Below are 262,706 nucleotides of genomic sequence, written 5' to 3' on the forward strand. Positions count from 1 at the left end.
GACTAGTGGAGAAGAATTTCAAAATTCTTGTCCCCTTTCCCCAGTGTAACCAGAACTCCAACAACCACAACTCCACATAAGTACTCCATAAGTATAACCAAACTTTGTAAATGTCTCTTTAGCCCACACATTTGGAAGGCTTATGGTGGAATGCAAAGTCAACCATTGTGCTTAAGGATGCTTAAGGAATTATATCATTCTGATTCTAACACAAGATTCCCTGACCCGTGCATCCTGGCCTAGTGTTCAGATCAGGACTTTATTATTCACTGATTTCTGCATTTTCCAAGTCTTTCAACTCAGTCAAAAGAAATAGAAGAAAAAGACAGGAAAATATCGGAAAAAAATGCAATGTTTAGAAAATAAATATTTAAATTTCTATTTTTAGAAAACCTATGTTTAAAAATGTGCTGATCACAGGAAACAGTGCTAGAAAGAATATACTGCTGAATAGGAGCAATAGATTATGATAGAAGATGGGTCAATAAAATTAGTTTGAAAGAATAACTTGCATCTAATACAGGGGTAGTGCTGATGCCCTCCAAGGGTTTTGATCCCATTATCTGATCAAAGATATACTGGCTAAGCCTGATAGGAGTTGTAGACCTAGCTAGCCTATAACTCCTCTTCAGGACTAGCCAGCATAGCCAGTTGGAAAGGTGAAGGAACTTGTCCACCTCTGCCTTGCACTATGCCTGCAAAAACATTGTCACTAGAGATGGACATTCTCAGATTCTTTGGAAATATATTTTGGAAGTGCATCTCAGATCTGACTGGTGAGTGGGGTAAAAAGGGTACCATAAACATAAAAGTATGCAAACAGACTCATGGGTGGGCCTGTTGACCTCACTGAGACTTGCCTGCTCTATGTGGCATGTGAAAAAGATTTTGTAGGTGAACTGACCTACAAAATCTTTCTCATATGCATAGTTTTCAGTATGTAGCAGGCAGCCAGCAATAAATTTTTTTTTTTTTTTGCTTTGGTCCTGAACTCATGCACACATGTGCGCATGCGTGTGCATGCACACACACACGCACACGCACACACAGTGATCCCCATTTGGATTTGGCCCTTTACACTCACCTTAGTATATAAGACAAAAGAAGCCACCTCACAACCTTTTACTGGCAGTGCCCTCTGGACCTGACTCCAGTTGGTCCCCATCTCACAGCAGACTTGTGCTAGTGTGAAGGTTTAGCCCAGCCAGATTTCATAACTTTCAGCATTAGGAAAACGTGGCCCACAAAAGTTGCATTAATCTTTTGGACACAAGCAAAGTTCATTTTTAAAATGCACTGCCTTTTTACCAAATGTGTTTGTTCATTTCTTTTTTATACTGCCCAATAGCTGAGGCTTTCTGGGTGGATAACAAAAGTTGACCTGACCAGATAGCCAAGAATTTCCTCTTCTGCTGCTGCTTCAAGGTGGGGACAACTATTGTGCCCTCCTCCAAAAATGGTCCCTGGGAATAATGGTACATCAACAAATAGCATCATTTCCAGGAATAGTCTGTCCAGGAAGGTGGCAAGAATAGCCATATTACTACTTGAAGTGATGGCAAAATGTTGTGGAGATGGGGCTGGGGAAAAGAGTTTAAAAAGGAAGAGTGAAATTTAGTCACCTCCAAAGATAAAAAGACAATTTTTGAAATTTGCCTGAAATCCCCAAATAATCTCCCTTTCACAAAAGGAATGGGAACGATATATGGTCTAACATTACTTGGCAGGCCTACACTGGCCACTCATTTATATTCCTACCCACATCTTTTTTGTCTCATTACTGTTTATAACATGCCCTCTTGAGAGAGAAAATGTTGCAGGCAGCTTAGGTTCTCTCTACAAAACCATGATGATTAGCAACAAAGGCATGAGCTGATTAGCTCACCAGATCTCCGCAAGGGAGCATCGTATACTCAAGTATAAAAATAGCAGCTCTGTGGTAGCTAGCTGCTGATTCAGAAATGCGGGTTTAATGGTACCTACTGCACAAAAGGGGCCATGCTACCCAGAACTGTAAACAGAGGCTGCTATGTTTTCAAGTTATGAAGGATGAAGTAGGGAACGAGATGAAAAAGCTGCCTCCAAGCCCTCCGATGGAAAGCAACAATGTATAAAACACCACGATCAAAGGAAAGCTGAATGACAGAAAATAGGATGAGATTGGATAGGAAAACAAGATGAAAAGTGCCATTAACAAATACAACACCAAAATTGCACTGGTGTTTATGATGTAGCTTCCTGTCTCTTCACACTCGCAGACACTCAGAGCAGCTGTTTGCCTGTCTCATTAAGGGCCTTGTGAAAGCGAGAGCAAAAAGGGCTGTGCAAATGAAGGACTGCCAGCCCTCCTCAAAACAGAAGTTGAACTAAAGCTATATTATTCTTTCTGGGAATGTCTTTGAATGGCTAGTGTTGCTTCAAAGGCTTTGATACATCTTTCAGATGGCCTTTGCCTTTGAACATATACCAGGAAGGAATGTACATATAATTCTGAAGCCTTTCCCTCCACACCCCCAAAACACAATGCTCAGGTAGAAATATAAAGCTATTAAGCCACCTTACAGTATGTTAGACCACTGATCCATCTACCCTCTACCCTATGCTCAAAACCCTGTTACCCTATTTAACTGCAGACAGTTACAAAGGACTGAACCTGGGAACGCTTGCATGCAAAATCCATCCTATCATTGAACTCAGCAGAAAATTTCTGAATAAAAAACAATATACTTGAACTTCTCCAATTAGCACTCTTTTTTTCTGATTCCTTATTAAGACTGTTTCAGACTTTTGTCTAAGGCTTAACTGAATGTTCAAAATATGGAGCTTTCATCCTCAATGGAGTCCAGGGGCCAATGTGGATCAAAACCTGCACTCCCTATTTACCTTGCCAATACCATCTGTGTTGTGATGGTAACATGAGCAGAGACCCTCTCAGAAGCAAACCTCCAACAAAGAGAATCTTCTAGGAAAAGAATGCAGGTGTTAGATCACCTTTTTATTTATTTCATTTTTATTTATTTAAAACTTTTGTATGCCTTCCCTTATGGATGACTTACAATCATTAAAAAGCCACAATAAAACAGCATTTTTCACCCCAAATGCCTCTCTGAGCAGCACTCAGGTAGAGGGTACATCCTTGGAAAAAAGAAGCACTTCTAATCAAGATATCAGTTTGCTACCACATGTGCTGAAATCCCCACCACCACCTTCTGACAAGCTTCAATGATGCATTTTGGCTCAGTACTAGATTTCTTTGTACATAGTTCCTGTGCAGGAAGAAAGTTTGCAAAACAAATGTGGATGATCATTTATGATCATCACATATGTCTCTATTTTTCCAACATCTGCATGTTCACCAGTGCTTGTGCCATAGTTACCTATGGCAATAACTTCCAAAAAGTCTGAAAAAGCAATGAATGGACATTCTCCAATTATCCAGTTCTCATGCCACTCCAGCATAACCTGTATCTAGGAGATCACAACAGAAGCACCAGAAGTACGTACCAAAATTACTAGGCCAGTATGGAAGTGAGCACTTGTAGCAGCTGCCACTTGCACATAACACTTTATACAATAGTCTTCCCTACATCTACAAACATGAACCCAGACCATGGGCATATAGCAATTTCTTCAATGGTAGTTTAAGAAGTGCCCCAGAATCTAACTACAAGATCAGCTCTGTGCAATATATAACCCTACAGAGTAGAAGAATGTACTTTGCATATATTCCAAATGGCTTTAGAGGCTAAGTTCTTTTATTGCCGCCAGAGAACCTGGCTGGTATAAATCTATCAGCATTTGTGCAACGCAGCCAAAATGGTGACATATTCATTTACTTGCCTGATGATAAGCAGCTGCTCTGTACAACCTCACCTCCAAAACTAAATGCTCATTGAATATAAACTCAGTTGTATTAAGTATCAGATGGTACCTTGGCAGATCAAGATGCTGCTCATGATGTGTATAAAGCAGAACTCTAGTCAATAACCTGATTTCTGGGATGGCCACTTTAGAGGGATGGTGCAAGAATTCTGATTCATCACTCCTATCCACAAGGTCCTCTCAGCCTTCACTCTACAAGAATTTCCAAGGCAGGGAGGTGGATGCTGCAGAAAGAGAGAGTGAGAGCGAGAGAGTCCTGATTCATCTGTCTCTGACTTTATGAAGACCTTGGAAAATATAGTTTTCAACTATTGTAGCCCTTGAGAAAACTACATTTTTCTCTAGGGGTCTGACAAACACTTACTGGAAACTACAGGAGCCTTCCATGGATAAAAGGATGCCATTCCTATTCTATGAATGCATGAAGAACTTTATATATTTGAATGAAAGTGTGAATTGTGGAGCAGCTGCATGTAAGTCTCCAGAGTGGGATTTGGCACAGACCTTATGATTCTAGGTCACAGGGATAATTGTTACAGATAACTGTATTTCTGGGACCCACTGAGCTTTTGTTGAGCATAAAGTACCATCATATATCTACCATGATTTACTTGGCTGTGTCATTTCTAGGGTAAACACATCCATATTGAATTTACACTGACTGGGTTCATACAGTCATGGAAGGGGGAAATAAATAAAGGTGGTCTACACGAAGTTGTAGGTGGTCATAAATTCTGGGTGGCTTGTTGCCCATAACAACAAGGCCCCCAGGCCAGGTTCAAATGACAACAAATGGCACTGCTGGAGATAATTATGCTAATCACCCCAGCATGCCAGCATATATATGGTTTGTTTTCCCTCTGTAACAACCCAGTCGCTGTCACTCACTGAGCAGAAGCTTCCTCCTAGCATCCATATTTAACCTGAGTATTTTTTAAAAGCAGGAGTGGGAAAACTTCTGCCTCCAAGGGTACATTTGCAGAGGGGTGGGGTTGCATGAAACACACACATGCACACATCTGCATGCATAAACACACACAAACTCATGTACATGCATGTATACATGTGCACACTTCCTCTCACACCTCAGCATTCACATATGGGGGGGGGTTAACCCTCCCCTTCCTACACATTGAGAATACTATGCCCCAATAAACTATGGGTGGGGAAGAGACTATGACATCAATGTACCAACTTCTCCAAATAAGTGTTGGATGAGCTTTTAGGAGCCTGATTGCTTTGGGGAACAAGGTGGCAGTGGGGGTGGGCAGGTAGCAATGGCAACAGGCACCCAAGATGAGCTTCACAAGAAGCCTCTGAGGGCCACATGCTGGTGTTGGCCATTTGTGGTCTGGAGCCGCATTCCAGATGGAGTTCTGGAAACAGGGAGACTTACTGTTTCCACGTCTTGCTGTCTGGAAGCTTTGTAACTTTTATTCAACTGTATGTGTGCATATGAATATGAGTATGAATATAATAGGTGTATGCATGCACATTAAATTAACAATTGAAATGGATTGTCTAGGCATGGACAAGCCCCTTTCTTTCCTTGCAGCTGAGCAGTTCCTTCCACACCAGCTGTGGCTCCAAAGCCACATTTAGGGGGGAGTCATGGTGTGTGTGTGTGTGGGGGGGGGGATTCTAGGGCTCATAAAGGTGAGGATTGAGACTTCACCAGAATGTGGAGAACCCTAGCAGTGCTTTAGCCCTGGCCCCCATGATTGGGATAAAGCAGATGGCTAAAATTAGCTAAGTGTTTTGGACAGTGAAGGAAGCACAGAAGCACAGCAAGAAGAGCACTTCTTGCCTCTGTGCTCTTCCTGCCCTCCATTGGATGCCCACATTCTTCCACATTGGGGATGTCAGAGGTGGTCACATTGGATAGGATTGGATAGTGCCTCTGGGTTCTGCCACCACTGAATACTGCAAAAGGTCAGCACCCTCAAGGCAGACTCATACAGTGGGTTGCATGCATCCTCAAGCATAAAATGTTAATTAGATTCATTCAGACTTTGTTCCCAAGTGCATATGTACTAGCATTCTCTCTTACTGAACTGCAGATTCAGTAAGAAACAGCTATCATGAGATGAGGAAAGACCAGCACAAAGCATGAAATTAACAAAGAAATACTTACAAACATACATTAATGTAAACCTAGTTTCTGAGTATCATAATCATGCCTGAAGAGGTATTGATTCAAATGGTATGGAGATGGTGAAAGACACAATTCAGCCAAGAGTTTGCTTTGTCCGTGTGTTTGCTTGTTTCTCATTATGTATTCACTATTGGTTACTTTGAGTCTAATGTTACAAGAATGAGAAGATGACATAATTGGGGAAGTATGTACCTTGATCATTTTGCCAATTTCCTATAACTTGTTATTTAGTATCCAAAGATAAATGTAGCTTTTTTCACCAAATTAAAATGAGAAGTTGAAAGAAAGCAAGATTATAAATTTAAAATTCCACCATTCTGCCAGTTTTCCATGATTCACAGTAGAATATTATGCTTGTTTACTCAGAAGTAAGTCTCTCTGAACCAAATGGTACTTATCTGAGAATAAGGCCCATATAAGATTCCACAGATACAATAATAATACTATAAAGATTTAAAGAAACAGCCTAGCCAAACTGAATGTCCCTAAATCCTTCAGATCCAGCAGCTTCTCCATTTTGTGTGGGGCTCAAATATGAAAACACAGCACTTTCAGGAGTATATTGCTCACTCAGATCAAGATATAGTCAGTCAAGCATTATATTAGCTAAGAACTGGATAATCCTTGCATAATATTAATAATTTGACAGCTTTCACAATTTTTGCTATAGAAAATGGTTGAAACTAGATGGAAGAGCAGGCTAATAAGGAAGCCTTACTTTTGACAGCTTTCCCTTATTCCACTCACTGCTGTGCCCTTGAAAGCTGCATATATTTATGGAACCCCCTGATCTAGGATTCTATCTTGACATTTACATATCTTTAGCAATCCACTGGCTGCTATGTCTTGAAATTTGCATATCCTTGTTGATTTCCATTAGTATTCTGGGACCCACATGCATGTTTAACAACAGATACCTATGGAGGGAAACAACAAGCATGTGGAGAAGAAGCTTTCCAGGTGGGTATAATTACTTTAAGCAGCACTTGAGACAGACAGGAAAAATGTTCTTTAGTAAGGCAAGCCCTGAAGCAGAGGATGAAGTTTTACAAGAAGGGGTATCAGTATATTAGGCAAAATAACAGACAGGTGGTATAGATGATTAGATGGTGGATGGATAATATAGTGAATGTGTTACCACATTCATAAGCCTTGGAAAATTATATGCATTTGAAGATCTGAACTGTGAACATCTGGGGGAGTTTCCGTCACAAACTAGCAAAACCAGTGAACCAACTGCTGAAAGGCTGTTGATGTTTTAAACAAGATTTTTTGTTGCAAATGTGCCTGAGATAAGGGCTGGAGGTAGGTGGGTAAACAACCCATGCCAAGGTGCACTGTGTCTGATTGTTTGTTGGAAGCAACATGGGTTACTGGTCAGCTTAGGGTGGGTTATCTTCAGGGTGGCTTAGCATGACATATGGACTTGCGTACTATGTGCTCTGATTTAACTGTCAAGATGTCTTAGCTATTTTTGCATATGGCATGTCCTTAACCTGCACGGTCGTGCTGTGTTCGAGTACACTGGTAGCAGGGTTGCACAAGTGTATCACAGTGGCAACACCTCCAGGGCACACTTCCAGTGTTCTCCTGCAACATTAGACTTGGCAAGATTAAAGTTAAATAGACAAGGTAACATATTATGGATTGTGTACTTCAGGTGTTTCTTTACTGGCAGTTTACAAAACATAATATTGATATCATTTCAGAAAACCTACACACCCATTTTCTTGTAAGACTAGTAACTTTTGTCATGGAGTGGGGAATCCAATGTATCACCTGGTTGTGATGAATTTTTGCCTAAACTGAAATTAAGGGCAAATTGGGATATGCTTGAGCAGACAGAATGTCAGACCATTACACTACCCACCAAGATGCTGAAAGCTTTGTCACCCACAAACTACTGGTATAAGTCATTATGTCTACAGAAGGTCCTTCACAACTGTTCTGACTTGATGCAGAGATGAAATTACAGTGGGGAAAGAACTCCTTCCCAGACCTCTTTGCTTTCCAATTCCTACCCTCCCTTCCTTATTTCAGTGTGGGTTCTGCATATTGCCTTTTGAGACCTAGCAGGGATCTTTGGCTTACCTGCTTAGCCAGAGGTGACAGGATTTTACCTATTCTGCATTGACAATATGGGAGTATTATCTAAGAGGCTGTTGGTATAATGTGGTCCAGGAATAATTTGGTCATCTGGTTAACAGAGATTATATTTGGTTAACAATGATTATAAAGGAAGCTACATAAGAGAATTTGAGTTCTTAGGTGAATTTGCTCACAATTGATTGTGGTTTGTGCAAAAATGTTCAGATGGGTTGCATATTGTGAGTGTCCTGAGGTACATTTACAATTAATGGAAAATATTTGAGACTTGTCACTCAGGGATGAGACCCAAAGTTAAAATATGGATTGCCTTTGGGGCTAGTCAGCTTACCTACCTGGAGTTAGGCGTTCTGGAAAGGCTGTCCTACACCTTCATAACTGTGCTCCTAATCTGTGGCACCACTGATACACCTCTTAACAGGACTAGAAGGACTAGCCCAATATTCTGACAGTCTCCCTGAATTCAGTTAGATCTTATACACCTGCATAGAATTCCCGACAGATCTTTATTAAACAAATATGGCCCTACTATATACCATATGACTGTGTTTCATCCCTTTACTACCTCCTGCATTTTCAACAAAATCTCAGTAATGTTAGTTGTCCTTCTGTAGCAAAAGTATAAACACCTTACTTTTAGACCACAGATGATATTCAGTTAAGACAGAGTTTGTTTTCCATCCAAATGAATGCAACTTGCTCATAACACTTGGAGTCTCGTTAATTTACCTGTGACATGTTGCTACACTTAATTGCCTTTGACAATTAGTAACATTTCAACACCTCTTCTAATGGCTCAATTAGGATCAAGCTTGTCTCTTGTGCACTAGATAGTAGAAAATAGATGGGCTAGCAAAGCATGCAGTATGCAGAATTCCTCTGCAGGTAGTAGAAACCTAGTGCCAAAACACCAGCCATTTCAGTTCTGTTTTCAACAAATTAAATGTAGGTGTAAAGCTTGGTTGCTTTCTTCCCATAGATAGGTATTTTTGCTGCAAAACCCTGCATTGAGAATGCTTCATTGTTCAATTAATTACAGAGGGAAGTGCTGAGTCTTTGCTTCTCTCCACTTAATGTTTTATCGACCACTTCATAAAGTAAACAAACAAAATGGTGCTAAATAAATCTCCTCACCAAGCTGGAGAGTTCTAATGGGGATTCAAAGGAAGAAAGGGGCTATATCTTACAAAGCTACAAGCCGTTGACTATCTAATAGAAATGTCTGTGAAGGAAGAAAATCACTCCCCCTCCACCCCCCCATTAAAACAGAGTGTGGCATTGGGTGAAATTTCATTTAAAGATTGTGAGAAAGAGGAAAACACTGACACTGGAATGAATGCTGTTCCAGGTGTATTATTTACAATTATAGCAAGGTTACTTTGGAAATGCTCACATTTAAAAATGCTCACATTTTTGTACACAAATTGTCCTAATGTACACATTTTTGGAAGTGGTTTTCCTTAAAATAATGGTGTTTGGTATATTTCTCTCCAGTATGCATTCTCTTAATATATTCATTTTCCATGCAATTGCTCAGAGAATCATAAATGCTAAAAGAAATGCAAATATCAGATATTTTCAGGAGGTATGAATTTGGTACATTCTTACTGAAATGTGAACTGAATGAAAACCTTCACTACCCCATATCCCTTAATGCTCATGCTTGAGCCCATGTTCCTGCAGTGAAGCCCACGGTATAGACAAGCAAAGAGAAGGTCCCATTTCCAGAAGATGCCCATAGACCTCAAATGTTAAAACATAGTCAAATTCCTTTGTCCCCACCAAAATCCCATTAAGAACATTTGAAAATATAATAAATATTTCCCTTTGACTTCTGGATCTTGAAAGACAAAGCTGTCAGATTTTTCAACAATTTTTTCTAACCAAATCAATGCGTTTTAATCCCAGATGGAAAAATCAATGTGCCACACTTGGAATCCAGGAGCCATATATCCTGCTACTGTAAATCAGTCCAAGTCACCAGCTGATGCCTTTGTCCGCAGTACATAAGACAAAGCTACAGATTATCCCAAAACCCTCTAGAGCATGTACTGGACTGTTTGATCAGCTCACCCCTGCTATATTTATTATTTCCTGAAAAGGCCATTGCATTTTAGAGTGGTAGTGTGTTGTCCTCATCACTCCATCACAGATTTTGCTAGCAGCATTGTTCTCCAGGGATGGACAAGAACCAAAACAGCATTTCACTGGATCTGAAGTTAACTCTATATTTATGTTACCCTTCTCACAGACCGTGAGCTTAGTTCTTCTCTTTTATCTTTCTTAATTCCCTGGCTAACCAATTCAGCCAGAAAAGTGTGTGGCTGTCTATAACTCATGCCAAGATGTTACATAGATAGCACCTATGCAATTGCTCTCTCAGCTTAGAGTTGTTATTGTGCTCAGCTTAGGAAAATCAATATCATACCAATCGTGTGGCTATTCTGATTATCCCTTGTAGCGTTAGACCGTTTTTGTACTTGTTGCCCCTAAAATTTGTTTTGGTGATCCACCTTGAATCACTGGAAAACTGCAAAATCTAGACATGTGGAAACAAACATGTACATGACAAACATGCAAGGCTGCATTACAAACATAACAGCCCTGATAGATCAAACCAATCTACCCCAGCATGCTCTGTACACAGTGGCTAACCAGATGTCTGTGGTAGCTCACAGGTAAAACTTCTTCCCCATATTTCCAGCAACTGATATTCAGATGCATACTGCCTCTGTTTCTGGAGGTAATATATAGGTATCATTACTAGTAAACACTGATAGTCTTTTCATACTGAATACAGTCAGACCTCTGAACAATCAAGCCTTGTGTTGTTTACTCTAACCGAACATGCAATGCATTACAATTATGATTCTTCCCAAATTATAAATGCACAAAGGCTGGACGAAGTACTCAAAACCTTAATCAGATTCAAATATTGGAGCCACTCCATTGGCTCAGGTGAAGCCAGGTCCACTGGGGTCTCCATACTTTAATTCTGGCAGCAGCCGTTGTGAGCTTGACCCTTCCTTTCTTGTCATGGGCTTCAAAACACCAGATAGTTCTCTACAATGCAGATTTTTATTGCCACTTCACAGCTATGAGGGCAAGACAATGGAACTCTAAAAGCCCCCTAGCCAGCTGAACAATACACTCTGCTCATGTAAAGAGGGAGTGATTGTTGAACTGAAACTGAAAATGTCTTCCCAATCCTTCCCTTTCATTCATGCTGCAGGTTCCACATTGGTAGAAAGCCAGCCACCAAGACCCATACAAACCCTCTGACTGGGTGGCTCATCTCTCCCAATGCCTCATCACGGGGTCAGTGACTGGGAAAGGCAACAGCTCTTGGAGGAGAAAGCTTTCAATGGCTGCTAGTTCTGATGGCTCTGTGCTAAGTCCAGTGTCAGAGGCAGTATGGCTCTCTACAGCAGATGTTGGAGTGCTTGTGCTAGAGAGGGCTGCTGGCACTGGTGCCACTCCTATCATGCCTGTGGGATCCTGTGAGCAGCTGGTTGGCCTCTCTGTGAACAGAATGTTGGACTGATCCATGGCTCCCTTCAGTTGTTGTTGCATCATATCGCACCCCACCCCACCCCACCCCACCCCATTCCAGCCTTTCTTCCTCTTGCAAGGAGTTGAAAGTGTCTTAAAGGTTCTCCTGCTCTCTATTGTAAATAAATTAAACACATTTTTAACATCTTCGTTTGCTTAACTTGTAGTGTACTGAGGTTTGAAGGTACATGGTTCAGCCTAAGTTGTTGTAAGGTGTTGTAGCTTTTTAATTTTTCAAATTATGTATTGCATTTTATGATGCTTTACTGTACTGTATTTTTATTATATTCTTATTGCATTTGATCTGTTGTTGCGAACTGCCCAGGCAGCTAAGACTATTGGGTCATATACAAATATATTTGTGATGGTGACGACAAATCCAAGCCCAAGTTAATTCTATCTTAGCTGGGAACTCGGCAGCTATCCATCACCTTTCCCGTCCTGAACATTGGCTGCACTGGCTATAACTGAGGGGAACTGAATCCAAACCATCTGGAGGGTGCCAGTTTAGGGGAGCCTACCTGGTATTATATCTCTAATGTAAAGACTTGGTAATCATGATAGATGAAAATGCCAGACGCAAACACCAGGCACATCAATGAAATGAAATGTTTGATTTTAAAAATGGCAAATTCTGTTTGCTGTGAACTAGAACTGATAGTGCTGAGTTCATCAAAGTGTCAGCAGACATAAACTACTGTAAGAGCCCAACCTTGCTTGTCCCTCACCTTGCTTTCAGATGAGCTTAGCAAGAGGAACAATATATGAAGAGCTCTGCTGGTGTAATGTTAAATGGGGAAATCTAGTAACATCCATCATAAGCTCGTTGCAATTCCTGGTTCATGTGGAGAAGCTGCAAACTGTGACTTCTAGCTAATGGAACAGTCTACTGCCATCTATTTTACGTAAAGAAAATAATCCATTTCCTTCTGCATGGCAACTTGAGTCATGCAACAGACACCACAAGAGCATTTGGCAAACACAGTTGTAAATATTTTGTGCCTCGCACCCTGTGAAACATCCTATTTTCTGCTTAATGCCCATTTGGAATGAGTAGCTTCTTTACTTTCTTGAATTTCTCATGCTGGACTGTGCATGTCAGCAGTTTGAACACGATTAGCGTAAGTAACAAATTGGCCAATATATTGCCCAGTGTACAGCTCAGTTTCCTTTGAGCTTTCTTTTAGCTGTGAAATAACCATGTGTGCTCCCAATTTCTTTTCTATTTGCTTTATTATGTATCATCTGTCCCAATTCTTGGCCTGAGGCCAATTTGGAGCTGTTTTCTCCTGTAAACAGTCATCTCACATTTGATGATTGTGCTGCTCTTTTGGGGGTCCTGCAAAATTGAGTGAGGCAGCACAAGGCTTCAGGGAAAGCTCGCCAAATGGGTTAGATACGTGTCCATTTTTACTCTGATTTGGTGTATTTGATGAGTACTTTGCCTAAGGCCTTTACTACACACATCCACCACATGAAGAAAAGGCCTGGCAGTGCCTACCAATGTGAAATGCTTTTGGCAATTGTAGTGATCCGGAAACCAAAAGCCTGAATGTCATTCTTTCAGCAAGAAAATAATAAATTAAAATGCTTCTTCGGGAAAGGGGAGTAGTTCTCTTCTCCTTAATATGGCTGGCACCATCCGTTGCCTTGGATCTGCCACTGCCTGTTTATCTCTTTAAGGAGACCCTTATCTCACCAGCCATGAACCTCACTGGAAGTGTCTTCTTAGAAACTAATAGCCCAAAGGGAATTTGTGTTTATGAATAAAACAATGCTTTATTAAGTTGCTATTAAATTTCAATCGAACAGCACTCAGAATACATTGGAGCAGACATATTCCTGCAAGTAATTGGCTTTCCACATCTGCCTTCCTTTCTAATTGGACTAATTATGGCAGTGTAGGATCATGTTCGCTGCTCCACAGAAAGCAGGAAACCTTGATTTACAGCAAAAGGAGTGGCAATTAGAGTGAATTAATTCATAAGGTAACATCTAAATAAATCATATTATGAGTAGACAGCAATGTAATTATTGTGACTGGTGGTTCCCTTGTGGGAAAACATCACGCTTCAACCCAAATGGAGCTTTTGAACCATCTCAGTCATCCAATGTAGCATCTCCAGTTCAGGAGCATGCATTGCTTTTATCTCATTTTTCCTCCCAAGACCTAACTGATGCAGTGTCAAAAAGAGGATGGCCTGACACTTTTTCTCCAACTGAGAAAAGCAATCAGACTTTCAACAATCATATGCTTGTCCTTCAGCTGATTTAAATGCATGCTCATTTACCACAGATAATTTAGGCCAGCAGTGGCAGCTTCAAAGAGTTGCTGTGTGATTATTGTTCAGGTACAAGCCTCACTTCACCTCTTGTAGACTGTACATTCTGCGTGGTACATTTAACCAAAGCAAAACAAATGCTATTCACAAGCACCAAATTCTAAACTCTGTGTCTGGACATTGTTTCTCCTGCCTTTCTGCTAATAATTCATCTTGCTTCACATACACTATTAGTCTTTGTTTCTACATTGCTGATGGGGATCAGGTATTGCTTGCTAGGCTAGCAGGCTATAAACACAATTCAAACCATGGTTAAGCTGGTTGTTAGTATTACTTCACTACAATATTATTGCCTGCTTGTCAGTAGGAAATTTTGATGTTCTTCCCCTAAGCCTCTCTGGTGAAGAATAATGCCTTATTATAATGTCTTGTTATAATGCCTGTGGCTTGCTTTCACACCTGGAAGACATCCATATAGCCTTGCTCTTCAACATTAATATTTTTTTGTCTGAAAGGCAAACAGTGTGTCCCAAAGGCATCTGTGTTCTATTGATAAAGCAAAACAAACTGTGCACACTATTGAAGGGAACAGAGGTTTTATATCTGAAGGGAGCCTCAGGGGAACCAACAGCTGATATAGAATACAAGTGGACTGTGCCTCTCATGCAAATAGAGGATACAGTCCCTGCTCTTTTCAGGGAATGCCATCTCTTTCTAAGAGATCTATATTTAGGCAACTGCATACCCCTCCTCTGCTTCTCTGAAAGCTCATCTGACCTATGCTGAGTGTCAGTGGTGCTATGCTAAGGTTTGAAATGCAGGCACTTATCACCCCATAGATCCCAGAGCTATGTCCCCAAGAAGAATCCAAAAGTTAAGGCAGTTGTGTTGATCCACATTTAGTTTTTAGCTCCAATTGGAGCAGGTCTTTTCCAAAGATTATGGGACTTAATTACCTATTGAAGATGACATCCTCACAATGCTTCACATTACAACAGGGAACAATGGACAGATGCACACCCCTGCTGATTCTCCAATGCCTCACTGATTACACTGCACAAGCAGCCTACACCATTTGTGCATCAGCAATTTGGTATTTCCAGGGCAATCCAAAATGAGTAGAAATTATTATTTCTAGAAGGAAGCAGGGGCTTGCATAAGGGAGCTCCACAAATCTTTTTTCTTTCTATTACTTCTCCTTATTATATATTTCAACAATAAAAAAGAGAAAAGAAAATGTAACCATATAAATTCAAATATATCAATTTCAGTATATGTATATGAGCCAGACAGACAGACAGACAGACAGACATGAAGATATAGCTTTCTTATACATAAACTTCAACCAAGGGAAACCAAAACTCCATGTATGTATCCTGTCACAACAGAGATCTTAGACCATCAGTTCAAAAATCGAAAGCATCATTAGGTTCTTAATCCATTGCAACAGAGAAAGAGAGCATTTATAGCAGTCTTTTAGCTAACAGAAGGACACAGAGACTCATTTGCACTTATTGTGCTTTAACTTCTGGGAAGGAGGTAGATAATTTAAGATGACGCGTACATCAGAAAAGACAAAGTTGATCTGTACAATAACCTCCACTCCAAAATAAGCAACTTTGGACAGCGGCATGTCAAACTCCCAGCAATTGGCTGATTTAGACAAACCCTTATTAAGAGATTGATTCTATGCCTGCGCCACCCTTGATAATGCATAAGGGGCTAAAGGATACTTCAGATCCCCAAATATGAGGCTGAAGACAGAGCTCTGACCTTGTAGCTATAGATCTTCCCCCCAGTCCTCCTTCCAGAAACCAGTGGATATGGAAAAAAACTGTACCAGCTTCTTTCCAAGGTTAGGACATTAACCTGAGAGAAGGAGTACAAGGGCGATTTCAGGAGAAGGAATGGTAGGAGACTCAAGCTGCTGTCTAGCTGAATTGCAGAGCAGGAGGAATGAGAAGGTGACAATTGCCTGTGCTGTTCCTCCTACTTTGCAGTGGATGCCCATAAATCTCCAAGTTTGCAAACTTATGATAGCATCAAGGCTACATTCAATAGGTTTGTGCTCTAAAGAAACATTGTGGCATCCAAAGATATGGAACAAAAGTTGCACAGATGCAATACAAAATTGGTAGACACTTCAGATACAGATACTGAACTGACAATCTATTGATAGCACAAAATGGGGCAGTCCAGTTTTCTATACCTGTACCTTTCCTAGTTAAGACCCTGTGTATCACTATTCATTTACCAATAATAAGTATGCATAACATGGATAGTGGATCAATATAATGGTTCAGCCTCAATAAGTGTTTCCCAAGCAATGGAGCCTCTGAAGTTATGCGGGCATATATGCCCGCCCGCCTGGCTCTTGAGATCAGCGGGAGAGGCCCTTCTCTGGGAACCCTCTGTGAAGGAAATTAGGAGGGTGAGTACTCGGAGGTGGGCTTTTTCTGCGGTAGCGCCCAATTTATGGAATGCGCTCCCCAGAGAGGTCCGCCTGGCACCGTCGTTATTTGTTTTTCCGCACCAGGCGAAGATCTTTTTATTCAAATGTTATTTTAATTGTTAATATTATTTATTTATTTTATTTTTTGGCCAGGGAGACTTAAATTTTACTGTTATACTGCTAAATTATATTGTTTTATATTAAGTTATTTATTTATGATTGTGAGCCGCCCCGAGGCTTCGGCGAATGGGGCGGCATAGAAGTCCTCTAAATAAATAAATAAATAAGTTGTAAAGTGGTAGAGCCAAACCTTTGAGTCCTACAAATGTTTCAGCTGCAAGAATCACAAATCATATTTGGGACGCAAAGCTAAGAATCACAAATATTTATCAACTGTATCACTAAGTGATCCAAGGTTAAAATCAACTCATTTATCCAAGTCCACCTCAAAAGCATTTTCTTATCAATTCTTAAATCTGGGTTTCCCATAGCATCAATTTAGCATGAGAAATGGATCAAAATGTACTTGATATGACATTATATACTCATATATTTCTAACTACCATTTCTGAGGGAAGAGCTCTATTTGCATTAATGCTCCTAACCCATCCATTTGAAGAGACAATCTGGACAGGAAGTTTCAAAAACTGACCAATGTAGGAAATCTGATCTAAGTGGAAAAATCAAGAATCAACAAATAAGTACGATGATATGAAGCCAAACCTACCTTTTAACGCTGGAACTTGCATCCCTTTCAAGGATATTCATGGGGGATGTTCCTGAAAAAAAAAAATGAAACAGAACATAAATATAAATATTTGCCAGGTACAAATAGAGGAATCTCATTTATAACATCAGCTAATCAAAGTACCATATTAATCGGGACTGTATATGTTGTACTCCACAAACTCAGGTTTAAAAATACATATCATAACCTGAGAGATTGCGTAAATTAACTTATTCAAAATTTTGTTTGATCATTTGCGATATGTCTCTGGAAATAAATATTCCCAAGTAAATAACAAGATCTGGGCACCATCAAAGTTCCCAGTTAACTAATGGACTAGGAGATAGAAAATCACCAATTGACAACAATTCAGACTTTGCCCACTTAATTGAATAGCCAGACTAATCACCAAAAGTATTGATCAACTGCATCAAAGCTGGAACAGAGGACTGGAGTTTAAAGTTAATGATAAAAGGATCAGCTGCACAAAGAATAATGAAATTCTAAATAATCCTAAGCAAAGTTATAAATAATACTAGACTGTCTAATAGCTCTTGCCCAGTTCCAAAGATATATCAAATAGGAGGGGGGACCCAAAAAACCCAGGAATTTTCTTCTAGAGGGTGGGCCCCTTGTAGGACATTCCTTCTCCACTAGGTGGGTGTTCCAGGAACCCATCTGCATCACTGTACCCAGCTGGGTTGTTGTGAGAGGCTGCATTCAGCTTCAGTGTGTGTGTTTTGGAGACCTTTTCAAAGCATTTGCCTATTTATGATGGCTGATTTACACAAACAACATGTGGTAGTGAAATTTTGTTTGTAGGAGCGTTCAGCAATTTTGACCAAAAACTGCATGGCCCCCACCCTCCCTATTCACCCAATCTCACCCTGTGTGAATTTTTTGTTTGTTTGTTTGTTTGTTTGTTTTCCCAGATGAAAAAGGTTCTCAAAGGGAAACATTTTGCCAGTGTAGAAGAGTTGAAACAAAAAAATGGCAGAAGCACTTAAAGATATCAAAACTGATGAGCTCAAAACTTGTTTTCAGCAGTGGGAAATTGTCCTGATATGTGTATTGCATCAAATGGAGAGTACTTTGAAGGTGTCTGAAGTTTGAACATATAAAAGTAAATACACTTTTTTTTATAAATACATTCCTGTTTTTATTTTTTAAAAAAGTGGAAAGTGGACATCCCAGACTGGTAGTTCTCCAGCGTAAAAATAAAGCCAAGAAGAAACCTTTGGTCATCATTCTAATTCTTGGGGTTGAATAGGGAATTCTGACTCATTTTAAAAATTCTACAGGTCACCAAATTTATGAAGGTAGCAAAACTAGATTTCCAATGATTTTTAAAAATGCCTTTTAGCATCCAAAAAAACAATGGCAGCCTGCTCTGCCAACCTACTCCTGCAGCTCACCACCTACCAGAATTGAGCATTCCCACTCATTTTCAGAGCTTTCTCTACGTAGTGCTAAATCTCCCTTGCTTAGAGGAGTGGGTTCCACTTGCACAAAGCACTTGCAAGATCCACTTCTTGCAAAAGGGAATTGGCAGGGCATAAAAGAATCAGAGGGAGTATAAGCACCCAGTTAGTTTCTGCCCAGTATATTGTTCTTGGAAAAATCTATTGCCATCCAGTTCTGGTGAGAATTGCAGGTGCGCTCAGAGGGAACTGGGAATTCTGAAGAAGCTGACAGGAGAGATTAAAATCTGTGCTAACAGCAAAAGTGCTAGAACTGCATCTTGCAGATCTCCACTCCACTACTGTTGAGTACTCAATGGAATCTGACCATATTGAAGATCTAACCTGATATGTGACATGGGAAGCAACAAAACTCTAACTCAACAATGTTTAGAATAATTTATTTTTTGTTTATTCATTTGTTGATCTAGAAATAGGAGTGCTTGTTTAATGCTTAATATAATATCTGTAAAGGTACAATCCTATCCAAGTTTGCTTGTTGCAAAGTCGTGTCCTACCCTTCGCGACCCCATGGGCAACACTCCACCAGGCCTTCCTGTCGTCCACCATCCCCCGGAGTTCACCTAACTCACACCGACTGCTTCAGTGACTTCATCTAGTCACCTCATTCTCTGCCGTCCCCTTCCTTTGCCATCAATATCCAAGTTTAGATAGGGGAAAAAAAGCTTCAACTCCTAGCATGTCAAAGACAACTATCCTGGCTATAGCATGCTGGAATTACAATATTTTTCCTGTCTGAACTGGCCTTGGATTGTGCCCTAGGTGGTTTATATTTACATGTGGTTGATCTGCATGTTCTTACATATTTTAAAATATGGGGCTTAGTGCAAAGTCTGCTACTTTCTATAAAATACATGCATCAAAAAGCTGGGAAACTTGAGTGAGTTCGATTAGATCCATAGTATTGGGGCAACTCTCCAGATGCTGTGGACCTCAGTTCCCATCAGCTCTGGCCTGTATGACCAATGTTCAGGATGAGGAAGGTGATAGATGGCTGAAAGTTTCTCAGTTAAATTAGAATTAACTTTGGCTTGGATTTCTCTTCATTACCATCAAAAGTATTAATGTATGTCCGAACAGCTGAAGCTCTGAGTGGTTCACAACCAAAGATAAAATGCAATAAGAATATAATAAAATTACAGTAGATCATATTAAAACAATTTCCTCATCATGTTCTTTATCTTTCCCCTAACCCCCACCCCACAGTGGTGATTTGTTCAACAAAAGTCTGTCACACCAAATCAAAGCACTTGGCAAATGTCATCTCTCATTTGCCTCATATGTGCAATGGCTATCGTGAGTAGGATATGGATGCAATTGAGATTATGTTGAATCTTGTCCATCGATTTTGCTGCAACTAACAAAGAGCAAAGAAAGCAAGCAAGGTCGAGAACCAAGAATGTTATAGCAATTCTTCAAAGGCTTTTCAGATATAACTGTAAAGAATGTGTTCACTGCCATTTCCCTTCCCCCAGATCCACATGGGCCTTTTCTAACGTCATAGAACTGTACATTACATGGGTTATATGAGTACATTTTTCTTATTCATGTTAAAATTGAGTTATAAAATGTGTCATAAACAAGAAACTGATACTAGATGTAGAAACGTATACCATATGTAATATGTTCCATTTGTAATACTCCATATGCACTAACAGCAATTCTGTAAAGTAAATCAGTATTTTTTTTCCTAAGTACCAGAGTGAGTGTGAGAAAGAGTACCTAAGACTACTTACTGAGTTCATGAGAGACGTGATATTCAAACCAGGAACTTTCTGATTCGCAGCTCAGTCTTTTAGCCACTACAGTGCACCAGCTCTTGTTAGGTACAACAATAGCTAAGCCCATGATTGTTATTGTGACCATAAATTAACGAGAGTGGAAGGACAGGAGTTTGCAGTGCAGTACTGGTTTTTTGGGACACAGCACCAGTACTAACTGGTAAAAGCAGTGAGGATGGTGTCTCACCTCACCCCCTGACCACAAACACACAGAAATAATTCTCTTTTCTCTATGAACGTGGCTGAAATCTTCACAACAATGGGTGGGTTAGCATGATCGTGCGATGGTTGATAAGCTATGGTGGCTTCTTAACAACCTGCGCATACTGGTCACATGTCATCCAGATGTGAATTATTACCCTTGCTGACATGACTTCTGACATTGTCCAAACCCAGTGAAAGTGGCTTATTTGGATCAGTAACAAGCTAGCCCACAACTGTGCAACTACTTTGGGTTCTGGTTGGTTTGTCATCCACCTAAGAGATGCCACGAAAAGCCATAGCAGCAAATCCAGTGACAAGTAGCAAGTCTACATAAGGTGAGTGAGAAGCCAACATGGCTTATTAACCACCCACAAGTTAGATCAATATATTGTTCTCTGTTGTAATGCAATGCATTTTGGGTTGGCATGGCCTGCAATCAGCTTTTGTTTGATCAAAGACCTGTTCCCAGTAAAAAGGAGATGCTCTGGAATGGGTTTCATTTAGATCAACCCAGATGCCTGTATTTTAGACTCCCCTTTTGAGAAAGGCTATGAAGACTGATATAGGGTACCTGCACTGCTTCGGAGTGTGGCTATGGGGCAACTGCACTTCAAAATTTGCCACTGTACCATTGCTGGTATCACAATCCTAAAAGAGAGAGAGGTATTTTCAAAAGTCCACTAGTATTTGAGCAACAAATACTCTACTTCAGTTGTAACTCTCCATACTGGAAGAGAAATCAAGCCAAAATGGACTGGGGAGGCAGGACCCTGAATATTTCATTGCAACATAAAGTATCAGCAGAAAAAGTAGTGTTAGTATTCTTTCCTTTATAGCTGCAAGCCACTACACACACACACACACACACACACACACACACACACACACGACCATGGTGGTATCATTAACCTTTAGCAATGTGTTTGATATTTCCACTAAAATTAGTTGTGGGGCATCCCTGCACATTTTTTCCTAAATGTTAGGCAGTCATTTTGTGTTACACTGTGTCACATCACACATATGAGCGTGATGAGAATTAGCATAATATGATGCTATCACTTATGTCTGGAGCCTGACATGTCATAAATCCCTCTCATCAAGAAAGCCAAGCTTCACATCTGAGCAATTATCCGCTTTTAGCAGACGCCTGATCCATTAGGGAGTTGTGGTGATAAATTGTCTGTTCAGATGGGTGGAAATGTATCCATCTTGATTTGGTGTGTCTTTGTTGTGGCAGATAAATACAGCCATCAGTTTGAGTGTTTGTATGCCATCCCACAAGGAATGTTTCACAAGGATCAGGTCTTAAAAATATCACTAGGACACTTGAAACCATATATTTCCTAAAGTTGTAAGCTTAGAGTTCTATACTCCAAGCCTGCCTATGTAAATTCCAGGAAATTCACTGGAAATATAAATGCCCCATACAGGAATAAATATTTGCAGGCACAGGATACTGAGAAATACATGTTGTGATAAGCTGGCCTTATGAAGGCACTGGCCTTATGAAGTTTGGCCAATGTAGCTTCTCAAAATGTCCATTTTGTCTAAGCTCCAAGATCCCATTTTAAGCCACATATGAATCATCAAAAATAAATAAATAAAATAAAATAAAATAAAAGCATGAACAAAGAGATAACAGAAGGTTTTGCCACAGTATGCATAACATTTGCTTGTGCTAATTTATATGTATAGATGCAAAGTGAGATAGAATTATTATAAATATTAAATGCAACTGAAATACAGGGAGATCTAGGGAGAAATTAAACCTTGGGAGGAATTAAATTGAAATTGCATACTAGACATGCTAAGAATAAAATCTCATTGAACTCAATGAGATTTACCTAAAAGCATTTTCAGATTACCAGATGAGGTCTGTTGAATTATCTGGCCTATTTCTTTGTTTTTGACTAGCATGGGTCAGACAAAACTGAGCTCAACACTGAGCTGATTCTTCCCATTCGTCAACTAATACATATCATCTATCATACTTTTTTCCATCTAGGAACAATGATGGCAACCAGTCTGAGAGATATTTTCCTCCCTTTATGTTTAAATGCCACATGCCTCTGACTTGATAAATATGTCCTTCTGCCTTTTATTGCAGTCTTGTCTGTCAGATTTGTCTTCTTTAAAGCCTTGCTCTTCTGACCCACTCCCTTTGTGATACTGATTTCTTTTTCTTTCCTTTTTGGTGTAGGGAAAGGTTATTAAGAAAGTGAGGCATGAAGCAGGGTGTGGCAGGTTAGAAACTGCCTGGGTGTTTAAACATTTTCAATACAATTGTCTGAGGTACACGGAGAGGAAGCTATGGGAAAGTTCATGCTTTGACCTGCTTTTTTGCCACTCATGCATTTAGCACTGAAAGGCCCCTGCCAGTTCCTTCTTTTGGCCATGAGGACATGCCTTGTACACACATGTTTGCATTCAGAGCCATTTTGTCATACAAAGAACCCTCCTCACTGAAGTGGATCTCTAGCCATCACAAACATTAGAAACCACTCAGAGCATCTGAGGTTGTGATTCCCACAGTAAAGACCACTGGAATAATCATTCTTCTTTAAGCCAGTCAGTCCCTTTCAAGCAAGCAATATACCAGTCAGTAAAGTACTGGAAAATCAAATCTCTAGATTTTATACTGTTGTGTTCATAAAAATTAGGTATTTTATACCATCTCTTGTTAACAATGATGTTCTCAACAATTAGGAATAATGAGATTCACGGCAGAACAAAAGAAAACTTCCAAAAATAAATACATTCAAGTCCCACAACAATGTTAGGAGCATTTTCAAGGTAAGTGGCAGTGCTAATAATTCACACCCATTAGTCTTTCAGCATGGCAGAGCTGAAGGCTGAGACAATTGCTAAACTGCAATTACCAACAACAGATTTGCATTGAAATAGGATTTGCAGCTACATGTCCTCCCTCTTTCTTCTAAAGAAAAGGTGGGGTACAGACAGCAAATGAATTTTTAAGAAAAACTGCACAACATATTTTAAATAAGATACTGTTCTTTTCAATGGATGCCCATGAAAGCAAATATCATGCTCAAGGAGAAAACTTGTTACACAGTAAAATATTTCCTAGACAGTAAAGAAGGCAAATGTATTGAGAGAATGGACATTTGGGGATTAAACTTTGGTTCTGAGCATCTAAGTAATTCCTCATCCCAAAACACATGTGGCTAGTATCGTCAGTCCCATTTCCCCTGTGCTTTCTCTACATATATGTAAAATACTGCTTTTCCATATGACAACAAATATGACTTACTCTATATATGTTTATTAAATTCAAGACCTTCAAATTCATCCCTGGCTTTATGGTTTTCAGTTACCTGTTTCTGCTTGTAGAACAACAAAGTCTTAACTATCTGTCATTATTTAGGATTCTAAATTTTGTTGAGAGCATGTACCCCAGTTCCTAATGCTGAAAGTTTAAGTGCTAATCAAGGATTCCCTTTCCTTAGAAGGAAGTCCCTAGAGACATATGGGATTAATGTGACATTAGGCTTATTTACAGACACACAGATGCAGCATTATATGAGGGTTTGCAGCATTAACACATAGATTCTTGATTCCCACCAGAATTCCAGGGGAACCCATGGTGATGCATGATTTCCAACAGAGAACAAAATCAACTTTCTGCTTCCTTTTCAGATACACTTCCAACAGACAGGCTGCTTCACACAGGGACCTCACTTTCCCTCTCCTGTGACCTAGTGTGATGAAGAAAATGTGTCATCGTTGGTTATCACCTGCTTGGCCCAGCCTAGCTGTAGCTGAACACACCATCAAGATGTTCTGTCCAGTCATGCACTGTCTATTCTCAAGTTCTGAGAGGTGTCACCTCAGGACATGACACTACTAACACTGCTTACTGAAATCACAGCATCAAGGATTAGAGGAGTTGGAGGAAAGCTTGTGGCCACCTTTACCAAACCAGAACACCACCTCACTGTTCCATTTTTTCTTCCCTGTTATAAGCAAATCTGTGCACTAAAATACTGCACATGGTTTTTTAGAATGTGGTCTTCTACATTGCAATTTTCATTGCAATTCTCATTTTAATTTCTGAGGGTACGTGCTTGATATTCTCTACTTGTTCCTATCCAGCCAAATCTAGTATGTGGTAGGACTCTTTGTATGCATGAAGTACTCGTAAAACACCCACAAACCTGAACATTTTGTCTTTAACAGACATTATAAAATCTACATTTTACCACCAGAAATATTTCTGCAACAACTATCACCTGAACAAAGGCATGAAGCCCTTAAATTGCCATTGTTCTAAAACAATAGCTGCTACAAACAATAGCAGCTGCTGGCAAACCCCTTTTTCAAGGACCTCCTCCCCACTAGTATCATAGTCAGGGAAGCAAAGTGGAAGGAGCACCCACATCTGTGTTGTAATACTCTGCTGGGTAAGCTTGTTGATTTGCATGGGAATTTAAACTTCCTGACATTCCATTCCTTTGTGTATTAAAACTCAAATGTACTCTACACCCAGCAGGCATTCACAGTGACGTGCAATAAAAATATGAAAACTTCACATAAAACACAAGCAAGAAAGGAATGTGAGAATTACATCATGTACTTGTCATCTGCTCTTTTTAGGGGGGGAGTGTATGCAAAGTGAATGTGTATTATTTCTGGTGGTCAAAGAAACAGTTGCTTCCAGTTGCATATTTGTGCTAATATACAATACCACAGTGCCACCTAGAGGTTAAGTATGGAAAAGGAAGGAAGGAAATTCTCGTGCAATGTTCAGATCACAGTTTTGCTGCAAAACCAAAGTAGATGCAAGGAATTAACAGATTCATGTGAAAAAGTCCCCAAACTATACAAGTGAAGGAAATGAAATGAAATGGCATTGAAAGGAAATGACATTGAAATGAAAAATATCAAAAATATTAAACAATGAAATCCTGATGGAACAAGACAGTCTGTACTACTTGTCCAAAGCAGCACAAGGAAGGAACTAATCTCATCTCCCATCAGATGGAGTCCTATCTAATTGAGATGCTGCTATCAATAAAGTCCTGTCTGAAGTACCCAATCTAGCATCTGTTGGTGCTAGTTCATATATCTTTACTTATTTGTAATTTATAGGTAATGTCATATAAGAGGAGATAGTCCTTCAGATATCTTTGCCTGGAACAAATTAGAATTGTATTAGTTAAAACAAGGATCATGAACTGTACCTGGAAAAAAAACCTGGAAGCCAGAGAAGCTGTTCCAAGAAAGTATTCTATGCAGCATATTCCTGAACAAACGTTACCCATAACCCAAGTGTAGTTTCCGTGTGTGTTCAATCTTGAATTATATTTCTCAAAACCTATTTAGAGGGCATTAGAAGTTGGAATGAAGGCATGACTCACTATGGTTAGATCTTCATCCCTGAAGAATATGATTTATGCATTCATATTACAAACTATGGGAAAAACCACCATTCATGCTAACAAATGTACGGTAAATAGTGCATGTTTCAATTGTCAAATTAATACAGCATATACAAAAGAAGACAAGATAGAGTGGGATGCAGAGAAAAACTAGACTAGGGAGGAACAGTGGAACAGAACTCATACAATCTATTAATTCCTTCCTTTCTTGGATTTTGAAAGGAATAAACATCAAGGCACCAAAATCGATTAGATTTTAGATGGACTCCGAGGGTGTTACTGTAATCCTCAAGGGCTGTGGGCAGATCAGCAGGACTGCAAAAGCAAAGGTTGCCTCCATGTTCCTCTGCTCTGCACCAGTTACTGCAGGCTAACTGGGCTCTGTGGTGCAGGGGGCGGAGACAGGAGCCTGAACACTAACATTTTTTTTTCCCCCTTGGCAACATCAGTCACTTCCCTCTGCCTCCCAACCCTTCAACCCCTTCTCTGAGTTTGCTCTTCTAACCTTGATACTGAAGCCAGCATGGTTCTTTCTATGTTTTTTGGGAGGGGGCCACTCTGAACAAGGAATCCCAACTCCAAAAGGAGAGTTGTTTTCTGATGTTAGAGTTGAAGTTCCAAAAAATCTTATGGCACCATCTACAAGCCATAGGATTGCTCTGTTAAACACTCTCTTTGAGCAATAACAGCCTGCCTATTCATGCATACATATTTATTACTGCTGTTCCACAGATGGAAGGAAGGCATACGCCATTATATCCCTGTTCTCATCCAGATTGGCAAAAGTGAAGTGCCTGCAAACAATCAGAAATCCCTTCCACATCCCTATCATTTGGAGAACAAGATTTTATTCTCTAAAATGAAACAATCTCCCCCAATTGCAAGAGCTCGGCAGTCAAGTCAATGGCTCAATCTGTATTTCATCCTATTGTGTTTGCTGCTTTATGATGGCAAATCACTGTTATTGGTACCATTTGAGCTGCTGAAAGTGAATTTCTCAACAAAGATATTATAGACAAGATATTGCTTGCTTTGTTTTTCTTTTCCTCTGAATGCCTAATAGCTACCATTTAATCAAAAGTTGGAATGGCCCACTTATGTTACACTGTTATTAAAGGCAAGGATGAGTACTGGTCTGAAACATTACACCAGAAAAAGAAAAATGAATTTTGTCTGTCTAGACTCTGATACTTTCATTTGATTTCATTTCAGACTTTCAAATTTACTTGCAAATTAAATTGTTTTTTCAAAGAAACCAAATCTTTGAAAAACACAGCTTTCCTACAAAGAATTAACAAGAACCTAATCCTTGTAACTTGCTCAGGGGAACCTTATTAGTTAATGCGGTGGGATGAAAAACGAAAAAATAAATATATCAAATAAATGAATAAGAACTACTGAATGACTTGACCAAAAAGCCAAACATGGGATCAGCATTTAATGACTATTAAATGAAATTTAAATATTACCATTGGTGAAGTCTGACTTTAAATACAGTCCTGATACCAGCATTGAATCAGAAAGGCTGATTTCTTGAATACACCCCCCACACACACACGCACACACTAATGCCTAGTCAACAAGGCATCCTTGCTGTAAATTAAGGACTTCTCTACATGAGGTGTTTAACCCAATGCTTCATAGAAGCGTCTTCTCCCATTTTCTTTGAAAGAGTAAGCTCACATCCATGCCACGTGTTTTCCCTCCACCACAGAGATGTTTCTTTCTTTGCCTTCCTATATGTTCCATTATACAACCACAAGGTGTTGGTGTAGTATTGCACAATCGCAGAAATACCTATGATCATTTTATTGTGATACCTACCTAGATGATAGCTGATTATTCTTACTCCAAGAAAATAGTGGGGAAATGCTTAGAAAGCACAGGAGTGACAAATACTTTAGGAAATACCTCTTGCTAGAAAAGCAAATGACATAGTAGAACTTTGAGTTGTCTATGCCATCTGCCATAATATTCTACTCAGACCTTAGTAGCTCTTTCAGATATAGCCAGAAAATATCCCAGAGTGTGCAACATAGTAAAGATTTAACACATCTCCCATTAAACACCCCACACTGGAAATGTTCAGCTACTGGTTGTAGCACCAGCTGTGAGGTGATGAGATCAAAACGTGATTTCCCTATTAGCCAAGTTACATTGGATAACCCCCTTGTTGCATTCTTCTTCCAAGTTTTTGCCATGACTTACTATCTCCTAATAGATACAGCAAAACTGTAGGCCTTTTCCTTTGAGACCTGATAGAAAATGGCCTGTGACTGTTTCAGAACCTTGCTCACATCTCCCTGCCATCTGTTCCTCTTCAAGTCTTATTTTCTGCTCTAATTAGAAAGCTCAGTACATTTTAAGACCAAAGGGTAGACAGGTGAATGGGCACATCTGGTCAGTGTTTCCTCAGATGAAATATGGCAATGAATATTGCTGCATGGTCTAATCATTTCCAGGTCAAAGGCAAGGAACACTTTGCACTTCATCTTGAGTATGTTCTGTGAAAGGCGAAAGTTCACATGAGGCAGTCTGGGCTCTTCATTCCCTTAGCAGGTGTTTTCAGAACTGCCTGTTTCACTGGAATAGTCTATGTTTGGCTCAGTCAGCTTGCATCTGTTTGCTTCCACATCTCTCACATTCCACCAACTGCTTCAATTCCCACATGGAGGGAGGCTAGAAGCTCCGGCACAAAATGTTCTGATAATTACCTTGTCGGCATTTTTCCCCTAGCCAGCATAAGGTACAGAAAGGAATTAATCTGAATTAACTCCACCATATTCTCCCAGTTGCTTGGAGTCAAACACAATTACATACAGCTCTGAGACGCCTTTTACTAGCATGCCCAAGGCTGGTGCCTCATAGAGAATAGTGGAAAATTTACAAAATCGAAGCAAAATGAGTCTACTGGGACAATCCAACAATCAGTCCTAACCCTAAAATAATATTAATATTAATTCTATGACTCATACTTTAAAAATACATCTTGGATAAGGTAGTCATTTAACTGTTCTTGATTTTTTTCATTGATAAGGATTCCCTGGGCTCCTTATCTTAGTCTATTGTCCATCTGTTTTTATAGTCATTTTTTTCTTTCCTAACAACTTCTGTGTGTGTGTGTGTGTTTTGTCTTAAGTCCATTATCTCTACTCCTTCCATTTTAGAAACATATTTTGTTCCCCTGACCTGCACTTTTTAGCAGACTTTTAGATGCCATTGTAAAGAACCAAATATGAAGGATTAAAACCTGCTCTAATGGGTATCATGCAACACTTGCATCACTGTCAAAATGACAAGAGAGGGGATTTTCATGGTATGCATTAGGCTGTACAAAGTCATGACCTTTGTTATGATCAACTTAACTTTTTATGCAAATCTGTGATGGAGAAGGGTTTTGAATCACCTGTCACAAGAGAGTCTTCTCTGAAGCCAGTTGAAACTGCAAATCTGCAATCAGAAACTGGACAAATCCAAACCTCTTCCAAGCAAATAGCATTTTTATTTGTAATCAGTTCAGTCTTGCTGAACTCCTGGAAACTTTGGTTTTGTCACATTCTCAGCAGGTAACACCATGTATGGAGGATGGGCAGTGCATCAGATCCAGTTAGACTCATTGGTAGAAATATACTATAAAGCAATTTTTTGACTGTGCAATAAAGCAATATTGCTCAGCGCATAGTGTTGCCAGAATAGATGAAGGAACAATAAAAGACAATCCTCAATGAACAAAATATTAATGAAATATGCTAAAGGAAATCTTAAACGGCAATTATAGTCAATTCAAATATATTATGATAGATAATATTAAATCAGTTAAGATTTATCTAAGAAGAACAGCATAACCTGCCCAATAGTGAAATACAACAAAAGATGCATTTTTCAAGAGGGCTCGTTGACATTAGTTCAGATATACACATGCCCAAAAGAAGACTAGTAAACTAATCCATCTCACATAGCTTCAGTCATCAGCATGAATATAATATCAGTTCATTTCTTATGTTTCTTTATACTGCCCAATAGCTGAAGTTCTCTGGATGGTTTGCAAAAATTAAAACCTTAAAAGATACATTATAAAAACCATGTACATACAATCATACAAACCAATAGCAAACAAAATGTCACATATGTATCTAAAACAAATTTAAACAATCAGCAATGAGAAGGCTCTGATTAGATAACCTGGAGGTAACCATAACTTAAACAACTTAAATCAGTCTGCCCCTGGCTAGACTGGGGTATAACTGGGCCACCAACCAAATTCTGTAGCAGGCCCTCCATGTCACTCAGGCTATCTTAACCTCAAGTCATAAAGATGTATCCATAACCCTGAAGCTGCAAACCTGCACCTTCAGAAGGAAGACAACCCTATCTGGAACTGCTTAAGCACCCTCCATCTTTTGTGGCAATAACAACAACAAACCTGGTCAATATATCTAATGGTGAAAGAACTTGAACCCCTGCTGACTCAACTATTCTGTGACTGAACTGACACAACAAGGTAAGCCACAGTGTGTTATGAGCTTGTTAGTGTCACTGTGGCTTCTTGTGCCATCCAAATGTGTCATGGAAAAGCAAGCCACTCTGAGAACACATGCCTTCCAGCAGGGTTGTTGGGAATAGCTTGTTCTCAGGTGGCAGCATGGCTTACCCCAAATGGCTTGTAGAAGTGTTTGGCAAGAGCAGCAAAAACGTGTATGATGCACTTTGCAATCTTGTCACTGCTGCCTCCAGCACTTTGGAAGGACCATCACTGATTTGACACCTTTAAACATGATGCTTTGAAAGTATGTGAATAGGATCCTTTAAAAGAAAAATCCCCAGCCTCTTGCAGATTTGGCTGTTTATGTGTATTCTCACCTTGTCAATTCCCTTTCATGTTACAGCTGTCAACTGGAGTAGGAAAAAAAAGAAGTAGGAAAAATACAAGGAAATTTGCAGAGCTAGACTGTATATTGCACATGTGGACAGTTGTGAAGAAACTGTGACAAAATGAATAGGGGAGCCAATAAAGGCTGGGGAGCCAGTAATGGTCCTGAAAGTTGGAAGTACAAGGACAAGTGCAGTTCAGGACTTAAGAGCAAGAAGATAACATTAGCAAGTAGGAATTATCCTCTTGCCCTTGTAGGCTTTCTTGTTTTTCTTTTGATTGTGCTTCTGAATAGTATTAAGAGAAATTAGGAACTAATTTGTACTATCTTTTCCCTGGTCCTTTGCATTGGTGCAATTACTAGCTTGGATGCAAGCTCCCCTTGTCAATTTCTCAGGATGTTACCTGCCCCGCTCCAGCACTCCTTTTGAGAGTTGAAACATACAATAAAATCAACAAGGCAAGAGTACATATATCTTTCTGTGCTCTGGTGCACTTGCAAAAAAATGGTGGGGAGAATGAAACTCTGACCAATTTAATATACCTATAAAGCCTTTAAAAACTTCAGACTTAGAAATCTAAAGGATCACCTTCTTCCACATGTGCAGGCGAAAACAATGCATTCATCTGCTGCAACTCCTCTAGACCAAACTTCAGCTGTTAAGTATGCCAGAAAGCAGGTCTTTTCAGTCATAGCACCTTATTTATGGGATGCCTTCCCCAGGAAAGCTTGCCTGAAGCCAGGTATGCTATCATTCAGACATTAGGGGAAAGCATTTCTATTTCTCCAGTACAGGGGTACCTCGGCTCACTAACACTTTGGTTCATGACCAAATCGGGTCACAAACAAAAATTTCATGAAAATTTTGACTTGGGTCACGAACTCCACATTGGGTGGCGACCGAGATCACAACCATCTCCCCACCCCCCCGAGTGGGGAGATGGCCATGATCACAGTCGCATTCGTGCAGGGAAGACGTGCATGATCACGACTGTGCTGTGCTGTGTCCACCTTTCCTGCAGGAGCACACCCGTGATCACGAATGTCTTCCCTGCATGAATGCGACTGCAAGCGTGGCCATCTCCCCACTCGGGGGGTGGGGAGATGGCTGCGATCATGCTGGTTGCAGGGGGAAGGGGAGATGGCCAAGACTGTGCCTGTCTTTCCTGCAGGAGTGCACCCATGCGAGGATTTCTTTGAGAAGCACCACCGCACCATAACTGTAACGAACAGAGTGTTGAATCCGATGAACGAGAATGTGGTCTCTCATTTCTGGAAGGTTATGCAGCGCATGAAAAAAAAAGTGGCTATAGACAGATTTTTCACCAAAATTGTCCCTGCTGCTAAGAGACAAAGAGGAGAGGAAAGCCTTGAAAGAGATCTCCCCAGTGTCCTTATGGAGGGGGACTGTCCCTCAATAACCTCCCCCCACACCTAGGTTAGTGTTCTCCACTGTTCTGTACAGTACTTTGTTACTTTGTTGTTCTTTGTTTCAAATTGTTCTGATTAAAAAAATAGTTACAGAATGGATTAACCTTCTTTACATTGAACCTTATGGGGAAATTTGACTTGGGTCACAACCAATTTGGGTCACAATCAGAGTTGTGGAATGGATTAAGTTTGTGAGCCAAGGTACCACTGTATTTTAACTTACCATATAATTAAAAAGGAATGTTTTTATTTGTTAGATTTATATCCCACTTTTTTCTTACAAAGAACTCAAAGCAGTTTACATGCTGTAATTCTGCTGCTGTTCTTAATATTATCCTCACAACAACAGCCCTGTGAGGTAACTTGGGCTAGCTCAAAGTCACCCAGTTGACTCCATGGCCAAGTGGGGATAAGAACCCAGCCCTGCTATTAACCACTACACCACAATGACTCTAAGTTGATTGACTTTAATGAAATGTCATGATTTTCAACACAGACCATCTCCCCACTTTCCTATTGTGACTTATTGCTGATCATGTTATTTACATATCTAGCCAGCTTCATCCATACAGGTCAAGACAGTGACAGTGCTTAATAACAGTAATATTAGTAGAACAATATGCCTAGAAAATAAAAAAAATACTACATGCTTAAAATCAGACCAATGTTTTTGCCAGCCACTAAGAGTTAATGCCAAGAGGAAGGTCTCACAGCATATTTAGAGAATGTTGTACATGGTAAAAGGAATCCTGCACATAAAGAACAGCTGTAACTATTGATTTTTTATGTCTCTTGTTTACATGGTGAATATCATGATTAAATGAATGGATGCTTCAGTTTTACATGATCTGATGACTTTTTCCATCCCAGCATGATGTATGCCTTGAGTTTATGGACTACATGCCCTTCAGTGTATCATGGATGAGTCCCCTACTTGGTTCCTTGTCTTTTAAAATCACAACAACAAATGTGCCAATTCAAGAGCTGACATCAGCAAGTGCTTTGGGCTGGAGCTATCATTCAAACAAGGCCAGTAATGTGACAGAACTGATGTTGACACCACGGGCCTTCCCTATCCTCTCCCCTTGTCCCTACGGACCCCCCCTCCCACATGCAAACCAGTTCTACTTGGACACCCTTTGTATGTACAATGAAAAAAGAAAGATACCTCAAGATCTAAGTTGAGCAGAAGAAATGGATTAGGTCCTAACTCCTTACTGAAGCACCTGAAAATGGAAAATGACTGACTCCTGCTAGTTCCTTGAAAGAAAAGCAAGCTTCCCATCAATGTGAACAAGTCTTTTGATTGACTGCAAAATGAAGCCTGTCTTTAGTAACAACAGGGATAATTTGCTAAAGTCAAGAATTACAACAAAGATTAAGTGAAGACCTCAGGGCTAGATGTATTAAGGGCAGGAATGGTGAAACAAATCACACTGTCAAAAATTCAAAGATTATTATTAAACCTGATTTGTCCTTGAATCTCTTTCTTGCAGAAACTGATACTGAAATAATTTTATGTACAGGATTATAATGGAAACCTGGTGCACTCCGCTTGCTCATGATGAGGGGTTGTGCTCGAAATTTACCACCAGAGCTGGCACCAGAGTTTCAGATTTACAGCACAGTGAAAGAAAACCCTATTAATCTTTCATCCTTTACTCAGCTGTAAATTTGGATTATATTTAATTCAAAGGTATCAAGGTCTCTCCTGTTGCTGCCATCATCAAGATGCCTATAATACAAAACTTTCTTAAATGTGTAGAGAAGTCAAGGCAAAAATGTTTAGTATTGAGAAAAGAATGGTGCTCACCTTCTTTTCTCTTTTCATTCTCAGTTTAGGCTCAACTGAATGTTCATTCAGATTATGTTCAGAGTGAAAAAAGCACTTGCGAAGAGAGGTCTTCATCCCTGCCCCAAACCCCCTTAGATGCACCTTTTGCCTTAAATGTAACCTTTGCCCATTTTGGTTTGTTCACAAACACTGTTTCACATCTCATGCAAATACTGTAACTAAAGTAATTACATAAATGTTGTCTTGGCCAAATGGTAGTCATGTAATAAATGCGAAAGCATCACAGCACCGAGTCAAGAATCAGACTGGCAGTGGGAAATAATCATGTCACTGAAGGCAAATGATGGGTTACACAGTGTAGGAAACTGACCACTTTCTGACCTGTCTTTCTTTCTGCTCACTGACACGATCACACAACCATCATGTAAAGTACTCATTGTCATGTATTGCTAGAAGAATGATTAATCAATTATTGATTGGTATTCCTTATTGATCCTGGAGGAAACTTCTATGCTCATATACAGCTGGTTAATTTCACCACTATTGCATAATCCATTAATTTATTTTTCTAATCTTCATTAGTCGGGCAGTCTTCTGCTTTTCATTTTGTTGCAACTGTAACTCTAGCTGCTGTTACCATATATTTAAATAATCATTCCATATTTCTTGGAAGATTTTCTGGCACAATATTGAGTATCATATTCTTAGCGTTCATAGGAAAATTGGATATATCTTAAATTGTTGATGTCTGGTTGGACTTGTGCTGGGTGAACCTGCTGTAAGACCAGCTTAGTGAAAGTATTGCTTTCAGCTTCTTTGACCCTCAAACCCCCTTACCATAGTAAGGTGTGCCTCCAAGAGCAGGGTCATGTATCATAAGCTAATATTATTTCAATGTATCTCTGAGCATTTTGGAATACTGGTGAGATATTGTGATTAATGAAACTGCACATGGGCACTTATAACAGTTATATCCCACCTCTTTGCTCTTTCAAAGAATTCAGGGTAGCTCACATGATCTTCCTTCTATCCTCAAAAGTAATCCTGTAAGTTATTTAGGCTGAGTGACTAAGACTAGACAAAAGGCATTCAGTGAGTTAAACAGCTGTCATGCACTAGGATTGCTCCCTTTGTCCATTCTTGAAAACCATTCTTTATTGCCCAAAGCATTTTCCAGAGGCTCAAACAACCAGAATCAATCTCTGAGAAGATGCACAGAGTGGTTTGTTGAATCCAATCTAATATTCACCTCCAAGGACTTTCCTGATGAGCACTGCCTGGGCCCCATCCCTGTGGGAGGGCCTTCTGAAAATCAGCATGCCTCCTCTTTGTACAGCAATCCTCTAATTGGGCTGTCCTCATTGTCTGACATCATATCATGGGGTCAAGAGCAGTACCCACTGCTTCTCTGTCTCTGAGAAACTTCCCTATTCCAAGCCCCCTCCCACTAGCTGTGTGTCTTCGTTATTCTCCGCAGCTACCTGCCCACTTGGAGAGTGTCTCCATTTCTCGCATCTCAGTGTCTGGTCCACATTCCAAGGCCCCCTCCTGTTCTTCCTCCTCTGAAGTCCAGCCAGGTGGCCTTGAGAAAGAACACTAAGAACAACTATCTTTGTTACTCCCAACAATAGCTGTGTCGTGATCAGAACCCAGGTATTCCATATCCCAATCAATCATTCTAACCACTACATCATTAGCTCTAACCCCTACATAATACTTATTTTCCTTCTCAGAGATACCTCTGCCCACTTTGAAAAAAGCTCTGTCTTTAGTTCACTCCAGTAATACAAATCTTCTCTTATCCCATTGGACAACTATTGCAAGAAGCAAAAGTCACATGGCCTTCCTTCGCAATTCACTTAGGTGAGGGATGGGAAATGTCAACCCTGAAGATTCCCCACATGGCCTACAAGTTTCTTTTGTTGTTCTTGTTTATCAAAAGTAAGAGGATATTTAAAGGCAATTCACCTTTAATTACCCTGCAAATAACTAATTTGAAGCTGTGCCTTTTCCAGACAGAAGACCTGCTTACTTGTGTGTAGGCTTGAAGACACTTGGTGTTTGGGATGCTATTTGAAAGTGCCATTGAGTGATTTGATGGAATGATTACTATTTCATTTCTATGTTGTTGCTGGTTGCGAAGTCATGTCCGACCCATCGGAACCCCATGGACAACATTCCTCCAGGCCCTCCTGTCCTCCACCATCCCCCGGAGTCCACTTAAGCTCATGCCAACTGCTTCAGTGACTCCATCTAGCCACCTCACTCTCTGCTGTCCCCTTCTTCTTTTGCCGTCAATTGTTCGCAGCATTAGGCTCTTCTCTAGTGAGTCCTTCCTTCTCATTAGGTGGCCTAATTCATTTCATTTCTATAGTGCCTAACAACTAAAGCTCTCCAGGCTGCTTATATCAGTCCTGCTTACTTTTCAGAAGGCTTACTAATCACATCTGACCCTATCTTCACTGCTTTGAGTTCTGCCCACATATGGAATGGAGCTTTTGAGAGTGTTCCCATTTTGCAATTTGGCCCTTGGGCTGAAAAATGTTCTCTTTCTTTCCCTTAGAAATTGTTGCCCTAGGAGAGCATAGATATAATAGGGACCCATGAGGCTCCTGGTGCTTACAAGGATGAAAGCATGCCCAGTCCCTTGTTCCATGCCCATCACCAATACATTAGATTTTTCAGCATGAGATTGTTTTATTTGAATCACACCAGTGATGATGAGAAGGCAAAACCTGCTATATCTCACTTCCTAAGATGGAAGTAAACGACAGCATTGTTTCCCAGAAAGGCAAAAATCATTCTGTTATTTTTAAAAAATCCTCTAGCTAAACATGTTCAATTAAATGCATGTGCCATGTTCTCCAGATAGCCTGTAATTGATGATCTGATTTATAGCATAGGTGGTGTTGCCTGGCTGGCAAAGATCCAAGTGGTAGAGAATGCCCTATTTTAGCATGATTTCCCCAGAGGCAAACTTTAAACACTTGCATTTACAAACAACTTGATTTCATATTAACCCAGTTTTGTAATTGCTTCCTTGGGAAAATAGAATCAAGGCTTCAGTATCTTCTCTCCCAGAACTTCAAGGCATTAAATACAAGCAATTAACGAGAAGATTTGTAAGAGGGGGGTTGTGAGGGGAGCAGCTAGAGGTCAAGCGTATTGGGTGGGTAAGTGGGAGGGTTTGTTGGTGCATGGAGAAATTGGAAATATTAGAAAAATATGTAAACAATGGTAGTTTGCAAGGTATTTGAGTGGAAATAAATATTGAAATGCATTTCCTTCCTAACGATTGTTCAATATAGTTTTAAATGAATCAGATTTTACAACCAGAGTCCTAATTCAGGGAAATATTTGGCCACCCCATCTTTGTGCTATGCCTATGCTCTGCCTAGGACTGGAAAGGATTCTTATGCCTCATTGCCCCAACTCTCCTGGCAACCAGCCTAAAATGTGTGACCGACCTTGGGCCACATGCTTGGATCATGTTAAAGTCTAAGGACAACAGCTTGCATTCTACAATGCTCTTGCATCACCAAAAAAGCTTGGGTTGAATCCCAGGGCCCAGTTTCTGGCTCTCATTGCATTAATCAATAGCTCAGCTTCAACTCCTTTGTATTCTATTTGGCATTCTTGTAGATCTTGTTGTGTTAAGGGAGCTAATACCTGGCTGAATAACAAAAAGACACCACTTACCCTACATAAGGACATCATAATTTGGTTAGAGCAAAGTTCCAACTAAATGTTAGAAATGTCTTTCCTGATACCGGTGTTATGATATTTGCATGGTTGAAAGTGCTTTTAAGAATGAACAGGGCTTTTAATGACATCTGCGCCTTCCATTATAAAGTCACAGTTGAATACAAAATGACCTTGATGTCAATTTAGCATCTAATTGCAAAACTGTGAATGGTTTTGCAATGCCGAAGATCAGCGAGAAATGCATATCATATCAGAAGCTACTATATGTCCTTGCCCCTGCTGTCCCCCAGATAGGAGGAACCGATGGCAGGAAAAGCATTTTAAAGGGAATTAGTGAAATAAAAAGAACTCAACTGAAAAGAAAAGGAATGCCTTTAGACAGACATTAAAACTTCAGAAGCGATCAAAGAAAGACATGAATTAAAAAGTCCTACTGAATTTCTATTCCACAGAAATGATCAATTAACAGTAATTGTGCATTCTCTTATTGAAACCCACTGGTGGGCTGGCAGAAGTGTGCATTGAAGCTTCTTAAAACTATAGTTGTTTTTTAAAAGAATTCTGCTGAGTTCTTGATCATTTGAAGGGAGTATTTAATGCCTATGTATGGTTCCATTGACAAAGTAACTGGCTGAGCCACATTAGGCAAATATCAGCGATGCCTCTGGGGATTTTATAAGCAACTTCTATATAAAGGCACAGAACTCTTTGCTGACATTATCTAAAGAGCTTTGAGTACAATACAGTCATTGTGAGTATTTTTATGAATGTAAAAGAGTGCTCTCAATTTCAGCATTTTTCCAATCTTTGATAATGTATATTTATATTAATTTTTTAAAAACCCATTTCTGTGACGTATTATTGCCCTGGATATGTGAATAATCAAATACCAAGCACTCTGAAATTATCTGAGGTCCATTTCAAAGCTTGTTCTGATTCAACCCTATATTAGATTACAAGATTTTTTTTTCTGTTCAAACATCTTTTCCCAAAGGCACACATCTATTGTTCACACCTATAGAATGTACACATGTTTCTATTGATTAAAGTACATTTATTTGCATTTTTACAAAAGTAAGATTTTGTGTACATTTTAAACTGTGTGTATGTTGTGAAATGCTTTTTCCCCCTAGTCTTGTTCATGAATCACACTGCAAAGTCAAAATGTATGGACTTGAACTGCAGATTGCAGTTGAGTCTGTGTTTACTCCAGAACATGCAAGCTGGGCAAAACCGTATCCAAAAAATAATTGAAATGAATTTCTTGTACAACTCTACCCCATACATAGCTACCTGCTTCTTCTCCAGGTTATTCTTCTGTTTCTTTGACCCTACTGTCTGACCTCTTGTTTGCCCTTGAATGCCCTCAATATGATTGGGAACCTTGTACAGTGATGTTCAAGTATGATATCTGATGCAGTTACATCACAGACACATGTAAACAAAAACAACCTGGATTGCTACAGTCAATCATAGTAATGAAAACAATGATAGAAAGGACAAAGTAGAAAAAAAAGAAATTTACCCCACAAAGAAGCAGTAGCCAAGGACCGAAACACTGAAGGACAATGTCGATCAGGCCTGAAATAACATGAATATTTATTGAGGCAAATATTTCACTGCCAGATGATTTTAGTGAGAGAGATTTAAATGTTTAAGTATGTGCCAAGGTGCTGTTTTAGTTCTAAAAAAGTGCACATTATTCATCCACATTGTGGAGTAGGTGGCATCCTCCAGTTCATATTCTTTACTGTAATTTACTCAAAAGTAGTCCTACAGAGTTAACTTTCAAAAAAAATGCCTAGTCTAAAAAGTCCCCAATTTTCATTTCCCTGACTTAGTTTTGTTTAGTTTTATTTCCTTTCCCCTATATGCCAAAATATACCTGGGATCCAGAAGTATTGCAGGTTTTCCTTAGGAATAGTGTTATGGGGCACTTTTAAACTCCATGTAAGAGTCCCCAAACAAGGAACAAATGAAAGGTCAATCTTATTCTTTTTAAAGCTAAATTTTTCACTAAAATCTCCATCAAATAGAATTAAAATCCATTGAAGGAAAGCTTTGCTATGATTTTTTTTTAATTAGCAGGCCAAACTATTGTTATCCAGAGAAAAGATCAATAGGCTGACCATTACCAAACAGATGTTTGCTTTGCACAGACTTGGGGAGGGTTAAAGCCTAAATCGCCTGAACTTGCTGAGAGCTGAAATTTCAGCCAGAACAAAGACTTTCATATGCAGCATTTTCATCTGGGATCAAAAATGACCCCCTTGCTAGGTGTTTTTGTCTCCCCCCACCCACCCTGCCAACATGGGTAGAGGGTTGAAGCAGAGCCAAGCACAGTCTTCCTCTACCTGGAGCCTTTCAGATGTATTGAACTACAACTTCCAGCATCCTTACCCAGCTGCATGTGAAGGGAGTTGTAGCCCAGGATATTTCAAGGCTGCCACACTCAGGAAGTTTGTCCGAGTAAATTTTAAGTATAGTATATCTCAGGCAAAAGTACCGCTTCCGTGTCAACCTCACTAATGCGCTGACCTAAATACTGTGATTTAGGACTGCATGGAGGTGCCTATAGTGAAACAGCGATTCAGGCTGAATCAGTTACTGAAGTGTCCCCAGATTACCCACTGAACATAAAAAGCGCTTGGCTTACCATCTCGTGTGTTATAGTTCCCTCTTTGAAAGCAGAGGTCAGGAGAATTTGCCCACTTGGCTACTACTTTATTGAAAAATTGATCTAGCACTTTACGAACGAAGAAAAGCAGGCGTCCAAATGACAGGCTGTTTGGTTAGACAGTACTTGTACGACTACCTGCTATCCAGTTCCAGCTTTTCAAAGGCAGCTTGCTAAGATTAATTTTATTATTGATTACATTTCTATCCTGCCCTTTTAACTTCAGGGAACTCAAGGTTACATAATCCTTTTCTTTCTCGCAACCTTATCCTCACAACCACCCTGTGAAGTAGGTTAGGCTGAGAGTCAGCCTGACCCACCCAAGTGAGCTTTGTGGCTGAGTAGGGACTAGAACCTGTATCTCCTGTACCCCAGACCACCACAGTACACGCACTGGCTCTTAGTTTATAAGTTTCTACAAGTTTCATCAGGACAGAACAGTATGTGGTAATTCCCGATGTCCTGAGGTCTCAACAGGTTGTACCCTCCTCCCTGCCCCCATGGTGAGTAAAACGAAATGAAAACGCTCAGGTATCTTTGCATCAAATTGTGAACTGAAAAAAAATTAATTTCCCCCATCCCTCAGAAAACAGGAACAAGTCAGAATACAGGGTTTTTCTTCAGTTTGTATTTTAATGCAAAGGTATCTAATTTTGTACAAATCAATTTTTGCCTCTGCACAGATCAAAACTGCAAAATACAAGTCCAGCTGCAAATGCAGAACATGTGTGCCAACCTAGGTTTTCATTTTTCTGCATCTACGTACTTCAAATAGATACTTAAATATCTATAGATATTTAAGATACTTAAATATCTTCAAATATCTATAGATATTTTCTCTCCCAACCACATTTACCACAGCTCAAGCTAAGCATAAATGATGTTTGGAAACAGTTTCTCTTCCAGGCTTCAGCTTTGTATGGTCATAAGTGAGGTGTGAATCTTACTAATGAAAAGCAATGCCTTAATAGCCTGCTGCCAACAGCATCTTTTCCAGATACTGTTTACTCGTCTTCTGCAAAGATACCAGAACTACCAATTCTCTTGGCTGTCCTTTGGAGACCTGTTTTATATATTCTCTATCTAGATTTAAGAAGCTGGGTAACAGTAACAGCTAAGACAATAGAAGACATAGCTTTTGTATTTCATTTCAGCCAGTACATGCCACTATCACCATCTACTGTGCTTATCCATGCACAGTAATTTTCTGTGCATTCTGCACAATTTCAGAAGCAGTCATTGTGTCTTGGAAGGATATTTTCATAGGCTGTACAATAGCTGCATGACCCGGATTTGCATGGACTGAAGCAATCCTTCAGTTAGAGAAAGCAAAGCCTTCAAGCAAGCACATGTCACTGTCAGTGTTGACTACACTGCGCCCTCCACTTCTGAATTAAGCCATGGCTGCTGGAACCCCTAGGGATAGCCCTTGCTCGAGTGCAGCTCCATAGCCCATGAGGAAGACATCTATCCACTTTACTCTCCAGGCACTCCACAACAGAGAGGGAGGGCAAGCCCATAACACTCTCAGATTACTCATCTCCCTTGGAATGTGGACTGAAAAGCTGTGTGCTGAACAGGAACTTCTATCCTTAGTAGCTGTAGGTATTATTGCAACAGTTAACCTCATGGACATATTTAAATTAAATAGTACATTTTAAACAAAATAACCTCAAGGTGCATAGCCCTGGAATCCTTTTAGTATAAATGCAAGGTTTTAGATGTCTAGGTTCCAGATTTTGGAGCTACGAGACTGATAGATGGACAGACAGAAAGACATGTAACCTCTTTCATCTTGACGGATTAGCTCTGGCTGTCTACCATTTCTCACATAAAGTAACTAGAGGGTGTCTTTGAACATGATCCATTCAGATATCTTTCACCATGGCCTACTACTGGAGTATCCTGTGAATCATTCATCCTCTATCCCCTATTCTTCAAATCAACATGGTAAAACAGAAACAAACAAACAAAAATCTAAGTCACCCAAGCTCTCTAAACTTAGGAGACATCCAGAAGAGAATTACTGAGCAGAAATAGACAAAAGTTTCATAAGAGAATTGCAATACCACTGAGCTAGGCACAAGATTTTGATTCCTTAGGAAAGCATTCAGTGCTTATTGTTATACAAGAAAGACCTTCAAAACATTTGCAAACAATTCTACCTTCTGTTCAGCATAATGTTTGATGCAAATCTCAAGTAACCCTATTAACATCAATGGAGTTAATTAATTTCTACTTGCTTGCTCTTAGAATGGGAACATAATGTATGATCTGTATCTAATACATTTTATGTTTACAAAACATTAGAAGGAAACCTCTGGAAGATATAAATTTGTCTTTCTTCGGCTAACATTTAAAAGGAGCCACTTGCTTACCTTCATCACTAAATCCTTCTCTAGTGCTTCAATCCCAGCTGCCTTACAGAGCACTTCTAAATGTGCATGGACAGAAAATCATGTGACAGATGATCCAACTTGTCCAATGCTCTACCCATTCACTGTAGCCGGAACAGAAAATGATGGAGGATTTTTCATTTTTAGCCTGGCAATGGACGTTGTACGCCTAGATGTTGTTCTTGTTGATTAGGATAATGATGGCAACAGTGATGTTTGCTATCCCTAATAGCTACACCCGATTTATCTCAGCAGCAAATTTCTTTTCTTTTTTCTTTTTTAGTGGTATCTGTCCTTTACAAACTGTAAGATCTCAAAGAACTTGCACCCCAGGATACGAACAGCATTGCACCAGCTTTCTCCATGAAACATTGCAATGTTATTGGTTAGTAGCATTTTTGAGTACATTACTTCTGTTGACTCACTCATAAGAGACACTCTTTCTAGAGGACTAGACTTAAAACCTGGGAGGACATTACCAATGATAGAGGGCAAAAAACCAAGCATTTCCTGACTTTCGAGAATTATTATATATTATGCTACTCTACTTTGCATATTATTTTGTTATATCCCAGGCACCTAAAGGTACAATAAGACATCTTTTCCAGCACTTCTGTGCATATAAATAAGCAATTATGCCAATAAAACAAATACTGATTTAATGTCTCATAAAGCATGGAATGGTGACCATTAAAACTAGGCATTATGGACAATTTACAGAATTATCTGTAGATGTATAATAACACAGACACTGAAAAAGATATACATTCACCCTTGAAATGTCACTATTTTGCAATTCCTTTGTTCTAGCAAACAATGGTAAACAATGTTCCACTGACCTCCAGTGGGGACAACTGGAAAATGCATCTGTTTTGTTCCCCAAGGTAATGGAGAAATACATTGTTTTTGCTTGTTGCTTCCCCTCTCCCACCTCTCTCTTGCTTTGTCCCTGTCTCCTCATAGTAACAAGAACCAGTGGCAGTAGGGTAGAGATGTACTCTGCAAGCACACACACCTGTGCCTTACCTTAAATGACACTGTTCTAATCCATTAAAACTAATGGTGTGAATGATTTCAGACCATTACTTCCCATAGTAGTGACAACAAGTCCACAAAGAGAATCCAGAAGCCTGTTTCTGCAAGACATTTACATGATGGATAGGAGCACTGGGGACACCGTTCTAAGGCAGACAAGTTTGTTGACATAATGACACATATATTTTGGCTTTCCACTGTGCTACTGAAAATACAGCAGTGTGCTTCATTAGCCGGCCTTGGCAGATACCTTGCTGTCAAAGTAGGAAGGCTGGACTTATAAAAAAAAAAAAAAAGATGGGGGGAGACACCAAAATGGTACTTCCATGCATTGACCAAATGTTCCACTTACAATCAGTTGTCCTTGGAGAATGCTAGACTTTTTTAAAGTAGTTGTGCTGGTGTCTTTTAATAAAAAAGACACAGCATCTGTTCTGCTTCATATTAGCCTGAACTTTGCTGCACAAAAGCCCTGTACTAAGTTTTACTTAACTCAGTCTTCCCAAACTGGTGTCTTCTATATATTTAGTACTACAGCTCCTTGAAATCCTGGGCCCTGGCCATGTCCGTAGCTGATGAAAGTTAAATTCTAAAACATCTAGAGGCAACTGGTGTAAGAAGGTTATATTAAATAATGTCAGAAATTCTAGACACTAAGCTTAGAACATAGAGAAGGAGTTCATGGCATACCTCAACTCAGGTTTGTGAAATGTGTCATCCTCCAGATGGTTTTGGACTCTCATCATCCACCACCATCTGATGGGAGTTGCATTGCAACATCTGAATGGCCAGACATTCCACACTACTGACAGTTCCTTGCTATTGCCACAGAAAGATCAACATAAAGGGTGATGGCAATCATCTGTGCCATGCTGTAACCTTACCTCTATTTTTGAAATGTCTTATTTCCTTGCAAAAGAGGCAGCTGTTTATCTGCTTCTGTCATTGAGATGTTGAGAATTTCCAAGAAACTCCTCTGCATTCAGGGCTTGGGGCTCAACCTATTCTGAAGAGTTGGATGTTCTCCCTTTTATCATCCCCTTAACCCTCAGGCTTCGTGCTGGATTCCTGAAAGCTGTGAAAGAGGCATTTTTTGGTTTGCTTTGTGGTGGTGGTGGTGGTGGAGGAGGAGGACTACTACTACTCCTCAGGCAGCAGCACAGGGATGCCCCAAGGGATGAAGTCCTAGTTAAGTCATGTTGGGTACTTTCCAGGAGATTGAAGCAGTTACAGAGGGAACAAACACAGAATGGGGAGAGGGAATGATAGTGGGGGGGGGGGACACATCCCTCAGCCACCTACTTATAGCAAGGTAAGAACTATGAGAAATTTCTCTGAAACTCTTAGTCCTTCCCACAAGTTTTTGGTGCTTTTTTTTTTTTTTTTTTTGCCCCTCTTCCCCAGAACTCGGTCAAAAATAAATAGATTGATAATTTCAATTCAGTGCTAGCCAAAACCCAAGGCTATAAATTCATCCAGTGTCCTTCCCTGAAGAAAATCCAAGTTGACAGGAACAGAAGAAAGCTGGGAGCATTCAAATGTGCCTGGACAGGATTACATATTATGAGGTTTGGGAGTCCAGAATAATCTTTAAATAAACAAGAGGAAAAATGTTCCATGATGCCCCCTCTTTTATTCTGATGAAACATGTCAAGATGCTTTTTTCACACCCTCCTCATTATTTGGTTGCCACCTTATTAACAACATTGGAAGAAAGGTGTTGACTTTTTTGAAGTAATGGTGTTAACAATAGATTCATAGTGACTTTATTACTATAGCAAAAGAAGAAGAGGAAGAAGAGGAAGAAATTGTAGAAGAGGAGGAGGAACTTAATTTTAAAATAAGAAATGCCTTTGTCACCATCTGGAGTTGGACAGAAAGAGAAAACGTGTTGACACATTAATAATGATGTGTTCTGAAGAACCCACTGAAAAAGCATGAAGGGTCTATCAGTCATTTAAAATATCATCTCAATTAAAGTTGTAAGAATGACCTTCCAAATTGGAGGGAATAGAAGAGGAGGAAGAATAGCACAAGCTTTCACTCTCAGTAAGACAGGGGTGCAGCTCATCACCTAAGCCAGTATGCCTGGCTTAGTCAGTATATCCTACACAGTAGAAGTCTCCAATATGAGAAACAAGCCATAAACAGCTACTTCCTCTTTGCCGCAGTCAGGCCCACGTATTCAGTCCTGCTTCATTCATTGTGGAGATAGAGTCTTCACATATTTCCCTGTGGCAAGTTCAAGTTGTGCCAGAAGAATAGATTAACAGGGTCGCAGGGGAACTGCCTATGACAATATCAGCAACTCAGGCAGATGCTGGAGCACTCAATTATGTTAACTCCTCTGCTGAAACAAGCTTGAAGCACAGTCCACCTCAAGCAGCCCCTCTCCCCAGTTTGATTCTGTTTGTATCCCTCTCCCCAGTTTGATTCTATTTGTACTGCTCCTACCCACAAGCAACAGGGGACTGGGTAGCAAAAAGAGAAATGCTCTGAAGATGACAGGAGAGGCCTATCAGGATTTCTGTGCGATCTGGAAGCACAGGAAACAGAAACCAGCTGTGTTGCTTCTTTAATATAAATCTCAAACCTAAGCCCATGCAGAATGGCTTATCCAATGAAAGTAAAATGTTATACTGGAAATGGTCCAAAGGGGCAGCTGTGGGAAGGGGATGTATTTGTTCATTTCTTGCTTATCATTGTCTACCACTGCCCTCTGGAGTTTCTGGGTGGGGTCCTTCTCAGCCTTTCTTCCTGCAGCCAGTGCCAGGCAATGCTCCTGTAATCATCCGTGTGCTTATGTAAATTCACATGAGCTTTAGCTCTCTGCAGAGCCTCCTGTTCACATGAACAGGACATTCCTTGGCACAGCCTTTCCCAAACAAATCCTATCCATTTGAGGAAAACAGACACTTTAGGAATTTGCTAAGGCCACTTCTCCCAACCTGGCCTTCCTTCAGGCAGAATTCTCATGAGCTCTAGCCAGCATAGCCAATGGTCAGGGCTGATGGGAGTCATTTTCCTAAACATCTGAAGGGCTGTCAGGAAAAAGTCATGTGATAGAAGTACGAAGGGACTCCACAGTGAAGGAGGAGCAGGAAATCCCTTGGAACTTTTCTTCACCTTGAACCCTGTCTGATGCACTTTGGGAACAGCAGCAAACTTGTTTGGAACAAAGTTCTGCCAGATTGCCCAGCTTAAAAAAACAGGAAAGCTGAACATCTGAGCTGTGTGGCATCATTCATCATTCAATCCAGGCCGGTTGTTTCCAGATACTTCAATGTCACTGAACAGCAAATGATGCAACAGGGGCATATTAGCGAGAAAACAGCAGCATCCATCTACCGTATCTCAGGATATGTTTTACCCTGCGGTGTGCAACATTTTTTGGGCAGCATCATATTTATTGCTTTCTCCACTTCAAGAGACCGAGGCGATTTTCTATGCTTAAAAGAAGGCGTTCTGTAATTTCCGCTGCTATTTGTCACATGTACAATAACAAGGTACCAAATGGTTCTCAGTATGGGAGGGGGGGTGTTCGTGGCACTAAATTGGCCCTCAGATCATCTCTATGTTGAAATATATGACATTCAGATAAAACTTTTGAAAAAATAGTCGTCATTATACTTTTAAGAAAAGCTTGTTGCTAGTATGTGGACAAAGGATCAGGAAGACTGTAACCCAACACGTATTTTGCAGAAACAGAACCAAATGTGTGGAATGACAGTTACAACCATACTTGAAGTTCTTTGAACAATTTAAGACAGTGCTTATAAAGAAGCCTCAATTGACATTGGTTTGGATCTTGCTTAGCCTGTTCCAGCTTTCCTTGACACAAACAGGACAATAAGAAGAAGACACAGCTTCCACCACTTGCCATGGGGAAATGACATAATTTATTTTACCTGGAAATATTCATTTTGCTGTTTTTTGGCAAGAGGCGATCACAAATATTAAGGAATAAAACAGAGCAGGTAATAAGGTTGCACTGTACAGTCCTTTACATTCTAAAGGAAGCGTTATTCTCTTCCTTGATTGGCGCATGTGTGAAGAACCTCATTAAAGGCCAGCTAAACAGTAAGGGTGCAGTCCCGTTAACTGCAGCCTTGACACTGGGAAGCCCCTGAACTTGGAGGCCTCCCAATTTCCTAACCTTGCTGGACTGGATTTGGCAAGGTGGGAGGAGTGGCAGAGACAATCTTCACCTCCTATCCTCCACTTTTCTTAGTTTTTAAAACAGCCCCTCATGCAAGGGAATTTCAGAGAGGGAGGAAATCATACCCTGACACCCCCATTCTCCCCTCCTTGCTGTCCATGAGAATGTCCCATTTCCACCTCCTCCGAGTTTGCTCTTCCAACCTCGGAGAGGCAGCTAACATGGTTCTCTCCATGCAGGCTGTGAAGGGGAGGTGACTTGAATCTTATACAAATGCAACAACGTGAACCACATACAGCTTCCCTAAAGTTAATTCATCACATTTACTTTTGCTCATGGAGCCACATCACTGAAGTGATGTGTTGAAGGAAGAAATGGGAAGTGCTTTTAGCTCCTGCTGATCTCTCCTGCAAATGTCCAAGCGGAGTAACCACCAAGCAGAGTTAATGGTATGCCTCTGTTTAGATACTATAGGAATCCTCCAAGTGCAGCAAAAAGCAGACTCTAAATTAATTAACTCATTAGATCTTACTGTACTTCATTATAATGTTTGGTGAGTCCTCTTGGCAGCCATTGGGAGAATTTCACTGTTCTTGAACCAAAGGTGCTAATTTATAGGGCAGTATTTCAAATCAGGCTCATCTGTCATGTAAGTAAGGGGTATTGTGATCTCATCAGTCTAAGTAAAAGTGACATAAGAGGTTTTCATCAAATGAAAGCAGGGGCTGATGGATGGTGATCTTTACTAACTCAGGGAAGTATTGATTCTGGCCAATATATTCTCTCTCACATTAATATCTCACAAGCAAGAGCAAATGGAGGCAATGCAATATAGGCATAGAGTTATATACAAAATGAAGAACAGACATTGCAAATGGAAATATTTCAATGAGCTCGATCCACAGTGATGCAAACTGACTTTTCATGAAAGTCTTAGCTACCTGGCTTTTTGTTTTCACCTAATTTGGGAAGGGTAACTCACAAAATAGCACCAGAATGACTATTTGACCAGCTTAAATCTGTGTCTAGATACAATAATGTGTATCTAGGAAAGGAAGTATTCATGACCAGGTGGCAGTTGCTATGATAATATTCAAAATTCATTTGTATAGATAGGGAATTATTTTCACTCATAGGAATTTCTTCCTCAACCAATGATTGCTTTACCCATATACTGAAATGGACTGGAAACAGATTTCAGTTACAAGACATGTAGATGTCAACTTTGCCAAAAATGATGGGAGTGTTGGAGTAGCTTTTTATTCAACGGGGATGTGATCACCTTGTCTCTCCAAACATTTTGTTAAAAAAATGTAAAACATAAGATTAGGCCATGTGGATATTTTGCTTCGTCTCAACATTCTGAAAATGCTGTATTTCAGAAAAAGCTAGTGAGCATTTCATTCAGTCATAAGCATTTACCGCGGAAGAGATACAGTGCAAAAAGTGTTCCATGCTGCCATCTAGTGGATCTTTGTACACAACACACACAGGACGATTACTGTTGTATCCATTGTGGCTGTTTTGGGACCTGTTAACCATTTTGAGGAACTGTGGTGTAGAATAACATGCTGGGGTTAACAGCATGAAAGTACAAGTGTTTTGATTTTTTGTATTATATCCTGCAATCCTTGGAAGGAGTCCCTACCATGGAATAAGCAGAATGCAACCATGGCTTAGAAAGAGATATTAGGAGATCTTGGGAAATCTGGATATTTTGGGGGGTGTTACTGGTACTAGTGACTGAGCAGTGGGATGCAGTGAATAAAGAGCAATGATGAAAGACTGGCAAGTTGTTTGGACTTAGGACAGAGTTGAGATAAAACAGAAAAGAGAAAAGCTTTCATGAAAGGATTGCTCTCTGGTGCAGTTTAACTGATACAGTTACTCCAAAAGAGACAGCACAGAGGGGCAGTTGAGAGGGCTGGAAGTAAGTTTCCCTGGATGCAGTCTTCCCAACATTTCTCAGACCAGCCCCACATTTTCCCACAAATTGCCAGCCAAAGCTGCTAAGGGCAAGGATAGGGGCACACTGCCCTTTCAGTATGTCAGGAATACCATCCAGCATGTGGCTGCAACACTGATGTCCACCACTGGCAGCTACAGCACAGCAGTGCAGTCACCATTTTTTAAAAATCTTATGGGATGGGGGATTAGATGGCGATTGTGAAACACGCCACTAGTTTTTTTCCTCTTTTCTCTCATCTCACCACTCTATAAAGACATTCTGTGCTTTTAAACTACTTCTCCATTGATGGTACTTTAACAGAAACCATGATCAAAATGAAACAAAATGAGACAAGCAAACAGATGGAAGGACGGATGGACAGATCTTAAACTCACTGAGAGTTTCTCTACATGAGGCACATATAGTGCATTCATGAACTTTGACTCAAAAACATTTGTGGGACCTTTTTATCTCATCATCGTCTTCAGGACCTCTCCACATTTCCCAGCCCTTTTTGCAGATTGTTTAGAGTTCGGAAAGCCAATAATTAAAACTGAACCCTAAACCCAAGCCTCAGGAAAAGTTGGAAATCCACCATGCTGCAGCTGAACTACTGCTCTACCTTGCGGTTGGCCGACAGAATGTATAGAATGGCCAGTGCTTTTTTTGTAAGAAAAAAGGTGCCAGAGCTCATAAAATTATTTACCTTTCACATGCAGTCAGTCACTGTACACACCCACACATGTCAGTTGTGTAATGAAATGTAACGGTTGCCGCCCGCAGTAAGCACTCAGCGTGCGACCACACAACCAATCACAAGTCAAGCAGCGCGAGAAGCCGAGCAGCACCATTGCAACCAGCACAGACGAACTATACGCACGCATCGGATTCGACACACAAGCAGCCCGCATGCGCCATTTTAACGATTTTGCTGCCGACCTGCTACGCTTGACAGGGTGATTCAAATCCACATGGACCAAACATCAATTTTTCAAAAGTTACTTTTAAAACTTGGAAAATCTGTCGAAAAAAGGTGCCGGTTCCGGTGCGTTCTATGACAAAAAAAGCACTGAGAACAGCGATGGAATATAAACCCTACATGGGGAAAACCCAGAATAAAGGACACATTTTTCCTTCTGCGATGAAGAAGAAGCCTAAGTAAAGCAACAGGCTAAACCCCTTCATGTAGAGAAGCCCTTAAATTACAGAACCATCCATGACCAAAGGCACAACAGAGTTTGCTACTGCTGCTTTTATGGGAAACACATTTGCCTGCAGAATAAGCATCAATGTGCTATGGAAAGGAATGACATATTTTTTCAAGGACAAGTAGTATAATTAACATCTGCAGTGCCTAGCTGCCTGCTTCCCCATGGATAAAATGCTATTTTAAAAGTAGGTAGAAAGTCTGTTGTGGCAGGCAGTGACAGCCCAGATGGGGCCAGATATACCCATGCCAGGCATTGATGTCAGTCTTCTTTTCCATTGTCTCATCATCTGTTACTCTTTGGCTGGTCATTGTGTGTGTGTTGGAGACAAAGGGAACTATGCTGTGAGGTTACAGAGCTTAGTCCCAAGGCCCAGCCCTAGCTGCACCACTACTGTAAAGTTCTCCAGCTGGCAAAAAGGACCCTTTCTATGGCTGGGCAGTGCTGGGATGCTGAGCCCCAATGTGGGCAACTGAGAGTAAAATTCTCATTAAGTTACGGGTTCTCTTGTGGGGATGCAGAGAATTTTGCCGTGCAACTCATGATCTAACACCTTTGCAACCCCGTCGAACTGCTATGAAGCTAAAACATCACGTTGAGTTTTTGGGAGAAATGGAAAGGTACAATTGTAAGCTAGAAATACCAATCCATTGCTTTTAAAATGAAGATGAAAAACCTGCACTTCACTTTCCCCAACAAGAAAGGAGGCTAAACTCCCAGACTCCATTACAAGTGGCCAATTTAAAAGAACAACTTGGTGGGCAATTGTGGGCATACAGGTGCAATAAACTAGACAGAAGAAAGAACTTTGAAGTGCCTACATCTCAGCAGGGCCAATGGCAAGTTCTAGAAAGGAGTCAGTTAATAAAAGTCAGGCTTGTAATATCTGAAGTCATGCACAGCTGTAAATGGTGTTATGATTCATCGCCATTCCATGTGTCATTGCTAAGGAGAGTAAACCAAATCTATCATTCACAGGGCCCTGGTATTTTTAGTGGTCAGGTTGGCCCAGGAGGTTTCTCTTGGTCGACTCTTCTGTGAAGTAGCTGCAAGCATCCTTGGAAGCTGCATGGGTTTAGATGTTCTTCATGGAAGTTAGGCAAAATGAGGAGGGGGACTTTTGAAAAGAAGAGGAAAAATTCATTCACTAAGAAAACTCATTATTTCCTAAACATCTTTACTGGATTTTATTTGAGTCTACATACTCTCTATATAACACCAACTTAACCTTTTAAAGGGGCTTTTACTGATAATGTTACACAGCAATTCCTGGTACCTGGGGGTTAGAGAAGAGGGAGGGGAGAAAATTAAATTACTTAACTTAGTGGTCTTAATTATCAGGAATAATTACATCCACTCAATTCTCAAACATGAGCTCTCCAGAGAATGAAGCATTTTAGTTGTGTTGCGCAGGAGCAAGCAAGGAACTGAGTCCAAAGGAACCAGTCTGTAACTTATTTAGAGGTTTCTAATTAACCCACTGAGTGTATAATGCAATCAAAGCTTCTCTGTTAGACTTAATGATTAAAAGCTGTTAAAGAAAAGAAAGCATGTGTGGGCTAACTGATGTGCCTGGAAAAGCCGTGTGTGTCCAGATCCCCAAAGCATAGCCTGTCACCAAAAGAAAAGTGAGCTATGCAATGCCTCACAGGTAGAGCCCTCATGAAAAATGGGCTGTACCTTGCATTCAAGAAAACTCATATGAATCTCTTACAGCTGAGCACATCACCAAGCTTTCCGCATCAATATGCAAAGGCCCCTGCATTCATCACTGCATGTATCAGCCAAGATGACAGCCGTCACACTAACATTGGCCTGAATGTACCATCACCGTTAGCAAGGAATACTGTTCACTACACACACCCATGCCAAAACCAAGCCTGCCTGAAACACCGACTGCTGGTTTACGCGGCCATTCTATGGGACATTCACAACATTATCAAACACTCATTCAAAGGTAAGCAGTCATGCATATGTATACATATATATTCCCAAATTCTGAATATAGATAAGCACATTTGAATCTGCTTTCCATATTTTTCTTGGGAAGTCAAACTATGAAAAGATTGATTTTTTTTCTGGTAGCTGTGTAATTATTTTCCTTTTAACTATTTCAGCATTGAAATACATGTTGCATATTAGCAAAACATTGATAGGATTGTTTGAGACAATGCAGGATGTCTAAGATAACTTACAATTTAGTAAATAAAAATTACCACTCAAGGTGAGAAAAGGTCGATTTAATGTAGTCTTTTTTCCAGTTTCAGTAATTTAGCAAATTTCAAAACAATCATAAATCGCAACCTTCACTCACATCTATACAGAGGTTTTTAAAAATTGTCCTCACCAACTAAAAATTTTAGTTTTAGTTGATTAATGTGCCAAGTAAGCCATTGAACAGGAAGAGCAGAGGGGCATGTAAATAGATACCTTTGAAACATTATCCAGCCTTGAGAGCAGCAATACAGCAGATTGCAAAGCCTGTTTCTTTGCCTGCTGGCAGACCGGCCAACCAAAACCAGCCAGCAGCAGCAGGAACAACCAACTCCATACTTCATTCTTATATGGTCAGATTCAAAATTGTCTTTCCCCTTACGCTGCACATTCACACAGGCAGTCTCCGTTCACATCTTGGCAAGTAGGTGTAAATTGCATTCCTATCCAACCCTGACCGCTCATTAATGATCATGCCTGGTTAATACCAAGCCACTAAAAAGAAACTCTAAACATGGCATGTGTGTGTTAAAATATGCCAGCAGGAAATAATTGCTGGAAAACAGTGTGATAAAAGTGCTACTAGAAAGTCTTTCTGGCCTCTTATCTCACTCATAAAGCATGATATTCAAGTGGAATCTGCAAGAAAAGGTGGAGGGCTCCTATACAGAATTCCAACCAGCCAGCTCTCCTTCTCTCTAGTTTTTCTTCTGCCCCCACTGCTAAGAGTCCGCCAATATTCTGTGGCCTCTAAGCCAATGTGATTGCCTGGGATTTTTAAAACATACTTCTCTGAATAAATTTTGCCAATAGCTCCCCCTTCTCCATAGACAGGGATAACTCCAGAGGGATCCATACTCAGTGAATGGCTAGTAGCACACCAGACTTCAATGTCAGGATAATGGGCTTTTCTCCACAAGAAGGCACCATTATAAGCACTTTTGACTATGAGGGAAAATTAATGTGACATCTCAGTAGGCCTGAATTCCAGAGCTGCTATTCCTACAAACAGAGCCCTGCAAGAATAATTTTCTTCCCCAGCTTCAATGTTCAAGATGTTCTGAGTCAGGACCACATCCATGCAACACATCAGAGCTCAAGCGACGACAAGACAGAGATACTGTTGTGTAAAGGGTGAAAGAGAGCTGGAGCTGGAGACCTTTCAAATGCAAGGCTGCTGCCTACATTTCCAGATGCCCGCAACCACTCTGACTTTCAGTAGCGCCAGCTGCAGCTCTTTGAGAATTCTTAGATGAGATGCTCACAACGTGTCACCACCATTATTCCCAGCTATTGCTCCTCCTCCTGTTCCTCATCATTGCTTCTACTTGCTTGACAGGGAGAGAGCCAGGGAACAATGTGGCTCTCCTCCTCTTCCTCCTCTCCATCCCCATCATTGTCTAGTCTAGAGTGCCATAACCAAGCAGGATGCAATGGTGAAGAGGAGGAACAAAGCCAGGGGATTTTGTTAGTGGGACCCTCCTGGTGTGCAGGAACTTGGCCGATGCCTGACTATGACTACCTTCGCACCAGTCCTGGCTTTCAGTATGCCGCTCCAGTTTCCCAGAAAACGATGTTTGCAGTGGCATATCAAAAGTCGGATCTCATGTGCATAAGACAGAGAATACATACGGCCAGTATGCCACTGACTGATGCGACTGGGAGCCAAGCGAGTCAGGATTTGTCCTGCCACACCTACTACGAATTGCAGAAGTGCATTTGTGAGTAAACCCCTACATCGGCCCTAAGCCCGGTGGCAGATTTTGTTCACCTCTATTATTCTTGGAATATTCTTCTCTTTGGATGCACAAACGTCCTTTCCTGGGCTTCTGCCACAGATGCCATGCCATACGGCAGAAGGAAGCATTGTTTGCATTTCTTGTATCTGCATATACTTAATGAGAACAAAATGCTCCAAATATTTATTAGTTGATCCATGTGCAGCAGCCAGCAGGATGTCCTCATTTTCATGCAAATGAAGGCTTCCTATTCAGTATCTCAGAGTTATAGCCGTTCCATCTCACCAAACCTGCCTGGACCATGCTAATAATAAGCAAGGGCTACAGAGAGATTCATAGCGCAGCTCCTACAGGGAGCTAATCATGAGAGCAAAGAAATTTAATCAGAAAGGGGCAGGAAGAAAACTGAGGCTCGTTAGAAAGGAGGCGCCACGACTTTTGACAGCAACGTACCTGTTGTGCACCTCTTGCATTGCAACCCAAACCAGGAAAATAAATGTCACAGAGCAAGCAGGGCTGGATGAGGGAGAGAACACTGCAAACGGCACATTAATTCAACATTTTATTTTTTTTTATTTTAATGGTATTCAGAACTGACAAGTGGGAAATCCTTTAATAGACCAGCAGCACAGACTGGGTTTGCATATTTGTGTGTGCAAGCTTCTTTACAACCAGGACTAAAAGAAATTGATTCATTAGTTTAATTAATTTACTAAGCACATGTGGAAGGCAAAACTACAGCTTTTGTTTGAGGCCAATGAACCAGACAATTAATTGCCACAAGCAAGGAGTTGCAATAGGGAAAAGCAGCCACTCAGCAGCAGGTTGTGTGTGTGTGTGTGTGTGTTGGCCTAAAAAGCCATGTGTCCCATGATTTACAGTGTCAGTGACCTCTGGGCAGTCCATTAAACCTTTCGAAAATATCGACTTATGTTTTTTTGCTATTGTAGTTTTTGTAGAGGGGGAGTTTTACACATTTTAGGAACCTGAGAAGAGCCATGATGGATCAGACCAAGGGTCTGTCTAGTCAGGCACTTGGTTAAAGTGCCCAGCCAGCTGCCCATGTGAAGAAGTACTTCCTTGTAGCGCTCCTGAATCTCCCACCAATCAGCTTCATGGGATGACCCCAAGTCCTAGTATTATAGGAGAGGGAGAAATAGATTCACCTATCTGCTTGCTTGATACCATGCATATACCATAGATCTATCTCTACATATAGCTCATCACATATGCATAATATACCGTCCATGCCCCCATTTGTCCTCTTTTTGGATGATCTGTTTCTTTCTCCCTTTTCTCTCTTTTTTTGGTGACATATAAGTGGACACTGTACAGGTAAATGCACTTGTGAAAGTACCTTTTGAGCCATTACAAGTCAATACAAAACAGCAAAAAACTAAGTGCAAGTACTCTGATACGTGTTTGGCATTTGATTTTTATATAACAAACTTACTAAATTATTCACTGAAGATATATTAAGCTCTGTTGCATTAAAGGTTTTTGCTTCTTCAAACTGATTTAATGGCTCCCCCAGGGGTACTTCTACTTCCTCCTCCTCCACTGCTGCCACACCACAAAATTGCTGGGTAGAGACTTGCCACAAGATCACAATCCTTAGGAGATTGCTAGGTTGCGTTCACTCTGACACCTCCAGGATTGATAAGGTCAATACAAAGAAGAGCATTTTTGAGCTGAACTGGAACAAAAGGCTTTAGAAAAAAAAATGTTTTTAAAAAATGCCAGAAATCACAGGCATGCTGTCCACTGCATAGCAAGAAACTCAGCCTCCTTTGTAGATTATAGAAAGAGATTATGAACACCTCAAATAGCAGTGATTTGCTAGGTCCCCTGATTGTGTAATACAGTTTGATTTTCCTGCTTTCATTTTCCTACCATGTCACCCAGAAAGTTCCAGAGGAGGAAAGGGTAGGGAAGGAAAGGGAAGGGAAAAAATAAATCAGTAGGGAAATGAACAAATATTGAAGCTTGAAAGGTTACATTTACAAATGAACCACTGCCGATAAACTCTGTTCTACTGTCAGGATGCAAAATGCAGGCAGAAAAACGTGTGATGAGAATCTACGTGGGGAGTCAAGCTTATAGGCAGAATCCACAGATGAAATTCATCAGGGGCCATTGCTGGTGGCATGTCTAAAGCACATTCTTATGACAGAGCAGGAACTGCTGCTGCTTTCTGTCAGAAGAAGTAATTTGGAGACAATCTATTTGACTATACAACATGTGAAGCCACAAACTTTCTAATGCTCTCATTTGGGAGCTTGCTTTAACCAGATGTACAGAAAGAGCAGATGTTTGAATTAAGTTTGATAAACTGCAAGCAGTGGAAGGATCTGTTCAGAACCACATGGGTTCTGTAGGGAATATATGCATCCTCAGAATTCTTCCAAGTCCAATAAGCTTTCCTGCCTAAAATGCCTGCATTCTAGCTGAACTGAAACCCCTTCACTGATCTTGAATCACTCCCTTTAGGATTCATTCTCGCTTAGATTCTGGCTTAGATTTTAACAAAAACAGGTTTTCACAATTTCTTGGCATCTCTCTCGCTTTCCCAAAAAAAAAAAAAAAAAGTGTTACTATAGGATGAAACAGATTCCTCAATCTTTTATTTCTGGCTTGGGGCTTCTTTCAAAAATTTGGCAGGTTTGGGAATATTCCTCGAGGCTTACTTAACTACTGTGTGACTCTTAGACTGGAAAACAAGTCAAACTAAATTTTCCCTTAAGGTTTGCTTGGGTACTGTGTGTTTTTTGGGCTGAAAAGCACATCATTCTTCACCACGTATTCACAACTGGATCAATTGCTACTTACAGAGTTTTGCTCTTGCACGTAAGTATATGCTTTTTAAAATTCTAAATTTTTAAACTGTATTGAGATGTTTAAACTCCTGAGAACTGCACCACTATGTTTGGAGATGTGTGAAGTCTGTTGGATGGTTATGCTCTGATGCACACATTAGTCTAAAATGTGTAGATCAGGACATTTTGTATCAGAATGGCAAAAATCAAATTCCTCATGCATTCCTAGCAAAAGTCATCAAGAAGGTATATTGTACAGGTGACCATAGGGATGTATACTCTGGGTAGGAAAGAGCTGAGAGCTCTCAATCATCATTTATAGGAAGCAAATCATTTATAGTTAAGAAAAGTGAGAAGATCCAGAAAAAAAAGTCTGTAAAGCTGGGCAGGAGAATAGACAGACAGACAGAGACAAGAATTAGAAGACAGGTAGTAGAAACAAAATGGTTACAGCTGAAATTGCAGACAGAATGTAGTCACATTTGGAAAAAATGACCTTCCCAGGAAAGTATATGAAACCCTATGCATTAATTAATGAGAAGAGCTGGAAGGACTCATTTCCCACAAGCTTGATACAAAGAAAAGGTGTAAGGTTTCCAAACTCCTGCAATTTCAGATCTGCCTATGTCCCTAAGGACATAAAAGCCAGACACCAAATGTCCATCTAGTCCAGCATTCTGTTCCCACAGTGGCCAGCCAGGTATGAATGAGAACTCAAGAGAACATAAAAGTAATAGCACCCTTCTATCTCTGTACACTAAACAGTTGATATCTGAGTCATGTTACCTCCAAAGCTGGATTTACTATTCAGCCAAATGAACTGGTAGCCATTGATAGCTTTATCCTTAATGAACCCTTTTAAATTCATCCAAGTTAGTAGCTAATCCTGCTTTTTGTGGTAGTGAGTTCAATAGTTTAACTTTGCACTGTCTGGTTCACATGAGAAAAGCGTGGATATAAGTCATGCTGGTTTATGAACCACCCCTTCATACACCAATTATATGCTGGCTCATTTCCCTAGTTACCCTTGCCAGACTTGAGTTGTGACATCTGAACCCAGCTAGGGTGTGTGCCTGGAGTGTTTAATAAGCCACCCAGAACCCATGGTCTGTGCTAGGCATTCTATACTTCCTTTTAGTTTGTTATGAAACTCCACCATTCAGAAATGAAACTTTCCATGTTTAGAAGCACCATTTCCTACTGAGGAATATGGGGTGGTGGTTTTATTTGTCTCCTGAACTCAAGTAAAAGACCAAAGCTTAAAATGATATTCTTTTGTTTCCTGGAAAGGGTAAGGTCTCTGTTTCTAATTTGTTATCCTCACTAGCAGTTCCCACTTTTACCTTCTCAAGGGTAGGTTATTTTGCTTGGCAAACAAAGAGGGTGCACCTTTCTTATTCCTTTTGTCTTATCCTTGAAATATGTATTTTTCTTAGCATGTGGGAGGACTCAGGGATGATTCCAACAAAAACTGAAGACACTTCGCTCATTTCAAACCTTGCTTTGTGGCTACGAGAGCTGCAAATACTTGACAATAATGCATTGCTGGCACAAATATCACCTAGTGGAAAAAATACAAAATTATGTGATTGATATGACTGAGTCAACACATCTGTCTGCTTCTCCTCAAAGGTCACCTGTCACAGTACTGATTGGAGTGGCTCCTTTTGCATATCCATGCTTTGGATCAAACTGACATACAGTTTATTGAAGCCAAATGAGAGTGCATCCATATGAAACTCAATAGAAGCTGTCCACTTGGTAAAGTATTATAATATGGCAATAAAAACCAGAAAGCAAACGAGCACTCCATTTCCTTTAACTCTCTCTGGAGGAGAGGCAGATCAGATTCCATCCCATTAGAACACTTTGATTAGTGATATGCCATTTCAGGTGTCATTGCCGTAACAGTAGCAAGAGCATATTAAAACCCATCTTTCATGTTCATAACTTTTTTATGACTTGATATACACTTGGAGTAAAGTCATTTAATCATCCATATAGGTAGGAGGTAATATGCTTCTGTATAACTGATGCATCTACCCACATTTGTAACTTAAGTATGAATAATGTCTTGTTCAACCCTTGCTCCAGGATGAATAGGAAAATAATATGTAATTAATAATAGAGGTTTCTTTACACTCCCTTTGCCACTAGAATTTGTAGCACTTAACTTGAAGGGGCATCAGCCCTTCATAACATGAAGGGACATCAGCCAACCTCAAAGGAGGAAAAGAATGGAATACAAGAAATGATTCGTCTCACACTTGCAGTTACATAACACACAGGCTGCTTTTACACAGTGTTGAAGAAAGAAACTATGTGGTGGAGTAAAACCTATAGCCCCCAGTCCTGGAAATTTATCTGCACAGGGATCTCCATGCAACTGAAACAGTCACTGAATCATGACCATCAGGAAAAAAGAAAGGGTAGTCATCTGTATGGTGTGGGAAAACATCAGCTGTTGTTGAAAACTCTGCATTCCTGCAGTGGCTTGTCGGGGTCTGAATAGTCTTTTAACTGTACAGTAGCAGAAATGGAATGCATTATGCAAAATACAGATATGTTTGATTTATACCATTTGCATAGGCTGAGGAGTTCAGAAATTAGCTATCTTGCAGCATGGAAGTAAAGGCAGAACCAAAATCACTTCCGGTCTCACTTCACCACTGTATAAACAAGTGTGCACCGCTTCCTGATACCGCCTCCCCACAATGCTTTTTTGGAAAAATACCCCCATCTGTACTATGATTTGAAAGGAACCACAGGAGGTTTCGGTGGAGAGATGCTCCCAAGACTGAGAGAGAGAGAGAGAGAGAGAGAGAGAGAGAGAGAGAGAGAGGGAGGGAGGGAGGGAGGGAGGGAGGGAGAGAGAGAGAGAGAGATCACTGAAATCCCAGTGTGTGTGCGTGCATGCACTTCTGCAGTCTGAGAACAAAACCACCAAAGTGTGGAGACATGTTTGCTCCAGCCTCAGTATTTACTAATCTATGGACATATTGCATAGCTGAGAAATGTATTAAGACGACCTGGGGGGTGAGGAGTGGAGAATCTGCACCAGGAATTTCTGTTGTCATTATTATGCCTGGCTCATTGGCATGTCACTGGATGCCTCAAATTAACCTCCTCATGCTATTTCTGCCATTTGATCCTGCATTTCTTCTGATCAGTTATATCATGGCTTTCATATGCTACATTTCCCACAGTGCATAATTCAGTGTGTGCTGAACTTGCAGTTCTGTTCTGGGTCCATGAAGAGTGGCTTCCATGCGCTGGGGGACAGAGGAAGCATCCTACTGGGACTTTAGCAAAACAACAGTAACTAAAAGAAGACTCTTCAGATGCTTTTTTGCCTTCTCTGCACCCCAGGGCTTCTTTCTCTAACTCGTCCAGTGAATTAGAGAGTTCATTTTCCCCCTCACAGTACATATTTCAGTGTGTACTAAACTTGTAGTACTGTTAGGAAAGAGTAGGGGCTTCAGAGGAATCTATGGGTAGGGATGAGCGCTGCTGCTGGAGGAAGTGTTCTTTTTGGCTTTTTAAAAGAGTATTTGCTAATAAGCATGTGCAGATAGCACAAATCGTTCACATTGCTTCAAGTGATGGATGAGAACAGCTGCTTCTGGCTGTGCTCAGCATGGGTCAGCTCAACAAAATGGCAGCATATCTGAGGAAAAGATAGCCTTTTCTTTCCATTGCTACCTCTGTCTCCAGCTCACTCCCCAACCACTTAATCCTGTCTTAGTGAGCTAGAGAGTAAATGTAACATTACTTCCTTCCTCCCCTCCGGAAAAAAATGGCATGGAATCAGCAGTGTGTGTGGAATCCACTTTGGGGATGAGAATCTGTTGGATTTCAGAGCTTGGCTCCATGGCCTCCAACACACTGCCCTAAGTCTGCCTAGTGCCAAGCATTCACCTGGGCATCTAGCAGGAAGCGAGTCCAAGCTGGACCACGAGTCCAGCTGGTGCAGACTCCATCCACATGCCCGTTCTACATGGAGTTCCACTTCTGTACGCATGATAATGTGCAAAGAATCATTCTATGCTATCATGAGGTAAAAGAAGAATCCAGGTCATTTTGTGGTATGGAACCACTTTGTAACACAGGCTTATCAGGGATTCTGCATTCTTTTTCATATCTGACACCATGGCGATAGGCTCAGCACATTGAACCAAAAGGAAAGTGTGAATCTGGGCACTGAGAGTTTTAGAGCTATGCTGTCGAAATAATGAATAAGTTGTATTTTAGGTGGAATCCTGTGGTATTGGATGACTCATGTGATAAATTGGGTTGGCGGGGGAAGCAGGTGGTCTGTTGGCTAGCATCACAAAAGCTGATGCGCAGCTTTTATGAGAAAAGGGTTGGCTTTCAAAGGGATGAATCAGTATAAATCATGGCTGCTTAGAAGTTATAGCACTTGGCAATGCCATGAGAAGACCCTGTAATAACTCAGGCCCTTCTAATGAAAAGTCTGGAGCTGGGAGATGGATTTACAGACTGGTGTGAACTTCCCTTACTCTTGTTTTTATTTTCCTAATAGTAAATTAAATTAAAGATGCTGTAATTCACCACGTTTGTGGAATATACTGAGTGTCAAGTCTCACAGGAAGAGCTAATAAACACAGGACACTGGAAGATTGGCTCAAAAGGAAGTACTGTATTTCTCTGCTATTTTAGATCTCAGCTCCAACTAAGGTGCTTTGTAAGTATTCAAAGTATTTAAGAGAATTTGTAGTCTTTTGAAGGCCCATGGCCAAGACAGCCTCAATGGAGCCCCGACCACCCTTGCTGTTAAAATGCCAGGAATTCTGAAGTGCTGGCTGTCACATTTCCAGGGACAAATGTAAATACTGGAGTAGAATCTTTGGGGTTAATAAGTATCATCAGATGTTTATTGCATTGTCTTCTGCAAATAATCTATGCAGATCTCAGAAAATGAATAATGTGTTTCTAAACAATAAATGGTTTGCAGCTAGAGAATCTTATCTGACAATATGCCGATTGTTATGACAAGTTGGCATATCAGAAACAGGAATACAGGTGCTTTGCAATTGCAGGTACTGTCCACAGTAAAGACATCTCATCACTGATTCCCATATAATATAAGTACTAGATAACTCAGTAAAAGAATTAGATGAGATTATGGTCAAAAAATTGCAATAGATGGACCTTTGGTCTCCTAGAGAAAGGCAGTTTTATGGTCTTACAGCTAATTGGAGTGCACACTTTAATATATTACTAGATTGAACAGGAGATTGATGAATCAATTACATTCATTAGCACTTACAGTCCAGAGATACAACAGCTATGACTTTAAACAGTGAGTTCAAAACCATCTCTCTTTCAGTTGAGCAAAAGATACACTTTGAGGTTTATACGAAGGCTACTTGAACATAAATTTCATTCAAACTGTTGGTCCAATCCTAGAAAATCAGTATAAGGCTTAGAGCAATCTCAGAAACTATGATCCACCATGCCAAGGAAATGTACAAAGAGAAATGAAAATCATCATCAGCAGCAGCAGCATGGCCAGGGGAAATTCCAAAAACCAGAGTTCAAACATAGAAGAAAGGCAATGAATTATGTGTCTCATTGACCAGTACCATGAAAAATTGTCCATTTATAGCTTTCAAGAAAAAAGATCAAATGACTCCTAGACATTGTCTGGGACCATGGGATACTTGAAGACTCCAAGCCCCGAAGTCAGAACTCCAGACCCTTGCCTCTTCACAAATGCAGAAAAAGTTATGTCAGCTGCTCCGTGAGATTAGAGGAGTGCCTTTAGAGAGGTATAAGATGGGGACAGGGAGGTGAGGAGATAAGAACCTCCAGGATATGATATATCATGAAGCCACTCCAGACTCTTTCCCCACTTGTGGGGCATCATCACCATTCAGAGTGAGAAGAGCACTGGATGAGTGTGAGCCCCCAAGTTCAAAAGCTCATGCTCATGTCAACTGATTGTGCCCTTAATACTTTTATCCCGTCTAATTTACTTTCAGGGGAATTTAAGTCATGAGGACTTTTTCACACTGAATCCACAGGAAACAGCTTCGACTGGATGCAAACCTTTCTCCTTTTTGTCCGTTTTAGGATGCCTAATAAACTGCATACTTGAACAAGGTGCTGGGATTTTTTTCATGTATTTGGAAGATATTAGATCACACCTATAAGATGGGCGGAAATGTCATTCCATGCGGGAAGCATACCACACTCCTCTAGGGGGTTGGCTGCAACAGTCTTGCAATAGCATGACTTAGAAAACTGAATAAACATTGCAGCAGCACTGTACATTTTAGAACCATTTCCGGCAGTAGCAGATTCAATGAAAGAGGAGACGCTGAAAGATTCATCTGGAATTTTGTAATGCTGCACAATTTCCAAGGAAGGACCAATTGTGTAACATGTCACATTTCAACACTTTGTTCAACTACATTATACTGGTGCAAGGATGAGGTTTTTTCTTAGGTGAACACACTGCCCTTTAAAAAGGTCTCAGAGAATATTAAGGCCTTTGACTTCTGCTGAAAAGGCAGGAGCAGACATGAAGCAAGTGTCCCTGTGCAAGTATTCTCATATCTAGGAGTCCATGACTGAGGATGCCTTCTCTCTGGTCACCACCTGCCTAACATCAGGAATTAGGAGTTCCTAAACACCACCTGTTTAGGAATTGAACACCTAAGAAGAATCCCCAAAGATGAATTCAAGATATCCTTTGTTCTTAAATTCAGCATGAACTGCTTTCTTTTTGTTTCTGCTAAATAACATTGTTATTTAGAAGAGCTCTGACAAAATGATCAAGGGGTTGGAGCAACTCACCTATGAAAAAAGGTCACACCATCTGGGACTGTTTAACTTTGAGAAAGGATGAGTATGAGGAATCATGATAAACGTATGCAAAATTATGCATGACATGCAGAAAACAGATATGGGAACATATTAGGAACTAAGGTTATCCCATTGAGCTGAATGATGGGAGATTTGGGAAGGATAAAAGGAAATGTTACTTCATTCAGTGGTTAAACTATTGCATTAACTTCTACTACATGGAGTGATGGCCACCAGTTTGGATGGTTTAAAAAGTAGGATTGGAGAAATCATGGAGAATAAAGCAATTAACAGCTAATACTCCTGAAGGCCATATGCTACATCCACTATCAGGAACAGTATGTCAGTTGCTGAGGAACAGGGGCAGGAGAGTATAATGGTGCCCATGTCCTATTGTGGGTTTCCACAGGCAGTTGAGTGACCACTGCAGACAAATTGCTGGACATGCTGAAAACTTGGTCTGATCCAGCATGGTGGCATTTTTATGACTGATAGATTAATTGACAGATATTCCTTGAATCATATCAGACATATTAGCATCTGAAAATTCTATGTAGTCATAAAACAATTCTCTATATAATATTGTCCTCAATATTTATATGTGCAATAAGAAAATGGTGAAATTAGAGCATCATTAGCATAAAAGATGAAATTGGTCATCATTAACTATTTATATATTATATTAAATTTAATATTTAGTACATTAAATATTTAGATTCTACCATGATGGAAGAACTAATTTCTAACTAGTTCTTTGATTTCCACAAAAATGTTTCCCTCTATCAGTTTGAATTGTCACTGGGGGTTCAATTCACACCCTCAGTCAAGTCAGTAGCAAGATCCACCACTGATTTAGATACAGCTTAATTGGAGTTTGTGCTAGAAGCATGAAAGATATGAAAATATGAGCAGGGCAGAAAGGAGCAAGCCCCCTTTTTAGGATACAAGTTGTTACTGATATTTATAAAACATTCTCTCTCAATTTCTCTCTCTCACCCCCCCCCATAATCCCTTAAATATTCAGAGTGTGTGTGCATACGCACACATATGCACATGTGTCTGTCTTTCACTTGATCCTCTATTTTTATGCAATGTGGCTTCAGCAAAGTGTCACATGGGCATCCTGGTGTTTTTAATTTCCCTAGTTGCAGAGGCACAATACTGGGCAATACCTTAATATTGCAACTATTCTAATTGCAATAACGATTTCAAAATGAAAGCCATTCTTAACAGGCAATGCATCCTTTCACATCTTGGCTGCTACCTTTTAAAAATCAGTCTCAGTACATGTATCCTGTGTTAATTTTACTGCCTTTTTTGCTTTATCAGCAATAACAAGCACCTCAGGGAAGGGGGACTGATGTAGTAAGGAGCACCAGAAACTTCTTGCTAGGATCCTAGAAGTCCCACCTCTCATTCTTAGAATGTAAAGATGAATGGACAGGGATGAAATTCACAAATGCCCGTCTCTTTCACAGCATTCCCTGTGGGTTTGGTTCACAGCCTCCAGACATCTAGTCCCACTTTTGGTTCATCTGTAGACACTTCTCAGTAAGCGATTGCTTGTGCAAGTCCTCTTACTGCCTAGGCAGACTGTTGCAGCAAATGTGAGACCAGGGCATGACCCTAGGACTGAAGCCCTCCTCACTCAGTACCCATGATGAGCACAATTGCTCCAGCCAGATGTGACTTAAGTGCCTACAGACACAATGCACATTCAGCTCCAGGATAACCATCCCCAAGCAACAATGAAGCTCTACACATCTGCATCCACACACACACGGGCTTCTTTAAGACCGATTCCATTCATGCACCAGTCAGATGACGTGGGCTGTGTCACCATCTAGGGGACAGAGCTAGTTGACGTGTTCTAAAAAGCCCTTCACATGTCCACTCCTCACTGGTCCCAAATGAAAGACGAGAGTCAGAAAAGGTGAGCAAAAGAAAGCCCAAGCCTGCATTGTCTGGGAAAGATGGCAAGTATTGCTCTGCTGTCCGCAGAAGAGGTGGTCAGGGAAGGCAGGAGACTGGCGGCCAGTAAAGCAGAGAGCAGCCTCCGTCATTCCCGCCTGCTGCTGCGCAGATGTGATGCAGCAGCGCTGTTTGCACTTGCCGCAGCAGGGCATCCCACTGCAGCTGTCGGCTGCTTTGAAATCAAGATTCTAAGGGTGTTATCATGCGTTCCATCTGCCATTATTTTCTGCTAAGTACCCCGGTGAATCATTTTTCGTGTTTGTTTTGTATTTGGGAGATGCTGCTATTGTGGATGACTGGAGTTGGGATCAAGCTTCAGAAAGTAACTTTCTCCGCAGTCTATCTCCAAGTGGGATGAGAGGTGAATTTTGTCCGCAGTGGATATGCATGCATGCACCCCAAGACCCTGTGCTGCACACAGCCAGCACTTTTCACATATTCATTTTGAACGCCTGATAACATACTGAATATTTAAGTACAACTTTCACCTTTGGGACAATTTGCAACACTTGCAGAGTAAGCAATAGAATGGCTGTAGCTCTGTTACAGGATATGTGCTTTGCATGTCAAAGGGCCCATTTTTCAACATCGCCGAGCACAGCTGGAGAAATACTTCTGTCTGGAACACTGGTGAGTCACTACCATTCAATGAAGACTCCATTTTCTAGGTGAACCAATGTTCTGCCTCATCTGAGAGCTTCCCATGCATCTACTGGAGGTGGGGAAGAGGAGACACTGGAGAAATACTTATCCTTGGTATTGGAATCCATGTATTACAAAGACATCCCTATCTTCATCTGTCAAATATTGGTGAGGGTATAGTTCAGGAAACCAGAAAAAAGTAGGAGTAAGACTTTATCACGAAATCCTACTTTTATCACACAAAAAATTATTGTAAAAGCTTTCATCACAGGTTTAGACAGAAAGACATAAGGAACCCAGAAAGTTGTAAGATATTTTTTCCTGTGTAAATGCACATAGACTTCCACCCTCATCCAACTATCCACTCCATCCAAACACCAGCCCACATCATACATGGCCACAACTGGCTCCGAGCTGGGGGTGCCATCTACATATGTGTCCTTAGGAATTTTGCAGCAGTGGAATTAACTGAAAAACTATTTTTTAAAAATTAAACAGATTTCATGCATTACTGAAACAGAAAATATTACATGTGGGGTTACATGTGTTTTTAAATCCCCACCCAGCACCACTATTTCAGCACTTCCATGTGAAAAAATAGGATGGGATGGCAACTAATGGAAGGAATGTGAAAGGGAAATATTTGAGCTTTCACCCTCCTGGACTCAGCCCTTTTGCTTTTTAAGTGCTGGTAATTATGATTTCGGAAGCCCCTTCTGTTGATGTGACCATCTTGTACTTGTTCATTTCTGAATGCCAACAATCCTATGCAACTTTCGTGACTCACTTGAGGCTTCAGTGTCTGCACAGGGAACAGTATTGTCTTAATTTATTTTGTATTTTATTCTATGCTGTGAGCCGCCCCGAGGCTTCGGCAAGGGGCGGCATAGAAATGTTTTAATAAACAAACAAACAAACAAACAAATAAATAAATAAATAATAGTATCTGAGCTGGGATGTCCTGCACCTACCCTTCTCCTGAAACAGCAATATTTCTCAGAGAGTTTATCCTGCAACTGCCCTGCTGCCAAGGAGAAATAGCATTCTGTTTCAATGGGGACTGCAATCTCCTTTGAGGCCAAAGGAGGGAGCAACTGACTAAGGAATCTCCACAAGTAGGAAGGTCACTGGAACCTGGTGATGCCAAGAAACCATCAGACTGCTGAGTGGATGCGACAGACAAATAGGACCTGAGATGCAGTTCATGCTTTTGGGACATCTGTTTTACAGCTTAATTAATTATCTGTCAGGTTGTAAAGGAATTGATTAAATCCTAAATCACATTTTAAACCCTTCATTAGTATTCTCTGTTAGTGTTTGGTCCTGTAATTATTTTTCCATTCCCTTTTTGTTTTAATAGTGCCTAAAACTTTATTCTGCTAATAAAATGCCCAATTAATCAAGCACTGATTTGAAAGATACTTTCCAAGTGTATGTCTGGTTTAGCTCATGTTACAGCATTCCCTCAGAGACACACTGATTGCTCATAGGTAAATGTTTCATGAGTGCACATATGTTTTGCCTACACCAGATGTGCTTCTGAAGCATGTAGCACCCTCACTACTCATGGACATGGGACAGACTGTTTCATAAACATTGCCCCTACAACCACCAACTTTTCCATGAAGGTTTCAGAAAAACAACAACAACCCAGGGCGCCTTGGTTGTGTTTATCCTAAAGATGGTACACTTCTTTAAAAAATTCATTCCTTATTTCAAAAATGTCTGTATCACTTTTCAATTTAAAAATAAATAATGTACAATATAAGATCACGATAATATATAATAAAACCAATCATTAAAACAAATAAATTAAAAAACTGGTAGTATTTAATAGTAGTAAACAGGGAAATGCCTAAACATACATATACTTTATCAGTTGATGGAAGGTTTCCAAGATCTTGCCTGATTTCACTGAGAATATCATTGCATGTGGTGGACATATAATTGAGAAGCCCATCCTCCACTCCACAGCCAAATGAACTCAGTAGGCTATGGAAGGGGCAGAAAGTCTTTCCCTTCAGAGTGTAAAAACTAGACTATACAAAGAAGGAATAGCGCAGATAAACTGGTCCTGAGCTGGTTAGGGATTTCTTAACCAGCAGCACCACTTCGAAACACAGCTGAGCAGATACTCAGCAAACAACGTAGCATTTTCAGCATAAGAGTCATATGTGTGGTAAGAAGCTCCGTTGAGCAACCCCACCACTGCATTCGTGTCAGCATCCAGAACAATACCAGAGACAGTCCCACATATTAAAATAGTTCAGTTTGATATCATCAGTGCATGGGTCACTGTGGCTAGGCTATCCCTGTCCAGAAATACCCAAAACTATCAGACTAGCCTATGCTAGTAATAGGAGTTCTTTGCTGCCAAAGTCATTTGGACCTCGGGTGATAAAAATTAATCCCAAAACACCCAGATTACATGTCTGTCCTCGTATGGAGAAACAAACTTATCCAGCACATATAAATTACCCAGCTGTCAGAACTGGGAACTGTCCACCCACAGAACTTGATGTACCAGGATTCAGTTTTGGTTAGTTTGCCTTCATCCAACCTACCATGGCATTCAAGTAGCAGATCAGGTCATGCACAATCACACCTCTCACAGACAACTAGGGATGGGTGTTATTTGCATATTGATGACAGTTTGCCTTACACCCCCTAATTACTGTAGCAGTTGCTTCAGTATAGAAGCTGAGAAGCACTGTTTATTTATTTTATTTATTAAAACATTTTTATGTCGCCCCATTCGCTGAAGCCTCGGGGCAGCTTACAACAATAACAGAACTGCACCCAATAACCCCCCATAGTGCAATTACCAGAAGTTTAAAGGACAATACAACTCTCGAAATGACACTGTAGGTAGCAACAGAAGTGATGCAATATCATGCCTTCTTTTCAAACTAAATCATGGTTGTTAGTATCAAAAACTGCTGAAAGATAAAAAAAAGAAGCAACAGATTCATACTATGTCGCTCCCCCAATAAAATTAAGCCACTGGAGCAAGCAAGGCTGATTGCATTGCACAAACAGGCCCATATTCAGACTGAAATGGGCCCAGGTACTCCACATTTTCCAAGAGCCTCTGCAGTTGTGCCACCACCATCCTTAAAATGACTTGGCCTAGAAGGGAATATTGGTAACCAGCCAGCAGTCACCAGAGACCTCCATTGTGCAGGTGAACTTTCTCAGGAGTGGTTGCAGGATTGCTTCTTTAAGGGTGGCTAGTAGCATTTCCTCAAATAAAGAAGTACTTGCTACTCCCAGGTGCAGCTGGAAACACCTTCCTACGTAGACAGAATTCCATGGGTCGAGGGAACACAGGCAGCTGCAACACTGCAGGTGGCTTATCCACATATATAAGCTTGATGTATATAGTTATGTGTTTTATATGAATATGTAAGGATTACTCTTTCACCCAAATCTACCACCCCCATTCTAATTCTGTATGAACTACGATCAAGGCTCTTACATTTAAAGTGCGGAGCTTAAGGATAGTATATGCAGTAGAGTCCCAGCACAATCCCTAAGGACTTGCAATGCACATGCACTTCAACTAGGGCAAGTGGGAAAACCACTGATTTGCTGCCAAAATTTGGCAGCTGTGCCAGACTTCATTGTCAAATTTCTGCTTCTTCCCTCTTGATCTATATTGTTGGTTTACACTATCATAGCATCAACAGATACTACAGTGGATCTGTTGACGACATACAGGTATGTGAGAGGATGTCACAAGGAGATGGGTAGAGACCTGTTCTCCCCTGCAGAGGAAGGCAGGATGTGCTCCAATGGAGCAAAGCTCAGGGAACCAAGGTTCCATTTAGATGCCAGGAAGCACTTCCTGACAGTTAGGACCCCGAGGATGTGGAATGGGTTTCCACAGGAGATCGCTGAGGCCCCATCGGTGAGGGCGTTCAAAGATAGGCTGGACATGCACATGGTGGCCATGTTGTGGCCATGGTGGCCATGCTCACTACTCTGCTATGTCGTGAGCAGAGCCGGCTGGAGCCAGGGGTCAGACTAGATGGCCCGGGAGGTCCATCACTCTGAGTCACTCTGTTTCTATGTTACACTAAGAGTCCATGTTTTCTAATAGCCTGAAGGTAAGGTGAAGAGGGAAAACTGAAGCTGAAAGGGGAAGGACTCAGAGGAAGACTAAATGCTTTGCCAAAGGTCCCAGGTTCAATATACGGTGTCTCCAAGCAAGTATTTCAGAAGCACTAGAAAACTGCTGCCAGTAATTTTGGTCAGCCATACTGAGTCAGATAGAACAATGGTCATTCTCAGTATAAGACAGTTTTCTATGCCTTTTTGAACTTTGAATCAGAAATATCCAACAGAGTTTGTTCTGGCAGTTCATAATCGTTAATGCATCCCCACTTAACTGAAAATGGGCATTTGCAAGAAGAAATAAATCTGAACCTTAACTACAACTAGTTTTTATCGTCACTGCTCACACATATTAAAGATTCACTAAGGAAACGTTATCGTCCCTGATCTGCCGAGCCCGAGGCCATCAGTGCCTAACTGCTTCTCTACATGAGGCTTCACTGAGGCTTCTGTTTCTGCATTCTTTGCAGGATTTAGATTGGCTCCTTTACACCCACAAACTTTTCTTTCTTCCTTCTTCTGTATGTCCTCTGACTCAGCCACAAGGCAGCACTACAGCACGGTGGAAATCCATGAAGGTTTCTGCTTGGTTCATTCTACCATTTCCAAATAATAGCACACTTTTCTCAATCTAATGAAATGCTGTAGAAATCATTGCAAAGAACAGAAGAGGCCCTGGAGGCTGACAATGTCATGTAAAGTGCCTGTGAGTACAGAATCCCAACTGCACCAGAAATGACTCATGTAGAGATGCCATAGGAGAGGGCAGGCGCTCACTATCCAAGGTCCCCTCCACCCAATATTTGATTTTATAATTCTATTGTTCTAAAGCGTGTTCATCATCACTGAGCAAAGAGCATGATTTATAAACAACATAAATGAGCAAACAGATAAACAGCTCCTTTTTTTGGTGGGAAAAAAGCTCTTTCCATTTATCACGGGGTGCTGTCATGATATTCAGGCAAAATGCATTTACCTCATACTAACGAATATAGTGCAGTTTCCATTGTGCTTAAAACATGATCTTTTGTCACATACAAATGCAATTGCTGGAGATGCAGAAGTCAGAAAAGGGATGTGTGCAGGGAAATGTTCTTTTTAAAAAGTTGCTTTCCCCCCCTCATCCATTAGTTGTTTGCAAATACAAAAGAGCAGCTTTTTTTTTTTTTTTTTTTTTTTAAGGGAGGCTGGAGATTGACAGCTCTTCCTACATCTATACAAATAATTCATGGAGAAGGAGAAAGGGATGGGGAAAGAAGAAAAGGTGGCTGTGGCGGTGCTTGCTGCTGTTTGCCCACCTCTCATGGGATTAAGTCAGAGAGATCAATACCCCCAGCCCCCTCTACCCAAGAGCAGTCCCCAAAAGCATGTGCAGCTCCTCTCCCATGCTCTTTCCCAAGAGTAAGTGCCATCAAAGCCAATGGGATTCACAACTGAGTAAAGGCCAATGAAGATAAGGTGTTTGACTTCTGAGTAGACATGTATATATATAGAGGGAGGAAGCATATCATATATTCTCCAGTTCCCAGTGTAACTCCAGACAGAGAGAGAGAAGCCCATGGAGGGATCATGAGGGAGGCAGGGAAGCAAGAGAAAGGTGTTCAGGCTTACCTTCTTCTCGGTGTGCTGCTGTTTTGCAAAGCCCAATGGGACACTTCTTGCAGCACCTCTTCTTCCCCCCAGGCCATTGATGCCACTTTTCCTCTCCTCAAAACTCTAGCTACCGCAAGTTTAGCACACTCTGGAAAGGACCTCTGATAAAGGCAACATTTAGATGAGTGATATAGCTAGTCTGAAGAAATCCCAGATATAATGGCAGAAACAGCGCTAGGAGGGCAGCTTGGGAAAAGCATCATGCAGTCTGTTATAGCTCCAACCTTGGCCATAGGGTATGTTTCAGATTTCACATGCCATCTTATTTTTCTACATTGATTTCACCTGTAATATATACTCAGACTTTATAAAAATAAGTCTCTAAGCAATGATTACATCTCCTGTGGCTTGTTGAGCCAGCATGTGGGTTGTGCATGCTGACAAAAGCTGGTATGGTGTGGGTTGTGTACACCATAATGACTTTGTTTAAACTGTTTTGCAAAGTATCTTCCCCTTGAATAATCCTGCTGCCAAAGGCTATCTGGAACAATTGCTTGACACCGTACAAGGTCTCCAGTGTAATCCTTTGTTCATTTTCTCATCAACCCAAGCAGTGAGTTGTGTGGCAGCAGTTCAGCAAAACAACTCAACTGTTTTCTCCTTGAAATGCTTCTGTTATGTGAAATGTTTAAGGAGGAGGATTAAACTGAATAAGTACAGCCAATTGTGTTTCTGAAGCCACTGCCTCCACTGTTCCTGATGGCAAAAGATTTTATTGCATGATAGATCCCCAATAGCATATTAGCATAAATCAGTTCCTATAAACTAAACTATATCTATGTGCATTCATGTTTGCTTGGTCACTATGTGGAGTGTTTTGTTTGGTCTTAAAGTGACCTATGAGCATCTTTCTCCATTCTAGGATCATTAGTTTTTCTTTCCCTTTTTTCATGCTTCCTCAGAACACCTGTGTGAAGAAAGTTTGCTGGTTAGAGCTGCCAATCCCAGCCACTAAGCCTACTCCCAAAATTAAAATAAATTTGCTGCAAAACTACCCATGTCCTGAAGAATTTCTGCAGGAAGTGTACAGTCACCAAAATGTAGGCAGCAGAAGTTGCAGTATCGGAATAATAAGAAATGTTAGGTAAAAGCAACCATACACTTCATAACATTTCACTTGATATAATTGTTTGCTCTGTTGGATGATCTTGAAGATGTGTTCAGACAATGAACTAGCACATATTTGATCAATCAGACGTAGCTTTTTCCTTTATAACCACCTATCCATGTCATGTTGTACAATTTTACAAAGAAATAAATGGTGTATCATGAACAATCTATGTCATTTTCATATGTTTTCACTGATAAATCCATTTTTGTCCCATTTCTACATTAACATACGTGGGGTAGGGGAGAGTTAGCATTGTAGAAAAATGAATTTCAAATCAGCATTTAAATGTCTATTGTGAAAAATATTCTCTCTATTTTTTCACAAAATCAACGTTTTAAAATGCATTTAGATATTAAAATGCTTTTTTTGAGCCAGAGCAACTTTGAAACATTTGGATACCACAAAAGCAACAAATAATTACGTTACTCTCTATATTTTAGCCCAGGAAGTACTACTCAGGCCAGTTCGTATCAATGGCTACAAGTCCTGATGGCTGCATGCTACCTCCAGTATCAGAGCATTATACTTATGTATCTGAGTTGCAGGAGAAAATGGGTGAGAGGCTACATTCACTAAATTCTAGTTGATTTCCCAGGAACTTAATTGGCTCCTGTGCAAACTGAATGCTGAATTAATGCATTCTGTTCCAGAAGACTGGTCCAGCATGGCTCTTTTAATGTTTGTGCATAAACGTGGAAGCTTTGTGAGGTGACAGAGCAGGTGTAAACACACCAGGGCATTCCTGCAGAACAATCCCTATGCAATCAAGAAGACCGGAAAAGGTGGGCTCACCAATGGCACATACAGAGCCTATGCATTCTGGGCTATGTATGCACATCACTTCTATTCAGACCATCCAATGCATGTGCAGCAGCCAGGATATCCTAGTGCTGCTCCCCACACATACTCATTGAATGTGTCAAAAGAGCCTAAGTTGTAGTCATTGTCTGCTCAATTCAAAGGAGAGAGGCAATCTCACAAATTAGCTGTCACAGGAAAGGCACAGACTGCTCAGAGAAAAGTTAAAAATTCTGTTCTTGTCTTAAAAGTTCCTTGACTCTACTTGAAAAAGAAAGAAACAAACATGACTGCAGGGCAGGCAATATTCCCATTGTGTGAATCTTTTTAACTCCCTGTGCAGAGCCAATCAAATTGTGTTTCCACAGGCACATAATTAACCCCTTGAGTAGGTATCCAGCTAAACCTAAATAATTATGGTACTTAATTTTCCAATAGATGATGAAAATCTCTTTTAGGCTTCTAATTAGCTGCCACCTCCTATTAATGCTCACTTCGAGCACTTAAAAACAATCAGCTCTGGAAATAGACTGCTTTAACAAGGGGACAAGGCAACAGCTAGCAGGGAAAAAAATGTGGATTGGACCTCTGGATTAAGTGCAGAATTTGTTGGGAAATGTTTTTATTCTATATCATATTTACATGATGCAATATGTCTCATCAAGCCACATAAAACCAAACTAGTTTGATTGTGGATACAGACTACATTCCATTTGTAGTGCAGAAAAAACATAGTAGGCAGGGGATGGATCAGTGGAAGTTAATGGGGTCACAGACCAGAATCAGACCAGTGTCCGCTGCTGCTGATGGAAGGTTTTTCCTCAGCTTCATTGTGACTGCAGAGAGTTGTTCAAGGGAGATTGCAGCTGAAAGGAAGGACTAACTCTCCCCAAATGTTGTGACACTACACCATGGTGCTGCTTCCTATGAGATTTAAATTAATGTTAGTAATTATATCTCTATGTTCATATATAGATACAAATCTTCATAGACTGATTTTATGCCCCTTTACGCCTGTTACATCCTATGGGCTTTGATCTCAAACTGAGAAATACCCTCTGATCACAGACGAATACTGATGGCTATAACTTGGGCTCTCTGCTGGAACACAAAAGGGTGGGGAAAGGAGCCAAACCCATTTGACTGAGGTGGCTATGATTAAGCTACAGTTTAGGAGGGGACTTGAGCGAGCTGTGATTTCACTAATGAGCTCCCTACTCTCCTTCTCCAATATTGTGAACACTCTCCAGGCTATTGCTGAGTCTCTCTCTTGCAGTCAGATCCTTTGACATTTGCTCAGAATTAAATCCCACTGAGTTCAAAGAAGCTTACTCTCAATTAAAACTGCATGGATTGGCAACCTTCAAGCAGGTTCATACATTTCTTGGGGTAGCTTTCTATAATTGTTTCAGCCATATCTCCATTCCTTCACCTACTGGCAGTGTTCAGTCAACACTATGCACAGATTAAAGCATTTTCAAGTAGCTACTACAAATTGGATTATGACCATTGGACACTAAGTCTGGTGAAAGTTTCCAAAATCATGATACAGCTGCTGTGCTGCAATGGAGGTATCATTGGAAAGTACAAAGAGCGACCGGTCCACTCACACCATAAGATGTCAGAAGTGAACATCTGTCTGTGAGAATGGAGCTCTTCTTTTGTGATCAGAACAAAATCCATCTTACACTTATTCTGTTCACAAAGGGGCCACGGTCTAACTTCCTCTGATGTTACATTTATTAAACCCATTTGCATGAAGAGTGATTTCATGAGACAGGGAAGAGATTAAGGGCACAATCTTATGCATGTTTAGATAGAAAAAGGTCCTACAATGCCTAGCATGCCCCATGGTTGCCTGGGAAATGCCAGGAACTGTAGCACTTCCTCTCTCTCTAAACATACATAGATCTCCAACTTGTCCCATCACTATCTATACAGCACCTATCAGCCATAGGTTGTGCCCAAAATTTAACAGCTCTAGTAATTTACATTCAGGGTTTTTTTTCTTTTTGGTTTTGCTGGTATTTTTAACAAGAGGGGTTTGTCTAGGCAGCATCCTGTGCTCCTTGATTTCTCTTTTGTTTCCAGTGTCACTCGCTGAGTCCAGAATTTTTACAGTTCATATGTATTTAGTTGTTAAAGTCTACTAATGTCATAGGAAGAGAGAAAAGGGAAGAGGCTTCCCCCCACTTTCTTTTAATGTATGAGGATGATGGGACTTCAGGTAAAAACAAAAAGGGCACACTGATTTGCTTAGATAACTAATTAAGCTGTAAATAAATGTACCATCAAGTGGCTTAATTAGCAGCATGTGTTTATTAGAAGCCAATTACATGATCCCTTAGCAGTTTTTAATTAATGATTGTCAGCCCAAGAAATCTAATTGGTGAAGGTTAAAGTGAACATGAAAATTTCTTGCTCAACTAAACTACCTGAAGTTACTTTTAGCGTTTGTTATCCCAGAAACATAAATATTAAGTGGGCACAGAAGCACCTTTCTAGTTATGCTTCATCTCAGAAACAAGTTACACCTTTATAAACCTGAGTATGTCTTAGATTATAACATCATCATCTCTTCAGCTAATGACTTGAAACCCTGCATCCATCTTTTACCTGATTGTTTACAATTGTGCAAAGTTTCAAAGCACTCCGGTACAAATTGCCATAGATAGTGCATGCTAAAAAGTGCTGAAACTCCATGCTTTCATTCCAAACTGGACTGAGTATATCATATATTCCTTTCAAAATCTAAGGGAAATGACTGATGTACCTTAAGCTCACCAAGAAAGTCCAGTGACATTATAAGCAGTGTTTCCCTTTCCCAAGAAAATGTGTGGCAGGAACTGATGGCAAAGTTCGGTTGCCATCAACATAGTTAAGGCAACTAACCACACTCTATTTCATGCTCAGTTTCAGTATGAACTTAGAATACTGCTGTCAGTACTACAGTATTTGAGAGTACCAAGAAGAATTCCAGTGTTCCTGTCGGTGGTAGCACCAGTAACAGAAAGCTGCCAACTGAGACAAGTAATTTTGAGGGCTGAGGGTTAGATGAGACAGCACTGATAAAGAAAGAGAAGAAAGGAGAGAAGCTACACCTGGAATCTTGCACAGGCACACACAGAAATAAGCTTTGCTAAACATAAAGGAACATAAGTATTCATTCATAATTATCCATTTCCACACATCTATTCAGTTCATGACCTGTTTGTGGGGTTTGGGGTTTATTTTAGTTTGTGATTTTGTTTATTTGTTTTGTCTTGTTTTCCAGAATGCTGTGATAAGTTTCCCAAAAATAAAACAAAACAGGGGAATCCACTGATTCAAAAACTCTGTAGGTCTGAGACAAGAGCTACTGCTCTCTCATAGCTGAAGCTCCACAAAGCTGATACCTTAACTTTGTGCACCCTGTGATCAGTATCAATGTTGTATAATGTCACAGATTGTCCCTGTGTGCAAACAACAAATAGGCCTGGGTCAAGTTACATGAACATTCCCCTGGCAATACAGTTAACCTCACAGCCTTCAAAAGCAATACAGAACTGAGATGACATGGGACATCTTTGCTGGTCTCATCCTCCCCATCTGGATTCAGCCTGCAAAGCCAAGGAAAGTGTCAGAGCATGGGGCTAAGTTGTAAGCAAGCATACATTGTGACAGTATACAATATTACCACCATTTACCAGGCACATATATTAAGGTGTCAGCTTCCAGTTTCTCAGCTCTGTGGAGTCTGAGCAAATATGGAAGAGCCTTAACTTTGGTGTTAAACCAGCACCAATTCATATAGCCTCATCTGATATTTTGCTTTATCATTGCTATGGCTTCTGAGAAGAGCCCATTGACAGTGGTACAGCTACAGCTGGTAGGGACACGGGAAGCTGGATTATATCGAATTGTGTTCTGACTGGCAGCAGCTCTCCCCAGTTTCAGGTAGGAGCCTTTACTATCCTCCCCTGGTAAAAATTGAAACTAGGACCTTTAGCAACCAAGGAACATACTGTGCCACTGAGCTAAGCCCCCTCCCCATAAAAAAGATAGGGAATGGCAGGTGATGAGGCCCCGACAAACAGTCCCAGCCTCAGCCTCTGGGCTGCCATGAGCATGCTGGGGCATTGGGGTTGCCCCTGCTCAGCACAGCACTGTTACCTATGATGGCCAAACATGCATATGGTTATGGGCGCTCAGCTTATTCCCAAGTACCTGTGCTTAGAGTAGCAAAAGAGTCTAGTCATAATGGTGCTATCATTTAAATGACTTCAAATGCAAAGCTGTACATGCCCTATTTTTAATCACATTCCACAAACTTTGTTTCCTTGGGTTTTCTCTCTCCAGCATTAGGAATCTAGAAGGACTTATACAGAATGCAGATGGGGGTGTGGAAGACGACAAGCATTATTTGCACAAGTTGCAACTGAAGTAACCTGCATGGCCATCTTTAGAGGGTAAAGGCTATACGACCATTAAGTTCAATGTCCAAAGTTGCCTACTTCTGATTGGGGGCATGGTAAAAAGTGATGACTTGCTTATGGAAAATTGGCACATGGGCTTGTCAAGAAACAATTGCAGAATGGACGCTTTAGCATGCATGCACCCTAACATTAAGAGTGTAGCTGTCCATTCGCTACACTGTAGTCTTACCCAGCTTCACTGGAAAGAATGTTTGCTTTCTTGTTTTGCAGATCCCATTGTGGGTTGTGTCCTCACATATGAGAACATTCTTGCCTTTCCCTCCCATCAGCATTACACCCAATCTAGGATAAGACAAAGGAATGGCACATGAACTTGCTTCAGTTTCAAGTGTGGAAGCTTAGAAATTACAGGAAGATACTTTATCCTCAAATTTCACTACAGGTATTGTATAAGCCTGTTCCCTTCTTGAATTTTATGCCGTTATAAATGCTATGTTTTACTAATGATGGGGGATTATTCTAAAGGATCATAAAACTCCAAGGTTTATAGTTTGTTTATGGCAGCAATCCTATAGACACTGACCTGAGAGGAAGTCCCGTTGATTTCCATTGAGCCTACTTGTGAGTAGACATGTCTAGGCTTGCACTGTAAAAGCATCCAATTAATTTCTGTGAAGTTAAGCCACAATAATTATACTGAAGCTTTACCTAAATCCCGTTGTTGTGCTTAGTAATTCCCCTTACTAGCTCTTCAACAAAAAAACACAAGCAGCTTGATCCAGAAACCATTAAAGACAGATTTAAACTCTTTTACTCCTATTTTAGTGGATTAAAAGCCAGGCACATTAGTCTTTCTTGTTTGTAGATCACAATTTGGTCTATTATTCCATTAGATACCATAGTGATATTCTCGTTAATAGGTAAAACAAATCTGTTGCACATGCTTTAAAGAAAGTTGTAAGCCCCTTTAAGAGTACAACCATATGCACGGTTAAAAAGAAAAAGGTCTGACAACTCCCAACATGCTAAGAGATGTAGGGTTTTTTCTGCCTAAGCATGCTTTGGATTGCACCATCATCTTTTATGACTGATAACCAGATTTGCATCACAGATCTGTTATCTGATAATAGTTTGTAGATGAAATTAAGATGATTTCTACAAGGACACCAATAAGTACATGGAAGTCCTCAAACATACATACTTGTGTGCTGCTTGTAACAAGCCTTGGTTCCCCATTTACTGGGTATCATTGTTTCCGGTGCATAGGAGCTGGGGAAGTGAGGAATATCCTCTTCCAGGCACACTTAGTATCTTATTTATTCTGTGTACCACCTAGCCACACTGTAGCCCATGTTCAACTCCTGATTATGGTGGGTGGTTTCTGGGAGAGGAACCTTGGACTGCTTATGAATGGGAACCTTTTACCTCTGATCTGTCTCTAGGTTATAAACTAAGAAGTTGATCCATGCCTTCAGCACTGCACATATATTTAATGTACATTACCTTGAGTTTGGTAAACCTAGCTACCCACTTTCAGTGCTGAGAAAAAAAAAATTACCTACATTTGTTATTGGACCTGGGCAACACATGGTTTTGGCCCTCCAAATACTAATTACAATCTGTTGTTCTGAAGCATAGTTTGTATTTATCGTGGCCTTTGTTGTGGACACTGAAGACTTTGGGCTGGATGAATGTCCTTCAGCCCAAGAGCAAAACTCCATTTCATAGAGACTATTGGGGTAGTGAAACAGGAAGTTCTAGTTCTGGTTGTGGGCAAATGCAAAAGGATGAGGGCCAAATACCAGCATATTATGGCTTATAACTCTTTTTTATTTGCTTGTATATCAACTTCTTGGGGGGGGGGGTGGAATCTTCATAAACCTCTGGGAATCACCAAATGATTGTTTGGAGTAAAGGTGGTGGCTTCAGGCAGGGGAGGCTGGTGGTTCTAAAGCCAGTGGGTGGTGAATCTGCTGTGGCCTGAAATTTAAAGGAGCTATCCATGGTGCTGAATCCCACTACAAGCCTGGTTCAGCACCACAGAGAGCTTAACTCACATACCCCACCGACACTACTGCCACCAGCAATTCAACCTAATAGTAAATAATTCCTAACTTAAATTTGTACCAATGTGTCATCATATTGGTGGGGGTTTTGTTTGCTTGCTTGCTTTAAGATACAGATTCTGAGCCTCTACTTTCTACAGATTGGTAAATAGAACTGTTATGTCTGAAATGCATGGATATAATTTAGAACTAGTAATGACATGGTATGACTCATAAACCAGCCAGACAATTTTATAATTCATGGGTCTGCTCACAGATTAGTGTCTATATTAACAAAGCAGCAGATACACACAAATGCTTTATAAAATGTAACATCCAAAATGTCCTGCTATTGTTAAGATCATTGCCCCATCCTTTAGGAATGCTTCTATAGTCCTGAAAGGAATGAAAACCAGCCTTTCACACACTGCAAATTTCAGATCCTATGATCTACCAGCCAATTTCCTTGAACAAGAAAAAAGGCCCTTTGCATTGTTTATGAAATGCATTTCAGCTGTCTTCATTCAGTATTTTTTCCTAATATTTTTGCTTGAGAATTGAATTACTTAAAACTCACTGCTGGAAATAAATGAGATTTCTCTCAAGGCAGATATAACCAGAGAAATCCCAAAGGGTTCTATATTAGAACAAATGCTTTTCACTGGATTCATAAATGGTCTGGAATTAGGAGTAATCAGTGAAGTGCCCAAGTTTGCTGATAACACTACATTTTTTTAGGATAATTAAAACCAAAAAAGGACTGTGAGGAGCTCCAAAGGGACCTCTCCAAGCTGGGGGAATGGGCTTCAAGAAGGCAAATGCAGTTTGATGTAAGAAAGTGTAAAACATTTTTGGGCAAAACATTCCAGCCTCAGATATATGCTGATGGAATCTGAGCTGGCAACGACTGAGCAGGAAAGGAATCTTGGGGTAGTGGTAGATAGATACACCTTCAATTGCCTTCCACAACCTGATGCTGTCCCTATGTGTTGGAGCATTATCCCCTAATTCCCAGCCTTCATGACTCATGGACATGTTGGCCAGGGATGATGGAAGCTGAAGTCAAACATTTCTAGAGGGCACCAGGCTGGGGAAAACATCTGACAATCACTCCATTTATTATGCTTTTTGTGTTACTGGGCAAAGAAACATGCTGTTAGTAAGTCAGAGGTAGCCACACATTTGTTTCTAAAAATTGTAATGTAGGACTGTGCAGCTGTTTTCTTTCTGCTTTATACAGTTTTCAGTCCCCATCAAAAATAAGAGGCCAAAGCATGGTTTTGTTCCCTGATGTTATGGCAAGATTTCTATTTTTTCTATTTATTCAGGCTCATTTTTCTTTACTTTTTTAAATTACCAGACAAGACATCTTCATTCACTTTGATCCAAACTGGAATTCAGACATAATCATTACAGTTTTCAGTTCTTATAAGATCTAATTACCCAACTACTTTCACACGTTTTAGCATCAGCTGCAACCCTATCACCAAACTGCCTTTGAAAAGCTGCCAAGCAAATGTCAGACGTAAATCGTTATCAGCCAGCATGAAATGAAAGCAGTCTCCTGTGCAGATATTCTTGTCAGAATTTGGCAGTCTAACTGGGAGGAACGCATCTAGATACATGAGTGGAAAGCTTATGTCATTGATGCAGGGGAAAAGACTACAAAGTGATTCCATTACACTGAGTGAGTCTATAACATCTTACAGAGGCAGAAACATTTTAATCTATCATATTAAGGCCATAGCAAACTCAAATGGGTGGAAAAAGGCTGACAGAGGCTAGAAAGAAATCACCCATTTTTTAACAGTAACAGAAGTATCAACTAGTAGTCCCTTAGTGATATGTTTATGATATCTATCACTTCAATTCAGGTCTTTATTTTTTTTATTGATGACATTTATCTCCCACTTTTCCTCAAGGGCACTCGAAGTGGTATACATGGTTCTCCTTAACTTGCAACAACCCTATGAGGTAGGGTCAGCTGAGAGAGAGCAATTGGCTCAGGATTACCCAGGGAGCTTCATGGTTAAAATGGGATAAAAAGAGAGACCAAAGAGCTCAGTTCTCTCTCTGGTCTTTGTCCAACACCAGCTCTCAGTATAGCTTACATTTGCAAGCAAGGATGTGTAATACTTAATTTGCTATCGATTCCATCTTATTGAAATCCTACTACCATTACTCCCACAAACACACAAATAGGATTACACCCCCCTTTTTTTTAGATTTTATTGTGGTTATTCTTATATATCTGTATACCTATATACTGTTATCTTTGTTTTGCATTATACTGTGATCTTTTAACTACTTACAATTGTCTAAGCATGCTTTTTATTAGGCTAATTAAAATATAATAAAATATTGATGATATCCAAGTTCTAATCCAGTTTGTACCCAGCAGACTCTTTGGAACAGTCCCCCTTTTGCAGAATATTAACTTGCTTTCTATCCTACTTTCTGCCTAGAAAATGCAGAATGTTACTTCTTTTTTTAACAGATACCAACTAAGATTGTATTAGATTGTAGCATTATTGCATGTTAAGAATAATAACCCTCCTACTTAGAAGTTTTAAAAATGTTCTTCAGAGCTTCTGAAAACAAATTGTGTTATTTTTCCTGGTTACTATATCAGCAGTCTGTCTCCTAGGAATAGATCTTAGGCAGCTGACTCCACAAAATTAAACCATTGAACAACGATCAAAACACAATAACAGGAGGATCAGCTAATGTCTAGCAACGATTACTGTTTGCAGATTTTTTTTCTTAATCTTAGAAGTGAGCATCTTAGATTGCAGGCCCATATATAACTTTGCCTGGGACTAAACATCACTGAGGTCACTGGGGTTTGCTTCTAAGTAGGCATGCACAGGATCAGACTTTCAAATAGCTTCAGCTTCCCAATGTTCAGCTTTAAACAAGAAAATGTTAGCACCAATAAACTGCTCATTTTTTTCCTTCAGTTTTCAGATCATCTGGAAAAGGAACTTAATTCATGCATGATTCTGCTGACAGAAAAAAAATCTGCTACTTTAAGTCTTGTCTTGCAGAATACAGAAAGCCAGCAGCCTTCTCACACACAGGGCTAAGCATCTGCAATGCAAGTCTGGTTCATCTTGAACATGCTTGGCTTCATTTCACTCGACCTGATAGGAATCCCAGGAAATCTGGCTGTCCTCTGTGCCTTCGTCAAAGCCATCTGTCAGCAAAACTTCACACCCAGTGAAATAATCTTGGGCAAACTTGCACTTGTCAATCTCCTGGTGATCCTGACAAGGGGTGTCCCTCTTACTCTCCGAACACTTGGAGTCCACATCATGTATGACCATCTCAGCTGTGGCATTGCTCTCTATATCTATTGTGTAAGCAGAGCTATGAGCATCTTCTTAACATCCATGTTGGGCTGCTTCCAATGTCTCTTAATTGCTCCATGTCCTCTCAGGTGCTTGCGTCTAAGGCACAGCATCCTTGCAAGACTCCCTACCTTTATGATCTCCCTTTGGTGCTTCAACCTACTGGTCTGCTGTACCCGTTTGATTTATTCCATGCCTCGCACTGGCACCAACTGCACCACAGAAGAAATCACGGTGGTATACGACTTCTGCTGTGTCGTATTCCCTAGCCAGTTCCTATACTTTGGAAATGGGGCATTGTTTGTTGCCCGAGATATGTTCTTCCTAGTGTTAATGACCTTCTCTAGTGGCTACCTGCTCTTTGTTCTTCATCAGCATGAGAAACTGATGAAAAGTTTTCCCCTGCTGCAAATGAGACATGCAGAGATCCATGCAACAAAATCCGTAATGGGATTGCTGATCATGTACCTTCTCAGCTTTGGGCTGGATAGTATCTTTTGGATGGTAAACCTTTGTGTATCCCCAGTCTCACTAAAGTTTGCAGATGCACGCATGTTCTTTGACTCCTGCTACTCAGCCGTAAGTCCAGTGTTGATTATCCTAACGAACAAAAAGATTCAAGCAGGTATAAAGTGTGGGACTGGGAAGAGCTAGGGATATGGGGGATGAGGGATCCATTCTCTTTCATGACTTTCCTCTGCACTGCTTTTCTACTCCTTCAACTTAGGAAAATTCACGGTTAATTCATATGCACACACACACACACACACACACACACACGTTTCAGCTTTGAGCAGCTTTGCACTTTTTTCACTTCTGCATGATCAGTGGGCACATGTGCATTAATAAAACATTGCAAAAAAAAAAAGAGTCTTGATATGTTCCATTGTATGATTACATCAAAATTCTTTTGTGTAAAGCTTTATTGTTGGGCCAAAATAGACCTCTGCATTAGTGCAACACTGAAAAAAACTTGATAAAATCTAGTGTACAATCACCTCATAACTGCTTTTGTGTGTGCATGTCCAGATCAGTAAGTCTCTGCACCACCACAACAACCTGAATGCTATCACAGCTACAATAACATCAAGATTTCAAAAACAACCCTCCAAGCAATCTGTTTATTTTAATAATGGAAAGGGAAGCAGCAACAATTGAAGTAAAGAAACTAGTTGTGATAAATATTGCAGTGATCGTTACAAAATTTAAAGATTTGTAAAATGGAACACTTGAAGAACTGATGCATCATTTCCAGTTTGGAAACAGTTCAAAATAACTCATGTTATGTAATTCAGAACTTGAACATCCAGGGAGAAATTTAAAGGAGGATAATTTCAGGAGTATTCCCAAGATGTGAGTTATCAGCTGCAGCCAACATGCATAAGAATAGGAATGCTGGGCCTATTTAGCCCACCATCCCACAGATGGCAGCCAAATCCCGGAGAAGTGTCCAAGCAGGACATGAATGCAATATAATCTTCCTGTTCGCACTGCCAAGTAACTGATATAAAGAGGCCTCTGATACTAGTGATATAGAAGCCATGGATAGTGGTCTTCTTAGATCTATATAATCCCCTTTTAAAGCCATTGACATTGGGGACATTACTCTAACACGTAGTAATAAATTACATAACTGAACTCTATTGTGTGAGGTACTTTTATCTCTCCTGAATTTACTACCATTTCAGCTCCATTGGGTGGTATCATGAATATTGTGGTATTGTGAAAGAAAATAATCCCTATCCATACTCACCACATCAAAAATGGCCCACAGACAAATTCACACATTAGAAAGTTTCAGCCTTAAAATGTGACAGTTATGATCTAGTATTGTTTTCACCTCAAAAATAAGGAGCTCACTGAAAAAACATCCCCAGGCTAATAAAAATGGGAAAAGAAACCAAATTCTCATCTTTGAAGAAAAGACTAAGATCATGAGGCTGTTTGCATTTTTATAAAGGAATGCAAAATACAGTCAGTGAACAACTGCCATCTTAATATACAAAGTGGCGCTCTCTTTAGGCTTTGTAAGCTGCATCCATTTATGGTCCTATCTTGATGTTTTGAACTAAAGTCCCTATAATCACTAATAATTCAGCATGCTGGCTGCAGCTGATGGAAGTTGTGGTATAAAATATTTTGAAGGTTGAGGTTCACAGGGCAAAGACAGTTACACCCACATGCCAATGGTCTAACCCTTCCTTCAACAGGTATGTGCAATACCAGCAGTTTATCAGATTATATATTATATCGATGTGATGTTTGTTCTGTATTATTGTCCTTCTGTTTAATTATAGCTTCTGTGCAGTAAAGGAGTCTGCAGTTGTAGCTAAAGTTTAATTTTCCATTCACTTCTATATGGCTGCTCTAAGTAGGATTGACATAGCATACAAGCCCATGTGTTCAACGTGACAGAAGGCAATTTCTTGTTTGAAAAGCTGTGAGAAGGTAGTCTTCTTTGTAAGTCTTTGTAAGGGTGGGGGGAGGGAGAGAACATAGAGAGAGGTGGGAATCCTCAGGTCACCCATCAACAGCTAGCAGCTGGACTGCAGTGTTGGCAGGTATCCCAGCTGCCTACTCAGTCTTCTCCCAGGGTTGGATATACCAGGTTTCCATTTGAAATATATATTAAATTAAGTTTCCACGTACACATGTGAGCGTATGCACATTTTACACAAATCCTTCTCCTCTTTCACCATCTTCTTTGCATGTCTTTTTTTAGCAATGCACTATTGGCCATCCTACCATGAAGTTGCTTCCTTTCTCCCTCAGGTCTCCCTTTTGCAATGCCCATTCAATCTGTGCATTTTAAAATTATTTTATACAGAGGCACTAATAGCCATTAAATATTCTCTTCTAAGTAACAAAAAAGGGATATTATCCTATGAAGACCGCAGAGGGGACCAAATTAGTTTGGGACTATATTTCCTATCACTTGGGGAAAAATGCACAATAGGACCAGTTCATCTCAAACTTTAGGGCAGCTGAACCAGATAAAGATCATGTTCCCTTGCCCAGTTCAGCCTTCACTGGCTAGAAGACACTCGTGGGTCTCTCTTAAAGTTACCTCCAAGGAGGCTTTGCAAAGTGGCCTGGATTGAATCATATAAAAAAGGAGACAAGGAAAGGGGACAAGGGGAGTGAAGTTGACTGTCCTCTTTCTCTTTGCTATGTCTGTCCACTCACCATGGGTGGCCTTACATTGCCATTTGTGCATGCATGTGTGTTCTCACCCTCTCCAACCTGGTGTCCTCCAAATGTTTTAGATTACAATTTCCATCAGCCACCACCATCAATGGTCAGAGATTATGACCCTTGTTGTCCAATACATGTGAGGGCAGGGGGCAATCTTTGCACCAGGGTGGGAAAGACGCATAATGCAATTATAAGAGTACAAGAGTCTGCTTTTCCTTTTCTTTTCTTTCAGAAGTTTGTCATTATCTAACAGCTTCCAGACAGGAAACTTTATTTGTAGCAAAAAGAAAGATTCCTTTAGCACCTTAAACACTGCCCATTTTATAGCACAAGCATAAAACACAGCACAGGTTTTTTGTGGACTTCAGCCCACTTTGCCATCTTCATACTGCATACATCAAATGAAGAGGCCCAAATCTAAAAGAAACGATGCCACCGCATGCTAACGCTGATTTTCTTTGAGATTCTGTTGCATAGTCTAACAAATTGCACTTTGGAATGTGGGAGAAAACAATCTGGCTGAAATCCAGTGCATACCACAAGCATCAAGGCTACTCAGCTGGAGCATAAAAGAACTGACACTTCTTGGGTGCAGTACTGGGTCTCTTTTGGGAGTCCTACATAATTAGCTTTTCGGGAGCATGAGGAACTGTGATGAGCATGGTGGCACTTGAACCTCAGAGGGCTGAAAAGTGAGGGCCCAGGAGCTTAGCTGGACCTTCAACCCATTATGCATATATGGTCTTATGAAGCAGAAAGCAGGGCTGAATCTCCAGGCCTCCATACTCTGCTGCTCTTTCCTTCAACATATGAGGAAGCTAGTATTGTCTTGCTGTTTCTGTGCACAATTGTTATCAGCCCAAAGAGGATTAAGGTAAGGGAAAGTTGTGAAACTTGAAGCCCTCCCTCTGACAGCTCAGCTGTGCCTTTTAATACTTGTTTGGAAGGGAGGTTTCTCCAGCTTTGACTCATACAATCCCTGCAGCACTGTGACTTGGCCGTCCTAAGGGAACAACAAGGGCCAAAAAGCAATGGGAGGGAGTGATGTTCCAAACTGATTTAAATTCCTCAGGCAAAATCTGTGACCGCAGGCTTCTAGCTAATGCCTATAATGCCTTATCTGAAGATTGCAAACTCTGCTTTTCTAGAACTTTGCTCACCATGCTCATTGTATTGTGGGGTTGCAGCCAAGAAGAACAGTTTCTATGGACAGCAACCAAAAGGAAGTGTGTGAACAAGTGAAGCCAGAGCTCATATTACAATTACACATTGACAAGTAATGTGTCTTATCAGAGATGTCACTGATTTATGAGTCACTGCCATAATTGTTAAAGGTAAAAAATATATAGTTAGGTAGGGAGATACAAGAAATTGAAATATAGCCTTCTGCTTCCATTAAAGATTTGAAGAATTCAAGATTGTACAGCACAGATTTCCAGCAAGTTCTTTGGTTTGTTTACAGGTTTTGAAAATAATTTGTGGGATTAAGAAGTAACCAGAGTGAGATTTGGAGTGTTCAAGTTGTTTGTACTTAATACAGGACAAGTTCTGTAACTTATTTCTGAACTCTTCCATGTGAAAGTCCCACCATGCCACATTACAAGGTTTTGTTGTGAGCTGCCCCGAGGCTTTGTTGCGATGGGGGCGGCACAGAAATGTTTTAAATAAATAAATAATATACTCGTATGATGCTGCAAGACATCATGGAAGAGGCACACCTCCTTGCTGCAGGCTGATCCTCTAATTGGGCCACTCTCCTCTGCTGATAACTCATCATGGGGTCAAGAGCCTCATCTGCATCCAAGGAACTCTTTCCCTCCCGCTAAGGGAACATCTTGATTATTCCCAGAAACTGCCTACCCACCTGGAGAGTCTGGTCTTGAGAGAAGCATCTCAGGTTCTCTCATCTCAATGTCTGGGACCAGCCCACATTCCCTTCCACACCTCTCCTCCCGATTCTTCTGGAAACCAGCCAGCAACCCATGAGAATGTGCACACAAAGCAGCCATCTTGTTCACCTGCAACATTGTTCCAGGAACTGCCCTTTTCTGAAAGGTGCCATGGCTACTGCAGAGGCCCCAGCTGTGCCCAAAGGAAACTAGTGCTGTTTCTGTAGGCCATATATCCCAAAATGGGACTCTTCAAGGGTGATCTCTGAACTGTTGCTGGATTCAGGCCCAATCCTAGGGGGAGAGGAAGCTCTATCAACTATGCCATCCTGGCCTTTCACATAGAGGAATTCTCTCAGAAGTCATCCAATGCTTTTTAAGCAAGCACAAGCATTTCACACTCCAAGTTGCATTCTGATGGCTTTTTAGTATCACAAATTAAAACTGATTCTAAATTGTAAGTAATCACTGCTGGAGCTTTGCTCTTTCTCTTCTCCTGGCTTCCTCACAAGTCTTTCTGCTGCTCCCATGTTTCATATGATGCTGTTGATGTAATCAAAGAAGCCACTCCCTTCAACTTCATATGAACAGTATGCTTTATCGAGAGTTTCTTCTTTTTAACAAAATGGCTTTCCACTTGCTCCTTGCCCCTTTCTGTCCATGTAACTGCATTTGTCCTTTGTTCACTTGAATGTAACTTTCCTAGCCTCCTCCTCTTTATAGCTGATCCTTACTGCCTTTACAGCAGCAGTGGGGCTTTGTGGCAATGCTGCATGCCAGCACAGCAAACTCCAAGGAACTTCGGAGCAGTTCTGCAGCATGATCAGACAGCAATGCACATTAAGACTCAGAGAGTAAGACAAGTTTCATTAGGGGTTGATTTGCCTGCCGAGCTAAATGGTTTCTGGAGGTGGTTGCACTGTTTCTTAAGAATCAGGTTCATGATTTTGGAATGCTTTGGGGTCCAGGATTATCACTAAAGACACAGGCAGTCTTAGTGCCATGGATCACATTTTACCAGTTTAGGCTGATGTACCAACTACTTTATAATTCATATTTGGGCAGAAGTAGCCTTACTACAATTATCCAACCTCGGGTGACCACCCCCGTCTTGACTACTGCAATGCAGAAACGTCAATTGGTCTAAAATAAGAGAATGAAATCATTGACAGGGAATGTATATATGAACATGTATCAATGTTTTGTAAACTGCCCTAACTTCCAGTCCATTTTCAAGCCCACTTCAAAGCACTGGTCTTAACTTTTGAAGTCTTAAATGATTTAGAGCCAGGCTATCCTAAGGACCATCTCCTCCCCTATATATCTACCTGGATCCTAAGACTATCCTTCAGAGAACATCATCCATGTCCCATCACCAAATGAGGACCTTTTCCATTGAAGCATCCTGTTTGTGGAATACCATCCCAAGAGAAGCTTGTCTGGTGAGTACATTGTGGTCTTTTCAGCACCCGGTGAAGACCTTCTTATTCTACAAGGCATTTTAATTTGTTATATTGCTGCTGGTCTTTGGTTTTATACTGTAGTTTTGAGCTTCATATTGTGTTTTTTCATGCTGCATTGTATTATTTAATTGCTGTAAACAGTCCACAGATTCTCGACCAGTACAGAAATATAATAAATACTATGCACATGACTATCATACAACAGCCAGCACTGATTTCATTAGTTCTAGGACTCACTGGTGAACAAGTTGTAAAGATAAGTTGAATAAAAGAAATTCTTGATATTGCATTGAACCATCTTAAGATTTGTCTTAGATTTGTAGACATCATGTAAGTAGAAATAGTTCTTGTTAAGCATTAGATGTCTCCGATTGATCCCACAACACAATTGTTGCCCTTCCCTTTCAGTCCCTCATGTTGTCTAGCCCTGTGCAGAAATTTTCTTCCAGAGTGTAGGCTTACCTAATCAGCTGCTTTGCATGGCATTTGGGTAAGCCATAATACACAGTACCACTACACCTAGAATTACTTGTTGTTACATACTTATTACACTATTGAGATCTAATTACTCGATTGGAACTCCCAAAGACTCTCACAGAAAAGCAGAAAGAACCACAGGTAAAATATTGAATGCCACTTTCCTTCAAAAAGAATGACCTGTACACATAGAACAGTCAAGACAATAACACAAGACTCTAGCTATGCCCCACAGCATGTGGGGGAAGATGACGGGTGCAAAGTACCAGAACATTCTCCTCTTTGTTTCCTTTGTTTTAAATTCACAGAGTATTTCCTGAAGTAGAACGCAACAAGCACTTATACTGAGCTTGCTTAGGACTGCATCCCTAGTGTTTGCAAGCCAGGTTTATCATTCTTGATAATAAGATTATCTTTCTTTTTTAAGTAAGCAACACAAGTGGAAAAAGCCTCTAATACAAATCAATATCATTTACTGGAAACGCTCCCCACCCCCCCTACTGCAAAAAAAAAAAAAAAAAAAAAAATCTATGAGAATGCTCTGATTAAATGTAGTTTACTCAAAGAAGGGGAGTTCAGCCAAAACATCAAAGCCACACTGCCAGCTTCTTAAAATTCTCATAAGCAATCCTTCTAAATGTCCTGGTTAATCCAACAAATTTGCAGGAGTTTTCAGTCCCAGTTATTCCATTGCTGACAGTCTACTACCCTCTACTGGCAATTTTTATTAAAGTTACTGCTAAGCAACAGTGTGAGCTGAACTGTTTCAACTGAATATGAAAATACAAGGTAAATGTTGATGTATCACTTAAAAACTCATGCAGAAAATCTGAAGAAAGCCCAAATAATTTTGCTAAGAAAATTTAATTCATTGTGCTGGTTGGGTATATCCAGTCAAAGTTCAGAAAGCATCCTGGGAAATCTGAGTAAGGCCCCCATGGCTGAAAATCAATCCCACATGGCCTTGGGCATGGCCTTAGTCAGCTGGTCTTTTTTCTTTGGTGTTCAGAAGAAGCAACAACTTGCTTTCTAGAATAGCACTGTTGCTCTAGCTTAGCAATAGATCAGCATTTCTGTGTACTGCTATGCCTCGTGCCAGTGTGCAAGCTGTACCCACACCTCCACCTCACTGCTGCCTTTCTGCATGTGTGCCCATGCTCACACAAGCTGGAAGGGGCCACTTCCTCCCATAGCCGGGCACACAGAGGGCATCAGTGAAGGCACCTGTGCCAGAAGCAGTCAGCATGTCCTGTTGGAAAGTTTCATAGAAGAGTAGAGTTGGAAAGGGCCATCAGGGCGATCGGGTCCAACTCCCTGCCGTTGCAGGACACCAAGGTACACCATCCCAATCAGATGACTATCCTGTTTCTTTTTGAATGTCTAGGGTGGGAGAGCTCACCACCTCTCTAGGCAGCTGGTTCTACTGCCATATTGTTCTGACAGAGAGGAAGCTTTTCCTGATATCTAGCCTGAATCTAGGTTGTCACAGCTTGAATAGATTGTTTTGTGTCCTACACTCTGGCATCAGCAAGAAGAGTTCTTGGCCTTCTCCTCTTTGTGACAACCTTTGAGGTACTTACAGAGGGATATCATGTCCCCTTCAGTCTTCTTCTTAAGGCTGAATATGCCCAGTTCTCTCAGTCTCTCATCATAGGGCAGTGTTTCCAAACCCTGGATCATGTGTTACCCTCCTGGATCCTTTCCAATTTTTCTGCATCTTTCTTAAATCTTGGTGCCCAGAACTGGACATAGTATTCCAGATGAGCTCTGACTAGTGAGGTGTATAGGAGAACTACTACTTCTTGTAATTAGAATATTTCTGTTAATGCATCCCAAAATAGCGTTTGCCCTTTTAGTGGCTGCATTGCATTGTTGACTCATTTTTAACCTATTGTCCACAATTACTGAGATCTTTATTTTTCACTTCTGTTGAGCCACGTATTCCCCATCTTGTATCGGTGCATTTCCTGAGAGTTAGGAAAAGTTTCTTTTCTGGCTGTAAGGATTGTGTCTCACACCTTTTGGAGGGAGGTAGGGGACAGCGGGAAATGCCAGGGGCAAGATAGGAGCAGAGCGCAAGAGACTTGGGTTTTTCAGAGCAAGCACCCCATTGGCAATGTTTGCAAGCAGCCCATGTGCTTCTCTTGCTGCAGGTGAGCATCAGGAAGGCAACATACAGGCAGAGAAAAATGGGAGTGCAGCAAACACAGGGCTTCTGTGACTGCCTCAGCAGCTACTAGATGGACCCGGACAGCAGAGGATCCAGGCTGGGGCATCTGCCACAGCCACTCTGGCCACAGATCACTCTGGAAGACACATGGAGGCTAGGTTCAGTCATGCAAATAAACCATGCTGAAGCATAGACACCACACAAACTCTGGTTCCACAGAGACCATCCTTAGCACATTTCACCACACCTGCTGGGTTCACATGTAATAACAAGCCATGCCATGGTGATTTCTACCATGGCTTGGCATTACATGTGAACCTGCTCACTGCCTCTGGCAGGTTGGACAGACAACATAACTATCCAACAGCTATTGCTAGGTAGGAATCATGGGAATTGCCATAGAACACAACTGGAGGGCACCTGATTGCTGCACTTATTCATCCACCTCACAAACTGATCCAGACAATGGTGGCGGTATGGATGAGGAGTCGACGCTAATGCTTGCTTGCTCCTTGACCCTTTGCCTGTCAAGCAAACAGGTGGGAGCAATGATGACAAAGAGAGGGAGAACAGTAGCAGCTGGTGATGATAGTGGGAAGGTTATACAAATGTGTCCTCTTTTTGTCTTTTTCTTTGGTATTGTATATCCTCATTTTTTGGCCATCCTACTGTGACTACCCAAGCATGCATTTCCGGGCTTTCTGAACAGTTTTGGTAATGATTTCCTACAGATAGCCAGTTCTTCATATGCCTCAAATGTCCACACAGGAAGTTTTAAAGTGACAATCACTACATAACTGGTCATTTGATTCCACTCAGAGTGAAAGCAATGTACCACTGACAGAAAATAAAGAAACAGCTCTTTCATCTGATGCTGCTGATTCAGCCTGTGTGCAAACCTTTATTCCTGCACCAAGCCCTGAAGTGGAATAGCACGTGTGCAGATGCACACACAAGCACACTTTCTTCACCCTCCTTCCCTCCTCCTGTGTGTGTGCGCACGTGTGCATACACATACATATATTCCCCCTAACCCTGCAGTCAACATTTTCAATTTTCAGTGGTTCAACTAACATTTTCAACAGAACAACCATGACTTAACCACCCACTGTCAAAAATGCAAGTGAGAATTATATGGTAGGTGTGGGAGAGAATGAGAACAAGGGAAGGAAATTGATGGATTGGTTGTCAATGGAAACCTAGCAAAATGACAAATCAGTATCTATTCCCAGTTTCAGAATGACAATTGAAAGACAATTATCTGCCCCTCTATAACATGCACAGTTGCCTGAGTGTTGCTACAGAGACAGCAAACCTCTTGTTTCTGGCATCATACAGTTGGGCTTCTTTTCAGATTACTGCCCCCTCGATCTCTTCCACTGCTTGATTCCTTTGTGAAAAGGAATGGAGTGGAGCTCTAGTACCTGATGCTTGGCATGGCAACATCTCCCTCCCTGCTTGCTGTCTTGCCCTCACATGTGCGTATAGGATGCTGCAACTGAAGTAGGATCAAGGGAGATGAGAATGTGCAGCTGCATATGCTAAGCTGGCCTGGAATGCCTGTGCTTTCCATATGCTGAACACCAAGAGCTGGGAAAGAAAATACAAGGGACCTTGGAAAGCTGGTCTGGTGCACTCAAAACGAAGGAGATGCTCAAAGCATATATGCGTCTGAGTCCCAAGATCCTTCCCTCAATATACAGCATGTAACTATGAACATACTATAAGCTCCAGCAAGTAAAAGAGAATGAAAATGGAGCAGCTACCTGAAAAGTGAGTCCCAGATACCAAATTAGTGCCATTCAGCATGGCGTCCTTTGCACACTCGCCTAACTACATTGGAGCTGCTTCCATATGGTGTGCTTCCATGTTGCAGGAATCACTAATTGGACTAATCTCAGGTGCAGAAGCAAACAATAATTCGGTGTGGAAGGCACAGGGGGCATAATTTTGATACTGTGAAGAATCAGAGAGCAGTGGCAGGTTAAAAGGCTTGTGTAGGAGAGCCCATTGCTTAGCTCACACCACAAGACTTCAGCTTGCACAATGAGACTTCCCTGTCTTCTTTCCTTGGAGCCCACTGTGTGGCACCACCCCTTGGCCTGTTGTGAAGGATCCCTCAACACTCCAAAACAGATTTCTGGGGCACTCATTGGTGGAATGACAGCATACAGCCAAAAAGAGATGTCCAAAAATATTTATGCTGAACAGCCAGTACCTGCTAAAGTAGATAATACTAAATGAGAAAGGCAAGTGCTTTGAGTTGGCATAAGGTTACTTTCTAAGTAGTCATATCTGAAAAATTCAGCACATATTTAGATGACTCACATAAAAGCCTTCCAGAGAAAGTTGCACTGTAGTCTCATTAATTTATGAACAAGATTTGAAAAGTGATGGTTTTTCCTCTTTTTTTCAGGCTACAGGTATTGAGGTCATTTACCAACAGAGCCAATTCAAATGATCACGAGGGAAACAAGCTAGAGTGGTTGAGGCAAATGTGAGTCTCTGTGCAGCCTATTGCTTTGGCCTATTGAGCTACTTATTTGACTGGTACCTCACCCTTCAAGCAAAAGTGGCACTCAAGTTGGCTTCCAATCACTAGCAATTGAACATTTGAAGACAGATTAATACTAATTTGAGAGGAAAAACCCTAAACCAAGAAATAGTGTGGTGCAGTGGTTAGAGTGATGGACTGAGACAGAGAAAACCCAGGTTCTCATCCCTCTCAGCGAAGCAACTCGCTGGTTAACTTTGGATCAGTCTCATCTTAACCTACATCACAGGGTTGTTGTGAAATTAAAATGGAGAATGGGGTCATCTAAGCTGCCTTGGGTTCCTTGCAAGAGAGGGGAAAAAGCAAGATCTGTGGTGGACTAGTGATCATAATAAAACAAAATACAAATCATAATGAAATAAATAATTAAAAACAGTATAAAAGTTACCAGCAGTAGTGCAGCACATGTAGAGAGGAAATAAGCTACCATGGCTTATGTCCCCTATGCGATCACTCCAACTCAGTTACTGACCGGGTTTGCATGATCAGAGGGAAAATAAACTATTATTTTCCCTCTCCATCATTGCCATTATTCAGCCACCTAATTAGCATAATTGCCCCACCTGGTTACATTGGCCAGAGTTTGCTGCGGCATCAAAAACCAGCCAGAGTGAGTGGCTGTGGTCAACCATCAGGGTGGTTTGTAAACATCCCAGCAACCAGGTACATCTCCGGGTGCAGCCATCACAGCAAGTGCCCTTGTGCTAAGGAGCAACTTGCAATCAGAATGTGTGGGGGAGGAAAGTAAGCCACCATGGTTTTGATTTTCCCTCTGCAGTCCTGCAAACCTTCCTGCCATGTGGGCATGGCTCCCGAGGCAACCAGCTGAATGGAGGTTAACCTTCCAGGCACTCATAGTGCCAGGTTTATTCACTACGGAAGGACTATTTACCTCAGCCTCAGGCTACAATCTGTCTACTTACCAGGGAGTAAAGCCCACTGAACTGAGTGAAATTCAGTAAGTGGGTTTTACTTCTGAATAGACATGTGTAGGATTGTGCTGCTATCTCATCATAGTACGATATGTATAGTATATACATAGATGAATAATAACCTTCACCCCCCACTATGTAATTTAGAATATTTGCCAAGGTGCCCTTTCTTACAGGAACCACAAGTGGATATCCCACACTAAAGTAGGAAGTGCTCATAATTAAGAATCCAATCACTTGTTCATTGGAAAACTTTCACCAGTGACTCAAAAAAGCAACAAATGCTTGCATTTCATTTTAGCTATTTTTACATTCATCCACTCAACAATTGACTTGCTCTTCATCTGGCATTTTAAAAGACAATTAAATGCATCTTCTTGATAGTGTCAATACGAACAATCATTACCGATAAAGCAAAAGGGAGGTAATTTGCTAAAGGCCATACATTAAAATTAGCACAAAATGCAGGAGAAGTCTATAGCTGTCACACACCAAGTTTACATAAGTTTGTTTATTCCATAACCTGCTACATAGTTCAGCTTTGTTCCTAGTTCAACCTTGATTGCAATGATTCATTAGTAGCCAATGAGAGCATTTTTACATCCTTTAAAAGGCTACATGAATCAGGCACTACCAAATCCCCAGGGGAGTCCAGTAACCTAAACACATTACTTTTCCATATAACTTGCTATTTATAATGTTGAAGTCCTAAAGCTGCACTTCCATGTATAGCTCCTGAGTACTGCGTCACACAGTTCATAATTATGGAATCCACTTCCACAAGAAATAGCAACAGTCACCAATTTGGATGGCTTTCAAAGGGAAATTGGTAAATGCATGGAATATAAGGCTATCCTGGTTTTGTTAGGGTTTTTGTTTTGGTATGGAGTGAGGTGAGGTGGGGGGCATCCTGATGTCTATGTTTCCCACAGCATCACAGACAGAAAGCTTCAGTAACCAGTTGCTGGATGGGATGCAGTTGCATTCATGCTGTGCTTTATGCAGTTCCCAGGTGGCAGCTGGTTGGCTACTAAAAGGACCCTTGCTCTGATCCAACACGGCTATTATGTTCTCATAAGTTATGTAAAACAGTGGAGTTTACTTCTGAATTGGTGTGGGCCGAGTCTATAAGCAACTTGGAAATACATTTGTTTGGAAAAAAGGGACCTTACATCCAAGTAGGTCTGGCTATAATTATTTGGTGAATCGTGTGAATTCTATAACCGTGTGATTGCTTCCATTTAGTAGGAATAATAGCAGCTACAGAATTGGGCAGTTATTAAATATGACCACCAAACTGCAGCAATATACATTTTAAAGTGGAGATATGGAATGGGTGGCCCTCCAGAAATTGGAACAGCAGTTCTCATCATCATTCATCCTTGGCTATGTTAATTAGGACTGATCAAAATTGCATTCTAACCTATGGAGGCGTACACATTCCTAAGTTCCAATTTTAAAAGATGTCTTAAATTAGACAGTGTCTTGTGTTCCATTTAAACTCTTTTCCTTCTCAGTATATATAAAAAATAAATTTCCAATATTTGTGCATACATTTACATGTTATACAAATGGCTAAACAGATGTGGGAAGGTGTTTAGTAAACATCTTCACAATGGAATAACTTTTTTTTCATTTATTGTTTTGCCCAGTACTCTTCCAACACTTCTGTTAATGATTTGGATGAGGAGACAAGCAATGTGTATCCATTTTGCAGATGACAAAACTGGTTGGAATAGCTAATACCATGGAGAACCAAAAAGAAAAAAAATCAAAGGGAGCTTGATAGGTTGCAGCACTGGGTGGAAAAAAGAATGTAATTTGATAGATACAAACGCCACAAAGAATCCTAGAATGGTTATCACAAGCTGAATATGAGTCAACAAAGTAATTTGGCGGCACAAAAGGAAAAACTATTTTGGGCTGTCTTGAGAACTAGTACTTCATGAGATTGGAAGTGATACGTCTACTCAGCACTGGTTGGGCCTCATCTTGTGTACTGCGCCACTATTTAAGATGCAGACAAACTAGAAAAGTTTCCCAGCACGGCAACAAAGATACTCAGGGGATTGGAAACAAAGTCTTATGAGGACAGACTAGAAAAAGTGACATGCTTAGCCTTGAGAAAAGAAGACTGAGGAGAGAAATTATAGTACCTGTATAGAAGTACTTGAAAGGCCGTTGTACAAAGAAGGGTCATGATCTCTTCTTGTTCATTCCAGAGTGCAAGGCATGGAATAATGGGCTTGGTCAAATTCTGGCTGGACATTGGGTAAAACAACCTGTCAGGGTAGTACAACAATGGAACCAGCCACCTATGGAGGTCATGGACTTTCTCACACGTGGAGGCAGTCAAAATGCAGTGGGACAGCCATCTGTTAGGGATACTTCAATCTGGAGCCCTGCATTGAGCAGGGGTTCAATCCAACAACCTTATTGCCCCCTTCCAAGTCTATTAGTCTATGATTCTATAACTATGAATGTTTTCAAGAGGATTAAATATCCAACCTAATTTTGAAAAAGCTGTACAGTCATAAGAACTCAAAAGTCCTCGTATTTTGTTGCAGCAAAATTTTTGTATTGTTGTTTAGGGTCAGAATGGATGGATAGAAAGTAGATCCTATTTATTTATTTATTGGACTTCAACACTCAGCATTCCTGACCATTAGTCATGCTTGAAGGACCTTCTGGGAGTTTAAGTCCCAAACTTCTGGAAATTTACCTTCAGTTCTGGCTGTTAGAACCCAAGGTGTTTGATTTAAAACTTTTTTTTTTCCTATGTTGTTCTTACGGAATGTCATCTAATATGAGGATTTCTTTACCCTGGGTATTATAAGAAGCCATTAGATCTGAGTATTTCAAAACTAATACTCAAGATAGACAGACATCAAGAACAATTCATGTGTAAGAATTGAATTTTAGGTATGGGCTATATTTTAAAAAAGGAAATAATTGGCTGAAATAAGGGAATTGGTTTAAGCAATAGCTAGCTACTTGCAAGTAACATGAGCTAAAATGTAACTTCATTACAACTGTTTAAAAAATTTCTACTTTTAAGATGTAGAAGTCACAAACAGCACAGAACAGACTAGATCATCTTCTCTCCTGGAAGCAGAGATAGTGATTGCAGAACTCAGGTACATGATTGCCCATAATTAGAAGCTAGAGCAATCAGCTACAAAACAGCATTCCTCCTCTTTTCCTTATCCAGATTCCTTGAAGGTACAGAATGTGTACATTTTCCAAGACACACCATGCCTCTGTAACCACTGAAGTGGGCTGGAAACATCAGGAACTCCCCAGTCTACTTCAACTCTACTTGGAGGAAATGTGTCCATTAGCAATAAATGTAGTCTATAGGAACTTTTTCCAGAGATGCAGTGCCAATATGTCCTATCACAATGAAGAGTTGCTGCTTCTAAAATACAGAAAATGGCTCAAACACTAATTTCCCCAAGTATTGACTTTTTTTTTTTTTTTAAGATTGTTTAACACACATGACATAAGAAATGAACAGCTTTGTTAGTGCACCTAAAAACTGACATATTGGTCTAACCTAAAGGCAGAGAAAGATGAAGACCGGGGAAATTAAAGTTTTCCAGATAGAAGACAGTACACTGGGGATAGCAAGGCAGGGCTTTGAAGGGCCAGGGTAGTGTAGGTGCTGGTGACAACGGTAACTCACAGGGTTGGAAATTGATATTGGATCATATTCTGGTCCAAAGCACTGGATCTCACTGGACCAAGGCAACACCTAGGAGAGTGCCTAGTGAGCAACTTGCTTTCCCAAAGTCTGAGATTAGATCAAAGCTTGTTACGCTTCAGTCCAGAAACCCCAGACTTCACCTCTTCCTACAAAGTGGAAAGTCTCAGAAGAGGAAGTCTCTGGCCTAAAATCTACTCCAACTTTCCAGCAGCTCCTGCTGGGCCCACTGCTTGCATTGGCATACTAGTTCATGGATTACAGCACTCACAATCACAGGCATGCTGACCCAGAACTGGAGATAAGCTCAGGGGCTGCAATAGTTAGTCTAGACCTGAAAGTGACTGGCTAGGGAGTCTTCAGCATCTCAGGCTGAAGGATATCTGTTTCCACAGAGGTACTTGGACCTGGTACCTCCTCTAGTGGAACTATTGGTTTCTCAGCCTTTGAATGCAGGTCTCTGCTGACCTAGGTTACAATTTCCTGGTTTCAGAAAAGGTGAACTCAAAAAATATTACTTCCTGGTTGACCAAGAAAGTTAGAAAAATTCTGTAGGCACATATGCCTCTTAGGTTTTTTAGCTTTAATACAACACAAATTAAAAGGCCCAAGTTACTTAGGGCATTCCTGAGCACTAAATTATCCAGGACCAACCAAAAGCATGGTCTTTTTAGATGGTTCTGCTAGATTCATACTTTATCTTTCATAGCAATAAATGGGGAACTAAACAGAATTAGCAGTTCTGTTTAAACTAGAGCTGCCACTATCTGGTCAAAAGTAGTATTTAGATAAACAGCTTTGAAAGTAGAGCCATTGGGTAAGCATTTCCCAAGACATTTTGGTAGCCATTTATGTTCTCTATGGGAGCATCTCCACAAAAAATTCATGAACACATTGTAATCCCTTACAAAGCACCAGAATGACTGGCATGCACTAATTGTGCCACACTGGAGTTTGAGTGGTGCTTTACCATGGAGTAAAACGTGCCTCAAGATGAATCAACCTTTGTTAAGCAAATGAAACACAGAGAACAACAGAAAGCAAGGAATTCTAGCTCTATCAACTAGATACCAGAAGGTCACAAGGAATCTTGCCAGGAATGCAGAAGAAATTTGCCCCACTGAACCAGACAATATCTTTTTCTTTTTGTGGTTATGTGCTCCTCTTCCCTAAACTAGAGACCCATCCAATGGCAAGAGGTAAATATTCTGTCCAGTGCAGACTCCTTCCATGATTTGTACCAGCTTTGCTCACATGAGCCAAATCCATGCAGCTGCTGCCAGGTTTGTCTCGCATTTGTGAGTGCATACAAGTGCATGCACACATCTAACAATAGTGGATGTTTTGGGTTGATATTTAATCAATAGATTAATGTCATCAGGAGATCTAGCTGTTATTTTAGGGCAGCTATCTAGGGAGCAGGGAAATGGAGGGGTAAGTCTTACCCAAATGCAATTTCAATTAGGAAAAGCACACACTGGAATTTGGTAGCTCAGCTTCGGAAAGACAAATCTAGTTTCCCCCCTTAATACTGTATATTACAAAAGCAAGCTAAAGTAGTTGTGTAACAATAGAGCCATCTTTGTGATCAGAACAGAACTGTTGCGGGAATCCATCCATGAGGACAAACTTGAAAAACAGGGATGCTTGAAGTTTGCCCAGTATCTACCTCTAGAGGGCAATATATGTTCACACACTGAAAAAGCTAATGCTTATATTAGAGAATTAAAATTAAAGAATTCATCTTTCTTCATTATAACACTGGGACATAGGGCTGATCTAACTAGGTAATGAATTGCAATGTATGTTATTGTTTCCACCTATCAGCTTAATCTTTTCTTGAAGAAGTAGTCATATCTACTGCAAAGCTTCTCTGGCATCTTTGATACAGTCTATATAAGCAGCCAAGACAATTTGTATAAAAGCTTAGAAAATATATCATTCCATGCTGAGAAAAATGATTCTTCACTCCACCATCATGAAATTAGTTACTTATAGTGTAATATTTGAGCCAAAACTCATCAATCAAGATTTAGGTTTACAGTAAACCCATTATAATTATCGCCAAATCTGGACCCAAGCTCAAATTTTTAAATGCTGTGATTTGGCCCTGAATTCTGTAATTATAAAGAAGGCTCTGAAAAACGTTCAGACTACTTCATCATCAAGTAGCTTCATCACAGTCTTCATTATTGTGCACCTGGAACTGGAGGGCTGGACTTCCCAGAGGGCTAGAAACCCAGGGTTATAGCCAAGGGACTTTATGCCAGTACAGCAGACACCACTGGCTGACTGAATTCTCCATACCCTGTAGACACTCTCATGTCCCTCAGATCTCTGGAGCTCAGTGGCAGGGAGTGCAGTGGTGAATATAAAAAGAGAAGCTCCAGTTGCACTGGAGTTAAATTCAAGGATTTCAGTTTCCAATGGAGCTCCAAATGACCACCCAAAGAACAGTGGACTCAACACCTGGACTAGCACAAGTATGCCAAGACTTACCACCACTTTGTAAAAAGGAGGAACACATGCACATAGTTATATTTTTACAACAAAATATTGCTTATTCTCAAAAATCAGAGAATCAGGAGCAAACTTGGTTTTATTCCTATGTTCACAACAGTGTAATGACGTTTAAAATATGAAACCACACATGCTGAAATTATTTTTTGCCACATCACTGTTGACACAGTGGGTGTTTTGTTAAAAGTGTAAGATGAGCCATCCTGGATCAGACCAAAAGTCCATCTGGTCCAACCTTGTTTACACATTGACCAACTGGCTGCCCACAAGCAGGGCTTGATTGAAATAGTGTCCTCCCACTCATATGCTTCAGCAACTGATATGCATAGACCCAATGGCTGGATTCAGACAGCACAACAAGCTGTGGTGGCTCTTTCCCATTCTTGGTCTGCTGTATTGTCTGAACCCAATCATGGTAATTCCCGTAAGTGAGTTTGGTCTTTGGAAACCATAAGATACCACCATATGTGCCATGGTTTCTCTGAACCAGCATGGCTTGTTGTGCTGTCTGAAGCCAGGATTATGCTTTCCACCGTGCTGGTAGAAGGACAACTGCAAGAGCTGCTCTAGTCATCCAGCCTCTGTGTGGACCAACAAGGAAGACACAGGTGACATAAGCAAGGAATGAAGCATCTTGGGATTGAATTTCAGGCAGAGTGGCTGATGGGATGCATGCCAACAATGGGAAGACCGATAGAACCACAATCAAGTAGAAACTGATTGTCTGCCAGTTTGTGGTAAATTGTGAATCATGGTAATCATACAGGGTTGCTTTCTGTACTGTCTGAATGCAAACAATGACTCTGACACTGAAGGTTGGCATAGAACCATCAGGGCTCATAGCCATTGATAGAAGAATTAATGGAGGATAAGCTAAAGCCATTTAAAAGCCATCAAGAACTGGTGGCCATCCTTACACCTTGGACTTTGATCTGTCCTGAATCTCCTTCCAATTTACTTCACAGAAAGAAAAGTCTTATCCACCGAATCCACATCATGCATAATGTTGTATGCCTCTACCATATCTTCCCCCCTTTCCTAAGCAAAATGGACCCAGGCATTGTAGCTGTTCCTCATTGTCCCACCTGGCTTCTGCTCCAACATACCAGCCCTGGCGATGCAGTTGTAAGCATGAAATGGCAGTGGGGCTGGCGGTGGCAAGCACAAACAGAACAGGAGTTGCATGCTTCACAACTGCGGTAATACACATGCTTATCTGAATAGCAGAGATTTGCCTGGGGCATGCGGTATGTGTTGAGACTTGAGGGGTTAATATCCCCTGGCATTTATGTATTATGAACTTCTTTCTGACCCAGCTCGATGATCGTGGGACCTGACCCCCGCCCCCAAGCTGACTTCTGACATGACACATAAAGGTCTCCATCAATAGCCCTCCAGTGCTTCAGACAGCCTCTAACAATGTGCATAGGCAGAACCTGGTGCTGATATTGGATGGAAGTTTGCAGGAGAGTTGCAGTGAGACAGACACAGTAATAAGACTCGGGCACTGCTTCAGCTGCCCCACTGTTTTTGCTACAGCAGCTGAACTAAAGTGGACCCACAAAAAAGTGCAAGAGGAGCTCAGCAAGACAATGTTCTGCTTATGAAAGGTGGGCATCTTGTCATTCTAAGAACCAGGTAAATCATGCACAGATGTAAATGAGTGACTGTTGCTCAGCAGCTTGGAGCATGCTAGCGACAAGTGCTCAGCAAGGGGAAAACGCCACTTTCATTTCTGTTTCATAGACACCCACAGAGAAGTGCATTTTAGTGTTCATTCAACTCCCCTTTAAGAGCTGCCTAGCTACTATCTCATGAAAGGAGCCTCCTGCATCCCTCCCCTTTAATCTCAGTTTATTGTTAGCACTGTGCCTGCTTTTAATCCCCGCAGACCTGTAAGAGCTGAGCAGGAGAGTCAGAGCAGAAGTTGCTTCATTTCTTGGACTTGGGGGTAAGCGGATCCTTTTTCTTTGACAACCATTTGTGCTCTGTGCCTGTTTTGTCCGAAGTGTCAATGGCATCCCATTCAGTCTATTCCCAATGGCTTTCAGGCTAGATTTGATGCAATGTTTTCATCATGAAAGCTTTGTAGGTTGTGTTGCTCAGGGCACTACTTTACCAGACACTTTATTTTGAATTAGAGCATGTGGTGCAGGGAGGGAAGGAATATTATTACAAGAATTTATATTAATTTGAACATTGCTTTTACTGTCAATGTTGAATAGCGTTTTCATCGATCCTAGGCTAATGTATCCCATTGTTATTAATAGCATCGTCTTGCTTTCCCAGCCCAACACCTCCTGATGTGTCAATCATTCCCATCTTCCCCAGCCAACAAGCATCTTGCTGGCTGGGGAACATGGGGGTGGTAGTTTGATGTATTTAGAGGGTGCAAGGTTAGGGTAGGCTAATGTACATTGATGGCTACTATACACTGGTTCATAGTTTTCATTCTAACATGCAATTAATGAGGATATGTTTTCCTTCTCAATGCATTGTCTTAACAGTGGCTACAACTGTTAGAAAAAACTTGATGCATGCTATATGGAATGGCAACTAATCCTATTTTATAAAGCAAATAGTTTAGATTATATAAGACTGCTCTTGTTTGGTTATATAGGTAGAGGAAATGAGGAGAAGAGAAAAAAACAAGGCTTTTTTTCCTATTCCTATTAACTCAGACACTTAACTAGTATTCCCCACGTCACTGCAGTTTTGCTAATATACCCTTTCAGTAGCAGACTAATGCTGCTGCTTGCTCACTCAGATGTGAAAGCTGAACAAATTTTCTTGCAGAAATATCAATACATCATCACAACTCCTATTAGATTGATGCAGAGAATGATGTGTCTCCAGTTACAAAGATAATAAAACAAATCTTACTTGGATTTATCTGATGTCTGAGCAGAAGAGGGAATGCCCCCCAAGCTTGTGCTTAAATTCTGCAACTTCCTTCTCTTTGCACTGAGGTACAATTCAGCAGTTTTGCATGCTGTTGCCAGAGGGCAAAATACTTTAAAATGATGTGATGCTTTTTACCTGCACAAGGTCTCTAGGGAACCCCCCTCCCAATTTTATAGAGCAAACTTTATACACTTTAACAGGAAGTCACTTTCGTGCTTTATGAGTATTTGCTTGGATGAAAGGTATACAATATGCAATAGATTGTCTGTCTTAGGACTTGATGATATATCCAAGTTCCCACTTTGTCTCCCATGTCTTGCTTTTATTTTGCATTTTGAGACATCACAAAATTCTGAAATGGCTTATTCAGCACTTTTGAGTATTCTTCAGCTTTAACCCAATGTTAACCCATAAAACAGCTCTGCAAGGTATGTCAGGAACATTAAACCCCTATGATTGCCGAGGCTTCAAGAAGTAGAAGTAGCAGCAGCATGTCTTTGTGTTCCATGACTTGTTGAATTTAAAACTAAGGCTGCAATCCTATACATGCTTACCTGGGAGTAAGCCCCATTGAACACAATGGTACTTCTAAGCAGATATGTAAAGGACTGACAAAGTGTTTTACTCCAGAAATGACAAATTCAGAAGAAATGGAGTGCCTCTAATACTGAGACAAGATGCACCACAGGCAGTAAGAGCTTATAGGCAAACTCCAACTGAATATCAGGATTTGTGGACAACTTACCTGCATAACCATCATTCAAGACCACACTCCAACAATAGATGTTGAAGTTGTAATAGAAAATGTTTATATAGGTGTTCAAGAGGAAGTTGATAATACAATAAAACAAGGCATGCTGGTAATCCTGGGTGAATGGAATGCAAAAGTAGAAAACAAATCAAATACTGTAGGAAAATTTGGCCTAGATTTTAGAAAGGAAGCAGGAAAATGACTCATGGAATCTTGTGAAGCCAACAGCCCATTAATTACAGATGCGTACTCCAAGCAAATTTTCAAACAATTGTATATATCAATGTCTGCATTAACCATCTTGTAACATCAAATAGCTCCTTCATGGATCACTGCCTTGTCATGGCGAAGGGGCTTGCGTAGCTCAATGAAGCTATGAGCTATGCCGTGCAGGGCCACCCAAGATGAACAGGTCGTAGCAGAGAGCTCTGACAAAACGCGATCCACTGGAGGAGGAAATGGCAACCCACTCCAGTATCTTTGCCATGAAAACCCCATGGACAGTACCAAAAGGTATAAATACATGATGCTGGAAGATGAGCCCCTCAGGTCGGAAGGTGTCCAGTATGCTACTGGGGAAGAGTGGAGGGCTAGTACCAGTAGCTCCAGAAAGAATGAAGTGACTGAGTCAAAGCTGAAAGGACACTCAGTTGCTGATGTATCTGGTGGTGAAGGGAGAGTCCAATGCTGCAAAGATCTATACTCCATAGGAACCTGGAATGTAAGATCCATGAATCAAGGCAAGCTGGATGTGGTCAAACAAGAGATGACAAGACTGAACATTGACATCTTAGGAATCAGTGAACTAAAATGGACAGGAATGGGTGAATTTAATTCAGATGACCATCAGGTACACTACTGTGGGCAAGAATCCCTCAAAAGAAATGGAGTAGCCTTCATAGTCAATAAAAGAGTAGGAAAAGCAGTACTGGGATACAATCTCCAAAATGACAGAATGATCTCAGTTCGCATCCAAAGCAAACCATTCAGCATCACAGTAGTCCAAGTCTATGCCCCAACCACTGGTGCTGAAGTTGACCGGTTCTATGAAGGCCTACAGCACCTTCTAGAATTAACTCCAAAAAATGATGTCCTTATCATCATGGGGGATTGGAATGCTAAAGTAGGAAGCCAAAAGCTAACTGGAATAACAGGCAAGTTTGGCCTTGGAGTACAAAATGAAGCAGGGCACAGGCTGGTAGAATTTTGTCAAGAGAATACGATGGTCATAGCAAACACTCTTTTCCAACAACCCAAGAGACGACTCTACACGTGGACATCACCAGACTGTCAACACAGAAATCAGATTGACTATGTGCTCTGCATTCAAAGATGGAGAAGCTCTATACAGTCAGTAAAAACTAGACGAGGAGCTAACTGTGGCTCGGATCATGAGCTTCTTGTTGCAAAATTTAGCCTTAAGTTGAAGAAAGTAGGGAAAAGCACTAGGCCACTCAGGTATGACCTAAATCATATCCCTGATGAATTTACAGTAGAGGTGACTAATAGATTTAAGGAATTAGATCTGATAGACAGAGTGCCAGAAGAACGATGGACGGAGGTTCGCAACATTGTACAAGAGGCAGCAACTAAAACCATCCCAAAGAAAAAGAAATGCAAGAAAGCAAAATGGCTTCGAGGAAGCTTTACAAATTGCTGAGGAAAGAAGGAAAATGAAAGGCAAGGGAGAAAGAAAGATACAAACAATTGAATGCAGAATTCCAGAGAACAGGTAGAAGAGATAAGAATGCCTTCTTAAATGAACAGTGCAAAAAAAAAAAGAAGAAGAAGAAGAAAACAATAGAATAGGGAGGACCAGAAATCTCTTCAAGAAAATTGGAGATATGAAGGGAACGTTTCATGCAAAGATGGGCATGATAAAGGGCCAAAATGGCAGGGACCTAACAGAGACAGAAGAGATTAAGAAGAGGTGGTAAGATTACACAGCAGAACTATACAAGAAAGAGCTTAACTTCCCTGATAACCACAATGGGGTGGTCACTGACCTTGAGCCAGACATCCTGGAATGTGAAGTCAAATGGGTCTTAGGATGTCTGAGCAACAACAAAGCTAGTGGAGGTGACAGTATTCCAGCTCAGCTATTCAAAATCTTAAAAGATGATGCAGTAGAAGTGCTGCACTCAATATGCCAGTAAATTTGGAAAACTCAACAGTGGCCACAGGATTGGAAAAGGTCAGTCTACATTCCGATCCCAAAGAAGGGCAATGCCAAAGAATGTTCAAACTACTGCACCATTGCACATGCTAGCAAAGTGATGCTCAGAATCCTACAAGCTAGGCTCCAGCAGTATGTGGACCGAGAACTACCTGAAGTACAGGCAGGATTTCGAAGAGGGAGAGGAACTAGAGATCAAATTGCCAATATACACTGGATCATGGAGAAAGCTAGGGAGTTCCAGAAAAGCATCTACTTCTGCTTCATTGACTACGCTAAAGCCTTTGATTGTGTGGATCGCAGCAAATTGTGGCAAGTTCTTAAAGAGATGGGAGTACGAGACCATCTTATTAGTCTCTTGAGAAACCTATATGCAGGTCAAGAAGCAAGAGAGATAACTGGACACAGAACCACTGATTGGTTCAAAATTGAGAAAGGAGTTCGGCAAGGCTGTATAGTGTCACCCTGCCTATTTAACTTACATGCAGAGCACATCATGAGAAAGGCGAGGCTAGATGAATCACCAGTTGGAATTAAGATTGCTGGGAGAAATAACCTCAGATATGCAGATAATACTACTCTCATGGCAGAAAGTGAAGAGGAACTAAAGAGCCTCTTGATGTGGGTGAAGGAGGAGACTACAAAAGTTGGCTTGAAACTCAACATTAAGAAAATTAAGAAAATGGCATCTGTTCTTCTCACTTCCTGGCAAATATATGGGGAAGAAATGGAGGTAGTAACAGATTTTATTTTCCTGGGCTCCAAGATCACCGCAGACAGGGACTGCAAAGAAATTAAATGATGCTTGCTCCTGGGGAGAAAAGCTATGGCAAATCTAGACAGCATACTAAAAAGCAGAGACATCACCCTGCCAACAAAAGTGCGTATAGTCAAGGCTATGGTTTTCCCAGTTGCAATGTATGGCTCTGAAAGCTGGGCCATAAGGAAGGCTGAGTGCCAAAGGATTGAGGCCTTTGAATTGTGGTGCTGGAGGAGACTCCTGAGAGTACCTTGGACAGCAAGGTGATCAAACGAGTCAGTCCTAGTGGAGATCAACCCTGACTGCTCTTTAGAAGTCCAGATACTGAAGATGAAACTCAAATACTTTGGCCACCTAATGAGAAGGAAGGACTCCCTGGAGAAGAGCCTAATGCTGGGAACTATAGATGGCAAAAGTACAGAAAACTAAACAATGGTGGGAGATGTTCAATATATATTCCAGTTTCAAGAAAGGAGATGCAAAATATTGCACTACTTTCCCATGCAAGTAGCAAGTAAAATGATGCTCAAAGTGTTGCAACAAAGCATGGTACCCTGTATATGGAGTGAGAAATGCTACACATCCAAGCTGGATCTGAAAAGGAAGAGGCACCTGAGATTATACAACAAATCCTCATTGGCTACTGAGTGCACCAAAGAACTCCAGAAAACAACCCATCCGTTTATAGACTATACATGCATAATAACCTACAGTAAAACCTTAGGATCATGAGAAGCTATAGTTGGTCCTGAAAGAAATGGAGGTGCCTCAACATTTGATTGTCCTGAAGCATAACCTGTACAAAGGACAAGAAGCAACAGTTAGGACAGAATATGGAAATACAGAATGGTTTCCCATAGGCAAAGATGTCAGACAGGAATGTGTTTTATCTCCCTGTTTGTTCAATCTGTGTGCAGGTCATATCATAAGAAACCCTGGATTGGGATCAGAGGAAGGAGTGAAATTTGGCAGAAGAAATATCACTGATTTAAGATATGTAGAGGATACCATACTATGGACTAGCAAAAAGCAGTAATGAAACAACTCCTGATTAAAATGAAAGCACCAAGCACAAAAGCAGGATTACTGCTGAATATTAACAAAAATCATAAATAAAGAATTACATAATTTTACTGTTAATAATGAAGAATTTGAAATTGTGAAATTGATTCAGTCATCAAAGGGAAATTTAATGACTGTGACTTGGAAGGGAAGCAGTGAAGGAACTAGAAAAAGGTCATCAAATATAAGGACACCTCACTGGAGACCAAGTTCAAGATAATCCAAACAACCATATTCCCAATCACAGGCTATGTGTGAGGACAGTAAAGAAAACTGATAGGAAGAAAGTTGATGTTTTTGAAACATGGGGCTGGAAGAAAGTTTGCAAATACCCTGGACAGACAAAGATGAACAAGGAGGCCCTAGAGCAAATCAAGCCAGAGTGTTCCCCAGAAACAAAAATGACAAAACTGAGGCAGTTCTTCCTTGGACACATCATGAGAAGACAAGGTTCCCTGGAGAAGGCAATCATGTTAGGGAAAGTTGAAGGCAAAAGATGAAAGGGAAGACCACATATGCAATGGACTGGATCCATAAAGGAAGCCAGAGCCTTGAACCTGCAAGAGATGACAGGACATGGACATTCTGGAGGGCTTTCATTTCCATTTATAAGGTCATCATAAGTCAGAGATGCTTGACAGCACACAACCAAGATCAGCTCACATTCAAGTCAAGTACTGGTAGAGAACCTCTACATCAATACAGCTAGAAATTCTGTGATACAACCTTTTAAAAGTTCTAGAATTTTAAGGTGCCCCCAGTTGGATATTATTTTCATTATAACCTAGCATTTTACAAAATTTTTGTAGAGTAGTCACATCATGGCTCACTAGATCAGGTAAACAGAACCACAGCATTTAAAAAATCTCATTATTTTGTATTTATGATAAAGAGGGGAATAATCAATGAAAGCAAGATATAATATGGATTGGGAAGCAAGTATCAAGCAATGAAGGAATTAGCAAGATTTGGATTCAAAAGCATTCACACAACAAGAGAGCCAGTGTGGTGTAGTGGTTAAGAGCATGGGACTGGGACTGAGGCGATCTGGGTTCTAGTCCCCCCTCAGCCATGGAGCCAACTGGGTGACTTTGGGCCAGTCACAGACCCTCAGCCCAACCTACCTCACAGGGTTGTTGGGGGGATAAGATGGAGGAGGAGAAAGATGTAAGCTGCCTTGAGTCCTTTGTAGGAAAAAGGCAGGATATAAATCGGAGCGGGAAAATAGCTCATGTTCCGGCTTTTTCTTTTCAGCCATTGAGGATGCTCAAATTGTGTACAGCAATTCTGTATCAGGGAAAAGCAGTAACAGAAAAGGTGCTGCTACAGCCAACTGCCTGCATGCACAGACAGCTTGTGTGGGGGACAGAGTCTCTCCATTCAGTCAGGTACTCTAGAAATCCAGAGAAAGCCATTCAGAGAAAGTGCCACTCATGTTCTGTTACACATGTACCTATTCCATGGAGACAGCCAGATAAGGGCACAATCCTATAGAATAGACCTCAATGCCTGTAAGTCCCCAAACTCAAAGGCTTACAGGAATCCAGGGCAGAGCAGTAGCAGCAAAAGCAAGATATATCTCCCTGTACCTCATGCTTTTCATTTCAAACGTCTGGGTGAAGTACTTCAGAGGCTGTCCAACCTCAGAGAGATAGCTGGCATGGTTCTTTGGAGAGGATTGCAGCAAAGATTCCCTGCTCTGAGATTAGAACCCTGTCCATCACTTTTGGAGCTGAAAATCCCAGTTAACCTATGGCTCCCCAGACAATAACTAGGGGCTATAGGACCACTGCTCCCAAGTGCAAATGTTCTCCCACCTCACTGTAGACAGTGTGAGCAACAGCAAAGGACTAATACATGGCTTTGGATAAGGGTGTCATAGATGTATCATTCCCCAGGATATCCGTCCAGTACTCTTTCCATGCATTTTTGGTACTTTCATAATCTGTAACAGCCAGGGACCAGGATACCTGAAGGAACATCTCCTTCCCTACATGCCCTCACTCCCCTTAAGATCAGCAGGGGAAGCCTTGCTCCGGGAACCCTCTTTAAAGGAGGTACGGAGGGCATCTACCCAGAGGAGGGCCTTCTCTGCATTTGCACCCAGACTATGGAATACACTTCCCAGGGAGGTCTGCCTGGTGCCAACTCTACTCTTGCTGGCGCCAGGTGAAGACTTTTATTTTGCCTTCATTTTAATAATTAAAATTAATAAATTTAACAATTTTACACAGTTGCATTTTTCCCTTTTCTTTTCTCCCTTTCCTTTAGTTTTGAACTATTGTTATTATCAAATGTTTTAACTGTATTATATATTGCTATTTTAATCTTTTGTAAGCTGTCCTGAGGCTTGTTGCAAAGGATGGGATAAAAATATTTTAAATAAATTTTAACAGAAACAGTGGACCAAAAGAAATGTGACCAAAGATAACACATCTATCAATTCTTTTCAACATGATTTCAGTTTTCACCCAAAGAGACTTAAAAATGCCAAGCAGCGTAAAAGCACATAATACACATTTGCAAGATGACTGAGATAGAAGACATTGTTTCAAATGCCCTGCTGGCACTTTCCATCCCAGGTTCGTTCCACATTTGTAAGATGCATAAGGATGATGACACATCAAGTCTGGCTCCTCCTCACTAGTCCACTAATTACGCTCCAGTACAATCTGCTTGGTTCGCAGCTTCTCTATTTCACGCTGTATGATCACAGTGGCTTTTCAGTTGCTCCTCTCTTTGCTGTTCATTTCAGTAGCTTAATCAAACTGGCTTTGGAAAGCTTAACTTTCACATGGTGTCCTTGTGAGTTCACTGATCAAAAGGTGAAGCAGATTGACTGGGAGCAAGATTTGCTTTAAGCTGTCCACCCTGCAGTTTGTGTTCTGCACTGACTAGAAAGAATAGCATTCAAGGCTACCCGTCTTTTTCTGGCGTCTGCCATATAGAAAGCAGTGGAACCTCTGTAAAACAGTGCCACCAATGCAAGGAATCAAGTCAGAAGCATACCATGCCCATGGGTGTCAGAAGCCAGTGCAAAATCAAGTGTGATAACAGAGTTACACCCCCTCTGTCCCACTCCTAACCAAGGTTATCCATTAGAGGAACCAGGGCCAATTCTGCCTCATAACTGGGCTAGACTGGAATGAGTCTATATAAATGGAATCCCCTGATAACACAAGCAGTTGAGTTGCCACCTCTTTTTAAAGCACCTTACCTCCAAAAGGGGCATTTGCCACTGGGTGGAACCTATTATAAACCACTAGACTGAGGGAGACATTTTTCATAGGCAGTCATACCACCGCCTCATTTATTTAGTAAACTGCTATGCCACCCCATTAGCTGAAGCCTCAGGGCAGCTTAAGCAGAGCATGAACTGCCCCTCAAAAGGATGTGTGCACCACACTCCTTGATCCCACTGAATCAAACCCATGTCTGGTTCAAATTGGACATGATGGGCAAGGATTGAGAAGACATGAGGTGGGTCAAGCTGTCTTGTCTGTGCCCAAAGACTGTAGAAGCTGAAACTGATCCCACAAAACTGATTGTGCATTGCACACCACATTTGGACCTGTTCTAGCAGCTGTGGTAAGATCTTAAAGGCTAGCATTTGGGTCCTCTAAATGCCTTGTAAAATTGATACAGAAGGACTGACAATTACAGCATTAAATTTACTGGGGTAAATGTACCACCCGGAAGAGTCCTGCTGAATGGATGCTTGAGAGAGCAGTAAAGGAAGCAAAGCAAGCCTTTATAGCTCTCACCACCATGCACTGAGTACAGTTAGGTGTTCAGTCAGCCTCACACTTATGCCACTGCTGCTTGTCCAGTGTGTTTCATCATTTGGAGATTTTCAGGGAGCCTGAGAAATAAATTCAATTTTAATTTCAGGTAGCGGATTCCAGAGACACTATTTTCTTATATTCACTCCTCTGTGTTAAAAACCAAAGTCTAGTCCAAAGTGGGGTAGAGGAGTGCGTGTGTGTGTGTGTGTGCACGAGTGCATGCACATGTGGCAGTGGTAGGGAATCTGAACTGTTTCGTTTTTTTCATATCAGCAGTAGAGGTGGGTTCAAGCCAAATCCTACCTATCAAGGTAACAAATCATTGGCGAGGTGTTTAATTATAAGAGATCCATTGCCCTGAATGATGACCTAACTGTGGACAGACTATCTTCAGACCCCAGAGTTGTTCAAATTTTAGGAAGCAACTTAAAAATTTAGTTGCACCCATTATTCTACATTTTGAATTACAATCCAGTGATTAAAAGATAGCAATTTATTATTTATGCACTGTATAACTCTTGCACTTCACACTGTTTGGAATTTTCCTGGGTAGCAGGGAGAGTAACAGTATTTCTAAGGAAAGAGTGTACAGGAGGTGCTGGGGCCAAATGGCGGAGCACCAGCTTTGCCTGCAAAATGCCCCAGGTTCATTCATCAGCAGTTCCAGGTGGGCAAGAAGAACCCTGGAAAGCCACACCTATCAGTATTGACAACAGTGCAACTTTCAGAGGGTGACTCTGTTTTATCACATATTTCAGTTCACTTAATCCAGTGAATATAGGCCCACAGACTAGTAAAGCTGGGTTTTGGAAAGACCTGAGAGCTCTACCAGGCATACTAGGCTATGGGGACCAATGTCAAGAATCATTGGTGCAGCTAGGTATGTTTAACAAGACATAATAGTTGCACAGTATTCTCCCTTAAAACAGTCACATGTACTGCCGTATTTGTGACGTGCACAATTAAGATTCCTCTTTTCTCCCCAAGATCACACCTCACCATGGTTCCGTGTTTTACAAATGCTTCCGTTTTTCCCAGTACCTGTCTCCAACAGGGCCTTTGTGAAATCAGCCCCTTCAACTGATTCTGCTGTGCAAGTGGAACTCCCCAGTTGTGCAATGGAGATGGAATGCTTCCTCCAGGAATCCCCCTGCCTGCCAAAATTGGAAGCACTCCTCTAGAGCAGGACAAGTTTGCAAAGATTCCTTAAGTGACCACAGCTGACTTGCCCATCATTTCTGGATGCTTCCAGATGTGCTAGAAGTCTGTTGCACAAGCAGCAGGACCCACTGGTGAAGAGGAATTGTTAGGGGTATAGCACCCCTTTGGATACTGCCCACTTTTTACAGAAGAAATTCTCTTTCTATTTAAACTTGGTTAAACCATAGCATTGCCATGACTACAGGGGGGGAAAAAGAAATAGTAGCTTGCTTCTACTGCCCTGATGCTAAACACATGAGCTTAGGAACAAACAACATTTTGTTGTAGGAAAAAGGTAATCTATGTTTAGAGCACAATATAAGAAACTTGGCATCTGAAACTATGTAAGAGTCTAGATAGCCACTGTTAGTGTGGAAGGCTGTTTTTAAAAGGAGGAGTGATGCCCAGGCACCTAGTGTTGGAAGCATCAGGCTAGCTACCCAAGGTCCCAACAGCAGACCAGGTCATAGGAGAGCCTAACATGGGTGCTGAGGTCTAGCTTTAGCTGGACCTCTACAAAGAATCAATATATGCACCCTCATATATGCACAGACATACAGGTATCAGGATCTAGGACATGGGCAGCAGATATGAAGGACTCAGGCAAGTGAGAGCCCACAACTGAATGGCAAAGACAGATAACAGGCCAAGATCAAGAGCACATAAAGTAACCTAGCAAGGACATAGCCACAAGAGGCAAGAGTTCAATAACCAGAAAAGCAATTTAAAAAAAAAACCCACCCACCTTAGAGCAGGATAACCAAGGATGCTTCAGGACCATCAAGGCAAGAACTAAGTCACACAAAGCTCAAGCAGGCATTAACCCACACTACACCACCCAAGAGACCTGCATTGCTGAAACTGCTTCCAGCCGAAGAGTTTGCTTATATAGCTCTTCCTCCAGGGCTCCCAGGTGTTCCTCATCAAGGACCTAATTGTTACAGCAGCATCTGGGAGGGATAACAGGGCAGTTATTCTGGTGGTTGACAACAGATGGAGTCCTGGAGCTGCCTGGATTCTGACAGCAGATAACTGGGCATGGGCTTCCCTTCTATGGAGAGATCCACTTCTTTTAAAGGACTAAAAAGTATTTCTAGATTTGCATCTATATGTATTAACGAGGCCACTCAGCTATTATCCAGATCTTGTTTTGTCCTTTTTAGGGATGCATTTCCTCTTTTTTGGTGATGCATATGTGGCTACCTTATCTCCCCATGAGGCAAAATGAAGACAAAATGAAGTGGTAGAATGGAGTGTACAACTTCAGGTAGGTCTTACATTGTTGATAGGTCACCTATATTAATTTTTACTTTGTTAAAAATTAGCATGTAGAAAACTTGAAAGTGCATACAGGGACAAGCTGGACTAGAATATTCAGTTCCTATGTGTATTCTTTTTAAATTATTAGGAGGAAAGTGGAGATGGGATTTGGCAAAGTATTCAAAAATTATATCCTCCTTCCCATAGTCCAAGCGATACAGTTCAGTCTATCAGCTCAATGCATCCCCTCTGCTATTTCATTCTGATATAATTCCAGTCCTAAATTTATCATTATGAACTATTGCCAGAATGTTCTGAAAAGTAATGTTGTTCATTGTGTAGGCAAGATATTTTAATTTGTTAATGTAAACTGTTGGCAGTGCCAGAAAAATGCTATTGAAAGTTATATTTGTTGAACAATTTCTATACTTACCTAAAAGCCAAAAATGAACACAAAATATTACACTCAAAGTGTTGGCACAGGGCAAAATAAACCTTTTAGAATGACGACGCATCAGGTGACTTTCAACTCCATATTCCAGTGGTCTTTCCAAATTGCTTCCAATACGGTAACAACAATATATTTACAGCCTTCATTAAACTGCTTTTCTTCAAATAGACTGAACTACAACTCCTAACATCCACATAAGACATGCTAGGACTTGTAGTCCAACACATCTGGAGGGCACCAGATGGGGAAAGACTGTCCCATTACTACTACATGAAAACTGAACGTTGGCAGGAAAAATCATCGCATGTCTCTGAAGTGTAAGGTCAATCGGCCCTCGGGCTCATCAGGACTTGTTCTCTGCTCAAGTGGAATGAGACATAACAACCAGGTGATCATATCAATCAGTTGGTACATTTCGGTTGTCCTTACATGAGAATTTGGCTTACCAGATCAATAGTCATTTTGGATACAAACCTACTTGCTCTGGAAGCATAGAACAGCTTCCTAGCGTAGAGTAGCCCTAAGGTTGGTGGCATATTTCTCACTCTCTCCCTGGACTCTCACCACACCTTGTTCCTGTTATTCAGGGTATGCAGCAATTTCACCAGGCCATTTAGTTCAGGTTGGGAACATGCTACATCTTCCCCCAGGAACAGCCAGAAGTTCTGATACCCTGCATGCTACTGTTCTATAAAGCAACAGTATAGCTGCCTGCAAGGTCATGGAAAAGAACAAGCTGCTGGAAGATTATTATTATTATAACATTTCTATGCCGCCCCTTGCCGAAGCCTTGGGGCGGCTTACAACACAATAAAATACATTGAAATACAATAGAACATAATAAATTACCACTAAATACAAAAATACAAAAAATACACTGAGATACATACATAATAATATAAAATTAACAGTATAAAATAAGTAAATAAATATAGGAGGAGAAAAGAGAAGGAAGAAGAAGTTGCCCTGGCCAGATCATATGTTTTAACAATTAAAATGATGTTTAAATAAAAAGGTCTTTACCTGGCGCCGAAAAACCAGTAACGACGGTGCCAGGCGGACCTCTTTGGAGAGTGAATTCCATACACAGAATGGATTTGCATTAAAGTGAAAGGGCTGGCTACTGTACTGCACCCCAAACAGTGTGGTGATGCTCAAGCACAGAAAGAGTCAGTTTGAGGAGGTGAAGTAGGAGTGTTGAGCCTCTTTTAGCACAAGAACAAAATTTCATTTTAAAGAACAACTCCAGAACCACATTCTAGTGATAGGTGAGGCGAAAAGGCAACAGGATTGGAGAAATACCAACAATGGCAACTTAAGCTCTTCTACTAGTCACTGAGCTTTTGGGAAGACACTCAACTTTTAGAATGGAGGGGAAACCCTAGAGAACTTGTGAAACCACCAAAGATTGAGGTTGGTGGGAAAGCGGGGTAGGCATCTGGGAAACCCAGAAAACTGAATGTGGTCCTCTGACCTCGATTCTGCATCCCTGAGAAAAAGGGTATACTAGTTCCTTTGAAGTGAAGCCACTTTCAGAATGAGTAGGATTTCCTTCTGAGTAAGGCTTTGCCCTTGATATCCAAGTCCAAGATCTCTGGATTAACTAGTGGGGTAGGGTGGGAATCAATGGCAACAAACTTTGCTGTGAATGTGTAACTCAGCCACAGGGAACAGTGTTGAATTTTGTGATGTTTCTTGGGCACAAGATTGCATAGATGAAGGATGATGTTGATTAGAATTGCATACCAGCAATTATTAACAATAAATGCTTTCCATTAGGAATTTTGTACTTTTGCTAAAATGTGTTCACCCACCCACACAAAAATATATATCACAAGTAAGGCAAAACAGAATTTACTAAGACTCAACAGTTCACAGAGGGGGAATACACACTTGAATGCAGAGGAAGACCAATGCACATTTTGGCCTTTAAGAAGCTGGCAGACTGAAGTAGTCATTCTTCAGCAGCTGAGTCAATTTCTTCTTCGCTACACTTAAATTAACCTTTACAGCCTGATGCTGGGGCACCAGAAAATCATGTAACCCTGTTCATTACAGGTGGCAAATGAAGCTTCAGTGGGAACTGAAAATCTTAACTGCCTGTCAAAAGAAGTGATCATTTGGCCTTCATGTGCGTGTGTATTGGTATATTTTGGTATATTTCCAAAATATATATTTTTGGAAACTGTACTGATTTCTGTCTGCTTATGATGTACCTTTTTTGCATAAGATTCTATCTGGTAACTGGCAAATTCAATCATGTGCTTAAAGGCTTTCATTTCTCTTAAAAATTGAGAAATGGAGCATGTGTGAACCTTAGGGGCAATAAGCATTCTTTCCCACTCTGTTTTCAGTGTCTTTGAACCAACAGGAGTGTTTCCAATTTTTAATATCCCTTAATATTGCTGATAGGAATCTCTTTTTAAACAGACAAATTATGGTTAAGCAACAGTAAAATTTCCCAGTATAAGGGGCTGTTTGTATTTAAAGGCTGGTTTGAGCCATTGCAGTCAGTGTAGGTAAATTGCTGGAGTAAGAATGCGAAGATGCAGGTTCTGTTTCCTACCCATCCATGAGGGTACCCCAGCTTATGCCAGGAATTGGCAACATGTGGCTCTCAGGATGTTGTTGATGGCTGCAATTCCCACCATCTCTCATCATTGTCTCTCAAGCAGCCGGGACAGGATGGGAAGATCATTGGAAATGATGAGGGCAGGATGCTCTAAAGTGGTCTTCCTCAACCTGGGGAAGTCTAGATATGCTCCCATTATCTTTAGACAGCAGGATGGATGGAGGAGCATGATAAGAGTGGCAGTTTAATATACCTGGAGGGCAGCAGGTTGGGAAGAGCTGCCCTAAAGCCATTTTTTTCTCAAAATGACTGCATTCTCAGGAGGCACATGCAGTTGCTAAAGGAGCGCAACCTTCTTCCCTGCCACTCATTCCAAATGGGCTATTCATTTATTAATCCATTTGATGTTTTACTGTACACTGGCTGGCTACCACTAGAATGGCAGCACTCCAAGCAGTTTGTTCTGAGTGCCTGTGTTAACCCAACCATGCTGAGAGCAAGCTGTACAGCCCTTCTTTTGTACTGAGTATTTGAACCCACTGGGACCTTAAGGTTCCAATCCTATGAATAGGTACATGGGAGTGAGCCCCAGGAGACCTGTGAACAAGCATTCATAGAAGCTGGTTGTTAGTTTATTGGGGACCACATGGGCTTGATCCCTTAATTTCTAGTTATTCAAATCCTGTTGCGCATTCCTGCAAAGATGAATGTCTTTCTAGCATTGAATGTACTCTCACCCCTGTGACTGCCACCTTCAGCTTCATGTCAGCACAACCCAATATAAGCAACACTTTTGTTTATCTGCTTTTCTGATAGTCCTAATGTCATGATGCATCCTGAGCCATTTGGATCAATTAGACCCATAATACATTTTCACCCCAGGAAAACTAATTTGAGAGCATTTATGGAGAGGATTTTTAATTAATTCCTGTTCTGATGGAAATGTTAACTCAGTCAAGTTTGGATTCTGCCAATTCTTTTCTGGGAGCATTAATTCTTTCCAAATTGCCACTATAGAAGCTATCCAGTTTTATGTGTGTTTGTTCTAAATTCTAGTGGCAGATTATTAAATTAGATTAGCATAGCCACAATGAGATCCTACAGCTCTTATAAGCAAGTATAAACTACAGCCATCACTATCTAAATGATTCTGTTAGTATCTAATATTCCCAAGCTTTGCATATAATATGAGAATGCAGAAAGCCATCTTACTAGGAATAACTTACCAAATTATTATGGTGCAGTTTGACAAGAATGAAAGTAAATGGAGTCAAAAATTTCTCTGTGGTTTTCCAGAATTGATTTACTATGGCAGTTGTGAGGATTCCTGTGCTATGCGTACAAATAATAGGTTTAATATCTTTTGTAGTATCAATTTAACGTACTGTCATGGGGAATAATACAGCTAGCACAGCAGTTGCATCACACATCATAACTGCAGGATCCTGTCTTGAAAGCCTCAAACAATTAATGGATCGGGGAAGGGAGCAACCTGTTTTGCTCTAGGTGCTTGATTGTCCCTTAGACTAGGCCCACTGGATGTCCTCAAAGGGACATTTCTGAAGTTCTTTAATCACCCTACCTGCACTGTCACCATGCAGTTAGGATATGCTAAGTACCTCTAACAGAGGTATAGCGAAACAAATCTTTAAGGAAAGGCTTTTTAAGTGCCAAGACGTATTTTTTCTGCTGAAGAATTTATGGCATGGCTTAGATTTTCAATGAGACTTGCAGGCACTCAGCTTAACGGACTTGTCTCTTCACACTTAGCATTCACAGCCACCTTAAAACCCCTGCTGTGTTTCTTAGAATGTGACTTCCCACTTTTCAGGAATACTGAGCATTATCGCATGTGGCAAACATTGTCACTGTAGTGTCTTAGGAAACAATTTTCAAGGCCTGGCCTCAGTCCACCAAACTGGGATAACCACAGGCTCCACTGAGCAAGAGGGAGTACACAAATTTTCCTTTTCATGTTGAGCCTACGTGTCCTTAAGCTCTAATATGCCTTGCATTTCTGGTCTTACTACTTCATGACACATGACTTCTTCCCTGACCCTGTCTTCTGGTTGGCCCTCTAATCCTGATTGCTTTTGGGTTCTGTCCAGACTGCTACCTAATCTAAGAGCCAGTTTGCAATGTCTCTCAACTCTGCAAATAATAAAAGCAGAAGAGGGGAACTCAACCATGCCAAAAATTAGATACTATTTGCAAGAGAGTATTTAAAGCTGGTTCCTGGGTCCAGAAAGTTTCAGGACTACTGGTCTACTTTTATGTATGAAGGACAAGCACAGAAAGGGTCAAGTCAGAAAAATCTAACATCAAATTGGGCATGGGAAGCCAGCAATAAAAAGTAGTCCTTTCCTCAAGAAGAAAGGAGGATTAATCCAAAATATCAGCACGTTTTGCAGTTGTAAAGTAAGATAACTTACAAAGGAAAAATATTTTTCTTCGTCAGTGACAGTGATAGGAAGAGGACCACACTGACTCTAATTGTCGCAGAGTTGTCATGTAGTAGAATGGAGTTGATTCACAGCCTCTGAGTCTGCTGAGGTTCCTGTGGCCATCCCAGTGTTGTTGGATGAATCCACCATGATTCAGCCCCAGCCGACATGATAAGATTTGTGGTCTGATAACATCTGGAGGTTATGTTCCTTCACCTCTATATAAGATGAAGTGGAGAAGGAACCCTTGTGCCAGTGTAGCATAGTGGTCAATGTGTTTGACTGGTACCTGAGAAATCTGGATTCTAGTCCTCACTTGCCCAAGAAGCTCCCCAGGTGACTTCAGGCCCTCAGCCTTGCCTACTTCACATGATTCTTGTGAAGCTAAATGGGAAAGGGAATGAGAATTAAGCCCCCTCTCATTCTTTAAGGGAAGAAGGCAGGGTGTAAATACAATACAAAATAATAATAATAAAAAAGAAAAGTTATTTTGAACCATCTCCAATCTTATGTAAAGCCACAGCACATAGTTCATAAGTAGGGGATCAAATTTCAGAAGCTACCTATAAAGTATCTGAGAACCTACTGAAGTATGCTAGAAATCTGCCTATAAGAAAGATGATAATGTTTTAATGGGTTAGCATTAGTAAATGCCTGTTCTAACTATCAAAGCAAAATGCTTTTTCTCCCCTTTTCTTTTACCATACCCTGTCAGAATTTTCAGCTACAGCTCTGGAGAAGATGGGTCACAATCAGGAGGAGGAGGAGGAGGAGGAGGCAGCGGAGGAAGAGGAGGGTAGTTCCTGGAAGAAACAAACCAGCAACATCAGAAAAACATTCATTTTTATGGAAGCTCTTGGATCGTAAGAATTTGTTATTACTTCTCAAATTATTTAACAGTTTCTGTACATTGCCTCTCCGAGCATCTTTCAGCAGCATGGAAATGTCACCTGCAAGAATAAAAGTCAATAATCAGGGCTGACAGATGACAGTAGCCTTCCTCAGCCTGGTGCTCTCCAAAGGTGCTAAATAGAGTCTCCAACATCCCAACTAGCATTTGCTGGAGATCCTGGAAGTTGAACTCCATCACACCCTGGGGTGGGTGCCAGTGGGGAAGGCTGTTCCGCAGGACCACAACACTCACTCCATAGCCTTAAGCCTTCCAGAAGTGGTAGGTCTGCAAGGACAGAACAGCTTTGAACCTTGCTCCTCAAGGCAATGGCAGTCAAGCCCGGCTCCTCATCTTAATTTCTGAACTTCTCATGGTTCCCTATCTCTGCTTTAAGGAAAAGAATCAGTGCCTGAACTTGGGCCTGGAAACTAAGTAGTCATGCATCTAGTCGCCACAGAATAAGTTGCATTCCCGCTTCTTTGTGTCCAGCAAATGGCATAGATAAAGCATTTAAAACTGTTTCCTGGCTCTCTCGTTAAGAATAAAAATGTGTATTGCATGTAAGAAAGAGAAGGAAAGGATTTGGTGACTAGACTCAATCATATAGACATATGATTACCCATGTTCATGGGTTGAGTACGAGTGGAATATGACATGCCATTGAACAGTGGATCATTGTTGAAATGTGGGTTATGTCTGAATCCAGCTACACTAACAGACCCTGACTTGTTAACCACTGGCAACCCAGGAAGAGAAACCATACTTTGCTGTTGTGTTATGAATTGTGCGTTATTCACCATGGTTTGTGTTATCTTGGCTGGGTGCAGACAACACAATACAATTAATTTTTAGATAAACAAGCCCCATCTTTGCACAATTTGTTCTTTGACGTGAACTTGATAAAAACAAATTTGTTAATTTAATATAGAAGTTGGAAAGAACTTGCAGTTTTAAAAAATTGAATGTAAGAGAAAGCTAAACAGAGATTCATTCATCCCTAAAGCTGCCTGAACATGAGCCAGTACCTTTCTTTAAGCTTTGCCTATAACATGGTGGTTATAAGGAAAACATGGGCAGCATACAGCTTGGTACATTGACAATGATCCAGAGAGAAGGGATGGGTAAATATATCAAATATGTGGAAGAACACATAAAGAAGCATGGAATGGTAGCAACTCCTTGTCTTTTGTGATTCGTTAAAGCTGAAAACATACAGTCGGCACAGGACATAGCTGCTGTGCTTTTACTGCTTCTTTCCTAGTTTAGCCCCACAGAAATATTACATGCTCTGTTCCATTCTGTTTGGTAAACAACTTAACTGTGTTTCCCATGTCCATGAATGGTCAATGTTATTCTTCACATTATTCTTGCATCTTTTTAAATTTTATCTTGGCATTTAAGTGATTCCAATATTGTACCACTCGTGCCATTTTTTCCTCTTCCCTTGCTAGTTATCTGGTCAGTTATCCCTTCCTAGCAGGACTCATTTTGCTCATAATGAAATTTTAAGACTACTTTGCTCACTGTGCTAATTTACATTTTTCCAAAGGTTAGTTTTGGAACCTTTTAAATGAAAGGTTTAAATTTCATTTAAATAAATTTTATTTAAATTTCATTTAAATGAATTTTAAATGAAGGCTCAGAATTCCTAAACCCACACTTTCTTTTTTTTTTTTTTAAATTGCTTGGATCTCTGATCAAGAATTGCTGAAAACTTGATGAATTTCCAGTGAACATATATGGACATCATAAAACGAACAAATGAACAAATTATAATCTGAAAAACTATTCTCTACTTGAAAGTTTTTAATTTATTTTGAAACACTTGTTCAGGAATAGGGTATAAATGTGCCTTGTAATTTAATAATTTATAAAACTGATATTATTTCTGACTAGTCATAAATAAGGATGTTCAAGGATTTTGTTTAGTCCACATTTTTAAGTGGGACAGTCTGAATCACATTTCCGGGGGTACTACATGGTTCAGAATATAGTTATCTGTTGGCCTTTGCATTTCTCTGAATTCTCACATTTAAAATGCACCAAAATGCATGTAAAATGCATACTATAGCTTTAAAGGCATACTTTAAGACAGAATGTCTACAGAGATGCATGTTTTGTGAAGATATACATTAAAATAATGAAAATGTTGTATGTTTTAATACTCATAGATTGATGCAGAAAAGAGAGGGAAAGGGCTGATTTCTGCCTAGGGTTATTTCCAGTCATTTTTGTACATGCAATTATGACCATGACTGAAAATAGCCCTAGTCAGAAATCATTTTGTAAATGGGCTGTTATGAAGGAAATTGTGGAGTGCACACTGTTGTGACAGACAACTGAAGTACAGGTTTAAAAATTTCCATAAGGGTTCTTCTGAAAAATTTCCACTACCACCACAAAGAATAGCCTAGCCTAGCCTAGCCTGTCTAGTTCCAGGTCTTTTCCACTCTCTTTTTCTCGCTCTGATTTCCTATTTCCTGTCTTATCTTCTATTTCCTATTTCTATCTTCCTATCTGTCACAACAAGCCATGTTCCAAGCTTTGATTAAAATTGATTCTAGAGTGATAAGCATCAGAAAACCTTTGAACCAAGTCTGATCCTAGTTTATTGTGCCGCGGCTCCACAGCAGTCTGCACCTTGCATTATTTGTTTATTAAGTGGTGTGCATGCCATTTTGCCGAGCATACGGCTCCAATCTACCCTGTCCCTATTCCCTTCATCCTTGCTGCATTTAGGATGATTGTGAACTTCTGAGGCAGAGGGCCTCTTCCATCCATGGGGGAATGGACATCTCCCATGGGCTGAAAGATGCTCTGCTTGACCCTGCCACTCTAAACATGAACTTGGCAATAGGGAAGGGGATGAAGGGAGATGAGTTTAAGTGGCTGTGCTCAGATTCAGTTTCTGTGTATTGTTAGGAGGAAGTACTTGACTGCAGAGAGCTTTGGCATGTGTGACTTTTATCTGGGTAAGATCAATGAAGAAAATAAGAGGTTATCATTGTGTACATATTAGGGATAGAGCCAACAGGCACAATCTAGATTCTTCTCCATAGACAGAGGTTTTCTACACTTGATGTTTATTGGACACTCGTTATTCCTTTTTAGGTTCTTTAGACAATGCCATGACACTCCAGTTTCACTTCTGTGTGTGTGTGTTTTAATCACCTTTTATAACCCTTTAAAGCAGGGGAAATTGAGCATTATATCTGAAAGTGACATAAAATCTATTTTCCTACTTGTAATTGCATTATCCCACTATAGGACAGTGTCACCTTCAGGTTATTTAACAGAAAAGCTGGTAAGGAATTTTTTCTGTGTAGCCCTTGGATCTCATTTCTGTAGATCTACTGAAATTTCTGTAGATCTTCTGAAAGTAGATCCAAAAGACTAACAGCATCATGTAGAAAGGCTCTTTCTCACACCCAAATACTGATTGCCCTTTGAAATGTTCTCTGCACAGGCCTCTGCTCTCAGTCTAGCTCAAGAAAAGAGACAATGTTTAGCATTCCAAAGGTCCCACATCCATTTTCTAGCAATTAGAGTTAAAAGGGTTGGGTAGCCAATAATGCCTTAGAGCCACTGCTGTCAGTCAGAATAGACACTACTTAGCTAGGTGGACCAGTGGTATGATTCAGTACAGGGCAGTTTCCTGAGCTCCTACCTTGCTTCTGAAGAAGGAAGGAGCCAAGAAGAAAATAATGATAGTACACAGTCCAAAAGTCTTCCAAGTGAGGCTTTTATGCTGCCTTCATCCTGTTATATTCACAGTCATTTAAAGGGAATCCATTAACTTCTGCTTGTGCTTCTCCTGTGTTTCTCACTGCTGCTTCTGTCTTTCTCTTTAATACAGAAAATCCACTTAGGAGAAAAAGATAGAACAGCTGCACAATGGCTCCAGATTTTTAGGGCTAGGAGTCTTCCATCTGGAAGGACCCTGAGTGTTGGGTACTAACATTTTCTTCTCTAAGTTTAAATTGTACTTATAAAACAGTGACATTACAAGGTAATAATGACACCTGTTTGTGAAAAACATAATAATAAATAATAGTAATAATAAAAATAACAACAATTAAATGAAAGCTTGGAAATGTTGACTTCGTTGTTAATTAAGAAACACAAGCAAAATGCTAGTTCAAATCTGCTTGGTTTGAAATGGATGTCAGACTTTGGACTGGAGATACAGTTAGAAGTATATAAGGAGGTTTGTTCCTTTAAATCCTTTTTTTTAAATTCTAGTGTAGTATCTGCTTTCTTTGCTCATGCTTTCATGCACTTGTGATGCATCCACAGTCAGCCTGAGGGATGAGATCACTTATCCACAGCCAATACCCTGTGGTGCAATATAGAAGGACTGCTAGAGAAAGCTTTTGTTTCCTCTGTGCCAGCTTGTTGATTCAAGTAGTCTAAATGTGGGCCTGTAATTATCTTAAACTGTTTAGGAATGAAACATGAAACAGATGCCAGAGCATCTGATCTGTGGGCTGATGATTTCCTACTCTCTTCAATTGTGAGGGAAAATGCTGCTAGAAGTCCTGACTCCCTCTCAAAGGAAGTGGGTGTTACAGTGGGGAAGTATGAATAGAAAGTGCAAATAAAAAGGTAAAAATCAAAGGGTGTACAAATCGAATTGTAGCACAATTCTAACACAAGGAAATATTCTATATGTCCATGAAATCTGCTGGTACCCAGTTCAGTGTGCCAAGTTGATTGTTTTCTCTTTTTTTAAGATAGAAAAAAACCCCACAATTTTCCAGTCCTCACACATGCAAATTTAAAAGACAGAAATGGTGAGAATTTGACCAGAAACCAGTCAAATCTAGAAAGCAATCCTACAATTAGCAATTTCATTGCTGTTTATTTAAGTAAATCTGCCTGTCCCATTCCCAGAACCAGATTAAGGCTCGAGTAAAGGATAGTCAGCCTTCCCCAGGTTGCTGTTCTCCAAATATTTTGGACTTCCATCAGCCCCAGACAGCATGGCCAATGTCCTGAAATCTTGGGGGTTATAGTCCAAAAATATCTGGAGGACACCAGCTTAGAGAAGGCTAGGATAGAGAGGCATTTATACTTCAGTCCCCACTGTGGTGACAGACTAGATCAGAACCTCATGGATACTCTTTGCATTAGAAGAAAAACTTCCATTGGTACACCAAGGTTATCTATTCCATGATTAAACTGCTCATATCACCAGAGAAATTAGTTTCACCTCCTCTGGTTGATGGGTGTGGGTTATGGTACACTTATGAAAGAAAGACTTCAGGAGGGTGAATTGCCAGCTGGGCTGTTCCTTCTTACCCTCAGGGGCCATTGGAAACAAATGCCCTAGCAGTAGGAGAGGAAAAGGTAAACTGCCACCAGCACCATCTTTTTCAATAGCCTATTTAGGAAAGGAACATCAGTAATCTTTATTAATTCTGTGTAAGCTTCTCTGGAAGCCTTGTTGCTAAAGGGGGAGACAAAAATACATAATAAGTTACTAAGATTCTAACTCTAAAGGAACGTCTGCGTCCATATATGCCCTCCCGCCCCTACGATCGGCAGCGGATGCCCTTCTCCGAGAACCCTCCATGAATGATATTAGGAGGGTGAGTACCCGAAGAAGGGCCTTCTCTGCGGTGGTGCCCCATCTGTGGAATGTGCTCCCCAGAGAGGTCTGCCTGGCGCTGTCATTATTTGCTTTTCGGCACCAGGCGAAGACCTTTTTATTTAAAAGTTATTTTAACTGTTAATTTATTATTATTGTATTTATAGATTTTAATATATATAGCCAAGATGGTACCAGTTTTTAAATTATTAATTTTTTATGAATGTTGTGAGCTGCCCCGAGGCTTTGTTGAGATGGGGGCGGCATAGAAATGTTTTAAATAAATAAATAAAATAACTCCAGAATTGTTAAAATATCAGTACAAAGGACAAGAGATGCTTGGTTGAAGGGGTTGTAGTGAAGCAAGAAGGCCTTACACTTTGGGTTAATATGGATAGCTATACTTAGACTAGATCCACTGAAATAAACAAGATTTAGCACTCAGTCTATCAATTGCTTCCTTGCCACTCAGAAGCCCTTGCTCTTGTTCTTGTTCATTTCATTTCTATGCAGCCCCACAGCTGAAGCTCTAGGTGGCTTACAGCAGTTTTAGAGGCTTTTGAGTTTTCTGTGCCCTGCCAGTATGAAGCTAGCAGGAAAGAGGAATGGCACAAGTGATCTTCACCTCTGCAGTTTCTGTTTTTTCTAATTTTTACTGTACAGGCTCTTTAGCCCATCTAGTGAATATGCTTTAGGGAACAGAGGGAAGGAGACTGGAGACAGATCAGGGAAACTTGTATCCTGGCCTCTCCAGTCTCCTCCCTTTTCTGATCTCAGTCACTGTGGTTGTCCCCTTGCTGGCTGCTAGCAGAAAGAACCTGGGGTCAAATCTCTAATATTCCCTTCTGAGATTGGAGCATTGTCTTCCGACTGGAGGGGTTTCTTAAACCATTCTATGGTCCCTGGGATGATTGTAAAAGGGCCAGAGAATTGTTCTCTTAAGGTAGTAAATTTAGTTGTACTAAATTTAGTGGGTCTGGAACCAACCCCTGTGCAAATGAAATATGTGAGAGGAATGTGTGCATGTGTGAGGGAGATACAAAGAAGGTGCTGTTTAAAAAAATGTCCATACATTTTGAAGGTCTGTGTTTGTTGAAATTATGATTTAGTTGTGTATCTTTGTAATTCAAGCATAAACAGCTGGGTGAGCTGAATGTGAAATGATGCTGAAGGATAAATATGACAGTATTTTATACTCAGATGACTGTTCATTATACTTTTTTCTGCTTCAAATAGGAACTAAGGGCTGTGAATTGGACAGACAGCATGCAAATGTTAATATAGATTGCCACAAATATAACATAAATCTGGTTCTAAAAACGGTGGAATTTCCCACTTCCCAGAGACCATGGATAGCTTTCTGATAAATTGATACATGTAGCATGCAGATCATCACCTGCATTGTCTCAGGAATGAAAAAATGGTTCTGGGAGAATCTTCCTTTATTACCACACTTTCCCGGTGCCCCTGTTTCCACACAGCTTAACTGCTGCTCAGATGGTGAGAATTAATAATTATTGACCTGATAAAACAATGATATCACAGATGGCCATGTGTTTGTACCTACACATGCAAAATCCTTTAATAAGATTGCAAGCTTAAAACAGTTAAAAATACACTTCCTACAAAGGAATTGAGGTCTATAATGGATGTTCATTAATGATGTCTTAAGCAGGCTATTCAAGAACTGGTTAACTAAGGCCAGAGGTATAAATATAAAGTTTCTGCTACATTAACTGGTCATTTCCCATTACAGCAGGATTTTGATAAACCTGCAGATACATTAATCCCCATAGGCAGGTGACTATGTACAGCAGCATTCCACAAACTAATGTCTCTCAGTTTTATTAGATTGCAACACCCAACATCCCCAGCCTACTACACTTAGAGAAAGGTGAAGTACACAATATTGCATTAAACAAATTTTCACCATCACCATTATAAACCTTGGTCATCCACTTTATGAAATGTAGACTGTAGCATCCTACAACTATTCCAAGAATGGCTAGACCTCAGTAGAACCTCTGTCCTGACTCCTTTCTGGACTTACTGGTTTTTCTTTCCCTTGGCCTCAGAAATGAAGGAAAGAGAGAAAAAGTTACTAACCATCCAGGTCCTGTTTCTGTTTGTCAGTCTTGCTTCCAAGCAGTGGAGTGCCTGGATGAGCTGCTTCCTCCTCGACATCCCAAGTCACAACTGCCATTTTATTTATTTATTTATTTATTTATTTAAAGCTTTAGATATTGCTCAAATCACCAACAATACTCTGAATGGCTTACAATAGAGATAAAAACCATATAAAGATACCACATAATATATCTTTGATAATGGTAAAACATCAAGATGCCTGTAAAATACAGCCCACCATAAACAGCAATTAATGAGTAGATAATAATAATCCACAAATATAAAACAGCAGTTTATCTGCAGTAAAAACCAATTGGCAATATGAATAAAAAGTATAAAATCAAATAATCATTCTTCACAGTTAAAATACCAGGAAAGTAAAAAGGGTTGGCATCAGGCATACCTCCCTGGGGAGGTGATTCCATATTTGGAGTGCCACAATCAAGGCATTTCCCTCATGACCACCTTCCTTGCTTTTTTTAAAGGTGGCTCCAACATCCCCCAGAGTCTGCTTAAGCTCATGCCAACTGCTTCAGTGACTCCATCTAGCCACTTCATCCTCTGCCATCTCCTTCTTCTTTTGCTGTCAATTGTTCCCAGCATTCAACTCTTCTCCAGGGAATCCTTCCCTCTCATTAGGTGGCCAAAGTACTTGAATTTCATCTTCAGTCTCTGGCTTTCTAAAGAGCATTCAGGGTTGATCTCCTCTAGGACTGACTGGTTTGATCGCCTTGCAGTCCAAGGGACTCTCAGGAGTCTCCTCCAGCACCACAATTCAAAGGCTCCAATTCTTTGGTGCTCAGCCTTCCTTATGGTCCAGCTTTCACAGCCATACATTGCAACTGGGAAAACCATAGCCTTGACTATATGCACTTTTGTTGGCAGTGTGATGTCTCTGCTTTTCAGTATGCTGTCTAGATTTGCCATAGCTTAGATGGAGTCACTGAAGCAGTCGGTGTGAGCTTAAGCAGACTCTGGGGGATGGTGGAGGACAGGAAGGCCTGGAGGAATGTTGTCCAGATGGGTTGGACATGACTTTGTGACTAGCAACAACCTGGAGAAGGACCTCTGTAGATTAGCATTCAGGAAGGTGTATATGGGAGGGAACATTCCATTAGATACACAGGCCAAAGCCATTTAGGGATTCATAAAGGTTAAAGGTAAAGGTTTCCCCTTGACATTAAGTTTAATCATGCCTGATTCTAGGGGGCGGTGCTCATCTCCATTTCCTAGCCAAGGGAGCCAGCATTTGTCTGCAGACAGTCTCTGTGGTCATGTGGCCAGCATGACTAAACACCAAAGTGCACGGGACGCTGTTACCTGCCCACCAAAGTGGTACCTTTTTATCTACTTGCATTTGCATGCTTTCGAACTGCAAGGTTGGCAGGAGCTGGGACAGAGCAACGAGAATTCACCCCGTTGTGCAGATTCAAACTGGCGACCTTTTGATCAACCAGCCCAGCAGCACAGCAATTTAAACCACTGAGCCACCTGCAGTCCTAGGGATTCATATGTCAATGCAAAAACCTTAAAGCAGGCCCAGATTTCAATTGGTAACAAGTGCACACGAAGGACTAATTTGTCCTCCATGTGTTGGAGCAAATAGTGCAGAACTAATAACCCTAAACACAGAAGTATCTTTGGTACAAAAAAGAGTTGCAGGAGGAGAAGTATTACCTAGTAGCCAAGTGGAATCCAGCAGATTTCTTTTTAGCTTGGGTTTCTTGTATATAAAAAGATTGAAATGTTCAGTACGTTCTGTATGGTATCATTGTGTTAGAGGCCTGACCTAACTTTTTTCCCTAATGTTTTGTTTTGTTTTTACTTCTGGCTGCTTAGCCAGGGAACCATCTGTTTCTGATCCAGTAAAGTTTGCCAAGTCCTTCACTTTCTGAATTTGGTCTGTTTTATGAGGTTGCTCTTCCTGACAAAGGTGGCAGGAAGTAATGCTTTCTTCCCTCACTCTGTTGTGTCCTGGGAGGGAAGAGCTAGAAAGCATAGGAGATTTGGTACCGAAAAGTCATGGACAATGCTGGCATTAAGAGGACTGAATGATTCAGCCATCTTTGTAAACACTTCTAAAAGCATCAAATTTCCATCCCAATTTTTCACCCTGAAAAAGTGAAAGTTGGAATTCCAGCTGAGCAGCGGTAATTAGAACTGTAGGCACAAATGAGTTGGGATGTAAGGCTATTTCAGTGCAGTATCATAGCCAGAAAGTTCAAAGTGAAGGTTGAAAGGACACGGAAGGGAGTGTCCTAAGTTCACGCAAACTATCAAACCTCTAAATAAATGTTTGTATGGGATGTGAAGTAAGAAAGCATGTTTACTTCTTATGAAGTGATACTAAGCATACCACATTCAGTGGAAAATAATACTCTGGGCATCCAGGCTGTCTTGTAATATATCCTCTGCTTTCTAGACTTGGTGCCTTTATTACCACATTTTGCATGAAACATGGTTTCTACATATAGTTTCCCACAGCAAATACATAACAGTGTGTATTCTGAGGTCCCCAGATATGCATCTTCAGCCATCAAAAATGAATTCAGTGCTCCTTTTTATCTCACACAGACATGGATGTACACACACACACACATGCACACACACTCACTTACTTCTACAATCATAAGCCTCAAAATCCAACTGCTTATAAAAATGACACATACTGAATTAATAACCAGAAATGTGGCATCAGGAACTCACCCCACCATTCTGTACACAAAAATGCAGGTCTTTCTTTGAATGTGGTGGGAAAAGAGCATGCAAGGATCATGTTCTCACTGGGGATATATTCTGACATTACACTGACTCTTCATTCACATGATACACCTCTATCCCTCAAGTATCAGTAGATATAATATGTACTTCATGTAACTGTGGAATCCTAGAACTGACTACAGGCTCATTAGGAAGGCCTATATAAAGGTTTAGGATGATGTCATAGTAAGTAGCTAGTTTCTGTAGCAAAGTGCCAAAGTCTTTGTTATAGCATACAAGTACTATTTTTAATTGGGACACATTTGCTGACAGTATTTCAAGAAATGTTATCAGGGTCCTTAAAGCAACTAAGGCTATTATGTGTTCCAAGAATAACAACATGACTTGGCTTAGGCTGCATCCTACTTCCCCTTGGCTTATTTGGTTAGCAAGTGCTGGATAGTTAGTAAGGACTTTTAGGAGGGTGCAACTTCTTGCGTCAAGAGCTTTGTCATCTCTTGGCAGTTATGACTTCTCCTGCATGCCAGTTGTATTTCCAGGTGGTGGAGATCTGCTTAGTGAACATAATTGGAACTGTGCATCGTGTGGCCAGACTTCCATTTAGTTACTGGGTCCTCATGATGCAACAGCCCATGAAGCCTCTCCCTTGCTGGTGTCATCCCTGGCCCCAGTGCCATCCATTTTACTTTCCTTTCTGCAGAGAAGCATGGAGAAAAAATTTGGATGGTGCACAGTCAAGCAGCAGCTGAATCCGGGCTTCTTGAGGCACTGCTCATCATTCCAGATGGGGTGACAGGCAGCGCACAAAGCTGAATTCCCAGAGCTCCCTTTGATTAGTGATCAGACTAAGCTGCAGGGATTACTGTTTAAGGTGCTCCCAAAAGGAGGGGGAGCAACATGCTAAGGGGATTTCCTATAGTTTCTCCAATCACTGTGTGCAGCCAACAGCAGGTATTCTTCCAAAAAAAGTGTCTTAGAGCCCTTGAAGGTTCTGCAGACCAAATAGGGAATCTCTGGAGTTTCCTTATCCCTGATGAATGATAAACCCAGAACCACATATGGAAGATGTGGCTGTCAATGAGCATGCTCATTAGGGTGTGAAGGTAGACTGAATCCTATTGTTCTTTTCCTGTTCCAGCCTAACTATTAGTGTGACCAGGCAGAAAAAATCCTGCCTTTTCATAAGGCTTTTGCTACATCAGTGGTTGTGCATTGTAGGGAAATTCCTGATAAAGAGCATGACAGCTAATATGTGGAAACAAAAAATCTGATTTATTCTTACTGTGCCAAATGAATGCCCAGATCATGATAGTCGTATAGTTTACCTTCTAATTCGTGATGTGGACAAAGGCAGGGGAAAGGAATGGATCAAGGTGCAGGTCTATGTAAATATAAGAGACTGGGCATGGACTAGATGCAAAGCCAGCCCCTCTTCCACTTTCCATTGAAAACTGCTATGCTGATGCCATTTTCACATCCATCAGTACAAGTAGGTGGTCGCAGGTTCAGGGAAGGGGAATCTCCTGATTGCTACTCTGGGCAGCTGCTGCCAGTCAGGATGGAAATGCCAGGCTTGAAGAATCCATGCTCTGACTCAGTCTGAGGCAGCTTCCAACATTTCTAAGTTTTTTTTCTAGATTTATACATTGCAATTTGTTACCAAGGAATATGAAATTTCTGTGGAGTTGCTATATCACAGCCCACCTAACTACCATTGCTCCATGCTGCTGTTTTCTCCCTAAATTTCCTACACAATCACACGATAAATAGAACAGCAAATCCCACTGGGTATTTAGGCAATTAATATACTTGCATTTGTAGCCAAATCCCCTGCTCTAATTACTAATGCCATCTGCTTCTAAAAAGACTGTTAATTTATTAGTAAATACCTTGCTGGCTATTTGGGAGATGACATTTTTCACATGTGTTGTGTGATAATTTGCTATTAAGACATGCTGCTGAAACCAAATTGCCTCTCCTTTTATCTTTGTTTTCCTTTACAGAGGTGCCTTTTCAGAAGTTTTCCTGGTGAAGCACAGAGCCACTGGCAAGCTTTATGCTTTGAAGTGCATTAAAAAATCACCAGCCACTCAGGAAGGCAATCTTGAGAATGAAATAGCTGTGCTGAAGAAGTGAGTACAGTCAGGGTGATGAAACAAAGCCAGTTGCCATTTTGAGTGCTTTGCAAGTAGGCTGCAAGAGGTACATTGATAGAATACTGAAGGGCATCAGTCAAAGACTCACCTCGTCAGGGGAAGAAGATGCTGCTGCTACAACAACATTCACCAAAGAGAGGAGTGCTTAATCATTTTCTTTCTATCCTGGCCAACATTGCAACCCAGTTATAAACAGAACGTAATAACAAAAATGTAAATAAAACTACAATCCCCAAATAATCTCTTTTTTCAATTTTTAGGTTAGAGTAATTTTATTCTGCTCATTGGGCAAAAAGGCTTACAGAGCATTTTGCATGCAACCACAATAGCAAGATATTCCCTGCCTGCAGGATTACAATGTAAGAAACCATGTTGCACAAGAGAAGGGGGATGAAGAAGGAAGAGGAGGTAAATTATTTTTCAGCAGGGTTGGTAGAATGGCCATATTTTCCCTCTCAGCTCCTTCAGTCCAGTCTTCTGCAGTGGATGCATCCTGAGATGGTACACAGTTCAGAAGAAAATCACAGCAGCAGTAGTAACAATAACAACAAATGAACAACTTACTGGCATGGTTTTCAAACTGCATGGCAACTTTCCTAGGGGTTTATCTAGAAGCGTATCCTTTTCTGTATCTCTTTATGAGGCTTACTACCAGGTACATGGGTAGAGTGTTACAGCGTTAAAACGGTTTATTAGATTCCACTAACAACTTCAAACTTGGGGCATTATACTTCTGTAGAATGCTTGAGATCTCTAATGGAGAAATCTCAGCATTCACAGGTTTCTTTACTACCACCTAACTGATATAAAACCTATAACGGTTTTTGTCATGTAGCAGTCATTTTTCTGTAAGTCCTTGTTTCCAAGCACTATATTTGTTTTCTTGAATGAGCCACTCTTGAGGCGATCAGTGAATATCTCCACTTTCCCCATTTGGAAATATACCCCAATCCAGGTAAAAGAAGATGGACCCCATGTCATGATGCAGCATTATTTAGATCTGTTGCTCAACTGCCTAGAAGTTGATAGTTATAAAATGGTGATACTTTGCAAATGAGATCTACTGGCCAGTATAGCTTTTATAAAGGATGGTGTTCAAAAGCAGTAGCTCTTGGATTTTTATATGGTAGAGGCAGAAAGAAGAGGATTATTTACTTCCCGATGGGCTTCTGTGATTCCCATACCTTCAGCCTGATGCACCAAAGCAATGTTTACATTCATATGAAGCCAGAGAGAAGAAATGTTTCTGGAGAATGTGTGCTGCTATCATTCATGAGAACAGAATAGGGCAAGGAAAGAGGGCTGCCATGCTCTCTAATGGCTTTGCTACAATGTACATAGCACATAAGATCAGTCTTAAACCAAAAAGAAAAAAAGAAAAGAAAAAGAAATCTTTTTCTGTGATTTCCTTTTCCCATGACTATTCTGCAGGCAGTTTTGATTTCAAGTGGGTGGTAGAGTCACTTGCTCTTAGAAGTTCAGAAAAGCTTTTGTTCTTTGAATGGTAGAAATTCACAGTGTGTTGAAAATAATTATTTTCTTCATTGTGTAGAAATCAGTCAGCTCTCTGGAGTACTGGAGTTTTAATCAGAATGACAATATATCACAAGAGAATAATTGCTTTTAGTAATTTACCCTTTCTGATATTTCCATTATTATGAAGTATTTCTGCCTCTGATTGCAGAATAAAGCATGATAACATAGTGACTCTGGAGGACATTTATGAGAGCACAACTCACTATTATCTGGTCATGCAGCTGTAAGTATCCACCCATGGCTTGTGCAGCAACAATGTGATGGTTATGCTGTACATTTCATGACATGCAAGTATCAGGCATCATCATACATGGGAGGGATCCTGCCATATAAGGTAGCCTTAAAGCAGAAATAGGAAAGATGCAGCCCAGGGGCACATAGAGCTCTTCCAGTCCCCCAGGGCACTCCCTGATAGCTCCATAATTGGGCAAAACCTTTCCAAAAATGATTAAAATGTTCAAACCAAATTATATCCAGGCCTGCCACTGAGCACCAAAAAGATTAAAATCAGCTTGTTTGCAATCTAATTTTGATCCTTATAGGATTCCATAGTTGCTCTGGACATCGTTTTGCTTGATGTTGCCGCTCATCCACCTTCCTTCTGCATGTTTCTGACACCTGTGAAAGTGGGTGCAGCTCATGAGGTTGGGGGGAGGCAGGGGAGGAAAATGGTCCCAGACTTTGTGGACTTGTACACTTCTACCTGAAATGTTAGACCTATGCCACAAGAATAGGTTTTTCATAGGGACACCTCACATTGCTAGAGCATTGTTTAAACTAGAGACTTGCAGCCATTTGGATGAGGTGAGTTGAAGTGGTCCTTTCAATGAAATCAACACAAATTGTCAACCGTTCCATGGTAACGGTCCACACAATTTGCCGGGACACTAAACATTACAGCCACAGCACTGTGAAATAGCCCACACAAAAATGGATCCCATGGCATTAATTTAGCACTTCGGGTTTACTGATCTCTATTGAATGTTCATTTTGTCAAGTAGCGGATTATCTTGTTCTGTTAACTTTACTGAATGAATAATCTGGATCCCTTAAACAGGAGTGGGCAACATCTGGGCCACATGCAGCTGCCCGCTTTTTGTGGCACATCAGTACTGATCTAAGTATGTGATCCTACCCTAAAACCATTCCCTACAAGCTACATCTTTACTTTTCTGCAGCTGGAATGTTTTGCTCATTGGCATGCCACTTACAAGTGCTGCAAGTTATGGAACAAGAAAAAAATGTGGTTTCTGTAGAGTGAGCATAAACAAAGATGTCATACCTCACCTCATTAAAAAGAGAAATTAGAGAATGAAGGAGATTATTTCAGATTTAATCCCATATTCTGATTTAATCCCATATGTTTCTATTAAAAATGAAAAATGGGTTAGGATGTCACTAGTAAAACAAGTTGTGAATTTAGTGATGGCAAAAGGTTGATTTGCCTAATGAAAGTATTTCATGGCAGTTAAGTGCTTGTAAATCACGTTGTATATAGAAGGATGGAAAGAAGGTCAGAAGGTACACAGGAGCTGAAAGCCATAGGAAAAGTTATCCTGGTTTTTTGGAGACGGTAAGCCAGAATCCCGGCATAGTCTAAGGCACATTCAGTTTAACTTCATCTTGTGCCACCGCTGAGTCTTTTGTTTTTTTAACAAAACTTACCATGGTGCAGGAAATTATAATTAATATGCTCATTTCTGTTGTGGCTGCATGTGCCAAACTGGTATTACGCCTTTGATTCTGAAGCTTGATGGAGGTATTTTTTATGACTGCATCAGAACTGCCACAGCCATGTTCCCCGCCTCTGCGATATCTAGCAAGCTATTCAGTGTGGCACTGTGGGTCGAAATTAGTGTGGAAGAGGGGGAATAGAGAACCTAGGCCAGGCAGTTCTCTCCACCCAAACATGTAATCAATCTGCATTTTCACGCAGTTCAATCAAAGCAGCTTTGTGATTTTTCTAATTATCTTCTTCCACAGCGTGTCTGGAGGGGAATTATTTGATCGCATTTTAGAACGTGGTGTTTACACTGAAAAAGATGCAAGTATTGTAATTCAGCAAGTCCTGGGAGCTGTGCATTATCTTCATGAGAATGGAATAGTCCACCGGGATCTGAAGGTATACACCTTTGCCATTCAGTATCTTGGCCACCATGCTGTTACATAAGAACAGAAGAAAAGCCATGCTGGATCAGACTATTTAGCCCACTGTTCTGTGTTCACAGTGGCAAACCAGCTTCCCACGGGATCCCTCAAGCAGGATATGAGTCCAACAGCCCCCTCCTGCCCAAGTTGCCCAGCAACTGGAGTACATGAGCAAGCTGACTCTGATACAGAAGGCAGCTTATAGCCATCAGAACTTGTAGCCATTGGTAGTCTTCTCTTCCATGAATGTGTCTGGTCCATTTTTTATTTTATTTTATTTATTTATTTTTTGATTTATATCCTGCCTTTTTCCTACAAAGGGCTCAAGGCAGCTTACATCTCCTCCTCCATCTTATCCCCACAGCAACAACCCTGTGAGGTAGGTTGGGCTGAGAGTCTGTGACTGGCCCAAAGTCACCAAGTTGGCTCCATGGCTGAGCGGGGACTAGAACCCAGATCGTCTGAGTCCCAGTCCCATGCTCTTAACCACTATACCACACTGGCTCTCTCTTTTAAAATCGTCAACATTGGTGGCCATCACTACTCCTTGCCACCTATAGTTTAACAATGTGCTGTGTAAAGGCTACCATTTGTTCTGAATTTCCTACCAATTAATTTCATGGGATGACCCAAGTTCTAGTTTTTTGGGGAGGGATAAAAAACAAGTATTCTGCTCCACACCTTGAATTTTGAACAAATCTATCATTATTCCACCTATTTCCAGTGGTGGGTCTCAGGACACCTTACAACATTAAACACTTATGCAACCAAAACATAAATAGAATATATAAATATTAAATCCGTAGAATATTAAAATTGTATAAAATATTCAGTTAAAAATTCTAAACTGTATGTAGAATGGAACTAGTTCGACACAGTCTCATAGGTCCAGGCTATTCCCAGAGGTCTGCTGGAACAGGAAGGATTTTGCCTGCCTCCAAAAACATGGCTGGGAGGATACCCAAGGAAGATGCAAACCCTCAAGGGGTGACCACCAAGAAGGCCCACTCCTGCCTTCCCACAAAGCATGTCTGTGAAGGGGTGGGACTATGAGAAGGGCCTCCCCAGAAGATCCCGTGAAGGAGAATACAGTTTTTCAAATAGTCTGAACCTGAGCCGGAAGGAACTTTACAGGTCATGATAAGCACTCTGTCTGGAAATGGACTGGGAGACAGTGAAGCTCTTTCAGCAAAGGAATTGTGTGCTTTTGTTGACAGACCAAGTCAACAGTCTGGCAGCAGCTCCCTGAATCAACTGCAGCTTCCAAATAATTTTCCTATCTCCCCTTACTTGCCTTTTTTCCAAGGCAACAATCTCAGTTGTTGTAACCATCCCTCACAGGGAAATTGTTATGTATTCATGAACTAAAGTTTTACAAGCATCCACCAATTTGCAATGTTACACATCCTAATACTCTGCATATGGAGTTGGGTATGAGATGCTGCCAGACAATGCTTTTAAACATCGATTGCCATGCCATGTGCAGGTTTTTGCAGGGAGTCCAGGCAATGACTTTCTATATTTTCCCTTTGCTTTTTCCATCTTTTTCTTTCTGTGCAAAATCCATTAAAAATAAAAAGTGGAGTGACTGCAGACTGCAGTCTAATTTGTTAGCACTTAGGATCCCTCCATCTGGATGTACCCATGGTGTCAACACAACTGAAAGAAGTCTAAATACTGGTGTTGCTACCAGAATATTGTGCAACATGCAGTTCTTCATTTCAGCCGTCATTTGCTGTATTGCTTATTGCTTACCCACCCAGAAGAAAGTGGCAAGTCATGGATGCTGGCATTAGCTAGGGGTACATTTACAAGAGAAATCATGATGTGCACATTCTTCAGACATGGTGTGATGCAAGTACCCTGTCAGGGCCTCTTTCAAGTAAGTTATCCTAGTCTCACACACAGGCTATAATTTACGGCCTGGCTCTGGCTAGCCATGTCCCACTGAAGGAGATGCTTCCATCCCATAGTACCTCAAGCATGAGGACTTTGAATGTGCCACAGTCGGCCTCGAAGGCTGCTCCTTGTCCAAACTCCACAACAAAAAGGACAAATCTCGAAAACAAGCTCTCATCATAAAGGTGCCTCTGGGTGCTCCCAATAGATTTCCTATTGGCATTTCCTTGCCCTACCCCATAACTTGACTGGTCTATTTAGATTGCTGCACGGCCTGTGGAGACAGCAGCTCCGTTCCCCAAAATACAGCATTTGAAGATGAGGGCTTCAGACTCTGAATCTGAATTGAAAGAAAAGACAGAGTTGGAAAGCTTAGCTGAATTTCCAAGGTCAATGAGATGCAAGATAAGTCATGTAGTGGTGAGAACCAGACTGCCTCTTGTTCAGTGGAAAACTTAGTAGAATAGGGACATTCAGAAGGGAGGGTTAAGACTGAGTAATCTGTTGGTTCAACATCAGTCAAATGAGTGGCACAAATAAGCAATGTCCAGTGTTCTTGCCGTGTGGTCAATAAGTAGTATGGACCTCCCAGAGAGTGGACCAAATTTGTTAGGGAGAAGAATTCAGCTTGGAATCAACTCATGTTATGGGCAAGAACTAAATTTATAGTTAGAGGATCTTAACTTGATAGGTGTCTCCTGCTAATGAGCTTTAGCATAACAAGAAAACTGTTGTTAAAAGCCTCTCTTCATGATCTGCTAAAAAAGGAAAAAAGTAAGAAGTAGGCTTGTGATGAAGCTTCACAGAATCCATCTGTCTGGCATTTACAGATTTCCTCTCATGCTCAGCCCTGACTTACGGAGTCAAGCCAAGAAGTCTGCAAATGCTAGCAGAATGAAGGTTGCGGAACCAGCAACCTTGTTGCACACCATGTGCAGCACAAAGAAAAGCTTCTGTACATGATGTGGAAGAGGGATGCCACTTGCACAATGGACATTCAGGGCTTGAGTCTTGGCAAATGCTGCATGAATGCTGAGTTTCACTTACCAGGAACTTGGATTCATAGCATGACAAAGCAGACTGGGGAGCCAAGTCAGGGAATCCAATGGATTCCTATCCCCAAAATGGATTCCTCACACATGCCTGGCAAGATAGTGGGGGAGGGAAATACTGACCCGCAACATGGCCCAAGCCAATTGCCCAATATCCCAGCAAACAGTACAGGCAAAACAACAACTACTACTACCTCGAAAGCCAGGCAGAAGATAAGAGAAAAAACAAACTGTTACCCAACTCAGAAGCAACCAACCAGCATAAAGTCTGTTGAATGTAGCACAGGTGAGCAGGTGCCAAGCAGTATGAAAAGATGCCAAGTGGGGGCAAAGCCACCTATATAGGGTGAATCTCTACCCAGTCCCAATGCCAGTGAGTGAACTTCTAGCTCCACTTCATCTCTCTGCATGCAAAGTGCTCCCTCCACCTGCAATCTTCCTATTAGGCACAGCCATGGAAACAGAACATTTCCCAAGTTTTAGAACAGCCACAAGTGTAGCAAATGAAAACTGCACACGACAGTCCTTGATCTTTCTTGCACTCTTTGCAAGAAACCTGTGAAGGTTAACTCCCAGTTTCTTATCTACAGCCTGAAAACCTGCTCTATCTAACTCCAGAGGAGGATTCCAAAATCATGATCACAGACTTTGGTTTGTCTAAAATGGAGCAGAATGGCGTCATGTCTACAGCATGTGGAACTCCAGGATATGTCGGTAAGCAAAGAAATGGTATAATTAAATATTTAAGTATAATCTGGATTCTAGACAATGCTATACATCTTGGGACATGCATGATGACAGCACCTGAACTTTCTCCTGGTAGATTGGTCTGCCACAGTGTGGTAAGTCCCCTAACCACTTTCACATTTCTTCCTCCTTGTTTCTGTATAGCAATTATATAAAATGAAAATAATACCAGTTAAATCTGCAGGCTGCACTATCTTCAGTGCCTTGTACCCTTTAGACAAGGTATTGGACACATGAAGTGGAAGTGCAGAATCTCACTTGCTTTATCTCAAGGCATTTAGTATAATGATCTCCAGAGTTCCCATGAATGGTAAGAGCTCTCCCATGTGATTAGGGGCCCAGAAGAAAGATCTATAGGCAGCATTAAGTTGTATTCATGAACTGCCACATTTCTTAGACAAATTTATTCTACTGCTAATTTAGTTTGTGCTGCCTATACACTCCACCTTCTTCAGCCTTTTCAGCAACAGCAGCTTGTGTCATCACCTGCCTCAGACAAGGGATCTTTCTTTCATTTCTGCCTTGCAACACTGAAAGGGATTCTTTTGCTGCTTTATTTATAGAATCATAGGAATAAAGTTGGAAGAGGCCAATAAGGTCATCAAGTCCAAGTCACTGCTCTATGCAGGACTCAAAGTTAAATCATCCCACTCAGATGGTTGTCCAGCTGCAACTTGAATGGGTTCAGTGTGGGAGAGACCATGATACCCCTAAGTAATTCATTCCACTACTGTATTGTCTAAACAGTCTGGTTTCCTGTAACCTGAGCCCATTATTCCCATGTCTTGCACTCTGGAATGAACAAGAAAATATCCTGGTCGTCCTCTGTGTGTCAACAGTTCAAGAATTTGAAGAGTACTACAATTTCTCCCCTTAGTCTTCTTTTCTCAAGGCTAAATATGCCCACTTCTTTCAGTCTCTCCTCATTGGGCTTTGTTTACAATCCTTTGGTCATCTTCGTTCTGCTCCTCCAAAATGTTTCCAGGTTTCCTGCATCTTTCTTAATCTGTAGTATCTTGTTCTCAAGATAAGGCCCAACCAGTGTTGAATAGAGGAGAACTAGTACTTCAGGTGATTGAAGTAATATTTCTAGTAATATTGGCAAAAACTAGTATTTCCTTTTGTGCAGCCATATCACATTGTTGACTCATATTCAGCTACAACAGTTCCAAGATTCTTCTCATCTGTAGTATGGTTGAGTTAAGTATTTCTCATCTTGTAACTACACATTTGGTTTCTTTTTCCTAGATGCAGAACTTGGCATTTGTCCCTATTAAATTTCATTCTGTTGTTTTCCAGTCCAACCTATCAAGATCACTTTGAATTTTGTTTCTGTCTTCCAGGGTATTAGCTATCCCACCCAATGTTGTGTCATCTGCAAATCTGGTAAGCATTCCCTGCACCTCTTTATCCAAATCAATAATAAAAATGTTGGAAGAGCACAGGGCCCAGGACTAAACCCTGCACTAGACTACTCATTATTTCACCCTAGTTTGAGAAGGTGCTATTGAGAAATACTCTATGAGTCCAATTTTGCAAGCAAGTATGGATCTACCTGATCAGAACATCATGGGGCACTTTCCTAGGGACTGATGCCAGACTAGCTGGACTGTAGTTCCCATGTTCCTCTTTTTTCCCCTTTTTGAAGACAAAAACAATACCTCCAGTCATCTGGCACTTCACCCATTGTCCATGATTTCTCAAAGATAATAGACAGTGTTCCTGAAACCTCATCTGCCAGTTCCTTTATTACTCTAGCATGCAGTTCACCATGCCCTGGAGATTAGCATTTAGTCAAAGTAATTAGATGTTTCTAGATCATTGCCTGTTATTCTTAAGCACCAATCATGTCTCTCCAGTATATAGTTCACTTTGCTATAGATGTTCTCTTTGGACAAGACTGAGCCAAAACAGAAATTTGGCATTTCTGCTTTTCTTTGTTATCTGTTATCGTTTTGCCACCCTCACTGAGTAGTTGAGCTACTGTTCCTTTCCTCTGTTTTTTACCATGCACATATTCAAAGAAGACTTTTTATTGCTTTTAGTATCCCTCATTAACCTCAACTTATTTGGATTTTTAGCTTCCTGAAGCTATCCCATGTTACCTACCTGTACTCTTTCTTTGCAATCTGGCCTTCCACTTCCTCTAACTGTCCTTTTGGTTTACAGGTCATTTCTATATTTTTCATGAAACCACTAGGTCATCTATTGTCTTCTACCCTTTTTCCCTTTTTAAAAAAGATCCCTACCCATCTGGAATGATGGGTTTTTCTCATTAAAGTTGCTCATCATGGGACCTTACTTCTTATTGTTCTGAGTAAAATGGTTTTCCCAAATCCAAGGCATGGATTTGGATATGCTCAGCTTTTGCCTCCTTTGGAATCAAGAATGTGAGTACGACATGAGTCACTTTCTCCCAGATATCCTGCAGCTGGCATTTTCTTCACTAAGACATCCTTGTTGTTTAGAAACAAATCATAGAAGATTCTCTAGTTCCTTCCTCCACTTTCTATAGGAGAAGGTTATCAGCAACACAAAGTAATTCTTGAAGAAGTCATGTTTGGCAGAATTAGTCTCTCAACAGATATCAGGGAAATTGAAGCCCCCATTAATACTACTTCCTGCCTCCTTGAATCATTGGCAATTAGCTTTACAAAAGTTCCATCCTCATTGACTGGGTAGTTGGTAGTAGAATCCACCCACAATATACCTTTTATTCTTTTACCCATTTATTTTAATGCAGATGTTCTGAAGGAGGCAACTAAACTCACCCTCTTATTTCTGTACAAAGATATGTATTTTTAACATATAATGAGACTCTGCCACCCATTTTATTACTTCTGTTCTACCTGAACAAGTTATGTCCCTCAATTTATGAGCTCCAGACATGGGAGTCATCCCACCAGGTCCCAAACCATATTTGCTTTCTTGAATTAAGAACTCAAGCTGGTGCTGTTTGTTTCTCATAGACTGGACATTAGTATCTAGACTTCTGGATGGGGTACTTAAAATGTTGTGAACTACCCAGAGAGCTTTGGCTACAGGCTGTGTGTGTGTGTGTGTGTGTGTGTGTGTGTGTAAATAACAGACCATGTGCTTTATAGTCTAGCTTTCTTCCTGTTTTGGGGGGAGATTATTACTGTGCACTATGAAAGCCTGCTTTCTCAGTTGTGTCGCATAAGCCTATGCCCATTATTATCCCCAGGTTTATTTCTCCTTTCCCTTCCATCCTAAAGAATTTCTTCATGATGTTGAAGCCAACACATTCTTCTCAGTTCTTGTGAGGTACAACCCATCCCTGGTCAGCAGACCGTCTTCCAGGACTTTGTGTTTATGTATTAATAGCTCACCTTTTCCCACAAGGAACCCAATGCACCCTCCATAATTTCTCTCCTCCTGCTGCTTCTCCTGTTCTCTATTTTATTCCCACAACGGCTCTATGAAGCAGGTTAGGCTGAATAGCCTAAAGCCATCCAGTTTGCTTAATAACTAACTAGGGACCTAAATCTTGACCCTCCACATAAAGTTGCAAAGGAATCCGTTCTGGGACAGTGAATCTGAATGATTCCTTGGGCTCAGCTCCCCAGACTCCAGCCCACTTGGTTTTCTGAGTTCTTGGTGAGTGCACCCAGAATTTCCAGGTGCTCACCAGAAATCAAGCCCCTGACACTGTGCAGGCAGCATCATTCTTTTGTGCCATGGTCAGCAGTGATAAGAAGAAGGTTGTTTGTGAGGGCTCACCAAGGATTGAGCCCTGTTCAACCACTGTGCAGGCAGTGCTCCTCTTCCGTACTACCCCCAGCAGTCTTTGTGCTTTGGATGAAGAAGAAGGTGGTGGGTTCATTCCAGGAGCATTCCTCTTGGCTCAGCTCACTTTGCAAGACTGGGTCAAGCATGAGAGGAAGTCTGCAAATTCAGGAAGGATGGATTCCAGTGAGTTTCATCACAACCCTACCCCTAAGTCCCTCTCCAGCATTCCAACACTATGCTCCACCGGCTGTCAATGTAGCTTTTGCTTTTCTTTGATTTAATATTTGTTTGTTATCAGAAGTTGAATTTCTTGTTGTTGTTGTTGTTGTTGTTATTTGCTACAGCTCCAGAGGTGCTAGAACAAAAGCCATATAGCAAAGCTGTGGATTGCTGGTCCATAGGAGTCATCACTTATATCCTGTGAGTATTGTCGTCCTTTGCCTTGATTTCAGCACACACGTAAATGACCACAAAATATTTTAGACCACAAACATATTCAGTAGCTTGAATTCTTCAGTCAGATGGATGGACAGATGGACAGGCAGACAGAAGAAAGAATAGCAAACATTTGTGCCACACTGATTCTATAAATCAGCTTTCCCCAATCTTGCATCCTTTGGATATGTTGAACCTTGCACCCATCAAATGCCCATCTTGACTGAGGAGGAGGGAAATTTTAGATTAACACATCTGCAGGGCACCAGATGAAGGGAAACTATAAATAAAAAAGAACTGATCATTCTGACAGTGCTTATTCTCCAAATGGCCTTAGATGAGAAGTATGCAAGCAAAAGCACTATAAAGTGGCAGCACAACAAGCATATGCATTGAACTCAGGTAAAGTGATATGCCATGATTCTAGTGGAAAGAAAAGGGACCCTCAGTTCATCCCTCAGCCAGAACATCACTTTGTTTCTGAACAGCAGTTCAACATTGCTATGGATGGCACATCATTTTCCTCTCCTTGATCAGTTAGAAGGGACATCTCCATCACTAGTACTCTCTGAGACTCGTACTTCCAATTTTAACATTTCTTTAGTGCAAATAGTGCACTACTCCTTGCAGAAACTCTAAAAGTGACTCAGATCTCTCAGGTCACACCGAAGACTGACAGCAGGGTGAGCAACCTGCAACCCTCCAGATACTTTAGCCTACAACTCCTGCGAGTCCTAGCCAGTGAAGCAAAACTGTGCATGACAGTCGCTTATTTTGCTATGGAGAGCAAGTTTATTATTCACGTGTGCCCAGTGCAAAATAAGGCAGGGGGAGATTCTGAAATGGATCGAAACTGTAAAAGGGCTGTTGGTCTTTAACTCTTTGCTCCTCTCTGTGGTTCTGATCCAGATCAGCTCTATGTCTCCTCTCACATTTTCTGCTATTTGTAAGAGCAAAAATCTCCCATTCTAGTGACTGAGCATTTCCCCCCATGCCAATAACAAGTATGGGGCAGTGGGTTTCATGTGTTCAGGGACCATAATGGGGGCATTTAAAGTCCCCTTTCTAATCTTTCTGCCTTGACCATTATTCTTCCTCCCCCAGCTAGTTATGAAGAACACATTTTACACTCCATTGTACACTATATGAATAATTCGTGTGTAGTTTGTTGCTTGATGTCTAGATTACATAGACAAAGATGCTTTATTTTTGCATAGAAATAATTATAATCTGTTTTAATAACTAGCATTCCTAAAAACCAATGCAGACTGAGCTAGTACTGGGGTTTCAAAAAGGGTCCACCTTCCCGAGGGAATGGGATAAAGATGCAAATGCAGGGAAGGGGAATCCCAAGCAAAATGAGAGTAGAGGAAAAAAGTCGAAGAGCAGCTAAGTTGCTTAAGGAGCGAAGGACTGAATCTGGCTCATCTAGTAACAGAGCAAGGGCTGTGATCAAGATGGACTATTGCATGAATAGCAGGGGGTCTTCCTTTAAGAGATGTTACCACGAGCCTGAAGAGGTGTTTTCTTCCACTGGGAAATGATGATAGGAATATGATATCTGCCAATTCCCCCTCCGAGCCCTTCTCTTGCTGCCACAGAGGGTTCCCTATCCATTCAGCATATAACTTCCAGGAGGTACAAGTGAAGAGAAGAATCCCAAAGATCACTCCTCCACCACTTCCTTCACTGCAAGAGAAACTGAGCTAGGGGCTCCTCGGAATCCAAAATGGTTTCTCTTCCCTATCCATCTTTCCAATTTTGTTTATAAAAACCTGTCTTTTCTCTTGAATGTTCTTACGATCTTTTTGACAACTGAAGCTAAGGTAGAACAGATCCAGCCAACCAGTTGAAACCCACCATAAAAATAAAGCTGTCTTCTGGAAAAGAAGCACCCAGTCCTTGACTCACCATCTTGAATATACAGAGTAAGGAAAGCTGTGTGCCTGAAAACAATTGCTAATTCAATTGTCTCTTTTTTCTTTTTTGCTTTCTGCGTATTTGTTTCTCCCAATCCTTCTCAGCCTGTGTGGATATCCTCCTTTCTATGAAGAGACAGAGTCCAAACTGTTTGAGAAGATCAAGGAAGGCTACTATGAATTTGAGTCCCCATTTTGGGATGATATCTCTGAATCAGGTACTTTCCAGTCTGGTGAAATCTTTGCTAGTATGTTACGAGTTTTCTCTCCAGACTGCTATAAATGATAGCAAGGTCAGAAAAGGCCCAAAAGGCATTTTTCCAGGCAAAGTAATTTTTGACTATGCTCTGTTCAGTCTAAGGCTATTTCAGATAACCATAGAGCATACATAGACAGTGTAGTGTTTGAGTACCTCAGTGCACACCTGGACACTTTTCTTGGCACTAGCAGAGATGCCTTCCCCTTCCCCATTGTTAAACCAAATTAATATTTTGTGCTGTGAAACAGAGTTTGTTAATGCTGAAAGCTGTGCTTTCAAAGTAATCGTTGAGTGTCTTGCGGTTCACACCCTAGGTCTACCTTGTATTCAGACTTTTAGACAGGCTTCTTGTCATTTGTCATGGGGTCCAAGACCGTTTATCAAAATGCCAGATTTGCCCACTAGCCCTGGTACAGAGTATTTTCGTACATGATATTTGTGTCACAAATGACCTTCCAGCCAATGCAGGTTTTTATTTTCATTACAAAGCAAGTGAAGCATGAGACACTTGGAACATGAGTGACAGGGTGCTGTGGTGGTCTAACGTCTCTAGAATGTTTTCCCAGATGCAATTTGCCAATCTTCCCTTTTTCGGCATATTTTGTGTGGCTTTAAAAAGTTAGTTTTCTGGTTGCTTATTTTAACACTGTACTCTTGCTGCAGCTCGGTTTGCAGTTTGCATTGTTTTGAATGCTGAATTCCTTTTTGTTGTTGCATTTAAAAACTGCAACATTTGCTTTTTTGATTAAATTATATGTTTTATTATTATGTTGTTTGCTGCTCATGGTACATATAGCAAAAGAACGGTGGGGAGAGTGAGTGAGAATCTGAAACCATGAATTCTATGATGTAATTTTTATTATCCGTATTTGTGCCAAATCTTGTTCCTTCCAAGCAGCCAAGGATTTCATTTGCCATTTACTGGAGAAGGATCCAAATGAGAGGTTTACCTGTGAGAAAGCACTCAGACATCCCTGGTGAGATGGTTGATTCTAACCCTGTGAAAATCTGTGATATAAAGAGAAATTGAAGTTTTATTGCCTGGCAACGATCATAGCTCATAAAATAAGATTGTTTTCTCTGAGAACTCTGTTTGCATGAGCCAACAAAGAAGAGGATATGAATAAGGAGCAGTAATTTTTCTGGGATTAAATGTGCTGGAACTAAACATCTGCTAAAAAACCAGGATGTGAAGTACTGTGAAAGGATTTGAAAAGACAATCTTTAGTGAAATGGTTAGGATCTCACTAAACTAGGATTCACTAGGGAAGCCATGACAGTCAAAGTGTTAAAAGAAAACCTAGTATTCTGAAGGCCAGTTATACAGGTCTTGGGTGAACCAGAGTGAGAATGAAAGGAAATGTTCTGTCTCTGCTTCACTCTTTTGCCCTTCCTCCATCAAACTAACTAGAGACCTGATTCATTTAGTAGGTCTCACCCTCAAGTTACTGGGCCCATGGCTGAGCAGCCAAGTCTTCACCAGTCCCCCACCTCCCTCACCACCCCACACAGTGACATCTTTCAGTGCACAGATCCAGAAAAATGCAAACAGCTAATGGAAAGTAAGTTTCTTAATGCATCCTTAAATCTGACTCCCCAGTAAGTAGAAAATGCCTCTTCTAGTAGTATAGCGGCCTTCTCAAGTAATAGAGCAATTGGTCTACCACATCAAATTTAGCTAAAACAAAATAGTTAAATAAAAAGGATAAATAAGCTGGCAAACTTCACTCATACCTGGATAGTGGAATGGGAAGGAGCAGGGGGGCATGGGCTCATGATGTGTCCCAAGGTCCAGAGTGCAGCCAGGGTAGTAAAGACATTCTTCAGAAACCTGTGGGCCAGACAACACAGGTATCCTCTTAAGGGGACAAGGGCAATATTCAATTTCAGGTGTGTCTTGGCTTAAATTAAGCAGTTCAGGAGGGGCAGGTCAATACAATGTAAGTGACATCAAAGAGGAACTGGTTCCCCTATAACAATTGCTTGAACTTCTACAAGTGTTCTCAACACTCCAATTGCCAGAAACTCAAACAGAAGAATTACACGACTCATTCAGACTTTAAAAGAACTGTACTGTTTCAGGGAAGCAGCTCTGGACACTCTTGACACAAATTCTTATTGAGAACTTGTAGTATTCTTGCATCTCTCCATCACTTTGCACAAAGCACAGCTCAGTTGTTGAGAAGGCTGCTTTCTGAAACCTCATTTGATTGCTTTTTCCATTAGAACGGTTGGCACAGACCCTGCAGGCTTGCCCAGTTGGCTGCCGTAGCTCCTCCTTTGCTAGAGGGGCCACCAAAGCTAGACAAGGAGAAGCCACCGTGTTGCACGACCAGCAGGTCTGGCTATGGCAGCCCCTGTGGCAGGACAGAGCCCCTTTGATCCTGTGGCCCCTAGGCTGCTGCCTACCTATGCTGCCCCATGATGCCAAGCCTACATTCGGCATGGATGTTCATGATAAAGAAAGCCAGGGTGGGAGGTCCCTCCTCTGACCCTGCTCAAGGAGTGCAGAATGTGTTTGCATTGCATTCCTTTCCCTTGGCCTTTGTGGGTGATTGACTATGGATTCAGCATGCAAAGACTTTAGCTAACTGTTGCAAAAATTAAAAATGCCTCCAAAACACCATCTGCCTACGTGCCTCTTATTCTTCTCACTCCATCTGCAGGATTGACGGAAACACAGCCCTGCACCGTGACATATATCCATCTGTTAGTGCACAGATCCAGAAAAATTTTGCAAAAAGCAAATGGAAAGTAAGTTTCTTTATGCAGTTATTCAAGAATATCCTGCTCTATAACTCTTGTCTAGGATTGGGTAAACACTTCAAGAAACATTTGCATAAGATTTCCCCATGGAAGCATCCAGTTCACTGTAGGTATAGTGAGACCAGAAGTCTCCTATAGACTTGAGCTTGGCAAAATGTGCAAAATGTAAGATGAGGTCCTGCATTCATGGTGGAATTGCCATTTTGAAGTAGTATACAAACGATACAGGAGAAAAATGGCTGTCAAACATTTTAGAAGTTCAGCTGCTCCTGGCTTTCTACAAACAATTGTAGAATGGTTTTCTACAGTTTATGTAGCACTCTTGAACCACCCCAAGCGTATGTACCATGGGACATGTACCACTGTACACAGTGGGATCTACTTCCAGAAGCAGGCATTCATAGCATTGCATGGTACATACAAAAAGTGCTTTGCAACTTTTATGTCATTTTACCTCTGCAAACAAACCTGTCAGTGAGATTTCATCATCATATGAAGTGGGATTCTCCCAGTTTACTTGTTACGTTTTGCCTGTAGTGGAGAAAGGGGATTCCATAAACTGGAACCAGTTGCAAATGTCTCTTCAGATAGGCTTGCACAGGTAAGCTTCTGGGCAGATGCTGTGTTCATCAGTCCCCTCTCACCAAACTTGTTATCTTTGCTTTTATTAGCAAGCCTTCAATGCTGCAGCTGTTGTCCACCACATGAAAAAACTCCACATGAAATGCCAGCAAAATTCCAAAAGCCACCCTCCGCTCATACAAATGCAAAATATATCAAGGTCCAATACTCCATCCGTCACCACTCAGGAACAGTCCAGTCGTGATGCCAGGATGCTGATCCCTGAGGTACCATACCAGAATGCTTCAGATCTTTCTGATCAGCATAGCAAGATGGCAGACAGCAAGTGTTTGGATCGTCTGGCTAGTGAATCCACTCCCATCTCTACCAGTATAACCACAGAAGACATCCACAGCACTTCAAGCAGACCAGCGTTTGGCTGCAGTGCAGCATGTGGGACACATGAGAAAGTGAAGACAGCATTTTGTTCAGAAACAGTACTCCTCAAAAGAGGTGCCAAACCCCAGTAGGTGTTTCTTCTACCAGATTCTCTTGTTGAACTAAAATACATGGTGCTTGTGAGCAAGGGTCCCTGCTACTCCTAGGTTGGTTGGTTTGCTTTTAATAACGTATTTTTATTAGTAAGTGATAGAAGGCGTGGTGCCTTCTAGAATCCAAGGGTGTTCCTGGGGGAAAAAAAGGTAGGCATTCCGAGGGGAAAATAAGGGGCAGACAAGTGCATCCCAGGTCTTCCTTATGAAGCACACCCAGCTGCTTGGGGTGAGGGGGGACTTATGTTGGGGAGAGCAGGGGGCATTTGGGGTGCATACAAGCAGCAGAAAGCAAGAGTTTTGCCAGTGCTGCGTGCTTATGTTGGCTGATGTCATTGCTTTTCTCTGAGCAGCACTAGTTAGCCTTCAATGAAATACCTATTTGTGTTATGCTTTTGGAAGCAAATTCGTATTGCAGGGGGCTCAGTCAAGTCCCACCTCTGCCTTATACTTGGTTCTTGGGTGAGTTACTATTCTTTTAGCCAGTTCGTGTTTGGTGTGGTATGAGTGGCCATGCTGACCAAATGATAAAAACAGCATGAACACTTTGTGCTGCGGGACTGGTGAATGAACTGAAATGAGTGAGGAGGAGCTCCAAACATTGGACTGTAACTCCCATTATCCCTGTTCATTGGCCATGGTAACCGGAGTGATAAGAACTGGAGTCCAAAATGCAAAGGCCATGTGTTCCCCCTCTCTGAACTAAAATTAGTTCTCATGTGGAATGAATTGTGCAAGAGATGCTCAAATGTGCTTTTTGGTCTTGTGTGTGAAAATGTCATATATTGCAGGGGGCACCCAATAGGAGAAAGCAACATTTATGTTACAGCATCAATAGTTTTCAGCCTGAATATGAGTATCAGATTTTTTAAATCCTAACAGGAGATGACATTGCTAACCAGGAAGTTTCAAAAAAATCATTTGGAAAAAAAAAGCATTTCTAGTCATTGTTTATCTTATAGCAGTTTCTGCAAACTTGCCACTTGGGAATATTTTCAGACAAACCTGGCAGCAAACTGCAGCCCCAGTGCAGCTGCTTGTATGTGATAACCAGTGGCTCTCATACTTCAAGATGCATCTGTCCAGTTCAGTGGGAACCAGAAGACCACTGAAATACCATTTTTGTTTAATCCAAAATTCATATTCATGCTGAAAACCATCAGTGTTGTGGCATAAAAGTTGCTTTCTTCTGCTCATACAACGAATTCACTATTTTGCTTACCTTTCAATCTTCTCTTCCAAATCTCAGTCACTTCAAATCAGAAGTCCTGGTTCCTGTGAAAGCCAGCAACCACTCATATTTTGGTGGTGGGCAAACTGGAGTTTGCTTGGTGATGTGATACAAAAATCAGCCATATGAGTCATGTGTACATCCTTAGAGGTAAGTGTGCCACGATCCAAATGTTACTTAGGACCTTTCTAGTGGTGAAAAGTTTGAACCTAGGCTTACTGTTGGAGGACCACTACTGATGATTCACTGTCAGTTGTATCATGGCCTATCACTGCTTAGTTCTTAGCTGCAGAGCAGTCTTTCTCTTGGGTGAACAATTTGGCTTAACGTTGTGCACTCTAGAACTGAAGAGGGGAATGCATGGACTACTTATTTGTCAGCTTTCTAAGATAAGCAGAGCCCTTAGACAACTTCCTGGAGAGCACTGCACCAAAAGATGCACCCCCTTACCACCTAAATGTGGTTTCTTTTGAATGAAAGAGCACTTTGGGTGTATGTTTGACAGAACATTTGCTTTATTGGCAAATTTCAAGCAGAGAATAAGTGGAGGCAAATTGCCACAGGTCTGTTTCTCCACGTCTGAACCTCGGAAGAGCCATGCTACATCAGAGCACAGGTGTACATAGTCTAACAGCCTGTTCACACAGTGACAAACCAACTACCCACTGAAAACCCCAAAACAGCACACACGTAACTGCAACAGGACCTTCTTACCCATGTTTCCTGGCAACCAGTGTACATAGGCATACTGCCTCCATACTGATATTGGAGGCCACAAAGAGCTATCAAGATTAGTAGCCATTGACACCATTCTCCTCCATGAAGTTGACTGACCCCTTTAAAAACCAAGCCAGATGGTGAACATCATTATATCTTGTGGACGTTAGTTCTACAGTTTACATGCCAGAAGTACTTCCTTTTATTTGTACTGAATTTGTAATTCCTACAAATTAGCTTCATGGGATGTCCATCAGTTCTACTTTTATGAGAGTTTATGCACACCATACAACATTTTGTACATATTGATGTTTCCCCATACTCTTCTTTCTTAGCGAAGCTAATCTCAGCTGTTGAAACCTTTCCTTGTTTCAGGTCCTTGATTATGTTAGTTGCCCCTTTCTGCACTTTTTCCACCTCTGCAACATCCTCTACTAAGTGCATGGATTAGAACTGTACACAGTATTCCAAGTGTGGTCTCATTACAGATTTGTACAAGGGAAGTATGTTCTTGGCAGTTTTATTTTCAACTCCTTTCCCAATCATGTCCAAGTTAAAGGTTCTGAATCTAAATTTGCATTTCTGCTTGTCTTTTAGGAAGCCTATTTGATTCCTCAGAGCTTCAAAGTCAAACATCACTTCTGCAAGAAGAGGGAGGGGCCTCTCCTGAGGTCTGCCAGGCAGAGCTGTGTCCTCAGATGGCAACAGCCATCTATTCAAGTGCTGCACATCCTGAGACCTGAGAGACCAGAGACCTACAATGCAATTCTCTTGCATCATTAGAAGGGATCAATCATACAAACAGGGAAAACTTGCTTTGTTTTTGTCTTGTTTTTAATGAAAGAGAGAAGCCATGCTTCTGCTAGCAGCTGCAGTGTATTAACCTACATCATTGCATTCAGCTGTATCTCCTTTTTTTGGCAGTGATCAGAGAGTGTGTGTTGTATTTTTGTAGTGGTTCAGTGGAATAACAGAGCAATTGCCAGGTGTTTTGTTGTTTTATGCTCAGTCCATGTGGCCAGGGGGTGGCTAAATCTGAAAGCATCCTATGCTGGCTCATTTTTATTGTTGTTGTTTGTACTATGGAGCAATCTGCCAAGCATGGCTCTTGCACAGTTTGCACAGGGCTTCTACAGAAGATCAGGTGGGTAGAGGGAGTTTACACAGCATCCCTTGTCTCTTGAGGAATTTAATTTCTGCTTCCAAGTCAGTAACTCCATCATATGTATTATGTGCTTAATAAAGCTGATTGGTTTTTAAGTGCCTGCCAGTTATTGATATTAATGGAAGTATGATAGTAATTCATTCAGGAGGGGCCTCATCCTAACTCCAATGGCAGATTTGTTTCCTATGTTGCTTTGTCTGTAAAGTGTTATACTATCAGTAAGGCAGGTGGCTAATAAAACAAGTTGTCTTGTAATAGGCCATTCAATCCAAGTCGTGTGTGTTATGCTTCTTGCTAAAACACTATTCATGTCTTCTTGTATTTATCCCTCTTTTCCAATCCAGCTTTAATCCTGTTTCCTCCAGGATAAAACTTGCAAAAGAAGCACATGCTGTATAGAAGGCAACCATCAGAAAAAAAATCAATTCATGTGGTGATGCTTAGGTATAAAAACTTGGAAAGTACCAGTAAATAAATTAACATTTCAAGCACTGTTTTTCTAAAATTGATCTATCACAAAGGACTCTTTTGTCTCAAGCAAGCATTTTTCATTAAAAGGTAACAAAGCTGTTTAATTTGCAAAGAGAGACACAAACAGTCTTTGCAAATCACAAAAAGTAAGGACATGAGCATAAGGGGTGCTAGTCTTTGCAAGTGGCATAATATGCAACTCTGCGGCTGATATGATCACGAATGGTTTCCACTTTCTTTTCCAGGCCGATCAGCTTTGATGACTCAAGAACAAATGCACTGTTACTCTCTTGCAGCTCTGTTTCTATAGCTGAGGGATGGAAAAGAAATACGTTATATGCAAGAACATCCTTTCCCATCTCTAGTTTGTTTGTTCACTTCCTAGTTTCTTAATATTACATAGACCAGCATCCCCCAACCAGATGTCCTCCAGATGCTTTGACCTTCCAACTCCCATCAGTTCCAGCCTGCATCACCTACGATCAGAAATGGTGAGAGTTGCAGTCCAAAACATCTTGAGAAGAGGCATTTGGGGAAAGCTAGTATAGACTATTAGCGTCTAGAGAAACTTTCTCATTCCATTCTAGTCAGATAATATTAAACCCTGCTCTTCTTGTTAAGGAACATGTATACTGCTTAGCCCCTTAAGATCATATTTAACCTCTGGAGATCTCTAGTTGATTCCTTCCAATCTGCCACTTGTATTCCAACACCATTAGCACAGCTGTGCATGAATTCATTTCAGTATTATTTTTTCACTCCTCATTCCAAAAATTAACCTATAGCCCCAAGAAGATAACCTCATATCCAGGCAGAAAATCAATAACAAGACAGGGATATAAATAGGATATCTGTGCAGACAGACTAATTACTTAATTAGTTATTACCTCAATTTAATATAAGCATCCTTGTAAACTCCTGGAAGTAGCATATATTATTTTACTATCAGCAATGCAATTCTGTTTGGGTCTGCTTCCAGAGATATCTGGATTCACAAACAATTTTCCTAAACCATTGACTGGACCTGGTCCAAAATTCAGGAAATATTGTTCCATCAAATAACATCTCAGGCATTTCTCCCTGATGAGGCATCAGTGCATTCTGATAGGGCCAAATGAGTTTTGACATTGACGTCAGTCGACACTGGTAATATATGCTCATCATGTTCTGCATAGGAAATTGCCTGCTGGCCTATTTAATAGTATCAACATTCCTTGCTGCCTTCAGCAAACTGTGAGCAGAAGTAACTGCCTAGCAGCAGCAGCAGCTTCCAATTCTCAGGAACAAAGAGGCATCTTCAGTGAGAGAGAATCATTAGAGGCACTGCTTTATCAATGAAAGCAACTCCAAGCCCTCTCGCCAATAAAATATCTGGCTTTGCACCAGTCAGTCATTCATGCTGCACCTGCCACGGGGGACAAGGCATTTGTTCTACACATTGGCTGGGTCCCAAAACAGATTGAGCAAACACATTCAATTCAAAAGCTTCAAATGGATGTATCCAACTAAAGCATTAAAATGCTGGCATTTGGCAAGTGCTAGTATGTGAACCTGTGAATGACTGTATAGCACACTATGGTTAGATTCCCACTGAGTGGTCATCCCATCAAAGGAGCACGCCAAGATGCACAGTGCAATCACTGATTTGCTTTTTGCTGTTTTGCTTTGCTTTGCTTGTGTTTTGTTTCCACTAAGAAAGACTTTGCCTCCCAATAAAGTCTGAAATTGGATCAGCAGACGTTTTATTGCTGCACAGATATACAAAGAACACCCCAGGAGTCTGTTCAGCATTCCTTGATAGTAAACAATAGTTCATCTTAGATCAGGACATGAAATCCCCACAGCCTTTTGCTGTTCCCAGTGAGATCATGAAACTAATAGTATCCACCCTTTTCCCCCTGCAGTCCATTTGCCCACCTGCACCTTCCCCAGCCTCCTAGCAGGGAAGAGTCCTCATTGCTGATCAGCTGTTGATTTAGATAGGCACTTTTCCTTGCCAGGAAGAAGAACCTTCTGAGTGATTCAGCCCTACTTATTCCTGAATAAACAAGTGGAAGCTTGTTGAAAGCACTACTGAGTATTTCAAACCTGCTTACCTAGGAGCGGGTAAATGTGGAAGAGAAATGACATGTCCAAGTAGTGGCTGGCCTGGGTGTGTGTGCATTTGTGTGACCCCTAACTGGCCTTAGGGCAGAGATGGTTGTGTACCCCTGCTTCAGACCAAGGGGGCAACAACACCCTATATCACACATGAATCTACCAAGACTCCACTTATGTCAAAAACAATTCAATCCATAGAAAATCTCTGAGCTTTTCTAGACAAGGCTGATAACCCACAGTATCTAATTCTGGTTTCTTTGAAGAATTAAGATCAGCTCTCTACTCAAAGACTTTTTTCTTTCCTGCTTTTCCATATTTTCCCTTCCATAACTTCTAGACATTTTGTGGCACAACTGAATAGCACAGTCTCATTAGTAAAGATGTGTGCTTTGCTTTAGGAATTTAAGACAAAATACTGGATAGAAGTAAAATAACTAAAAAATGACTAATCAGACTGGAGGCTCACAATGTTGCCTCAAACAGTTGTGAGTGAGGAATGATAAGTACACAATAAAAGCCACAACTTGGGAAAAAAAGTTTGTGAGTGACACTAAAACCAAGCTCAGGGAACCTAAGGTTCCATTTAGATGCCAGGAAGCACTTCCTGACAGTTAGGACCCCAAGGATATGAAGTGGGCTTCCACGAGAGGTCATTGAGGCCCCATCGGTAAGGGTGTTCAAAGATAGGCTGGACATGCACATGGTGGGCATGTCGTAAGCAGAGCCTGCTGGAGCCGGGGGTCAGACTAGATGGTCCGGGAGGCCCCTTCTGACTTGTTCTGTTTCTATGTTTCTATGTTTAATTCTTTCAAAAGTATAATCCTATGTGGCACAGCAAGACTGGGATGAGCAACTATGAGGTTTCCTATCAGAAATATATGAGAGCTCGCATCCATACTCTCCTTACCTCCCATTCTGGCCATCATTCTCATGGCTTCTTGAAACAATGTGTCAGCTTCCATGCGGGCATTTTGGATCCGAGTCCCTTGCATTCCCAAATTTGGTCCTTGTCCTGCCCTCCTCTTTAGTTCTGCATATTTTTGTTTCACTTGTTCAAATCCCTGTAATGAAGAGGGTGATCAAAGATCTGATGAACCTGAGATAGAACTCTTAACTTCAAAGCCATGAAGATTCTCTTTCAATTACATTTGACAGGGTTAGGATTAGGGTGTGTACATTCCTTTTACAGGTGATGATGCCAAATGGAATCTTGCCTAAACTGTATAGCCATTTACACCCATCATGAGATTCTCAACCGGATTCCCCCCACCCCCGCTTCTTCCTTTCCCCCTCCAATAAGGTCTAAACCAGGGGCAGGTAATTTGTGGCCCACCAAATATTTTGGCCTACAGCTCCCATCATTCCTGGCCATCATATCTGGAGGGCTATAATTGCCCATTACTGCCTAACATGAAAAAAATATTAGTACTATTATTGCACTGATTTTATATGCTGCCTTTTTTCCCCTTGTCAGGAATGCATAGTAGCTGCATTTTCTCCACATAATAAGCCTGTGAAGTAGATTAGGGTGTGAGTCAGTGACGAGGCCAAAGTCAACCAGTGAGCGGCATAGCTGAGTGAGGACTAGAACCTGGATCTCCTGAGTTCCCAGTGCAAGACTCTAACCACCACACCACACTGGTTCTGTCAGTTCTCAGTTACTTGTTAGCTAGATAGGGCATATCTTTCACTGTATCTAATCCCGGTTTGTCAAAACAGAGTCACTCCTTGAACATACTCTCCTTTTCTAAGGGGGAAGAGATGGAGCTGTGGTAACAACTGCATCTGACTCATAAAATAGGAAACCACTTTAGCCAAAAGTTAAGGCTCTTCAGAGGCCTGTTCTTTAAAACTATGATTAGACAAAGCTTTGCAAGACAAAAAGTGGAAAGAAGGCATGCACTGTAGCAAACTCAAGCCATTGTCAAGTAGGGCAGGAACTCCAAAACTTTTTCCAAATGGTTGACTGAATAATATTAAATCCCAGGAAATGGTGCAGGGAGATAATTTTAGATCCTGGACTTAGATGCCGAGGCATGAGGGGACAGCATATAAAAGTTTTGAATGAATGAATGAATGAATGAATGAATGAATGATCGATCTTACACGGAATCCTTTAGATGGCCATGGGCATCACTTCAGTAGCAACATTTCTCTTCCCTGACTCCAAATATCATATCATGCTTTCAAACTGCTTCTACTGTCCCATTATTTTAGAACTACAACAGCAAAGCTATTTGTCAGCCTTGACTTCAAAATATAAGCAAACAAAACACTCTGTGCAATTTTTCATTTTTAGCTCACTTAAATCATAGCACCATCATGACTACAAGACTAAAAGGCCATGTGCTTTGCATACCCATCTTCCACCACTCTTTGGATGGTCATTTGTTGGGTGGGGCTGCTGGGATGTGGGCCTTCGGAATGTGGCCCCAAGGCCCAGCCCTAACTGCACCACTGTCCCAAAGTGGGCAAGCAGCTGGAACAACTAACTTACAGAATATGTTTTGCCTCTGTCTTTAAAAGGTTGTTGGAGTCTCCTATTTGCATACCTGTTGAAGGCTCCTTGTTTGCTCACTGGCTTCAGTTGCGCTCTGTTGTGCATCCACAGCCCACAACTGGTTCTGGTTTGCTTTGTTCTGTAACTGGCTGAGTTTCTCGGTGAAACTGTCCAGCTGTTGGGTGATGTCCTCCACACTCTTCTCAGCTGGACCAAGGACACTCTGTATCTGAACATCCCAAAGAAGGAAACATTCATCAATTTTAAAAGGATTTTTTCACCCTGAAAAAAATCATATGGCACAAAAATTCCATCTATTCAAGAAAGTGGCAACACCACAAAACTTACTGCTGTCAGGCATTCTGCTTATCAAGATCTGAAATGGAACTGTGTGTTTCAGTGTTAATTATGAAGCTATACCATTTAAAGACTAAAACCAGTCTTTAAATATAATGCATTTAAATGCACAGAGAATGTGCTTTATTGCCTCTTCTGGCAAGCATATAGAGATGTTAACTTTCAAAGAGTCTCTTCCTTAATGTAAACCATAAGTGAAAACATATACAACACTTTCTGCTTGGAAAAAGTGCTCTGAACAGCTTAGGGGTACCATACATAACAATAGATGCATTTTCAAAAAATAAAAATCCAAGCTTTTTTTCGTTCTCTCCCTACTGCAGCTTTAGTTATTCCCATGTCAGTGCTTCTGTTCTATTAAGTAGGAATGAGGACAGCAATATGCAAGCAACAAAAGGCCATGTTTTGCAACACTGTATTTTTCTGATTCAGACTGTGCCACCCGTGCAGAGCCAAGGATGCTCCACATTGTTCAGGTGGACACATAAAGAACCTACACGTGACATAGGACTTGGAGATCACAGGTGCACTGAATAAGCTTGTCCAGGATAGCAGACATAGGACTGGACCGCTGTGCATTGGTGCAATCTCTTCAATCTCAATAGCACCTAGCAAGGGGCACTTATATCATGAGCAGCATTCAGTGTACACAGGGATGCTAGTTAGCCAAGAATAATGAAAAGAGCAAAGTCTGCCACCTATTCTGGTCAAGCCACATAATGGTAGAGAGATATGAAGCAGATGCAGGAGCAACCTGGATCTAAAGAAATGAGGAAAATGAGGAAAAAATCAAAATGCCATTGCATCATTTTTCTTTGACAAGGTCCAACTTTTTGTGATAATGATATTTTACTAGCTTGGTAAGACAAAACTTGGCAAAGCATCATCAAACTAATAGCTCTTGGGCTTCCCTACATGAGGCTACCTCCTTAATAGGCCTTCTGTTTCTGGATTCTTTGCAGGATTAGGACAGGCTCCTTTACACAAGCGTGTTTTTACAGCATTTTCCTTTCTCTGCCCTCCTGTATGTCCCATTACAGATCCCCAAGGTGGGCCTGCAGCACAGCAGCATTATGAAAACACATTCCAATACCATGTTTTCTAAATCACACTACACTTTCTTTGATCTAAAAAAAAGCTGCAGAAATGGTTGCAAAGCATGGGAAAGGCTCTGAAGGAGAAAATACTGTGTAGCCACCCTGAGGCCTCATGAGTGCACAAAAAAACACCTTGTGTAGAAAAGCTCCCACTGTCTAAATTTCAAGTATCACTCTTACACTTCTCACAATGAAGCCTGCAAGACTTTACAGAGCTTGCCTTACGGCAAAGCAGAGTAGTCCACCAGTAGTGTACCAAGATCATCAAAGAAAGACTTAATGAACCCCTTGTTAAGACCACCTGCCTTGTGAGCATGTAATGTGTGCCAAACCTCTGGAAGGAAGGTCACAATTTGTGGGCTGCCATTACTTGGAAAGTACACATTGTGCTCACATGCATTAGAATAAGCAACTTGTAGGAGTTCAGCATGTGCCACTGACCTCATCAAGGCGGCCTTGCATGTGCTGGAGGGAACGGCCAGAGCTACGGATAGTATATTCAGCCTCCTGAAGTGCTAGGTTTGCCTGCTTCAAATTCTCTGACACATCATCCACATTGCCTTCAATAGCGTTGGCTCGGTTCCTAGGAACATGTTAGATTAAAACAAGAAATGATGTTTGATAAAAAGCACCCCTCTGGATTTCTGGCATGTACTGCTGAGAAAATCAAAAAGAGAGAGACAGGCTAGGTGCAGATTTCTAAAATAAATGGAAGAGGTAGGCAACGGGTGTTGCAACTGGCTTCTAAAGATAAAGTAGGGACTAGATCTTGTGCAGCATTTAAGCAGCACACACAGGCAATTTTAACATTGACATCTTCAGTGCCTTATGAGTGCTCATAGAAAACTGGTTCTCAGGGATTCTATCATGAGGAGAACTAATCATGTACTATTGTACAAGTCTTGACCACATCCCAGTTCAGCTGTAAAGCTTCATGGGGTGGCTTTAGGCAAGCCACTATTCTTATGCAACTTCCTCAAATTCCACCCACCCCATTTGGAAAATGGCAATAAAATACTGGCTACACAAATAATGGTGATAAGCAGTCATGGATGAGGATGGGAAGATCTAATTAGTTCTGTTCACAGTCACAGGTAGGAGAGAAAGAATCCAGGGAAAATAACCTGTAAGGTTCCTATATTCAGCAGCTTATTGCAGTAGTGTGACAAGATGCCTCAAGTACATGCCTCCCATGGTTTTAAATAAGAAAACTGAACAGAGTCTCAGTGAATCACCTAGAATATACTGCATCACCAAGTCTGAGTGTGAGGGACCTCCAGGAAGGCAGACCATGCTGTACTGTTGGGATGGCAAAGCTTAGCAAATAGAGGAAGCATCTAGTTCTCAAGAATATTGCAAGGGCTTCTCTATACGAGCAACTTAACCTTATGCTTTGTTGAGGCTCCTTCTTCTGGTCTTTGTTTGTTTGTTTGTTGTTGGCCAGGAGGAAAAATGCATCCTTTATACAGAACTATTTTCTTGGGGTTTGCACTTCTCCACTTTTCTCTATTGGAGAGGCTCTGGAGGATGGCAACAAAGTGAAAAGGGCCCACAAATTTTTGTGAGTGAGCAATCACGAGTGCACAACAAATGCCTCAACCAATTCCATCACTCGCCTTTCATGACTGAGGCCTATGTATGATCTGGCCTATGGGCCAAAGCTTTCTTTACCTGGCTTCTTCAGCCTCCTTCTGAAGCTGCTTGGCCCTAGCAATGTCCCCAGCAGTTTGGGCAATGATGCTCTCAGGGCACTGTAGCTTAGCAGCCAGGTTCTGAATCTCATTCATCTTCCTTAGGATTGTGGCAGAATCAGTGGAGAGATGAAGGGAGAGGACATAATCACTGATCTGTTGAATGGTGGCAGCATCGGTGCTTGGATCTGCAAATATGACCAAGGAAAGTTGACTAAAAACCAAATGATTATTTATTTATTTAGAGTATTTCTAGGCCGTCCTTCACTTCCATCTCTGGACGGCTTATAGTGAAATCTACAAATACAATATATAAATCTAGATAATAAATTAAATGTCCCATGACTGACATAGATAAATTAATTATTAAAATAAATTAACCAGATTAAAATAATTATACTAATACTTAAAATCTATTGGCCTTAAAATATTGGTTAAATAAAAAGGTCTTGACCTAGCTCCGAAAAGCATATAATGATGGCACCAGGCAGACTTCTCTAGGGAGCGTATTCCATAGCCAGGGCACCACCGAAGAAAAAGCTGTCCTCCGAGTATTCTGTCTCCTAAGCTATGTATAATATATCTTTTATTAAAACAACTAGTGTTTAAAATAAGCTTCCCCCATAGGGTACCCTCCAAATGGTTTGGACTACAACTGCCAGAATACCTGACCATTGGACATGCTGTCTGAGGTTGATGGGTGGTGAAATTCACAACATCTGGAGGGGACCAGGTTGAAGGAAGCCTGCGTTAAAATAATGTAAGAAGGCTTTCGAATTATACTTTATAGCTTTGAGATAGTTATGTCCTTCTATAAAATTCAAGACAGAAAGAACTTCCAAAGCTAAGTCACATGGAAAATGTGTATTACTTTTGGAATTACCAAGGACATATGGATTTTTCTCTTTGTCTGGAGAAAAAAAAAGGTTCATAAATTCTTGTCCTTAGTGTGATCTTTATTTAGTTTTGGTTCGTTTATTTTTGGAGAAGCAGGAACACATTGCTGTCCCATCATAGCTACATTAAAGCAATCATTTTTTCCCAAACAAACAAAATCTAAAAGAACCAACAACATAATCAGGCAAATTGAGTGAGTCTAGAAATTAGATATTTGTTTTAAGGCAGCTGGGTAAGGTGGGGACGAGGAAAATGGAGGAAGAAAGAAAGAGCTGGCTTACTTAGGAAGCCCTATAGCAATCTGTGTATGCCAAAAGGTAAAATAAAAGCAACAACAAAGAAACAAACAAACAAACAAAAAACCCATCTCTGCCTCCTACGGTACTTCTCCCTATTCACCCACACATTCCATATAGCAGCACACAGGGTCAGCAAGAAAAGCATCCTTCGTCTGCACACAGATGCAAAAACACAAGCAGCTCTCATTCATATCCTCCCTAGCTGTGTCTTGTTTTGCTTCATTCTGTTCCATTCCATTTTGTTTTTAATGTCATTAGGGCCTTTTTACATGTGTTTCCATGTAATGCATACCTTTTCTTCCTTGTCACTAAGAACCCATTCTAAGGTGCCCATCCTTAGAACGGGGCACAGTAATGGGAAAAGCTGGGTGGCTCCAGTTTCTGGCTAGAATTATGAGTATCGTCCCATCCTGTGATGTCAGCTGTGCTTCTGCCTATCTCTACCTGCAGGCATTTTTCAAAGCAGCAGGAGATAATTGGTCCATCACTTTTGGCATTTGCCACATTTTAGAGCTCTCCACACTTCAGGATTTATCCTCCCTTCTAGAGTATCTAGCACAGTCAATATTCTCCATAGAAAGTTGTCATTTTACAGCATAGCATGTGTGTTCCTCAATATACAATGGGGAAAATATTACAGTGATAGGAGATATGCCCTCAAGAAAGATATGTTAAAATAATAAAATAAAATAGTTTTTCAGAAAGGCAAGTTGTTAAATATATTCAGAGTATCCCAAGCTAACTCTGGCAAAATAAATCTAAGTTGATGATAATGCAAAACAAAAAGGAATGACAACTTTCCTGCTAAAAACATTAAGATTGATTTTTAAAAGGTTTCAATATGTCAGATCCAGGAAACCAGCCAAGAAGATAGTTGGATGATTAGATGACAAAAATGTAAAATGATTACTGTAGGAGGATAAGAAGATTGTAGAGAAGCTAAATGAATTCAGGGTTGAGAGCAGGGCAACTAGGATGAAAACTAAGTTCTATGACAAAAAAAAAGCTCAGACTGATTTGCCTGTAGAAGGAAAACTCAAGAAAAGGCATAATAGCAGTCTGCAAATATCTGAAAGGCTGAAGAAGAGGAAATTGACACATTTTCCCTCAAGGGAAGGCTTGAAACTAATTGTGGGAATTGCAAGGGGAAATGTCTTGGCTAAATATGAAGAGAAGCACTGGACTTCTTTGTAGAAGGTGGTAAACACATAACCATACCTGTTGAAAATTGACAGATGAAGAACTACCACAAGGAAAGGGAACAGATTAAATTCTAGTCCTAAATGACAAACTACAAATTAACAAGTCACAACAAGGTTTGAACAAAGTACAAATTGTATGTCATAAGAATGTTTGTATCATAGACGTACAAGTGTGAAACTGTTCTCTTCTAAATTAAAACATGCAATAGCACTGAAAGCAGACAACTAATTACAAAACTCAAAGGCCCCTATGTTAAAAAGAGAAGGTAAGAGGGAGGCCCAGGAATTAATAAATGCATTACCTTAATTTATGTCCAAGCCAAATAGGTAGAAATTAAAGCTAGAACCTCTCAAAAGCTTTGATAAAATCTGACACCAAAACATCCTGAATAAATAAATAAATGTAGCAGTCATGAGATGAGAGCACAAGTCTACTTTAGACTGGTGCTTTTCAAGTAGCAGGAGGCAGAGAGTGGGACTAAAAGAGGAGTTTTCACAGGAAGGAAAATCCCCTGTTTGGGATTATTAGGGAAAGGCCTGTTTCAGGGCAGTATCAGCACCCTGGAGCAGCAGAATCCACAGGAAACAGGGAGGCAGCCGACATGCAGAGTACACCTAAACAGAAGAGGGAGGTGAGAGCAGCAGAAGTGCAATCCCAGCGGCACTGAGTAGGAAGCAGAACAAATTAAATATGCCCATTTTTTTCATTCTTGTCAAGCCTAGAGTGAGAATACTGGCTAACCACAAGGCAACTTTTTAGTGGGCTGTTTGTTTTCCATGCTGGATAGCTTTCTCAGTCTTCAGCTGCTAATATTTATGCCAGAGACAAGGAACTCCAGGAGAGGTGGGTGAGCGCTCTCTCTCTCCCTCTCTCTCTCTCTCTCTCTCACACACACACACACACACACACACACACACACACGCGCGCGCGCGCGCGCAGGGGAGGGGGAGCCTTTTATGGGCCAACCTCCTACTGCCATCACCCTGCCAAACTGCCTGAGGCTCTGGCAACAAATTTTGTTGCTAAACTTCTGAAAGCAATTCAGATCTGACAAATCCTCTTCTCTGGAATGTAGTCACGTATTGCTATTCAATCTTTTTCCTCAGAATAAGCTGTGGCCTTGATTTCAAGGAAAACTCAGATATCCTTTAATCATAGCATAGGAGGTACTCTAGCTCGTAACCTGTTAGATAAAGCTTAATGCATAAGAGCCTTCATATAAAATGGATGCTATTTCTGTATCAACAAAGAGAAAAAAGGGGCAATTGGCTCAAGCTGTTTTGTAAAGAAATTTCTTGTGCCTAAAAGACTGGAGCCGCTAAGAGACTGCCAACTCACTGCTGCTTGAGTGTAAGGAATTATACCTTAACACCTGCCCCTGAATCACTACATACTCACTGTGTTTTCAGTTGCTATGTTGCATCTCACCTTCAGGAGAACTAAGAACTGAGCCAATTCTTTGAGAAAATATGGTCTCTATAAGGTAGTTTATTGTAATGTCCTCTTTTCTGAAATCACCAGATGCTTTCTGGTATTTATCTGAACATGCATATTACAACAGATTTTAAAGAGCATACTTTGTTGTTCCATATGAAAGTATGAAACCTTTTTATCAACTCATTTAGCTCCTCAGAGATACATTTTCACTTGTGCTCCCCCATCCCCTGTGTGTGTGTGTGTGTGTGTGTGTGTGTGTGTGTGTGTGTGCGCGCGCGCCATGTTGGTACAAAACCAACACTTTTGGAGATGAGGATCTAATGGCAAGGAAAAAGCATCACAGATGTTTCGCATTTAGGTTTCTGGCTTTACCTGATAGGAAATTGCGAACTTGGCGGATGAACTGCTGTGTGCGCTGGATGTCTCCCTCTATCTGGGTCCTAGTTGTACTCATTTGGTCTCCCAAGCTTTGGGCATTGGTTTGGATCTTGCTGGCAGCTAGTTCAGCAGTTCTGATCTATTAGCATACAAGACAGATTCAGTTGATGTGCCATCAGTACATTCCAGAAAGATAAAGTACCTAAACTGGTTGTGGGTGCGTCTTTTAGCAATACTGTTAAGTTCCCCATTTCTTAATTGTCCCCATCTTCCGCCAGTATTTCAGGGACAAAATTTCTGGACCCAACGGCCTTATTGGTCCCTTCCAACTTCACTATCCAATGATTGTATTATTTAAAAAATGCAAGACAACATCTAGAAACTGAACAAGAAACTCCACAGAGCCTTCACTGAATCAACTTACTCAGAAGGAATATTCTGAGTTTTGCATAATTCTATCGTAGCATCACTGCTAACTGCATTGTGCACAATCACAAGAATGTACTCATTTGCTCCACAACTATACTTAAGTTCAGGGCAGGGTGAGAGGCCATATATCCTAGAAACTTCACTTTCATCAGTTGGGCCCTGTATCTGTAAAATTGTGCCCCTTCACAATCACACAGAATTCCTTTCCAGCTGGATCATTCATATAAAGAGTTATATGAGTATGGTCTACCATTGAAATTAGCTGTTTTCACATTAGATGCCATGACAACCATATTCACAAGGTCAGCAACAGTTATACATTAAAATGAAAATGTAGATTCTGTCAAGGTTGTGAAGGAGCTTTCCCTCTTATCCTCCCTTGCAAACATGATGAAACTCCCTTCTCCATTGACTATACATACCATCTGCGCAGTCTCCTGAAGCCGGATACTTAAGTTGTGGATCTCTTGGGTGGTCCTTCTGGCAGTTTGGATGGAGCTACCAGAAAGTGTGAGGATCCCTCTACAGCTCAGACCAGGGCCACACTGACTTGCATTTTGCTGTGGACACAGTTCTCCAACACATTCACCAGGGGTACAAATTGCTGTTCGGATGCCACTGCAAATCTAAACAGAGAAGCCACTCAATCACCCATCAGCCAATAGTATAAGAATCAAATTAATTTAGAAATTTAATTTAGTCTGCTTTAATTTAATTTGTCTGCTTTCAACCTGCTAGTCATCAGACAGACACAAGGAAGCTTACTTGTGGATACCACACAAGTAAAGAAACAAGAAACTATAAATAAAAGCAGGTGAAAAACAAGAAATCCATCAGTTAGGCTCTCAAATAAAAATATACAACAGATCAAAGGCCTGTGAAGTCCAAAACCATGTTTTCCAGTGGCCAACTAGGTGTCTCTGGGAAGTTCACAAGCAGAATATGAAGTTGCTCCCAGCAACTGGTATGAACAGTCAGGTTGCCTCTGATCCTCTACCTCTTCCTCCAGATTCATTGATAGCTTTCTCCTCCTAAATTGGCCTATCCCATCATAAAGTTATCCAAGTTGGGGACAATAACATAAATGGCTATAGGGAAAGGCACCACACAAAAATTTCCACTTAGATAGCCTTACTAAGAAGGCTACCCAGACGTCATATTCACATTCTTATCATATGGAACAGTAGTCTCTGTTTTATGGTGTTTATCTGACCCTTTGCTTTGGATTCTTAGATTCTGCAAGTTTGTCTTGAATGGAACAAAGATAATGTCATAGCAGCAAAAAAAGGAAAGTGCCATAAGAAAGAAGTAGGAGATGTTTCCTGAGCTCCTGGGAAATTTCTAAAATCAGAGGCAGCTGTAATGATGGAAATAGCTTTATATCTTGTACACAATGTCATTAATGTTATTTGAGAACACTAGCATGAAATGCAGCAAGGTGAGAGATTTTCATGGCAACAAGCTATGCTGATATGAGTCTCCATGGTGATGGTAGTACAGCAGTGGTGAAGAACAAAATCAAGAGACTTTGGCCAAATTTGTTTCATTAGACTACAGCCATTTGGGTTATGGTCAGAACTACAGGAAGTAGAATTCGGTAGGTATATTTGTATACGTCTTCAAATTGAACATTGAGACTATTCAGCATCTCCTTTAGGAGGGGTTAAGTGTTAACTTCACCTTATTAATGACTGGAGTCAAGTTTGGAGAGAAAGACATTTCATCCTGCAGAGCTAACAGTCCTGGCCCATCATCTGTAAGATCACTTGCAAGCTCTTCAGCACTTTTCCTGTTTTCCACAGACTGAGCGAGGAGTCTAGAAGATCCAGTTATGCGCATGCTGGCATTAGAGGATGTCTGATACGCAGAGCTGACAGTGCTGAATGCTCCTGTGGAAACAAAGGAAGATGCTGTCTCTGTGGCTTAGTGACTCATAATGCGGTATTCCTTCCCAAGCCTCTGGTACTGAATTTTTACCTAAGAAAAGGAAAGGGAAGCATTGTAGAGCAGTGAATCACAAGGCCACCAACTGAAAAGCCTGGGTAAATCTGCTTTCCTCTGAAACGCCTTATTGACTCTCCTTTCTCCCTGTCTCTCTCGCTCTCTCTCATGCACGCACTGAGTACAAAAGAGAGAGATGCACATACTTAACATGAACTGTATGTAAGTTTCTAATATGGTAAGGATGTGACTCTCTACTAGGTCTGGATATGCAGTCTGTTGCACCTCCTTCCACTTCAGTTCCACTATATAACCTATACAACTTCAACTATGTAATGTAGTTGCACTGCAGAACAAATATAGGTCTAAGATCTAAGTTGTCTGTTTAATTAACTGAACAATCCAGAACTCGCTTGTGCTATCTTGCTATTCATGAGTATTTCTTCAAAACTGGATCATAATTTCTTATTTTAACAGGCCTTTCTCCTCAAAAACAGGATAAATTTTCTCCATCATTCCATCTCCATGCCCTACTTAAGTTACATCAGTGCAAACAGAGCCTGGGAAACAGAGAACTTTGTAATCTCACCTACACTGTCTTCTAAATATTGGTTGCCCAATTGCAACACAACAATGGAAGCCCAGAGTATAATTTCATCCCATAAGTGCTCCGTGTTGACAAGAAAAGTGAAGGTGGCAGGAACTCTCTATGCTCAAAATCAAAAATATTTTTAAATGGCAAAAATGTCATTCAACAACTTTTAAACCTTAATCTCTGAAGGTTAAAAATCTCAAAAGAAAGCTGTGCAAGAACAAGAATCTTTCTTCTTAAGTTCATGTAGGACAGAGCAGAGAACGTGCTTCTGCTCTGCTTCAGAGTCTGCTTCAAAGATGGGACACCATTATGGAAGCACAGTCTTGTGTCCCCTTCAGCATCACAGAGTATGAATGATGTGGGGTGTAGTATCGCCATCTAATTTCAGCTACACTGGTATTCTGAAGCAAATATTGAGTTTCTTGCTCAAGTGACTCTCATGGGGAGCAAATCAGACTAGTGATTTCACTTTCAATCAGACTAGTGAAATTTCCCTAGGGATGTGTTCTGCACATCACTAATTAGGTCATTAAGTAGGAACAGAAACAAGTTTCAACAAAGTAGCCCAAAGAGAGTACTGAATGCCACTGGGAATGTTGCATGTAGGAAGTCTCAGCACAGAGTGTTGCTGATTAAAATAAGTAGACTATAAACTGTGCCATGTGATTGGGAGAGGAGAGGAGAGGAGAGGAGAGGAGAGGGAGCCTGGAACCCAGTGTCAATTAACAAGCCCACCTTCAAGTGAGTGACATAGAACATTTGCACATATGAGGCTTAAGCCACTTTGAAAAAAACTTGCATTCTTTTTGTTAAAGGTCAGATTGCTGTTAGGATGGCATTTGCAAGAGAAGAAGTTACCGGACGATTGTACAACTGGCTAGTTGTAAAACAAAATAAGCAAATGTCATTTTAAACCTCATGTGATTTGTTTGGCAGCCATTTGAAGAATGTTCCTAATTTTCATCAACACAAAGACTTCATGACTGCAGCCCCAAGACAAAATTATCTGTTTATTTTAACTGTGGTTTTGTCACATCACATTGGGAAACCTTTGCATGCCTGTTTTGAAAGACTTTTAAGATGGGAAATAAGCCAGGTTCAAGAAAGAAAGACTCAGAAGAGGAAGTAGCTCAAGGAATGTAGCTGCTTCCTTCTGAAGTGGTCCAAAAGCACCCTGGCAGTACCTTCTATATGCCTACTCAGAAGAAAGTCCTGCTGAGTTCAAGATTACATTTGGAGAAGTTCAGCCTTTCTGAGAAAGGATGGCTTAGATATCAGAGTGCTTGCTACAGAAACTCAGACTCAAGAGATCCTTGCTTGCATGTACAAAACAAATGAACCAGCTTTGTTGCTTAACTGCTTGTACACGTGACATTAAAACATCTCTGAGCCTCCCTCATGCTGTTTGTTTATATAAGAAAATACTGTTAATGTAGGACAGAAGGTGGAAAACAGCCATTTTAAAAACAAAGTATTTTTTTCTAGCCAGTGGAGATTTTGCTTCCACATTATTGTTGAGGCAGTAGAAGCAGTATTTGCTGTTTTGTATGTTTCTTTTCTAATTAAAAATGCTCATGGCTACAGATAGCATTTTAAAGAGAATGAAGATGATAAGGTTCACACAGTTCTCTCCCTGGTGTCCAAAACTGTTTCTCCTTCTGTTCTCTCCACCTAAACAGCATTTGCAGGTGTTTGAAAAGCTAAAAACCCAGCAAGATCTATCTGCCAGAGATGATCATGAGATACGTGTGTCCATCAGGAACAGTGGTGCTTATTTTATAACACCAATGATACTGGGAAGAATTTTTAAAAGCCTCCTACCCCAAGTGTGTAATCATTTTTAAGGGGCTAAAAACATACTGTTGCTTGAGAAAACATTGAGAGCTTCCTCCAAAGGACAGTAGGAGATGCACTTTTGAAGAATTATGCTGGTACAAATTGCTAAGCTGTCCAAAAGTGCTTGCTTCTCAGACCTATGGCATTTATTATATGCTCATGACTCATGACTCCCTGCTTGCAGTGTGATCCTTCAGTTTCACTTCTCATGGTGAAAATGTGGTATTATATTAGAAAAGGGACAAGAGCAGTTTCTTCTTGCACATTTGAGCTATTCTGCTGTAGCAAAGCTCCACCTATACATTAGGTAGCACAAAAGCAGGAAAGGAGGTGCCTTTCGTGTAGAGATTGAATTTCACTACTGCAACAAAACTGGGGCTTGTGTAGAAAAGTCCTTACTCCCAATGGGAAGGGAGAATACAGGCCAAGGGAAAAAAGTGAAAGACTGGTATTCTGCTTTACATTTGAAAATAACACTTCCTTTGCACTTCCTTTTGAGCAGGACTTAAGTAGTTTGGAAAAGTTTATTTTTACTTAGACATTTGTCCCTGTTTGCATTAGGAGATGCAGCCCCTTCTGTGCTTCCTTGCAGGCATGTCTGAGGAAGTGAGGGAGTGAAGGTGAAGGAGTGTCTGAGGTGAAGCATGACTGTTATACCTGAGAGGTCTGTGCTGCGGCTGGCTTCAAAGTGGGTCTTCTTGGTTTGGTACAGTTCGGATATTAGATGCAGACTTCTATCAAGACCATCTATATCTATGGATAGGGAAGGCACTTCATCCATAGGAGATATTTCAGTGCTTAAGCCTTCAATAGTCCTCCTGGAGATGATATAACAAAACACATCTCTTATTTTCTCTTTCATTCTCCCTCTAATTACAACCCTCAGACCCACTGAAGAGAGTCCCACTTCTCTGAAGTGACTAGGACAGACAAAAGGAAGAACTCCTTTACGCAGGGGACAGTTAAGCAGTGGGATTTGCCCCCACGAGATGCAGAGATGATGACCAACTGGGATGCCTCTGAAAGGATATTAGACAAATTGATGGGGGATAATGTTATTAGTGGCTGCTAGTTATGATGGATAGATGCTGCGTAGTATTGGAGGCAGCAGTTGCTGGGGAACATGAGTGGGAGGATGCTATTGTACTCCTGAGCTTTTCATGGACATCTAGTCAGCAACAGCATCTGGAGAAGGCTAGATGGCATGAACCCTTGGTCTGATCCAGACGGGTCTTTCTTATGTTGAAGCTTGCAGGTTGTGAATGATATTTCAGCAGTAACCAAAAAGAAATATTGTAATGTTCAGATATGAGATATAGAGAAAAGTGAGAGTGTTTGCTCCAGAAAGCTTTTCATTTAAATAGATCAAGTCTGAGGTGGATGCAAAGATTATGAACAACTGGTTTGAATTTATAATCACGCAAAGTGTAGCTTCAACATGCAAATTGTTTTACAGCCTTTTTCCTCTTAGCTATTTGAAAGAAGATAAAGCATGCCATTGGTATTCCCATTTTCCCTATGAGGAACTGGGAAAAGGCATCTTGTGTATGGGAAAACCTGTCACACCCATTCCATTGTGATTCTTTTTTGTACTTCCACATCAGATTGCGAGCTTTATTTCTTCTGTACCAAAATGTATACCCCTTTCCCTTGGCATATGCAGGCAATTTTCAGAGGTATATTTTGACTATGCATGTATTGATTGACTAAAGGCACAACCCCATTGTGATGTCATTAAGCCCCTGAACTCAGAAGCTCATGGGCAACCTATGAAGAGAAGGTGAAGCAGCAGAGGTGACTGTCATCTCCTCATTCTCCTGCTTTACATCTTCACTGGGTACTCCTTTTTGCCCTCAAGCTGGGGTGTCTTAGAGAGAGAGGGAAGGTGGCTGGAGTGGCTTTAGGATACATCATATCCTGGTTCTTTCAATCCTTTCCTCTCCCTGTTCACCAAAACACCCCCTTTTACCCTCTCCATGGTTACTTCCCTGACCTTGGGGAGTAGCCAATGTGATTTCTGTTATCAGATCAGGAATCCAAACTATCATTTGGACCCTCATATATGTTGCATAGGGGACTGCAGGTGGCACAGTGGTTTAAACCGCTGTGCTGCTGGGCTGGTTGATCGAAAGGTCGCCGATTCAAATCTGCACAACGGGGTGAGTTCCCGTTGCTCCATCCCAGCCCCTGCCAACCTTGCAGTTCGAAAGCATGCAAATGCAAGTAGATCAAAAGGTACCACTTTGGGGGGCAGGTAACAGCGTTCCGTGCACTTCATTGTTTAGTCATGCTGGCCACATGACCACGGAGACTGTCTGCGGACAAATGCTGGCTCCCTTGGCTAAGAAATGGAGATGAGCACTGCCCCCTAGAGTCAGGCATGACTGGACTTAATGTCAAGGGGAAACCTTTACCTTTACCTTTTATATGTTGCGTAGGGGCCAGAAGATTTCTCGCTCCACCATGTTTGTGCACATTTTAAAATGTGTGCACGCTTTTGCATTTCTTTTGTCTTCTTTTGTGAATGGTATCACAAACATGCAAATGTACAGATTTCTGATTTCAGATTGCAGTTGGATCAGTGCTTTTGGAATCACTGAACAAGGTAATTATACATTAAAATGCAAGCCAGACAAATTCCTCACCCATCCTTAACTGCCTTGCCCATAGACGATTTCTGAGAAGGAGCAGAGTTCCACTTTCTAGTTTGGATGGAAGTGACTCCTTTTAGTAGCCCCACAGCAGGATCTTTTTTAGCCTCTAACCCTGTGTTTGCAATAAAAGACCACCCCATTTTACCTGATTGTAGCAATGGCAGTAGCCACCTGATCCAGGTCCTGCTCTGTCACGAGGGAATTTGCCAGGATCCCTTGGATACGCTCAATTTCACTCTGTGCTTCTAAGAGGCGGGTACTGAAGCTGGAGCTCATTGCCCCCACATGTACCTGCCGCCGCAGTGTTACATTTTTCAAGGTGGCTTGGCGCAAGCCAAACCTGGAGAAGTCATCATCGTAAGCCTGGAAGCAGGGGTGGCATGGCTCACAGCGGTGGTAGTTCTCACAGTAACCCCTCTGGCACTGGTCACAGCGGGCTCCAGTAAAGCCAGTGTGGCAAAGGCAGCTACCAGTCAGCTTGTCACAACCCATCTGCTCTGTGCCCTGGAAACTGCAGTCACAAGCTGTTGATAGGAGAGAAGTAGGAAAAGAGTGCATCAGCTTTGCTTGGTGGTGACTCCCACAGTGGATCTTTCTAGCTGGTTCTCCAACAGCTCAGGAGGGTGCAGTTGCTCTGACTGAACCGGCAGGGGCTTGACGTGTCAATGATCTATATATTACAACAGACAGATCATCTTTTTTCTGTTCAGAAATTCTGTGCTACTCTTTGAAGGATCATGCATGGACAGTAAGAGTAAGACAAAAGAGTTATGAATATGATAATCTTCCTTCAAGCAACTGTGCTATGTATCTAATACTTTCAAGACAGTAAACGCAAGCCACTGAGAAGCAGAATGTATTCCACACAGCAACAAAGGACAGAAGCAGAAGGGAAAATATGATTCCTTGTTTCCTTATTTCACAATTTTGCAAAAGACAAACCCCACAATTCAAGAGTGAACTGAATTTATTTATGTATTTATAGCATTCCTCAGCCACCTTTCAAAAGCATAAACTTAAGCCAAACTTCTGTCCCATGTAACACTAAACAAGCTATGGAACGGAGCAAGCTGGTAGGAGGCTGAGGGAAGTTATGATGTTACAGCAGGGAGGTTCACATGGAGTTGCAGCTGTCCTCAGTTAAAATAGTCAGAGGTCAACAGAAAGGTCATTGCAGTTAAGGGAGAAGCAAGATGGTAGCAATCCATGAAATCCATGATCTTCAGTTGGACGCAACACCTGTATTCCTTACCTCTACATCCAGTTGTGACATCTCCATAAGATCTATCAGGACAAACCCGTACTTCAGCGGCAGAGCATGTCAATCCACCGTAGCCTACCCTGCATGGACACTGCCCTGTAAACTGCACAGAAGGAGGAAAGTGGTGATGTCAGTGAGAAAATCATTTCCGCACAGAAAAGGAATGTTCAAATATGACAGTGGATTATTAATATATTAAACAGATTGTTTCTACTGGATGTTTTTAGGCTGGCTTTCAATGTCCTGCCTCCTCCACAGAATTTTGCAGGACTCCAGATGTGTCATCACTCACACTTGTAACCCTTCCAGTTTTCTTCACCACATTCTCCTTCTTTCTTCTTACCACGGAAAATCCATTAAGGAAGAAAGGATACAATGGCTATGTGATGCCTTCTGATTGCAAGAATGAAGCCCCCTCCAGCTGGAAACACCCATAAGGGAGCATTTGAGCATCCAGCAGCCACACACATGCAACATGTAGCGCCAAGTGGTAAAAACCGAGAAAAAGAATATGCCCACCTGATTCCGCTGAATATGCAAACTTATCCGAACAGTAGCTACAAAGTGCTTGCTTCTTCTTCATAGTACTGAAGTGTGGCCCTGATTGTGATGCTACAAATGGTAGTGGTCCAGAGTTTCACTTGTCTGGCTAAAATTAAAAAAGGTAAGATTCTGCATTTCTCCCTCTACATGGCTAGTAGTCATACCTGGTTGCACTGAAGGCTGAGAGAATTTTCAGGATCGCAGTTGCAAGGATGGCAACCCTGGCCGCTTGCAATTTTCCAGTGATTCACTGCACATTTATCACACTTGTCTCCCACCACGTTGAGCAAGCAGAAGCAGCGTCCTGTTTCATCATCACATGGCATGTTCCTGCGGCTGCCCAAGATGCTGCAGCCACAGTCTGAAAGACAAACAAGCGGCCTTCTGGTCAGTACTGGGAAAGGTGGTGCTGTCAGAAGAGCCATCAAAGCCATTCTATCCAATACAGCGCAGAATTCTGGACTGTGCTGATTTGGACCACAAGAGGGGAGGACTTGTATGTTTTCCCATCCCCCATTTCTTCACACAAGGGTTTTGTGGAATTTCACTGCCACAGGAAGTTTTGATGGCTGCTGCTTTAGCTGGTGGCTTTAAAAGGAGAGAAGGCAATTTCATGGAAGATAGATGTATGTGGTTTGGGATATGCAAAGAGTATTCCTTTTAGGTCTGGCTTTCAGGCTTCCCAGAAGCATCTGACAGTGTGGAGACAGGATGTTGGATGAGATGGACCATAGATCTGAATCATAATCACTCTTCTTAAGTAAAGTACACTCCTATATGAAGCTGGCTAGAATCAATGTTCTTCCTCTGAGACACTGTTAAGTGTTCAGCCTCTTGGACAGGGGAAGTTGGTGGGGACCCCCAAACTGGGCCTTCTGTGTAGCAGCACCTCAGTCATGAATTTCCTTCCTGGAGAGGTCGAGTTGGCTCTCTCACTATAAGCGATTGAGCTTCTACTGATTAAGACCATTCCAAATTTAGAAAGTTCCCCTGTTTTGTTGTTATGTCTTTTAATCATCCTTGTGCTAGTTTTATCTGGAATTTTTGCATTTTCTTGTGGGTTTGGTTTTATTGTAAACAAGTCTTAGCACTCACTGACTGTTGGTTCAGACAACACAGTAACCCTCACTCAAGGGCTATGAGTTGCAATTGAACTATGAGTTGTTATTGAAATACAAACTACCATATTGCTTGATATATTGCTTGGTATTGCTTGCCAGCTGTACTAACATACTATAGCTTGTTAACCATGCACAATTCAACAAAAAACCATGGGTACTCATTATTAACAAGCCATGATTTGTTGAAGCTGAATTCATACAACAGATAACCCACATTTTGATGACCCAGCATTCAAAGACAACCCACAGTCAACCCTGGAGCATGATTATCCTGTTGTTTAAATCCAGTCTTTTTGTGCAATGATATGCAACTGTCCTAACTTCATCTTCTCATGTTGCCTTTGCAGAAGAGCAGCACTTCTTCAGCACCACCTTGTCAGAGCAACTGCAGCCAGGTAATAGGGGAAGCAAGGCATGAGTAGATAGGAAGTAACCAAATAAGTCACCATTGAATGGGAGAAGGGAGCTCTTCTCTAACTTGGGCCACATTTTGAAGAGCCAGAAACATCATATCTGCTTTGACAGGAGGAAAATCTACAATTATTGGCTCACATTGGTAGCCAAGTCAAAGGATGGGTTGCTTTGAAGGTATGCAGGAGTGTCTGGCACACTGATGCTACAGTTCCCTAAAAGAAAGGGGGCCATAGAGCATAGCAGCTCTGGTGGATGCTGCCCAGAGCACTCAGTGCCTCAGTGGAGTAGCAACCAAAGTAATATCACACATGGATGATCCTTGCTCTGGCCAATGGATCACAAGAATGTCTTGTGCCTCTTTGCAGCAGTGGTTAAAGCACACTACTAGCAACACTTCCTACAAAAAATAATTTTGTGGTGTGTGCCAGTGTTCCCAGAGGCTCCCAGTACTTCAGCAGAACAAACCCAGAATGTCCTCCAGGACATTGGACATCACCAGTTTGTCCTGCATTATGGATGTTCTTTAGGCATCTCTGCCACACAATCGTTAAGGAAAAGTCAAGTCTTCTGCACTAATTGATTAGAAGAGGAGGGCCTTGCTGTAGATTCTTATCCCTCTCTCCAGCCCAAGAGGAAGATTAGTTGCTCCTCTGGTTAACATGGTATGTGAAATGATTGAAGCAGAGGTCACTGAGGTTTAGATTTCAAATTAAGAATTTACAGACTTTGGTAATATTATTCACTAAACTCAATTCAAAATTAAGCTGGGCAGGTTGTGTCCTGTAAGGTACTGAAGATAACCTGGCAGATATTATATACTGGCATTTAGAGATGGATTTCTCCCTTAGTTGCGCACTCTTATTGAACACAGACATACAGACTGCTTATGAGTAATTCCATCCAGCTCTTGCTGTCATCTGCTCCCAGATCGAGTTTAACAAAAGTACCTACTGCCACCTACTGGGAACTGGCTGAAGCCCAACAATGGAACATGTCATGCAGGATAGCTTGCTGGGACTCAATTTCTTTTCAGTGAAAAGATGACAACATTTTCCTGAGAAGTTGTTAGTGATGAATGAAGCTGGCTCAAGAGGCTCATGTAAGAAGGGTTTTGCAAGCTAATGTTCAGTCAAAACCAGAACCCCTCAGCACTGTGATCTAGCAGATAAACAGATCTGCAAATCAGAGTGGAAGTAGAACTTTCAGGACAAAATTTTGCTCTCTTTTTTTCTACCTTCTGGGAATGGGGATGAATTTTAATACCTTGTTCTATATTTCTTTCTAAAAATATTAAAAACCCAGGCCACATTGAAAGTATAATGCATACCTCCAGCTTAAGAATAGTGGACTTGTATTTTTCATGGGAATGATGATGAGGTCTTGTGAAAGCACAATCCATACCTCAACCCATGTCTACCACACTACTGATCAATCCCTTTGGACAGCAGCATTGAGGTGGCTGTGCTCATACATAATCACTCATAATCACACAATCACACAAGCTAAACTTAACCACCAGTCTAGTCTCACAAGTATGATTGTGTAAAGTGATGCTATAGGTAGAGAAAACAGAGAAAATAAAAACCAAAGTGGACAGCTAATGAAACACCTCTCCCCTGAAGGCTGTTTCTTCTTTCTTTTTTTAAATTAGAGCACTTGACAAGGAACTGGTGCGTTTCAGCTAACAATGGAAATAAGCCCAAGTAAGAATTAGATTTTCTATTTTTAACAATGGAAGAATGACCTTTTATGTGTTTCATTGTCCTATAAGTCCTCATAGGTATAATCTGAAACATGCAAGAAACCTAGAAAAGCCTGCCACATTTAAGTATGTGTCTCCTCCTACGTTCCATCTTAGCACACAGGTATCGTGATTTTAGTATCCAGCCAGTATTTCTTTTTCTCTCTCTACTCCCCTACTTTGTGTAACTTCTAGCTTGATGGAAGAGACATGGAGATCTTGAAAGCTTGTTCACAATTTTGTGCATTTTGAGTTGGTGTAATAAAGGTATAGTCTTATCAAAGTTTTTGGATGTTTTTCTTGTGGAACAACAGAGGTTACTTTGGTTTCAAAATAAGAACTTACTAAAGGGGGTACTGTGGATCTTCATAAAAGCTTGAGGAGTATAAGGAAACTGAATGGACAGAAATACTTCTCTCTCAAAACTTTAGGACTTAGGGTCACCCCATTGACTGATTTAATTACCACAAAAAGGACTTCTTCATTCAGTGCATCATTTAGCTTATGGGATTAATCATCAAGAGACATTCACTAGCTTAGATGGCTTTAAAACTGGATTAGAAATATTAATGAAGAAATGGTCTTTGACTATCATCATTAATGCTGGCATACTCGTAGAAGCAGTATACCTCTGATTAAAACATGCCAAGGAAAATCATGTGAAATGTCCTATTTGGGAGCTTCCTAGGGATCTCTGGCATTTTGCTGCTGGAAATGGAGTGCTGAATAATCTCCCTCTCTCTCTCTCCATATATATTTGCTGATCCTACAGTATAGGATTGGATGTCATGGTGTGGACATGGTGTCTACAAAAGCTCCACATAAGCTTTGGGGTTAACAAATGAGACATTCTTATTGCTAGTAAATGTGATTTGTTCAGTTGGTAAGTGCTCTTTTGGACTTCTGCCTTCAATTCCTCTGGTAGAAAAAGGTCTACCTCCTGATCAGGTGGGTGATGTCACCAGAAAAGGCAACTTTGTTTGTGAGCTCATTGTAATAAAGCACTTGGAAAAGTCAGACCTATCTCAATTGGGTAAGTTCATGCTTCCAGATTTATGCTTCCACTAACCTCTGCAACCCTGAGGGTTAGAGTTGGTTAACTGGGTGTATCCAGGCTTGCACAGATGGCAACGATCTCCTTGCACGTTGTCCTTACAGACACAGACGCCATTCACAGGGTCACAGGTGGAGCCAGGAACAGTGCCATCTGGGTCACATTCACAAGCTTAACACACACAAAGAGGAAAAGATGTCAAATCAAGCACATTTGAGAAGTTCCAGACTATAGCACAATGGTGACACCAAATCTGTGGTCTAGGGTAGGAGTGTGGAAAGCAGAGAACTAGGGATTCCTAACAGAAGACTTGTCCTACCCTCAGCAACCCACAATTTCCAGATTTTAAATATGATGTTCAACTGGTGAAAACCATAAATGTGTGCCAGGAATTACAGATTATGTCACTTACGGAGACAGGCTTCTGGATGCCCAAGGTCGAACTGCCGATTACGGAAAAAGTTCACTTTGCAATGTTCACAGTTTCTTCCTGCAGTATTGTGCTGGCAGTCTTCACACACGCCCCCACTCACACCCCCACTGGCTTGGTACACAGATGGGTCAAAATAGCACTTCTTGGAATGTCCATTGCAGTTGCACCCTTACAGAAAGAAAGAAACCATGCCTCATGATGATGAATGTAAAAATGGTGTTTCACTTTTCAGGTTCACCACTAGATGGTACTTTGGTCTCCCTTATCAATCCTACAACAGGTATATAGAGTTATAACAAATGAAGGTCATGGTGGAGAAGTAAATCCACATGGAATATGCCATGGAGTAAGAATTTTGGTACTTTTTGCTCCTTAAACTTTCATGTTGGAAGAAAGGGGAGTGGAGGAAGTTGTTTGATACGTTATGTAGGAAACCATTTAACTCAAGGGAGAGAGCATGTTGATTGCATGAATATGGCCCCACATTTACTCCCCAGCATCTCCTGCCAGAGGTCCCCTGGGATACAAGGCTGAGAAAGAGCTGGGACTTGCTAGTAGAAATGAATGATGGAGAGGAAGGTTTAGCTGCATTTAACCTTCCCTGCTCACCACCCATTTTCATAACCCCACAAATCCCAAACAGAGAAGAAAACATATTTTCAGTGATTTCAACATACAAAAATATGTGTTGGAAATAACCATTCTATTTCTGAAAGGCTGCAAGCATGGCCTATTTTCCTAGCAAGCTGGACAGGCATACGCACTGTGGCATTCATTGGGGTTGTCATCTTCAGCAGGTCTCCATGGCTGGTCATTATAGAAATCTGCACAGTGATCACAGTTTGGCCCGGCAGTGTTGTGCTGGCACACACAGTGCCCACGAATCTGGAATGAAAGACAGCTTTGCTTGGAGAATGCCATAGTCCGGTTGGCTACCCTCTGGTAGACTGTGAATTGTCTCTATTTGCTTCCTTCTGGCTCACCTGACTGAAGAAAAGCTTCCTTCTAGCTTGTTCACAGAGATGCATACCACACGCTTCCATTCTGATATAGGGCCTTCTGGCACACACCAAATCAGAGCAACTGCTACCTGCAAGCCGAAAATCTACTACTCTGATGTCCAGGTAAATCTCTGCCATTCCCATAGCTGATCAGAAAACCAGCAGAATGATTGGATGATTCTGTGCGCATGGTTTGCACAAAACCCTGTGCATGGTAGAGCCTCTCCTTCTTTTCATCTCTACAATTTAGGTTTGATTCTGAAGCTATCTAGCAACACAAGCTGTTCCTGTTCATTCTAATCCATCCCTGGTCAGGAAAGAAAAGAATCCACACCTTTTGTAGCCCTATGCAGGGAGGCATTAATTGAAGGGAAAGGATACTGAGACCTCTGCCCAAAAGAACCCTGCCAGCCTGTCTGGTCAATGCCACAGTGTGAATGTGAAGCTGATGGAGGAGGGGCACATGAGCCAAAGGAAGATTCCTTCATATCTCATATCCACACTCCTCTGCTCTCTTTTGGTGCTATTTCCCATCTGCAGCATGCAGAAAAAGCAATGAGCCAGTTTGCCTGATTCTGAATATTCAGCACCAGCTTGTGTTATGGAAATCAGGTTTTTGGGTTATGCATGGACTGTTCAAACCTTCTGTATAACACTTGAACAACCTACTATCCCTGTGTGCACTGAACATGACAGGCCATGGCAGGCATTGAATATGTAAATCCCACCCAGCATATGCTACAGTCTACCATGGCTTAACTAACCAAGGATGGAATGTTCTGGTCATACACTGGAAGAACCATCGGTCAAACAAGTTGACTGGCTTCCTCTCATTGAATGGTTCTCTGCATAGGGCTATAAAAAGTATGGATTCTTCCTCTGCTACAAACCATTCGTCTCTCCAAGCTGAATATGACCAAACCAAGAGGGGGAAAGAAGCTTCTGAATTAAGGAGTGCAAACAGTCCTCTTTGTTGAAGCCTTTGGTTTCTACCTCCTTTCCAGCCCTCTGAAAGGAGCCTGACTAGGTCCTGGAGCTGCCAGAAATGCAGTTTAAAACAGTTATTTAGCCTCTATGATATAAGTAGCTTTGGACCTTTGCCCCTCAGGGCCAGCCAGCAGCAGATGACAAGAGCTTATCACCTCAGTTAATAGAGTCTGCATAATATAAGGACATATTCTCAATTTCCAAAAGCACAAAGGACTTCTGACATATCTCAGCAAGCCTGTAGGAACATTTTACAAATGAGAGGTCAGATGGCAGAGCAGGCCTGCGAGACTCTAGGGATGCAGCTCTAGGGAAGCCATACAGAGCAATATGTCCCCATTGTCACCCTCACCACATCATTGGGCTCTCCAGAGGAGGCTTCAGTGGCAGCACAGCGGTCAGCATGCCCATGACAGAAGCAGCTCCCTTGCACCTGCATCTCAGTCAAGGCGTAGAAAGCACTGGGCAAACGGTACCCCTGGGGTGGAGGACGTGACAGCTGGGTGAAGTTGACTCTCAGGTTGGTGAATTCAGTCAGATCTAGTCAAGACAAAAGACACACACTTTCTGGGAGAAGTAGCAATACAGGAGCCAAATTCTTTAGCAGCAAGAATCAATACCTGGAGGTGTGGCTCAAATGAACCTTTGGGCTTCTCTGCATGGTTAACCCACCGTTGTACTGTGGCTTCCACTTCTGGACTCTGTGGAATTAAGATGGGCTCCTTGCTATGTGTGTTTTTCTATCTTCCCAGGGGCTTTCTTTCTCAGCCTTTACATATGTTCCATTACAGAACCACAAGGTGGTACTGTAGTATAGCAGAATTGCAAAAAGCATGCCATGATTTGCAGACATTAGCCCATTTTCCTCAGTTAGAAACAGAACAAAACACACCCAACAGAGATGCTTGGAAATCATGGGAAAGGCTCTGGAAGATGGGAGTGTTGTGAAATACAGTTGCAAACTATGTAATCACCTGCAAACTGTTTCATTTTATGTGCCATCAAGTCATCTCGGACTTATGGCAACCCTATGCATGAAAGCCCTCCAACATGTCCAATCCATGACAGCCCTGTTTAGTTCTTGTAAATTTTGGGCTATGGGTTCCTTTTTGGTCCATCTCATATTTGGTCTTTTTTTTCTTCTTCTGCCTGCAACTTTTTCTAGTTGTCCAAAACCAGCAAACTACAAATGCACAATAAATGCTTCTTGTAGAGGCATAAAGACTAGTTGTAGCTTTCCTTGTAAAATCATTCATGGAAGAAGGAATAGGATTGCTATTGAGTCCAAAAAACAACTTCTATCATTTCTCACCATCGGCCAGCTAGTTGGGAATTATGGGCGTTGTACACCAAAACATCTGGAGGCCCACAAGTTTCCTAACCCTGTTCTAAAGAATACACCCCTGTAACTAGTTAGGATCCTTTGCTGTCCAAGAAGCAAACGCAAAAGCACAATAATAAGGGGAGGGGAATTCACTACTTCTGTGAAACATTTGCTATTTTCCTGGACCTGCAAATACCTCCCTCTTGTGCATGGGTGATAGTATTTTAGTTACAAAAGGTTCTGCACTTTGAGAATGACTTTGCTATTCTTATATGTTGATTATCTAAATCTTCACTTCAGCGAAGGGAGGGAGATGATAATTTCTCAAATGGTTTCCAAAATCCTGACATGTCAGTTCTGTCTCAAGGGCAAATGGATTGTTTCCAGAAAGACATATTACTATTTACAGCCTTGAGGCATTAGGTGTCAAATGCCACCACAGGAGCTTAAAAAAGAAACTCTCAAGAATAACACCAAGCATTGCCTGCCAGTTGGATCCCCAGTACTTGGGGTGTTTGTGAGGTACCTGCAGTTGCTTCTTAAAATATGCATACAGAGAACCTGCATTTATATGAGAGCCGAAGCTGAAATATCCTCAAAGCAAACAAGAAAGAACAAACCACTTGGGTGCCCAGACAAGTTCTGCTCCCAGTAACCTCTCAATAAATTTCTAGAGCACCCCTTGAAGTAAAGTCCTTAGCCTACAGATATAAATATGCACTTACTCTTGATTCTTTGGCTTTGAGATGTCATCATCCCAGATGCAAGGCCAACAGGATTGAACTCAATCTTATAAGAATAGAGATGGAGAAAATGATTATGGTGGGAAGGTCCCCCCACCCCTATCCTACATTTCTAGAAAAATGTCAGTTCTTAATCATGCCCATGCCCTCCCATTCAATGCCAACTCCTAATGAGAAGAATGGCTTTTACACTATCTTTAAAATTGTGGTAGCACACAGAATGACTGGTGTGATGAGTGCTACAGTCACTTTTGTCATGAGTCAGGACACCATCCAATTTGCCCAGAACCCTTCAAACTTGGAGGATTACAGGCATCCAGTCATGGCAGAAGAAGCACAAAGATTGCTTTCATGCTTTGCTCACCCTCCAAAACACTTAGCTGATTTTTACTCCTGCTAATGAGAAGGGGCTGATTCTGGGCATTCTGGATTTCTTCATATCCTGGTAGAGTCTCATCCCTTCCCACTCCTTGGAATGCCCTCCATGCCAACTCCAATGTTGCATGTGTTATTTCAGAGCCACAAGCAACACAAAAAGCTATGCACACTTGTTAGGGCAGAAGGAAAGTCCTCCGAATTCAGAGATGCAACTTCAAACTTGAAGTGCTTTTTCAAGATCAGAGCTAGGACTCTGAATTTGCCGACAGCCAGCTAGACACTGTTAGTGGCCATAGGTTTATGCCGTTAGTTTATTTTTTGCTAAAGAGTATCAATGATAATTGAAATCCAATATATAGTATTTTGTTGTTGCTAGTGCATGCCGTTGAGTCATCTCCAGTTTAATGGTGACCTTATTTTAAAAAGGAATAATGCCAGAATACAATGCATCAATAAAATGCAAATTAGCAGAGCTTCATCAAAACATCAAGAAACATTAAATAGGAACTGTTTATGAATATCTTTAAACCCAGATTTCTCCAAGAAAGAGTCTGCTCATATGAAGGCATGCCATGTTGGATTGATCCACTATGGAAGTTTCATCCTAGATATAAAAGAACTTGACAGCATGGCCATGGGACACGGAGACAGAATGGGACAGAAGTCTAAGCAAGGTTTAAATTATGCCCCAGATTAGGTTTAGAGCATCAGAAGAAGAAACTCAGCAGACAATGTTAAGATACAGAATAGAGATGGGCGCCTTCCCCTCATTTACTGCAGACACTCAGAAAATAAGCTAAGTAAAAAAATAAACAATGGAAATAGCTTGGCTTATTTGCCAAGCCAATTAAACTTTGGAAGTCTTCTGCACAAGCTGCACCTTCAATCTTCCTTCCTTCCTTCCATCCACCCACCCTCCTACCACCCCCAAACCACCTCCTCACTTCCCCATCTGGGCTGGGACTCCTTGGTTGTACTGCCATTGCATTTCTCATGAGAAACTGGGGTCTTCCTTCTTGGTGCATTACCATGCTCCTTCCCATCTTCTCTAGTGCTGCCACAGCTGCTGCCTCAGCCAGCAGGTAAAGAAAAATGGGGTTGGAATTCTTTCCAGCTTGGATTTTAATCTTCATTTTAAGGGACTTCATGAGCTTCATAATGCTTGTTATCTGAGGGGCAAATATTATGGATCCCCAGTGCTCACATCTAGGCAAGGCTGAAGTCCAGTGAATTTTATCACTCTCTATATCACCATCATATCACCACATTTCATTTATATCCCACTTTTTCCAGTGTGCAAAGAATCTATCCCACCTGCTGAATGGGATGGTTTAAATTGGTGACGTGCAACTGCAGGGGGTTTGGCCCAATGGCATTCTTGGCCCCTTCCAACTCTACTATGATATGATTTTATGATTCTATGAACCCATGATGGCCTGAAAGATTTTCCTCCTCCATTTTATCTACCTTCACACACATTGAATCAATGGGTAAAGCTTTCAGATGAGAATAGTTTCAGCTCCAGCATCTTTCTTAAGAAATTAATCACTGTTGCCCCTACTTGACTGTTGGATTCTATTCCTTCTGTGACCTAGTTTAGCCTGGGAGAAAGGGACTACCTGCACTACACAAAAATAATTTGATGGAACTCCTCTAACTGTTCCTCTGCACATAACTAAATAGAAGGCAGTTCCTTTCACTAGAGTAGTGGACCTCTATTTATTTATTTAAAACTTTTCTATACTGTCCCATACTTAAAAGTCTCAGGACAGTATACAACAGATTAGTCAAAAAACAAAACAAAAACGAGAACAAGAACAAGAACAACACTGAGCGTTATGAGCATAGCCAAACTAGTTAAGATCCTAGAGCTGCCTTTCCCAATCTGGTGTCCTTCAATGTGTTGCACTTCAACTGCCATCATCTCTAGCCAGTCAGCATGACCAATGCTGGGAGTTGTAGTCTAAAACATCTGGAGGGAAAGGCTGTCCTAGAAGTTTGCTAATGCAACCCTAAATTTTGTGAATTGCACATAGCTTCTCTGAAGCAATCAGTTTGTTATACCTTGCCCCCATTTTGTGGTGGTCTGTGCTGAGTCTGTATATCCTGGCAACGCACATCCTGCCAGGTCTGAGGCAGACCTCTGGAAATCCGTGGAAATGAAGTGGCACAGTCCGTGGACAAGTACTGATAAATTTTCCAGGTTTTGCCAAAGTCAGTGGAACGTTCAATCACCATGCCAACTGGTAGAGGACTCTGGAAGGAAAGGGGAAAGAAATATGATCAGGTTTCAATAATCTCACTTACCAAGGTGAGAGGGGAGCCAGGTTCTGGCAGGTGAGATGCGTTTGAGGCTTTCTTTGATCTTGAAGTTAAAGAGGAGAGGGATGAAGTCTACCACCACCACCCACCTTCAATTTTAGTTCTAAAGTTCTCTGGGTGCAGAGAAGTAGGAACTTATTTTCTTCCTACCTGTAGCTGCAAGATTAGAGTTGGAAAGAAGAGTAGAAAGGGTTTTGTTTCAGATATAGTAAGAAGCCTGGGACAAGCTCCTGCCATTTTGGAAAAGGTAGGGCAGACAACAAATCTTGGGTAGAAAAATGTATGTTAGTGGTCAGTAAGGCCAGACAAATTTTGTCACCTTCCAGATAAGAAATTTTAACAAAACACATTGGGTTGGATACAACTCAAATTAGATATCCTTGAAATCAATGGCATAATTTAGACATAATTAAAATCCCACTATTTTCAATGGGACCTAAATTCAGTTTAAAAGACTAATTAGTGGGCTTTATCTGCAGCCCCAGTAAGTTGGTAAATTCGGATGTTTGTGTTCATTTGCAAAGGCCATTCAAATCAAAGCACTGATCCCAAGTAACCAACATGAAATCCACACACATACCCTGAAGTCCATTAGGATGCTACTGAGCTGAAATCTTTTATCCAGATCTAGCTGAAGAGAAACATGATCTACATCTGAGGACATAGAAAAGAACAGTTTTCAGAGCAGCAGGTCATATAGGTTATGAAAACAAAAGGCTTTTCCTGCCAGGCAGGTCATCTATTTTCTCTTTGTTCTTATCCACTAAAGCCTAAGTCCTGCTTGCTGAATCTACACAACCCTTGCCCCTCTTTGCCCATCATTCCTATCATAAGATTTTCAGCTAAGACACTGCTTTACATAGTGACCACATCAGGATTCTTTTCCCTTGAAGACATGCAACACATGACAGGGATTACCATTCTGTGACTGCCACCATCGTCCGTCCCCTGTGGAAGAGAGGACATTTTCCACCCGGTGACTGTAGAATACATGAGGGGTTCTGGAATCACATCGGCAACATTTAATTTGCCACTGAAAGAGAAAAAAAGACAGCTATCAGATCAGATGCTCAGGAAACGGGATTTCTAATCCTGTAGAAAACAGTAATGTATTCCAATTTCTGAACAGAAACAATGGTTCTTTTTTAGAGTCATTCTTCAATAGTAAGTCAGTTAAGAACATAAGAAGAGCCCTGCCGGATCAGACCAAGCATCCACCTAGTGCAGCATATTGTTCACACGGTAGTCAACTTACTGCTCATGGGAAAGACATTTTCCCCACCAAGTGGTGTAAACTGGCATCCCAGCTCAGATTTGGGAGGTTACCGTCAGGACCAGTAACCCTTCATAGCCACGTGCCCTCTGGGGTCGTCTAATCCCATTTTAAAGTCACCCAAATTGGTGGCCACCATTCTATATTGTGGAAGTGAATTTCATAGTTTAGCTATGCGCTGTATGAAAAAGAACCATCTTTTATCTGCGATAAATTTCAGGAACTTCCAGATAAGGCTTTTATCATGCAGTTCTCCTGCCTCATTCATAGTAATGCCTTTTCCATATTTTCCCTTTCAAAAAATAAATCATGTGAGAAAGGAAAAGCCATGATAGATGCATGATGTATTGACTGATTGGTAGTACTGTTGTCCATCTGGAAGAACTGTGTGCAACGGGGGGAAATGGACATTGACCAGTTTCTAAAGCAGGATGTTGTATAGGGTTAAGGCCTAAGAGACAAACTCCTTTCCTATGAACCTTTATAAAGTCAGAACTCGTTGCTTTTATGACATTCCTAACTTCCTATCTGTAAGTGCATGAGACTACTTTAGGCTAACTCAGCCACTGATCCATCTTTTTAACGCTGTCTGCTCTATTAGGCAAAGCCTCCACAGATCCTTGGGCAGGGTGTTTTTTCTGGTGCTAGATGCTCATTTTAACTGGAAATGCTGAAACCTTATGCAGGCAAAGGTTAGATTTTACTATTCTGCTATGGTGGCTTCCCATCTTCCTTCTCATAAAAGATAGCATTTTGTCACCCTTGAGGTTGAAGATCATGTACATAAAGTTGCATATATAAGCAAAACTGAAATAAAATGATGAATAATCTTGTACAAAGTTCCTCTAGTCATGTCTCCTTCAAACAAACACATCACTCAGGTTTCAAAAGAAGAAAAGCCAGCAGGCCTTAGCACTTGAACTAGACCATGATGTCCTTCTTCTGGGATTATTAAATGGCTTCAGAAGCTCAAGCCTCAAGAGAGAACAACATTGCATAGATCTTGATAATGGTTCTATACCAGTTAGACCTTATGTCTGTCTTCATGGGATGCTCAGGTTTGATACTGGCCAAGATATTCTAGCGCATTTTATGGCAGAAACCCAGCAGATGCTGTAATCATCCAGGGGTATGATCAAAAGGACAGAAAAGCTTGTGGCAAGTGCCACAGTCCACAGCATGTGGCAGGATAACCTGCAGTTTACACGGTAGCAGCCACAATCCAGGGTCAATTTCCTACTCTCCAAACAGATGTGCCGCTTTCCCCCACAATATTAACAAATCTGCCCAAAGTGGCACTGCAAATGGAATTCCTTCCACACACACTTCAAACAATACATGGCTCCTTTCCCAACTGCAGGTCCACCACCAAAAAGACCTAAACAAGCAGGAGGGACAACACATTCCAGAATATTGCTTTATATTTCATTATTTCTTCCTAAGATTAAAGGAGCACCTTCAGTTTATTTCATATCTTTACCTGCTCTGCATTTAACAATATTTGCCAAGTATGCAAAAGCTAGTAACAAATTGCCAACTTTGTAGAGTTGCTTGGCCAGTCTTCTCCTAGGGTATGTTCATCTGGACAAACAAGATGGCCTTTATCTGAAACTCCCAACCCCTTCCTGCTCTCTTCCCAAAGCAAAGGACAAGCCACTTTACTGGGTGAAAGGTTACTGGGTGGAAAGTCAAGCAGAGCAAAAATCTCTGTATCTGAGTAATTCAAGAAGCAAGACAGCTGGGCAATCCCTAAGGTTTTGTACACAAACAGATTTAAAAGACCTCAATCCCATCTCTAAAAACAAATACTCAAAGATGATAGGCCAGGCTAAGTCCTGGCTGGAAAGAAAGAAAGAGAGAGAGAGAGATAAAAGAAATAAAGGGATCATAGATCCCTGGTACATATATAAAGAAGGAGATGGTAGAAAGCAGAGTAACAAAACTGTGTAATAGATATCTATGCAAGTACCAGTTTCATTTAAGTCAGTGGTGCTTGTTCCCAAGAAACTGGCTATAGAATTGCAGTCTAATTGTCATCAGATTAATTATATTGGTAGAGGCTGATTTCATATATTTGCTATCTTCAGGTCTACAGGTCACAGTTAGGACTAGAGCCTGGGGCTGAAATCCAAAGCCCTCCCGGAAAACAAAGGCCAGTGGCAAACATGTCAGGCATCAACATCTGGGCCAATACGGGCATTCAAGGGACTATCAGCACTGTCATCGTTAACCCCAGCAACTCTTCAGGACTATGTGATAATCAGGGTGGGCTGGCCAGCCAGCTGGACATGTGTACCAATGCCCATGTTTTAGTTTTACTTTTAAACTATATAATCCTCTTCTACAACAAAGTACTTATCCCCTATTTAATGAATTTAAAATGTAAAAATGTACATGCCCAGAGCTGTTGTTTTCCAATCAAAATTGGCCAAAAAAGATTATTTTTTAATTTGTTTGGTTGTTTGTTGCTGCAATATATCAAGAATATAGAAACATGGGGTACAAGTGAGAAAGGAGAAAAGAGAAATGCAGTTGTGTGTTTACAAATGAAGAAATGCAAATTGCCATGTAAAGTTCCCACTGCATAAGATCATTAAGTCTAGTGACTAAATTCTGGATTTATTTTTGTGCCCCAATGAGGGCATGCTAAATTACCATTTAAAAATTGATCAAAGCACTACAAAATGGAAATTCAAGATGGAAATGTCACTGGCATATCCAAACTCCATTTAAATTTACTTTGCCCTACCCTCTGAGCTCCAGACAATAAACATACACTCCTCTTTATGCGTGTGTGTTCATGTACTTCTTTCAAATAAATATGCTATAAATTCATCACTTTTTTCTAAGTCATTTTGAACACAGAGCTAAGAAAATGTTAATATTTCAGCTTCCCTTACTTTATCACAGAGGAAGCTGGGATGCAACAATCAGATTGGAAGTGGAGTTGGCTCTGCAAAATAGGTCCACCTCCATCATCATGCACATCAAGCAGCTCTTCCACCTGCTGTCCACACATTCAGAGTGAACATCTACAGAGAAGGAACCAGAGATTGGAGATCCAGGTTGTATGAAAGCCTTCCTGTACCACCACTCTGTACATGATGGTACTGTATGCATGGACATCTAGGGAAGGTACTACTTCATGTACACTATGGCAGAACTTATTTGTTTAACTTAAACAAATATAAGATGCACTTATCTTACTTATAAGATGCACTTATCTTACTTATATCTTACAAACACTTATAAGATGCCTAAATGTGCCTGAACTAGTATGGTCCCTCACTGTTTCAGCTCTTCTGCAGCTTTTGCCTTGGCTAGATGATAGGCAGAGAGAGGCAGACTGTAGAAGAAGGAGGCACAGATTGGTCCCATTACTGGTTTCTCTCTACCACTCCCTTTCCTTCTCTCATCCTCAATGTACTTATTTCCCTCAAGGAAATGTCCCTCAAGATATGCAGTGTAACATCATGAAAGATTGCCTTTCTCACACACAGACTCAAGAATCTGAAACTCTTTAAAATCTGGTTGATTTGTTTGCTTAGCATGTTGTACTGGGCAAAAGAGTGTGCTGTAATTCCAGTGGGGCCTTGCATTGGCTCAAATCAAAGACGGGCTATTTTGGAGATGTGGCAAAAGTTATGCCTGCTAACCTCCACACTTGGACTCTGAAACAGTTGGACACTTCAACCCTGAAACAATCATTTCACAAGGCAGTCTACTGTGGGGTCAAAATCTTGCTCTTTCTCGTTATTTGGAAAATCTAAAATTAAAACTGGAAGCTGTGCTGAGCCAATTGTGTAATAACATGTTGCTTAAGAGAAAAAATGCCCATTTATTAAAACCACAGCTTGCAAGAGGAGGCAGCATTCCTCAGGGCAGAAGCAAAGACTGGTGAGCAAAATAAAATGATGGCTTTAATTTTGGCTCAGTTCAAGGTCATGCTGTTTTGGAAGAGCTTTGCTGAAAGCTCTGACTGCCTCAAACACTGGATGTTTTCACATTGGACAGAAATGTGCAACTCACCCCTCTCTGTTTTAACTTACTTCTTCTTTGGGGGTTAAGGCAGGTTGCATGACTAAGCAGACCAGAAACAATCTCTATGAGTGAGGTACATGTCTGCTCTGCACTGAAGCCATGGGATACAAGGATGAGGTTCATGGCTTACAAACTGTAAGCCAAACTGTGGAGGGGACAGTCATGGAGGCAGCAATCAGTTGTGTCTTTCCAGCAAATAAGCTGACCCAGAAAAAAATGAACATGAGGCTACCAGCAATGGGTCCCAAGAAATCCCCTAACATGTAGAAGTAAATATAGCCAAATTAGGACTAAAGGCCTTCTTGTTAGAAAAGACATGTATAAGAAGGTAGGGTGCAGCCAGGAAAACTGCTATAAAAGTGAATATTCTTTCTCTAAACCTAATGATTAGGAGAAGCAGCAGGAAGAGTTTGGTTATTTGTCAATCCTCTTCTCACCTTTGAAGGCCTTTGGCAACCAATTAGATCCAGAAAAGGGGTTCCAGAGGGAGGGTGTAGTAAAGCTCTTTTCACATAGTAAAGTTTTTTTACTGGTATTTTTGCTTGCCTATTACTCTTCCAAATCTTTGTTTAACTTACCCTTGGTAGAACTACATGGTCTGCCTCAGCCTCAGGCCTTGAAAGCTGGGCTGCTACTTCTCCTATGCAAATATTTATAAATGTGCATTTATTAGGATGAAAGAATTTTATAAAAAACAATAACTTCTTTCGTCATCCTTTTGCTGATATATTTCCTCTTTTGGGCAAACTGAGCAGCCACCCTGCATCCTGACATTGGGTTTTATGTCCAGGAAATAATTGCTTTGTCAAAATGACTCAGGACCCACCAGTGAAACTGTCTCCAGTTTCATTTTCAAAATTCCAAATAGACTTTAATGGGAAAATCCATGCCTAATTTTAAAATTAATCTTTCTGACACAATTTACCATTTTTTAAATTTTCCAGGAGAACGTCAACTCCAGATAACATCAGAGATTTTCTTTTGTACTGAAGTCACAATTCCACTGTAAGACCAGTAGTCTTAAAATGGCTTCCATGCTGAAAACCCAAGGGTTCTGTCTCTGACAAAAGCATTCCCATTGGTGGCTGAGTTGCTCTCCCTCCTTCACTGCTATCTGACCTCTAATGTGGAAGGTGAAAACCATTTATTTGCAGCTGAAGAATAGCATGCAATATTCCAAAGACATATTCAGGCTTTTGTATCACTGCTGCCCCTCACGTGAAACACAACCTAAAAATCACTGAAAAGAAGTCTTCTCTGAGTGTTTCACATGAGCAGCAGCACAAAACAATAACAATAGCAAAAACATGCCTGACATTCCACAGAATGAGAAGCTTCTATTTGCATAAGGGCACTTTGGATCCAATATTTGCAGTGTTATATTTTCCCCCCAAGATCACAGGTTCTGCCAGTGCAAATATGGAGGTAGGTGGCTGCTTCAGCAACCCCTTTAACAGCAGTTGGATTTGTAGAAAGTGATCATACTTAGATGCCGTCCATGAAAAGCAGCACAGTTTTCTGCAAAGGGCAGAGGAAGTAGAAAAGGCCTAGTCAGTGCCTCCCAGTACCATTTGGCAACCCAATTTTTGTGATGTTTCAAAACAGCCATGGCAGACATATGCATAGGCAGCCATGAGAAAAGTTCATCTAAAAACAACTGAGATGTATTCTTTGTTGGGTTAAAAATCACCCAAAGATAAAAAAAATAAAATAAAATGATGTAACCAAAAAAGTTGGAGATGTCCAGGATGAAACAGAATTGCCACCTTTTCATCTGATAGGGCTGCTCTGTTCTTCCTAGCACAGAGATGTCAGGATGGGAAAAGCTTCACCAGCTCAATTTCTGTATGTTCTGCAGCATTATATGCATGGGAATCCTGCCCAGTACTAGGGGTTGCAATCCTATCTAATGTACTCAATAGCTATGTGATGGCATTTGACTCTTAGTGCTAGGAGCTATTCTTCTGAAAACACCCTAATGCAATTTGTACATCTCTGCAGCAAATCACTGGCATTATAATACAGAGCAAATAGCTGAGCTTCAACAAACAGCACACCTACACACAGAGACATGCACATAGCTTAGCTTCTGCAGAGATCTCAGCTCCATCTCTACTTTAGTTGTCTTGTATATTAGCTGATTATCCCAGTGGCCTTGGAACTGAGGGAAGGTCATTCTACTCATGCAAGAAATATTAAGCTAGCAAAGTTAGCCAGCTGCTCACAGCCTTTTATGGAAATTAAACTAGGGTCACAGCAGAGTGACAATACCTCAGCACAGTTACCCTTTCCTCCTGCTTCCCAGGCACGAGAAAATTTTAAAACTTGGTCAGGGCACTTCATGGTCATATATTTCTGTCTTGTCCCCCAGTCTCTGGCTGTCAATAACCATCCTCTCAGGCCGAAGCTTTCTACAGCTTTACATCTGTGCTATTAATGGAGCTGTTAACTGCTGGCTTTGACATAAATCATGGAGAAGCTAGGACAGTACTTAAGAGTTTAAAAAGAGTTGAAAGATATATTAAGAACGGGCAGTAGCTAGGCTAAGAGGAATGATAAGGCAGCTCACAACAAGGTCATCCATTAAAGCTGGGTTACACAATGCTTTCTTTTTATGTGTCTAGTTCTGCTATAAATAAAGCAACAAGTCACATTATAAAAGACAGTTCCAAAAATAGAATTCTCACATACTCCTATGAGTTGCTGTGAGCTAAGAGCAATGGGTAAGCCATACTGAGCTCCCAGGATCTGAAAGGGCAGCACAGGTTTTGCATGACTCCACTTATCCCTCCCCACCCCCATTACCTTTAAACCACCAAAGTTACCTATAAGTGGAACAAGATTGACTTGGCTGGGAAAGCTGAACATGAACGTTCAATGAATCTTCAAAAGAACTTTTGGAAGATCTGATTCTGTTGCCATCATCACACTTTGAAAATATTGGTAAGTATTACAAGTCTAGAGGAGTTGACTAAACATGTCTATCCCACCCAACCTCCCTCTGATAACTCAAGAGCAACAGGATCCAAAAATCTCTGTCAGCCATTCCTCTGAGGACTGACAGGTTGCTACTGAAGACAAAGAGATGTGCTAAAGATACCTCGTTGGGTTAATCCAGCAGGATCAGTTTAATAGGTCAAGCATTCTTTTCCTACACAGAGATAGGAAATTGCATACCCCATTCTGCCAAAAGAAGAGGTACCTACCTGCTTTGCCATGCATGGAGCAGCAAATATGGGAAACTGGTGCTAACTGGTTTCCCACCATGCAAATGAATGATATATACATACTGTTGTGCATGCCTGTTTATGCAGCACAAAGATTATCCCTTTGAAGAAGAAAAATGGAATGAAAGCTGCCATTTTCACTACCTGGAATAGATGGAACTGGGATCCTAAATGTTGGCGAAGAAACTGATGCTAGCTCCTAGGAATTAGAAATATTTGTTCAGCTCTGCATAGAGCCAGATGGGCGAAAGCCTATGAGGAGTAATTATGAATATACTCTCAGAAATGAACAAGGAATCCTACATTTAAAAAAATCACCAGAGAAGACTGAATGGCAGAAGTCTTTTTTAAAAGCAGCTTGAGCTGATTGGCATCCTAGGTTTGTGCAGGGCAGAAAGCATGCAGACTGTTTTTGTTGGTTTCCCATTGTCTCTATCACCTGCTATAGGCCAAAACCAAGCGATGAACAAGTACCACTCTAACTGTGAGGTAAGAGGAAGGAAGTATGTTATTTTTTTGTCTTCAGGTACCTTAGAACAGTTCTGCTGGCTATTCAATATCATATCCTTCATAGCACCCTAATTTTACTCAATGTCCAAGTGACCAACGTTACACAATGCTGTGGGCTTCATCATTCCCTGGAGGAACATGTACTTTTAGTAGTTTCCTCTCACTCTTCTATTTTTGAGAACATCCATTTTAATCAATGTATCTGTCCTCTTTTACAGAAGACCAGCCCTGTTTGAAGGGCTGCCAGAAAACTGGCCTTTACTTTAAGGTATCCTCTATCGGAAAAGCTCTCCAGTCTGTGCCAGGTATAAAAATAAAGAACCATCAGAAGGGCTTTGCATTTTTCCATCAACTGCAACTGGACATACTGGACGGCAAACAGAACAGGTGGATGCATGGATCACCAGACCATAGTCTTCGACACTATGGTAATATATTGTCTTTCTATTTAAGTTATTAAAATATTTATAGATCTACATCAATACGTATCAATTAGAATATACACCTCTCTCTCGCTCTCTTGGCATTTATCATAGTGGTCTATGATAAGTGAAAAGCTTAGATTTGTCAGCCCCTAGCCCTCTTCCAGATCTACTTTTTCCGATTCAGTGACCAGTTGTCTCATCACCTCTACTTCACACTGTCAGCAGGACTGAGATGGCCATGGTGAGAAGGTGATAGTTGGAAGGTAGCTGCCAGGTTCAGCACAGGAGTGCTAAAGCTGTGCCACTCAATTCCCCTAACTGTTCTTGCTGGGCCCAGCTTGTGAATCCAATAAGGCTAGAGGGCTGGGGCATTAAGAAACCATCCAGCAACCCACACTCAACCTTTACAGAAAGGAGACAGCCTTTATGGTAATGCTACAAAGCCACAGTGGCTTATTAAGCACGCTGGTGCGGTGTGAACCACGCCAGATTCTGGATTCGTGATGGAGGCAACACCATCTGGGCTCCACTAGAAGCAGCAAGATATCCAGACCAAGACTCTTACGCTGTTGCTACTCCAGCTGTGCCCCATAAAAACTTGATTATCCCAGCACAATCAAACCCTCTCAAATATATTAACATCATTATGTGTCAGTAGTACCATGAATCATGTTGCTCATGAAATAATAGCCAACTTCTTTTGCAAGTTCAGTGTATCTATGCAAGGTACCAGAAATTCTGACTTTAGAATGGTATTGTTGGCTAAACCTCACTAAAATTAAAAGAATTTGCTTGGCATGTTCCCAGTTTTTAGGGGGAATGAAAAAAAACTGCCTTCAATCTTGCTGTTCAATCAACTTCAGAAATGTTAAGGCTGATCTTAGCTCTGGACACCATAGTAAGTTCAACTCCGGCTGAGCCCAGTCCCATGAGGGGGTGCATTTCATTATAAGATTCATAAGCTGACATTTTAAGGGATGACATGCAAGGAAATGGGCATGATTCTTTTAAGAGCAGTGGTCATTTCTATTTAAGTCAGCATTATACCTTTAAGCCTCCGGCTTTATTTTTATACATCAAACAGATGTATAAGTTTATAAGAAACAGATGTATAAGTTTATAAGATGTATAAACAGATGTATATCTAATAGTAAAGCCAATAGCATATATTTCAAGCAAAATCCCATTTAGGGAAAGAGCATTTGAGGACAGCAGATATTGGTAACTACACGCACTTTGTGTATGTAGAGCACTGGTGGACATGCAAGTGCTGAGCAACTCGACTTACTAGGTGTATATAGTAACTGTGTGCATATATTCAGCACTATAATAACATGAACTTTGAAAGGTTGACTTGTTATCAGACACCATGCTGAGACACAGAATCTCCATGCTGGATTCCTGGATATAAAACAGCAAGATCCTAGCTCCCATGCAGGCTTTAATATCTTGATAGACTCAGGAACTCCACCATATGGACTAACTGGCATGTTCCATGTCCTTGCATTGCTACAGTCAACACTACTTTTCTATGTGCTGCAACACAAACCTTTTCTACTCAGTAAGCAGAATGAGGTAGTAAAGCTGTTGCAAATTAGCCCAGCACTGACTCCATAGCCAAGAAGCTAGCCATCATCACCCCCAGCTCCAGCGAAGGTGAGACAAGGCAGTGGAAACGCAAGGGTTTGAGAGTGTTCCTGTAAGAGCAGATCCAGAAAATCTGTTTCTAATGGACTGCCTAAAATGCACACCCCAATGGCAAAGGTGGAAGTAAAAACTGAGCAGATCACTAATGGGCTGAATACCAAGGGTGATCTGGCAAGAAACCTGGTCAGTGACCAGCAGTGTTCTTCTAATTTTGGACTCCAGGCAGTCATGAGCACGAAATGTCATTTTCTTAACAGGATGGAAATAGCAGGAAGTATCCAGGAGTCTTGTTTTCAGTGAGTACAGCCATCATCCCCCAAGTACCTCCTTGTGCCTTAGAGACTGAAGGTCAGCTTCAGTCTTTGTAGCATAGTGCGTTCCATCGTTTCTGGTGCCTGTGAGCATTGTCTGCTGTGCCAAAGTTGTGATGTCATGCCGTAGACTTTCTATGACCTGCATTAGAACCCCCAGGTTTTGGTCATCAGAGTGCCAGAAGAATTGGCCCATGCTGCTGAAATCTCTACATGACTCACTGCTTATCCCACCCCAGTGGCAAGTTGCCTTGCTCCTGCTGAGATTACTCAGTCTGTCTTCTCCCAGAGGAAAGTCTGCATGCCAGAATCACTGATGGATCAGCCTCTTACCCACTAAAATCACTGGGTTCCTTGTTTGCCAAAGCCATATGCCATCACTGGATGTCTTGTCTCCCATAATCAAGGACTCATGCTTTCCTTCTTCATTACCTGAAATCAGGAGTGGCAGCACTCACTAGCTCCCCTCTGCAAGAAAGGGATTCAGCCCAGGAAAGACCTATTTCTCTTGCAGGTTCTTGGTGTAAATTGTAGCCTGCACCCCAACTTTGTCATCTTCTTTTGGATGTTTGAAGAAGTGGTCTCCAAAACCACTACTAGGCTTAGAGCGCAGCTTTACTGAAAATTGGCTAATATCCTCATCAAGGAATAGCTTGGTTAAGGCAAGAAAAACCCAACTGGTGTAAAAGTATGAACAAATCCATTTGCTTTCCCCAAAATCAGCTTGTATGTTTAAATAACTGTAAACCTCAATAAACGTGCTATTGTGGCATTATACTTTTCATAATAAAAGTTATGAAATTAATTCAAGGCAAAGCCTTAGGAAAACTTTGCCTTCAAAGTCCTCATGGCAATATCGGAAATAAAATAACAAAATTTAAACACACAATAAGAAACCTTCTGTGACATACATTTGGCTGCCCAAACTCTCCATCTAAGCTAAATGCTGATCAGGTGGCAGAAATCAGGGCTCTCCCATTGCTGAAGTCCAACATGCAGTTCCCTGGTTTGCATGTACCAACTCCTGAGTATGAGTTGTTGAATCCTGAGTTGTCATTATGTAGAAACCTGAAACTGTAGGTGGCTCACCATGAAGAACTCACTAAGAGAAATCATGGTTTGTTGTTAGGATGTGAACTCTGTTTTAATTATGGGTTACTGTTCTGTGTGATTCCCTCACTGCAAAATAACCCCAACCATTCTACATGTGAGTACCCTAGCATCATAAGGGCATCTCAGATACAGGGAGGGGAGGGAGAGGGAAAAAGAGGAGAGAATTAACAACTGGGGTGGGGGAAACAACCAGGCGCTTTGCATGTCTATCTGGCAGACAAATCATGGGTATCTCTGAATAAGGTAACAGCCCAATTCTGGGCTGTCATTATGGGCAGACGAGGTCAAAGCTACAAATTCTTCCTCTTGCCAAAGGCAGGTTATGACTCTGTGTCATATTATTATTTTCTATTATTTTCACTGGCCAGACAGCCTTTCAGAACTAGCGAGCTGTAATGATAGTCCGAAGTACAGTGTATCTTGTATCTGATAAAGCAATCCCTCTAACTCATATTTCTTTTTGGAAACAAGCAACTGCTTGTCTCAAAGACTTGTTCACTTAAGCACTTTCTCTACCACCTAAGAAAAGGTTTGGACAACTTTGCTCAAAAAAACAGATTGGTGAAACCACAATGAACAAGTCAGCTGTTCTTATGAGAATTCTCTGCTGAATGGTAGTGGAAAAAGTATGTCATGCTTTCATTTGGGGGTGCACAAAGATTATTAGTTTCTGCAGCAGATCAAAGTCTTAATAGATGAAAGAAACAGAAAGACCAGGAAATGCTGTTAAGGGTTTAAACTGTATGGATTAGGAACTTATCCTTGTCAGAAGTGATGCAAGCAAGAAGCACCCTACTGGAAAGATTTGCTGTGGTTACGGAAAGCTCCCAGTTCTGTATTTTTGTGTTCCAGGTACAAGGAACTTAACTGGCATTAGGAAAATCAGTATGTGCAGATCTCAATTCAGTACCTATAAAACATGAGTGATCCATTGAATACAGGATCATGACAGTGAATGATGTATGATTTTATGGATTGTATAAACTCCCCAGAGAGCTTCTGCTGTGAGGCAGAATAGATATGAAATAACTAATAGTCACAACAATATCGAATCATCTGCACAGTGCTACATTTGTATAACAGGTTTTATGGAGAAGGTACCATTTGTGTTTATGTCACAGAAGACTTAGGGAAGTTGGCTTAATAATTGTTTCTCTACATAATTTTGCTATTACCAAATACCTTCCTTGGTGCTCACTAAGGCAACCTGCAGCTCCTAATTTTTATTTTTAAAAAAGTTATTTTATATTTTCTTAGTGGAAGCATTAAGGATTATCACATAATCCTAGTGCCACTTAATTTCCCATGAAGACTTCAGGGAAGGTTACTTGTTCCATGAAAGTTATGGTTGTGCCCAGATTAGTTCCTCAAATTTCAAAATGTACTCATGGTCCCCAAAGTTGCCTGCTCTGTGTTTCTACTGCCATAATTTCTGCTCTTTGTTGACTGCTTATGAAATGGTTTTTTAGAAAAGGAAAACAATGCAACACAACATGAAGCAAGGCAGGGCAGGGTGAGGCAAGGCAGGGTGAGGCAAGGCAGGGGCGTGGCGTGGTGAGGTGAGACGAGGCGTGGTGAAGCAAGGTGTGGCGAGGCGAGGCAATCTGCGTATGCATACAGATTAGAAACAAAATGCTGCATACCAATCGCTATCACAGTCACCTGATTTCACTGATCGGGAAATCTGATTTTGTCCAGGACCATTTCAAGTACTGCAGTGCAGGCAGGGTGAAGCCTCCTCGGCAGGTAGCACAGTAACAAATTGTGCTACCTACCATCACACCTCAGCCAGGTACGGTACTTGTAGCAGTGGGAACCTGGACTTCACTGAGAGCATGCACCTGCATGGCAACATTGCAGATACTCCAGAATGCCCTGCCAGCCCCACTCTCTGGGAAAGCTGTCCAACTTCTATTTCGTCCTGAAGGGTCCTCAGTGCAAAACAGGGCAGGAAGCTGCTCTCAACCACCCACCCTCCGGCCAATTCTTAGAATCCGCTGAGCAAGTGCAAAATCCTCTCAGTGAGTCTTTTTGAGACAGGCAGGCCAACCATACCTTCTGTCAGAGCAACCCTTCAGTGAGCCAATGTGGTGGTGGTGAAGAGAAGGAGTAAGAATAGGAGTGTGTTTGATGAGGGAAGGAAGGTGAAACAAAAGGAAGGCGGCCTGCAACCAGGCAAGGGGAAGGTGAGGAAGGGAAGGGGATTGGTGGCACAAGGCACTGTGTGTACTTACCCTCCTTAGGTGATATGAAAGCTTTTGTTGAGGCTGTAGCAGCCCACAACCTGCCCAGCATGATTCCACATAGTATCACCTCAAGGAGCTGTAACACTGGAGAGCAGTTCTCCATACCAACATCAGCAGCAACCAGCAGACAGTAAAGCCTGCTAGGCTAGGAAGAAAGGCTGCCCACCATTAGCAGATAAGCAAGTTCCACTGAATTCCACGGGACTTGATTCTAAGGAAGAATGCTTAGGGCAGCAACCAAGAAGACGCTGCTTCCCTCGGCTTGCCCAGTGCATACTATACATATATACATAGTTCTCTTATCTTCCGTATCTCAGAGGATAAAAGCATCTTCTCACTCTTTGAGATTATCATGTCCTAACAGTCCCTCACTGCCAGGCAAGATAATCATGAAAGTCAGTGTCCTTGACCTAAGACAAACAACGTCTTAATATCCATGGTCTCTCTTATGATAAACACTGAGAAAGTTAGGCTGGTGAGTTCATGTATAAGCCTCCAAGATTATCTGGCCTCACCACGAAAATGTTGGAATGCTGAGATACACTTCACACAAAGATGAACATAGATTGACCTGCCATCATTTTTTTCCCACCCCAAGAAAACATCAGTAGGTTCAAAATATCACCTTACATTATCTGTTAATGCTTCCATTACAATTTTAAGGAGAGTCACAGGCAATATGCCTGTCACATGGAAGGTGAGGTACCAAAACCAGAAGTTAGTTGAACAAATTGAATGACCTCAATAAACTAACCTGCCTTTAAAGTAAGAGCCAGTGTAGCATAGAATTTAGTTGCTGGACAAGGAGTTGAGAGATCATGGTTCAAATGTCTACAAAGTCAAGAAACCCAATGAGCAAATGGGCCAGTCAGTATCTCTCAGCCATGCCTACCTCACAGGAATGTCAGAAACATCAAATTAGGGAGTGCCAGGTATCCTACCATGAGCATCTTGAAGAAGGGACAAGGTGACATGTTAATAAATTACTTGCAAACCTCTGTATGTCCTCTTGAGCACCTTGGAGGGGAGGTAGTATACAAATGTGGAATAAATAAATAAAATATATGGATCTGCCTAGGAATTAAAGTTTCCACCAAGGATCCTTCTCTGCATGCCACTGTAATCCATGACGGGGCAGAGAATGGCAGAGAGAAAAGGCCCTTTTAGTGGTGCCACATGAACAAAAGGGTGGCCTGCCTTGCACCTAGATTGGTATCCAGGCATTCGGTGGATGCACAGCTGCTGCTTTATTTTATTTCTGCCATCTCTATTTTAACTGGATGTAGGATTGGTATTATTGTTGTTGTTGTTGTTGTAATGCATTGGAAATTTAGCAGGAAGGTGTTTTTCCTAAATAAAATACACTGCATAACAAGCAGAAATTTAGGAGAGGAAGACATCTCCATAATGCTGTCAGTGTACTAGAAAAGACTTTGCCTGTTAAATTCCTCCCTCTCCCCCAACTACTCAAAGAACAGGAGCCCTTTTGGGAAGGGGTGAAGCAAAAAAGAACCTCAGATGAAAACACAGAGCTGTGCATCCACCAAGCAAGGTTTCGAGATCACGCGCCTTCAAATCACTAAATGCTCTTTTTCGTATAAATCCAGTGGTGGATATGTAAGCTGCACTTTGCCTCCTCCTGGGCTACAGGCTGCCACTGTGGGGTACAAAGTATAAAGGTTAGCAGGAATCACAGCCAAAGTAGAGGCAGCAGACAAGGGGCTCAGGGTTGGAGCACTTCCATCAGCAAGGAACTTACAGGATTGCAAAAGGCCTTGGGACACAAAACACACACTTTGGGACACTTCCCTGATTGGCACTAGACTCAGACAGTGCACATTGGCCAGCAGGACAGAGTGTGAGGAAGGCAAGCAAGCACAGCCCCTCCTTCCATACCCTGTGCAGAGGTTGCAAAAATGGACTTTCCACTGTTTGGCACAAAAAAGGGGAACGTGCTTTATGAAAAGTATGCCAGGCAGCCTGTGGTTTCAAAATTAAGCCACTCATCTGCTAAAAGGGGAGTAATGCATGCTAAGTAGAGATGGGATCACAATATCCCATGTCTCCCCAATCCAACTGGCCTGATTTGAATATTATGCAAATAGATTGGTAAATATGCAAATCAAGCAGATCCATTCAGGTATTTTTCACCAACTGCTTTGGGGTTCTGGAAGATGTCACAAAGGCTGAGTGGGGAGGAATGATTTGCTTTTGTGAAAAATGGCCTCTCTCATAAATTTGGCCTACCTTTCAAATGTGAAAGGTTCAGGAGTGCTGTCCTTGTTTGCATCTGGCTACCTAGAACTACCTGTTTGTGCTCCTGCTACTCCCCACAGAGCTCTCAGCCTTTAGAAATTCCAAAAGGGGTGGAGAAGGGAGTGTTAAAGATTAGACCCTTCATAAGGGCATATTAGAAACAAAGCTTTCTGCTTGAGCTTCTACAGCCTCAGTTAGAAGAAAATGGAATGTTCCCAGAACAGCTCAAATGTATGCAGTTACTTGACAGGAAATCCCACTGAACTGAGTAAGTGTTGGGAAAATTTGGGTAAATCCTGTTTGAAAAGCATTACTCCTGTGTGCCTTTGCACTGTGGGATCAAATCCTGTCTTCCTTCTCAAAACCAAGCTGTCACTGTTTAAAATGGCATTCCCCCACTCCTTTCTCTCACCTTTAGCTGTAGGCTACAATAGGCCATTTTAGCCCAAATATACATTATAAATAGTCATTGTTGGAATTCAGTTTACAATAATCTTTTGATAGCCTGGAGGGCTTCATGTGCCCTGATCATGCAGAATGTTTAGAGTCGAGATAGGGGTCTGAGCTTATCATGAATAGTTTCTAGTGGCTTGAATTTGCATGTCTGAGCAGACCTGGAGATGGGTTCAAGTTACTCAACTAAAGTGTCAATACTAATCTCATTGTTACAGTGTGATTGACAGACATTTCTTTATCTGTTCTGTATGTGATGACCTCAGAATCTTGTTGTAATCTCTGCATTCTGTCATCAATTGCCCTGTTCCTGTGTACCTATAAATGCCCTGTAATGGTATTGAAGCTTTGCAGCAGAGTTCATCTCTGCTTGCCTGGTAATGCAGCCTGCATTATCGTGAGTGTACCCCGGGAACCTTGGGGTAAAACAATAAAGCCTCAGATGGTCTGGACGCTTGGTCTTTCCCACGAACCCAAGTTTTATTCCCCCTTCTCAAATTGAGATTCCAGGATTCTGACAGTAGAAATCATTTCAAGTAAATGTGCATAGAAACAGGCTGAAAATCTACAGTCCTATGCACTGACCTGTGACCTGCTTGGCAAAAGGCCACATTGATGCTGCTTCAGAATGAATACTAACCGGCCATCTTTGCTTAGATTGTGAAATGAACTGAGTTCTTTTCTAACTCCATTCAGGATGGTGCAGCTCCAGGCTTGATAGCATTTCAGGCAGCTGATGAAATGGGCTGTAGTCCATTAAATTTTATGCCATAACTTTCATTTCTAAGATACACCAAAATGTTTTGCTGTCTTTTAACATAACTACCCCTTAGCAAGATTTCTTTTGAATGGATCAAGACCTTTTTACTTAATCAATGTTTTAAAGTTAATTAATTTTAATGGTTTATTTATTTAATTCATTTTAACTATGTTATTGTACACTGTCGTGGTATAGTCAATGTATTTATTTGTTTAGGATTGGTGGGTTTTTAATGCTTGTAAACCACCCAGAGAGCCCTCTGGGTTATTAGGGAGGTATATAAATGCAAATATTGAATGAATGAATGAATGAATGAATGAATGAATGAATGAATCACCATGTCAATAATCAGCAAATGTAGCAAGGACCAGAATACATTATGTCTTTCTTCTGCACACATGTGAAATATGCAGGGGCATGAACAAACCTCACTTCAGGCAATAATGGCCTCATCAAGGGTTTGATATCATCACATTTCTTTAGTAGGAACACCCCACCCCATCCCATATTCAGAGCTCTGACAGAAGGCCAAGAGCTAAGTTTGCCATGCAAATTTAGGGACCTGGGCTACCAAATGTCTTTCAGATAGTGCCCCTGTGCCTTTCACAGCTGATATGTGAAAATTTAGCAAATTCAGGTGATTCCTTGGCATGATGGAGAAAACTACCACGTTTCTACACTTCTGGAAATTGCAATAAACACAAAAGTACCATCAGAACTTCATGGACCTCCAGGAGAGATTTCCTTCAAATGTAGCCAAAACACCTGAATTATTATTATTTTTTTTAATGCTTGAAGGTGTGACTTCAGCATGCCTCACCAGAGTGGTCTAATCTATGTCAAACTCAGCCCTTGGTTTGGAATTCATAATCTTCTCTTTCCCAGCACACATACACACTGCTTTTCCCAAAATGTTAAGGAAGCATGGAAGTGAATTGCAAATCTCCATTATCTTCTAAAAGTTAGCCCCAAAAATCTGAAATGGAAGGAAACTAAGAGACAGACAGCCCGAATGATTTAAAAAATGGCGAGCCTACATGACATGAAGTGAAGCCTACATGACTTTTGGAGAAAGGACAGAGAAAACAAGGAACTGAGGCAACAAGAGACTAACCAGAAGGAAGCTGGAATGAAGAAACGTCACATGACGTAAAGCCAAAAGAAGCTGTATGCTGGGAGGGCAGGAAGCAGAAATGCTGGGGAAAGACAAGACACTAAAGGTGGTTTTTGCTAGAATTAGATCTAGACTCCCAGTAGGGGATTCTGCCAGGTGCATCTTCTAATGCATGGATGGGCAACTTATAGCCATCAAAATATTTCAGCTTACAACTTCCAGTAGGGCTAGCTAGGATAGCCAATCATGAAGAATTATGGAAGTTGTATTCCAAAGCATCTGGATGACCACAAGTTGACCTTCTTTATTCTAATGTCACTGTAGTACTGGCTTTTGGCGAACATAACAGGATATTAAAAGCCAAAGAGCAATGTACAAGCTGGGGGAGGGTGGATTTCATATGCTGCTTTGAACAACTTAGTTCATTCTTCAGTTACACACTTTACTCATATTATGGCAACTATATACATTAATGCAGAGGTAATCTTTGTTCAGGAAAATAGTAGTTTGAAGCAATCCTAAATAGAACAGTATTAGAATTGCATCTAGTTTGAAAAAACTGTTTAACTACCATCCCTTCCAGTCCAAATCAGTACATCAAAAAAAGGATTCTAATCCTGTCTCAAATTTACACAGCCTGAAAGCAATCTTAAAACTATCTCTATACAGAAAGTCATTAGCCAGTAATATCCTCACAGTTACTATGATGAGTCAGCTGTAACAGTAAGTATGAATACAGTGTGGAACTGCTGGAATCGTATGACAAGTTAGTCACCCTTTAATACCCTTTGACCTACTTCTTGTTGGTTACGGCAAGTAAAGAGGAGTAAAATATTTACCACCTTTTCAATACATGTTTAGGGATAAACAGGGGTTCTAATCTGTGCTAGAAGAATAGATACTCTGTGTCTGTTGCTAGAAGAAGAGGGACACACACACGCACACACACTGAGCATAGAGTACTAATATGTGATCTATTGTGCATGTTATAGAAGCTCACAATTAGTTATCGCTCCATGGACCTCCCCTCTCCATAAATTCCTCTCAATTCAAAATCAAACATTGTACCAACCACGTCTGACTATGCTGATAAACCCCCTTGAACTCTCATGCCTGCAGGCACTCACAGGGGTGTCTTTTTGGCTGCAGCTAGGCCACTGTCCTAACATTTGATTCAGGCCTTGTTTGAAATGTGCTATTACTTTGCCTTCCGCTGTTACTCCATTTCAGCTCAGATGCCCTGAGACAACTGCATCAGAACAGCCAGAAAGTGCCACCATTATTCGCCAAACAGATTGATTTCCATCTGCAGCTACAGGTATTTGTTCACTTGCAAAAGAGTTAATAGGAAAGTCAAAAAGGCTGGAACCAACAGCAATGACATTGGGAAAGAAAGCAATGGGCTGGCCCTAAGCACAGGTAGGGCTTCCACCTTAGAGAAATTCACGTTGCATGTTTTTCCCTGATACACTACTCAGAGGAACATGTATGCATGGTGGACAGATCATACAGTGACCCTATACTGGGGGTGCTGAAGCTCTTTTAGCTCACGAGCCAATTTCCATTTCAGAGTTCTTGGGGGCCACATTCCAGTGGTGGATGGGCCAAAGGAGCAGGATCAAAAATACCTTTATATTTTAGCTTACGACTCACACTGCCAGTAATTAAGTCTTTGGACAAGCATTTCAAGCTTTTATGAAAGAAGAATACTGAATAGCCAGGTAAAAAGCAAACAGCTGATAGTCCAGAGAAGAGGATAAAGCTACAGGACAGGAGTACCACAGTATGAGATACCCCAGAGAGCTGGTTAGGATTCCTGGAGGGCTAGATTTGGCCCAGAGCCTGAGTTTCTGAAGGCGTCTTCTGAACCCCATAAGTTTATATGAAGGCTCCTGTTGTCACTATACCCTATACATATATTGTGAAAGGCTGTATGAGCCCAAGGTGCATTCCTATGTCTCGTGTCCTGTACTGTGTAGCCAGGCCAAGTGTTAACCAGCCCTCCATGTCCCTGCACATGCACATTTGCATAATGGAAATAGAAAGTCAGACAACCATTCTGAAATTTTGAGGAAGAATGGCAAAGCAGGCAGGCAGGCAGGTAGGCAGGCAGGCAGCAGGCAGGCAAGAGAGCGGCATTCTCTTAGATATGTGGGAGAAGCATCTGCCTACGTAAAGAGTTGAATCCAATCTGAAACTTCCCCTTCTTCCTTCTCTTTCAGCAAAGCTTCAGGATCCACCCTCAGGGTGGCTCCTGCTGATTGCAGGCTAAGGGCCAGGAACACCAAACTGTAAATGATCTGCTTCCTTTGTGTCACCTGGCCAAGTCAAGGAGTTTGCACTGCACTCCTGTCCATTCCAGTTCTGAACCCGCCCCCCTTTTAGATCTGTCAAAACACAGCTCCCACTTTTCAACCTATCAAATTATTTACTCCTGCAAAAGGTAAACTTTCTCCTTTTGCATGTTCCCAAAATTGTAGAATCTCAGGAGCAGTACAAAAGTGAGGACTCCCCAAATGAGCTCCCCAAAAATAACCCAAGGATCTTGCTGTGAGGGGAAGTTTGAGGGGCTATTCCATTTTCCCACGTAAGGATCACTCATGGCTTTGGAACCATTTGGAACCATTTGTCAAATAGTTCCAAAGGAAGAATTAATTTGGATGTGTACCTGCTGGACCTGGCTAGTGGGCATGCCCATTGCATTATATTTATCCCAGAGTCCCCATGCACACAACAACACTACACTAGGGTCACAGGTTTCTGCAAAATCTGGTGAGAGATTGAGAGAGATAGAAAGAATGTGAGAGGGAATATTTATGTGGCCAACTCTTTGGCACATTATGGAAAGGGGAAAAAAGGACAATCAAAGCAGGCCCTCCAAAGTCCCTATGGAGCACCTTGAAAGGACTGTTTGTAGCTGCCAAAACAGGGATTATTAGAAATAAAAGGAAAAAGCCACAAGAAGACAAAATGGTTCTCAGTCAAAGCAGGTATGCAGACAACCTGGTGCTCCCATGGTGCCCCTGGGATAGCTGCAGGAGGATTGAGGAGGGGAAAGAGGACTAGCAACTCACATTTCACCCAATTTTCTGTCAGGCAAATAATGGGGCTTCAGCATTCATCTATAGTGCATGGCTTGTACCTCTGTGTGGGTAATCATGTCATCTGAACCTGGTTATTATGTACTCTCTTCTTAAAATGTGTGTAGGAAAGAAATAGCTTTCTTTCCTACACATCTGACAGAAATAGCTAATGCTATTGTTAAATTTACATGGGTCAAAAGGCTCTGGAAGTCAAAACTGAATGGATGTACTGTGTGATATTCAGTTGGCACACTGACTATGAATGCGGTAGACATGCATTCCATTCTTAGTAGATGCTGAGGCATGTAGAAGCTGACCTAATAAGGATACACATTGAAACAGAAATGTGGCATGGAATATTACTGTTTGTTGGAACAAGTTAGCTCTTGATCCATGTTGAATGCATTGTGTGCAGCCCCATGGTTTGATTCCATAAGGGGAAACAACCCACTTTGTACATAAGGAGGATTCTGCCTCACTCAGGCAGGTGAAGAAGCTAATGCTTTAATGCTCCGCAGACAGGTAAGGACATTTTTTACGTACCCCAAGGACCTTGAAACACATTGGTGCCAAAGTAAATTGTCAATTTTGCCTCTTTCTATTTAAAAAGATGGTGGTTTTGGTTAAAGAAGTCCCATATCCATTCTTTTAAAAATGATCTGGGCCATACATACTTCCCCATAAGGAGTGCAGTAAGTTTCGGGCTGGACAAGTCCACAGGTAGAGGAGGCTTTCAAATGATGGATTCTTCCAACAAGAAGGTCTCTCACGGGTGGGTAACATGCCCCATGTGAGCAGGTACTCTGTGCAGCCAGGAGGTGTGGAGAAACTAGAATCAAACAAGAACTGGACTTGAGTAATAGTGTAAGTTAAGATAAAAAGGGAACATAAGCACAACATTTAGTGGCAATGTAAAGCCTAAATGATTCACAGAATGAGAGATAACAAAACAGGTAGTTCGGTCGCTGACTGACCAAGGAAGTAGGAAATAATTCAGACTTCATTCCTTAGGCTCAGTTCAGACAACATGATAACCTCCATTCAAGGGCTGAGTCATTAAGCCATTGATTGTTGTTGAAATATTGGTTATTGGTTGGGTTCACACGACACTACAAACAATTCAGCACTGTTTGCATGGCACAGAGATTCTTTGCTTCAACTTAGCAGTCTGACAATCACATGGTTTACCAGGCAGCACAGTTTCCACACTCACAGCTTTATCCTCGTGGCCTATCCACATATCCCAGCAGACCCTGCAAGCAAAATTGTTCCCCTTTCCCTATTCTTGCCTACGGACTACAGCAGTCTCCTTCTGATTGGTCTCCTGCTTCGGTGGGTGCCCCTCCTTCTTCCTCCCGAGTGTATCTTCATGTCTTCCACACTCCCCAGCTGTTCCAGCCCCCACAGAGATTTGGAAGCAGTTTCCCTCCTTCCAAAAGTAAAAGTAAACAGTGACACAAACACACCACTATGCCAATGGAAATAAAGTGAGCAATGATGCATCTATTGCTAGGGTGCTGAAGGAAGCAGAGATTGAAGGTTAGAAGTGGCTACTTAAGTGGCTGCTCTTGTTAGTGATCCTGAGTATGGATAACCAGAGAGGCAATGGTGAAGCATGGAAACATTAGAATAGATCATTGATTCTCTCTTGATTGAGAAACTAATCCTACCATGCAGGAACTGCATCCAGACAACAAAACAGACACACAACAGTAATATTTTACTGCAGCTTCTTGTGTCATGCAAACCCACCTATTGTGTTGTCTGAGCTTAGCCATGCTAACAAACCATAGTTTGTTTACCATGAGCAACCCACAGTTCACAACCATAGGTTCTCTTCCAGAGTTGTTTGTACTTAACAACCCATAGTTTCTTAACATGGTTGTGTCCTGACAGGATCTGCAGAGCAGCATGGCTCCCCAAGTGGCTTCTTAGAGCAGGCAGCCTGCTTCACATTGCCAGTACTTGAAGGAGTGGTACCAAGCCTAGAGGTGCTTGCAAGGGTTAGAATAGCTACAATTATGGGAACCAGCTGGAAGCCACAGGAGGTCATATTAACCGTTGCTTAGGCCTGCCTAGTTTTTTGCTGCAGCAATGAAAGTCTTCATTGTGGATGTTCTGGGTTCCTAATATGGGTTCTGCCTCCAGACCTGCAAATTCTTCATCTGTGTCTTGACTCCAGCCTATTCCTGATTCTGCCTTGCTCCTGGTCCTACCATACCTTCACCAGGTACCTGATCTTTGTTTGCTTCTGACCCTCACCTCTGGTTCTGTCATACTTTGTCAGTATCTGACCTTTGCCTATTCCTGTCTCTGCCTTCACCTCTGGTCTTACCATACCTTGTTAGTATGTTTCTGTCTCTGCCTTGCCTTTGGACCTGCCATGCCTTGGCCTTATCTGACTTCAGCTTTGCCTCCGACCCGATCACATCTCACCAAGGCCTTCATCACCACTGGTCCTGATTCAATAGTACCTTACATTCAACTCATGCTCAGTCCTTAGGGATAGGTTATCATGTTGTCTACGAGTAAGCCCAGCTAATGGGCAGTTCACACATCACATTAACCTACCCTGGCAATAAGCCATGATGGACTGGTTATTTTGAGAACAAGCCACAGTGCATCCAGCAGACAACCAGACACACCATGGGCTGCTTGCCCCATGCTTCACACATCCCAGGGGACATCGTGGCAGGAATGCCTTGTCTTCTCCCCACTGCTAGATAGAAAGCCATGCTTTGGCTCATGGCAGACTTTTCCTTTATACTTTTTCCTTTCTTTTTTCTAAGTCCCTGACAAGAAGGACCCATTGCTATGTCAAAATCCTTTTTGAAAGAGGACCCAGAGTTTTGACAACTAGCTGTCAAAGCCCCTTTTCCCTGGAATGTACTTTTCACTTTCCTGAGCAGCTGCAATCTCAGAAAAAAGACAGCAGCTGCCTCACATGTGCCTCACTCTGAAGATTATGAGGACAAGAACTAGAAAGAGAAACACAAGAATCTCTCTGAAAAGGGAGTATAAATCTAACCCCCTCTTTTTATAAGCAAAGATCATTTGTGCCACAACAGCTCATCCTTGGACGACTGTCAGGGCAAAAGAAAGGGGGCAGGGAAGAAACTTGTCTGGACCCTCTCTGAGTTCATGTCCACAGTTAATACTGCTGTATCATGACAGCAAGTATCCTCCAGGACACTGACCCAGCTGATGCTTCCCTCCTTTAGACCCCTGCAAGTGTGACCATAATGGCACTTTAGAAAATATTTACTGGAAAAAAAATTCAAGGGCTGGCCAACTAGACAGCCCCTTGAGTGTGCCACTCAGGCCCTTTGCAGCAGCACAAACTAGACTGCCAACAGCAACAGAATGGTATTTTTGGTTTTTTGTCTTTTTGCTGCTCTTGACTTGCTCCTCACTGACCACTTTGTTTTACCCAAAGCAGGCTCACTTGTCTGGGTTCTGATGACACAACAATCCACTCTGGGTAAAAGAAAGTTGAGAACAGCCCATGGGTTTTCAGGGTGGCTTGTTTGAAGAAGAAAAACAAAAAGAGAGCCTATAGTTGCTGTAGTTCTTGAGAGTGATCTGGACAGAAAGTATATGATTTTATCCAGCTTCATACTGAGATTATATGTAAGCACATTTGAACAACAGAATTTACCTTTCACTCTAACAATTGCCAACTTTCAATGGCTTTTCTTCTTTTCTTTTAAGATACATGCTTAGGAAACACTCACCCAGAAAAAAAAGAAATATCCACATCATGATGTTGTGATCCTACAACCTTAAAGAGTCACCTGAGAAAAAAATATAAAATAAATTCAGTGATATAAAGAAAGACATGGAATGTACAAATTCCTTTACTCCTCCCTTGGCACCAACTTTGCACCATGGTTTTGCAATTAGGTAATTTTTGTCTGATAGGTTCAGTGCAGCAAGAAGCAGAAAAGAGAGGTAAAAGGATGTTGTCACTCCACAAGAAGTTCCTTTAGCAATCTAGACTTTCCGTTCATTTCACTGAATACAATTTTGTGCACAAAAAGAGATGCATCATGGGCACATGTGAACCACCACCACCCTTTGGTGAATGGGATATCCCACTAACCTACCCTTACAATAAGCTAGAGTGGGTTGGTTTTTGCCTGAACAACCCACAGTGAGCACAACAGAAGACTTAGCTTATGGTGGAATTCACATATATACTGCTCTGTATAAACTATGCTGTTTTGCTCTGCCTGTTTCCAAAAGAAAAAAAAAGTGACAAATAGACATCCCCCCACCAAAAAAAAAAAAACACCCTTTGTTGAGGGAGAACAAAAACCAGCATTAGCAAATGGACCCCTTCTTCCTGAGCACATAGTTTTATTTTATTTTCCAATTTATATGCTGTTAAATAGCCCAAAAGGACTCTCTAAGTCACTAACAAGGTGCAAGTACAGGGGGAAGAGGGAAGGAAATCTGTTGGAGTAGAGTGAGCACAACCAGTTGTTAAATTTGGGTTTTGTAAAATCTGCAAAAGAGGATGGTTTTTGCTTGGTGCCAAAATGAAAGTAGAGACGGCACCAGGTGAACCTCTTTAGAAAGCCAGTTCCAAAGGTTGGGGGCAGCCACTGAGAAGGCCTTCCTCCTAAAATATTGGGAAAAAGTTGAAGCATTGGCATAACCTGGACCTATTGTGCAGGGTGGGATTGGGACACTCAAACCAATAAAGATGTCACTGCAAAGAGAGGATAAAGTTACTATCACTTTTTGTGGGCCTTTATTTTTACTTGCCATCCCTTCCTTTCATGGCTGTCACATCAAAGCAAAGGGAGAAAACTTTGTTTGTTTGTTTGTTTGTTTGTTTGTTTATTTATAGTTTTCATAAGCCATCCAATACCAGAATCTCTGGACAGCTTACCAAAAAAAAAGTTCCCCTCTAGGTCTATGTCCAGGACTAGTACCTAATGAACTTTTCCTGGGTGTTTTTGAGGGCTCCCACTAGCTGTCAATCTGGAAAGTATAGATTGGAATCTTGGAGCAGGGGTAAAAGGGGGAAGGAAAAATGATGTGGCAAAACAAAAAGAAATCATGATCAGAAGCATCAGACTAGTGACAGTTGCCCCAAAGTGCAACCTGGAAATTATGGGTGAGCCAGCACTGGTGCTTGCCTAGTGGTTTCCCCACAGTTCCCCACTTGGGTATTAAGAACATGAATCCAAGAATTGGTACAACAACCCCTAAATTAATCTTAGGTCACCCTATGATGGGTTGTTGTATTATGTGAACCCATCAGTGGGTGACCTATGAGTGAGTCAGTGGGGAAATCAACTCATTCAGTGTCTGCTGCCTTCGGACATAAAGATGTTGTGTATTAGCATCTACTACTTTTAATATCACAACTAATGTACCATAAGAAAACTTCAGATGCAAACATGATGACCAGGAGAGGAATAAAATCCATCTGAGATGCCAACTGTGTACTCAGCTGTATTGACACACATCCAATGTATAGCTGTTCTACAGCACAACATGAATTGCATGGCTCACGAGAACATTTATGAGTATCCTACACAAAACCTGCCCACGCATATGTATAGCATAATTTTCACTTTTAGTCTTGTTTTTCACATAATCTTAGGTCACCCTATGATGGGTTGTTGTATTATGTGAACCCATCAGTGGGTGACCTATGAGTGAGTCAGTGGGGAAATCAACTCATTCAGTGTCTGCTGCCTTCGGACATAAAGATGTTGTGTATTAGCATCTACTACTTTTAATATCACAACTAATGTACCATAAGAAAACTTCAGATGCAAACATGATGACCAGGAGAGGAATAAAATCCATCTGAGATGCCAACTGTGTACTCAGCTGTATTGACACACATCCAATGTATAGCTGTTCTACAGCACAACATGAATTGCATGGCTCACGAGAACATTTATGAGTATCCTACACAAAACCTGCCCACGCATATGTATAGCATAATTTTCACTTTTAGTCTTGTTTTTCACATAAGCAAAACTGATTCTAAAACAGGGGTACTTATATGTGCTCTTTAGCTTGTAACTTGTAACTGCTCAATTCACCTTTTATCCTTTTTTAATATCCTACAAAGATAAGACTCTATCCAAAGCATTAACCAACTGCAGTTAGTTTTTTAAAGTGCTTTCTGAAGGGAACAAAATATACAACATGTCTTTTCAGACTACAGAAAAGCTAGTTATTTCAAGAATACATAAGGTACTTATGGTTATATCTTTCATAAATGAGCACAGGACACAACGGTAATTCTATAGAGCCAACAAGCTGCTCTGTAAAACTTTATCTGCAGCATGTGCTGTTGATCCCAGCATTTAGTACTTTTTGTTTTGTTTTTGTTCATCGTGGATAACAAGTATCTAGAATGTTTTTGTTCATTCTGGATAACATCTTCCTTCTTGAAGTGCTGCAAGCTACTTAGGATGAGTGACTCAAAACAAGCTGTAAATTCTGTTTTTGTTACCAAACCAAATCTCCATAATCAGGAGCCCAGAGGCAGCTGAAAGCACACCAGTAATCTTTCAGCTAAGATTCAGAAATACCTTGGCATATATTCCAGGCCAAAAAGCATGATTTACAGCTCCCAGTACCCCACTGCATAAACATACCTGCGCTGTGCTCTTGTTGCTTAAACGGTCAACCTGAATCCCTGCCCTGGTCTCCTGAGCGTAGTCTCTCCCTCTCTGCTTTTAAGCAAGCCTCACCTGGGGAAGTAAGTTCCTGTGGGTGTAGTAATGATGATAAAATGAGTGATTCAATGCGTTCTTCAGACAGACACACCCGTATTCTGTATAACTCATTATACTTCCTAGACAGCAAGCACCTGCAGGTTCACTGTGAAATGAACCAGAGAGCTTTGCACCAACTAAGCAGGAGACACAAATTCAAGAATGTACAAAACAGTTATTTTAAAACATCTGATGGAGATTGGTTTCATTTTGTTTCATTGCACCAACAGTAGAAAAAAAGAGTGCACACCTTTCTGGAAACAAAAAGAATGCATAAAGGATGAAAGCACTGTGCAAAACAAGATGAACTGACAATCAAAATTTTTGAAATGTACATATCAGTGATGGCCAAGAGCCATATAGTAGATGTTCATGACACCACTAAGACCACAGAACATGGGGTGGGGGGACGATTATGCCTGTTGATCTGTACACATGCACACAATTAGCTGTTTGACAGGAATTATATTCAGTGGTCTGATTGCTAGTAAATACTGCTTTCCTCCATAACACCAGGCCTCCTGGAACATCATCAGAATCGACAACTGAGGGGTTACTGATCACTGTGCAGTCTTTCTCCACTTTAGCCACCGAAAGGCCACATATTTCATTTTTCTGCTTTCATACAAGGTTGACTTTTTATTGGTGTTGCTTGTCTGCCCTTAAACAGCAGCCCAATGCACAGAACATACAACAGATAGCCACATGTTACGTTAATGTTCAAAGATGCATTCCATTAGAAAAACTGCTTGCGATTCACAATATTTTGTTAACTCTTAGCTATGCTTTAAGAAAGTATTGGCTATGTTCTACAAATTGGTTTACATTGTAAAGCACACTTATGTTCTATAAATGTGCTTTACATTGTTGGTAATTTTTAATGGTGTTTTAAAAATGTTACTCTTACATTGTTGTTACTTGTGTGCAATATTTGCTGTTCATTCTTGATCTGTTATTTCACCAAGAAAAAATATGCCCCCAATTACTTATGAATGTTCACAGAAACATTTTGGTGTTAATCATGAAATTAAAATTGGAGAAATTCTCAAAGTTTTAAGTAAACCAAACTTAATCCTGGAAAATCTAATCCATGGCATTGTAAGCCCTAAACTGAGCCCAAAGCTGTATATGTTACTGCACTGGAAGAACAATTCTCATCAATCATTCCTTTCCAAACTGCAGGTCACAGTACATGCCTAAGCATTTGTGTTAATATCCCAGTTGGCATAGCTATATTTTCTACTTTAGCTTTTGAAAGAAAAGGCAAGATCTATAGCTCAGGGGTCTAAAAGTTATGGAGAAAATCATGATCTGTCTCCTAAGGCTAAAAGATTTAGAGGCCTGTTAGGTGCTTTCTTCTTTTCCTGGGTGTGTTAAGAATGCTTGGTAAGTGGGTATAGAGGTTGGGTGTGTCGGCTTTTGCACTGCTTGCTCAGACTCCAATTACGAATGCTGCGGTGCCAAATTTTTTACTGTGGAATCTTGATTCAACAAACCACCATGCAGTCAACAGCTCTCAGCATGTCGGGGAAGGTTAGTAAAGTTACAAAAGGGAGAGAGAATGAAAACATTGTGTGCTTCAAGCTTTATTCGACTTCTTTCATGTCTATGTTTCTCAGCAGCCATAGCTCTCCAGAGGTTAACAAAAATTGAAAAATGAAAAATAGTATTTAAAATTCTTACACACAAAATTTTAAAATGTTTTAAAAGAGCTTTTAAAAAGCAATTACAATAAAGCAGATTAAAACAGAATACAATAAAAAGCAGATAAACACTTGACATCATATGCTATCCAATTCCTGAGAATAAAGGACAGACTTAAGCAGGAAAGATGGTAGCAGTGGGCAGGCCTCAGTGAGGAGATCATCTCACTATCATGGCCCACCACTAGGAAGACCTTCTGTCTTTTTGCCATCTTCAGGACATCTTTGCTTATGTCAGAATATCTGGTATAGTTTTTTAAAAGCTTTAAAAACTAGAGCTTTGAAGCCAATTCAAATACCAGTTGCAAGAAATCTGCAAGACTAACCAATAATCCTTCCAGAGATACCTTTGATCATATGGAAAAGTGAAAAGAAAGGAAGCAAGAGAAACTGGACAGCAGACCTAAACATCAACAGCACAATCTATAGCAGATAGCTATCTAAACATCATATATCAGTCATATACATAAAATTGGCTAGCAATTGGCTGTTGCTACACTGTGAGCTCACATATGCCAAACTGCTTAATTTAACAGAACATTCAGGCCTACTCTACTCTATATTCTATTAATTCAAGCGTTCCAGCTGAGTGCAATGGATCAAAGAATACTGAGATTCAATTTAGGTACTAAGAACAAAGTGCTACAGGTCTATCTGAGTAAGAGGGAAAAAAAATACTGCACAGGGCCTGGACTAGAGACAGAAGGCATTAAGTTCTCCTTGGGGATGGGAAGACATGAAATTTGAGAGCTTAAGATAGGAGGAGTTATTTTTAGAAGAGTGTGCAGAATATAACCTTTGTTTAACCATTTTACGGCTTTGGTGAGAACTAAATAACTTGCTTCAAATTACCATGCCAGGAAAAGGCCTGTGGATGAGAATTCTACACAATGAACGCTGCAAGCAGCATCTGTGGAGACAGCTAATAATCTTCTCTTTATCTTTTTCTGGAGAGCCCTTGCCCATTCTCCCTAAGCATTTCTTGGAGCATTTCATTTCAGAAGGTGAGCATTTCATGTGTTTCACACCCATCTATAAATCATGCAATTTCAGAAATTTAAGAGGCAAGTAATAACAACTCATCTCCACGAAGACAATACATTTTAACACCCAAGATACAAATAGGCTTATCTAGCAGCAGGCATGATTGTTATCCTTATGCTTGCATGAGTATACATTTTGTACTTTTCTTAAGGGCATCAATGGGGAAACAAAGTAGAATAAACTGTACTATTAATCCTTACAGTAATCCACATGCCCTAGTAAAACACAACACATGTGGACAAAGGCACAGATGGAAATCAAGTGACTGTATATGAATCAGGGCTTTCAAACTGTTGCTTCCTGTTCTGAGCATTAGCCATCTAACACAAAAGTGATTCAGAATCTGATAAGTAAACATGAAATGTCGACATGATATAAATGATCAACCAGATGTAATCCAGTGGTATTAAGTAGCATCAGCAGATTTGCCCATCAGTGAGAGCTTTTCACAGATGCAGAGTGTAATATTCAAACCCTTCCCTGCAACCAGCCATGGACAAACTACTCAGATGTAAGCCCCCACTGAGTTCAATAGTTGTTCCCAAGTAAGTGTGTTTAAGTTTGCAGCCTAGCTTAGTCAACGTTTTGAGTTGTTGTTGCATGCTGGTGTCTACAGCCTATGGCAACCCTAGTCATGTTATTTATTTATTTATTTATTTATTTATTTATTAAAACATTTTTATGCCGCCCCATTCGCCGAAGCCTCTCTAACAGCCACTGTTTCAGTCCCATTCACACTGTTATTGAGCAAGTCCCATTGAGCTCTCAATGTTTACAGAAGGTGCTTACCATGGTGGTTGAAACTTTAAGATAGTTACAATGGCTTTTTTCTTTCTTTCTTTTGGATTTTATTCCGTCTTTCATCTAGTCTTAGCTATCCACTTCCTGGGTTTTTTTTTAACCTTACAAATTGCTCGCAGTATTTTTGTTGCTCATGGAGGCTAATCAGAACAGTGCTTTGGATGCCCTGACACAAACGAAACCAGCTTGCCTCTCACATGGAAGTGTAAAGGTAGAGGGACAGTATGGTTGTGGCAATTTTATCTTCAATACCTTGCTAATTATTCCAACATGGAATCTGCCTCCTCAACACAGTTGTACAATTGAATGACATTTTCACCAAGCTGTCTACCACAACCTCAAAATCTCCTTTTTATTCAGTCACCACTAGCTCAGATCTCATCAGCTTGTACCTGGAGTTGGATGTTTTTAAACCTACTTCATGCTTGCTTATGTTGAACTGCATTTGTTTTGTTTTGTTTTGTTTTTTGTTTTTTATGTTTCCTTTATTGAAAATAAAACAAAAAAAAGGAAACATACATTTAACATTACCTATTGCATTTGTATTTTAATGCCCATGATCCCAGTTTGGAAAGATGCTTTTGAAACTCCTTTTTTGTTTTAACCAACCTAAATTTTTTGGAGTGCTCAGAAGACATGACTACTTCACTGCCCGTTCCTTTACTACCAGGAATGCAATAGTATGTCTGTGATTATTCATTTCAATGAATTATTTGTCTCCTTCCAGATGAAGGGCTCCAGTAATAACAATACAACAGCACTGTGAAGTTATTCTTTTTTTTTTTTCCTTAACAGACTAAGAGCTCCATGAAGATTACAACATCTTCTAAAAGTTGGTGGATCAGGCAATTGGATGATAAAAGCCTCACCTGGAAACACCCATAGAGTGTAATCCTATAGATGTCCACTCAGGAGTAAGCTTCATTGGGTTAAAAGGGGCTTCTTCTTGGATACATTGAAAGAGAACTGCAACCTGAGTTGCAGAGAAAGTTAGACGAAGTCCTCACAAAACAGCACACACGCAAATAAGAAAGAATGGCCATAAGGAACACAGGAAGCTGCCTTCTGCTGAATTGGTCCACCTAGCCCTGTATTGTCCATGCTGATGGACAGTGGCTCTCCAGGGTTTCTAGCAGGAGCTTTTACAACCCTTACATAGAGATGCCAGATGCTGAACCAGGGACCTTCTGAATGCAGAGCTTTTACTCTGCCTCTGATCTGTGGCCCCTCTCCAGTATACACCGAGACAATATGCATTTTAAGCATAAAGAATCATCATGTATTCCAAGCTTGTTAATATCTTCCATGCTATTGTATCTTATCTATGCTGAAAAATGTAATCCTCTACACCAGACGGCTGACCTCAGTCTCGCCTATTGAAGATCAGCTGACTATGGGCTCCGCATATCAGTCTCTGTACAGAAATATACTGCTGCACAGCTTAAGCAATTTCTGATTGGAAGAATGAAGCATTCTGAGCTGGTCTGTAAAAAAAAAAGCGGGGGGGGGGCTAAGCAAACAGGACTGGGATGTTTCCTGTTTGGCTTTATTGACCAACACTGCAATCAAATCAACAGTTCAGGTGTCTTCTGTCATGACTGCATTCCTTCTCAGAAGAGTGGGGAAAGATGTCAAAATGCAAAGAGTAATGAAGGCTAGGAAATAGAAGGAACAGAATGGCTGAGATAGGAATGCGTCCCCCTCCCCAATTTCCACATTCTTTCTAATCTTTAAAGGAAAAAAGTTCTATAGCAGCAAAGCTGCTATGCATTCCAGTACCTGGTCCAAAAGGAAGATTGAAGACCTGCAGCAGCCAATTGTGGGCCCAGTACTAATAGATGGCATGGTTAAATAATCTGCTGGAGCCCACACACTAGTACAAGAGGCACAGATGCCCAGAGTCCTCCTGAATGCAGATGGAGTCATCGGTGTATATGGGCTGGATTCAACATTGCCACAAGCTGGATTTGCAGGTTGCAGGATGCCTTGAATTTACCCGCTAGTGTATCAAAGCCAAGGCTCACAGGTTTGAGGCAGCAGCCTTTTAATGAGCTGACATCTTCTGTCAATCTTCTATTCAAACATTCCTGTTCCCTCTGAGCTTAGCTGCAGCCCTCTCAGTAGCTGGGGAAAATGGTTATCTCAGCAACAATATGTCATTATGAAGGATCCCCATAGTTTAAATGAACTTGATCTTGAATGGGTAATTCAAAACCATTAGCATTACAAGGAACTTGTATAAACGCAGACAGGACAGGTTGGCACAACACATGAGCCATCCTGCCCCGATGCACCCAACAGATGGCTGGGTTTGGCACCCCTCCCTCTCCCCTTGGTTTTCCTGCAAGTATCCCAGCTGTCATGCCAGGTCTCACAAGCCCCATTCTGGCAGCTACAAAAATACAGCGAGTGCCCATGATTACCCATCATTTTAAATATTTGGGGGAGGGGGTCACAAAGTTGTGTGCCCCCACATTATTTTTGTAATTATTTTTACTGCACCCAAATTGGGAGCCCCATGGCAATAGCAGCAAAGTACCCTTGCCATACTTGCTATGGGGCTTCCAGATATGCACCAGTGCCAGCCACCCCCAAGTACCCAGGCAGCACTTGGGGGCAGCTAGCATTGCTTTTCCCCATCCTACCGCCACTTTCAGGCTACTTAAAAATTGAATCTGCCTTTCCAACCATTTCTTTTGCAATCCTTCTCTTGACAGGATTGCAAGGAGGAGGATTGCAAGGATTGTACAGGAGGAGTACACGTGACTCCTCCAAAATGCTCCAGCAGGACTTTGGAAGGGCTGCACGAGTGTTCTAACTATTTTTTAACTAATCCTGCCCTCATTCAATTATCACAATTTATTGTAGATTTTTTTCCTTGCTGCTTTTTCTTAACTGTGGATGACTGCTGTTGTGCCATAGCAGACCTGGAGTGGGTAATGGGCGAAGTCCAACAGGCACCCAAGCTGCCCCATGCCCCCTTGTCATACAAGTAGGTTAAATCCTCCTTTGGAACACTTTGACAAATGACAGGCACCAGTCTGTTAAGGTGTTCCAAAGCCCAGAGTGATCCTTGCTTGCAAAAGGGAGGGGGTTTATTCATCCCTTTCTCAACAGGATCTTCAGGGTTTTCTGAGGAGAAGGATACATCATGAGTATCCCCAAGTTGAAAGAATGTCAGGAACATGTAAAACTAATTCAGATTCATGTGTACAGGGGTAACTTCTCTCTAATGACAGAGCTGAGCTGTCAAATTGCAAACCTCCATTTCTCAGAAGGATTTAGAAGGGGTTAAACTTTCATTTTGGGGCTGGAAACTGTATAGGAAAACTTGGGAGACATTTGGGTCAGACAGAAAAATCAATCACTTAATTAATCCACAGTGAGCCTGCAAGGGAAGGTACTGGGGATGGAGGAAGACTCGGTCAGCCACTCCCAAGTCCTGCTTGGACACTCGGGAGGTGGCTGGCACTGGTGCTCACCCAGTAGCCACTTGGCAAGAACAGAAGGGGTTGCACAGGCTTCTCCTTACACATGATGGGTTGTGTTGCTCAGGTTCAGAGAACACGAGAACCCATTGTGGGTGAAAACCCTTACTGCTAATTATGAGTGGACCATTGTTATAAACCAAGCCACTGTAACAAACCCATTGAGGGTTCTCACAGCACAGCAGCACTTCATGGTTCATAGTGCTTTTTTATGATATGGCCACCATAGATGATTGTGTGAATCCATGGTTCCCAGTTTGCAGCCTTGCACCTTCATGGCTTGTTATACCAGCAGTGAGACATGGTTTTCTCCCCATCAGTTCTCATATGAAATCTCTCATACTGCACTCATTAAAATCTTTCCCACCACCAGCTGTACAGACATCCAGCCCCTTTACAACTTAAGCTAGTTTTTGAAAAGTGTTTTGCAGTGGATTCCTAAACTAGGTTTCCCTCCCAGACAACATTAAAATAACCCATGTCCTTTTCTTCTTCACCCCAGATGCTATCATTTCCTGGCTGCCACTTCTGCTGCCTTTGTTATATAATCTTTCCCCTATGCTAGTAACAAGCAAGCCATTTACCTCCAAGAACCAAAGTCCATAGACTGTTGGCCTTTGCCCGTACAGAACCATGTGGAACTGGGAGATGTGGCAATGGTCTCTTGTGCCTTGTCAATATAAGGGTAAAAATAACACTGTGCAATATTTGGAAAGTGTTGCGGACTGTCTGGCAGAAAGCAGAGCTTTCCTCTGCATTCAGAAAGGTGGGCAAAATCCATTTTAATTCAGCTTTTAATTTTGTATGTTCCTAACGCTACTCTTCCCTTTCCATTATGTTTTTATCTGCTTACTTTAAAAAATTGTACAGCATTGTGGTGGTTTTCAGAAAGGCAGTGGTATAAACATTTCTTAAAATACAGAACTTCTCCCTATCTCCCAAGCATCTTTCAAGAATGAGATACCCAGCAAAAAAATAAACAGTACCAAAGATATCTGAAAATCCTCAGAGACATATTGAGGCCCAATAACAAAATTCTGATTTTCCTAAAATGTTAAATATATGCTTCCATTTATCTAAATTAAATCTAATTCTATAATCTGACTTCAGAAGAATTAAATTAGAAGACTATTAAATCTGGGTCTAATATACAGGAGGGAACAAGATCTCTGGTTGAGCCCTGCTGATCTGTTAAGATCAGCAGGGCAACCTTTGTTGAGTTACAGCTCTTAACACTATGGAGGATATTTTTGTGCTAAGGATCTTTGTTATGAGTATCATTAGCCCATCTGAGGTAGTAGCAGCCATTGCGGGGACCAACAAAGTTCCCATGTGACTTCTGTGGGATGACCAATCACAGCCAGTGACAAAGCAGAACAGAGGAAAACAAAGAAGTAGCATCTAGAAGTGCAATGCTTGTTCCTGGTGTCACAGGCCATGAAGGTGCAAGGCTGCAAATTGGGAAGTATGGATTTACACAACAATTCATGGTGGCAATATCATCAAAAAAAGCACTATGGACCATGATGTGCTGCTGTGCTGTAAGAACCCTCAATGGGTTTGTTACAGTGGCTCGGCTCATAACAACTGTCCGCTCATAATCAGTAGTAGGAGTTTTCATCCACAATGGGTTCTTGTGTTCTCTGAATTTGAACCATCATGAGTTAAAAAAAAAAAAAGGCCTGCGCAACCCCTTCTGTTCTTGCCAAGTGGCTACTGGGTGAGCACCAGTGCCAGCCACCTCCCGAGTGCCCAAGCAGGACTTGGGAGTGGCTGACAGAGTCTTCCCCCATCCCCACTACCTGCCCTTGCAGGCTCACTGTGGTCTAATTAATTAATTAAGTAATAACAAAGTTTCCACAGTCCTCCCCTGAGCAGTCCGGAGCTCTCACTTCAAAGTTGCCCACTGATTCTATGGAAGAGTTGCCTGTGTTTGCCCACTTTTTTAAAAAAACCCACCCCTTAATTTTTGCTGTCATTTGTGATTTTTTTTTTAAATTACAGATAACTGCAATTACATGGGAGTGACAAGCAGGAAGCTGGGGTACTGGGCAGGAAGGTTCCTATTGGCAAAGACCTGCCGACTGTTCTGCCCATTGTCCCTCTCAAGTGCAATACGTAGAGGCATAGTTCAACGTATTTGGTAGCTGCCATGAGCCACCTGTCAACAGCTTAGGTCTGCATACAGCCATGCTTGCAACCCACATTCACAGCAATATTCTTGGGGGGGGGGGGATGAGAGCTCATGCCTCCCTTGCCTTTTCCAAGGTGTTAGCAACCCAGGAACATGCAAAACTATCAGGGATCACCTGGATGGGAGCACTTGCTTTCAGCGACAATTCTTTTGAACTGTCATTGGGGAAACATCCATCTTTTTAAAGCAGGAGTGCGTCGTGTTATTGATTTATTATCTATTTGCCAGGAAAGGACACAGGTATATAAAATCTGTCTTGCTGGGGTTGGGTGAAGCACCAAGAACTCCCACTTTTAAAACAGAGGTTTTAACTTGGATAGGTTGTAAAGTTAAGTCTTCACAGAAGATATAACCTATCCTTTAGCTTTAATCAATCACTCAATCACTCTTTATTTATATGGACCTGATATTATATTTGTTAGTACACTGAATCAGCATGTGGGCTCTTTTAGAAAAGTAGAAGTGCTGGTCCAGTAGTTAGGATACTGGCTCATAACCATGACAGATATAAGTTCATGTTCTCTGTTCTGCCACAGAATTCACAGGTAACAGTTGTCTGCAATGTCAAGGGACATGTTCCTGACTTATGATCCTAGGTTGTTCTACTCAGAATTCCTTTCCCTGTCCTTCTGTTATTTGACTCTTTTGCTCATGGTGTTTCCCTTGTCCTACACAGGCTTTGGCTACTTCCTGGAGAGTTGAACAATGGTCTCACACAGACACAGAGAAGAATCGGTATGAGAGAGTTGGGATTTTGTCCAACAAGGACTCGGTGTTCATTTGACAGGATTTCTAGCCCTCCTTGGAAAATGACACACTTGTAGCATAACTGCACAGCATAGTGCAATAAGTACAGATGCACATTTGTCATGGCTTGGATGCTTGTTGATCTCCCTTTATGGTTGCTGATGGTTTAGACAGGATGCCCCACGTCAGCAGGGTTACACTATATAGCTTGTGGAATGTTTACCAACACTAATGATCAATCAAAAGCTCAGCTCAGCCATATAACTTTATAGCATGAAATCCTTAACGAAACAGCCAGCTATGTGCTTGTGTGTCTACAGACATGAGCAGCTGCACACCCTATCACGGCTATAAAGATTATGCAGGGACACTTTCCTCACCACAAGTCTTTGTTCACAAAGGTAGCTGATAAGAGCTGTGCCATTTAACCTGGCTCAGAAGGAGGGAGAAGGCAATCTGGCCTGGGATTTGCACTCAGTGACAAACCAAATTGCTTTCGATCAGTTAGGTTCGCCACTAAGTTGGTATACACAATTAGCCAATTGTTTAGTGCCCAAAAGCCCTAAGAACTTGTCTTTGGTTGAGATACATCAGCTTCAGCAGACATGCAAACCATCTACTAAAATGAATAATTAACTATTTTTAAGAAACAAGATGAATACATAGAACATTAAGAGAATTACTGTTCTTTTCTTTTCAATTTTCATAAAGTTATATTAATACTGTATTATTGGGATGAACCATTTGACTAGCCAAAAGCATTTCTTAACTCATGTACAAATCAACAGTGTATGTAGGTATACGTCAGTGACACACAGCAATACTAATGCAAAGATGAAGTCTACATATTTGTGCCATGTGCCATACTTCCTCTCACACTATGTGCAACACATTCATATTCCTTTTTTAAAAGATGGTCACATTGTCTCCACCTGGAACTAGGAAGGATAAGTAGTATTGCATGGAGGCCCCTGAGAAAATCCCTTTAACCCACATCTGCTGTTTTGCTTTCCCCATGCATTTGTTTCTGTGTTCTTGTTTAGTACTGACATCCTGTTCAATGAAAAGTAGCATATTGTTATAGATGTAGAGAGTATTTATTTCTGATTCAACTGAGAGTCTGTCTCGGATTATGAACATTAATGTGACATTTGTACTGATGAGACTTTAACATCTGCGCTAAGCAAGAAAGATGTGGTGATTCCTATTCAGTGGAGTTCCTCACCCGTTGCAACTTTTTTTTAGCTTAATAGGAATGATGCCTGGTGCTCCATGACCAGGAATCTATTTTGGGGGTGCATTTCAGCACCAAAGATAGCTCCTATGAAGCTGTGAAGACAAGCTGTAGCAGATGAAGAGCCACATGGACACAGAAGTCACTAGCCTCCCCCAGCACAATAAGGCTCAGTCGTTAGAAGACTTGCTATGAGTGTTGTCACATTTTTCCATTCTTTGGAGCATGCAAGAGAATGGATGGAGCATAGTATCATCTTGCAAACAGCACTGATGCTGTCACGTTGAGTTCTACCAGACTGAAGTTTTTGCCTGGCACCCTGTGAACGACTTCAAAGTTTACTAAAGGCTGTAAAGTGGCAAGAGGCCTCATAATCAGTAACAAATCATCATCCACTAAGATTAGCATTACACTAAGGATGTGTGAATGGAGCAAAAATGATTCTGCCAGCATCTAGCAGACTTCTGGGTGCAAACATCAAACTTCTGCTCTGTCATCCATCTATCACTGAACTCAGCATTTGTGCAATGAGTTTTCGTGCATATATGCAAATCTGCATGTCCACATGCATGCAGACCAGTATGAAAATAAATAAATAGTCTCAAGTGTGTGTATCCTTTTTTTAGTCTATGGAGGAAATCTTTATATTTCAGGAATTGCTTTTATTTCTTGACACCTAAATTTGTGCAAAAATCTGCAAAATAAAAAATTTGGTTCACAAACCCCACGGACCCTATGTAACCTGGGAGACTCCACAGGGCAGACTCTAAGAAATCTTTTTAGTCTGTTTGCAGATTTCTCTGAATTCCCCAGTGCTCACTGACCATGCTTGCAGTTTACAACTCAAGACTGAGTTCAAAACCACTGTGCTAAGTGATGTTCTTAAGCTGAAGAACTGAACAGAACAGAGTTGGTAGGGGCCTAGGACGAATAAGACCAGCCACCTGCTCTGTTTCTACATGTAGTCATGCTGCAGGTCCATGCCTTTCCAGCTTAGGAAAAGTTATTTGACATACTAGTTCGATGTATAGTTATGCAAGCAGGAAATGCACAACACTTTTGAAGTACCATAGTTTCTTACCTGTTTGCTGCAGCTCTTTCAGAACAATCTCCATTTAATTAAAGCAGTTATCCTATGCATGCTCCCTTGGGTTCCTGAACTCAGTGGGATTATTTATATTCAAGGAACTTTGCATGAAATCAGCCTGCAAATCTTCATAGGCTGACAGCACTTGGTCCCAACCCTACTGCATCACCCCAGTGCAACACAATGAAACAGAAGCAGAGTCTGACATGGTGCTGTTTTGCAAACAGAGCACTTCTAATAAACATTTTTAAACTGTTGAGCACAAGAACTTACAGACAAAGTCCCCACTGGGGCCAACCTAGCTATGAGCTTCTGTGCTCACCACATCTTCAAAATGTCTCCGCAATCCTTCTAAGCATCCACTCTTTAACTGTATATGCTCTCAACCAAGACTGAAAATCAGGAACACTGTTAGAATGGGGTAAAGGTGTCAGCACTAAAAGTGCTGGAATCAGTAGCACTTCTTTGGAAGGAATCACAAATTTATGCAGCCTGCTTAATGATATATGCAGCACTGACAAACTCAATGGCTGCTTGTTTCTCCACAGTGCCAGGCCCACCTGAATAGATCAGCTGTAGTTTCTGTGTGAACTCCTCTGTCATACGAAGTAACCCTTTTGTCAGCTGTCTGCATAGCAACCATTCCAGTACCCTGAACAATGTCAGTGCTTAAACACCCAAAGGTCCAACCTTGCATTTTAGGAAAATTGCTTCTCCCACACCACGGAGGCCCTGATGGTGCCTGTAGAGTGGCAGTGCAAGTATTTATATGTCTACTAAGAATGAAGCCACACTGACTTCAGTAGGACTTACTCCCAAGTAAGTATGTATAGCAGGAATGTTAAATTTCTTTCAGCCCAAGGGCCAAACCTGGTTTCAGACAAGCTGGGTTTCCATTTTAGGGAGAGTTGTTTGATTCTCTAGGTAGGTAATGTGTGTCATGATAAAATAAACCCAACTCTGCTCTGCATCAAGTTGTTTGATTCCACTCCTTGGTACAGAGTTCACCTGGTTTGTACCGTGTCACCACTTTGCTGAGCATTTCCGTGCTTCTGGCCAACCATAGCAGTGAAACAGGGAAAGCAAAGTGCCGAGCGTAATGGCAGCAAGACAGAGAGTTCTATTGCAGTTTACAGAAAAGGGAAACACACTCTATGCTATTTCTTTATTAGTAATATGTATATACCACTTAATCTAATAAAATATCTAAGCAGATAACATGTAATTCCAAATATCTAATTAATTTTTACCCTGGGGATAGACATTCAAAAATCTCTGAATATTGTACATTTTTAAGTTTCATTCAGTTCTTTTCATACCCAGTTCTTATATAGATGCCAAAGAGTTGCAAATATCCTCATGACCATGTTCCAGTGACCACTTGGACTCTGACTAGGAATATTAAGAAAATGGAGGGGATTTTTATACATATAGCTAAAGATTTTGCACACTGGAACACAGAGCATAAAACCAAAATAAATTGATAATAAAATGCTTAAAAAAAAGCAACCAGCTGCTTCAGCTGCCATCAACAACACAACTTGCCATCCCAGGAGGCCGTAGCAGCAAGTGATGTGAAGGGAACCAGGGTTGTTCTGCTAAGAGTTCATTCTTTCATCTTCCTTCTGTATCCATTTTTCTTTTGTGCTGTTTCTTTATAGAGAATAAACTTCAGACAGGGACAGCCATGTTCTTTTTCTTGATTGTATGTGGAACTTGCTGTCCTTTGGAGCACAACAAGGACCATATGATCTGCAATCATGGCTTTCAGAGCTATTTATATTTATTATCTAAATATATCTAAGCAATTTATATTTATTAAGCCTGAACACTGACTAATATTCTTTCTTCTTCCCCTTGGGAAACTTCCTTCTCTTCTTTTTTAAATTTTCCAAAGAATTCCAAGTCTTTGATAGGTTATATAGTTCCCATTTTCTAAACAGTTTTAGGTTTGCAAACAAAAAAAAAAAAAACCTAGCAAGTTCCATGTTCCACAAACTGTTACCAAACCTCAAGAGAAACTTCTGTTCTAAGGGCACAATCCTATGTATGTTTAGAAAGAGGGGGAAAACATCTGGGTGAGGCATGCTGGTTGTTCTAAGACTGTTTTTCTGCTTAAAGAGGCATCCTTAATGTTCTTTCACTGCACCCAGTCTTAGAAATGATGAGGGGCCATAAGCCAGTATTTAGAGGATGACTCACTGGACACAAACACTGATGTAGTCCAGCAAGGCTGGTCCTCGAGCTGTGGCAGCTGCGAATGACTGAGATGAACCAAATCTCCAGAATAGTTGCATGGAAACAGGACTCAAATTAATTGTTAGACAACAGTCTCTCTTAATGACTTTGAATATATGCCTAATATTAGAGGTCTAATCAACCTGGAGAGAAATCCCTTGGATTTCAACTGAAGTTTGGAGAAACACATTGAAGCATTAAAGGATGAGTGTATTAAAAGTGTATCTTGTCCCCAGTTCTTCCTTCTCTCTACATATGTTGTAGGGAGAATACACTAAATATTGCAGAACAATCAGACATTGGCTAAATATGGAGGCTGGAGACTATTATAGGATGGAAATGATCTGTAGGGGTACTAGGAACTGGTTACAGGAAAAAGCATGACTTTTGATTAAAAATCATTTTCAGGTAAGGGGCACTGAGATAGGTGAGGGGATTTTCATGTCTAGTACATCATCTAGTGCACTGTTGAAGTAACTGATCATTAGTCATGCAGAAGTGGGATGATGTTTCGTGGGCCCATCCCTTCAGTCAAGTCTCCATTACCAGCCCTATCACATTCCCTTTATTAAAGAGGCTTGAACACCCGCAAGGTTTGCTACCCATGCCTCACTTTAACAGCTATTCCTGTTTCATGGGTATTTGATTTTTAACACATTCTTATTTTAATGAATTCATTTAGATCTTTGAAAGTTCTATAGGTTCTCTCCCAATTTAGGGCGGAGGAAAAGGAAAGGAATATACTTCTCTGTTGCTGTTTGTCTGTCTCTGTCTGTCTCCCCACACACACACACGAGGCTGGCAACACCCACCTCACCAAGATTGTTACTTGCGACAATATTATGTTCCAAATAATTACAGTGCTATATTCAGGTTTAAGAAAATGCAAAGCGGATGGAAAAAACAGAAATGTCCTTTGGCCATACCCACCCCAATTTCTGCCTCCCTTTCCCCTACTTCCCCATCTGCCTTGCTCCTTGCTCAGCTTTCCCATCAGTTCGGTTGCTCAGCTTTCTCCACCCATCACTCACTCCCTTCCATGATCCTCACCCAGCATCCTCCTCTTCCTGCTCAGAACTATCCTCCCCATTCTCCTTTGATCACATTCTCCCCAATGGCATTGCCCATTCTTCTCCTGTAGCCCAGCCAAAGGCCTAACTGGACAGGCTTGATCAGCCCCCACTGCTTCTGCAGGAACCAGGGAAGGAGGGTTTGTGCTCCAAAGAAGCAGATCCAGGCAAATCCCCAGCTACATGGTTGACCCTTTGTGCTCGGCTGAGCAAAGCCCTCAGCCGACCAAATGACTTAGTGAAATGATGGCCAGCCACGGCACACTGCCAGGGCTATTCCCAGAAACATGCAGAAGACATGAAGGAAGCACGAGATCTGTTTGTCACTTCCCATATTTTTCTATAACAGTAAGAGGTGTCTACAGTTAGTGGGCTCCCTCTCCTTCTCCTTGCATCACTCTTCCACCAGCTTTGTGCATTCAGGACCCTCACCCTTGTACTGCAAAAAGAAAAGCATGGCCTTTTCAGATTGAATTCTCCCACAAATGGGACAATAATGCCCCTCCCCAGGTTTTATTTTCCATTTCACTCTTTGTTTGGATTGAAAAATAATGTTGTCAGCAGCAAGTTCTAGTTATATATCCTTGCAATTTATCCAGGTTAGATTGCACACCAGATTTTGATGAGATTCTTTTAAGCATCATAAATTTGGCCTGTGCATGTAGTTCACTGCACATGATACCTGCATATATATCCTTTTCTCTGCATGTATTTGGTACTACTGTGCTCATACGCTATGGAAGTTTGTTCAAGCAGGGAAGGTTTTTTGGTCTGTTTCCTCTGAGCACAGGACGGTTTTAGGACAGGGATGGAGGTGGGGCATGGAACTCTCCAGAGGTTGCTGGAATGCAGCTCTCAACAGCTTTCAGCATTAACTGGGATGGCTAGAGATGATGGGAATTGCAGTCCACCAACATTTGCAGTACACATTCTTCACCCATTTAATGAGCTATACGTAAGAAATTTAGTAAAATCAGGGTCTGATCTTTCCCTGCACCAAAAGGAGTTGTTGCTAAATTCCGAATGAGTCATTTATATGCCTTGCTCTCAAACAGCACGTAGCAAAAGAAGCTCTCGCATCTCCAGAAGCATGTGCTCTAAAGTCATCAACTTCCAGCCTGGGTATTACTCACCAGTTTGTGTGTAGAGGGTTCATTTCCTATAAATGAGTTTACAAACTCTACGAGCCCTAGTTCATTCTTTAGCAACTCATGCTTCTAGACGTCAAACTGTGATTCGGGAAGTCCTAAAAGTCCTTAAGTGAGTGATGGCAAGTGACTGATTGATTTCTTTTCCTGAAAGAAAGCTTGCCAACTTCTTCCTAAGATGGCCAAAGAGGGTGCTGATTCCCACAAAATTTGCATATGCTAACTTATTCAAATAGATACAAATTTAGTTAGGTATTCTATTTGTTGTTATTACATATTTATGGAGACCCTATGAATCAATGCCTTCCAAAATGCCTTGTCCTTGACAGCCCTGCTCAGCTTTTGTAAATTCAAGGCTGTGGCTTAGTTTATGGAATCAATCTATCACATATTTGGTCTTCCTTTTCTTCTGCCTTTCCCTAGCATTGTCTTCCCCAGTGACTTTGCCTTCTCATGATGTGCCTAAAGGACAACAGCCTGTTTTGTCATTTTTGCTTCCAGGGAAAGTTGATTTGATGTAGGACCCATTTGCTCATCTTTCTGTCAGTCCAGGGTATTCAGCACCATGTCTTGAAAGCATCTATTTTCTTCCTGTCAGCTTGCTTCACTGTCCAGCTTGCAATCAGGAATACAATAATGTGGACAACCTTGGTCTCTAGTGAAATATTCTTGCATTTGATTATCTTTACTAGTTCTTCACTGCTGCCCTTCCAAGTCTCATATGTGCAAAAATGTAATAAATCTTACCAAGGCAAAGTGGAAATATTGCATGTAGATAACCAGGGTGGATGCATAGTTTGCTGTCTTGGCACTAACTGTTGATGGACAACTTCAAGAGCCCACCTTGAAGGTTTTTTTTTCAAAACCTTTCAACTGGACTAGTATTAGACAAGCCTTCAAAAAGGCAGACAGTCTTTTGCAATGTAGGAAACATATTTGCCATATATTGTGCAGTCATGTGGAAGTGATGGGGCTATATTAAATTTCAGTCAGAAATTCAGAGCAATTATGATGCACAAAGGTTTTGACCAGGTTCAATGTGAGCTACTGTGCACCACAGAATAAACCCCATCAGCCCCTAATCCTGACCCTACTCCTTATGTTAGGGTCTCACTTATCACCTATTGTTTATTTTTTAAAAAGTCATCAACACAATTTCTAATGGCCTGGTAAGTTTGGCCACACCAGAAGAGAGAATTTTGGCCAAATGCCTTATGTCACCACTAGAGCTAATCATGCTTGCTCTCATCCTCCAATGGATTCTTGTATTTACTATTTATGTGACGGTTAATAGCAGCTTGAGGTTAAATGAGGGTTGTTGAAGCTAATGTAATCTGCTTTACGCTGCTGATGCAATACCCATAAAGAGATGGAGGCCAAAAAAAAAAAAAGTGTGAAAGGAGTAGGGAAAGGCCCACAATCTCCCACACAGAATGTACCGTACCTTCTTGCTGTGACTCATTGCTTAAGGGACAGTTAGCATGCAGTTGGTTTCTGCATAAATGAATAAGCAGAGAAAGAAGTCCATTGCATAAGGGAGGGTTTCAGGACAAGAAAAAGAAGTACAAGTATGTAGCATTCTTTTGGTCCTTTTAAAACCCTATTAATAGCATCATCATCATATTCTTTTTCAGACATTACTTTTGCACATGGAAAAACAACTGTGTGTCTCTGTGCATGCGCATCTCAGATTTCATCCTTTACTAACCTGGGGCCCTTCAGATATTCTGGAACTACAGCTCCTGCCATCCACTGCCAACACTGCTTCTCTAGACCTTCAGTTCAAACCCTATGAGCTTGGCATCCAGAATGTTTAAAAAGTTCCAGTGAAAAATAACAGGGAAAGGATTGAACAAGAGGCAGTTAACTTCAGTCAGATCTCCCTCTGTCTGTCTGAAAGGTGAAAAGAGGGGAATGCAACAAAGAGAGAATAGCAAGCAAAGTAATCCCTATTTGGGAACATTATGAGTTATGTTACTCTGAGATGCAAAGTCAATAAAATGTAAAGGTAATCAGGCAACTTAATACTGTGGACTGACTTAAACAGTGCCAAATAATAACAATTACTCCCATACAAAGCTAAAAGTAACCTCTGTGTCACCATACCTACCTTTCCTCACCCAGTGTCCACATGTTTTGTATTATAACTTCCACCCTCTCTGACCATTGGCCGTACTGGCTGTCCCTCATGGGAGATGTTACCCTGGCTGGGGATAGCTGTATTACATTAAATCCTTTCTCTTCCATATATATTCAGGTGATGGATTTTAGATGTTTCCCTCTGTGGCTCTTATGCAACCTAAAGGTCCATAGAAGAGGGACTGAGAAAATTAGGTTATATCCTTTACAGAATACCATAAATGCTCTTGGGCTGTCAACATCAACCACATGAGGGGGATGTGGATGTGCTGAATCAGCACACCACCAATAAACAGGGCTGGGAAGAACTATGGACCCTGTCAATGAAGTTCTGAACCTTGCAACTGGGCTGCAATTCAGTTGAAAGGATGGGAATCAGTAGAATTTTATGGGAAGGATAAACTGCATGACTGAGAAGAGCCTCTACTTTAGTTCTTTTTCTGCTGCATTGTGTACTGTAGCTCATAGGCCTACAACTGCTCATAACACTTCTGCAACCAAAGTTTAATCCAAAACTCATCAGGTTTTGACAATTTTGCATGCCTGATTTAATTCTTGGCACACTACTAAACTTTTTGATGATACTACAAACAATACTGTAGATCAGCAAAAGACACAAGGTACGTTGAGAGATGATGCAATGATTTATCAAAGATGGGTAACAGTTTCTGGCTCCCAATTGCTTAACAAAAACTTCAGAATATTTGGGCCTACAACTCCCAATGCCCTATTTAGCAAAGCAGAGTCAGCCCAAAAGTTCTGGAGGGACTTAGGTTGCCAATTGCTACATCAGGCCCTTAAAACATCCTTGGTTTGTATTTATTCCAGTGTAGATTTAGGAAAACAGGAAGCACCTTTTACAAAGTTGCAGCATTAGTCAGTCTAGCCTAGTATTTCTAACACTGACTAGCAGCTGCTTGTCAGACTTTAAGGCAAGAGGTTGTCCTAACTCTGTACAGAAATACAAGGAATCAAACTTGTGAGCTCTTCATGAAAAGCATGTGGTCTTGCCTCTGAAACACAATCCCTTCTGAATTTGTATATGTAGTACACAATTTCAACCATCAGTATATGGTTTATGGGGATCCCCCAGTATAGTCTGTGCCAGACTCCAGTTGGCAATGAAAAAAAATCACAAAGAAATCCTGCTATCCTAACATTTATCCACACCTGCTGAAGATCTCCCTTTACTTTTAAGTCCTGCTCAAGCATTTATATTTAATGCTTAAAGAAGATGAATGTCAGGGTCATGCCTGTTGGTCCTGTGCTCGGGTCTCCAGGTATTCACTGTGTCATTTGTACCTGTGCTCCTTGCTCTCAAAAATCGGAGAGTATGTATCACACCTGGGATGCCAATGCATGTCCAGGTATATTTTTACCTGTATGTGGAGGTTAGATGCTGCAGACACAACCACAGTCCATAGGTGATTTTCCACCTATTGGTTTTGAAAGCTTGAGTTCTGAAACTGTTTCAACTTTTCCAACCTTTGCTTATCTGAAAAAAAGTAACAAGGTCTCCCTTGCAATGAGAGCCAATTTTGCAACAGACAGCGTGCAGACTCACAATCCCTCATTGTTCAAATAGACAACATAGCCAGTGGGTGAGAGGTGAGAGGGAGGCATAGTGTCCTAGTGGCCAGAAATAGAATGCAGATCCCTGGAGTAAAATTCTAGACCCATGCCCTCTGTTCTAGAAGGGAACTGTCTCCTAGCCATTCTGAAAGCTGGGAAGAACTTAACAAAAACTAAAAAAGGAGTCGGGGAAAGATACATGCCTTTTCCCTGAAAGAATGAGTCAGGCGTTGAAAGAAGGGGCTGGAGGGGTCTATTGAGGAGTGGCTGGATCCAGCATTGTAGTCTAATAGTGATTGTTTTACTGCAGTACTTTGGCCTTAACATTAAACAACTGTATAGGAGCAATGAAGTGTAGTGGTTAGAATGGCAGACCAGAAGTAGAGATGCCTGGGTTCAAATTGCCACTGGGTGAACTTGGGCCAGCCACTACTTCTCAGACTGACCTACCTTATAGGACAATTGATGGGGGGAAATGGGGTCAACGCGATGACCCTGAGCCCCTTGGAAAAGTCAGGGTAGCAGTAAGTGTGCAAGTGTGTTTAGAAAGGACTCAGGATCGAAATGTGACTTGGATAGCAGAGTCTGCTACTACGTGTCATATAAGACAACTGTGATATTGTGGTGCAAAGGTGTTGATTTTGGCTGGAAAAACCTGGTTCAAAACCTGGACTAACCATGAAACCACTGGGAAAACCTTGAGGCAGCCATTGCAACTGCCCTTGTGAAGACCCTTGTGAGAGCACCGTGGAGGACAGCTGGGATGCTTATAAAATACAGTGCAAAAAGAGCTCTATCAAATAATTGTTATAGCAAGAAAGAAGTCTTTGTGTGCAAGGATCAGCGCAAAGTATTGGGCATCATTTTAAAAACTCAAGTAAGTTCCTTTGTCCAGAAGTGGCGAGCAAAATGGCAGCCATAAGGGCAAAGTAAGGAACCCTCTGGCCAAAGAGGCAGTCTGGACAGCACAGACTTGTACCCTTCACAAGGAGACGTACGCACCAGTTCCATGAAGGGTCACAGTCATCGCTTTTCCCTTCGGCTGCCCTTCAAGGGGATTCCGATTCCGAGTTTTCTCTCCATCGCTGTCCTCTTTTCTCCTGAGAGGAATCTTTTGGCTGGGCGTGAGCGAAAGGCAAGGCACCGGTGCGACTTGCCTGGAATTCCAGGTTTGTGGTTTTTTTGCTTTTTTGGGCAGGCGGGCAGGAGGAAGGAAGAGTAAAGGTCGCGCTCTAACACCGGCCCTTCTCCCGCAGGAATTGTCCCCAAGCAGTCGTGTAATGTTCGTCCTTGCACACGGTGACCCCTCACTCACCCGGCCCCCCAGCCTCGGCACAGCGGCCGGGACGTTTGCTACGTGACTGTCACCAACTGTCATCACCTCCTCCTCGCCGCTATTGATGCAGGACTGGTGCATGGCTGGCTGCGTGCTCGGGGCATGCGCGCCTCGCCCTCCCGGCAGCGCCCGGGCATTGCTCCTCCGGAGCGGGGACGGCGACCCCCGCAGGCTGGCCGGCTCCCAAGGAGCAGGAAGGTCCAGAGTCGCGCCAGCAGTGGCATGCCGGCTGCGTGCTCAGCTCATGGCCGCCCCGATTGGCCCGCCGCCTGCACAGGACGAAGGGCGGGCAGGCGGGCTGGCTCGGGCGGGCGCAGGGGAGGCGCCTCGGGCATTCGCGGGCCTATAAAGCGAAGGGGCTGCCGCCGCGGAAGGCACCCAGCCGGGGAAGCGCCTAGCTCTTCTTTTCGTGCACGGAGTAGAGCAAGCGAAGCGGTTGTCCCAGGCTTCGAGTGTGTCGGCGATCTCTCTCTGGTAAGTGGGGCGCCGGGAGCCGAATTCGAGCTATCCTGCCTGAACCCGCGTAATGAACTATTTTGGGAGGCGCGGGGCGGCAGAGTTGACAAGACTGTCCGAGGAGAGCGAGCTGATTTCGACAGAAGGAGCAGCGAGGGAGGGTGCTTTTAGGAGCAATTGTCTTAAGCTACAGAATAAAGGGGAAAGCACTTTGCATTTGTCTTCGAAAAAGGCACACTTCTGTGCCTTTGGCCATGCCGGGAAGGATTAGATCGGGACTGCATCAGGAGCGCAAGCAAGATGCTTTACCTGGAGTACCATCTGGCAATACCTTGTGGCAGCCGCCGCCCACCAGGTGCCCTCTGGATGTGTCAGGATTGCAACTCCTATCATTCCCAGCCAGCATGGGGAATGGCAAATGGCTCGTAGGTGTGCTGGCTGAGAATGGCAGGAGCTCAGAGATCATACATCCCGAGGACATTGGACTGAGAAAAGTTGCCTTGTAGCCTGCTCAAAGCAGCATGACTCTGTAAGTTGCATTGTGTGAGAAAAGCTCTGCGCAGAATAGGATTCGTTGGTGGGAACTTAAGCATCTGAGCTGTGTAACTGATGTATCTTCTGATTTTCTCTCTAGGTCGTTGTGAGGTGCTGCTTCTAGCTGAGCCATGGAGACGATGCAAGAGCTGATCCCCTTTGCGAAAGAGATGCTGAGCCAGAAGCCCAACCGGAAGATGGTCAAGCTGTACATGATGGGGAGCATGCTGGCCTTCTTTGGGGTGGTCATCGGCCTGGTGGAGACAGTTTGCAGCCCTTTCGCCTCTGGAGGGAGTCAAGAGGAACAGGAGGAAGAAGAGAAGAGACCAGTTTCCCCACAGACCAAAGAGGAGGTTGTTCCTCAGAAACAGGAGGGGGCAACGTTGGAAAAGAGCAAACAGGCCTTGGCACTGAGGAATTCAGTGAACAGGCAGCATGCTTCCTAAGAAAACTGTCTCACGTCATCGCGAACACAGTGCCTTGCAATGCACAGGTGTGGACTCTGGAAGGCCAGAGAGCTTCTTCTGTATGTGGGCCAACACAAAAGGACTCTCTACAAAAAAGGACTTGTTCTATCTTGCTGCTATGCAGCAGTCAACTCCACAGCCCTTTGACTCTTATGTACCTGTTCTATTGGTATGAATATGTGAAGCTTGTAGCCTCCTGTACCTACCTATGTGTAGGATTATTTTTTATTGCAGCTATATATGTATTTTACAGATATTTTTCATTTTAAATAAACTATTTTATACCTGATATGAATGGGTTCCAGTGTGGAGATCTTGTGCTCCTCCAAGGGCATTTCTAAGACTCTCCTTCATCTTAATTTCCTAGTTGCAGTGGAGCTTTGTTAAGGGAAATTAATTCTAGGATTGGGGTATTGGTTAGCATTTCTGCGCTCTTTCAGTTGAAAATGGGTCCACCAATACAATGGGATTTATTGCCAAGGAAAATGTCTAGATTATTTTATTTTTGAATTTATATGCCGCCCACTAATCCAGAAAGGATTCTCTAGGCAGCTTACAATAAAATTGATAATTACCAATGCTAAAAACAGCACCATTCAAACCATAATAAAATCACAATAACATTAACATTATACATTATACTTATATAAAGTAAGCAGGACAAGTAGGTATCACAGATCTCAACTCAGTTATTGAAATACTCAGAAAAGAAACATCTTCGCCTGGCATTGAAATGAGACACTGTTGGCATCAGGTGAATTTCTTTGGGGAGCCTATTCCACAATTGAAGGTCGACCACCAAGAAGGCCCTTCATCTATTCACAGAGCCTTTCACCTCCTTAAGGGATTTACCAGATGTTAATGGGTGGGCAGGCATATAATATAATTGGGACAGCAGTGTTATAAGGCCAGACTCTTGATCTCTTTCTGAATTGACACACACATAGGAATGCTTGTTTGCTTTCCAAATAGTAGGATATATTGGGGAAGGGGAAACTAACTGAAATAAAGTTGGTGGGAGGCACAGAATATGATGGAGATAAGAGGAAAATTGGATAAAGCTTAGTGGGTAAGCAACAGTATATAATGTTGCTTGCTATGTATATACAATATACAAAGTGTATCTGCTGCACAGGAAGGGAGCTGAAACCTCTATAGGGAAATTCCTACCAAGCTAGTGAGAACTTCCTCCTATTGGCAGTACTTTCTGAGTTGGCCTTGAATTGATCGGCCTGTAGGCTCTGGGATTTTTTGAATTTAACATTACCGCTGTTACTCCACTTACACTGAATTACCATTTTAATCCCATCACTAGTTAGCTATAACAAAGCGGTGTTTATCTAGCGTAGAACTTGCGATCAAGATGACTTTAGATATGAGAATCAACATCCTGGTGATTTCTGCAGCAAGATTTGCAAGTTCATATCTTGGTGCTTCTCCTTGGCCCCTGTCTCTGTACTGTGTGTGATCTATAGTTCCTTTGTAACCTGTAGTGTGCACACTAGTTGGGATATCCTTCCAAAGTAGTAATACACTGTTAAGATAAGTAAAATATCCACTTGGCATTCACTTCAGTGTTGTAATACTTGCTCAATCAGCCTTCTCCAACCTGGTGCCCTCTAGATCTTATTGGCATTAACTCCAGCAGCCCCAGACAGCGTGACCAGTGATCAGGAGTGCTAGGCCAAAGCACCTGGCTGAGAAGTCTGTGCTAGATCAGCTGTGCCTTTTCCAATCTAGAAACTTCACTGTTAAGTACTGCTTTGTTCAGAAATATTGGTGTGGTGCTTTGCAGGGAGAGGTGGTGGTTCTGAGTGGCCTTTGTACAGCCAGCTTTTAGGAACTTGCAAATCCATGGTTTCCTTGCAGATATCGCTATGGGGCTTTTACCCTTAGTTTAGGGCCCATGAAAAGTAAACAATCGAACTTACACTCTTTCCCCTTCCATTTTTATGTGAAACCTTGTGATTTTATGAGCCCATGCAAAGTAAACAATATAATTTTCAATATTTTCCCTTCCATTCTCAGATGCTGGACACCCACGATTGAAAGAAATGCTGGAATGAGTATGAGCATTCTTTTCAAAGCAGGCTGTTTAATGTTGTGCATTCAGAGGACCTGAATGGTTCTGGCAGAACCAGTCCCTTGAAGCACTGTCTACAGATCCCCTCCAGCATACAATTTCATATGCTCACCTGCAAGCCCATAACTAGAATAATACAAGTTTTGTTTCTGCCCTGGGAGTTAAAGCTAAACAGTAAGATATAACTTTAAAAGAATGTTTTTCCCTGCAGTGGCTAATTGGGAAAAAGCCTCCAAGGTTCATCTTGTTAGATCCCTGATGACAAATCAGTCTTACTCTCTCGTCTGCTTTGCTTTGCAGAAGTAGAATGGGTGCATGTATTTATCCCTTGTGCAAAAATGTAGAAGTGCACTGCATTTAAAAAATCATGCACAACTCTGCTTCTTGGAAGTAAGGAGCTGCATCAGAGCGTTCTGAACTATCAGACAGGAAAGAACTAGGGGTGGTACATGGACAGAGGAGATTCCTTACATTGTGCTAACCTGGAAATTCAGGGAAACCCATACGTGTACATCCTCTGGTTACAGAAAAGTACCACAGCATTAAAATGACACAATTTCTTTTTGTTATTTCCTATATCAGTGAATACTGTAGTTTTAGGATATAGTCCTACGACTGCTGGACCCTGTCTGAACAACCGTGAGACCCAGCTGGGGTTCCAAACATGACTTGCCTTTCTTGCACCTTTGCTGCCAGTATGGTTCATTCTTGACTGGCTGCAGCTCCGAAGTTCCAAGTACAACACCGGAGGACATCCTGAAGAAGTGAGGCTCCATATGGGGAAACCCTATGATGCCTCAATCCCTCTTTCTTACAACGAGGACCAAAGGCATAGATGGTCAAAACTGGTCATCAGTGGCTTTTGCAGAGCTCCTCCTGCACGCTAACTGATGCCTGTAACGTCCTGTGGACGGATGCATCGGATGTCATCCTAGCTGCTCAGCAATATGCTCTGAAATAGATGATGATGTTTGCATTGCCAAGAGCACAAATAACTTTAAAAAAACACTTTTGCACGGGAAAGAGAGAAGCCATAGTCTCTGTGTAAGCTTATTTATTGATGGAGGTGAGAGGGGGATTAATTAATGATTCTTTACTACACTTCTAAATTCTCTGTGTGGTTCAGGAGACCTGGGATATGTATAAGAGCAATTTCCCTAGAGGCATTCAAGATGCAACCAGACAGCCATTTGAGAGGGACGGTTTAACTCAATGCCACGCACTGAGCAGAGGGTTGGACTCTGTGGCCCCCTGGCCCCTCCCAACTCTGCTGTTGCATGATACTGTAGCTTACTATCGTGATTAGAGGGTTGGACTAGGACTGGAGAAATCCAGGCTCTAGTCCCCACTTAGCCATGTACTTTGCTCAGGACTCTGCAGCCACTCACTGAATCTTGGCCTAACTTCACAAGGTTCTTGTGAAGCTAAAATGTACAGGAAGAGAAAACATATGTAAGCTGCCTTGGGTACCTTGCAAGAAAAAAGGCAGGATATAAATATAATGAATGGAATCAAATAAAGATATCTCTGCGCATGGCTGTGAGTCTTTTTTCTGATGAGTGTTCCATTGCAGAGGGTGGGTGTACACATGACTCAAAGATTATAGATAATTCAAACATTTTCCCTTCGGCTAGCAGATGTAGCATTTGAAGTGTCCTTCATGGTCAATCTGCAGTATTTAACTACATGTTTAAATTAATAAATTAATGTGTATTGAAACATTTATGTTTCTTAGAGCAGCAGGCCAAATCTCCTCATAGTTCAAGAGATGGACATTGGGTTGCCACTAGCACTGCCGCTTTCCTGTTCTATTTTTCTAACACCTCCATAACATTTTAATGGGATTATGATGTGCATTTCTTTGCTGCCACACCTCTCCTCTGGTGGGTGAAAATACACATCGCAAGAATAACAGGGCTTGGATAAAACTGAATAAGATGCTGCAGAGGGAAAATCAACAATTTTGACAATTTGAGTAATTGATGAATAAAAAAAGTTCATCTTAGCAGACAATCTTGCCTTGTGCGGAGAAAAATGCTCATTGTGCAGAATTGTGTAACTTCTCTAGTTTCTTTTGCAAAAATAGTAAAAAAGTTCAGGAGCAAAAGCTATTTGACTCAAATTATGTTGCTATATATTATTTCTTTTATTTAAAAGCAGATCAGTATTCAACAGAAAATTACATGTGAACAACTAAGAATGGAACCTTAGCCATCATTCATTATAAATAAATCCTGTAATTAACATTAATTTTATATTAACCTTAACTTGTTCTTAATAAAGCATAAGGCTACACATTGTCTTGTACATTATCATTTCAAGAAAAGAATAACAAACTAGTTTATGAACAAGAATATTAATCACCCATTTTCTGCATATATGTGTCAGTTTCATCATGTGTTGTGCGCCAAATTTTCAGTAAGCATTCAGCTATAGATGAAAATATGCATTTAAAATATATATAATTATAACTTATGTTCAACCTTGCATCTATGAATAATGGAATAATTATTTCCAAATCTTCAAAGATTCTTCTTGTTACTGTTAGGCCATAATCCAACACATACTTGGTAGAGTATAAGCCACATCTAATCTTGTGAGACTTACTTCTGAGTAGACATGCATAGTACTGTACTGTAAAGATTGCTGCTGGCAGCATTTTTAAAAAGCAGCTTGGTTTTATAGCTGCGAAATTCTTCTTTCAATGAAGCCCAACGCATGCTTTTGATGTGAAAGCTGCTCTTTAGAAAGCCAAAGTTCGTACCTTGATCACTGGCAATTTCTGTAAAGCAAAATCTCTTCACAGAAAAACCCAAGCCTCCCAGTTCATGGTTAGAGGCACAATAACTTACCCAGTGGTACAGCAACAAAGCTATGATAGGGATTTGCGAAACGTTCTGCATAGAGAGTTGCCAGTAAATGAGAGGCCAAAAAAAGCACTGAAAGGTCATGGTGCCTTTCAACAAGTAGGAGAGAAGTAAAGTCCAATCTTCACCCCTCCAGGAATGACCAATGATCAGGCTGATCAATTCCATTCTTGATGCTCATGCTAGGAAAGGTAGCACAAAGACTGACAACGACTCTTTTTTGCTTCTTGTTACAGAGAAGTTGATCTGCACTGAACATCAGATCCCCTTACAGTTTGCCAAGATAGCATGAACTTTTTTGTTAGCGCAGACTGCAAAACAAACTGCTGGACTTATTTTTGATATCACATGATGGCCCAGGCAGCTGCATCCTTGACTGCTGGACTAAGTCAGTCACTTGCAGCACAATGTGCTCCCTGCCAGGCACTGACAGACGCAAAGGAAAACGTTCACAAAAATGGTTCTGTTGGAGTGTAGAACTGACATGGACTCTTCAAACCGAGTGGGTACTGAGTGCATGTGTGATGGATTTTGGAGAGTGTGGCATGAGGGGGAGGAGGATTGCCTCAAATTGCCCCCACATGCTTCGAAAGCAGAGCTGGAGAAAGCTTCCCACTGGTTGCAATTGAAAGTTTTATTTCCGAATCTGGGGTAGTCCAGTTGGGGAGGTCCTGCAGGCTGCATTTGCTCCACAGGCCAGAGTTTTCCTATGCCTGGAAAGTTCTCTTCTAAAATCATCAGATTTTTAATTCTGTAAGTCATTTTGTCATTGCTATCATCTGTTGCTGCTGAAACTTTTCTTCTAAAAGTGCCCCAAGTCCAAATGTTCTATCAGCATAACCTACATTCCATAACTGTTTTATTATTGTTGTATGCATGAATTATTAGCAATTGTAAGCATCTTAAAGTCACTTTTATTGGGAAGGTGAAATACATGCTAATTTCTCATAATCTATTCAGCTTTTGGAAGTCATGGTAAGGGGCCAAGAGCAGGGCATGGTACTGAACCCACACCTCTGGTCCCAAAACTCCTGCTTGGAACCATCCAGTTCTCTAGCATCTGAGATCTCTCCATGTCTTTCCCAACAGAAGGGAAGCACATTAGCCCAGAGAATTAACATCAGGGAAGGCTGTTCCCTCGCTTCTCAAGAATAACAGTATGGAAATGGGAGGTGGGCCTGGTTTCAAGAAGGAGCACCTGAAGGAGGCTTGCTTCATCTTTCCCTGTCATAAGAAACAGATACCAGAGCTTCCCAATTAAAAACTAGTGCCCATGTTCACCTTTTCCCTCCTTCCCATTTTCTTTTTCTTTTGAGTCATATCTTTTAGAGACTCTGTCTGTGGCTAAATACTGTTTTATCATTAGTTTTTGTAGTCCACTCTGGAAGCCCTATTTTGGCTGAAGATCCAGGTCAAAGTGCTTTAAGCAAAGCAGATCTTTAAATGAGCAGAACTCAACCTGAAATGATGGATATCTTTAGCCTCAGACTCTTAAAATGGCATTTTGATGCTCCAGGATAAATGAGGCAGGCCACTCCATTGTTGGCTGGACCTTTTTGGAGAGAGTTGTGCAATGTCATGGTATATAAGCTTAAAGCAAAGAGATGTGTAACTGTTGAAATAGCTACACAGCAAGCAGCTGGAACAGACAGGATTATGCTAGTTCAATACAGTTTCTGCCTCCTGACATGCTGTAATCTTGGAGGTCATCACTTTTCTAACATTACCCAAAGAGCTCCACAAATGCATCAGAATTTGTCAAAATGGCATTTAACTACTAGATTAATGGAGCAAGTGTTTCAGAGTAAATTGCAGTGATAAAATCCCAGAGTGATAAGTACAACATGTTTAAACATTACTCCCTCTTAAATTTGCATATTTAACTAATAAAAAGTGACGATCATTTCTGATGTCAAAACTACTGTTTTCATGTAACTGGTTTGGGAAAACTTCCACTGAGATGCTAAATACCTGAATATGAATGTTGCTGTCAGCAGATGCTAAAAAACCTGAACCACCTTTACTCCAACCCAGCATGAAGTAGCTATCCATGTATCAAAGTGAAGTAGATATCTATAGTCCAACCATGATAGCTACCACTATCCAACATCAGACAAGGGCATCTCTCCAGATGTTTTGTTCTAGCACTTCCAACATTCTTCATGATGGACTATGCTAGCTGAAGCTGATGGGAGTTGTACACAAAATGTCAAAATGCCACATGTTCCACACCCCTAGAGCTTTTAACAGTGTAAATAGTTAAGACTCTCTGCTCCCTGAAAAGCCAAGTCAAAAGTACAATATGGGGTGAGAAGAATTCTGTGAAACATATGCCATTTCCATAAGCCTGTTAATACCTCCCTTTCGTGCACAAATGATATAATTTTGGCTACCTAAGATTCAACACTTTGATAATGACTTTATTAGTAGTTGTATGCTAACAAAAATCATCACTTCACCAAAGGGGGGAGCTGATAATGTTTTGAGTGGCTTCCAAAATCCTGACATGTTTTCAAACCTATCTCAAGGGTAGAGGGATTGTTTATAGAAAGACATATCATTATTTATAGTTTTGAAGCATTGAGTGTCAAATGGCATCAAGGGAGCTTAAAAAAGAAACTGTCAAGAGTAACAGCAGCATTGCCTGCCAATTACATTCTCAGAACTTGGAATGTTAGGAGTACACCTGCCAGGTGATGTTTGTGAGGTTCCTGCCCAAAATAAACTTTCAGGGGGGTGAGTCGAGTTTAGGCCAGTGACCATAACATGAACTTCATGGACAAACTACTAAACCATTAAATTCACTCACAATGAAGGAAAGATATGTCTTATAAATTTGTCTCATATTCAGAACACTCAAGGTTAATAAAGCAAATATTTGAACTGTATCAAATAATGAGAAATTTCAAATTCATATAAAAGAGAAGGACACAGAAGAATTTACAAGCTAATTCTTCAGTTATTGTAGACATTAAACCATCTATGGCACAGAATTATCCAGAAGTCAAGACCTCTTTCATTAGATGAAAGGTAATCTGACAAGGTCAGCTAATTCTTATGAAAACCAGCCTTTAAAATGCTGCATATGACTTTTTGCATAGAATATTGCTTTTACTCATTAAGGCATTCTTACAGACCAGAACCTAACAGATCCTACTCATCTTCTGTTCAGTAACAAACTTCTGAATTTTTGAGTGATTGTTTTCACTGAAAACAATTACAATACTAATTTCCTCTGCAGCAGCTCTGAGCATGAGAAAGGTAAGAAAACAAAATAGACTTTTTTTTTCTCAGAAGGAACTGAAGAAAATACAATTTCTCAGAGGAAGCATCTGTCTTAGAGATATCACTTTCCCAGCTAAGATCTAGGCTGGGGTGGAAAATATCTGGAGGGCCACAATTTCCTTAATCCCTCAGCATTGGCTATGTTGACTAGGGCTCATAGAAGCCAAAGACCAAAACGTCTGGATGGCCACTAATTGCCCACCCCTACTTTAGACCTTATTGGAGTTTGTGATGTTCCTATGCAGGATGCTTCCCCCAGAGGAATGGCATTTTCTTCAGCTCCCTCTGAGCATAAAGGTGCAGTTTGCTTCTCTAACTCCCACATAGTCACATCTAGAAGCCTGTTAGGCAATCTGTTCTTTGAATGTTCTCAGGAACATTTTCAGCTGATTGTACATTAATTGTGATGCTTTGGCAATAGAATATTACTGCTATTTTTACAGCAGAGCTCTACGGTGAATTTTATATGATATTCTTCTCAAGCTCTGTGATTTTGTCATGCTAAAAAGTCCTTCAAAATGTTGGCTACCCTTTAAAACAAGGTCAGTCTGGCATATATCTCTGAACTATGAAAAATTGATTGAACAAGATAGAGAGGTGTCCATTTAAATGCCGTTAATATCACCTGCCACTGAAAACAAATAGTTCTGGCTTGCTCTCCAGCCTTTCTCAGTTTTGTTCCTGTACTCAATACATTGCCAAATCCCATTCCATTTATGTTCCATAAATGCAGCTTTTCCTCTCTGCTCCTTGAAAAGCACCCTATTTCATGTCCTGATCATCTCTGGCCTTGACTACTGCAGCTCTCTCCTCTCCAGGCTTCTGGTATGCGTTGGCTGTCTCGCTTCTCTCCAGCACTATTCACTTTGCTTATCTCTCTGATTCTTACTGTGACACCCCTCTTTAAATCCCTAACCTGGATACTTGTTTGCTCCTGGATCTAGCACAAGCTCCTTATCCCTACCTTCAAAGTACTCCACAGTTAACACATTCCTGTTCCTGACCTTCAACTCCACCATCCTCAGCTGTCCAAAAGACATCTGGCCCTTCAGAAGTCTCTGTTATTTTTCTCTTTCTGCTTGGAACTGCCACCCAGAACATTTACATGATGTCGCTGTTTCTTCCTCTTTCTTTTCCTGGAGAGATCTGCTCAAAATCCACTTTGTCATGACCTCTAGTGCCCACGTTCTACTGTGACTCAGCCTAAGTCCCTGTAATCACAATAACTGCTATTCTTTCTCTATGTTTCTGTATCCTTGCATTGAATGATAGGTTGCACACTCCTACACACTTAGGGAAGGAGCTGTGCTTTTATATCCTTTAAGATGTCATGCATGTTGGAGGTAAGAAGGAAGAGGAGACAGCAGCAACTTATGAAACATGGAACCATGTTGTGTGAATGTTGATATACAAAAATGCACCCAGGTGATTATATAAACTGGAACTAGAAATCTGGATGAATAGCATTCATGAAGCAATCAGGAAGCAAATTAAGGAGATGTATCAAATTCTTCAGATGCTTCCACTTGCTACACGTGCTATTCAGTTAATAGAAACCAGAAGTCATCTCATCTTTGGAAATCCTGTTCCACATTTCTTTCACCAAAACGCTTCTAGTTTCTTGCATAAGAAAGCTTGGAACAAGTCTCAGGGGATCATCATTAAAGGTCACAGCCTAAAAAGAAATATAATAGTATCATGGATTGATTTTAAATCTACACTTTTAAGCTCAATAGCATTAGGCCAGCGATAGGCCAGCTCAGTTGCTAGTATGTACTGATCCAGGCAGGCAGGTACTTTTTACATGTGGAGCTGTTACTGGATGCTTACCTAGTCTTATCCATTTTTCCTGTTTAGAAGCATTATCTATGGCTCACAAATAGCTGTGCATCGATTTTCTACTTGGCTTTTATTATTTAATTTACTGAAGATAACACAACCATTATTGTCATCTAATTGGTGGGAGAAACTTTTTTGAAGAAAAAAAGGAAAGAAAATAAGCAAGAAAAAGCATCTCTTGGAATAATCCTCTCTCTTCACTTCACAGGCATGGAAAGTAAAACTATGTGCAAGCATATACACAGCCTGGACATTTGCCTAGTGATAAACTTTCACAAGAAGTCAGAACTGCATTCCATTTCCTATAATGGAATATTACCCTGGTCAAGGAGATTGTGTGGCAGCTTGTTTTTCTAAATGCCTAAATTGCTGTAACATGATGTCTACATAAACTTCCCAATAGTTTTTGGCAGCTCAAGGAAGGATCAGTTGGTTGCCCATGAACTCCAGTGCACGTGTACTTGACAAAGCACAGTCATCTTCCAAATGATGCAAAGCAGCATTCATGTTCTCCTAGAAGGCACAGTGGAATTGCAGAAACGTGCAAATCCCAGGACACCGTAACTGTGTTTAGTCACTAGGTGGCACTAGGCTGTGTTGAATTTGGGTAGTGTCTGAGGTTTCTTATGTCTGCTTTCTTCTCTAGCTCCATCCCTCTTTAAAATCACCATCTGTATGTGCCCTTAGAATTTTTATTTAATCATAGTATGCAAGGCCTTTTCCCTGCCCAATACCAGCACTCATAATAGAATAGTTAACCAAGCTACACACTATAAAATTCTCCGTGGTATCCCTGCAATGTCTCTCCTCAACTTCATGCCCTACAGGCTGTGCTGGCCAGGAAGGATGGGAGTTGTAGTCCAACACAGCAAGAAGGCAGCAGTGTGGGGAAGGCTGGTCCAATGCAAACAGTGCTTGCCACGACCACGTGCCTTCTGTGTCTTTACCCCACCCAGTTGTCTAGAAAGACTGAAGAGCAGGCTAAGTTCATGTAATGCTAAACCATGATTTGGCACTACAAGAAATAACCTTTAAGAAGCCTCCAGATCATGAACTGCTCTCTCTCCTCATGTATAGTGACTCTCTCCCACCTTCCCCTGTTTGCCATTTCATCTAAAACCAAGACTTTTTTTTTACAAGATTTATTTAATGTGCATGCATGATTCTTCACTCATAGTACACAGGCTTTTTAGATAACATTGTGATACTTCAGCTTCATATTTCTTTTCAGAACACTTAGGCAGGCTGGCTGGCTGGCTTTCTTTCTCCTTAAACAGGAAAAACAGGAGTATTACATTAGAACAGGGGAAATGGAGCCATTTTTCCTTGGATATTTTATTTTTTTACTTATTAGATTTATATCCTGCCTTTTTTTCTTTCTGAAGGGCTCAAAGTGGCTTATATCAGTCTCCTCCTGCTGCTCTCAGTCCTATCCCTACAGCAACAATCCTGTGAAGTAGGGTCACACTTAGCTACATGGCTGAGTGGGGACTTGAACCCAGACTGCTTGAATCTCAGTCCTGCGCTCTTAACCACTACACCACACTGGATCTCGGTATTTGAGTTACTCCACTATAGTACAGCTTTACCTAGAGGTTATGTACCAGAAAATCATACTGCAACAACATTAAAAGAGGATACAGTTATTAACAGCCTTGGGTAGAGAACCTAAGGTTTAAAAAGCAGGATGTAAAAACAAAAGAAAAAAACCTGTGGTTTGCTTAAACCAGAAAAGAGAAGTGAAATTTCCATGTACAGAATAGGAGAGCAGGAGGTTGTTAGACCCAAGATGAGCAGTATTCATTCTTGACTGGAATGCCAGGACCATGGGTTATAAAGTTAGATGGAGAATGGAGCAAGACTCAGGAGGGCCAAAGGCAAAGTCAGGCATGAGCAAGAGTATGAAACCTGGAAAGGCATGGAAGAACCCAAAGCAAAGACAGAGTCAGATACAGTCCAAAACTGAGTCACATTTGCAAGACCAGAGGCCAGAGGCACAATTAAGAATGCAAACCACTCACCGCCAAAATAAATTAATACAAAAAACTAAAAATTACATTGCTATGCCCAAACTGTGCAGGACTGAAAAGTCTTTTTCTAGAGCCTCCTGCAGCTCTCAACCAGTCTCCATCATTAAACTGGTCCTAATCTTGCAGGTGCCTGAAATCTGATGCCAATCCTTCAAATACTTGAACAGTGGACCAGGCTGCCTTCTCTATCAGGCCACCGGCGGGGGGTGGGGGGGGTTGCAATTCCGACAGAGAAAGTTCACTGGCCCCAAAGGCACAGAATGGCAGAGGATCTCATGCACGCCACAGCATGTTTTATGTTAGAAGTTATAAGAGAGGATGGGAGGAGGCATGAAGTGGCAACAACGCCCCCCCCCCCCCGCCCTCCCTTGGAATGAGGCTTTTAACCCACCACTTAACCTAGACTAATGCTTTCAGATTTTTTGTGGGATCAAGGTCAGATCCTTTCCATGTGTTCCCATGATGTGCAGAATGGGTGTGTCCTTCTATATGCTCCACTGCATAGCCACTTGGTGGTGCTGTTCATGTTCTTCTAGGCTTATGTGCAACCTATGCCCAGAATGAAATGCAGTGGCAGTGATCTTGCTGCAGGTGCATCTCCTGCTGGTATTTTATCTAAACAGCAGTTTCTGGCTACCTATGTAACTGCAGGGAGGAGGCTAGGACACCACTAGTAATCAGCATAAGTCCCTGGAACCTCCTTCTCTTCCATCCTGCCCAGCACACCCTGTTTTTCCCCTTCCAAGGCCCAGCTATGGTACTGAATTGGGGCAGGGGGTGCAACTTGAGTGATTCTTTCTGTGCTGTCTGCAAGGGAAGTGGGACAGGGCTTCAGCCTTCAGTTCTAAGATCACAGGATCTTGGAGCTGATACTCAAAAGAATCCTGTGGCTTCCCAGACAATGTTCAGAGGCCAAAGGATTGTGCCCTTAATGCATGAATAATCCATTGTGTTTGATCTTTTTTATTTATTTCTAGAGTAGGTTACAGAGCCTGCTCTGTAAGATGAGATAAGCTTGAATTTGTGCATTCTTGTTCTATAGGCTATCTTTGGACTGTAATGTGTGTTTAATATCTATTAAACTTGCTTTCTAACTCTCACTTGGCCATGATAAGGCCAACTGCTTCTCAGCCCAACCTACCTCACTGACTTGTTGTGAGAATAAAGTGGATTGGAGGGAAGGGTTCTACTGCCTTGCCTTCCTTGCAAGAAAAGGTGGCTTATAAATACAATAAATAAAATGAATTTTAAAAGAGCTGCATCCCTTAATCCTCTCACTCAGAAACATCATGTTCTCTTTATTTTCTTTCCTACTACTTCTAGAATGGGGGCTACATGATACCACTTGCTGATCTTAAAGAAACAATCCTGGAGGTGGTGAAGGAACACTGGAATATTTTGCTTTCTTAAAGTAGCTGCAGCTGTAGCAGTACCCCCTCCTTCCCTGGAATAAGTGGTTTTGGTGTCCAGTAGTTAAGGGGTGAATGTGATCCATAGGGAGCTTGCTGCATTTCTTGTGGTAGGCAATGATGTTCACATACTACACTTAATTATGAGAACTTAGCAACAAGGAACTCCAACATGTTAGTGATTAGGGCATCCATGGTGTGATGTAGCCACACTTGCTTGCACTAGCTGCTTTCTACTTTTCAAGCACACTTCTCAGATCACTCCAGCTTCATTTAGAACAGGGTTGGGGCAAGGCATGTCCAAGACATTTTGCTCCCCGAGGTGAGGAATAAGATAGTGTCCCATCCCATTTTATGTAAGACTGAACATCCTTCTTCCACGCTGAGATGCAATGCCCCACCTGAAGGCAGCTGGTGAGGTAAGGGGGGTAGGAAAGGCCACATGGCACTCTCTTCTCCCCTTCAGCCCCTCAAGGCAGCCTTTCGCCTTTTGCTGCCCAAGTCAATCACCTCCACAATATAGGAATAGCCCTGGGGTGGGGCCGTGGAGCCCTGAGGTTATTGTTGGACTGCAATTTCCAGCAGCCTGCACGACTGGATATCCTGGCTCAACTAGTTACAGTGTCCAACAACAACTGGGAGGCTGCACAGATTTGGAAGAGCATTGTGAGGGCTAAAAGCATAAATGTGAATGGATGCTGGTCATGTGGTAGCTCAGCGTCATTCACCTCATTTCTATTTTTAGACTTTGGGAAGGAAGGTCCAAAGCACCTTTCTTTTCCTTTTTCCTAGATCTTGGCTCAAGGGAAAGGCCCTTGGCAATATTGCTCAGGAACCTCCCAAGAACTGAGCAGACTAGGGTGTGGCAAAGGTTTTATCCTGACTTCTGGCAGCCTTTCAGAGGCTCTTTTCCTATAAATAAAGAAATGGTCCAGCAGGAAGAAATTGTATCCACCACCTCCACCCTTCCTGCTTTCATAACAACACGCACAACTCATTTTTAAAAACATTTTGTTCCTTCAGGACCTGCATCATTTATTAGAGCTAGGGCTAGATTATGTATATTGCAGGTCCTAGATCAGGCTACATAGAAGAACCCCTTTAACTAGTTCTGTTTATGAGGACCTTCAGTGGGCTGCACCAATTCAGAATTATGAAAATGAGTCAAGGCCTCATTAGCTTGTTTAATAAACTGGCCCTGTTTATATAACACAGTATCCTTATACAGAAACCTACTCTTTAACAGACTATGAGAGAGAGTTCCCAAGATGCTCCAGTAGCATTTTAGAAATTGCCTTAGAGGTAATTCAAACAAAAAGGGAAAAGATACAGTATGTAGCATAGTCTTTCTGAGATTATGTCACTTTAAATACAGGTGGTGAATCACCTGCTTCCATACGTCCCTAGACCAAAAGCTGACTGTGCATGGAAAACTAGCATCAGTGAACAGGACTTTAACCCCTCCATCTTTCCAGCATGCCATCTTTCAGCGTTCAGGGCTTATTGACATGGGGAAGCCTTCAAGTGTATAACCTCATGCACTTGCCTTCTGAAGTGAAATAGTCCCAGAAGAATTCAGCCTCACATGCCTTTTCTGAATGTTTGAACCAGCTCTGAAGAATCTGTCAGGCCAACAACTTCAAATCGTGATAGAATGGAAGGCAGCCAAGCTAAATAGGAGGCGGTAATCCCATTGAAAAACAAAAGCATTGCTTCAGTAGAAAGGAATAATTCATGAGCAGTACATGGCATTGCCAATAAAAATAAGACTATCTTAAAAATTAGGTATATAAGAAGAAAATAAATCATTTTTAAACTGCGCTCTTAAACTTCCTGGGATGGAAGAGTCTTCATTAAGTGATGGACGACCAGCTATGGTGGGTGGTTTCGCCATCCAAGCATGGTGTGTTTTGCACAGAATGGTTCAATTTTCATGAATTAGCCATCCAGAGAACCCATGACCTGCTGTAGGGTTCAACCCCACGGTGGGTTGTCAAGTTGTCTGAAGCAAGGAGGTCAATTTTATCATGGCAGGATCAGCTGCAAAGACACTTGGTAAAAGTAGCCAACCCCCCCCCACCCCCCCCCCCCAGAACCATGCTGCTCTTTGCTATCTCAGCAGTGCAGTGGGAACTCCTCCAGATTCTGTTGCCATCAAGGGCCCTGCCACTGATACCCTAAGGCACTCATTTGCCGCTTTTTGGGTTCTGCAGGAGTACACAAGTGTGTTCGTACTTTTTGAAAAGTTATGGTTTTTACCATTAGGTCATAAAAGTGCACATTTACCTGTCCAATATGAGTAGTCCTTCCTGGTCAATTTCCTTGTATAATTTCAGCTGTCAACGGGAGCACAGAGGAGGTGTAGGAAACGTGACAAGATGAAGCTGCATATAGACCAAATAGCGCACAGGGTGAAGGCCTGAGTAAGAAATAATGTTAAGAGAAAGGAAGAATAAGCAGCACAGTTCTGAAGTGGGAAGGGTCTAGCAGATGCTCAGCACCTTATTCATATGTTCTGGGGGAAGTGTGGTCCTCAGGAGCCTCAGTGCTGGAGGACCTGGCATAGCTTCCCCGGAGCACCAGCAGCAAGGCGACTGAGAAAATTCCTGGACTCTGCCTAGAGCCAAAGGCAGGTACGTTTCTGAAAGGACCAATCTCCATATGCTATTAAATTCCTCTTTGCTTTTAACCTGCAAGTTTTTCAGAATACAAACAGCAGCTGCTGGGATGAGCAGGCTGATAATTATCAGGATTACAGCAGACAATGAAAGCAAATTTCACCTTTTCCTTCCCTGCTGTAGATCAAGTGAAAATCAAACCTCAGTGGCTATTATTTGCATTAGAAAGATATCATCATTGATGCCAATCCAGCAGCCTGCTGCTTTCCTAAAAATTATCTCCAGTAGCTGACATTTTGCTTATTTACTTACATTTTAAAAAACAAACACACTTGTACACTAAATGCAATTGCAAGTTTATCATTACTTTGGCACAAATGCTTCTAAAGGTCATACGTTAATCAACCAGGCCTAATGTGTCATTGTCTAGTCCCAAAACTAAAATATTCATTTTATCTGATGCAGACAGTTTTTTTTAAAAAAACAAAACAAAACTGTTTTGAATTATGCTGCTTCCATTTATTTTTATTGTGCTTGTACATTGACATTACTGATGGCAGATCTTGTCTTGAAATTCAGAACCACACACAATGTCTGCAAGTCTACAACAGGTATATTGGAGATATTTTAAATATAGAGAGTGATATATAATTCTATAAAATGAAATGAAATAAAATGCAATCTTTTGCATATTTAGGCAAGAATGAACTCCTACAAATCCCAACAAATCTCATTTTTCCCTTCCTAAATGTGCCTGGGATTGAGCATGAGGCAGATGTGGCCATTCATTCATTAGAATGTGGAACGTTAAGCTTAGAACTTTGAAACAGCTCATTAGATGCATCCTGAATTTGCACTTTTAAAAAAGCCATTAAGCTTCAGAAGATCTTCCCCCTGTGCCACCTGTATAGGATACAGATATGTCAGGCTTGACAGCTGTCAATCACTCATTTATTCATGTAGGTCAGGTATCTCAATCTCAATCTGTGACCACCAGAATTAATCTTCCTCCACCCCAAATGAAGGCAATTCACAGGAGAATTGGCCATTTTCCTACAAAACAAAGACTCATTTCATGACCTAAACCGCTCACACAAAGGATTGACTTTGTTTGCAATTGGCTCTCGCTTCCACAGAATGCTGAGTTCAGAGTAACACAGTGGGATGTGTTGGAGACAAACATTTTTAAACATCCGGCAACTGTGAGGCAGTTGTTTCTTTAAAAAATCTTGCCCCTGTCAACAATGGGAAGTCGGAAAATATGCACAGAAAAAGGAAGAGGCAGGAGGGGAAAGCCTCTCCCCTCCACCCCTTCCCCTTTCCTAGTGGCTACCAAAGAGTGGGATCATACAAGTGAACACACAGTGACTGTTCAGAAGTTGTCTCCATGTGCAAGTCTAGCCATTGGTAGTCCCAGGCTACATGATGAAGCCAATCTGACCATATTTCCTGCTTGCTAATAGAAATGCTACCTGGAAGCATCCCCCAAGTGGGTTGCTACATGTATAGAAGAATAACCAGGTTCTGACTGCCTCCCTTCCCACCTTCTGTTATTATAAAACTTTCAGACCTTCACAAACCTTCTTCACTTGGTACTTGTACAGTTTATAATTGACTAATTTTGTTTGTTTGTTTGTTTGTTTGGAATTTTTGCATGCTGTCCCATTCACATAAGCCTCAGGACGGCTTCCAACATATAAATAAATATCTATACAAATACATATAAAATCTGGAACATCCTGGCGAATAATTTAAAACCAATAAATAAAATCAGCAATTATTAAAATATCGTTTAAATAAAAAGGTCTTGGCCTGGCGCCGAAAAACAAGTAATGACAGCGCCTGGCAGACCTCCCTGGGGAGCACATTCCATAAGTGGGATGCCACCGCAGAGAAAGCCCTCTTCCAGGTACTCACCCTCCTAATATCTTTCACGAAGGGTTCCCGGAGAAGGGCCTCTGCCGCCGATCTCAAGGGGCGGGTGGGCAAATATGGATGCAGGCGCTCCTTTAGATATCCAGGTCCCAAGCCGTTAAGGGCTTTATAGGTAATAACCAGCACCTTGAATTGGGCCTGGACTTTGATGGGGAGCCAGTGAAGCTGACAGAGGAATGGGGTTATATGAGAACATTGCCCAGTCCCCGTCAGCAACCTGGCAGCTCTATTTTGCACCATCTGAAGTATCCGGACCATCTTCAAGGGCAGCCCCACATACAGTGCATTACAGAAGTCCAGTCGGAAAGTAACCAATGCATGTGTCCTGCACTGAAGCGATTCCAGGACAGAGTAAAACATAGAAACATAGAAACAGAGCAAGTCAGAAGGGGTCTCCCGGGCCATCTAGTCTGACCCCTGGCTCCAGCCAGCTCTGCTCACGACATGCCCACCATGTGCATGTCCAGCCTATCTTTGAACACCCTCACCGATGGGGCCTTAACCACCTCCCGTGGAAGCCCATTCCATACCCTCCGGGTCCTAACTGTCAGGAAGTGCTTCCTGGTATCTAAATGGAACCTTGGTTCCCTGAGCTTTGCTCTGTTGGAGCGCGTCCTGCCTTCTTCTGCAGAGGAAAATAGGTCTCTGCCTATCTCCATGTGACATCCCCTCACATACCTGTATGTCGCCAACATATCCCCTCTGAATCTCCTCTTCTCCAGGCTGAAGAGACCCAGTTCCCTCGGTCTCACCTCATACCCCATCCCCTGCAAACCAGCCACCAACCTTGTGGCTCTACGCTGCACTGACTCTAACCTGGCTATATCCTTTCTGTAATGAGGGGCCCAAAACTAAGCACAATGCACCAGTTGCGGGCACACCAGAGTCGTATAGTAGTAATACCTCTCTCGATCTAGAAGCCACACTTCTGGCTATGCAACCAAGGGTGTTGTTTGCCCTCTTGACCACTGCATCACACTGCTGACTCATGTTCAGCATACAGTCAACCAGTATCCCGAGGTCCCTTTCACAAGTACTGCTCTCCAGCCACCTGTCACCTAATCTGTACGTATGACACCTATTCCTATGCCCCAAGTGCAAGACCTTGCACTTATCCACATTGAACGCCATCCTGTTGTCTCCTGACCACTTCCATAGTCTGTCCAGATCCTTTTGGATCTGGAGTACCTGCTCTTCAGTTGTGGCACTGCTCTGGTTTTAGTATCGTCTGCGAATTTGATCAGCAGACTGTTCACCTCTTCTTCCATGTCATTTATGAAAAGATTAAACAGGATCAGCCCCAGGACAGAGCCCTGGGGGACCCCGCTTGTCACTGGCCGCCATCCCGATGATTCCCCGCTAATGGTTACCTTCTGCTTTTGGTCAGTCAACCATGCCCTAATCCATCGGGCAGTGCTTTGGTGTATCCCAAAACTTCTCAGTTTCTCCACCAGGATATCATGGGGCACTTTGTCAAAGGCCTTGCTGAAATCCAGGTAAACCACATCCACTGCATCCCCTCCATCT

General features: G+C 41.3%; 3 protein-coding genes across 4 annotated transcripts; 2 read left to right on the top strand and 1 right to left on the bottom strand.

The window, feature by feature from the left end:
- Nucleotides 1–123,949: 123,949 nt before the first annotated feature.
- On the top strand, nucleotides 123,950–156,969 carry CAMK1G (calcium/calmodulin dependent protein kinase IG). The gene is made up of 12 exons (XM_044446974.1): nucleotides 123,950–124,081; nucleotides 136,552–136,680; nucleotides 138,389–138,463; nucleotides 140,224–140,362; nucleotides 143,930–144,053; nucleotides 148,181–148,256; nucleotides 150,296–150,408; nucleotides 151,348–151,426; nucleotides 153,116–153,203; nucleotides 153,887–154,302; nucleotides 155,577–155,708; nucleotides 156,873–156,969. The coding sequence occupies exons 1-11, from the start codon at nucleotides 123,960–123,962 to the stop codon at nucleotides 155,665–155,667; spliced, it is 1,452 nt and encodes a 483-aa protein (XP_044302909.1). The 5' UTR covers nucleotides 123,950–123,959; the 3' UTR covers nucleotides 155,668–155,708; nucleotides 156,873–156,969.
- On the bottom strand, nucleotides 156,052–241,775 carry LAMB3 (laminin subunit beta 3). 2 transcript variants are annotated; one of them, XM_044446961.1, is made up of 23 exons: nucleotides 219,736–219,835; nucleotides 216,841–216,900; nucleotides 213,781–213,935; nucleotides 191,566–191,680; nucleotides 191,228–191,301; nucleotides 190,390–190,581; nucleotides 187,930–187,993; nucleotides 186,233–186,420; nucleotides 184,657–184,777; nucleotides 183,872–184,060; nucleotides 183,475–183,630; nucleotides 179,294–179,490; nucleotides 178,578–178,689; nucleotides 177,471–177,849; nucleotides 175,329–175,489; nucleotides 171,980–172,188; nucleotides 170,722–170,925; nucleotides 169,865–170,009; nucleotides 165,637–165,844; nucleotides 164,407–164,548; nucleotides 162,564–162,740; nucleotides 160,919–161,072; nucleotides 156,052–158,221 (listed from the first exon to the last, which is right to left on the bottom strand). In XM_044446961.1, exons 2-23 carry the CDS (start codon nucleotides 216,866–216,868, stop codon nucleotides 158,082–158,084), a joined length of 3,510 nt encoding a protein of 1,169 aa, XP_044302896.1. In that variant the 5' UTR covers nucleotides 216,869–216,900; nucleotides 219,736–219,835; the 3' UTR covers nucleotides 156,052–158,081. The 2 variants fall into 2 exon arrangements, with proteins under 2 accessions (XP_044302896.1, XP_044302886.1); XM_044446951.1 differs by lacking the exons at nucleotides 213,781–213,935; nucleotides 216,841–216,900; nucleotides 219,736–219,835 and adding an exon at nucleotides 241,323–241,775.
- Nucleotides 241,776–242,019: 244 nt separating this feature from the next.
- G0S2 (G0/G1 switch 2) lies at nucleotides 242,020–243,402 on the top strand. Its single transcript, XM_044451552.1, has 2 exons — nucleotides 242,020–242,130; nucleotides 242,747–243,402. The coding sequence occupies exon 2, from the start codon at nucleotides 242,778–242,780 to the stop codon at nucleotides 243,090–243,092; it is 315 nt and encodes a 104-aa protein (XP_044307487.1). The 5' UTR covers nucleotides 242,020–242,130; nucleotides 242,747–242,777; the 3' UTR covers nucleotides 243,093–243,402.
- Nucleotides 243,403–262,706: the final 19,304 nt, after the last annotated feature.

Source organism: Varanus komodoensis, unplaced genomic scaffold (assembly GCF_004798865.1).
Source record: "Varanus komodoensis strain SLA01 unplaced genomic scaffold, ASM479886v1 scaffold1, whole genome shotgun sequence".
NCBI lineage: Eukaryota > Metazoa > Chordata > Lepidosauria > Squamata > Varanidae > Varanus > Varanus komodoensis.

Bases quoted from the DNA above. Each gene is read 5' to 3' on its own strand.
- CAMK1G (XM_044446974.1), top strand. From the start codon at position 123,960: ATGGGTCACAATCAGGAGGAGGAGGAGGAGGAGGAGGCAGCGGAGGAA. The intron at 124,082-136,551 runs GTAAGAATTTGT...TTTCCTTTACAG, and splicing joins TTTATGGAAGCTCTTGGATC to AGGTGCCTTTTCAGAAGTTT. The intron at 138,464-140,223 runs GTAAGTATCCAC...CTTCTTCCACAG, and splicing joins TATTATCTGGTCATGCAGCT to CGTGTCTGGAGGGGAATTAT.
- LAMB3 (XM_044446961.1), bottom strand. From the start codon at position 216,868: ATGATGTGGATATTTCTTTTTTTTCTGG. The intron at 213,936-216,840 runs GTGAGTGTTTCC...GTTTGATTCTAG, and splicing joins GATATTTCTTTTTTTTCTGG to TTTCTCCACACCTCCTGGCT. The intron at 165,845-169,864 runs GTAAAGCCAGAA...TCATATTTGCAG, and splicing joins AGTTCGCAATTTCCTATCAG to ATCCAAGCACCGATGCTGCC.
- G0S2 (XM_044451552.1), top strand. From the start codon at position 242,778: ATGGAGACGATGCAAGAGCTGATCCCCTTTGCGAAAGAGATGCTGAGC.